The 234,128-nt window shown below is 44.1% G+C and overlaps 5 protein-coding genes across 9 annotated transcripts; 3 read left to right on the top strand and 2 right to left on the bottom strand.

The window, feature by feature from the left end:
• Nucleotides 1–8,144: 8,144 nt before the first annotated feature.
• Nucleotides 8,145–44,495, top strand: Polb (DNA polymerase beta). The gene is made up of 14 exons (XM_028887797.2): nucleotides 8,145–8,282; nucleotides 8,453–8,510; nucleotides 13,409–13,475; nucleotides 18,174–18,248; nucleotides 19,033–19,091; nucleotides 21,096–21,145; nucleotides 24,412–24,463; nucleotides 26,574–26,628; nucleotides 26,710–26,782; nucleotides 27,261–27,331; nucleotides 29,681–29,767; nucleotides 41,490–41,554; nucleotides 42,505–42,644; nucleotides 44,250–44,495. Exons 1-14 carry the CDS (start codon nucleotides 8,222–8,224, stop codon nucleotides 44,342–44,344), a joined length of 1,008 nt encoding a protein of 335 aa, XP_028743630.1. The 5' UTR covers nucleotides 8,145–8,221; the 3' UTR covers nucleotides 44,345–44,495.
• A 948-nt stretch (nucleotides 44,496–45,443) lies between these two features.
• On the bottom strand, nucleotides 45,444–48,594 carry Dkk4 (dickkopf WNT signaling pathway inhibitor 4). Its single transcript, XM_028887817.2, has 4 exons — nucleotides 48,376–48,594; nucleotides 47,282–47,432; nucleotides 46,662–46,814; nucleotides 45,444–45,748 (listed from the first exon to the last, which is right to left on the bottom strand). The coding sequence occupies exons 1-4, from the start codon at nucleotides 48,484–48,486 to the stop codon at nucleotides 45,498–45,500; spliced, it is 666 nt and encodes a 221-aa protein (XP_028743650.1). The 5' UTR covers nucleotides 48,487–48,594; the 3' UTR covers nucleotides 45,444–45,497.
• Nucleotides 48,595–74,288: 25,694 nt separating this feature from the next.
• Vdac3 (voltage dependent anion channel 3) lies at nucleotides 74,289–91,726 on the top strand. Of its 2 annotated transcripts, XM_028887798.2 has the most exons (10): nucleotides 74,289–74,409; nucleotides 79,377–79,445; nucleotides 80,944–80,993; nucleotides 82,672–82,674; nucleotides 84,711–84,863; nucleotides 86,490–86,542; nucleotides 88,090–88,317; nucleotides 89,582–89,732; nucleotides 90,568–90,625; nucleotides 91,211–91,726. In XM_028887798.2, exons 2-10 carry the CDS (start codon nucleotides 79,379–79,381, stop codon nucleotides 91,300–91,302), a joined length of 855 nt encoding a protein of 284 aa, XP_028743631.1. In that variant the 5' UTR covers nucleotides 74,289–74,409; nucleotides 79,377–79,378; the 3' UTR covers nucleotides 91,303–91,726. The 2 variants fall into 2 exon arrangements, with proteins under 2 accessions (XP_028743631.1, XP_028743632.1); XM_028887799.2 differs by lacking the exon at nucleotides 82,672–82,674.
• A 7,235-nt stretch (nucleotides 91,727–98,961) lies between these two features.
• Slc20a2 (solute carrier family 20 member 2) lies at nucleotides 98,962–201,224 on the bottom strand. Of its 3 annotated transcripts, none has more exons than XM_028887823.2 (11): nucleotides 201,141–201,224; nucleotides 135,424–135,977; nucleotides 131,169–131,309; nucleotides 129,618–129,703; nucleotides 122,414–122,510; nucleotides 114,513–114,629; nucleotides 110,788–110,988; nucleotides 109,997–110,588; nucleotides 105,828–106,013; nucleotides 103,674–103,758; nucleotides 98,962–100,428 (listed from the first exon to the last, which is right to left on the bottom strand). In XM_028887823.2, exons 2-11 carry the CDS (start codon nucleotides 135,710–135,712, stop codon nucleotides 100,267–100,269), a joined length of 1,956 nt encoding a protein of 651 aa, XP_028743656.1. In that variant the 5' UTR covers nucleotides 135,713–135,977; nucleotides 201,141–201,224; the 3' UTR covers nucleotides 98,962–100,266. The 3 variants fall into 3 exon arrangements, with proteins under 3 accessions (XP_028743656.1, XP_028743655.1, XP_028743657.1); XM_028887822.2 differs by lacking the exon at nucleotides 201,141–201,224 and adding an exon at nucleotides 162,699–163,444; XM_028887824.2 differs by lacking the exon at nucleotides 201,141–201,224 and adding an exon at nucleotides 138,470–138,632.
• Nucleotides 200,577–214,991, top strand: Smim19 (small integral membrane protein 19). 2 transcript variants are annotated; one of them, XM_028887825.2, is made up of 4 exons: nucleotides 201,515–201,597; nucleotides 205,000–205,138; nucleotides 207,002–207,126; nucleotides 214,150–214,991. In XM_028887825.2, exons 2-4 carry the CDS (start codon nucleotides 205,005–205,007, stop codon nucleotides 214,212–214,214), a joined length of 324 nt encoding a protein of 107 aa, XP_028743658.1. In that variant the 5' UTR covers nucleotides 201,515–201,597; nucleotides 205,000–205,004; the 3' UTR covers nucleotides 214,215–214,991. The 2 variants fall into 2 exon arrangements, with proteins under 2 accessions (XP_037067524.1, XP_028743658.1); XM_037211629.1 differs by lacking the exons at nucleotides 207,002–207,126; nucleotides 214,150–214,991 and having other exon boundaries at nucleotides 200,577–201,597; nucleotides 205,000–205,127.
• The last annotated feature ends 19,137 nt before the right edge of the window (nucleotides 214,992–234,128 follow it).

Raw genomic sequence — 234,128 nt, 5'->3', positions numbered from 1 at the left:
CTGACATGGCAAAGGATTGGCCCCTAGCTGAGATAGCAGAGGGTGAGAGGTGGGGGCGGGAAGTGAAGATGACCTCTGACCCTCAAACCCCATCTCTCTGGCCCTTACCTAGGCACCCTGTCCCAAAAGTTCCACTACCTCCCCCAAACAGCACCACCAGATAGAGACCATATTCAAATATGAGCTGTGGAAGACATTTCACACTCAACCCCCGATAGTCATCCCTGCAGTTTCCTCTGTCAGATTTGCCCTTTTATGATTTATAAGAACAACTGTCATTTGGTTTGGAGCCAGTCTGTAAAATCTAGGCTAAGTACCTCCTCTCAAGATGTTAATGTAGTCATGCATTTTGCCATATGAGGTGACATTCACAGGTTCTGTGAATTAGGGTGTAGGCATATTCCGGGGCCACCGTCAACCCAGTCTAACCTCTAGCCCCAACAAAACTTTATACATATACCCACTTCTTCCCAAAGTCTTAACCCAGTGCAGCATCAATTCTGAGACCAAAATTTCATCTCAATATCAGCTCAAATATCCTAAATGTCATCTCAGTCATGTGTGGACAAAATTCCCCCATCTTGGGCCTAGGGAGATAACTCAGCCATTAGAGCACTGGCTGCCCTTCTAAAAGACCTGTGTTCGATTCTCAGCACCCACATGGCAGCTCAGAACCATCTAACTCCAGTTGCAGAGGATCAGATTCCCTTTTCTGGCCTCTGTTGGCACCAGGCAAACCTGTGATACACACATACATGCAGGCAAAACACCCATACGCATAAGACAAATACGAGTACTTTTTTTCTTCTTTTTAAGTATTTCCTGTCTTTGGACCTAGAATACAAATCACCTGCTCCAGTCACTGGAATAAAAAGGGCTCATGATGGATGTTCCCCTTCCAAAGTTCCAGTGGGTGTCAATTCTGTAAATAATTACCTGGCATGATGGATGTTTCTCTTCCAAAGTTCCAATAGGCGTCAAATCTGTAGAAAATTGCCTGGCTTGGGACTCTTGTCTATTAGACCCATGGCTATCCAGTAGACTTTTGCATCAGCTCTAAGCAAACCATGGTCCTCTGCCCATACTAACTTCTTAGCCTATGACTCCATCCATAGGAATGAGGCAGACATAGATATTTAAACACTTGGTCCCAGGCTGGTGGTGTAGTTGGTGTGTGTTTGTAAGCCTTAGGAGGTGCAGCCTTGCTAGAGAGGTGGGGTTTGGACGTTTACTGTCTTGCCGAATTTCCTTCCTGATCTCCTACTCTGCTTCCTGTGTGTGGGAGAAAAATGCAATCACTCAGCCTCCATAAAAGATAGTTTAGGTTGGTACCCCATTTGTTTTGGGGGTTATATACACACATCCTTCTAATGTACTTGCCCAGAGCTATGTAGAGAGACCTTGTTGTAGTGGGTAAGTTGTTCCAGCTTTGACCTTGAAACACTGCCCCTAGAGTGACGGCAGGTAACTGCCACACCTATCTTTGACCTGTCCCTTGGGTTGACCTGCCCCTGGGGTGTGGCTGAGAGGGACCCCCTTAAGATTCGAGGTGCATACGTGCTTACTCTCTCTTCTGGATACCTCATGATACTGGAATCTGGATGGGAGACCAAGCCAGAGTTCTCTACTGGATGGTACCTCATCTCTCCTGGATCCTGTAACCTATCCCTATTGGCTGTAAGTTATCCAGAAATAAACCTCTCTTGATTACCAGATAAATTACATGGGATTGCCTCATTAAAACAGCAATACCTTGTCTCAAAACTAAATTAAAAAATAAACAGTGCACTTTGCAGCCTAGTCTCTTCACCTGCATGCACTTTGTGTACACACCCCTCTCCTAAGAGTACACCTAGCCCCAAAAACCCTACTCCCCCCCACTTGCCTCAGGCTATGTGTTCTCCCTTCTCTGAAAAATAATATGAATTTTCCCACCCCTTTGTTATAACAAGCATGCTATTCAAGTATGTTTCCGGTGTATCTAGGTATGAAGAATAGAAGGGTCAGTCCAGGGTGACCTAGTTTTGAGTGCATGTAAGGCAAAACTTTACCTGCCAGTAACCTTTTAGGGAGAATCCTGTATTTACCATCTGTAGTAATTTTCTGTTGCTGGGATAAAACACTAACCAACGGTAACTTCAATAGTAAAAGGTTTCTTTTGCCCCAGAGGTTAAAGTCCATAATGGCTGGGAAGGCATGGCCTAATGGTAGAAATAGGAGGCTGGGTGATTTGCATTTTTCTCCCACCCACACAAACCCCACCTCTCTAGCAAGGCTGTACCTCCTAAAGGTTACACACACACACACACACACAAAAAAAAAAAAAAAAAAAAAAAAAAAAAAAAAAAAAAAAAAAAAACTGCACCACCAACTTGGTATTAAATACATACGTCTGTGGGGAACATTATTCATCCAAACTACCACATTCAGGTTCTTGGCCCTCAAAGCTCATGGGCAACTCCTGAAGTTAGACCAACTTCAGAATTTCCCAGAGTCTTGAAAATTCTCAACAACACTTCAAAATTCTAGTCCCTCTGGGACTCAAAGCAATCTCTTAACTGTGACCCCCTGTAAAACAAAACAGCAAATTACATCCTTGAAACATAAAGTGGCACAGAACATACATTCCTATTACAAAGGGAAAGAATAGGGACATAATGTGCAAAGGTTGGACCAAAACATGACTGAACCCTTTGCATGGTCTTCAATAAAAACCCAGAGCAGGATATGGGGGTAAATGCTGAAAGATCAGAGAGACAAAGGAACAAGCCACTAGAGAAACTTCTCACCACTGCCAAATCCTCAGGCCGAATGGAAGGCGAGATCCTGTCTCCAGAAATCCTCAGCCAAAACCGCTCTAGTTCCTGTCTCCTCATGCATTATATACCTTTCTCTGCCCAGCTATTTCACTTCCTTCCTAGTGCTGGGATCAAAGGCTTGTGTGCTTCCCAAATACTGGTAGCAAAGGCCTGAGATCTCAGGTGCTGGGATTAAAGGTGTGTGCCACCACTGCCTGGCTCTGTGGCTTTGGACTCACAGAGATCCAGACGGATCTCTGCCTCCCAAGTGCTAGGATTAAAGGTGTGTGCCACCACTGCCTGGCTTCTATGTTTATCTAGTGACTGGCTCTGTCCTCTGATCCTCAGGCAAGCTTTATTTGATACACAATATATCACCACAGAACCCCAGTAGGGCAAATGTCCAATCCTTGTGGCTCCATGTCTGTTACCGGGGTTTTGGGTTTCTAAGGGCTTAGATGGCTTGACCCCCTCCAACTTTGCTTTCTGAAATAGACATTGCTCACTTGGGTTTGTTCCACTCTGTACGTATGCAGCTCTTGTTGGCAAGTATCTCATGGCTCTGGAATCTCCAACACAACCCAGACTTCTCCATTCCAACTTTATGCAATGTCCCTGCAGACACTGACCCTGCTACACACTGTCTGGCCTCAGCGGCTTTCTGAAACCAGGGAGAAACAATCTGTGAACCCCTCAATCTTGCATCTTCTTGGTCTCCAAACACATGCACACCTCCAAATTGGCTGCCTCCTTGGACCACAGTTGCAGCAGTTTTTGTATGCCCTTGCCTCCCAAGTGCTGGAATTAGTCATGCCTCCATGCCTGGCTGATTTTTGTTTCTTAATCAAAGACATGCGGTGGAAAAATGAGAGCCTTTCCACTCCAAGAAGAATCAAATTAGACATCTGTCTCTGACCTTGTGCAGAAAAGAATTCAAGATGGATGAAAGACGTTGATTTAAACCTGAACTGTTGGAACTCCTGGATGAAAATGTAGGAAACACTCTTTAAGATACTGAGGTGGGCAAGAACTTTCTGAACAGAACTTTAATAGCGTAGGAACTAGACCCAGGTGTTGACAAATGGGATGACATGAAATTAAAATGTTTTGACATGGCAAGAAAAACTATCAGCAAAGCCTACAGCCTATAGAAGGGAGAAAACCAGTTATACTTCAAATGAGGAAGTAATATCCAGAATTTACAAAGAAACTAAGGAAATAAAACTGTCATTCAAGAAATGGTCTAATGAACTGAATCAACAGGTTTGTAAAAAGTACAAAGCGCCAGGCAGTGGTGGTGCAGGCCTTTAATTCCCAGCACTTGGGAGGCAGAGCCAGGTGGATCTCTGTGAGTTCGAGGCCAGCCTGGTCTACAAGAGTGAGTTCCAGGAAAGGCACAAAGCTACACAGAGAAACCCTGTCTTGGAAAAAAAAAAAAAGAGAGAGAGAACAAAACCTTTTTTTGTTTGTTTGTTTTTTTGTTTTTTGGGTTTTTTTTTGTTTTGTTTTGTTTTGTTTTGTTTTTTTTGTTTTTTGGAGACAGCGTTTTCTGTGTAACAGCCCTGGTTGTCCTGAAACTCACTATGCAAAACAGGCTGCCCTTGAACTTACAGAGATAATCCCAGCACTCAGAAGGCAGAGGCAGGCAGATCTCTGTGAGTTTGAGGCCAGCCTGGTCACAGTGAGTTTTAGGACAGCCAGAGCTATGTAGAGAAACTCTGTCTCAAAACAAACAAAAAAGTACAAAGCCAATAAATAGTCTTGAAAGTGTTCAGTATCCCTAGCCATCAAGGAAATGCAAACTAAAACTACTTTGAGATCCCACCCCAGCCCAGTCAGAATGGCAATCATCAAGAAATCTAATAACAGATGTTGGAGAGGATGTGGTAAAAGAGGAACACTCCTTCATGGCTAGTAGAGGTGCAAACTAATACAGCCATTGCAGTTCAGAGGTTTCTCAAACATTAAAAACAGAACTTCAGTATGACGCAGCAGTTCACTCCTGGACTCATACTCAGACTTCCATGCCCTACCCTAGAGATATTTGCATATCCATTTTTGTTGTTGCTCCATTTACTATAGCAAGAAAATGGAAAAGGCCTAGATGTCTATCTGCAGATGAATGGGTAATAAAAATCTGGCACAGATATAAAGTGGGATATTATTCATTTCTAAAATGGAATTACAAGCTTCAAGAAAATGGGTGGGCTTAGAATATATATTAAACAAGGATACACAACCTCAAAAAGAAAAAAGGCTGCATGTTCTACTTCATGTGTATTCCGGCCTAGAATGCACCTGTGTATACAAATGTACACATGGGTAGAAAGGAGAACAGAAAAAGTGCTGAGGATGTGATGCAGGAAAAGGACAGCCAAGTCCGGCCAGAGGTTAGAGAGCTCCTTGTTTTTCTAGTTTTACCGCCCACACTGGCTCCCTGATGATCCTCACATCTCAGGCCCAGTGAACGTGTTCCAGTTTGTGCAGAACTTTGTAGCTGAAGCTTTGGAGGTGGTCTTTGCCGCTTCTACAGGACCACTCCAATTGCTATCCTCATGCCCCCTTCACCTTCCTTATGTCTGTGCATGGGGACCTTTATGAAAAAGGTGTTCTTAAAGCATTCTTTCTAAATCAGTGGTTCTCAACTTCCTACCACTGTGACCCTTTCATACAGTTCCTCATGTTGTAGTGACCTTCCAACCATAAAATTATTTTGTTGCTACTTCATAACTGTAATTTTGCTACTGTTATGAATAGTAATGTAAATGTCTGTGTCTTCTGATAGTCTTAGATGACCCTGTGAAAGGACTGTTCAACCCCCAAAGGGGTCATGACCCACAGCTTGGGAACCAGTGCTTTAGACCCTGTCTCTGAGTTCCCAAAGGCTGTCCTATTTCCTTGCTTTGTTTTATTCTTGCGGTGTTATGGGTGTGCAGTGTTGTGTGTGTGCAGTGTTGGTGTGCAGTGTTGTGGGTATAAAGTGTTGTGGGTGTGCAGTGTTGAGGGTATGCAGTGTGGTGGGTATGCAGTGTTAAGTGTGTACAGTGTGGTGGGTGTGCAGTGTTGAGGGTATGCTGTATTGAGGGTGTGCAGTGATGAGGGTGTGCAGTGTTGAGGGTGTGCAGTGTGGAGGGTATGCAGTGTGGAGGGTGTGCAGTGTGGTGGGTGTGCAGTGTTGAGGGTGTGCAGTGTGGAGGGTGTGCAGTGTGGAGGGTGTGCAGTGTGGTGGGTGTGCAGTGTTGAGGGTATGCTGTATTGAGGGTGTGCAGTGTTGAGGGTGTGCAGTGTTGAGGGTGTGCAGTGTTGAGGGTGTGCAGTGTTGAGGGTGTGCAGTGTTGAGGGTGTGCAGTGTGGTGGGTGTACAGTGTTGAGGGTGTGCAGTGTGGTGGGTGCGCAGTGTAGTGGGTGTGCAGTGTTGAGTGTGTGCAGTGTGGTGGGTGTGCAGTGTTGAGGGTATGCTGTATTGAGGGTGTGCAGTGTGGTGGGTGTGCAGTGTGGTGGTGTGCAGTGTGGAGGGTGTGCAGTGTGGTGGTGTGCAGTGTGGAGGGTGTGCAGTGTGGAGGGTGTGCAGTGATGAGGGTGTGCAGTGATGAGGGTGTGCAGTGTGGAGGGTGTGCAGTGTGGTGGGTGTGCAGTGTAGTGGGTGTGCAGTGTGGTGGGTGTGCAGTGTGGTGGGTGTGCAGTGTTGAGTGTGTGCAGTGTAGTGGGTGTGCAGTGTTGAGTGTGTGCAGTGTGGTGGGTGTACAGTGTGGTTGGTGTGCAGTGTTGAGGGTGTGCAGTGTGGTGGGTGTGCAGTGTAGTGGGTGTGCAGTGTGGTGGTGTGCAGTGTGGTGGGTGTGCAGTGTGAAGGGTATGCAGTGTGGAGGGTGTGCAGTGATGAGGGTGTGCAGTGATGAGGGTGTGCAGTGTGGTGGGTGTGCAGTGTGGTGGGTGTGCAATGTGGAGGGTGTGCAGTGTGGTGGGTGTGCAGTGTGGAGGGTGTGCAGTGTGGAGGGTGTGCAGTGTGGAGGGTGTGCAGTGTGGTGGGTGTGCAGTGTGGTGGGTGTGCAGTGTGGAGGGTGTGCAGTGTGGAGGGTGTGCAGTGTGGAGGGTGTGCAGTGTGGTGGGTGTGCAGTGTGGTGGGTGTGCAGTGTTGAGGGTGTGCAGTGTGGTGGGTGTGCAGTGTTGAGTGTGTGCAGTGTGGTGGGTGTACAGTGTGGAGGGTGTGCAGTGTTGAGGGCCTCATTTCTGACAAGCATGCACTCTCACAATGAATCACACTCATATTCTTGACTTGGCTTTAGGCCACTTTATCACCACATGTCATGGAAATGTGCACAAGACTTGTCATTACTGTATGTCCCATACCCAAAGCAGTGCCCTATCCTTAATACTAAAAGTAAGTCATTTATCTAAAGCATTTCTTTATTACTAAAATAATAACAATGCATTGATGGGCCTGGTGGTCCATACTTACCCCAGCACCCAAGAGATTGAGGCAGGAGGATTTCTGTGAGTTTGAGGTCACCCTGAGCTACATAGTTCTAGGACAGTCCGGACTACATAGAGACATCCCATCTCAGAACAAAACAAAAACTAAAATTAAACAACAACAACAATGGAAAATTTAAAAGTTAGGACTGGAGTAGAAAAGGAAAGGTATATGTTCCAAAATACTAATAACGGCTAAGCTGGATGACAAGACTATCATTGATTTTGATTTTCCTTTCTCCTTTCATCCTCTTTTCAGATTTACCTACACTAGTGTGTATCATAACAATTTAACTTTATGCTCAAATCAGTTGCTGCAATTGTAGTTAATATGAGCCCCAGAGGTACACTTAAATAGCGCAGGTGCTATATTTCAATTCAAGCACATTCTAAGGGTCTCACACCTAAGCCATATGGTATGAGGACTTCGTTGCTGATCAGCTAAGTCAGACACTTCTTCCTTGTGGTCTTTTCATAACTCAGCTTCTCCCACAAAAGGTATGGATATTTAAAAAACAAAAACAAACCCACACATCGCTAGCCGTTGGTTAACAGACATGCTTAAAAAGTTTTGGTTGGCATATTTCATTTTGTTTTACCCGGTGCCCAAGAGCGCAGAGCAACTTGGATCCTCAGAGCCGACCAGGCGCTGGCACTCCACACATAAAGTACAGGCCATGCCTTCCACAGCGGCCCACGTCTACCGCCTTCTGCACCCCAGGCTCTAAATCGGACTGCTCTCGGAGCAGGAGAGCAGCTAGGAGCTCAGGTTAATCCACTAAGGTGCAATCGCCCTCCCGGATCCACCGCGGTCCAGGGAGTCCCTTGCTCTTGCCCAGGCGCCCGCTAAGCCCCGCCCCGGCGCCCGGCGCGTGAGTGACGTCACCGCGCCGCGCCCTGTCAGGGGCCGCCATTGTCCACCGGTAGGGCCCCAGGTGTGGGTCCCTGGCACCATGAGCAAACGCAAGGCGCCGCAGGAGACGCTCAACGGCGGCATCACCGACATGCTCGTGGGTGAGTCCCTCTCCTCAGCCGGGCCTCGCTTCTGGCCCCCCGGCCGCAGCCGCAGCGTCCGTGCCAGCCGCATCCGTCCCGGGAGGAACCCACCCACCCACACCCCCTTCCCGGGACCGCAGTGCCCGGCTGTGTGCTTGTTGACTCGAGCGCTTTTGTTGTCTTTGCAGAACTCGCAAACTTTGAGAAGAACGTGAGCCAGGCAATCCACAAGTACAACGCCTACAGGTACGTTGTTAGCTCGCATGCCCGGACATCCTGGTTTGATGGAGTCATTTAGCAGGGATCGGGGGTGGGTGTCCAGGGGATATTTGTACCCTCTGAAAGAGGTTTTAAAAAAGCAGAGACCGAGTGGCACTTTGTTTAACATATACAGAATTCTGGCTGAGCCGTGTAAAGTTAATTCAGGTGAGTTTACAATGCTGACTGAAAATAGATGTAGACTGACACATAAATTCCCATCATTGTCTTGAATGACTGGAAATACAAGGTGACTTTAAAACATTACGTAGCAACAGCAGATGAGATCTGTATTATGAAATAGATGTGGCCAGTACTCGGGAGGCAAAGGCAGGCAGATCTCTGAGTTCGAGGTCGTCTTTGTCTACAGAGTGAGTTCCAGGACAGCCAGGGCTACACAGAGAAACCCTGTCTCAAACAAACAAAACTCAAAACAACAACAAAAAAAAAAAAAAAAAAAAAAAAAAAAAAAAAGGAAAGAAAAGAAATAGATGTGTTTTGGTTCTGTTTGGACTGTAGCTGATCCTGTCACCTTCCTAAAAACCCATTGCCCATCACCACAAACCTACCTCAGCAGGCACCTTCTCTTAGCCATTATTCCCACATTCACCTACTTAAGCTCCTTAACCTATAAACATGCCGAAAGCCCTCAGCTTTTATAAGTCAGAGCAAGCCGTCTCATTTTCCCAAGCTAGTTCTTACCTCCTTACAATTATTGTTCTTTAGTAGTCTGTTCCATGCCTGAATTTCCTCATCTAGAATCACTCTTTATATCGTTATTATTATTATATTTATTATTTTTTATTTTTGAGATTATAATTACATCAGTTCCCCTTCCCCTTCTCTCCCTCCAAACCCTTCCATAGATAACTCTCCTTGATCTCCTTCAAATTCATGGCCTCCTTTTTTATTAACTATTGTTATATACATATTTGTATATACATATGTTTCTAAACACATAAATATAATCTGCTCAGTTTGTATAATGTTACTTGTATGTATGTTTTCAGGGCTGACCACTTGGTATTGGATAACCAATTGGGATGGTCTTCCCTGGGGAAGACTATTTCTCTGTTCTCAGCATTCCTTAGTTTCCTGTAGTTCTTTGTGTAGGGTTGAGGTCTTGACCACTTTGGCATGTCTATTATTTTTATCCTTGTTCATCTTATGTTTAGGCAGTCATGTTAGTGAGATTTTATGGGTGTGTAGCTCCTGATATTATTAGGCGACACAGTCTCATAGCAAACTCCCTGATCCTCTGGCTCTCACAATCTTTCCATTTCTTCTTCCTCAATGTTCCTGGAGCCTTAGGCTTAGGAGTTATTTTGTAGACAAATCCATCAGGAATTGGCTTCATAACTCTACCTTTTGATTGATTGTGGTTTTTTGTAATGGTGTCTGTCTGTTACAAAGAGAAGGTTCCTTGACGAGGGGTAAGGACTACACTTCTCAGTGGGTAAAAGGATGAACATTTAGATCTGGGACCTCCACGTGGGAGAAGAGAACAGTCTCCTATAAATTATCCTTTGACCTCCACACATTCAACATGGCATGTGTGCACATTTACACACACACACACACACACACACACACACACACAACACACACACGCACACAAAGTAAGTAAATGTATTAAAAAATTAAAAGCATTTGACAAGATCTTCACTAAAATTTTAGAGATAAATACATACATTATGTATTATACAGTCAATATTGATTACAAATTCCATTTTGCAAACACTGTTACCTTTTATATAAAAGCATATTAAAATTTCTATTTCCAAAAGGGAAATGAGTTGATGAAGTGATGTTAATGGTTAAGTCACAGCTGCCTAACAAGTATCCCCAGAGTACCTGAAGGATGGATAAGTGCTTGATGAAATGTAGTGCTGTGTCAGAGCTTTTGAAGGGTGTTGCTGGAGGGTATTTATTCACCTACTAAAGTTGTCTTAGTTGCCTCTAGGTTTTGCTGCTAGTGTTTTGTGGAACCAAGGCTTTGTATGTGCTAAGCACAAGATTCCCATGCTGAGCCGGGCGGTGGTGGCGCATGCCTTTAATCCCAGCACTCGGGAGGCAGAGGCAGACGGATCTCTGTGAGTCGAGGCAACTGGGCTACCAAGTGAGTTCCAGGAAAGGCGCAAAGCTACACAGAGAAACCCTGTCTCGAAAAACAAAAAAAAAAAAAAAAAAGATTCCCATGCTGAGATAGACTTTGTCCTTTCCCCAAATTTCAACAATTATGAATAAAGTAGCCATAAAAAGAAAAAGGACATTTAGAACGTAGTTAGGGATTATGCTGTTTTAGCAAAGTGGTGTTGTAGGTTCTTCACTATCACTAGCTCTGGGTAATTGACTGTGTTTCCAGTCCCAGGCATGGTTTCCCCCTTGATGAGTGAGTCCTAAGTCCAATTAGAGAGCTGTTGGTTACCCTAAGATGTGTGTGTGTGTCACTACTGCATACTTAGGGTCATCATGCCATCAGGTGGTCATTGTGGTTCATAGGTGTCATAGCTGTGTAGGACTGTTGGTTGCTTCCCTCCTTTGGAAGCTCGCCTGGTGCTTTCTGATACCGTGAAAGCTAGTCTTTAGAGAATGGACATTGAGGTTAGTTCCAGCTCAGAGGCCTGTGTCTGGAGTGCATGGTGTCTTCAGCAGTATGGACTTACCTTCCACCTCTGGGATGCCGCCAAAGGCAATAGTAATAGCCTCTATGTTTTGGAGTCTAGGAAAGCCCCGGCCAAAAACTCAAAAGAGGGATTTTTGTGCCTGGTCTTGGATTTTGTTAGGTGTTCTTTGGCTCGTGGAGGGAGCATTGTCAGCCCAGATTTTAAACTATGTGTGTATATTTCTACACAGACTTACATTTATTATTGGCTTTTTTTTTTTTTTAGGAAGATAGTTTATAATATTATTCCTTATAACACTTTCAGGCATCCATACTGTTATTTCATCCTTCTGTATTTATCCCCACCTTTTTCCTCATTCCTCACCCCATCATTACTTGCACCTTGCTATTCCTCCCTCTGTTGCTCCCCAAAGCATCTCTCCTACCTGGTTTCTGCAGTTACTCCAAGATTTGTGCTCACATCTGAAGATTTGGAGCTCGGAGCCTCCAGGAGACAGGACATGTGATACTTATCTTCCTGGGTCAGGATTACTCAATATGACCTTTTCTAATTATTTTTAATAGCTGAATAGTATTCTACCTTTTCATTATCCATTTGTTGACTGAAGGACATTTAGGTTGTTTCCATTTCCTTGTGTTGTGAATAGAGCAGCGGTGAACAGGCTGAGCACATATCTGTGGAGGAGGATGTCAAGTCCTTTGGGCATATGCTGAAGAGTGGTACGTCTGGGTCATATGGTAGATTTCTTTTTAGCTTTTTGAGAATTTTCTGGACTAATTTCCTGAGTGACTGCACCAGTTTGCAATTCCACCAACAGTGAGTGAGGGGTCCCTTCTCTCCATATTCTCTCCATCATTGGTTATTGGTTGTTTTGTCGACCTTTGCCATTCCGACAGGGTTAAGATGAAATTTCAAAGTTGTTTTGAATTGCATTTTCCTAATTGCTAGAGATGATGTGCATTTTTTGAGATATTTCTTAGACATTTTTATCTTCTTTTGAGCTCTCTGTTCAGATCCCTGGCCACTTTTTGAATAACTCATTGGTTTTGTTTTGTTATTGTTGTTCATTATGTTGGATGTATTATTATTATTTTTTTTGAGTTCTTCATATTAATCCTCTGTCAGATGTATAGCTGGCAAAGATCCTCTCCCATTTTGTGGGTTTCCTCTTCTTGATTGTTTCTTTAGCTGCTCAGAAGCTTTTAAGTTTCATGAAGTCCTGCTTGTCAGTTGTTGGCCTTAATTCCTGGGCAAATGGAGTCTTACTCAGAAATTCCTCTCTTACATCTGTATCATGGAGGGTACTCCTATGTTTTCTTCTAGAAGTTTTAGGGTTTCAGATTTCAGGTTTCTACCTTTGATCCATTTGGAGTTAGTTTTCGTTCAAGGTGATAGTTATGAGTCAGTTTTCATTTTACTGCTTGTGGACATCCAGTTTTTCCAGCAGTATTTGTTGAAGATGCTTTCTGAAACTGTACCATATGTTGGATGCTGATTCAAGCGTATACCACCTTCTGGAGAACCACCTTCCAGGCCGCTGCCATCTAATTGGTGCTGTAACTGTGTCTCAAAAGGCCATTCTATCTTCCTGTCAGGCAGCTGCTTCAGGATGCTAGGAAGCATGGTAAGACCAGTGGATCCCGTGAATGTGGGCCCAATGTCACACTTCTCTGGCTGTGAAATAAGTTCCTTGGTCAGAAGCAAGGCTGTGTTGTGGAATACTATGATGGTGGGTAAGGCATTCCATAAGTCCATGGATGGTGGTTTTAGCAGAACCATGACATGCAGGAAAGGTAAATCCATAAACAGAATAAGTGTCTACTCCAGTAAGGACAAAGTGTTGTCCTTTCCACAGAGGAAGTGGTCCACTGTAGTCAACCCACCACCAGGTCTCTGGCCGATCACACCAGGAAATGGTGTCATATCTGGGGCTCATTGTTGGTCTCTGCTGTTGGCAGATCTGGCACTCAGAGCAGCGATAGCCAGGTCATCCTCGGTGAGTGGCAGTCCATGTTGTCAAGCACGTACATAACCTCCACCTTCTTCCTCAGATCTCTTTCACCAGTTTCCATCATGCTCTTTCCAAGTCTCTGAACATCCAGTTGTCAGTTTTAAATTTTTACATAGTAGAAAACCAGTTATAAATACAAAAATTTTAAAAATTAATGTGGATATTTGTATGTGTATTTCAGTTAAGGAAAAAAATTTGTTTACTGGCTTTTCAATCGTTTTTTTTTTTTTCTTCCTTTTTTTTAATAGAAAAGCAGCATCTGTTATAGCAAAGTACCCACACAAAATCAAGAGTGGAGCAGAAGCTAAGAAACTGGTAAGCTTAATGAGCATGTAACTGAAGAGTTCATACATGTAAACATCTGATGTGTTTCTGTAAAATGAACTCGCATCTGACGCACCTTTGACCCCCACAAACCAATTCACTGCTCCTGATTTCTTATAGAATATTAACACTTTCTGAGCTGAAATACTTTTATTTGGAGGGGAAGAAATTATGCGGTCTGTTTCCTTTGTATACGTGGCCATACGTACATTCACTCATTCTCAAGCGGAAGCTCACCTTGAATGTGAGTCTTTAAGATGACCATGGTCACAGGGAATGCTGTTAGTCTAGTTATAGAGGTCCCACCGCTATCCTGTGATCCTGGCATAGGAATTCGTGTGGGATAATGTTCTGCAGCGAGCTCTTACCAGCCAGTCAGTGCATTATGTTACAGTAGTACTGTTCTCTGCATTTCTGCGAAGCCCTGTATGCCAGAAGGGTATGGTTTCTAGAGTCACATCTCTCGGTGATTTGTGATGTCACGGCGCATACCCTGGGGCATCTGCCTATTGATAGATTGTTCTTTCTCATCCAAACCTCACTGAGTGAGCTGAAGTGCCTCGTATTTAAGGACCATGTCTGACCTATCTTTTGTTGAAGAGGCCAAGCTGCCATGACCTTTGAATGGTCCAGGTGCTGAGAGTGTTGCTTCTTCCACTGTTCCTACTTGTGTTTCACAGAGTCCTCTGGACTTGAAATCCTGCCGTTTGGACTCTCTCGTAAGAGCCTTGAGAGCATAAACTATAGCTGTCCTTATATTGTCATTGTTCAGAGTGATAACGTTACTATAAATCTGGTACTCACTCTTGTAACTGAGTGAGAAACATTAGTCATGTGTCACGTCTTAACCTTGAATTTGTTACTCAGTAGAAATGCTCCAGTGTATAGGTTTTCAATCCTGTGTGCTGTAAGCTGTTCTCAGTGTCATAGATCTTTCCTGAATACAGTCACCAGCCAAAGTATGAATGCATTAGACTTTAATTCTTGTGTGTGTTTCTGTCTTGACATAAATCTAAGAAGTCATTCCTGTTTCCATTTTGTCCTTTATCACCACTGACAATCCTTTTTAGAGCATTACTGTAAATAGCCCATTGATTTTATCAGTGAGTCTTGAAAACCAGATATACATCATCCCAGTCTGAATATAGCCTTCAAAGCAATAAAAAGAATCTAAAATTTTATGACTGAACTTAACGTTAAAAATGCTATTCTTTTTTATGATTATTTAGGAATCTCAGACCTATCTGTTATCTGGCTCCTGTGAATGCTTCTGAATAATTCTAGAAATCAAATTTCCAAAATGAGTTGTTTGCCTTTTATTCTGTTATGTTAGGTATAGAATAGCCAGGGTCTGAATTGCTTGTGGCCAGTATGTTACTGAGTAAAATTATTGCAACACTGTCTGTAAACTGTTTACATTTTTATTACCCAATTTAGAAAATGAGAAGCCTGAGTAATTTCTTATATCTAATCTCCCTAAATCTTTTGTATATTTCTTCTTGGTAAGTGTTCCTTTCAGAAGTTAAATATGCACTCAGTAGTTTCTGAGGCATTTATAAATTATCAAATAAATACAGAACATAAAAAGGTGAATGTAGGGCCAGACGTTATGGCACATGCCTTTAATCTCAGCACACAGGACACAGGAGCAGGCTGATCTTTATGAATTCAAGACCAGCTTGGTCTACATAGTGAGTTCCAGGTCAGCCAGAGCTCTGTAGTCAACCCTGACTTTTTTGGGGTGTGGTGGGGGAGAAAGCAAGAAACTGAGTCATGTCGTATTACTCTGCATGTTGAAGGCTTGTTTAAACAGGGCTGGCCAGATGGCTCAGTAGATAAAGGCACTTGCTGCCAAGCCTGCTGAACCTGAGTTCAGTCCTTGGGGACTCCACAGTAGGAGAGAAATGACTAGCAGTTTGTCCTCTGACCTCCAGGCCACCGTGGGTCTGTGCTCACACTCTCACACATAAATGAAAAAGACGACCAGTAGACATGAAGCTTCATTAGTAAAGTGAGATTGAGACATGATACTATATAGGGCCTGTCAGATTATCAAGTGTAATATGACTTGTGGACAGAAATGGTTACTGCTTAAGGAAGTATGCATTGGTACAGTCTTTCTGATGCATCATTTGACAGAATGTGTAGATCTTTTCCCCCCTTTTTGAGACAAGATCTCATTATGTAGCCTTGGCTGGCCTGGAACTCTCAAAGATGCCCTGTTTCAGCCTTGGGAGAGTTGGAATTAAAGGTGGCTCCATGAAATGTGTATCTTTTGACCCAAGATTTTCACTTCAAAGATTTTGTCCTAAGACCAATAGAGCTAATAAGTGACAAGAATTCATTAGTTCGTAACTTTGAGCAAGTACATGCCTAAGCACTGGGGAAAATGCTGTCAAAACATGGGATCTTTATTCTTTTGTGGTTTACGTTTGAGATGTAGCCTCTTTGAGCTACTGAATTCTTGAAATGTGGTTACTGTAGCTGAAGAACATAAAATCTTAAGAACAGTTAAATGGTCATGTTGCTAGTATAATAGCAAGACTGTGTTGGGTGTGCCAATCTGGTAGTCGTTCTCACTGTGGGTGTCCAGACTAGTAGCATCAGTACTTCATGGGAACGTGGAAGTGCAGATTTGGGCCTTTCTATTTACCTGTGACATAGCAAATCAGAAACTCGAAGGTGAGACTTGGCATTCTGTGTTTTAATAGTGTATTTGCTTTTTTGTCGTCGTTGTTGGTTTTTCAAGATAGAGTTTCTCTTTAGCCCTGGTTGTCCTGAAACACTCTCTGTAGACCATGCTGGCCACAAACTCACAGATTGGCCTGCCTCTGCCTCCAGAGTGCGGGACTGAAGGTGTGCACCACCATCATCCGTCTCTTTTATTTTTTTAATAAAAAATAAAATTTTGTTATGTGTATGTGTGTGTGGTTATGTGGGTTTATGTGCACCATATGCGTAGAGGAGCCTCTGGAGGCCAGAAAAGGACATAGAAGTCCTGGGAACCGAACCCGGTCTTCTGAAAGAGCAGTAAATACTCTTAGCTATTGGACCATCTCTCCAGCCCCAGTGTATGTACTTTTTCTTAACACACTTAAACAAATGTATTTTACCAATAAATACTGCAGGGTGTGTGTGTGTGTGTGTGTGTGTGTGTGTGTGTGTCTGCATATTAGTTCACTGTATGAATTTATTTAACAGATATTCTACTTGTGAACCTTAGATTGGTTTTCAAATATTTGACATAATTACAATGGTGCCATGGACAATTCTGTTCTAAGAGAGTCTCAGTTAAATAATGCAAGCAGATGTTAGAGGACGGGAGTGCAGGCGATTTGTCCATTTAATTTTTAGGGCCACGAGATTAATAAGCGATGTTAATACTGTGTATGTAACTTTATTTTCACATTTCCCTTTTTTTTTTTTTTTTTTTGGTTTTTCGAGACAGGGTTTCTCTGTGTAGCCCTGGCTGTCCTGGAACTTATTCTGTAGACCAGGCTGGCCTCGAACTCACAGAGATCCACCTGGCTCTGCCTCCTGAGTGCTGGGATTAAAGGCGTGCACCACTGCCGCCCGGTCCCCCCCCTTTTTTTAAGTTAAAAATTGTTTGTGTTTATTTATTCGGGGGTGTGTGTGAATACATGCATGCAGTGAAGCATGCGTGGAGGTCAGAGAACAACTTGCAGAATCAGTTCCTTTCTTCTACCTTGTGGGTTCCACAGATTGAAGTCAGGTCATCAGCCTTGCCGACAAGTTCCCTTACCCACAGAGCCACCTTGCCAGCCTGTTTTCTCAGTTTCCCATAGTAAAAGTAGGGTGTGTGTGTGTGTGTGTGTGTGTGTTACTGGAGCACATCCAGGACCTCTCATGAGTCGGGCAGCCACTTCCCACTAACCTACATTTCCAGCCCTCAGTGGTTGATTTTATGTAAACAAGAGTCATTAATATTGTTTACCAGTCTTTTCTGTGACGGCCCTTTAAGCATTTTATTCTGGGGAGTTTCATCCCAGGGTTCAGTTTTCCATACCTTTTGCTTCAACACTTGTCCAATAACCCCTTGCTTCTTACTCCTCAGTGTTTATCTTTTAGTGACTTGGTAAACATTATGTTTATATGTTGTTTGAATTTCTAAAGGTCTTATTAATAAAAAGTCCGGGGCCAGATGTTGAGGTAAATACTGAAAGATCAGAGAGACAAAGGAACAAGCCACAGCCACTTCTCACCTCACCAGTTCCACAAATCCTCTGACTGAAGTCCCCTGAGTCCTCACCCCAAAGGTTCCAGCCGAAAAAGCCTCTAACTGAAAGGGATGATCCTGCCAAAAGCCTTTAGTTCCTGTCTCCTCATGCCTTATATACCTTTATCCGTCCAGCCATCACTTCCGGAGATTAAAGGCATGTGTGCTTCTCAGTACTGTGATTAAAGGTGTGTGCCACCACTGCCTGGTTCTGTTTTCTCTCCTAGACTGAGTCAATCTCGTGTAGTCCAGGGTGGCTTTGAACTCACAGTGATCCAGACAGATCTCTGCCTCCCGAGTGCTAAGATTAAAGGTGTGTGCCACCACTGCCTGGCCTCTATATTTAATCTAGTGGCTTATTCTGTTCATTAATCTTCAAAGAAATTTTATTAGGGTACACAATATATCACTACATTTATATGACTTCTTTTTTTTTTTAATTTTCTATATAGCCGGGTGTAGGAACAAAAATTGCTGAAAAGATTGACGAATATTTGGCAACTGGAAAATTGCGTAAACTTGAAAAGGTAACATTTTAACTTGATTCCTTGTTTGATTACAGTATCTTCCCTTATGGCCAAGAGCAGAATAATTGATATAATATGTCTTAGTGAGACCCAGAAGGAAAAATGCTGATTGGACTCGTGATGTTAAGCATTCTGTTTTTAGAGTGTAGATGTTGCTTCTGTAACACTCAAGGTGGAACATGCCTGTGGCTCCAGCCATACTTGGCAGGCTGAGGCGAGGAAGGTCTCTTGATCTTCCGAGTTTGAGACCAGCCTGGGCAGCACGTAAGGCTGTCTCAAAAGAAAAAGAGCCTCTTCTGCTTACTGTGTGTGGCCTTTGAGAGACTGAGTGTCCGACAGAGCTGCCTCTCATTGTACCACTGTACCATCAAAGTGACGTGCGGATGGAAAAAAAGAAGCATGATCATTTATTTCTTCAGTCTGTGCCTGAACTCGCCTGAGCATTTTTTAATGATTTTTATCTGTTTTAATGATAACATTTCTGGTCTTTCGTGAATAGACCTTTTAAAAGTATTAGAAAATTGAAAACTGAAAAGACAGTAGATACTAAATGTTCATACTACAGAAGTAACTACATGAGGTGATGCGTTTTTAATTAGAATAAATTAGAGATGAGATGCCTTTAGCTACTCTGTTATCACCCACTACTACCCAAATCACATGTGGTTTTTGCAAATGCAAGTATTTTTTTGCTCTATTTTTAGCTTATTGGTGTATTCCCAGTAAGATAATATCAGTTCACAAAGCATTCCTAAATCATTATTACATTTTTTTTTTTTTAAAGATTCGTCAGGATGATACGAGTTCGTCCATCAATTTCCTGACTCGAGTTACTGGCATTGGGTAAGAACTCTTTCCTGCGCAGTCAGAGCTGTAAATTAGTCTTATTGTCATGTCAACCAAACTAAATTACATGCTTTCTCCTCTCAGAACTCGCACCTCTGCACCTATCTTTGTGCCTTTGCCCATTCAGTTCATCCTTGGGTAGCGTAGGGGTCTGCGGCTGGTCCCCCAGCTGCTGAGCTGGGGCGTTAAGGCCATCGGAGGCAGGTGGTGTTACCGCCTTCCTGACCGGCCTGGTTCCCCGACAAGGGCTTTCCTCCCCTCCCAACTCCAGCACTTGCTTTTATGTCTTTCTATTGTAGACTGCATCTGCTGCATGTTTATCTTAAGTATTTCTTTACAGCACCTTGTGAACTTGGAACAAGAACTCAGCCTTTTTTAAAATTTGGGCCAGTAAATTTTTTATCTTAAAATTAATTTGGGGCTAGCCACAAAGCAAGCTTCTTGAACACTGGACACATGAAAGGTTAGCATACAAATATTGGGTCTGTGGTACTTTATTCTTTTATCTTTATGGGTCAAGACATTCCTTTAGATGTGTGATAATTGTCCCATTAAGTGACCTTTATTAAAGTTTTAAACACAGTAAATCGAAAATCAGAGTGACTCCTCCAAGATCAAGGCTACTGCACAAATGTCTTTTTGAAGGTAATTTAGAGAGCATTTGGTATACTACCGTCCTTCTCAGGGAAGAAACACACACAGAAAGGAAGCACCTGCTGCATAGCCAGTTAGATGCCCTGTCTCCTGGCTCCCGTTCAGTCTTGTTTCTTCTTGGCCGCAGCGCCTCCTGCCGTCGGTGTCTGTCTCTGCACCACATACAGTAGGATGTTTAGTCTCCCAGACCAATGACTTCGTGTGTGTGAGCACACATTCCTCCTGTTCTCTTTATAATACCGAAAGCTGATACGGTGTAAGAGGGTTGGGAAATAGAGGTGCTATTCCTCTTGCCACTGCCAGCTGAATTGTTTGCATAACACATCACTTTATTGTTGAACCCAGTAGTCACAGTGATAAGCTATAAACCTAAAGCAGGTTCATGACTGGCTTTTCCTCGTTTCTAATAGCTATGCACTGTGCTCAGAGGAAGACCCAAACTTCCCACCATGCTTAAGGAGTGCCGTAGCATGTGACTCCTGTGCACCACTTGGTGGTGTTTCATACCACCCTGTGTCATTCGACTGTGTTAATTTTCTTCTTGAACAAGCCACGCTCATGCTTACCTGTGGGGCTCACATGAATTGTTTCTCTACCTGAATTTTTTTTTCCCTTTGGCCTCCCAAACAGCTGGCTTTTTGTCATTCGTATATCAGCTCAGCATCTCAGAGGGCTGTGCTTCCTATCCAGTCTAAAGTGAGGTGCAGCTGTTCTGTGGTGTCCTACTGTATTCATCTACCTGACATTTTTCTTGTTTATATTCCTATCTATTGTTTTTCTGCTACCGCTAGCATGTAAGTGGGTAAATGCCAGGGCTGCTATTTGCCTTATTTATATAGTGTTCCCAGCAGTGTGTGTGGCGCATAATAGGACCTCAGTAAATCTCAATTGAGTTAATGAGTGTTCAAGTGCCCACATGTCTTGCATGAGCATTATGACAGCTAGCTACTTAGATGTCTCTCTTTTTTTTTTTTTTTTTTTTTGGCTTTTAAAGACAGGGTTTCTCTGTGTGGTTTTGTTGTCTGTCCTGGATCTCGCTCTGTTGACCAGGCTGGCCTCGAACTCACAGAGATCCACCTGGCTTTGCTTCCGAGTGCTGGAATTAAAGGCAGGCACCACCACTGCCTGGCCTTAGATGTCTTTTTTATGTTCAAGTTGATGGTTGTCCACCAATTGACTTAAGATGCAGAAATTCTTTGGGTGAAATGAACATTAGCAAAGTAACCATGCCGCATTTAGCAAGTCTTGTTTGGTAATACTAGCTCTGTACCTGACATCAAAAGACGTTGATGATCAGAGACCTTGAGTTTCACCCGATACTGAGACAGTGTCTCCTTGTCGTTGTAGTCCATCTGCTGCAAGGAAGTTTGTAGATGAAGGAATTAAAACATTAGAAGGTAAGTACCACATGAGCCACTGCGTCCAAGTTAAAGCTCCAACAGGGTCATCTTGAAAGTCCTGTTCTCCATGAGTAAATGCATGTAGCAGGAATCTTAAAAGTTCTTATTAATAAAATCAAACCTGAGGCAAGTTATGGGTCATGCTGTAGATCAAGAGAAGAAAAGACAGCTATCTCACCTCGCAGATCCAGCTGGTCTTGTCTCTCAGATGGAGCTTGAGTCTCATCCAGATGAATCTCAGCTGAATTATGCTCAAGCTATGTTAACAGCAAAATCTTCTGTTTCTGTCTCAGTTATATTTTTTACTTTCTACCATTGGATTAAGCTGCTTTCTGGATTAAGGTTGTTCCATGCTTGGTATTTCATGTGGCTTGACTCATAGATCCAGAGTTTTCTATCTCTGAATGCTAGATTAAGGTTGAGTGCACCATTTTCTAGCTTTGTATTAGTGGCTGTCTGTTCTCTGACCCAGATAAATTTATTAGAGTACACAATTTTGGAAACACAATACACAAAATGCAAGTGAAGGAATTCTTCTTGACTGCTCAGTGGAGAGCAGAGTTAGGGTGACATTTTTAGGTTGGCAACAAAAAAATTAAGACAAACAGGAAGTTGCTTTGTACAGTCTGAGCTGGAGAATGAGCCATAAAGCCGTATTTGTGTTTTGAATCAGCATATATAACAGCAAACCGAATAAAACAGTAGTAAGTAGCAGCAGATAACGAAGTGTCATCCCACCCCACACTCAACACACGAAGCCCAAATCAACTGGGGAAGCCCCTCTAAGGCAGCCAGGTGGAGTCCCCAGGGGAGAGAGTCCTGAGGAGACCAGTCCCCTCGGGGAGTCTTCTGAGTGAAAGAACAAGTACAGCAAGAGGCTAACATCCTCAAACGGGATGCCCACAATATCCGCAGAATCTGACTGGAGAAGTTGAAGCAGTCGGTTGGAATTCCTGGGTGAGCGTTTTCTGTAAGGATGAGCGTCCCCTGACTGAAGCTCCAGTTCCCTCTCCCACTGCAGGCACTTTTATATCAGGGACAAACAGCAGTGACCTCTTAGCAACGCTCTACCTCCTAGCTGATAATCAGGCAGTCTTCTTACTCTTGGGCTGTTTTGCTCCTTGTCAGAGTTAAGACGGCCTTGAAGGACACTTTAAGGTACATGTGCTTGGGTCTGAAATGGAGGGAGGTGGGGGAGGGAAACACCCCTGCTTTGAAAGTTAGCTTCTCAGTAAGTGCAAACAGCACATGACAGACTTCTCAGCTTAAGGACAACTAAGTAGTGATTATTTGAAATAATTTACAAGGTCTAAATGGCCTTTGTTTCTTCAGAGTTTAGACAGTGAGGTCTTAGACTAAAAGGTAGATTGTGTGTTGAGAACGTTTCTGTTAGAGATGCACAGTGCTGTTGGAGAATGCTTGCTTTCAAAGAAAGAGGGGAGGGGTGGGCATTAGAGCCTAAACCAAATACTTTAGTCCATTTTCCTTAGCCTCATGTAAGCATCCTTTAAATGTAACTTCTCTTCTCATACTTTCCCAAGGGCACATGCGGACTCATTAGCACATACCTGTGGGATGTTTACTGTGCCACCCTTAGCACAGGATGAAATAGTTGTGTGTGTGGCTACTTCTAAGCAACCCAGATGGGTTAGGTGGGCATGTTTTGGAAACTGGTCGAGATTTGAATGTTGCTTCCAGTACATCATTGTAAGAGGTTAGCTTAGTTCTTCAGTTTCTGGGTCGTGTGTGTGTGTGTGTGTGTGTGTGTGTGTGTAATATATATATATAATTTCTGACTCAGAAGATTTGATATCATAGTGATGTAAAGCACTTAAAGTGTTTGGTGAGTAGAAAACACAAAGATGGTAACTGATTCTTGTGGGCTACTTTATGTTAGTCATGTTACTTGTGAGCCAAATAGTCAGAAAATAAGCTACCTATATGTCGCAGGAGGAGTTTGTACTTTTTTGCTTGTAACACATGCAGTTTATCTGAGTGAGATGATTGGCCAAAAGGGTCAAGAACTTGTGAGTTTGACAAAGTTATTCACCTGGTAATGTCTAGAATCTCCTGTTCTAGTTTTTATATTTCATAATTCAGATATGCAATATAATGGTGACTGTGTAACAAACTTGTAATCCTTTTCATTTCATTTCAGATATATTTGGTAGTATTTTCTTTGGGAGGTAGTATATATGAATGTGTCAGAAATATACATAATTTTCTCCATTTCTTCAGAGGGAACTTATGTATCTCTCAGTATACTGGTGATTAAACAAATTATATTTGAAGCTTAATTGTCTTGGTTTTGCTTTAACAAGAGTTGCTACCACATTCATGCCTAGAAAGACACATTAATATTACAACTGTTTTCCCACCAATTCAAAAGAGAATGAAAGATAGAAAGCCAGCTACACAGAGAAACCCTGTCTCGAAAAACAAAAAACAAACAAAAAAAAAAGATGAAGATAATACCTTTCTCTCCATTAGGAGTTTTAGCACAGTGACTTCACAAATTCATCTCAATACTAACTGAACAAGGAAACTAAACACGTTTAAAAAGAATGAGTTTAGACCAGGCACAGTGGCGCATGCCTTTAATCCTAGCTCTTAGAAAGGCAGAGGCAGGCTGATCTCTGAGCTCAAGGCCAGCCAGGACTACATGGTGAGACCCAGTCTCAAAAAAGTAAAAAAAAAAAAAATGTAGTCAATTATAAAACCTTAAGCTTGTGATCATGATTGCTGCTATAAAGAGTATAATAAGCGGCCGGGCAGTGGTGGCGCACGCCTTTAATCCAAGCACTCGGGAGGCAGAGCCAGGTGGATCTCTGTGAGTTCGAGGCCAGCCTGGCTACCAAGTGAGTCCAGAAAGGCAAAGCTACACGAGAAACCTGTCTAGAAAAAAAAAAAAAAAAAAAAAAAAAAAGAGTATAATAAGTGATGTTAGATCTGTTATCAGTGTTTTAACTATAGCCAGTTGGATTGCCTGTAATTCCTGATCTGTGCTGTATACTCTTTCATGAACTTCTACTTGAAATTTTCACATATTACATAAAAATAATCTTAAAATCAGGTTTTTGCAACATTGATTTGAAAAGTTGCTTAAACTAGTTCCTAGTTAGTATATGTGGGTTTTTGTTCCACCATGTTTTGAAAATCATTTCAATATCTCCAGGTTAGTTCTTTGTAGAAAAGGTAATTGTGTTTAATATCTTTTCTAAATTATATTCAAATTAAACACCTCAATTTTATCTTCTATTCAGATCTCAGGAAAAATGAAGATAAATTGAACCATCATCAACGAATTGGGCTGAAGTAAGATAGCCAGTTTTGATACTTGAGATGTATAAGCTTTCAGAGACATTCTTTTTTTTTTTTTTGAGATTATAATAATTATTAAGAACATTTCTTCCTTTCCTCCCTCCTTCAAACATAACTCTCCTTACGCTTTCAAATTCATGGCCTCTTTTTTCATCAGTTGTTACATAAATCTTTAGATTTAGCTAAATACAACCGTTTTTCTATTCAGAAATGCTAAAATTTGTTGCAGTCTTGTAAAGTTTATGCTTACGCTCATGTATTTTATTATTACATTCTAGCTTTTTTTTTTTAAACTTTCTTTGAGAATTCTTTTCATTCTCGTAACTTTAATTGGGGAACTTCCTTCTAAATTATGGAGAACTGAGATCTGAGTACATCAGCTAGCCCATGGGTGTTCATCCTGTCTACATGTGCAAAGCACCAGGTCTGTGAAAACAGCAGAGTGGTTAGGTGTAACTGTATTGAAGGGTCTCATATATTTGAGACATTGTTGCACCTTGCATGCCTTTCACGGCCCAGGCTGGTCTCAGGTTTGTGTTTCTCTTGCCTTAGACCTCCAAGACCTGAGATTACAGGCATTAGGTACTACACCGAGCTCAGGGAGCCCTTCAGGAACTTACTCACACTCTGAGAAGAAGCTGAGGCATGTAAAGTCTACACGGCAGTGCAGTTGGTTAGCATCAAGAGTGATTTTGTGTAGCCAGTGTCACAGTGTTAGTGCACTTGCACTGGGTGTGTCTCTGCTGTTACACAACCTTTCATTTTTTCCCGTTGACACATTTGTGTAGTCCTTAGAGAACCCGGGTGTTAGGGGAATGTATGAGCTCTTCTGATGAGCCCAGGTACCCACATGCACTATCATCCTTAGGCCTATGGGTAGACACTATTTCATGCTGAGATGCTCTCCTGTAGCCTCCCTGAGATACAGTTTATATATTACGCAGTCAACCTGTATAAATTATACAGTTGAAGAACTTTTAATATATTTACAGGGTTGTGCGACCACTATTCCAGTCATTTTTAGGACATCTTTCTTACCCTGATGGAGCCTGGTGTGCTCTTCCCCATCTGACCCGCGCACACTTCTTCCCGAGCTTAGGAACCAATAATCTGTCACCTCTACAACTTTTCTGTCCTGGATGTTTCACACATCATTCACGACTGGCTTATTCACCCAGCATCTTATTTTCTTAGGTTCATCCATGTTGTGGGATAATACTTAAAATACAAAAATTTTGAAAACTGTTGGTATCACTTTCAACCGATACATAAAAACAAAATTGCACATATTTATGGGATACTGTGTTTTATTACATGTATACATTGTATAACATTTTGTTACAACATGTTTTGTTACATGTATACATTGTATAATGTCTTAAATCAGGGTAAACATACCCATATCCTAAACATTCATCATTTTCGTGTTGTTAACATTCAAAATTCCCTATAGCTTTTCGATGCTGTGTGTTATCATTATTTAGAAAGGAAGTAAAATGAAACCGCACATAGATTCTTTAGCATCTGGCTACCCTCAGGGCAGTAACACATCAGAGCCTCCGTCCTGTTTCTGCAGTCTTTAGGTGCTTTGACCTTTGAACCTTTAACTTAGCAGAGAGCAGTCTACTTTGAGAACACGAAGCAATAGTTTATATATATTTGCTGTGTTTGGGTTGTTTGTTTAGACTGGATCTCAGGTATCCTGGACTGGCCTTGAACTTGCTGTGTAGCCAGAGGAGGATGATCGCCTCCTAAGCACTGTAACGGCCTGTGCCACCACGCCTGGTTCATGCAGGCTGGGAATGGAACTCAGGGCTTTGTCCACGCTAGGCAAAAAGTCTCCCAGTTAAGTTGCATTCTCAGCCTCGTTTCTTTGCTCCTGTTCTGTGAACGTGAGTCTGAAGCTGAACAAAGGATGCAGTTCAGGACCTGAATTGATTCAGGAGTAGATGCCTTCTCCACACCTGCCCTGGCTTTCTTGTCTTCCAGTGAAGTCTGGTCTTGATTTCTGAGTAGGATCTGCTTCTATGCTTGATAGGGCAGGCAATTTGTAAAGAGATTAAAATTACACGGCAATCCCTTTCCATTTGCTCTGCCTTTCTAGATATTTCGAGGACTTTGAACAGAGAATTCCCCGTGAAGAGATGCTGCAGATGCAAGTAAGGCTCCTGATCGTGGTCTCTATTAGCGTGAGGATGCGGCTTGACTTTGGAATATTGACCTCATTTTTCTTCTGATAGGATATTGTACTCAGCGAAGTTAAAAAGGTGGATTCGGAATACATTGCTACAGTCTGCGGCAGTTTCAGACGAGGTACCATACTTCATAATCTTGAGTTATTCATGGCTTGATGGTAAAGTCGCCTAGTCTGTGTGATAATGTGGATTAAAAAGATGCGGTGGCGCATGCCTTGAATCCCAACACTCAGGAGGCAGAGGCAGACAGATCTCTGTGAGTTCAAGGCCAGCCTGGGCTACAGAGTAAGTTCCATGACAGCCAGAGTGGTCACCTGTCTGGAAAAAAAAAAAGAAAAAAAAGATGTAATTTGTGTCACTTCATAGACTTAGTAACATGTAGTAATAAGTAGACTTAGACATAATATTAGTTAAGTCTACTTGCTCATGGATGGGAATGTGTGAAACTATGGTTTATCCCATATTCTGTTGTTTCTATCATTGACCTGAGTAGATATGCATTATAGTCTAGTAGAAAGTTACCTTTTGGAAGTAAGGCCCTTCTAGTTTATTCTAGCATGGCCTAATTAGTAGGTATATGTTCTTTGTTATTGTAGGTGCAGAGTCCAGCGGAGACATGGATGTTCTTCTGACCCACCCAAACTTCACGTCAGAGTCAAACAAACAGGTGCCTCAGAATGCATAATCAAATGTGACCCATCTTACAAAGGAGGGAGCATCATTTTCTAACTGATAGTTGGATATTTTCATCGTGTACATTTTTATCATTTATGGTGCTGGGGATTGAACTTGGGCCTTGTTCATGTTAAACAAGGGCTCTACCACTGAGCTATAACAAACACTAACCCTTAAGTTTATTTTCATTTTTCTAGGAAGTATATTATATATATTTATATATAGAAACAATTATTATTGCAAATTACTGTCAATGTGTGAATAGATGAATGAATGATTCCTTGGGAGTAGAATCTGTTAATGCTCTCCACGCTGTGTAAAGTGAGACCGTCTGAAGAACTAATGTGGAAGAGCTTCTTTACAAGTAGGCCTGGGCCAGGAGCCTACTCTTGAGATGGGAATGCATGTTTGTTTTTTACCATGCTTGGTTCCTTACTGTGAGCTCCTGGTTCTATAAAGAAAAATCTGCACCCGTCTCTGATGTCACACAAGCAGGACGCAGACACCTGGCAGGTTCCTGCCCAGGCTATGAACAGAGCATTTTCCTGCCGTGGGAAGAACCCTGTCCATCTTAGTGGAGACACTGGTGTCCACTAACAATCACCCTGATTGTCCCTTAAACTGATTGAGTTCTGTGAGAGGCAAAATGAGTTATAAAGAAAGAGTCAGTTTCTTGAGCATATCCTTACATTGAAAAAGATGAAATTTAAGAAGATATTTTCAGAATTATTTACTATTGATTTCAGAAATACTTAGCATAAAATATATTTTTTCATTAAAAGAGTTTCTTTCTGCTACAGTAGGGCCAGAGATATGACTCAGCAGCTAAGGATGCTTACCACCAAACCTGCCTACTTGAGTTCATTCCCTGGGTCCCACATGGTAGGAGGAGAAAACCAATTCTCTCAAGTTATTCTCTGACCACCACACGTGTACACATAGACACTAAATAAATAAATAAATAAATAAACTGTTGTGAAACCTTACTTATTGAAAAATGTATAAAGGCAAATATTGTAAATTTTAGAATATTATGCATTTTAAAAATAGAGCTAATTCTTTGATTTTATGAAACCAAATTCTGTTTATTATCATTGAAAACATAAATGATTTCTAAGAAAAAGGATCATTTCATTTGGTGGTCAGGCATGGGGACATGTACTTATAATTCCAGCACCTGGAGGTAGAGGCAAGGGGTTCGTCATGAGTTCAATGGTAGCCTGCTCTACAGAGTGAGTCCCAGGCCCACCAGGGTTATGTAGCAAGATCTTATCTCCAAAAGAAAGAAGGAAAAAAAAAAAGAAAAGAAAAACAGTTCAATCTGAGTTTTCTACTAGAGGGAAGACATAGTCAACAAATGAAATGGCGGCCTGGGAAGATGGCTTAAGCCTTCCCTCCAGCCTGAGTTGGCTACGTGGAACCCACTTTAAAACCCAGATGTGCTGGCAGGCATGCGTCTACAATCCCAGCACTCCATGGTGAGAAAGGAAGTGAGACGGAACAGTCAGTGGAAGGTTGCAGGCCAGCATCCTGGAGAATGCTGGGTAGAACCAAAAGACTCCAACAGAATGAAAGGAGACAACCAGCTCTGAAGTGCTGTCCCCTGATTATAAACACTGCAGCGTGCATGCGCTGCTACACACACACACACACACACACACACACTCACACACACACACACAAATAAATAATTTTGGAGACTTATGTCTGTAATTCTGCATAGGTGTCTGTATAGAAATGTACACACAGGTGCCCTCAGACCAGAGGTGTTGGACCCCCTAGAACTGCAGTTACTCACAATTGGGAGCCACTTGTTATGAATGCTAGAAATTGAACTGGGGTCCTCTGGAGGATGGCAAGTGTTCTTAACCACTGAGCCATCTTTCCAACTCCAAATCATAACTTTTCTTTTTAAAGGAAACAGCATAGGGCTGGGAATGTAACTCCGTAGGTAGAATGTTTGAATCTGTAGTATTCAGAAGGCCCTGGATCCCTGCATAAAAGAGGGCATGATGGTACAGGAGCAGGTTATCCTGGTCTGCATGTTTCTAACACAGGCTCAGTAGACCTTCTCAGAGAAAGAGAGGAAGGGAGGGAGGGAGGGAGGGAGGGAGGGAGGGAAGGAAAGGAAGGAAGGAAGGAAGGAAGGAAGGAAGGAAGGAAGGAAGGAAGGAAGGAAGGAAGGAAGGAAGGAAGGAAGGAAGGAAAGAAAGAGAGACTAGCGGTTTAGGGAACATAGCTCAGTGGCAGAGACGAAGGCCCTGGGTTCACTCTCCAACACCAAAGGAAGTTTTCCTGTTGTAACGGTATCCTTCTTTACTTTCCTATCATGATTACGCAGCCCAAGTTGTTACATCGTGTTGTGGAGCAGTTACAGAAAGTCCATTTCATTACAGACACTCTGTCGAAGGGCGAAACGAAGTTCATGGTAAGTGTTCACACTCACCTGTGACTTAAGTTCATGGTAAGTGTTCACACTCCCCTGTGACTTAAGTTCATGGTAAGTGTTCACACTCCCCTGTGACTTAAGTTCATGGTAAGTGTTCGCACTCCCCTGTGACTTAAGTTCATGGTAAGTGTTCACACTCGCCTGTGACTTGTAGCTTTCTGTCCCTGTCACAGAAGGCTGTAGGGCGTGGTGTGTACGCCTTTAATCCCAGCACTCAGGAGGCAGAGGCAGGAAGATCTGTGAGTTTGAGGCCAGCCTGGTCTACATAGCAAGCTCCAGGATAGCCAGAGCTACTTACATAGAGCTACCCTGCCTCCAAACAACAATAAAAACAAATAGCGTAACTCTGAGAGCTTGGTAAAAGTAATTATCAGGATATCTTCACTCTCAGAACTACTTTCAGAATATTTTAGTAAAGGATTTTTCTCCTAAACTCTTTGTCAATAATTCGATTCATCAAAATAAATATTAGGCAGAATTTGCTCTTTAAAAATATTCACATTGATTGGCACACAGTACTTTCTTAAAATAGTAAGTGGTTTCTTATCCTCTGACTCAGAAGTTTTTTGAATGAGGCTAGAATTGCCTGATTAGGAGCCTGTGACCCAGTGGAGGGAGAGAGGGAATCCATGTTTATCACAGGACACGCTGGAGAAGAGCCGTGTGCCAGGAGCAGCTAGAAGGAACACTTGTAGAGAGTTCCCTGAGACCTACTGTGTCAACTGTCAGAATTCTGTGGACTTTGGATTGAGAAGTTATCCCAGCACTCAGGTTGAGGCAGAAAGATTGCCATGAGTTCAAGTCCTGCCTAGGCTACATAGTGAATTCCAGGCCACACCAGGCTACAGAGTGAGACCTTACTGCAAAGAAAAAAAAGAAAAAAACAAAAACCAAGGTGTAGCAGATATATTAAAAACAGATGCATCTCTCTGAATAAGAAAATAGGAGTGCTAATAGAAATCAGGTCCAAAATTCTTGCTGTTTTTCACTGGCTTACCTCTACTCTGTTTACTCCATGCTGCACTTTCCCCATGTCACATGACTGAAAGGGAAGCATTCTTTCTGAGCATGAGCATGCTAAGCTTTGTGAGAGCTTGAACTTCATGTGACATGTTAGGTGATACAATAATACTGAGAAAGACAAACTTCAGCATTATAATAGAGTGAGGCTTGGGAGCAGAGGGAATGGGGCATTGTTTATATTACAACTACTAGTGGGTAGGTTAGCACATGAGACAGGGTGGGTGACGGTGTGAGGGGCTAGAATTCATGCTGTGGGAACGAGACAGTCGGTCATTACTAGTGATGTAACGATGTGATCATGGTTGCTTATCGTCACTTTTTAAAGAAGTTAATCTATTAATTGCTTGTCCATACTATCTGAATAAAGATCTTGAATGTTCAGATTTTGATTATCTGTTAAAGTATCATGATTTAAGAATATTTGACAGTCACATGTCAGCATTAAATGTTGCTGTAAAAGCTATGGTGAGTTTATTCCTGGATACATAAGAAAGTTCTTTGGCTCCACACTACAGTTCTTGTATAAACAACACATCACACAATACAGAATATTTAAAATAAATAAAATAGTTTGCTAAGATTTCCTTTTCATTTGTTTTCACCAGATGATTAGTATTACATAGCATTTAAAACAGTGTCTTCCAGATATGACAGAACTGATGCACATATGAACTCACAGAGACAGTGACGGTACACACAGGACCTGCACAGGTTCAAACCATACAAAATCCAGCACGGAGACGGGCAGGTGGACAGACACAGAGTCCCACCTCTAGTGGAGATGAGCAGGTGGACAGACACAGAGACCCACCTCTAGTGGAGATGGGCAGGTGACAGACACAGGTCCCACCTCTAGTGGAGACGGGGAGGTGGACAGACACAGGGTCCCACCTCTAGTGGAGACGGGGAGGTGGACAGACACAGAGTCCCACCTCTAGTGGAGACGGGGAGGTGGACAGACACAGAGTCCCACCTCTAGTGGAGACGGGGAGGTGACAGACATCAAATCCCACTAATGGAGAAGCTGTTTGCTGGGAAAGGGAAAGTCCACTTTCTCCAGTGGACTGTCACTGGATATATCGACCACACTCCAGGACCGACCCAATACCAGGAATAGTTGGCCAACACCAAATGGAAACACAGTTTTTGTTGTTGTTGTTGTTGTTGTATGTGTTGTTTTTTTTTTTTTTTTTTTTTTTGTCTGTTTTGATTTTTGTTCTTTGTTTTTCCTGTTTTTGAGAAGATGAGTAGGGAGGTGGGGAGAATCTGGAAGGAGCTGGAGGAGGGAAAAGAATATGATCAGAAAATTGTAGGGTCAACTTTTTTTGGAAAAGAGAAGCTTTGAGTCCTAAGAACAACATGTGCTGATTATAGGCCAGGCCATGTCCTGGTGTTTGTGTGGCCTTTGTCTCTTCCTCCGTCAGTTTCTGTGACAGACACCCAGGGACAACAGTTTCGGGGTTAGTGAACAGGGGTTGGGGTATATGGGTGGATGTGTTCTTGGGGGTGGTGGATGTGGAGGCTGAAGGTCACTGCTGGGTGCCTTCCTCAGTGGACTGTCGTATTTGCTGAAATGGCCTCTTGCTGACTCTGGACTCAGGTTGGTCTAGACCGGCTGCTAGATTAGAAAGTCCATGGGTCCTCTTGCCTCTGCCTCCCCAGTGCTGAGGGTGTGGGGTGAACTTCCCCCGCCATGGTGCTAGGATCAAACCCAGGTCTCGGTGCCTGGTGGCAGCCATTTTGCCTGCTGTCCTGTCTGCAGAGCCCTTAGCTTTTATTTAGCATAAATGAACTACAATCAAGAGTTTCGTGATGATATTTTCATGCATGTGTGTAAGATATGATGACATTTTCATGCATGTGTGTAAGATATGATGACATTTTCATGCATGTGTGTGATATGTTTTGATCATACCATTCCTTGTTCCTCTTGGTTGTCCCCTTCCCACTCATGTCCTCCTCCTCTTCCCAACTCGTCCCTCCTCTGCTCTCACGTCTTCCTGGGTTGCTGTGGTTGGTGGCCGGGTGTGTTAGAGTTGCTTACTGGTGCATGAGTGGGGCTGTTTATACACGTGGGGGCTGCTTAGTTAGCAGTGTTTAATCCCCTGAAGAGAGGAGACCACCTGTCAACCACCATTAGCACCGTGGAGGTCCCCAGGGAGGGACTGTGCCTCCTCCATGTTTCTTCGGTGCCCTTTAACTGCCTGTTAGTCCTCAGGGGAGGTGTGGCCTGCTGAGCCCGGTGGCCTGCTGAACCCGTCCTCCTCCTACAGCAGGATGGGGATGGGTCCGCTCTCATGCTGGGATACCCAGGGCTGCTGAGAGTTCAGGAGGGCCCTAGCCATGTCTGCCTGGGAAACAGCGTTCCACAGCAGCCCACCCTTCCCGCTCTTACATTCTCCCTGCCCCCTTTCCACTATTCCCTGAACCTTAGCGGGTGGGATGTGGACGTCCCACTTAGGGCTGATGACAGTAGTCACTCTTTCTCAGCTCTGCATTGGGAGCCCCTGCCGTAACTGCCACCTGCTGCTTCTCTGCCCAGCTGACAGCGGTTCAAGAGATACACACACCGTGTCCATTTTAGAGTCCCACAGTAGCTAACGCACTAGGGCCTGTATGCTCCCAGGCAAGGCTTTGGACCGGGTTTGTAGTACCAGATGTGAATTTCCTCCTGTGGGGCCAGCCTCAAATCCGATTTAAAAAGCAGTTGATTAGCCCCAGACAGTCATACCTCTGTATGACATTTGTCCCCCAACAGCCTGCATAGCACCACCAGCTCCTTGGAAAGGGGAACAACACACTCATTTCTGGTTCTCATGTCTTAAACCATTCTACAGGACCAGCCTCACCAGTTTGTGGCCAACATGGGAGCGTTGCGCAGATTTACATGGGTAGAGCAGCCCAGGGCCCAGGAATTGAGAGGCTTTAAGCCTTTTGACACTCCAGGCTTTGAAAGGCTGTTGGGGCCTCTGAAGAAAGTGGTTGGAATCAGTTGTGACAAGCAGCTGTTTGTTAGCCTCCTGTCTCAGTTAGGGTTTCTCTTGCAGCGACGAAACACCATGACCACAAGGCAAGTCAGGGAGGAAAGGGTTTAGTTGGCTTACACTTCAGCATTGCTGTTCATCATCGAAGGAAGTCAGGACAGGAACTCAAACAGGCCAGGAACCTGGAGGCAGGAGCTGGTGCAGAGGCCATGGAGGGGAGCTGCTTACTGGCTTGTTCCCCATGGCTTGCTCAGCCTGCTTTCTTATAGAACCCAGGACCACCAGCCCAGGGATGGCACCACCCACCATGGGCTGAGCCCTCTCTCATTGATCACTAATTGAGAAAACGCCCTACAGCTGGATCTCATGGAGGCATTTCCTCAAATGAGGTTCCTTCCTCTCTGATGACACTAGCTTGTATCAAGTTGACACACAAAACCAGCCAGCACACCTCCAGAAATGGAGGTAATTCAGACCATAGGAGAATGTGTTGGGTGATATAAGGGTCTATAACAGAGACTAGGAATGGGGTGGGGGGGCTTTGAGGCTGGCTCTAGGCCACTTGGGATAGGGTCTGAATCTTAGGAATGTGGTGAGAGCTGCTGGAGTCTTAAAACGTCTTAAATGGTGAGAGCTCTCGTGGGAAGGAGAAAGCAGTGAAGAAGGAGAAGAATGGCGTGGGGGTCGTGAAAAGAGCGTCTCTTAGTGGAAGGATGGCTGACTGGAGTATTCACACAGAGAAGGTCATTAGCATGTCATCTAAGGGCTGAGTTTAGGGAGATGGACACTGGTGTAGGAGAATGTGGAAAGGTACATATGACATCTTTTCAAGGTGGGGATCCTGTTAACAGCCATGAGCATTTGGGTGTAGACCTTTCCTGGGTGTATGAAGGAGCTCTGACTGTAGAATGCAGTACCTCAGATTGCCATGTGGTGACCAGAGCTCTTGACCTGGGCTGGCTATAAGAGACAACTTGTGTTACAAAGGAAATTAAGCCTTTTTAGTTGTTTGTTTGTTTGTTTTTTAAATGTGAGGATCAAATTGAGAGGATCACTGAAGAGACATCTCATCAGTGAGTCGGGGTAGAAGTGTGTTCACTCAGAAGGTATCCCTTGAAGCAGCAGATGTCTGCTGTTGTTGGGGGTGAGTGAGACCCAGTCTAACCACATGACCCAGCCGATGTCCGCTCTGGAATGGGTGTCCCCCGAGAATAGAGTCCATCTGACTCTCTTTCAGAGGTCAAACCTAGTTTCACTCTACAATCAAAGCTGACTATTTGGTCAGGAAAATTTTATAAACCCAAACTGGCCATGTCTTAGTTGGAAAGGAAAGAGAGATTTATTTTCCTGAAGAAAGCAAGACCTTGGCTAATTGTAGGTCAGGAAGTCTGGCTGGGAGAGGGAAACAGCAGGTACAGAGGCTCTCGGCCACTCAGCTGGGTAGACTCACCCTGGATGTGCCGCTGCTGCTGGTCGTAGCTCCCCGTGAGTGCAATGGCTCCCAGAAGGAAGAACTGGCCTTTTGCCTGTGTAGACGACAGGGGGTGACCTCCTTTTTCCGTTGCCTTCAGGTCCCCTACCAAAGTATAACCTTGGCCAGAGTCCTTCATTTCCATGAGAGCCTGAAAGGAACTCCCTAGCTCGTACCCAGAGGCCTTTGGATCTCACTGGAGAGCCTTCCCAGCCACATTCCGTCAGTGGTCAGTGGTCCAGGCGGCTGGCCACCACAAGCACCAGAGTGAAGAGGAGCCGAGGGAGGCTCCGAGTTATAAAGGAAACATGCTGCAAGAAACTCAGACTCAGCAGGCCAATTCTAGGAGAGAATCCTTTTCCCTCGCCATTTGTGTGGGGTCGTGGTCTGGGTGGATAAGTGGCCATCTTAGTATCTTGTGTAGGTACTAACTTCTCACAGCACCAGTTGTCACCTGAGATTGGCCTTTTGGGGTCCCTGGAAGTCAGGCTTTAATGTCTGTTTGCGGCATCACAAGTCACTGGAGGTAAAGCTCCACGCAGTCGGAGTCGGCCTGATAAAATACTGAAATGTCTACTTTACTCTCCTATTTAAAATGAGAGCCAAATAGCAAGAATGAGTGTCACGAGGAAGGGAGCAGACACTTAGTGAGCATCTTCTACATTCCAGACACTGTTCTAAGAGTGCAGGCTGTGTCCGTGAATTTAAGTACCGCTTACATACACGGTGTGAGAAGGGAGATTAAGTGGCTAGGTGGAGGGGTAGGCAACATTGAACAGAGTGCTTAAGGCAGCCTTCTTAAGAAAATGAGACTTGGGCACTGGAGAGACGGCCCAGTGATTAAGAGTACTCCATCCTCTTCAGAGGACCCATTTGGTTCCCAGCACCCACATCTGGTGGCTGCCAACCACTCTCTGCCCTCCCGGGGCACCTGCATGTGCATGCGTGCATGCATACACACACACACACACACACACACACACACACACACACACACACACACACACACTATCTAAAGGAAGTAAATGAGACCTAAAGGAAGCCTTGGGGTGAGGGGAGTTATTCACACGCACGTTTGTCTAGAGGAAGTGACCAACAGTGACCTAAGTGATGAGTGTGTACTAAGCTGTCAAAGAAGTTACAGCCTCCAGACTCCTGAAGAGAGATGGACTGCACAATAGATGCAGTTATTGATATGGGGAGAGGAGTCTTAATCCATTGATTCTAAAACCTTTTGTTGCTATAATGACTGACTGATTTCAAAAATAGACCTATCTGGGGCTTGTTAAATAACCTTCGGGGTTGGGGATTTAGCTCAGTGGTAGAGCAAGCGCAAGGCCCTGGAAAAAAAAAAAGTCAAACTATAAATAACCTTCAAAACCTGGTTTCTACCAGGTATGGTGGCTGTCTTAGTTTCTTTTCCTAATGCTGTGATTACCTGACATAATTTTAAAAATAATAACAACAATGATAAAAGCAAGGAGTCAGTTTTTCTTTGGCTCATGGTTCAAGGATATAGTCCATCAGAGTTAGGAAATCCTGGCTACAGGAACTTGAGGCAGCCATCATGTAACACCTACACTCAGGAAACAGAACAAGGAATGCTTATGCTCAGCCCACTCTCCTTTTCCTATGGTCCAGAACCTAGGCCCAGGCAATGGTGCTACCTCAGTGGGCAGGTCTTCCCACCTAGTCAAGATACTCTTCCACAGTCATGCCCAGAGTCCTGTATCCCAAGTGATCTGAGATGTCATCAAGTTGACTGTTGAGATTAGTTACCACAGTGGTTCATGCCTATAATCCCAGCAGTAGAGAACCTAAAGCAGGAGACTTGCCAGTTTGAGGCCACCCTAGGCTACATAGTAAGTTCCAGGCCAGGCTGTCTGGTTGGGTTTTGTCAACTCTCATTCACCTAGACATAGCTGAGAAGAGAGATTTCTGGGGTGGGGATGGGGGAAGCGGGGGCAGACAGACAGGGTCTCTTGTCCTGGCTCGCCTGAGGCTTGGTATGTAGCCCCCAAACTCACAGAGAAAACAGAATCTTAATTGAGAAAATGCTTCCATAAGACTTGTCTGTAGGCAAGACTGGGGGCATTCTCTTGGTTAATGGTTGATGTGGGAGGGCCCAGCTCACTGTGGATAATACCACACCCTGGGCTGGTGGGCGTGGGTTAATAAGAAAGCAGGGTGAGCAAGCCACATAAAGCAAGGCAGTAAACATTGCCCCTCTGTAGGCTCTGCTTCAGCTCCTGTCCTGACTTCCCTCAGTAACAGAGTAGGAGCTGGGCGCTGTAAGAGGAAAGAAATCTTCCTAAGTGACCTTTGGTTTGGTGTTTCCTGACAGCCATGGAAACCCTAACTAACACAAGCCAGCCTGGGCTGTACTATACGTCTCAACAAAACACAAACACAGTGTCTAAGATAGTAGTGGTCAGATCCTCTGCAAACCAGCACATTCTAGATTATTTCTTTCATCAAGATTTTAATTTTTTTAATGTGTGTGTGAGTGCTTTGCCCGCATGTGTGCATTTGCACAGTGTGTGTGTGTGAGTGCTTTGCCCGCATGTGTGCATTTGCACAGTGTGTGTGTGTGAGTGCTTTCCCCTCATGTGTGCATTTGCACAGTGTGTGTGTGTGTGCATGTGTGCCACAGTGTGTGTGTGTGAGTGCTTTATTGTGCACAGTGTGTGTGTGTGAGTGCTTTCCTCATGTGTGCATTTGCACAGTGTGTGTGTGAGTGCTTTGCCCGCATGTGTGCATTTGCACAGTGTGTGTGTGTGAGTGCTTTGCCCGCATGTGTACATTTGCACAGTGTGTGTCCCTGGCGCTTGTGGAGGTCAGAAGAGGGTGTCGGGTTCCTGGAACTGGAGCTACAGACTGTAAACACCGTGTGGGTGCTGGGGACAAAAGCTAGATGCTCCTGGAAGAGCAGCAAACGCTCTCAACTCTGAGCCGTCTCTCCAGCCCACTAGGTTATTTTAGAAAAGCACAGTCTTTAGGTTGTTGAGCTGTTCTTGATGGAAGTGTAATCCTTGGAAACAGCATTCATTTCCTCTGCATTTGGATATCTCTTTATACAAGAGCGCTTCCATTCAAGGGACAGCACAAGATATCTGGACTGCTCCAGGACTGGAAAGGATTTACTAGACACTAGGCATGAAACAAGAATCCATGCGATCTAAGAATTTTACAGCAACACAGAGGAATTCCTTAACATCCCCACATCAAAAATAAAACTAGCCTTGAGAAAAAGAACGAAGCAGTGGAAGCCAATTTCTGATGACAAAAGGCAAGCCTGTGCATCCAGACATCCTTAGCTGCAACTGAGCACCTCTTGATGATTCCAGCTGGAAACCACCATACTGGTCCACTTTGAGACAGAACTTGTTGATGCCAGGGAGAGTATGTTTCCTGGTATGAAGATGAGCATGTTTCTTTTTTTTGTGTGTGGTTTTTCGAGACAGGCTTTCTCTGTGTAGCTTTGCACCTTTCCTGGATCTCACTCTGTAGACCAGGCTGGCCTCGAACTCACAGAGATCTGCCTGGCTCTGCCTCCCGAGTGCTGAGATTAAAAGCGTCTGCCGCCCGGCTTAAAGAAGCCATTTTTTTTTTTTTTTTTTTTTTTTTTTTTTGCGTGTTTCAATTAGCTTCCAGCTAGAAGGACAGCTAAAGAAAATACCCATTTCAGATCAGACTTTTCTGTTTTGCTGAGTGAGATAGCATGGCTCTTAGTGACACATTATCTTGTACATTGGATCTATATAATGTTCTTAGAATATGACAGTCGACACTTGTAATTGGAAATATGGTGGTTTGGGTTGGAGAGGTGGCTCAGCACTCAAAACATGCACTATTCTTCCAGAGGGCCTGAGTTCAGTTCCTAGCACCTATGTCAGGTGGCTCACAACCTACCTGTAACTCCAGCTGCAGGGGGTCCAACATCTGGCCTCTGGGCATCTGCGTTTCTGTGCATGTACACACACACACACACACACACACACACACACAATTTTTTTTTAATTTTAAAATAATATAGTGAAGTTTGTAGCTCATTTTACATATGTTTTAGTAATTGTCCTGTCCAGAAAATTTGCCCATTTTTTGGAAAAGGAAAAGCTGATAAAACTTAACTAGAGGGGCTGGAGAGATGGCTTAGAGGTTAACAGCACTGGCTGCTCTTCCAGAGGTCCTGAGTTCAATCCCCAGCAACCACTTGGTGGCTCACAACCATCTATAATGAGATCTGGTGCCCTCTGATGGTGTGCAGGCAGAACACTGCATATGTAATAACTAAATAAATCTTAAAACAAACAAACAAAAAAAAACCTTAGAAAAACCATAGAAGCAGAGAAAGAGATCAGTGGTTAAGAATGCATAGTGACGTGGTGGTGGTGGCGCACACCTTTAATCACAGCACTCAGTAGGCAGAGGCAGGTGGAACTCTGAGTCCGAGGCTAGCCTGATCTACAGAGTGAGCTCCAGGACAGCCAGGACTGTTACACAGAGAAACCCTGTCACAAAAAAAAAAAAAAAGAAAAAAAAAAAGAAAGAAAGAAGAAAGAAAGAAAGAAAGAGAGAAAGAGAGAGAAGAGAAGAAAAAGAAAACCCAAGAAAAAGTGTGCGTACGTTCTTGCAGGAAACCAGAGCTGGGATCCTAGCACCCACTAGGGTGGCTCACAGCTGCCTGTAATGCTGGGGGCAGGTGTCCAGTGCCTCTGGCCTTGGTGGACACCTGGACTCAATTGTCCACCTCCACCACATTTACAGAGATGGTCAGAAAGCCCAGACTACTTCACACTTGACTTCATCTAATAAGAGGGGTTTTTAATAATCAGCTCCCCGTCTCACTGGCTCAGCTCTGTCCCACCGCCTCTACATTACCTTTGTCGAGTCTCTAGCCCTAGAGCTCAATCTGTCCTCTGCGAGTAATCCCTGGACCTGAGGCCCTTCCCACATGTGCATGGTTAAAAATAAAAATCTTAAAAAAACAAAAACCTCTAAAAGTATAATGAAAACTCAAGTGTAGAGAAGAAAGATGATCCAATAATCTTGTCTTTTAATTTTTATTATCTTTGATTTTTCTCTAAGATTTCTCCAAACTCTTCTATATCATATTTAAACTTTCCTTGACTAGTCTTCGTCTGTAATATTCTGCTTGCCTTATGAATCAGATAATCTTCTGTTGTTCGTGAATATTACTAGCAGCTTTCTCAATTTGTTTGCTTTGTGCATAGTCATTATTTTATTGCGGTTGCTTTTTCCTGTTTGTTTTGGCCTCGTCTTTCATGCTTGGTACTTTCCTTGACTAATCTCTAGTTTAGAACCTGCAAAGGCTAACTAACTCCTACAAGCAGAATCCTCGTTGGCCCTCCCTGTGGTTCGTTAGTTATTCTGAATACAGTGAAAAGGTTAAGGTCGTACATCCCGCCGTGGGCACAACATGCCAGAAACATGTCTTTCTACAGTGTCCAAATTCACTGACTAATAATAATGTTTATAAAGTACAGAGAGACTTCTCATGGGCTGCAGTTCACCTTGTAGTTTTTGTCCCCCACTGGTTAAATGAAATGCTAACAGAGCCACCTAGGGAGTTGCTGGGAGCGAACAGACCAGAGTAGCCATGGGGTCAGGCTGAGCTTCAGAAGTACCAGGACACCCAGGGCAGGGCCCAGGACTGGGTGTGGAGGGAGGGACCGGCAGGTGAACACATCGGAGACAATGGGAATGTCACATCAAGCAGTGGAGTCCGTCCTTTGACACGTGCCCAGTAGTGACGCAACAAGTCAGTGGGACTCTGGTTGATTGACGTTTCAGGCCTGGATTCCTGGCATAGTTTTAATAATCCATGTGCCCATATGTTTCCAGTCTTCTTGGTGGGTTTACAAGTGAGACTTCCTCACCTGGAGGAGTGAGTCTGTCCCTCATGGGTGGTGCTGGGTAGGGGGGCGGCCTCTCAGTGCCCAAGGGAATACAGTTGTACTGCCTCTGCATTTGTACCCAGAGTGGAGCCAAATGCTGCTTCTAGGATGGAGTCACCCAGGGCAAGGCAGTCTGAAAACCACTGCCCCACACAGCCTAGAGCAGCCAGTGACTGCACAAGACGCAGCCTGGTCTCCATGCAGACCTCCGAGATGCCGCTATGATCAAAGTGCTCAGGACCCCAGGACTGCTGCTCCATGTTCACGTTTATGCTGTCTAAACTTTCTTCGAAATCTCCTTGTAGGGTGTTTGCCAGCTTCCCAGCAAAAGTGATGGAAAGGAATATCCACACAGAAGAATTGACATCAGGTATGATTCGGATTGTGTTTGTTGGATCCTTTTCACTCATCTACTTAAGGTTATGTCCGTAGGTAGAGCCACCTTTATTAAGGGATGATAAATTTCTATGAAATACAGTGTTGGATGAACTGTGTCCAGAATGGGGAACATCCCTGGATGTCATTTTCTCCAGATTTGCCCCTCAGCAGAACACTGGCCATAGCTGAAGTGGTCTCCCGTGCTGTAATGAGTAGATGCTACTGTTCATTCATACACACCTTTATTACTTAGTGGGTGTGTAGCTGGAGTTGGGAGGTAAAAGCCCAGGCTCCGGCAGCCTGGACTCGGCTGCCTGTCCTCATACGTCAGATAAAGACAAGTAATGGTGAGAAGCTCAGAGAGATGGGTTCCATGTGTCTGCTCTGGGAAGGACCGATACAAGCTGCCGACATCCCGGCCCAAAATGGGGGAAGAATTCGAGCAGGGACTAAGGGAGGCGAGGCATGCACAGTAAGCAGTCTGGAAAGGGTGTGGCCCTAGATCCGTCACTGTCTGCGCTGGTCCTGCAAACCGGTCCATGTGGTTCTTGAGAGATGGTCATTTCTGCTCCCGAGTGCAGCCGCAGCCTCGAGAGTAAAAAGGAGGACCTGCGCTATTTGAGGATCCCCCATTCTGGAACCCCAAGTGACTCGAGAGGTCAGGGACAAGGGTGAGAGCAGAGCAGAACGCACACGACGAAGGCGTCTTGGTTGTAGGTGCCATGTGGGTCCATAGGAGGGAAGAGCAGCTTGCAGCAGCCGTAGTGACCAGTCGCAAGCCTGGGTCATGAGACGGTCGTCAGCCATCAGCCTAACGACCTGCTTTTCTTAGGTTATGGGACCACATAGACTTACTGTAGGTATGCTGATCTTACTGATTTTAGGGAATCTGTATTTGCTTAACCTGAAATATGTGGTTAAAAAACAATTTTCCCTTCTAAGGTTGATCCCCAAAGATCAGTATTACTGTGGTGTTCTCTACTTCACCGGGAGTGACATCTTTAATAAGAATATGAGAGCTCACGCCCTAGAAAAGGGCTTCACAATCAACGAATACACCATCCGCCCCTTGGGGGTTACTGGTGAGTGTCTGTGACTGCCTTAGCAATAATTCTTTCATCCAGAGAGACAGTTATTTCCAAAGATGTTTTAGCTGGGGTTGTAAGCATATGCCATTGTGCCTGTAATCACAGGCTTGGGGGGTCTGGAGGGTTGGATCAGCCGTGGCTACTCAGCAAGTCTGAGGGCAGCCTAGGCTACATAACCCCCCTCTCAAAAATGAGGTATTTTAAGATAATAAACAGAGTTTTCTAAGAAGACTTTTAGTGATCCTTTATGTTTTTATCCCACAGGAAATAAAAGATACTTTTAAGGCCTCAGTTGATGGTGAATAAGGCAAAAATAATTTCCAGCTCTGTTAGAACAGACACAGCGTAGCTAGGACAGTGCTTGCCCTGCATACATGAGGCCCAGGGTTTGATCCCGGCAAAGCAGGAGGAAAAGAATTAATCCTTCTTAGCTACTTAGGATGCTCATTAAAATATCTTACTGATCTAAAAGGTTTTATTTTGGTATATCTCTGAGACTTGTGAAGAACTTCCCAAGTTCTTCTCTTAGGATCACTGAAAACTGCTGACTGAGACTATGGCAGTTAATAGAGCATGGTCTTAGCATGTAATAAGGACCTAGGTGCCATCTCCACCACCCCAACCCCCACAGGGGAGAATAAAACAAAAAAATTACAGAATAGTTCCTAGGTAATGATTTTCACCTCATGCTTTACGATTTAAAGAGTAGGTGAGATGACTCGGCAGGTGAGCCCTTCCCAAAGCCTGTGCTGGTTCCTGGGACCCACGTGGTGGAAGGAGAACGGACTCCTGAAGTCCTTTATCTTCCACACGTGCCCCCTGAGGCATAGGCATACCCACATGTAGACATACACATGTTTACACCACACACACAAAATTAGTAAGAGAATATAATGGTTTTTAAAATCAGGATTGATTGATCTCTGTAGATCCTGTTTAACATGTCACAGTCTACTGTGTGGTTGACTAACAGTGTCAACTGGGAGAATGAAATTTTACCATTTTGTCCTAATGTTACATAAAGCAGGGCTTCTATCTCATGTAGACTGGAGCATTGCTTTTCAAATTTAAACATGAATGCAGTTCACTTAGGTCCTTATTAGATGTGACATCTATTTCATGGGCACTCAAGCATGTGAATTTCATTTCATTGGTTTAATTTTGGAGACACCTGCTTCAGGAGTCCATAATTCTGGTAAACTTCTAAGTGATACCATTACTGCTAGCTTAAGAACCAGAGCCTGGGTTGCAAAAAAACAAAAAACAATAACAAAAAAAAAAAAAACCTCAAGACTATTGTATGAGGGTACAATTCATGAACTAGGGTGGCTTTCCTGGCAACTGCCAGGATACCCGGTCTCCGTTAGCACTGGTAACATGTGACAGAACATGCATGCAGCATGCAGGCCCGTGTCCGAAAGTGGAGGCAGCCGGCAGGAACTTCTTCCAGGTGCCTTAGTTACTTTCCCCGTGCTGGAAATGGAGACTTGTTCATGCTGAGTCAGCCTGCACCCCTGGAAGAGCCCCACAGGCCAGGTGAGCTCCCAGTCTGCGGTAACCAACTTCTCACACTAGTTCTTTCTTTTTTCCTACCTGCAGGAGTTGCTGGGGAACCCCTTCCAGTGGACAGCGAGCAGGACATTTTTGATTACATCCAGTGGCGCTACCGGGAGCCCAAGGATAGAAGTGAATGATGCCAACCCCCCACCCCCAACCCGGCATATTCCACTAGGAGTCCTAATTTATTTCTTAACCTTTGCTATGTAAGGGTTCTGGTGTTTTTAAGTGATTGCTTCCTCTCTGTGCTTATGATGTACTGTAATCAATAAACCTCTTGAGCTATTATTGTAGGATCCTGATTTTCTTAAAAGCAAGCGTGCTTAAATTTAATGTTATGTTTATGAGCACAGCTTACCATGGGCTTAGTAGAACAAAGTAAGAGCCGAGGTGATAGGAAATGTTCAGTGGGATTTTTATTTCTGCCTTACATTGCAACCATGTTCTCCTCTACTGTCTCATATTTACTCTCTACAAGTCACTTGGCTTTCCCAGGGGCTGCCTCTGGAAGCTGGTTCAGTATCCTCAGGAAACGGGGGCTGCCAGGAGTGACGGCACATGCCCTTATCCCAGCACTCGGGAGGCAGAGATGGGCAGTTCTCTGAGTTCAAAACCAGCCCGGTCTACAGAGTGAGTTCCAGGACACCAAAGCTACAATGGTGAGACCCTGTCTAAAAAAGAGAGAGAAGCAGAAGACTAGGTGTGGGCTTCATCTTGGAAGTAGCAGCCCTCCACCTGAAGTGACTCATGACTATGGGGACGGACACATTCATTAGTTTGTCTGGTAGGCAGTTACTGTATATCAGAAGATCATGTTGTACGTTGTATACCCACATACAATTTCAATTTTTAAAAAAGATTTATTTGAACAGATTGATTGGCTGTATCAGAATTGTTTTATTGTAGAATCACGTCAGTATTCTAGACAGGAGGGAAAAAGCCAGAAGTAGTTCACAGTGTAGCGCCCCGGAGTACTCTGGGTGTGTGTTTCAGTTGCAGGATTTGGTGTTATATATATGCTGGGTGTGGTGGCGCTCGTCTGTAATCCCAATCTTGGAGCATAAGAGGATCGTGAGTTTGAGGCCAGCCTGGGCCACCCTGTCTCAAAACTCCTCCCCCTACCCCAAAAAGTACCCAGGCGGATCTCTATGAGTTCAAGGCCAGCCAACAAGTTCCAACTCAGCCAGGGCTACACAGTGAAGCCCTGTCTGAAAAAAACAAAATAAAAAATAACAATAATAAAATTAGTGTCTTGCTGTGTGAGCACGAGGAGTCCCATGTTTTCACAACTCATACTTTTTGGCACACTCTCAGCCTTGTCTGTTGCCGGTTACCAGCTGCCTGACTTCGACACGACAGTCCAGGACCACAGTCGCAGCGCTGGAAGATTTCCGGGGCTTGGGCAGTGTCTTTATACCCTCTCCTGGAGCAGACTTGTCCCTCTAGGAGAACTGGCTTGCAGATTTTTGTCCAAAAATGTCGAGCACAGCAAAGTCCCGGGCCACAGTCGGACGTTCTCAGACAGCTTTCTCCCTCCTGGCCTGTAACGGGTTAGACACGGTTTTTAGTGGTAAATGGGCAGCATTGCTCATGGCGGCAGATGGGTTAAGGGGTGCCTGTTGTTCTAGTGGTGTGAGTTTGGGGATCTAGGAATGAAGGCTAAAAATAGCAACAGCCAACAGGACCCATGGGTCTCACACAATGAGGGGAAATTCTAGCCCTGCCTAGAATAATAATAAAAATAGTTACTATTGTTATTATTTGTGTTATTAAAATCAAGGCATCAAGAAGGGATTTCCAGGTCTGAGAAATAAGCAGCACTCCACAAAGCTTTGCTAATGTAATTTTTGGTGAACATGGAATCCTTTTCTTACACAGGGAACAGACAACCCAATGGCATGAGCAGGAAAAGCTACTTTACCACGTCACTTTCCCATAGTCTGTTATCTCAAAGACTAGAATTTGAGACTTTTAAAAATCACCAAGTGTGGTAGCAAACCCCTTTAATCCAGCAGAGGCTGTTGGATCTCTGAGTCCCAGGCCAGCCTGCTCTACATAGTGAGTTCCAGACCAGCCAGAGCTACATAGGCCCTGTCTTGAAACAACAACAACAACAATCCATTTTGTATGGTGTACAAGGTTGGAGTGAATGTATTTATTTTCATCTACTTTGTATGCCAAGGCTCTAGAAATGGGAAGTGGCACTTGGTATACCCCCGGCATAGTGAGTGAGTGAGTGTGTGTGTGTGTGTGTGTGTGTGTGTAATTGAACACTGGAAGGTTTTCTTCCTAAGCACCTATTACTAGGGGCTTGCCCTGTCCTGGCCAACAGAGTCTCTTGAGTTGTTCCAAGAGCACAGGTATGGGATGGAGAAGGAAGCTAGTTTTAGCCTGTGGGGCAGGGAGGGAGAACATTGTTTTTAAAATAAAATCTGCTCAGAATGATGGCCTTACCCTTACTGCTTTGTGATTTCTTAGCACTGGGCTTCCCCTGAGGTCTGTTTTCCTCTGTGGGCCATTTGCTGGTTCCTTCTGCATAGGTACCAACTTGTTCCTCAGTGTTTCTGTCCATTACTGGCCTTGTGGCTTCCACAGCAGTGCAGACATCTGAGGGACAGACAACCAGCTTTAATTAGTGTTACTACCCGAGGCCCAGAAGTACAGGCATGCAGCTACTGGATTGCTAATTTGGTAGCACCTCTACCTTCCATTTCACAATATTTTATATTTCTGACACACTGTATGTATCATACACACATGTATGTGAGCATACATGTATATTTACATACAGCAAATAAAATAATTGACTAATAAAATGCAAGTGAAAGTGGAAAGATTCAAACCAGTCTACCTAGAACCTGTCCTTTAAAATCATTTTATTCATGTCGCTGGTAAAAGGTGTTGACAGGTAATAAATTAAGTTGTTTCATCAAAAAAGTCAGCTGCACAAATTTACTTCACCCAGATCCAACAGCACCCTAGGACCTGCCTCCCACGGACTGTCCTGGCCTATGTGACTCCAATGATGCCTTCAGATTGCAGCCCCCATGGCTTGGAGGCCCAGGTTTGCTCACCATTCACACAGACCGTTCCTGGGCAGCACATGGCACTCCTCTGGCACCTCCTTCGAACTCGGCGGCATGTGGCACAGAATGACTTGTCATCGTGCAGCTCGAAGCAGAATTTTCCTACGTTGCAGTCCTTGTCTGATGCACACTGGGAGCCCTGTGAAGGAAAACTGGTCACAGGCTGGCAAACCCCATGAGACCTAAGAGGTCTTTATCCAACCCATGGGCTGGGGTAGAGGTGGGGGGCTGTTGAGATGTGGTGGCAAGCTTCGGGCCCCATCTTAGTGTTTCAGAGTAATTGGTTTTCTCCCCAAAAGAATACATCAAACTACCTGTGAGAAGACCTTGGTTGCTGCAAAGCTTGTGTTGAAAGCTTGTCTTTAATCAGTTATGAACCAACCATGCTCCATCCTGTCTTACTTCAAAACCCAGAATGTAATCCTCATGCTCTTTGTGAAAAATCAAGTGTTTCCTGTGTCTTACAGATGACAGATATATGACATTCGATCCCCTTGCCACACACCCACTCCACACCAGCTGTCCTTTGTTACGTGTACAGTGTACACACCACATATAATATAGTGTAATGTACAGTATGCTAAGAATGATAGTGACCCCTAAAACAATTCTGCCAATGTGTCATGTCCTGATGCGCTGAAGTCCTAACTCCTACATACGTGCTGTGTAGTCTCGGTTCGAACTCCTGTCTTCCCTGCTGAATAGAAAGCTATGCCTAGCTCAGGTCGTGAGGAAGACAAATGATCATCAAGGCCTAGCACGCGGTACCGCCGTCATTATACACTGATTTGTCGACAAATTCAGAGCCCTGGTCCGAAACCCCCTTTATTGCCTTCAGCATTCCCTGGCTTTTTGAGAGGTTTCATCTGCAGTCCAGGTTGGCCTCTGGCTCACTCTCAGCTCCCTATTCTGCATTCTCTGCCTCCTGAGTGATGGGATTACAGGTCTGCACTAATAGTCAATGACGGATCTCCTTGCAACCTCTGTCCTGCATCAGTTCACATAGAGGTGAGGGTGTCCTGCCGGATACAATGTTAACATTGCAGTTGGTCTCAGGGTTGCCTCGCTCTGGCTGCACTTACCTTCCCAGCACCTTGCACATCAGTGGAGCTCTTGATGTTGTTGAAATCCAGAACCAGAGCTCCCAGGGGTGAACAGAACCAGCTGAGTCCAAGCAAGGCCACCAGTACCATCCTTCAGTCACTCAGGTCTCTCCGAGTTCCCAGCACTCCTTGCGTCTTCTGAGGCCAGGCTGCTGCCAACTCGGAGCTGAGTGGTCCTGTGTGCAATCTGCAAGTCGCCTGCAGCAGCCTTTTCTGAAAGAGAAGCGAATCTGCCCAAGGACTGTGTGTTAAATGAGACAGGCCGGGTCTGACCAGCATGCTTTTCCGAAACTATTTATACCCAGATGTGGCCCCTCTTCTCCCTTACAACCCACTTGTTTCCTTCCTCTTTACCCCACACAGGCTACAACAGATCCCCTCAAATCTTTGATCAATAGTTCAAAACAAGGACTCGGTGGAAGGAGACCAGAGGCAGGGCCACAGAGGCGGCGGCTCCTCCAGGCAGGAATCCCTCTTAATTATCGCATATCAAAGTCAGTTCAAAGGGCTCCCAGGAGAGAAGGATGTTGGTATCAAAGGCAGTCCCGATAATCACCTGCGTTTCCGACCCTCAAACCTTTGGGGGGAGGGGCAGACTAAAATGTGTTTTCACAGCTAATGTACTCAAAGAAAGAATGATTCACATTAGCCCATATGCTATTATAGATGTTTAAAAGAAATAAAACAAAACTAAAGCTAATTATTGAATCGACCCTGGAGTCTAAGGTAGAGAAGAGTGCCTTTTCCTTAGCCCTGATGTCTGCACTCAGTGTCCCAATAGCTTCCGAATTGTGACTGTGGCATCACGTGCTCTGTTCAGGTAAGTGTCGCATCACTCTTCTTACAATGAAAACTGAGCTGTTTGAAGTCAGAGGTATTTTATTAGAAAAATAATGGAGTATCTAAACATCTGGCCTTATTTTTAAAGATCTTAATTACTTTTTACATTGATTTTAAAAAAAAAAAAAAAAAAAAAGCATAAATTGCTGGGCTATTGTGGCTCACACCTTTAATCCCAGCATTCGAGAGGCAGAGCCAGGTGGATCTCTGTGAGTTCGAGGCCAGCCTGGTCTACAGAGCGAGATCCAGGAGAGGTGCCAAAACTACACAAAGAAACCCTGTCTCAAAAAACCAAAATAATGATGATGATGATGATGATGATAATAATCATAATGTAAAATAAACAAAAAAGCATAACTTGTCGCACCTTAATCCAGCATCGGAGCAGAGCATTTCTGTGAGTTGAGTAGCTGGGCTACAATGAGCTCAGAAACAAAAAAAAAAAAAAAAAAAAAAAAAAAAAAAAGCATAACTTGGCACCTATACTCCCAGCATGTGTGGGGGGGCAAAAGGATCAAGAGTTCAAGGTTAGCCTTGGCTACATAGCAAGTTGGACCCTGTCATAAGAAATAGTAATCATTTTTTGAGATTTTATTTTTAATTATGCACACATGTGGGGGTGGGGTTGTGCATGTGAGTGCAGTGCCCCAGGAGGCCAGAAGAGGGTATGAGAGCCTGCGGAGATAGAATTACAGGTGGTAAGCTGCCTAATGTGGGTGTTCTTCATTACTGAGCCATCTTTCCAGCCCATACATTGAATTTTTTTTTTGTTTTCTTTTATTTTCATTTTTTCAAGACAGGGTTTCTCTGTACCCATGGCTGTCCTGGAACTTGCTCTGTAGACCAGGCTGGCCTTTAACTCACAGAGATCCTCCTGCCTCCACATCCTTGAGTGCTGGGATTAAAGGCATGAGCCACCAGTGCCCAGCTTCCAAAATTGAATATTTAAAATGTCTGCTTTGACCTTTTCTCATATATAAAAATTTTATTTTGAAATGTAGTCTTGTGTTGCCCAGGCTGTCCTCAGACTCCAGGCTCAAGCATCTCCCTGCCTCCACTTCGGAGTAGCAACCGCCAAAGCGCTACCTCGGGCTGGCAGAGACGTGGAGGGAGTAACTGGGTGGTTGGTGTGCTTCTCAGTGTTTGGAATACTTTCAAGAGGAAAGAGACCAGATGTGGGAAGAAAAGGCCTTTTAGTTCTCTTCACGCTTGTCATTCTTTTCCATGGAGACTCAGCCCACAACTGTCAAAAATCCAACAAGGCAGGGGCCTGGAGAGTTGCCATTAAGGGAACTGGCTGCTCTTGCAGAGGACCTGGGTTCAATTCCCAGCACCCACATGGAGGCTCACAACAGTCTGTAACCCGGTACCAAGGAATCGGGTGCCCTCTTCTGACCTCTTTAGGTAGCAAGCAGGCACATACGTGGTGCTCATACACAATCACAGGCAAAACATTTGTACATAAGATAATAAAATCTTTGAAAATGAAATAAAATCTAAGAAGACCAATTTTCTGTTAGATGGGGGGGGGGCATGACTTCACTGGCTCTTCCTGCAGGACCCTGACACAGCCAGGACTCCTGTGGCATGCTGTGACAGTGAGGACGTTCTCAGTTGGCACGTTCCCCAGTGGGGCTCTGCTCTCAAACTGCAGGGTGGGGTGGGGAGCTCTTTCTGTACAACGCCCTTCCCAGGCGGCTCAGTGATGCTCCTGGGAGCTCCTCCTCCTTATTTTATACGGGTATCACTTGCACTGCGAATATCAAAACCCTCAGGTAGTTCAGCAAGCGTGGGAGTAGGCGAGTCAGAGAATCCATTTTGAAGGTAGAACATCAGGACCCGGAAAGAACTCCAGCTGCCTCCTGTGTGCTGGTTCTGCTTCCTGCCCTGCCCCCACCTGAACTGCAGAGCACGCCAGGGAACCCAAGGCTTTGGGGTACACACAGATGAAAGACGGATGGATAGGCGAGCCTGTGACGCGAACCGTCAAGTTCTTGTGACCGACTGTTGGAAATGAACTATATAACTGAGGATCTGGAGTCCAGAAGAGTCTAGGATGGATGGTGGTGTCCTTTTATTATGACAAGCACTGAAAAGTCTAATGCAGGCATCATAACTTCAGAGGGGACACCATACACACCTTCTAGAGGAAAAGGTATGTGGCCACAGGACAACTAATATTTGAACTGATTTTTGAGGAATGTAGGTTAAGAGGTGGGGGCAACCAGGGAGTGGTGACGTGTGCCTTTAATCCCAGCAGGCGGATCTCTGTGAGTTCGAGGCCAGCTTGGTCTATAGCGCAAGTTCCCGGACAGCCAGGTCTACACTGAGAAGCCCTGTCTCAAAAAATCAAACAAACAAACCAAGGCTCACAGTGGTGATGGTTGATGAGGGTTCTTGTTCTGGATAGAAGTATTCCAGGCTGGAAAGGAGATTCGGGGAGTCGGGATAACAATGTGATTTGAGGAAAGCTCTCCAAATTATCACCGTGATTCTAATATCGAGATGTGAGATTAACCACTATGCTTTCCGTGGTTAGCACTCTCCACTCTCCTGAGCCAAGTGGCTACAGTGCCAGACTTGCATTGGAAAGTGTCTCTGTCTGTCTGTCTGTCTGTCTCTCTCTCTCTCTCTCTCTCTCTCACACACACACACACACACACACACACACACACACACGCACGCACACGCACGCACGCACGCACGCACACGCACACGCACACTACTAAAGAAATGTGGACTTCAGAGTCAGGCAGATCCAATTCAGTCACCAGCCTGGCTTCCTGGCTCCATTTTCCGTTCCCCTGAACTCACGTCACAGCACTTAGAAAACGCTCCTCTAGTTGGCTACTTACTTGGTTTTTCACCTAGGCAGCAAGCCCTGAAAGGGTAGGGCTCTCACAAATTGATCTTTGGAGCAGCAGGCTTGAATACTAAGCACATAATAAAAGCTAAAAAAAATAAAATAAAAAAATAAAAAAAGCAGGTTTTGCACCGTAGTCCAGGCTCCTAGGAACTGGCAGCTTCAGCCTGTTTGTTTTTGGATCTGCAAGTGTGGACCGCCATCCTTGACAAAGCTCTGAAACTTTTTATGTGACAAGCAACTGCAGAAATAAATAGGTTTGTGTGATCTTTCTGATGTGGGCAAGTTGCCAAGGCAACTTATAGAAGAATGAGTTTATTCTGGTTTACAGCTCCTTGGAGTCCATATGGCAGGGACAGCGGGACAGCGGGACAGCGGGACAGCGGGACAGCGGGTATCAGACACAGCGGCAAGAACGGGAAGCTTAGACCTCACATTTTCAGCCACAAGCACGACACAGAGAGAGCAAACTAGAAGCAGGTCTTTGACTCTCCAAGCCTGCCCCAGTGACATCCTTCCTCCAGAAATGCCATACAACTTACCTCCCAAAACAGCAACCCCAACTGAGAACCAAGAGTTCAGATGCCTGGGGCCGTGGGGATGTTTCTGATTCAAACCACCACACCCGCACGCCTAAAACTCTAGAACGTTTCTTACTACTGTGGTTTGGATGTTGGATGTCTTCCATAGGTCCATGTGTTTGAACACTTGGTCCCTAGTTCGTTGTGCTATTCTGGAAGGTTGTGGAACATGGAGGGGGTGGAGCCTTGCTGGAAGAAGTGAACCACTGGAGATGGATTTTTAGGTTTGGTCATATGGCCCCGTTTCTTGCCCAGTCTCAGCTTCCTGGCTATGGACAGAATGTGACTAGCCACCTCACACTCTATCACTGTGCCTTCCCCACTGGGATGGACTCTATTTATCCTTGAAGCACAAGCTAAACAAACCCTCCCTCCCTCTTTTAAGTTGCTTCTTGTTGAGTCGAGATTGGTCACAGTAGTAAGAAAAGCCGCGCTATCCACCTCTCAGGCCAGTGCTTTATACCACCAAGTAAACTCCAACAGCCAGCCATCACATTGCCTTTCTAGGCTTAATGTGGTTCAGCAGAGCAAACTCTCCCCCGACCTCAGGCCTCATTTTACAACAAGGCTACATCTTTGGCTCTGAAAAGCCAGGGTCATTTTAAGGAGAGTGGAAATATGAGGGCAGGGTGATTGAAAAAAGGCTGGTGTATCTTCGAATCTGCCAAGGCCAACCTGCCCATTAGTAACCAAGGTGTTCCTCATCATGGGGACCATCTCCACTCAGGATTAGGGGTAACAGAGCAGTGGAGGGATATCAATGAAGGGGAGTGAGAGAAGTTTTAAAAGGCATCTGCTCTGTTATAGTTCAGAGCTGAAATATCCTCCACAGGCTCGTGTATTTGGACACTTGATCAACAGATGGTGACGGCTGTGGGGCCTCCGGAGGGGGGACACGGTCACCAGCCAAGGGCTCCACACCACACCGGTGGTGCGTAAGGAGTTCATCTTGAGACCTCCACCCAAGCCAAGACTCATGGCTACAACGAAGAAACGGATCTCAGGGAGAACCAAATAGCAAGCAAGTTGGGGTTATTTTTTAGTTGCTGTTGTTTGAGACATGATCTCTCTATGTAGTCCTGGCTGTCCTGGAACTCTCTCTGTAGACCGGGCTAGCCTCTAAGCCACAGAGATCCGCCTGCCTCTGCCTCCCAAGTGCTAGAATTAAAGGTATGTGCCAACATATCTAGACTTTTCAAAAAAATTTAAGTTACATTTGTGTGTGTGTGTGGTGTATGTGTGTGTGTGGTGTATGTGTGTGTGTGTGGTGTATGTGTGTGTGTGTGGTGTATGTGTGTGTGGTGTATGTGTACATGTGTGTGTATGGTGTGGTGTGTGTGGTGCATGTTTGGTGTGGTGTGCATGTGTGTGTGTGTGTGTGCGTGTGTGTGTGTGTGCATGTGTGTGTGTGTGTATGTGTGTGTGTGGGGAGAGGAGCATATGGTGCCACACACCAATAGTTGTATACAGAGGTCAGAGGACAACTTTCGGTGGGTGGGTTTTCTTCTTCCATGATGGAGCTCCCAAGTGCTGAGCTCAGGTCATCAGGCTTAGCAGTAAACCCTTTTACCCACAATGCCCCTCGGCAGCCCAGAGCTTGAGCTCCTTCGCAGTGGGTATTTCTGGCTCCCAGGTTCCATCTCTAACGGCTTCTGAGGAACACTCCTGGCCTTTGTTTTCTGACATTGGCCCAGAGAGGATAATTTGTAGTGATGTTAAAAGTCACAGAACTTTTCTGAGTGAACAAAACTGTAAGGGTGGATTTAGGAGGGGCACTGTTTGTGTTTTAGAGAAAAGACTTGAATCCTAAAAACTCAAGGCTATACTTTATTTTGGCCATAAGTATGTGCAGTCTAGTCACTGTCCGTGACAATCTAGGCTGAGGTGCCTTTGAGAATGAATCATCTGGCCCTAAGAGAGCATCATTTATTAATTACCTTTGGCAAGATGTCTTTGGAAAATGCATCGTCTCTGTGGGCCGTTCGGTTCTTTTATATAGAGAGAGCGACTTACTTACATTTAGTTATTTATTGCGGTGGGGGACATGCATGTGTCGCGGAAGGCAGAGGACAACTCGTAGGAATCAGTTTTCTCCTTCCACCTTTGTGGGTCCCAGGAAGTGTGGGTTCCAGGTTCAGCAAGTGTCTGTGCCGGCAGAGCCGACTCAACCAGCCGTTCTCAGGCCCTCATCAGTGGAGTCCGAGGCCTCCGGACTACGTCAGCAGTAAAAATACACCAGGTCTGGGGTACAGACTCCCTTCCTCTCCCGGCCTTTTCTCCCTCGGCCGATATCATCCCGTATCTTTCTATTTTGCCCCAACATGACTTGCAAAGCGGGTCACTTGGGGCAGATCTTGGAGGGTTATAGCCCACCCCACTTGAAGTTTGAGGCACAATGTGACCAGGCAGTGTGAACTTCCAAGGTCACAAACCACAGTGCACCATGGTGCCACTCTGCCAAGATGTACTCCGTCTCCTGAAGCTGCAGGTGAAAATAAATCTTCCCCTTAAGTGTTTTTTTGGCCTGGCGTTTTGTGGCAAGAACAAGAAAAAAATAACTAATGTGTGTTCAAAGGAGCCTTCCTGTCCTTGGTCAGTCCACTGAAGTTCACAGGAGGCCTACAGCAGTCAGATCCTTGCGGAACCCAGCTGGGACCCCTTGAACGACAAGCAGCTCCCTAACGTGGCTGTCTTTTGAAGAGTCACCACCCAGTACCCACGAGCTGCAGAACAAAGCCAGCCTCTTGCGCAGCTGGGCTGAGATGCTGTCATTGAAAGGCCCCAAGGCAAGGATTAGGCTTTAATTGAAGAGATCAAGCTATTCCTCTTATTTTGTAGTAAACACCTGGGCCCAAAGAACTCTACTGTTAAATGCTGTTGAATAAGCTGAGGTGAAATGAAAATTCCCCAGAGAAATTTCCAAAGGTTCCTAGCTTGGCATTTCAGGCCTGATGACTGACCCAGGTGAGAAGTGCCCGTTTATGCTGACACCTGCATTCTCCCAAATTAGGGCCTCGGAAGTTCAAACCCACGGCATCAGGCGGATGGATGATTTATGTTCAGTTAGGAAAGAGGAGTTTTGTTATGGTTCCTGTGTCAAAGCCGCTTTGACTTCCATAAATTTTGCTTTTCTTTAAAAGAAAATCAAAGGAACCGAAGCGGGCAAGTCTTTGGCAGACTCTCACAGGAAATGCTCGGTAAAATCAGAGATGAGAAAAGGCATATTGGGGGGGGGGGCTGGGGGGACAAGCCAGATTGATGGTACAGTTAAGACATGAGCGGGTTCTAGTGTCCCCGGTCTGCAGGCTGAGGAGAGAGGAAACCTAGCTCCAGAGCATGCTGAGGAGGAGCTGGCTGGCGAGCGGAATCGGAGTGTGGGTGAAGCAGTCCAGATAGCGTGGACTGGAAAGCCCTGAATCCAAGGACAGCTCCTTCCTCCCGTGACGTGGGAAAAGGGAAGTCTTGCTACCTCTGAACCTCAGTTCCTCTCGGGCGCCAGGCTTCTGGCACTGTCTTCTGTGGTATTATGGTATGTTTGCCCTGGCTCTCCAGTGGCCAGCTCCAGCCGTCACTGCTTACCATGTTATTGGTAAACAATGATTTTGGACGTATGAAGTAATAGGGTGCTGACAAGGGTCCCCCTCTTCCAGAAGACAGTGCCAAGCTCTCTGCTCTCCACACAGAGGTCCATGGCCAGTAGCACCAGGTTCCCGGGACCTTCCTTCCTGCTCTTTTTTGTTCTGAAATAAAAGGTCTGATGTTACTTATTTCTTATCATTTCTAGATCCGCCTCTGGGCCTCCCCCCTCACCTGCCCTCCCTCACCATGGGCACTCTCTCCTTTCTTGCTCTTCTGGGCCACAACTGACACACACTGTACAAAATACCTTCAAGGGTGACAGCCGAGTCTCTGAAAAGGCAAGAAAAGAGAAAAGTGAAAGCGGCCATATCTCAACAACTCTCTTCTGGTTGGCGAAGGACCCGACTTGAGATAGGGATTATTCATTTGAACGGATTGTTACCTGACTCTCACTGTAGTGACCTCTTATCAATGTCACTTACATCCCAGGAAAAAATGGTTATAGTTATGTTGCAAGAGAGATCCACGATGACTTCTTTTTCTTTTCTATCATCATCATCATCATTATTTTGAGGCAGGACCTCAAAGTCTGGCCTTGAAGTCCAGGATGTCTCTGAGCTTGCATGTCACTGTCTCTGCCCCCCAAGTACTGGGGTTAGAGGCCTGTGCCCCCATGCGCTGCCTTATGCTTGGTCCCTCGAGGACCTCTCAAGTCTTATGAGATCATCGTATGAAACATCTTCATGGTGTTCTCTTTGATTTAAGTTTAGGCTAGAGGCCAATTAGGCCTCTCCAGTCTGCAGTAGCCCCCTACACCTCCAGCCTCACTGGCGAGACGAGACACTGAGAGCCTCTAACAGGCTTCCCAGATCCTGGGAGTTCAGTAGAGGCCTGATAAATCCTGAGCAGACAGGTGCTCGGGTTACACCCATAGGCATCTCTCACCATCTCTGTCCTCATAGCTGACTCAGAGACCCCTGTTGCTTACAAAGAGAGAAAGACACACGACCAAGAGCCTGTCTAAGAGCCTGTAACTCTGACAGGCTCCGCAGGTGCCTGGATTCCAGGAGAGCGACCCAATTCCTCTGTAAAGGACATCAGCAGGACCTTAGATTACTAGACCCACGGACAGGAGAGGGCCAAGGCACATTGCCCAGCTGCAGAATGAATTCACTTCTAACTCAATGTGCCCCTCCTCCACCGCTCCCCTCACAGCCTCTAAGTCACACACACAAGTTCCCTCCTCTCTCGCGTGCCGGAAGATGCCTCCTTCCCTTCCCCAAAGCCTCACAGTAGACTTCTCTGCTCATTTGGATGATCTGAAATCCCTTCCTTTCTCCTCAGTCCTGACTCTCTGGTGTCAAGTAAGGCTGTGGCCTCGATGTGCCTTCCTTACACCCTTCCCTCCCATATGTTAAGAGCAAACACCATGCAGGAAGGGGAGGGGACCGGACGGACAGAGGCACACACAACCAAGAGTTCCTGCCCATTCTCAACCATTATTTTCTGCTTATATCTTCATCCCGATATTCTTTTCCATCATTTCAGCCTTTCTCTCTTATTTCTTTTCATTCTCTTATTTTCCTTCTTATATCCTCTCGAAATACATGTGTTCGTGTGTATTTGTTTATTAAATTTATTTTGAGACAAGGTCTTATTATGCAGCCCTGGCTAGCCTGTAACTTACTATGTAGATCAGGTTGGCCTCGAACTCACCAGTCTGCCTGCCTCTGCCTTCTGCGGGCTGGGACTCAAGCTGTGCTCCACCACACCCAGCTTGCTCTCTAGAATGTGACGGTGCGCCTGCTGAGGACAAAGAGACAGTGGTTTAGGGGAAGAGCTAAGAAGGAGTTAGCCATTGTTGAAGGCGCTTTGTTAGGAGAGAGTGGGCGGGTCTCACAAGCAGGAGAGCATGATTGGTGTAGCCATCAGGCTGTGCCCTACCCTAAGTTACTTCATGTTGTATCCAACAATAGTTTTTCAGACTGTCCCTTGCTCTAGGAGTCTCCATTTTATTTTTATTTTTTCAGAGCTGAGGACCGAACCCAGGACCTTGCGCTTGCTAGGCAAGCGCTCTACCACTGAGCTAAATCCCCAACCCCAGAGACTCGGTTTTATAAGCAGCTTTTGACTCCATTTTGAGGGAGGTAGATGATGACAGCTCTTGAGTGGGCTCATAGACTAGTACCCTGAAGTCTGTTCGGCATAGACCAGTAGAGGATTTATTCCTGGGAGTAGAGAGGGAGCCACCATATAGACCTATTGTATACTGAGACAGCAGGGGCACATGGGTGTGTTAAAAGGGAAATCGGGCCTCAGAACTTACAGTGTGAACAAGAACCTGAGAAGAAGCCGTGTCTACAGAGGCTAATTCAAACATCAGCGACTGTGCAGAATTTGGAATGTCACACTCGGTCTGGGAGTCTGATCACAGTTTCTCTTGGGCTATCTTTGGCTCTGCAAAGAGCCATGTGCCAGATCTAACAACTTGATATACAGATTAAAAAAAAAAAAACCTTAAAACTTTTGGAATGTTTTAACAAAACCTTGTCTTCCGCCAATTGGAAGGGCTAAAAATACTATGAGGTAACATCTGAGGCCTATAGTTGAGATCCCCCACCTGCAGAACCCACCTCCCTGATGTTTCAACCAGTGTATTTTCAGAATGCCTTGATTACTACTTTCTTTGTTCTGTTATCATAAAAACGCCACTAAACTGCTTCCGTGTTGGAACATTGTATTCCAGTGAGACCTACATCTATGTTTCTGGGCCATGGTCACTCCATTTTTTGGCTTCAGAATAAACTATTTCTTTATTCCCTTTGAGTTGGGAGCTGTGTTTTTGCATTGACCCCAGACACACTGGACCAAGGAAAGCCTTATAGATCCCTTGTATGGTCCCCGTAAAGTGATGGAGACTCAACATTGACATGGCCTGGCCTCACACCAATCTACCATCGGACACTGGATTTGGAGGAGACGCAGTGGACACCCACAGTCCCTGGAGTTTCAGCTTTCTGTGGCTCCCTGCGGTTGATACAGCCTAATTGACTGTCTGCTCATCCACCTGTTCACTCGAAGACCCAAATATGCTGTTTCCTGTTGTGAGCCTGAGTTCAGCCCTCTACATCATAGCCGGACTCTACAGCTTTGCTCTCAAAGCCTGACCCCAGCAGCTCCCTCCTGGACTGGTCTGGTTCATTCTCTCATCAGTAGAGGCTCTCTCTTCACCTACTCCTGACACCTTTTGAACTCTGCTACAGCCTCTTTGACTTGTGTTCATTCTGAAAACCACATATCTGCACATAGATATATGGACATATTTACTGTGTGATGTGTGATATAAAAGTTAACATTAATAGCTGGGATTAGCTGGGTGGCGGTGGCGCACACCTTTAATCCCAGCACTCAGGGAGGCCGAGATAGGCAGATCTCTGTGAGTTTGAGGCCAGCCTGGGCTACAGAGTGAGTTCCAGGACAGTCAGGGCTGTTACACAGAGAAACTCTGTCTCAAAAAAAAAAAAAAAAAAAAAAGAGAGAGAGATTAGATAGCTGGTGTGGGCTAACGACTCCTAACTTAACCTAACCCTAAGCCTGACTGGCCTGGACTCGCTTTGTAGACCAGGGTCTCCATGAGCCCCCTAGCCAAGAGGACAGGTGACTTTCCAGAGCTCTGGGACCTTTTGAGAGACATCCTATAGCATAGAGAAAAGGGTGCTTGGAAAGAAAGTGAGACACATCCCAGAGCACGCGTGCAGGCTTCTCAAAGAGCTGTGGTTTGTTTTTCAACGACAGTCTATCCTCCACTTCGGTGGGTTTTGAAGCTAATATCATCAAAGGGTTACAAACGTACCACACTTGACAGGATTACAAGCGAGAAGCAAGAGGCGGGATCACTGAGATGAAAGACAGAAAATCTCCACTGTACAAAAAAAAAAAAAATGAATAATCTTGTCTGTGAGATTACCAGAGACGTATCTGGGAGAGGAGTGGGGCCCTGCCCAACATCCTCATCTACAGACAGGCCTTCAGCCTGGGCCGTTGCTGTTTTAACATAAAATATTGGCAGTTCGGTGGAACTCTTGTTTCTCAGCTGGACAGAGGCTTCATCTGGGGAGGGGCACCTTCCTCTGCTCACATTCCATGACTTCTTCTCTCTTTCTACTGGTTAGTCTGGTCTGATCACACACACACAGGGTAAGAGAGTTAAATAACAGACATGACGTAGTTAATACCAATACCCTTAGAACCAATTTAAAGCAGCTGAGAGGTATAGAAGTGAGGCACTTAGGCTAGGCATACCTGGAATCCTTTTTTGAAATTCCTGTCTGTTCTGTGGGTTATGTCCTAGCATCTCAAAAATTTGTCTAGATTCATTGTTGTTGGTTGTGGTGGTGGTGATGGTGGTGGTGGTGGTGGTGGTGGTGGTGTGTGTGCATGATATCTGTGTAGGGACACGTTGCACAATATTTGATCACACTGTGTGAAAAAGTGTCTCTGTTTTTACCTCATCTGCACCTTCTGATTGGTTTGATAAAGAGCAGAACAGCCAATAGCTAGGCAGGAGATGACAGGCAGGAATTCTGGAGAGAGATAGGAATTCTGGGAAAGAATCTGAGGTGGGAGATTCACCAGTCAGACAGGGAGGAAGTGGGATGTATAGTATGGAGGAGAGATAATGAGCCACACAGCAGAATGTAGATTAATATAAATGGGTTGATTTAAGTTATAAGAGCTGGTTGGGAACACGCCTAAGCTAAAGCCAAGCTTCACACTTAATAAGTCTCTGTGTCATTATTCGGGAGCTGGTGATCCAAAGAAAGTCCAACTACAGACACCCATGCCACCACATTCTCACCTTCTACCTTTACAGGTATTCTAGTTTGATTTCTGTTGATGTGATAAAACACTGGCCAACTTGGAAAGGGAAGGGTGTATTTGGCTTGCACATTTACGTCACAGTCCATCATTGAGGAAAGCCATGGAAGGAACTCAAGCAGGAACCTGGAGGCAGGAACTGGAGCAAGGTCATAGAGGAGCATTGCTTACTGCTTATAGCTCACTCAGTCCTCTTAGAATTCCCAGGACCATCTGCCCAGGTGTGGCACCATCACAGTGGGTTAGAACCTCTTCCATCAATCAACGATCAAGAAATAACACACAGACATGACTGCAGTCCAGTGGGATAGAGGCAATTCCTCAGTTGATGTCTCTTCCTCCCTAGTGACCCTAATCTGTGTCAAGTTGGCACAAACTAACCAGCACATGTAGGTTTTGGGGATTGAGGGCAGATCACTAAACTTGTACGGCAAGCTTTATCCACTTTCCATCTCACCCACGCTTTTAAAAACATTTAAAAATCAAAAGAATGGCGCTCAGGGAAAGGAAAAAAAAAACCCACACCCAAGAGCAGGGGTATGGGCTCCTCCCAGCTGCTGTAGCTAAGTGTCTTGTCTTAGCCATGGATACTGCTTTGGTGGATCTTAAATCATCTCTAGGGCTCAATTATTTTCTCTTGGTAAATGAGATTATGAATTGGCTCTGGAGTGGCTTTGGGTGTGATTATAGAATTGCACAGGGGGGTTAGAACATGACATTACTGTAAAGGGAGTTTCTGTGAGACTCTTGAAAACGGCAGGCTTGTAGGAGAGGAAGAAAAACTTAACCAGATGCTGTTACGGTGAGTTCTTCATTACCTGCTGGCGAAAGTGTTTGCGGGAATCTTTCTGGAATAAGTATCCCGACATCACTGAGAGAGGAAAAGGAGAGATGCCCGCAGTGGCCAAAGCCAGGATAGCTCCTGACAGGCCTCAGTATCCGGTCCGGTTTGCGTTTGCATTTTTATACACAAAAACCACAATGCAGAGTGAAGAGCCAAGGGAGACTTTCCAGAAGTGTCTGTGGCAGTCAGCAGGTTGTTAAGGGCAAGGGCCCATGGTTTCATTGGTTTTCCCAGGTCGTTCTGAGCCAGGTAGAAGGGAAGTCAGGCTTGGCAAACAGGCAGTACAGGCAGTGATTAAGTAAATCATGAAATAAAGCAACAAATCAGTATCTAGTACTTGACCTTTTCCACCTTATTTTACCTCAAAAGGCTTCAAGGATACTCTGGATTAAAGAGCTCCTTCCTACGTCCCCATACTTCCCTGTCTTCTACCCTGTTGTATTTTCTTCTCTGAACTGTGATACCATAATTTAAAGGGTTTATTTATTTATTTTATTTATTTAATTTTTCGAGACAGGGTTTCTCTGTGTAGCCCTGGCTGTCCTGGAACTCGCTCTGTACACCAGGCTGGTCTCAAACTCACAGAGATCCACCTGCCTCTGCCTCCCGAGTGCTGGGATTAAAGGCCTGCGCTACTACTGTCTGAAGATTGACTGTCTATAACTCCTTCAGGGTTAGAAGCACAGATCCTTGCCTATTCAGGAACTGAAAGTCTCAATCTGCCTGGTTTAAGATGGACATATGAATGCACCAGAACAGAGGATCATCATTTGATGGCAATCTGACAAAAAAAAAATATGTCATTACTTGGGACATCAAACCATAGAGACAGTATATAATAACACAGCATGGTGCTGTGCTCAGTGTTAAAACTAGTGCCAAAAATGAAGGGCCTTTCCCCACAACCAGTGGTCTGAGAACCATGCTGCTATTAAATCATTAATACGTAAGGCGAAAGCTGATATACATTTGACTTCATAAATCTTGGAAGGCCGAAGACATATCACCTGAGTTATCAGGTATGCACACACAGAGCACTGTCCTTTAAACATGGGACATTATGGTGCTGCTGCCAGTTCATCGAGGCTCATCAGGTCTTGTGAGATAACTGTCCTGGTCATCTTAGTTTTGGAGTTTAGGAGTGAGAGCCCATATTGCCTAAGAAGGGCCTGTTGATAGGTACCTAGTGGCATCATGGCAAAACACACTCAAGAGCTGGAATTAATTTAAGGGAAAATAGTGTGAGGCTACGATCATCGAGTATGTATTATACCAACAATGCCTGTCTAAAAGAAACAGTCAAACAAATAAATCACAAGTTTACAACTTTAAGAAATCATCATTCTTTTATTTGTTTGAGGAGAACTTTTAACTTTTTCTTTTCCTATTTTTTTTTAAACCAGTCACAAATTTAAACAACTTCATCTTCAGGATGTTAAGATTCAAAAGGCTTGATTCTAATAAACAGCTTCTAGAGTTCTAGTCTGGGAAGAAGCTGAGTAACATCTAATTACCAGTCTTCTCCTTGGAATGTGACTGCCCTGTGTAGTGAGTTCAGGAAAGGCAGTGGGGTGTGAGGCCGACTCCTGGTCCAAGGCTTCTCCCCAGGATATTCTAGTCCAAGCCTCCCCAAGACTTCAGCCATAGAAAGCTGTCCATGGCTGAAGTCTCCCTGGGGAGCCATCTCCTTTGGGCAGGAGTTGACTTCTGGGCATCTTCGTTTCAGGAAATGAAATCAATGAGGCCCGGGAAGGTCAACTAATTTACCCAGGATCAAACAGCTCGTCAACTAAGTAAGATCTGAACATTAGTCTTCTGTTTTCAAAGTTTATTCTCTCCTATACACCACACTATACCTCCCCAGTCTTACTGAGTTCCTTGAAGACCACAGGGCCACTGTTTCAGTTTACTCCAACTGGAGGAATATGTCACTTTGTCCCTCTAAACTGTCCTCTGTGTAAATGGAATTATAGTGCCTCATTACAGAGTGCTTAAGAAGAAATAGCTTATAGGTTTGTGTCAGCCAGGCTGTATTCTAACCTACATGTGATAGATTGAAAGGTATTTTTGCGATAAAAAAAAAAAAAAAATACCCTGCAGGGCTGTATAGATGGCTCAGCAGTTAAAAGCATGAACTGCTCTCTGAGAGGATCCCCAGCACACACACACACACACACAGAAAGAGAGAGAGAGAGAGAGAGAGAGAGAGAGAGAGAGAGAGAGAGAGAGAGAACAATTTAAATAAAAATAAATCGTAAAAAAAAAAAAAAAAAAAAAAAAAAAAAAAAAACAAAAAAAAAAAACAACCTCTCAAACATTTGATGCCCCTTTGGACATTCAGATGGACTCTTTGGGTAGGAATTCCCCAGACACAGTGTCCAAGCCTGACTCATAATGTGTTCACAACTGTATAAGGTCCTGGATGAGTCTTTGGGGAGTAGAGGGCAGGGTCCTCGTCCTGTTCCCAAAATAATGGGCTGGGAGCCAACCTGCTGGGAGCAGGTTTAGCTCAACTTTTACCCTGTCTGTTTGCTCGATCTTTGGTCAGCAGCAGTGAAAACTCAGAGCCCATGTGATCCAGAAGTATTTCCCAATTTCTGGAGGGAAATTACTCATGGACTGTCTCTCCCCTCCTCATGAATCCAGGTACTTCCCCATCTTATGAAAGTGAAATTGACTTTCCTAATTATTAAAACATGTATTTCCAAGTTTTGGAAATTTTACAAAACAAAAGTGTGAAGAAGAAAATTGAAATCATGTTCCTGTCAAAATGTGGTGAGAATTTCCCATTTTTCCCTATGCAGGTACACAAATTACCCGTTGACTTATTCTATTTTCATACCTATCCAATCTATTACCAGTCCACAAATGGCCATGATTTATGTCTTTTTGTGTACATTCTCTGTGTGACCAGAGGCATACACTGATGTTTACATTACCTGCTTCTTCCGTCCCCCGCTCCCCCCACCCCATCCCCCGCCAAGATAGGCTTTCTCTGTGTAGCCCTGGCTGTCCTGTAACTCACTCTGTAGCCCAGGCTGGCCTCGAACTCACAGAGATCCTCCTGCCTCTGCCTCCCGAGTGCTGAGATTAAAGAGGTGCATGCACTACCATCACTCAGCTATTCCAGCTTCTCTCATAAACTAAAATTACAAAGCATACACACACACACACTCTCTCTCTCTCATACACACACAATTGGGATTACATTTATATACATGTCTGTTTTATTTTTTCTGTTAAGCTTCTCTCCAAGAGCATCAGGTATTACCAGAACACATGGCTGAACCATGACCCCAGACAGGATGTATTTTACTTAATGTCTCTTATAAATGTCGGTCACTTAGTTTGAGGCAGAGTTTCATGTAACCTCAGCTGGCCTTGAACTCATTCTGCTGTCAAGGATAATCCTGAACTTCTGATCCTCTTGCTGAGTGCTGGGATTACATTACACTCAGGCTTGTATCACCATGACTGGTTTACAGGACCCAGGGGATCAAACACAGGGCTTTGTTTTTTTAATTTTTATTTTTGCAAACACTCTACTAACTGGATTACATCTTCAGCCCTGTCTTAAGTTTTTTTTTTCTACCTTAAATCATTCAAGATAAATCCTGTTTCAAATTTATGACCATTTCTTTTTTAATTTTAATTTTATGTGTATGGGTGTTTTACCTGCATATATGTCTGTGTACTACACGCATGTAGTGCCTGTGGAGCCCAGAAGTGTGTGCTAAGGCTCTTGGAACTGAGTCTCCACGTGGGTGCTGGGAATCAAAGCTGGGTCCTCTGAAAGAGCAGCAGGTGCCCTTAACCACTGAGCCATCTCTCCAAGCTCCAATGACCATTTCTTGAGATGAGTCCTCTGGTATCAAGTTTCAGGTTAAGAAACCAATCTTTGGTCACACTGTGCCTGTTCTCTGGAAGCCATGCTCTTCTTGCCCACTTACAACCCCCCGGGAAATCTCTCACCCCTGCCAGGCTTAGCTAGATGCTGTCACCACTGTCCTGTGTCCCACCACCACCTTATAGAAGGCCCCCGGCCTACGCTTGTGCCTCTCTCTTCAAAGAGGTCATCGGCTGCTTAGTAAGTATGGCATCCTCGGTCCTCATCAGAACTTTAGAGCTTCACAAGCCACTGCATCCTTTTATTTAAAGAAGCAGAATGTGCCGGGTGGTGGTGGTGGTGGTGGTGGTGGTGGCGGCGGCGGCGGCGGCGGCGGCGGCGGCAGCGCACGCCTTTAGTCCCAGCACTCGGGGAGGCAGAGGCAGGCGGATCTCTGTGAATTCGAGGCCAGCCTGGTCTCCAAAGCGAGTTCCAGGGAAGGCGCAAATCTGCACAGAGAAACCATGTCTCGAAAAACCAAAAAAATAAAAAAAAAAAATAAAAAAGAAAAAAAGAAGAAGAAGAAGCAGAATGTAAGCAGGTGTAAGCCTGGGTTCGTGGCATACACTCAAAACCCCAGCACTTGGGAAGTTAAGGCAGGAGGATCCCAGTTTAAGGTCCATAGTATCCATGGGCTACATAGTGGCTTGGGTTTGCACAGAGGACGCTGTCTCAAAAAGAAAAGAAAGATAAAAAGAAAGCTTAGCCAGCCAGCCAGTCAGAAAGCATTAAGTACCACTGTTAGCTTCAGCTTTGGGTCGGTGGGCTCCCAAGTGTTCACAGCAGAGCTTCTCTCCTCATCTGCTGCTTACGTTCTAGACGGAACCATACTAACTTTCTGAGATTTTCCTCTTGAAAAGAGAGAAACAAGACACAGGCAGACTAGTGGGGTGTCCTAACCTGAGCAGGTGAACTATGCTCTGATACCATTTTCACGTGCCCCCTGATCCACACCACTGTTTTTAGGGTGCTCCTCATCTGTAATCTGAGTGCCCTAGATATAGCAAGCACTTAGAAAAACCTGTCTCAAAGGAAAGAGTCTAAAGTCCCTTTATTAGTTACTTTTCTGTGGCTGTGACAAAACACCATTACTAAGCCAGACATGGTGGTGCATGTCTTTAATCCCAGCACACTCTGAGTTCAAGGCTGGCCTGGTCTATATAGCATGTTCTAGGCTGATCAGGGCTCCATAATAAAAAAATCTTTATTAAAAAAGAAACAAACACGTAAAACAAAAAAATCACCATGACTAAAGGTAACTTAAGAGAAATTATTTTGGCTTATGGCTCCAGGGGCATAAGAGTTCACGAGAGCAGAGTGGAGGCATGGCAGCAAGCCCCAGTCGTGGTGACCAGAGCATGGAGCCCAGAGTTCACATCCTCAAGCACAGGTATGAAGGAAGAAAGCAAACTGGAATTAGGTGAGGTTTCTTAATGTCAAAGTCTGCCCACAGTGGTGTACATCCTCCAGCAAGGCTACACCATCTACACCTCCCCAAACAGAGCCACCAACTGGGGGCCAAGACAATTGGGGCATTTCTCATTCAAACACCACAGTCCCTTTCCTGCTCAAAACGGGTACAATTTTATTAGTTCTGTCGTGTTTCTGGGATCTGTACTGCTCAAGTCCTTTAATGTTTCTCAAGAGTTTAGATCCCAGTGGGGTGAGGAGGGCGGAAAAGCCACAGTTCTGGAGTGGTGAAGGCTACAGCATGATATGGACAGGAAGTGTTAATCTTGTTCCAGTGAACTTGACTGGGCCAGAAGGACAGGGAGCAAAAGAACGTTGTTCTGCTGAACAGTTCTTGTGCCTTCCGCTTCAGGTGTTGGGAGAGAGCAGCTCTCTACATATGGGATGGTGTCGTTGTTAGGTCCTTTCAAAAGAAAGACTAATGGAAATGGAGGGAAAGGAGGAATGTTGTCACATTTCCATTCAAAGGGCTCTTTTAATGGCCGGCTATACTTGACAAAGATGAGGGGCGGCCAAGCCACAAGCTGACATGCACATAAACAAATACGGACTCCATTTATGTCCCTTAAACTCCTACTGTGCATTAGCTTTCTCAAGAAATTATTTACTATATATGGGTGTTTTATCTGCATGGATGTCTGTGTATCACATGTGTGCCTGGTGCCTGCAGAGGCCAGAAGAGGGCGTCAGTTCCTCTGAGACTGGAGTTGCAGATAATGGTAAGCATCGGTGCAGATTCTGGGAATTGAACCCAGGTTTTGTGGAAGAGCAGCCACTGTTAACCACTCTCCAGCCTTGTCTGTTGACAATGGAAATGAATATTTCCATATGCTAAGTGCTCTGAACACATTATTTAATACACATTATAGTCCTCTGAGGTAGATGTTATTGAGTTCTGTTTCACAGACGTGGGAACAGAGACCCAAGAGGTTGTCTCAAACTACAAAATTGGCAGAGCTGAGAAACAAAGTCAGTCTCTTTTGACTCCAAAGCTCACTTTATTAGGCTAGTGGTTATTCTGATTTATGCTTATCGTTCTGCCTATTTGCTTATGACATTTGCCCTAATCTGCTTCATTTAGCAGATGTGTCCCGAATCTTTGTTAGAAGTCCCTCGGGGGCAGTTATCATTCTTCTTACTATTTTGAAATGATTCACAAATAACAACATATTCCCTATTTGTGCCGATCATTACAGCTTTGTGTATATATTTTTTTCTCCTGTGATGGTTTGAATAAGAACAGATCCCGTAGGCTCATATATTTGAATGCCTAGTCACCAGGAGTGGCACTGTTTGAAAGGGTTAGAAGGATTGGGAAGTGTGTCCTTGTTGGAGTGGGTGTGGCCTTGTTGCATGAAGTGTGTCATTGGAGGTGGGCTTTGAGGTTTAAAAAGTCCAAACCAGGCCCGGGCTTACTCTCTCTGCCTGTGAATCAGGATGTAGCTCTTAGCTACTGCTCCAGCACCATGTCTGCATGCATGCCTCCATGTTTTCTGCCATGATGATAATGAACTAAGCCTCTGGAACTATAAACAAGCCCCCAATTAAATGCTTTCTTTTATAAGAATTGACTTGGTCATGGTGTCTCTTCATGACAATAGAACAGTGATTAAGACATCTTCCTAAAAAAAAAAAAAAAAAAAAAAAAAAAAGACACCTTCCTAACATATTGGAACATTTTAAGAATGGTTAATTAATATATATATATATTATCTCTCACCTGATTCACCAATTATTAAAATTTTGTCATATTTGTTTTTATCTCTGTCCCTTTTTTATTATTATTTATTTTACCATTTAAGAGTTAGTGGCAGGTTGTCTCACCCTCAGCCTGCTGTGGGATGGTCTTTCTGTATGCTGTGACTATGTGTTGCTATGTTTGGTTAATAAAGAAGCTCCTCTGGCCTATGGGGAGTCAGGTTACAGCCAGGCAGGAAATCCAAGAAAGAGACAGGAAGAAAGGCAGAGGCAGGAGAGACACCAGCCTGATGCCCAAGGAGCAACATCCAGCAGACTGGTAATGCCACAGACATGTGGCAAAACATAGATTAATAGAAATGGATTAATTTAAGATGATAGAGCTAGCTAACAAGAAACTCGAACTATTGGTCATACAGTTTTTAATTAAGTAATTAAATATATATTAAGTAATTAATATAAGCCTCTGAGTGATTATTTTATAAGCAGCTGTGGGACTGTGGAGCTGGGTGGGACGGGAGAAACTTCCGGCTACACCAGCCCTGTGGCAGCCTGCTTGTGGATGTTTCTTCCCCTCCTACCCTACCTCCATTCCCTGGGGTCTGAGCTGAACCTAGGTGCTGACCCACCTTTCCTCCTTCTGTGGACCCTCTCAGCCCTCTCTTCTACCCCATCCCATTCCTTTGAGTCACACCCTGGTACCTAGAAACAGTCTCTACCTGAGACCCAGAGTGTCCACGTTGGGTTGGGACTCAGGTAGGCAATTTTTATTAAAAAAAAAAAAAAATCAGTGGAATAAAGAGTTGATTCTGTGAGAAAATAAATCAGATTGACAAACCCTTAGCCAAATTAACTAAAAGATCGAGGAGAAGTCCTAAATTAATAAAATTAGAGACAAAAGGGGGATATCACAATAGACACTGAGGAAATCCAGAGAATTATAGGGACATACTTTAAAAATTGGTACACCAGCGGGGGTGGGGGGTGGGGGTGGGGTGGTGGCGCACACTTTTAATCCAGCACTCCGGAGAGAGAGGCAGGCGAATCTCTATGAGTTCAAGGCCAGTCTGGTCTACAAAGCAAGTTCCAGGACAGCTAGGGCTGTTACATATAGAAACCCCATCTCGAAAAACAAAACAAAACAAAAAATCAGTACTCCACTAAAGTAGAAAGCCTCAGAGAAACAGATACATTTCTTGATATGTAGGATCTTCCAAAGTAAAATCAAAATCGGATAAATAAATAGACCCTTAACATCTAGTGAAATAGAAACAGTAATTAAGTTTCTGTCTTAGTACTTATTGCTGTGAAGAGACACCATGACCACAGCAACTCTGATAAAGGAAAACATTTAATTGGGGCTGTTTTATATGTTCAGCGGTTTTGTCCATTATCATCATGGCGGGAAGCATGGTGGCGCACAGGCAGACATGGTGCTGGAGAGGTAGCTGAGAGTTCTGCATCTGGGTCAGCAGGCAGCAGGAAGAAAGACTCTGGGCCTGGCTTAGGCATTCTCTAACCTCAAAGCCCCACAGTGACAAACTCCAACAAGGTCACGCCATTCCAACAAGGCCACATGTTCCAATCCCTTCAGATAGTGCCACTCTCCATGAGTCTATGGGGACCATTTTCATTCAAACCACGGCACCATCATTCAGACAACGAGGCAGCCTACAGAATGGAAAAATATTTTTACCAACTACACATCCTATAGAGGGGTAATATGCAAAAATATAAAGAACTAAAAAAACTGGATATCAAGAAAACAAATAACCCAATTTTAAAAAATGGAATACCAGACTAAATGAAACACAAGTAAATGAATAACGTTTTAAAAATGTTCAACATCTTTCATCATCAGGGAAATGGAAATCAAAACTACTTTGAGATTTCCTCTTCGACCAGTGAGAAATTGTGAAGATCAATAAAACAGCATGACCGCTCATGCTGGTGGGGAGGCAGAGAAAGGGGCACACTCATCTATTGCTGGTGGGAGTGCAAGCTTGCAGCCACTGTGGCGATCAGTGAGTGTGGCAGTTCCTCAGGAAGTTGGGAATAGATGTTCCTCAGTATCTAGTCATACCACTCTTAGGCATCCACCCAACGAACTCTGCATCCTACTATAGAGACATTTGCTCATCCGTGTTCATTGTTGCTCTACTCATAACAGCCAGAAATTGGGAACTGCCTAGATGTCCACCAATAGATAAATGGATAATGAAAACACAGAACGTTTATGCAACAGAATGTCATTCAGTTGTTTAAAAAGTGAAGTTTTCAGGTAAAGGGATAGAGCTAGAAAAAAATCATCCTGAGTGAGGTAACCCAGACCCAAAAAGACAAATATTAATGTATTCTCTTATATGTGGATGTTAGCTTTTAAGCCTTCAATAGGCATGTTATTATCACTATAACCACAGAGATTAGGTAGAGAGTAAGGAACTAGTGGGGGAGGGGGAAATCTCCCAAGGAAGGGGAAATAGAATATATAGTTAGAGACGACAGGAATAATAATAATAATATCAGACAGAGAAGGGGAGGAAAAAGAGACGTAAGGGAGGGAATGCATGGACGGCCAGCTAACACTAAGAGCCATTTGAAGGGTCATATGGAAACCTACTACAGTAGAAGCTTCTTCAAATATACACCTATGAAAGAAATCTAAATGGAGTCACCAAATATCAGAGGAGACAAAGCCCAATTACACATCTCTTACCATCAAGTAAAACCTCCTGAGGCAGGAAAGGCTTACAGCTAATTGAATTGTTGGCCGAAGGGTCCCATAGAAATCCCCAAACAACTCGGGTTATTGCCAAGGCTATTTGTTGCTCTCCACCAACTGATGGTAAGGTTCTGTTGCCAAAGACAACACTCACAAATCTCATTGAACAAGGAGAAGTTGAGATGATACCTAACTAGAGCCTTCATACCCACTGATTATTGTTCGTGGTAAAGTACTCTGCATGCTACCAGAAGTAACCACCAAGCCTGTTACAAACACTGTGATCTACAACTGTGACCTGCCTGCAAGATGTGCTGCTGGTGGACAAAAAGTTATGAGAGTAACCAACCACTACCTGAATTGGAGTTAGAGGCCACTCATGATATGGAACCCATGCCTGATACAGCTTTGGTGGCCAATAACCTGAGACTAGATAGGCCATGGACCTAGGAGAAAACCAAACACTACTGTTCTGATAAAGGAACTTAGCTATAAAATGAGCCCTAACAATCCTCTGCTAGCCTCAGATCAGTGCCTACCTCAGCTATCATCAGAAAGTTTCCTTCTACAGTAGATGGGAGCTAATACAGAGACACACAAGTAGACAATACTCAGAGAGTGAGAGACCTTGGAACACTCAGTCCTAAATGGGATGTCTTCATCAAATCCTTCCCTTCTGGGCTCAGGGAACTCTCTGGAAGAGGAGGTGGAAAGATTGCAAGAGCCAGAGGGGATGGAGGACACCAAGGAGACAGTGTCTTCCAGATACCACAGGCCTGACATGTGTAAGCGATGGCAGAGAAACTACCAAACTACAGAGCCTGTAGTTTCAAGTCAGATGGGGCCCCAGTTTTAAGAGGGTAAGTAGACAGGAGCTCCCATCACTAACCAAAAAGCTATCTCTAATTGACATCCACCTGCAAAGGAAAAATTCGTTTTCTTCAGTGGAGTCTCACACTGACGGGTAGGCTCCATGCCCAAGAGTAGATGCACACACGAAATGAATAATGATATTTTTGTGGACTTTCTTTCTCTTATCATTAAGTTTGGGCATTTCTTAAAAAAAAAAAAAAATCTTACTTGTCTTTTACTTGTATATCATGGTTCCATGTTTATGGGTCTTCTCTCTCTCTCTCTCTCTCTCTCTCTCTCTCTGTATGGGTGTTATGTTTCTTGTACTTCCTCTTATTTTTCTTTTTTAAAATTCTGGTTTGTTTAACTGTTTTCTAAAGAGAGAGGTAAAGAAGGCATGGAGTTGAGCAGTTAGGAGAATCTGGGAGGAGCTGGGGATGGGAAAACCATGATCAGAATGCATTGTATGAAAAAATATTTTCAATAAAAGTTAGTGGCAGACATACTTCTACACATCAACAAATATCTCCAAGAAGGCCACTTCTACATAGCCAAGGCACATTACCCTCAGAAGATTTTAATGTTGCTGCAGTACTAGGTAGTCTATACTCAATTGTCCCAGTAGCTTTGGTAGTGTTCCTTGACAACTACTTCGTTTTATCCACAGTCCAACTTAGAATCACAAAAACGTTTAGCATTAAATCTTTCTTTTTTCTTCTTGCATCTAGAACCGTCTTCATCTCTCATGACACTGACCTTCCCGAAGAGACTAAATGTTTGATTTGCAGAAAGTCCCTTAATTTTGGAATTGCTTCCTCATTAATAGACAGATTACAGGGTTTCTCAAGAATACTGTCATGTGTCCCTTTCTGTGCACCACAGAGCACAAGAAGTCAATCTATCACTCGCAGTGATGTTAGTTTTAGTCACTTGGTTAAGGCGATTTTCTTGCTGCGAAGGAAGGTCTCTTCCACTTCAGTAAATAATCCATGGATTCTTAGAAACCATAGGAACATCCTTAACCATTTTCTAAGGAATCAATTGTTACTATGGTGGCTCTAAAGTAGTGTTTTTCTGCTTGCATAATTTCTCCTCCATCGATTTCTTGGGCTCTCTGCTGAAGAAGAGCTCTCCCTCCTCCATGAATTAGCTTGCATGCTCTTGACTCTCCAGTCCCTTGTCCCCTGGGGGGCGGGGAGGCGGCTTAGGCGTCCTCAGCCTGACGACTGCGAAGACGCGGAGTCACACTTTAAAATTAGAATCGACCCGGACTGATGTTCCCGGAAGATCTGCCAGTCATCCAGCAGAGGTCGGCGGGGCCTGGGCGTGACAATGGCCGCTGGCAGCACGCGTCCGTCCGCAGAGGCCCCCCCCCTTTCCGCCCTCCGCTCGCGCCCGGCCCGCGCCCCTTCCAGGCAACAGTAGCCACGGCTGCGGGCACGTTCTCGCGAGAACCCACGCCTCCGGGGGACAGCGCTCAGGTCCTCCCAGCGCTTTGTGTCCCTGTCCTCAACCCCCGCCGGCCACCCGCCTGCCGGGCGGGGCGGGGCGGGAGGGGCGGGGTGGGGGAGTCGGGCGCTCCTGCGCACGCGCACGCGAGGCCGGACAGTTGGCCGAGGCGTCCCCCGCCGCCCCCTGCGCGCCGGGGCTCAGGCGCGGCACCGCGCGCACTCGCGCTCCGCGGCGACGGGCGCGCAGGCGCGGCGGGGAGCGAGGTCGCGCAGGCGCAGACGGCGTTGGTGCGAGAAGACCTTCAGCGTTGCCTTGGTGGAGCGGGCCGGGCCCACCCTCGGGTTGTAGGTGAGGCGGCCGCTGCCACGGGCCGGGTGGGCGGAGGGCCGGCGGGCCTGACGAGCCGAGGCCGCGGAGGAGAAGCTGAGGGACGCCGGCCTAGGGCGAGGCGAGCCGGGGAAGACTCCGGCTGCCCCGAACCTTGCTGGCCGCCCGAGGGCGGGAGTCGCCTCCCTGGGCCGCGACCTTCCGCCGCGCCCGGCGTGCGCACTGGCGTTCTGCCCGGGGCCAGGCTAGAAGGAGGGCGGTTTCTAGAGAGGACGAGTTCTGGAACCCTAAACCTACACCCCCAACCTCGCCCTCACCTCCCTCTCTGACGTGCCCAGCATCTGTCAGGCGTGCCTTGCACTCCCGACGGCCGAAGTGAGGATGCTCTTCATGCATCTTAAAAAGCAGAAACAAGGAACAAAAGAGATGCTGTAGTATCTAGTTAGTGCCTTTTGTTTTCCTCTCGGGGGTCGAATGCAGCCTCGGGGCATGGTGCATTATCTGATTTGTAAAGCTAATAGGAATGCGAGGTGGTAGCTTCACTCTTTCGAGAAATATGGAGGCTCTGTGTTTTCTCGATTTTTGCTTGATCATACCAGCAGTGCATTTCCCATCAGAATCATGGGCCCGAATAAAGGACAGTTTCGGCATCAACGAGTTCAGTTAGCCACTTGACTTTTGCAAAGGGATGATTTTGAGAAACAGTCAATCAAAACGCTAAAAGCTTGTGATTAGCACTTAGGCATTTTGACCATTTTAGTGTATTTTCCCCCTGATCAGTATGAAGACCTAAAACCGTAAACGTTTCTGTCTGAATATGTGAGACCTGCATTTCTATACCTCCCTCCCAGAATTATGGCAAGCAATTTACATCACTACCGGAACTGTCAAATTACCCTCATAGTGGATTCTAAACCCTGTAGCATAGAGCACAATTTTATTGTAGAGTGACGCAGAACACTAACACCATCGTTTGCCTTGACTCTTTAACTTTTCCTTTTGGTTGTGCCTCAGATAGAAGAACCTGTGGCCTTATCTATGTAAGAAAAGTGCCTTACTCATAAGCCTCTTCCTTTCTCTTTATAAATATTTGGGTGTGTATGGACTTGTTTATGTGGTGTATGTACGTGTTTGTGTGCACGTGTGCATGTGGAGTCCAGTAGTTAATATCGGGTACATTCCTTAATCGCTCTCTTATTTTTATTTTTTATTTTTTGAGAAAAGGTCTTTCCCCTAAGCTGAGAGCTCATCTATTGGGCTAGGCTGGCTAATCAGTGGGCTCCAGGGTTCCTCCTGTCTCTGTCTTGTCCCTACTCGAATGCTGTGTGGGTCCCTGGCGATTCATACTCAGTTCCTCATGCTTGTGTGACAGACATTTTGCCAACTGAGACATCTGTCCTGCCCTGACTTTATATATGATTTTTTGGTATGTTCTTTCCTCCTAATTTTATGTCACAGTGTGTGTATTTGACAGGCACAATTTTTAAATGAATTCCCGGTTAGGAAATGAGTCATGCTGAATATGGTGGCACATAACTAATCCTGCCTGGGCTATAAACTAAGTCCCTGTTAGTTATAGTAAAAGCCTAGCAGAAATTCAGATTAAGAGATGGACTTAGTATAAATACGTAGGTTATTTAGTTGAAGGATTTGTGAAGTGTCCATAGTTCAGGCATAGTGATGTAATTTGCAGATGTGTTCAACCTGCTGACGTGGTTACCCAACTTCATCTGCAAAATTCATGCTCAACAACTTTGTCATCTATAAGAGTCATGTTCAACAACCATGCAGGCAACTTACAAACAAATCAAAAACAACCCCCCCTTTTTTTTGATACAGTGTTTCACTGTGTAGCACCCCTGCCTTGCTTCAAACTTGCAGATTGTGTCTGTCTCTGCCTTCTGAGTACTGGAGTTGAAGTCCTGTGTCACCATGCCCAGCCTATGTATAATATATATGATATATATATATAATATATATGTATAGTGTGTGTGCCTGTGCGCGCACACACGTGCTTCTGCGTGCTTTTGCTTCTTCCATGTGTGATGGTCAGAGGATGACTTGGGGGAGTTCATTCTATCCACCATGTGTGCTCTGCCGTCAGAATCAGATTGTTAGGTTTGGTGGCAAAGACCTTTACTTATTCAGGCATCTTACCAGTCCCAAATTAGAGAACTAGTATATTTGTGTGTGTAGATGTGTTCACACCACTGCCTGATTGTGGAAGTTGGAGGACAACGTGTGGGAGTTGGTTCTCCTTCCACCATGTAGGTGTGAGGTACAGAACTCAGGTCATGAGTCTTGGCAGTTAGTGCCCTAACTCTGTCTCACCAGCCCCAAATCTCATGTTTTAATGTTTATGTTTTTGTAGTAGTGGGCCACATTCATTGCTATCTTTAGCTGCATGTGGCCCCCAGGTGGAACATGTCTGGAAACTGCCTGGTACTCTGGAATTTTCTGGGATCATAAAATCTTGCTAATGGGCTTATTTGAGGTAGTCCCATGGTTGCTGAAGCTCAGCTTCTGAGTCTTTAACAGGGAGACAGCAGAAACTGCTTCAGGGGTTTGCTATGCAGAGGCTGATGGAGGGTATATTCACTGAGATTTCAGTATGAGGGTCTTAGTGGCTTTTTACAAAAGCTGGATGAATAATGAGTAGGCAAGATACAAAGTCAAAGCACCTTGGGTTTTCAAAGGTTTTAATTTCAAAATTCACACCTATTTTTGCTAAGCAGGTTACTACAGATGGATTCTATTCTCTTTCTGGTTAATGGTAAAATTATAATATTTTTAAAAAGCTTCGGGAAAGACTATATTCTGGAAGAGTATATTAGTAGATTTAAAAATATTTGTATTTATAGTGCGTGTTTGTATGTGTGTATGTCAAGTGTGTGCAGATGCTTGCAGGGGCTAGAAGGTGTCGGATCCTTTGGAACTGGAGTTGTAGGTGGTTATGGGCTGCCTGACATGTGCTCTTAACTGCTGAGCCACTCCAGCCTTAGTAGGTGGGTTGTTTGTTTGTTTGTTTGTTTGTTTTGGAGATAGGGTTTCTCCATGTAGTTTTGGTGCCTGTCCTGGATCTCGATCTGTAGACCAGACTGGCCTCAAGCTCACAGAGATCCGCCTGCCTCTGCCTCCCAAGTGCTGGGGGATTAAAGGTGCGCACCACCACCACCACCACACCACCACCACCACCACCACCACCACCACCACCCATCCACCCTGTTAGTAGGTGTTTTTTGTTTGTTTGTTTGTTTGTTTTGAAATAGGATCTTATAGCCCAGACTGACTTTGGATTTGAAGTCCACCTGTTCTAGTCTATTGAGGCACCTGGTTCAGTCTCTTGAAGCCTTCTTACTTTATTTTTAAATTTTGTTTTGAGACAGGATTTCACTATGTTGTCCTTATTGGACTGGAACCCTCTGTAGACAGGGCTGGCCTCGAACTCACTGCTTTTCTCTACCTCCTGAGAACCGAGATTAAAGGCATGTACCACCACACCCAGCTTCAAAGCATTTAAGAAATTACTTTCACTTTTTTACTTTTTTATGGTTTTATGTGTATGAATGTTTTGCCTGCATACATGCCTGTGCACCACATGTGTGCTGTGCATGTAGAAGCCATAAAAGGGCACCATGTCCCCTGGAACTGGAAAGATGATGTGAGATGCCATGTGGATGCTGGAAATTGAACCTCTGGTCTTTGAAAAAACAGCTAGTGTTCTTAACTGGTGAGCTATCTCTCCAGTCCCCCGGTGAAGCTTTTTTTAGTGTGGCTGTAGTTCCGGATTGAACCAGGGCGCCTCTGTGCTAGGCAGATGTTCTACTGTTACTGATGTTCTCTTTAATTTTTTATTCTTGTCTTTGACTTGGAGTTTCACTAAGTTGCCTAGGCCAGCCTTGAACTCGTTCTGTGGTCCAGAATGGGCTTAAATCTGTGATCCTCTGGCTTCAGCCTCCTCAGTAACTGGGAGTGCAGGCTTGAGCCATCAGGTCTCTTTTAGAAACTGAATTTCAGAGCAGCAAAATATGAAAACCTTGAAAGTTTCTAAACCTTCCCCTCTCCCTTTTTTTTGAGACAGAGTTTCCAAAAGTTTCTTAGACTGTCCTTGAGCTTGTTCTAGTCTGCTTTAACAGCTGGGCTGAGATTAGAGACATGCGCCGGCATACTTTTTTTTTTCCTGTGGGGTGTGGAATTGGGATTGAACCTAGGCCCTCACACCTCAACCCCGAGGATTTAATCTAATGTTTTTACATTTCCCTAAAAATTTCCCTTTGTGATCTGGGGAACAGTTCAGTTGGTAAAGTACACAATCATGAGGATCTGAGTTTGATTTCCAAAACCCATTTGAAAAGGCCAAGCATAGTGGTGTGTGTTTGTAATCCCAGCCTTGGGGAGGTGGAGACAGGCAGAAGGACCTTGGGGCTCTGCCTAGCTAGATAGCTCAGTTACAGACCAGTGATAGATAGACCCTGTCCCAAAAAATCATGAATGTAGCCGGTTGGTGTTGGTGCACGCCTTCAATCCCAGTACTTGGGAGGCAGAGCTAGGCAGATCTCTGTGGGTTTGAGGCCAGCCTGCTCTACAGAGTGAGATCCAGGGCAGGCTCCAAAACTACACAGAGAAACCCTGTCTTGAAAAAACAAAAAACAAACAAAAATCATGAATGGCACCTGAGGAACAAGACATATGCATGTGTGCCTGCACAAATGTGTACCCGCCTCTCAAATACGTATACAGAAAAGATTAAACCGTTGAACAAAACCTGCAAGAACTTTGTTTTCTTTGAAATACAGTAAAAAAGAAACTCTGAATCTCATGAGGAAACTCTTGTTTTCTAGTCTGAGGAGCCGAATACCTTCTTTGAATTTTAGTTACATTAGAGTATTAGTGTTAGTGATGCAAAGGAAGAAAAATGTCTTTTCAGGACGAAAGAAGAGTTAGGAGTGAACGTACTAAATGGCTACTCTCTTGTCTTTATTTTTAAGATATGTGTAACACACCAACTTACTGTGACCTAGGAAAGGCTGCCAAGGATGTCTTTAACAAAGGGTATGGTAAGTATGCAATGGTAAATCTTTATGTTGGGTCAGGATTAGTGATGAGTTCTGAGGATTTAGTTGCATGTTTTTACAGATTCTTAAACTTTTTGCTTTGTAGGCTGGGGAATAACTCAGTTGGTAAAGTGTGTAAGATACTCTGTTAGTAAAATAAGAGTAAGTGACCATTAATCTACATCACAAATATTAAGAGCTATTAATAGCCTCTTATCTTTTATTCATTAGGCTCCTTTACAAACATTAAGAGCAGTTATTATATACACACACACACACACACACACACACGCATAAACGTATCCAATATTTGTAATATGAAGTAGCATCCACCTATAATACTTATGCTTATTTCACTAGTTCTGTGTATGATTAAAGTGATTATTGCCTCTCTGTATATCTCTTTGAGACAGGGTCTCACTGTATAGCCCTGGCTGGCTTGGAACTTGCTGTGTAGATCAGGCTGGCCTGGAATGCACAGAGATCCGCCTGCCTCTGCCTCCTGAGTGCTGAGATTAAAGGCGTGCGTCACCATCGCCTGGCAAATATAATACTTTTTCTTTTTTTTAATTTTTTTATTATGTTTACAGTGTTCTGCTTGCATATATTCCTGCAAGCTGGAAGAGGGCACCAGATCTCATTACAGATGGTTGTGAGCCACCATGTGGTTGCTGGGAATTGAACTCATGAACTCAGGACCTCTGGAAGAATAGTCAGTGCTCTTAACCTCTGAGCCATCTCTCCAGCCCTTATACATGGGATTTTTTTGTTTGTTTGTTTTTTCGAGACAGGGTTTCTCTCTGTGTAGTTTTGGTGCCTTTCTTGGAACTTGCTTTGGAGACCAGGCTGGCCTCAAACTCACAGAGATCCGCCTGCCTCTGCCTCCCCAGTGCTGGGATTAAAGGCGTGCGTCACTACCGCCTGACTCCATATAATGCTTTTTAATATACCAATTTTTAATGAAAGTGCACAGGTCATGTTTTTATTTCTTTGGTAACAATATATTTTTTACAAGTAGAGAAAATGTTTTAAGTTTTGAAATTTTAAGTTTTTAATTTTTCTGTGCTGTATACATTGATTTTTTTTCTTACTAATGTTCATTATATTTTTACCTTGCATACACACACATATACACACATGCACACACACGTGTAAATATACATGTGCACATATGTATATACACACAACAGCATAGATTTTTGAGTAATTTTAGTATGTAAAATAGTGCATTTTTAAAAAGGCATGGGTTTATTCATTTTTATACATTTTATACATACTTATACATTTATATATTTTAAAAGTATGAGTTTACTCACTTTTAGGGCCTTTAGAATTTGTACTTCTTTTGTTATAATTCAGTTTTTTTTCCGAATTCTTATCTGATGAGAATACCATGTATTTTCCATATGGGATGTATAATGTATTACATTCATAATTTTTAAGTTAAAAACTGGAGCGAAAGTTAAATTTTGTATATTGCTTTGTTTTTTAATGTTTCTAGGGTTTGGCATGGTCAAAATAGATCTGAGAACCAAGTCTTGTAGTGGAGTGGTGAGTACCTAATATATTTTTAATAGGTAAAGCATGTTAATTTAAGGGAACTGATTTTAAAATAATTGTTTACTGTTGTGTAAAACAGCATCCTCTTGGTACCCCACAGCTTTGCCCTTCTCTGAGTTCATTGAGCCTGTGAAGCCTGTAGACAATTAGGTTTACTTTGGCAGGGGATTCTTTGTGTGTCTTCATTAGAGTATTAGGTATCCTACCCTTAGGTGAAACAGAGTGTGTATTTTTGACTTCTATCATATTTATACTATCATTTATACTTTCATAAATATGTATGAGTACTGAAACCAATGGGTCATACAAGTTTTATTTATTTTCTCAAAATAAATTAATTTTAATCTGTGTTTTCATTATGGACTTATGCAAAATATAGAAATATAATGTATTTTTATATGTGTGCATATATGAGATTATTTTATGTTTTTAGAAGTGAATTAATTTATTTTATGTGTGTGGGCGTTTTGCCTGCATGTATGTCTGCACCACATGTGTGCCTGGTGCCCAAGGAAGCCAGAAGAAGGAGTCAGATCCCTTGGAACTGGAGTTACAGACAGTTGTGAGTCACCTTGTGGGTGCTGGGACTCAAACCATATAGTCCATTGGAAGAGCAGCCAGTGCTCTTAGCCACTGAGCCATCTCTCCAGCTCCTATTTTTTGTTTTTTAACTGTTTCTCTTCCAATCCAACCCCCCCCCCCCCCCCAGTTTCTCTGTGTAGCTTTGGAACCTGTCTGGGAGCTCACTCTGTAGACCAGGCTGGCCTGGAACTCACAGAGATCTGCCTGGTTCTGCCTCCCAAGTGCTGGGATTAAAGGCGAGTGCTGCCGCCTCCACCCAGCCCAATCTTTTTTATTGGAAGTCAAGGTGTTGACATATTTTTCAAAACTTCATTAACCAGATATTCAATAAATCTCAGCAAATAGATTAACTATTTTCCCCCCGGTACTGCATATTGAACCTAGGGTCTTGTGCTTGCAAGGAAAGTGCTCTACCAGTGAATTACATCCCTAGACCCCCTACTTCTATTTTTTTGTTGTTGTTTTGTTTTTTGAGCAGGCTCTTACTAAGTACCAGTTTTGTCCTTGAACACACCTTGTATCCAAGACAGGCCTTGAACTTTCAACCCTCCTCCCTCAGCCTTCTAGGTGACAGATGGCAGGCCTGTGCCACTGAGTCTAGTGGGTTAACTTTTTCTTTTCTTCCTTCCTTCCTTTTTTTTGGTGCTGGGTACTCAGGGCCTTGTGCATGCTAGCCAAGCTCTACAACATTGACTATCACCCAGGTGAACTTTTAATTCACCTTAGTCTCTTATTTAGTTTTACAGGCTACATCTTTAATTGGTGCTTGCTTATTCAAACCCATGCAGGTTTTATTTATGAATATAATTGTTTATTAGAAGGATGAAAGGTGTGTGCAGTTCGTATGATATTTTGCATTGAATTCTGCACAACTGTGGTTTGTCCTGTCACTTTCCCTGGGTTTCTTGGTCATGAATGAATGAATGAATGAATGAATGAATGAATGTATGTGTGACCTACCTTGCTAAGGAGGCTAGTGTGCATATGGTTTTGTTGAAGTGGAATTTTCAGAAGTTCGGACTGTATTGGAAAAGTTAACTATCCCTTTCTCTCCCTTCCATGCTGCTGCGGTGGCGATGTGCATCAGATGGTGAGAAAGAACCTTGTGTGCTTGCTCTGTGGCTGCTTTTGTCTCATTTAGGATACATTTCATCCTCTTTGTGCATTTCTCAGGTTCTGTCTCACAGGACCTCTCTCTGTGCTGCTTTCTAGCATTAAATGCATAGCTGAAGATGCCATAGCATTAAATGCATAGCTGAAGATGCCATTTTCCTGTTGTGAATGGATTTCATACTGACTCGACCCAACTGTCCAATTAGACCCAAGCTGAAGCAGTGTCTGGACTTCAGCTTAGAACAGCTGTAGCTTCCCTTTGAATTTGTGCTTCTGGTCCTTTAGATTCTCCATAGAGAAAGCTTCAGACTAAGAGATGGAAGGAAGATGTGGAATGATGCCAAGATATTTACATTTGCTGTATTTGTCATTTTTGAAAAGTAAATCTAAAAATTACAGTATGAGACAGTTAGATTTATTATTAAAAGCAACTTAAGGAATTAACATGGCTTATGCTGTATTGTTTTTAAGGCCTTGCCCTAAGTGGACATAGTTTTCATTTTGGAAGCTTTCTGTGTAGTGTAATAAACATCATAGCTTCCCAGTGGTTTCTTCTGTCTAGATCTCAAAGAGTTAGGGCTAAAGGGAGGATTCATGTTGTCAACAGTAAAACAGAACTGTTTACGAAGGGTAACCTTTCACTGCCGCTGGCCAGATTTCAGAAATACTCCTTGAAACAGGATCAGGCAGTAAGTTCTTTCTTGACAGTGACAGATTGTCAGTGACAGCTATTGACCATTTGCTTACCCTTAGAAGAAGGTCTTTTCCTAATTGCTTGCTAATATGGTGGAATGGACATTTAAGTTGGGAAGAGATATACTTACGGCATTCATAGTGATTATTTTGTACTTTAGCGGGTAGGCCAGGTGGAGAGGGAGGAAAGAGGGTATTTTAAATTCTGTTTTACTGTAAAAATGGGTAGATAATTTTGATGTTGTTTGAAAGAGTTTAGGGTGAAAGTTTTACAGATAGAGTTTTGTGGCTGAAGTAGTCATATTTCACAACATGTAAATATACATAATGCTGTGTCAGTATATAGTTGAAAATGATCAATTTTATTTTAAACATATTTTTTCTTTTGCAGTGCTGGAATGGAACCCAGGGCCTTGAGCACACTAGGCAAGCACTTTACCATTAAGCTCCTTCACAAGACCATGGAAATACCTTTCTAAACAACAGTAGTTGGGGCTGGAGAGATGGCTTGGCAGTTAAAAGTACTTGCTGTCCTTACAGAGGACCCAGGTTTGGTTCCTCCTACCCATATGCAGTACACAACTGCCTGTAACTTTAGTTCCAGTGAGTCCAATCCCCTTTCTGGTCTTGATGACCACCAGGCATGCACATAGTACACATACATACATGTAGGCACTCATATATACACATAAAGTAAAAATAAGTCATAGATAAAACAATAGATTGAGGTTTAGTGATAGAGATGTGGGCAGGGCCTCGGGTTCCATTCCCAGCACTCCCTCCCTACCCCCACCACGCACCCCATTCCCAGCACCCCTTCCTCACCCTCACCCTCGCACCCCTTCCTTACCTCCACATCCCAGTCACAAAATACTAAACTGTTGAATATAAACAGAGAATGTGGGAGGTATTGTTTAAAGATTTTTAAGCACCTTTAAATTTACTGTTTGACAAGTATTATAGAGAATTGATAGTTATCTTAGGCCATGAAAGTGAAATTCTTCAAAATTCAGTATTTTTGCCTTTTTAATAAAGGCATTTATTTCTAGCAGAGATATTTTTCTTTTAAAGTTAAGAATTTAATATGACCATTAAAAAGGAATGTATGGACTAGTAAATATCAATAAGAAGGGAGGAATAATCTAAAGTTCTAAACCTGGTTAGAAACAGAAAGAAAGCAGGAGGTACATTGTTGAAGGGTAGGGTTGTGGTAGAAAGGAAATTATAGGGGTGTCTAATGCACTGAACACTGTTTTCTGAAATGAATGGTTTCTGTTTGCTGAGATAATCTTAAAATCATTATTTTCTCTTGTTTACCAGGAATTTTCTACTTCAGGTCATGCTTATACTGATACAGGGAAAGCATCAGGCAACCTAGAGACCAAGTATAAGGTCTGTGACTACGGACTCACCTTCACCCAAAAGTGGAACACAGACAACACTCTTGGGACAGAGATCTCTTGGGAGAATAAGGTAAGAAAAAGCAGTGGACGCTATTTGTAGGTTTCATAGCTCTTTCATATCAAATGAGCATAACTGGGACTGGAGAGATGGCTTAGCTGTTAAGAGCACCTACTGCTCTTCCACAGACCTGAGTTCAGTTCCCAGAGTCTTGTCGGGGGCTCACAACCACCTGTAACTCCAGTTTCAAGGGATCTAATACCTCTGGCCCCACAAGCCCTGCACCCATGTGTGTATACTCCCACACAAGCACACACAAATACACATGATTAAAACTAATAAAATCTTTTAATAATTTGACAAACTCCAAGTATAATCTGAGTGGGATTTTTACAATGTCTTCTACCATATTTTCTCTTTTTTATTGCTTTTCTTGGTGTGTTTTGACATTTCTGGAAATGCACACTGCGTCTTTGTTCTGATTAGTTAATTGTGTCACACAGTAATCCTCTCCCAAGTAGGACAGACTCTCTTGGTAATTCAGTTTACTTTTGTAATCTTTGCAAAATTAGCTGCCCAGGAATGTTGCTAATTTTTTTTAATGTTTTCAAGGAGAAATCAAGTAGCTGATTTTTGTTAGATACTCACTGTGTACAGGGCACTACATTTTTCTTTTGGAGAATGGATCTCATGTAATCTAAGATGGCCTCAAAACTTCCTTTGTAGCTGAGGTTGACCTTGAACTCCTGATTTTCCTGCCTGTGCAGGAATTACAAGAGTGTGCCCCATTCTCAGCTGGGTTCTCAAGTTACATCTATGTGTATTGGCACATATAAAGAGGTACAGCTAAAGAAGTTGGTTTGTTAAGTCTCAGGTTATCTTATAGTTATTTCAAGAGAATAGCAAGATTATTTTGTTACATTGGAGTAATTCTTTTTTGACAATAATTTATGTTATTTAATGTATCAGGATTTGTCCTATACATTTTAACCTTTTAAAATTTTTGGTTTTTTTTTTTTTTTTTTTTTTTTTTAAGATAGGGTTTCTCTGCATAGCCCTGGCTGTCCTGCGACTACCTTTGTAGACCAGGCTGGTCTCAAACTCACAGAGATCCACCTGCCTCTGTCTCCCATGTGCCGGGATTAAAGGCATGTGTAACAATGCGTGGCACCTTTTTAAAATGTTTGAGATGGGGTCCTCATTATGTCATTCCGGCTGGTTGTAAACTTTTGGGCTTAAGGTGTTCTGCCTCGGCTTCCTGAGTGTAGCTCAGATTATAGGGACATGCTGCCATAACCAGCTTAATTTATATTTTGAGAAGGGAACCAGGAGGAGGGGAGGACTTGAAGGGCGGGAGTTAAGGGGATGAAGAAAGGTAGGACATAAAAGCCGGAGAGTGGTAGTGAATGCCTTTAATCCCAGCGCTGTGGGTGGGGAGGGGCAAGTGGATCTCTGAGTTCAAGGCTGACCTAGTCTACAGAGGGAGTCCCAGGATAGCCAGGGCTATACAGAGAAACCCTGTCTTGGAAAAACGGAAGAAAGAAAAGATGGGGGAGGTAATTTATTATATAATTTACTATCTGGATTTCTTTAATGACTTCATTATTAAAGAGAAAGTGGGAGGAAGCTTTAGAATTGGCTTTTTTTTAGTTAAAGAATAGAAAATTAATTGTTAATTGACAAATTTTTGTTTTACAGTTGGCGGAAGGGTTGAAACTGACTCTTGATACCATATTTGTACCAAACACAGGGTAATTATCCAAACCCATTTTTTTTCTGATTTCTTTTTGAAGGCCTAGAGCTTTAGCATTGGAAATGTAAAACGGGAACTGTAGGGGCAGGGAGAAACGGGGAACTTGTTTTAGCAATGCTAGAATACTTTTGCATGTCTTTAAAGAAGAGCTCCTCAAGGCAGCATAACATTGTCAGTAAGGAAGTTTAAACAGGCACATCTAGCTTGGGAATTGGAAGGTCTGAGACCATGGTTCTATCTGTTGAAAGACTAATGGGTATGGCAAGAGTGTAATCTCCTGATTGTAAGGGACTAGGGTGAGAGGTTGTGCAGCTATCTTAATTTCTGAGCCTGGGAAGTCCTCTAGGCTTAGTCTGCTTCCCCATTACGTCACTTATCTGTTCCACCTGGTTTCTGCTATATGAAGGCAGAGGTGCTAGATAAATGCAAAGAGGAATTTGTTCTTAGACATACAGTGGGTCTGTCCTTTCTTCACATGCTTTAATTATTTTTAGAACAAATATTCTCTTAAAAGCCTTATGAGGACTATTTGGAACTAATAGACAAAGGTTATTCAGAACTAATTCTGAATATTCAGCATTGTTATTGAAAATATATTTCTGCTGGATATGTTGGTACACACTTTTAGTCCCAGCATTCTGGAGACAGGCAGGTGGATCTCCGCAAGTTCCAGGATAACCGGGCCTTCTTATTGAGACCTTGTCTACAACAAACAACAAATAAGTGTATTTTAGTAGAATACTACTAGTAGGTTAGTAATGTGTTTTGATGTTACTTTTGTAACTTGAAAATATTTAAAGATACTTTATTTCTCATGTGTCTCTGTGTATATTTATATATAAAAATTTAAATATATATTTATATGTATCTTCAGATTATTGTTTTGGCAGTGAAATAATTTACTTATGGACTTATGGACTTTATTTTTTGACACAATTATATATATCTGTGGGGTAATATATAATGTTTGAATATGTGTATACATTAATCAACTAGGGTAAGTGTATCTATCTCATTAAGCATCTATCATTTCTTTGAGTGGAAAGCAAATTTAAAACCCTTGCATTGTTTTTGAAATATATAGTACTTTATGCGTAGTGACCCTGCTGTGCAGCAGAACATCACAACAATTTTCATGTCTGTTAACCAGTGATTTATTCATGCCTGTATGAGATTAATCATAAAATACTTCTATTATTTCAACTCATGGTGAGGAATACATAAACATTTCTTTGTTTTATTTTATTTATTTTTTTCTTTTTTGAGCAGAGTTTCTTTGTGTAGCCCTGGCTCTCCTGGAACTCACAGAGATCCACCTGCCTCTATTTCCCAGGTGCCAGTATTAAAGGAGTGTACCATCATAACTGTTGACATATAGTTTAATCCTAACAGAGATGTATTTGTAGAGCTAAGTCATTTGAAACATTTTTTCCATATATTATGTCATCTGTGAAAACAATATTTACCTTTAGAGAAGGTCTTACATTACAGTTCACTGGAAATAATAGACTCACATTGTTTTTATTGTATTGTTTGTTTTTACAGAAAGAAGAGCGGGAAATTAAAGGCCTCATTTAAACGTGATTGTTTTAGTATTGGCAGTAACATTGATATAGATTTTTCTGGACCGACCATCTATGGCTGGGCTGTGTTGGCCTTTGAAGGTTGGCTTGCTGGCTATCAGATGAGTTTTGACACAGCCAAATCCAAATTGTCTCAGAATAATTTTGCTCTTGGTTACAAGGCTGCAGACTTCCAACTGCATACTCATGTGTGAGTGTTTATAATTGTCTTTAGTGCAAGTACTGTTCCCCTGAGAGGTAGTAGCTGTTACATGATAAGAAGGTTAAAAGTGATTAGAAGTTAAAATTGCTTGGTGGATACCAGTCCTACTGTACATTTTCATAGTTAGCAGTGCATTCATTGTTAGGAAGTTCATGGACTGAGTACATCGTGATGTGCTGCTTTTAGTTGTTGCTGTCAGCTTTTACCTCAGACTTTGGGATGTTTTAGAATCTGTAAATGAACCACTGAATGGGGACAGCCCAGAGCATATATACACTTCACTGTTACTTTTCACTTATTTTGACTTTATCTGGAAGCAGATGTTTGGAACACTTAAGAACAATCACCAAATAATTTGAGTGTCCTGGAACTTCTTTGGTAATTCTTTGTGGAGATTTTCATGCATCTTTGGTTAGAACCTAGTTACTCCCTCCACTGAATTCAGAAATAATAGGGATCTCAAAATAATCCTGGATTTCAGTGTTGGCTGAATCAGCCTGAACTTGACTTATAATATATTTAGTTTTTTGGTGTTTTAAGACAGGATCTCATGTAGATCAGCCTAACCTCAAACTCACTATGTAGCATTGGCTGACCTTAAACTCCTGATCTGCTAGTACTTTCCAGTGCTGGGATTATAGGCAGGAGTGAGCTGTGTGTTTCTGAGGTATTGCTCTTCGTGGGATACTCTGATATAGACAATGGTATCAGAACACTCTTATTAGGAAACCATGGTATACTTCAAAGAGCCATGGGTTTCGATCTGGAGCAGTGCTCCTGGATATTGTGTGGAAAGTGTTTTCTCACTCTGGGTAACAGATTGTAAAAGCTAGTATTGTCTTTATTCCTATAGTTTTACCTCTCTTTCCACAGTCTTTATGGACCTAAAGCCTATAAAAGAGGGGTTATAGGTTATAGTTTCTAAATTCCATAAAAGATACCTATAGACTATATACTTACCTGAGGTATCTGCCTTTGAACATAGATGAATTGTGTCTTAAGAAATTTATATTATGTAGAAGAGTCAAGTAAATGAATCAGGTGCTACTGTACTCTAATTAGGCTCTAGGATATTTCATAGGTTGGTTTTATTTCTTGTTTAATAGTAATTTGTACTAGAATTTTGCTAGACTCCAAAGTTGCACAGTTGAATCTATGTTTAGATAGTTATAGAATTTGTTTCCATGTCTTAATAGTCAATGATTCAAACTTTATGGTTTTTTTTGTTGTTGTTTTTACACCGTGAAAACAGGAATGATGGTACTGAATTTGGAGGCTCTATCTATCAGAAAGTTAATGAGAAGATTGAAACGTCAATAAACCTGGCATGGACAGCTGGCAGCAACAACACTCGTTTTGGCATCGCTACTAAATATAAGCTGGATTGTAAAACTTCTCTATCTGTAAGAATGTGCTGCTGGATTGGCTCCCAGCTGTAAATGCGTGCTGTAGTGCCGTTACAGTTTGCATGTGCTTTATTAACCTCATGACCTCACTCATGTACTGGAAAGGTCATTATATCTAAGGCAGGAAATGGGGGTTCTAGTCCTAATTTCTCCCCTGTTGGCTGTTGTCGGACCTTTGGCCTCAATATAGTCTGAGTTGAGCTCTGCATATAAGGCTTGACATGTATTATCCCATGTAATTCTCCTCACTGTTCTGTGTGGTGAAGAGAGGTAGCCTCATCCCTGTTTTACAGACAACCTGGAAACTAGGTCAGTGTCATAGTAGACAGTAGTGTCAAAATATGAATTCAGACCTGGTTTTATGACAGCAGAGTTCATGCTGTAATCACTGGCAGAGGTTGGGAATTGGCATCTTCAAGAATTCAGAACAAACCAGGCATGGTGCTGCATGCCTTTATTCCCAGCACTTGGGAGGCAGAGGCTGGCAGATCTCTGTGAGTTTAAAGATAGTCTGGTTTACATAGTTCCAGGGTAGTCAGGGCTACTTAGTGAGACTCTCAGAACAACAAAATTCAGTACGTAGAGATGCTTGCTCACAATGTGCTTGAAAATCTGTTTAAGAACTTTAAAACATACATTTTCATATTACCCACAATTCCTATCAGTCCTATTGACTTCTTAAAAAATTATCTTTTTTTTTTCAGTTTTAATAATTCTAGATTAAGCTCCAATGTGCTTTTACCTTTAGAAACCTTGTGCATGAAGCAGTTTTTGCATTGGAATGATGTGAAGTTGTTTTCTAATTGCTTTTACTTTCTTCTCTTAATCGTAGGCCAAAGTAAATAATGCCAGTTTAATTGGACTGGGTTATACGCAGACCCTCCGACCAGGTATGTAAAAAAGAATGAATTAGTGGAGGGTCAGAGTAGAAAGTTACAAAAAGAAAATGAATACAAAAGGAGAAACTTAGATAATCCCCGTGGTTGATCAGGCCTCTGTAATTGCTAGTCATGAAGGTGAAGGGAAGAGGAACAAGTGCTTCTGGTGTACATTTCTAACTATGCTTTCATCACAGCCTTTGAAGTTGGCTCGTCCCTCATTCTTCTGTTTTTTAAATTGGTGTTTTGTCTGTATGTATGTCTGTGAGGGTGTTGAATCCTGGAGTTACAGACAGTTGTGACCTGCCATGTGGGTGCCGGGAATCGAATCTGGGTCCTCTGAAAGAGTAGTCAGTGCTCTTAACCACTGAGCCATCTCTCCAGGTTCTCCACCCTCCACCCCCACTTCCCATTATTCTTAATCTTGAATTCCAAATGTTTTTTCTTCCTTGTGCTCTGCTCAGCACAGGTAAGCAGACCAGACATAGCTTAGGCCTGCCCATACTCCATGCCGTTGTCTCAGATCCATTATTTCTAGAATATTTAAGTTCGAGGACCATTCTGACTGCAAATAATGTGGTAATTTCTTCTTCCTAGGAGTCAAACTGACCCTGTCAGCTTTAATAGATGGAAAGAACTTCAATGCAGGAGGTCACAAGGTTGGATTGGGATTTGAACTGGAAGCTTAATGTGGTTTTGAGTAGAACATCATTTGTCCCTGGAAGTGAAGAGAAGTGAACCCACTATGTTTTGGCCTTAAAATTCTGTGAAATTTCAAAAGTGTGAACTTTTTATTCTTCCAAAGAATTGTAATCCTTCCCACACTGAAGTCTAGAGATTACAAATCCATCCTAAGAGAGGTCCTTGAAGGCATGCCTGGAGATTGTCATGTTTGTGCCACATTTCAGTTGAGTTCTGCAGTGTTAATTTAAATATGTTCCTCAGCAACAACGTAGTGTCGTGTTAAAGAAATGATCTGACTCCCCAGTTTGTCCATCACGTCCTGCATGTCCCACTCCACTTTTCCATGACCTTTGGTTCTAGCGATCTCTGCTGTAGTGAAGTCTTTGGTTTTGCATCAGAGTGAAATAAACCCATCACATTTGGAACATAGTTGCTCATCTGATGTATTAGTACTGGCCGATTGGTTTTCAAAGTGGAGTCGAGTCTGAAGTGGTGTCTAAAACACGTGTGCTTCCGCCCCTCCCTCTGACTCCAGTTCTCACTGCACCCCAGGGACGGAGCAGGGGTTTTGTTGTGCCGTGGAGGAGCACAGCTGTCAGGGAACGAGCGTCCTGGTGTATCCTGTCAAAGTGTCCTGACGCTGCCCAGGTGAAGAGATGGGCAGAGGGAAGGAAGTGGAGAGGGGGAGACTGCAGTGGGAAGGGGATACCCGACGCCTCCAGGGCTTCGGGAAAAAATGGTTTGTGAGTACTAGGTCTGAAAACACAACTGAAGGAGTTAGCAGTTTAGGAAAGACACAGATGGACGTAATACTCTAGGGCAGACCCCCTTTCTTCCAGTACACAAGTAATGTATGCTGTTAACAGTTGTAGACAGCTTAGAGTCAGGTTAAAGGTAGAAATCCCCATTCCCCACAGGACTTCTTTCAGTACTGCTAACACTTTGATATATATCCCTGCAGATGCTAGCATTTTAAGAGATCTCGCTGGTGTCCATTTATAGAAGATCAAAAAAGTGCTTATCTCCTTTTAGAATATTTTTTACATTTTTTTTCTTTTTAAAAATTAAAATTTATTTACTGTTCTAGTCTATTGCTGTGATAAAACACCTTGACCAAGGCAACTCCTAAAAGAAAGCTTAGTTCTCAGGGTCAGAGGTCGTGATGGTGGAGCAAAGGCGTGGTGGCAGGAACAGCCTAGAGCACATCTTGCAAGTAGGAGGCAAAGAGAGACATACTGAGAACTTGAAATCTCAGAGCCCACTCCCAGTGACACTTAGTCCTTCCCAAACGGTTCAGCAAGCTGGGGGTCATTCTCATCCAAACCACCACATTCACTTTGTGTGTATGTGTGCACAAGTGTGCCACAGTGTGTAGTTTGAGGTCAGAAGACAACTTGTGAGAGTTAGTTTTCTTTCCCCCAAGTCGGTCTTGGAGCTCAAACTCTGGTCATCAGGCTTGGTGGCAGGCACCTTTACCCACCGAACCTTCTCCTTGGCCTTGGAGTACACGTCTAAATTTAACGTCTAAAATGAACTCTTCCTCTGTATTTATATTTCTGCCAGTGTTTGAATGCCCATTTCCCTACATCCTCAGCAACATTCCATATTGCAGATTTTACTTATTGGTCTAATTTTTTTATGTTCATGAGTTACTATGAATATGACTTATTTAACCGTTTTGTGTTGTATTTGATTTTGCAATATGTCCAGTGCAACACTGAATGTTATTCCTTTTTTTCTGGATATTTCCACAGTGGCATTGCCATGTAGAACCTTCCATAATGATGAATGTGGTTTCTTTGTATACTAGCTACATATGGCTGTTAAGCATTTTTAGTATAAGGACAACTAAACAACTGAATTTGAAATTAAATTTTAATTAATTTGTTTAAATGATTACATGTAGTTAGTGGCTGTTGAGTTGAACAGCATAGTTCTGTAAGGTTTCTAGAAGTGACATGAGCTACAGGGTCTAGGCATTTAATAGGTAGCACAGCCAGGTGGTGGTGGTGCATGCCATTAATCCCAGTACTCAGGAGGCAGAGGCAGGTAGATCTCTGAGTTCAAGGCCAGCCTGCTCTACAGAGCAGGTTCTAGGTAGGACAGCCAAGGATATACAGAGAAAGCCTGTCTCGAAAAACCAAAAACAAACATACACTAATTAATTCATTTTAAAAAAGGTAGCACAAATTTACTCTTCAAATATTTGGTATCAATTTATATTTCTATCAGTAGTGCTTTTCCAACCCCTTACATCCACATTAACACTGTTGCCACACCTTCAAAATGTACCCATTCGGATTCCTTGCTGTTTCTAATTGGTGTATCTTAAAACAACTAGACATATTTGTGTGGTAGAATATTATTTTAAGGTGTGTTACTTTTGTTTGTTTATGTTGCATTTGTTTAACTCTGTGAAGCTGTGTTACTGTGCCTGTCTAAAACACCTGATGGTCTAATAAAGAGCTGAATGGCCAGTAGTGAGGCAGGAGAAAGGACAGGCAGGGCTGGCAGGCAGAGAGAATAAATAGGAAAAGGAATGAGAAAGGAAGGAAGAGGACATCAGGGGCCAGCCACTCAACTACACAGCAAGCCATGGAGTAATAGTAAGATTTACAGAAGTAAGAGAACAGGAAAAGCCTAGAGTCAAAAGGTAGATGAGATAAGTTAAGGAAAGCTGGCAAGAAACAAGCCAAGCTAAGGCCAGACATTTATAATTAAGAATAAGCCTCTCTGAGTGATTTATATGGGAGCTGGGTGGCGGGCCCCCCAAGAGAAAGAGTGAAAACAAACAACATATTTAAAAATTCCCAGTGTAAGATAGTACTTAACCCTAACAAAGTCTGTCCTAAAGCTGCTAGACTTTACCAAAGTTATGGGTAATTAGGTCCACAAAGCCCAGAAAATACCTACAATAGCTATCATATGATAAAATTTTATTTTCTTGCATGTTGTCTTTGTGGATTGGACCACCATTACAAGAGATAAAGTAAAACAGTAAAGGAGGCAAACCATAGACAGTGGATGCCAGGGTATCTCATCCTGTATTGGAAAGTGTGAGTGGACAGGATGCTTGGGCCCTCTGTATCACGGTGTGAGTGAAGTAAGAAGCCGTCCGTGTCAGGAGCAATCACAGTGTGCCTGAGGATTGTTGTTCAAGGCGATTCTTCAGTCTGGTGTGGATAAGAGTGTAAGGGGGTAGAAACACAGGGCTGGAGCAGCATTCAGCCTGGCTGGAAGAACCAATAAGCTACACCTGCTTATTCCATAGTCCTTTTATATGTTCAAGTTGGTTGCATTCATGCCTTCAATTTAAGTAGAGAAGGCAATTTCTACATAATTGTATTTTTCCTTTATGTTGTTTCTTTTAAATTATTGATAGTGCAGAGCCAAGGAGCCAAATTTTAGATATTGATAAGGTAATCCAAATACGGATGTGGGAAGTTTAATTTCAGCCTTTATTCAGTGATTTTGTGGCATTGTGGTTGGCTGGACTGTGCTGAGAAGAAAACCCTCACCACAAGGTTGTGTAGACGGGGAGCACATGGGTTCACATACTAGTGACCTTGCTGGTCAGTTGATATGACCCATTTAAACCTCACGGTGATAACTGTGATCGTCTCGGATTCCTGTAGTCAGAAGGGCCAGGAGAGGCATCCCAGGGAGAGCAAGCCGTCGGTATGGCTTCTGCCTTTCCTGCCCTGGTGCAGCATAGGCTCAGGCTCCTGGGCACTGCTTCCAGTGCCACGTGACACCTTCTCTCCATGCTGTCACGGCACAGCCATGCAAGTCCTGGGCCACTATTTATTTGACTTTGTGTTTACAGAGATTCATTCAGGACATGGCTAGGGTCGGCAGACTTTACTTTTGTGTCTTCCTCTCAAGATGACTTATTTCTCGATTTTACCACAGCCTGTGAGTCTGGCGCCTGGGAGCAGAAAGTGCCCCCTTCCAGTGTACACGCATTTATCTGCAGTGCCTGTTAGAGTCAGTGTTTCTGCCTTGAGGAGTCACCAAGGATGCACAAAGCCTCCATGGGAGGTTTCTCACTGGTGTTACCATTTTCAAAATGTTTTATGTGTCTGGATGTGTCTACACTACATGTGTGCCTGGTGCCCACAGAGGCTGGAAGAGGGATCAGATCCCCTGGAACTGGAGCTGCAGATGGTTGTGAGGTGCCTTGTGGCTGCCTGTCTTGAACCTTTGTTTCAAAGTGCCTGGCAGAACTCTCTCCTTGGATATTGAGCAGGCACTAACAGTTACCATTTCCCCAACTGAATCCTTACCATGTAGTGCTTGGAGTTTGGGTCACATTTCTGCCTTTTTGCAAACTTTTCTGACCTCAACCATGCATTGGCCAGCTTCCCCTTAGAGCTCCTGCTCGGAGGAAAATAGCCTTGCATTTTCTTTCTAAAGCCTCTTGGTCTCTAGAGGGCTTTGTCTTTCTACCTTCAGTGGCCAAGTCATTGACTCGGCACCTGGTAGTCCTGGCTGTTAGCTTAACGTAAACTGAAGCCTTTCTTGGATTTGGCTTCTCAGTAGAGGGTTTCTAAAAGCAACCATAGTCCTCTGTGATCATCAAAGACACAAAGATAATTCCTGGCATTGCGTGCAATTCTGTATTCCCTGATGCAGTTTGAAGGGTCTGAAAAGATGTTATAATTACAATTAAACTTGACCCCGCTAGGTGTCGCTGTGGTACCAACCAAGATAAAAACCTGGTTTCCTAGTCCTTTCTGCTCTAGGTCATTCAGTCCATTTTCTTGGACATCCTCACCCCTTCCTCTACTCCTTGTGGTTTGAAATTTCTGAGTTCAGGGTTTGGTTTAAACATGGTAAATTGGGAAAGATGAGGGAGTTCTCTATCCTATCCTAGGCAAAATTCTTTTTGCTGTTTAAGTAGGTTTCAGTCCCCAATAAGAACTCTTGGTTACCTTCATTGTTTCTGAAACACATTACTTAGACTCATTTAATCTCATGTGATTCCTTTGTAGAGACTTACAGAATCAACCACCCTTTTCTTTTGGCCTTCATTTCCAAGTTCTTAAACACTTGTAGTTTTATTCCCAGGTCTCCTGTGTATTCCTTTACCTTGCTGAGTTTAAATTTTTTTTTTTTTTTCTTTTAAACAGTCTTCCTCTGTACCTTTGGCTGGCCTGGAGCTTCTATGTAGACCTGCCTGCTCTGTGGCTGTCTCCCAAGCATTGGTTAAAGGTGTGTGCTACCACGCCACCACCACAACCAACCCAACTTTATTTTTTTTAAACAAGGTCTCTCTGCAGTACTGGCTGTCCTGGAATTCTCTATTGTACACTGGGCTGGTGGCCACTTTGCCTGACTCCAGCTAATTTTCTGTCTTTATTTTGTTATAAAGATCTTAAAATAGACTTTCAAAAAAAAAGATTTAATTAGTGTGTGTGTGTGTGTGTGTGTGTGTGTGTGTGTGTGTGCGCAAGCGCATGCACATGTGCGTGCATGCGAGTGTCTACAAGTCAGAGGGTGTTGGATCCCGTGAAGCTGGAGTTAGAGGTTTTTGTTATCTGCCCAATGAAGATACTGGGATGCAAACCCTGGTCCTCTGGTAGAGCAGTAAGGACTCTGCAGCGGAGCCATGTCTCCAGCTCCTGATTTATTTATTTTTCTAGTAGTTTTAGGTTTAAAGAAACACTAAGCAAAAAAAGTAGTTCCCACAATCTTATTGTCTCAGCTCCTTGCCTCACGTCTAGTATAACCAAGTGCCCTGCTGTAGTGATGTCACTGGCAAAACTGGGCTTCTCTTTTATGGGTTCTTACTCCTAGTAAAATACTTTTAAAATAGGCTCAGAAGGAAGCTTGTAAACCATTTTATGAGGCCTTTATCTGGTACCCGAAAAAGAAGAGAAAGATATTTTGAGTTAGAACTCAGAAAAGTAGTCAGGCTTAATAGAGAAGTGCCTGCATTAGCAGAGGGGCTTCTGAGCAGTACATTCTCTCTTGAGGGGATAATTATTCCTCCCATCTCCTTAGGAAGTCTTCAGGAAAGTCAGCTTTGGGGCAGGGGGGATTGGCCAGGTGATTGACAGACAACAACATGTGATATTTGGGGACAGGTCAAAGGTGGAACTCAATTCTATTCTTTTGACCTAGAACTTAGTTTAATAGGCCTCAACAGAGCACCGACGCATCCATATTTCACATGATACTTTAAGTAATAAGGAAGGGCAGTTGTGATCCCTTATCTGGCCTCTTGCCATGCAGAGGGTGCTGGCCTCTGCCTCCTAAGTGTTGGATTTTACTACGTATTCTGTTGCTTGAGAACTCTGTAACTTAAGACAAAGAGGTGGGTGAACTTATTTAAAAATTACCTGTTGAAAATTAATATAAATGTGTTTAGATACGTACAGGTTCAGGCTATCAGGAAAGGTAAGACAAGAAGTGTGAGGCGTGATGTCCTTCCTGAGTATGGCTTTCTTGTCCCCCCAGACAGCCTTCCTCTGCATGGGAAGTTTGACCACATACAAAGATGTCAGGGACTTAGGAGTTTCCTGGAGACTCCACATTCCTTCCCTTGGGGGACATGGCAACACCCTCTCCTGGAGCAGAGAGCTTCCACAACCTATGTGTGACCTGGACATTGGCTGTAAGGTGGAGTCTGTTGGAGTGGACTTTCCCTCCTCTCCCTGGACAACATACAAAGTAGCCATCTCTTTATCAGTCAGATAACAGGCTTGGGGCAGAGTCCTGGGCGAGGCATCTTTCACATTGCTAGATATGCATAACACTCCCACCCACTCACCCACTTCCGCTCCTGGGATCAGCCTTGCTATCTGCCTGCTAGGGCTTCGTGATGCTCAGGGGGCCCTTCTGAGGCAGGGATTGGGCCTGAGACCAGCAGGCCGTGTGGCCTGCATGGTGCTTACTTACACTTGTGCTTTTCTTTTCTTTTTTACTTTCTTTATTTTTATTTTATGTGCATTAGTGTTTTGCCTGCATGTATGTCTGTGTGAAGGTGTGGGATCCCCTGGAGGTAAGGTTACAGGTAGTTTGTAGGCTGCCCCGTGGGTGCTGGAAAATGAACCCAGGTCCTCCGGAAGAACACCCAGTGCTCCCAACGGCTGAAACATCCCTCCAGCCCTGTGCTGTTATTTTCTTACCAATAAATGTGATAGGAGACTGAGTTCCTGAGACTATCAAAAGCAGGAAACAAGGTGCCATTTTAGAGTAGAGGATTTTGGATCTGGTAGTGGAGATGAAAGCGTCACACCTGGATGGTGGTGCTTATCTGGTACCCACGCAGCTCCTGGGTGGCGCTGCCGCAGTGTGGAACATGAAAGGTTTCACTCTGAGCTTCCCAGCTTGAGAAAAGACCCGTGGGAGCCTACAGAAACGAAGAGCCCAGCAGGTGAGCTCCACACGGGAACGTGATCTCCCCGTTACCACTGTCCTGATCAGACATATCTCTGGCCAGCCAGTTTCATCATGGTGGGGTGGATGAGGATGTTCACTGTGGGGATGCCTGCAGACAGGGGTGGGGGCATTCTTCCCCTTCCTAGTTTTATGTATCGGTTCTGAACAAACACGGAAGATATCGAGGAAAGTCAACAACAAGTATTTGAAAACTGCAAGTGACCAGGTTGTATAGTTTTGATTTTTGTGGAAACGGTGAAAGAAAAAAACTTCAGAAGTAAACTTTTGAGGGGCACTTTTTTTTTATTATAAATTTAATATGGTTGATTAATGAAAAAATTACAATGAAGTACCGTGAAAATGTATGTCAATATAAAAATATTAGCAGCATTTCCATGGTTTCAGGCTCTTAACGTTTTAGTCACACTGTCTCTCACCATCCGAAGACAACAGTGACTGCAGGAGGACTTCAGGTGCTCTACACAGAAAAGGCCTCGGATCCCCAAGCCCAGCGTCCTTTCTAATACTTCCCGCTCGGCCCCAAGTTTCACAGCATCCAGACGCATCAAAAGCCTCGCTGGCTTTAATGTCTGCGACCAGAATTCCGTGGTTCAGGCTACAGGGCAGAGCAGGGCGGGACACTGGAATTGGACTTGATATGTATGTAGTGTTTAATTATACACCCCTTGCTGTGTGCTGTCCACGCTGGTGACGGTGAAAGGCCACTGAACAAGCTTCCCAGGACTGGGATGGCAGCGGTGTGGCTGCTGCTGGTGGGCGGCTGGTGCTTCCAGCCACACACACTGCTCTGGCGGAGTTAAGAGCTTGCCTGGCTGATGGACCAGGTTCACTGCAGTGGCCAGTGGAAAGGGAAACACACAACATGAAGATATAATACTGGCAACTTATCCCCTATTTCTTTGGTACTTTCTAAAATTCTCCAATCAGTAAAGTATAAGGGAAGCAAGAACATTAAAATTACAGTTTAAGTATTTACAAATGCAATAGTGATCCATTACACAGTAACTCATACACAGCTTCTGAACACATTCCTCAGGGAAAGCACTTGTGAACACCTGTCCCAGCATATGCGATCACACAAGGGCCTGAGAACTTGCCCAAGTTTGTATGAAGTATACTGTATCTTAATCATATTACAGTATATTTAAAAAAGGATTTCATAACCTACACTTTAATAAAAGTTTTTAACACTTGCCAGTGCTGAAATCATTATATACAGTTAGCAGAATATTGCATTCTGGGCAATACTCTTCACTTTCATTCTGAGTTTGTTTGAAATAAATGCTACATATTCTAGGTACACAATATAATAAGTAACTGCACCACATCATGTCATCACAATATCAGTTTGATATATACTACTATGTACAGTAGTTAGGTTAATTCTGGAAGATGAACTTCTGTGGCCAGGGTAAGCAGTGTGTGGAGGAAACCGTTATCTGGAAGGTGTGTGGGAGGGTGTGTATGTGTCAAAAAGAGTAGGGGTGGAGAGGTGTGAACACACCTGCCCATGTTCGACTATCCTGACAGCCATTCACCGGCTGGAAGACACAAAATCACACCTATGATAGGAGGATTCCGTACATGAAGATAGCCATGATAGCAGCACTGAATAATCCAGCCACGGGGACAGTCACAAACCAGGCCACAAAGATGTTCCGGAAGAGGTGCCAGTCCACAGCCTTCCGAGAGCGTATCCAGCCCACTGCTACCACTGAGCCCACCTGTAGAGGCAGAAGCATCATATGCAAAGGTGAGACACCGAGGAGAGACCTTCACCAACAATGACCTTTTGGTTATCATCATGTACATCATGTACCTCGAACCCTTCCTCATCAGTTTTCTATGGAGATCATTTTGTATTTTCATAATTTATGCTACGAAACTAGCCTCATTCTGTGAGGCTCCAAGAACACTTCTGCTGGGCAGCATTCAGGACTATAACTATACTCTTTACCATCAACAGCATGCCCTAACTTCCTTTCTACCTTTCAGCATATGCTTGGGTCTTCTCCATGTATGTTCCTTACATTTCCTTACAATTTTAAAATTATATTTATATTTACTTATATTACATTTATGTGGGTGCGCACATGCCACAGCATGTGTGTGGGGATCAGAGGCCCACACTGGAGACTCATTGCTCTTCTTCCAAGACGTGTGTCTTAGGGTTAGCCCTCAGGCTGTCGGTCTCGGTGGCAAGTACCTTTCCGCACTGAGCTCTGGCAACAGCCCTGCTTCTCACTAGAATTGGTGTGAAAGCATTCTGCTCCCCTGCAACTAACTCTGCAGTCTCTGTGTGTGCACCCCCCCCATTTGTTATGCTTTCTTTCTTTCTTTTTTAAAGATTTATTTATTTATTATGTGTACAGCATGTTTGTCTGCAAGCCAGAAGAGGTCACCAGATCTCATTACAGATGGTTGCGAGCCACCATGTGGTTGCTGGGAATTGAACTCAGGACCTCTGGAAGAGCAGTCAGTGCTCTTAACCTCTGAGCCATCTCTCCAGCCCTGTGCTTTCTAACTGGCTGTTGTTGATAATCAAGCTCTATCTAGCTTTTTGTATTTTCATCTTGGACGTGAGCAGTTTTACCCTAGGAGCGTCATGTGGTCTTTCTGCACCTAACATCCCATGTGGTCCTGCTCATGTGAAGGACCTACTCATGTCAACAACTATCCTTATACTGCTTATTATTCCAAGGAAACAAAACCAGTTATGTGACTACTATAGACACTTGGATAACAATAACATACATATGTCTTTAAGGTCTTGTGCAAATTAGATATAGAATATCTTAATAAAATGTTCGTATAGTCTAAATATTGGGCAAATTATACTTTAAGATGAAAATGAAAGTTTGAATTTTTATTTAAGTAAATCTTTTCGAGACAGGGTCTCACTATGTGCCCTGGCTGCCCTGAAACTTGCTATAGAGACCAGGCTGCCTCACACTCAAGAGATTCTGCCTACCTTTGCCTCTTGACCACTGGGATTGAAGGTGTGCACTACCACGCCTGACCTAAGAGTTTAGCTTTAAAACCAGTGTCTGTATAGATGTGCACCCAATGGGTTGCACCGTGACATTTCCATACACATGTATGTAAGGCACTTTGATAATCATGTTCTCTATAGCTCTCACTGTCCCCCAGATCTCTAATCAAGCCCCCTTTAGAGAGGTTAGACTCTGGATGCAGGAGTTTTCCACTATGGCTGTGAGTTACAGTCTAGAGTTTCATGTTATTAGCAAAATCATACTGTCTGGTGTAGCGCTTTCCGTTAGTGCGGAGGAGATGGTTAATAGGCGAGTCTGAGCAGCTGGAAACGTCAGGCAGGTGTGACCGTGTCTGCCTACGACAAGGTGGAAAGTGGGCAGCTGACACGGCTCGGTGGGGAAAGGTGCTTGCCGCTAAGGCTAACGAACCCAGTTCAATCCCCGGGCCCTACATGATGGGCCTTTGATCTCCACTTGAGTGTTGTGTGTACGTGTACACACACACACACACACACACACACACACACACACACACACACACGAAAAGTAAAAAGCTAAATGCCTTTTCCTTGGGACAGCACATATGTAGGGTGCTTCCTCAGTAGTAGTACCGAACAGCACAGAGAGCTAAAATGAGGTGATGAATGGGGAGATGGTCACTTTCTATAGTCTACACAGTTGTGTGTTCTTTGAAGTATTTCAGTGAACCCATGCTTCTTTGAGGATTTTTATTTTATTTTTTTGTCGTACCACGGATTGAATTCTGGGCCTTTGTTGTACAGGTACGCAGTCTATCGTTAAGTTGCGTCACGAGACCCTTCCATTGTTTTAAAAACAACCGAGACTGGAACAGTCTCAGATGCCGAATGGGGGTGCCAATCTTTCCTTAACCCCCCCCCCCTTGTACTAGGGATAGCAGAGCACCATGCTAGCCCCGTGGTGGGAAATGCTTCTTTTTTTTTTTTTTTTTTTTTTCCGAGACAGGGTTTCTCTGTGTAGCTTTGCGCCTTTTCCTGGAACTCACTTGGTAGTCCAGGCTGGCCTCGAACTCACAGAGATCCGCCTGGCTCTGCCTCACAAGTGCTGGGATTAAAGGCGGGGAAATGCTTCTTAACCCTCTGTGCTTCAATTCCCACATCTGCAAGACTGGGGAAATGCCAGTGTTCTCCTCCACAGGTTCTTGCAATGAGCGAAGGCGTCAACATTCACACTGCACTTCCACAGTGCCCGGTGGGCGGGCACCTGCCTCATACATGGGAGTCAAGTTGGTTGCTATGGTGATGTATGCTAACTGACCACAGTGGGGAGGGATGGGACACTCGCTGAAGAGCGGATCCCTGGTCCTATCGGATGTAAGCTGTAGGACCTCTGGGAAGTGGCTCGGTCCTGGGAGCCCGAGTTTCCTCAGCTGTCTGTCAGCTGTGAGTGACAGGACGGAGTACCACAGCCGCACCAGGCGCTACCTCCTGCCCCTCATTTGGAGTGGACTCTCAGGCAACAGAGTCACTCTCAACACCATGTAAGGGGCACACCAGAAGTAGCCACATCCTCTAATTGCTCTGACGGAATTTCTGTCTACCTCTGTTTCCTGCCACTGCGAAGGTCCGTTCTGCGCAGTGGCAGGAACTGAATGGTGCATCTCTGGTGACCCCACAGACATGCTTGGTGCACATGACTTCAGAAGGGGATCCAGGTGGAACAGTGAGGGGCACAGGGCAAACGGAAGCTCTCACTGGTGCCCAGAAAGCAAAGCCTCAGCAACAGGTGCCATGCTGGGGATGCGGAAGGATTAGGAGAGGGGCGTTCTAGGGGAACAACCACCCCTGCTTCCTCCTCCTCGCTATCCAACAATGTCCTGGCAGGCAGTCCCACAGCAACCACGCAGAGTCTAGCAGCTTTTTTTTCCCGATCACTTGGTGCCACTGGACTGATCTGCCACCCCTCGGAACGGCGGTCTCCGGCTGGCAGAGACCTACCTTGCAGTGTGTGGTGCTGACGGGAAGTCCGATGTTGGAGGCGATCACCACGGTGAAGGCAGAGGCCAGCTCAATGGTGAAGCCGCTGTGGGGGCAACAGGAAGACAACGTCACAGGAGCTCTTTGTGTGGCCTTGCCGACACCCTGTGGCTGCAGAAGCCTTGCCAGAACATTCTGTAAGCTGGTTATGGACTGCTGCCTGAGCCAGATGACCATGAGGAGAACAAGACACTGTTGCTCACAGCAGGGCACTGGGCTGTGCAGCTGACATCCAGTGACCTTGTTTTCCTAACATGTTTTCCAATCTGAAGTGTGGAACTGGGTCAGAAATTCCTGCTGCGCGCTAAGACGATAAATTGCTCATTCCTAAAGGGGCACAGGAACAACTAGGTTCTCATCTTGTAAGTGTGAACTTATTACAAAAAAGGAACCTTCAGGTGACTGATTTGTCTTCAATTCCGTCTTCTAAAACAATCTCTTGTGAAAATGGATTTTAAGGATGGGGAACTGAAAACCAGAAACAAAAGGAAACACAACCCCCCTAATGTGTTTTAAAAAGAAACAGAGAAACAAAGATTTCCTACAACTCAGAGTTCTGAGTTTTAGTTGTCCTCTGTAAGCTGAGATGTTATTTAACCCGCAGTACATCCAAAGACTCCACAGCAGAGCGACTATGACACTTCAGACCCCACCGAGGACGGCAGAGGTGCATGCCCCCAAATCCCGGGGGACAGGTGAGATCTCAGGGCTTGAAAATTTGGGGGACAGGTGGGTATCACGTTTTGGAGTTTCTGTCCCCCCCCCCCAGGCCCATGCCAAAGGCCTGGTCCCGAGGCTGCTGCTATTGAGAGTGACATACGGGGGTGTCTGGTCACTGGGGCAGACCCTTGAGGGGTGTAGGACTCTGGCCTTTCTGATGGCTGCTTTTGCTTCTTGGCTATGAGGTGTTTTGGTTTTTTTTTTCCCCTGTGACAAGAGGCTCCCACCATGATGTGCACTTTTCTATCCACCTGAAGAATGAGGACAAAACTGGACCAAGACCTGTAGAAGTATGAGCCACAGCGAACCTTTTCTCTGTCTACACTGCTTACCTCGGGTGTTTTGTATTGGCAACAGAAAGCCGACTAACAGAAAAGACACAGGAGAGTGGTGTGACTAGAGAGTTCTGGAGAAAGGCAGGCCTCAGGCTCCAGCTGGCACCTGTGTTTTGCGCTTGCTCTCTGGACCTCACACGGCATTAGAACATCTGGATAGATCGGGAACTACAGCCGTCTCCTCGTTCTCCCTGCTGCTCTGCTTCAGGGTCTTCCTGCCTCCATCCTGGTGCCAGTGTAGACAGTAGCAGGGGGGTTATGGTGAGGAAGGGGCTGACTGGTGGAGAGTGGGGTACGGTGGGGTCCCTCTGCCCTTTCTTACTGTGACTATCACTCCAGAAGGCAGCACAAGACATGTGGTTGTCTGAGTGTACCTGCCCCCCCATAAGCTCGTAGGGAATGGCACTATCAGGAAGTGTGGCTTTGTTGGGGTGGGTATGGTCTTGTTGGCGGAAGTGTGTCACTGTGGGGGCGGGCTTTGAGGTCTCCTATGCTCAAGCTGACTCCCAGTGTCACAGTCCACTTCCTGTTGCCTTTGGATCAAGATGTAGCCCGCACCATGTCTGCCTGCATGCTGCCATGACAATAATGGATTAAACCTCTGAAACTGTGGACCACCACCTCAGTGAAACTGTTTCCCTTTATAAGAGTTGCCATGGTCATGGTGTCTCTTCACAGCAATAGAAATGCTAACTAAGACAAAAAAGCTCTGATATGTTGACTCACTCTCTGCAGTGAGCCCCACCTCAAAGCCTGTCTGTAGACCTAACCTGTATAGGTGTAGTGGTATTTGCTACATCCATGACCTTGGACTATATGGCCCAAAGGAGGCGGTGCTTCCTGCCATTGTATGTGACCTCTTATAAGGGGTTGGAGAAGGGTCGCATGCCCCTGCTCCCTGCTCCTACTTGTGAGGTGGTTTTGCTCCTGGTCGGATCAGAGGACGACTTCTGCTGTCTACCCCATTCTGTAATCGTGAGTGTATTTCCTCAATTTATATCTTAATAAAGTTACCACTTTAACAGGCTCACGTGGATTGATCGTAATATACAGGCCTCACCTGGACGGTGTGATTGGCGTGAGGTCCTTCCCCATGGTCTGGATCACTCTTCTCCCCCAAACCCAGAGACCTGTGCAAATCCCAACTCCTCCGTAAAACAGCAGCCAGACTGGGGTCGCAGCTTCTTGCATAACTCCACCTTGTTCGTAGATCAGCCACAAAGCCACGAGGGGACCGATTGCATTGCTGGTTAAAAAAAAAGGGGTGGGGGGGAGGGAGGTTAGTTTTACACAGGCATGGCTCATACACACCACAGAGTGACTTCTCAGTTTGAAAATTAGCTAAATCTCACTGCATTGTAGCTTACTCATAGAATCTAGGGGGATAACATGACTTACTGATATAAACAACATACCAGAAAATTGGCCATCTTGACCATTTTAGGTAGAGTTAAACAGAGTAAGTGTAATTACCTGGTTGTGAAAAGGCACTTAAAAAAATCATGTGGAGTAAATACAATGACCAAGTTGTTATTATTATTTTGATTTTTTCGAGACAGGGTTTCTTTGTGTAGCCTTAGCTTTCCTAGACCGGGCTGGCCTTGAACTCACAGAGATCCGCCTGCCTCTGTCTCCCGAGTTCTGAGATTAAAGGTGTGCGTTACTGCTGCGGCTGCCACCGCCACCCAGCCAAGAAGCAAGTTCTTTTTCTCTTTCCTTTTTTCTCAAATGCCTTTCCATTTCCACTGCTTCTGACTCTAGCTCCGAGCTTGGACAGATGAGTCAGTCCTCACATGGTGGCCACGGATCTTTACAACTGGCCTGGAAGCCGGGCACTGTCCCTCTGTCACATGAGAATGCCATGGCCGCCGTGCTGCAGGTGGAGGCTGCTTAGACATGCCTGTCCTCTCCCCTGGACAGTACTGTCCCCCAGGTCCATGTCCTCCGTGTACACAGCATGCTCAGAGTTCTGACATACGGGTTTTAGTGGTCCCTCCAGATCTAGTCCCACCCTGGTTGGCACAGCTGTGTGGACAGAGTGTGGCTTGAGGGTCAGCATGGAGAGGCTTCCAAGTCAGCTCCACTCCAGCTCTGTGACTCTGGGCATGTCACTTCACATTTCTCAGCTTCGGGCTCACCTTTCAAAACACCACTCGCCTAGCTCAGAGGTGATCTCACGAGGATGATGGCAAACTGCAAACGGTTTCGTACTGAGTCCTGGCAGGTACTTCATAACCGTTCCCCAGGTGACTCTGTTGTCAGATTATTATTTCTAGAATCTGGCTTTTTGTCAGATGACATGGTTTAAAAGCCTCAGACAGTCCCCGAGTTGTAAGCAACTGCTCTGGACTCTGTCATCTTAAGAGTTACTGTTGTGGGAATAGTAACTTTACATGCCTATGTTTTTCTGAACTCTCTAGCGAGAGTTTGACCTCCTAAGGGCTCACACTGTTTTTACACTGGAAGACAAGTGCCAGCTGAAAGCTAACAGGCTTTCCCTAGCCCTTCTCACAAGACACCAGTGGAGGAAAGTAGTTCCTCATTCTGTCCCCCGCCACACAGCCCTTCTGGAAAGACCCTCAGACGATGACGACCCCTTTACTAGAGGCCCTCCAAGGCAGTGGTCTACCAGAGCAGGCCTCCCAAAAGGCAGCAGTCCCATAACACTCTTGCCCATGTCACAGGACACTCTGATGTCATTGCGTTGATATGGCGTCACTGGTGTTTCTGGGGACAGTGACAAGTAATAGATGGGGACGTGTCACTGGGCCATATCGTCTTCTAAGGGAGGCACTGTCTTATAGGGGATAAAAGCGCAGCAGCAAAGTTGTTGCTGTTAACTGCAGTATTGCTATAGGATGTTGTACAGAATGGCTCCCTACATTCTAGGCAAGCAAGGTTCACTGAACTCCAGCCCCATCCCAAAGAGGTAACATATACAACATTTCCTCTCGGCAATATGCCGATCCTGTTATCCATTCATCTTTCTAGACATGGAAAGTTATACACAGGTATAAGGTATACAATAGCAGGTATTCAATCTTTTGTTTTGTTTGAAACATCTTTGAAGTCAAACTTTTAAAAAATGAACAGAGAAAAGACTGAAGAGGCGTGGATATGATCCAGTGACTGCTAAATATGCACAGAGTGGGCTCCTGCTAAATATCCATGAAGAGCCAGCTCCTGCTAAATATCCACAAAAAGTAGACTCCTGATAAATATCCACAAAGAGTGGACTCCTGCTGAATATCCACAAAGAGTAGACTCCTGCTAAATATCCATGAAGAGTGGACTCCTGCTAAATATCCACAAAGAGTGGACTCCTGCTGGATATCCACAAAGAGTAGACTCCTGCTAAATATCCATGAAGAGTGGACTCCTGCTAAATATCCACAAAGAGTGGACTCCTGCTAAATATCCATGAAGAGTGGACTCCTGCTGGATATCCACAAAGAGTGGGCTCCTGCTAAATATCCACAAAGAGTGGACTCCTGCTGAATATCCACGAAGAATGGACTCCTGCTAAATATCCACGAAGAGCTGCTGTCTCCCATCTCACTCCATGAAGCTACAGGGCTCAGGATGTCCACGCTGCTTCTTCCCTTCCCTTTCTGCACTCCCAGGATTTCTAGCCTGCTCCTCTGCCTTTCGGGATAGGCACTCCCTCATCTGTACCCAGCCTGATCGTTCCTGAGTGTGTCCCCCCCCACCCCTGGCTGCTAACGTGGCTGTCATTTAGATGTTACAGGCATCTTCAGGTTTTTATCTAATCTAAACTCTTCACTGCTTAGCCCCAAAGCAGCCCTTCCTGGGTCATACTTCCCAGCATGGCAGATCATCCTCTCATTTGTTAGAGCCCAAATGGTTGGGTTAGGTTTCCTTCCTTCATACCTGTGTCTAATTTAGCAGTTCTCAACCCGTGAGCCTTTCACAGGCCTAAGACCATCTGTATATCAGACATTTACATTACGATTCATAACAGTAGCATAAGTACAGTGATGACGTAGCAATGATAATAATTATGTTGGGGGGGGGTGACTACAACACGAGGAACTGTATTAAAGGGTCGCAGCCTTAGAAAAGTTGAGAACCACTGGTCTTCCACTGGTCCCACATTCAAAAGAATATATCCAGACCCTGGCTACTGTACCATCTCTCTGCTCCAGGGCTTGCTGTTTCTTCTTGGATCATTGTTAGTAACATCTTAACTGCTTTCCCATCCCCTCAGCACAGTCACAGAACAAGCCAGAGGGATCCTGTTAAATGCATAGTCCATTAGCCTGCCAGCCCTTCCGGTGGCTCCCTCTTCTCTCAGAGTGAAAACTTCCTTCTTCCGAAAACTTACTTCCTTAAAGATTTAAAAGTACTTATTTATTTTAAGTGTCTATTTTTCTTGATAACGTATGTCTGTGCACCCTGTGCATGCCTGGTGACCATGTGGGCCAAAAGAGGGCACCGGATCCCCTGTAAGTGGAATTAAGGATGGTTCTGAGCCACCACACGGGTAGTGGGAATTGAACTCGGGTCCTCTGCAAGAGCATCAATTGCTCTTAACCGCTGAGCCATCTCCCCAGCCCCTGGACAACTCATTTTTAAGACAGGGTCTGGCTGCACTGTCCAGGCTAGTCCTGACTTCCTGGGGTCAAGCAAACACCCTGCCTTCAGCCTGCAGAGCAGTCAGGACTCAGCTGCACACCACCTTGCCTAGCAGAACACAATGCCTTCACGGTTCTCCATGACTGTACCATGACTTGATTCAGTCTCCACTTTCCCCTGTCCGAGGTCTCCTGCTCTTTGCAGAGTAGCCCAGGCAGGCTCCACTGCACCCTGTGCATCCCCTCTTTGCTCTTCCTGACCGGGTCACATGGCCGGCTCCCTCACCTCCTTCAGACCCTGCTCAGTGAGTCTTCCCATGCAGCTAGCTGATTTATCACTGTGACCCCCTTTCTACTCTCTAGTGCATCCTGGGTACTTATATGCGTGCTTACTGTCTGTGCTCCCCTTTGCCCAGTGGCAGGGACTTCTGTATCCCTGCCTGGAGTAGACCGACCCTTATTGTGTGTGTGTATATATATATAAATCCCAGCACTCGGAGGCAGAGGCAGGCGGATCTTTGTGAGTTCGAGGCCAGCCTGGTCTACAGAGCGAGATCCAGGAAAGGCACAAAGCTACACAGAGAAACTCTGTCTCGAACCCCACCGCCCCCCCCCAAAAAAAAAAGATATGCACCTCACATCATTGCCACCATGAGCAAAGGACCCAAAGCAGGCAGTGAGGACTTGCAGGAAGTGGAACAGCAGGTGGACCTCTGCGGTGTCCTTCTCCTCCTTCTCTTCCTCCGTGGGGTCCTCGTGAGGCTGGTCGGGATCCCCCAGCTCAGAGGCCAGCCTCATTTCCACACCGCCCTCTTCGGCCTCGATCTCTGCCTCGGCGACCGCATTGCAGTAGCTGGAGTAGCTGTCGTAGCGGAGCCTCTTCTTGGAGTAGGACACGGTGTCGCCCACCAGCTTCTCGCTGTCCTCGGGGGCGGAGGAGGCGTCCGCGGCTCTGAAGGTGGTGTGCACCGGCATGCCGCAGATGGCCGCCGTGTAGCAGGTGTAGCTGTTGTTCCGCCGGAGCAGCCGGTAGTTGTTCTCGGGAGCCGGCTTCTCCTCGGAGCCTTTGTCTCCGTGGATTCTGTGCAGCAAGTCTTTGTAGAGCCCCGAGTCTTTGTGAACGGTGTGATAAACGTGGCCGTCGTTTCTCATGTGGCCTTCGAAGCCGAACGTGCCGTTGGAGATGGGTGACTTTGCGGAGCCATGAGTCATGGAAAGTGCCCGACCTGAAAATAATTTAGGGAGATGCTTATTTAGGGTTCGGGGCGGGGGTGGAGGGGATGGCCCTCAGTGGAAAATCACATGCTCAGCATGCACACGGCTCTGGGTTAGGTCCCTGTCCATCAAAAGCGTACAACATGAAATTTGGGGACACTTTTGTACCCATGCTGGGGCTGGCTGGTTACCTCCTGAGGTTAGCCTTACCATAGGCTGTCCGGGGGTGGTTCCCTGTTGACGTGCCTTCGGAGGGCCCCACGGCCTCCCCAGCCGGGCTGGTGAGGGGCACAGCACTGTCATCGCTGGCTTTGGCACCAGGGAGCTCCTTAAAGGGGGACTCCACCTCCTGGGCTTTACTGAGGCTTTCGTCAGAAGTGCGCGATAAGGCCCTCTCTTTTTCTAATTTGCCTAGAGAAAATACGGAAGTAAGTACAGATTTTGGAAATGAATTCTTTTTCTTTTAAAAATAAATATTAAAAATGATAATAATAAATAAAAATGAATAAATATTAAAATGTGAACGTATCTCTTTACATTTTGGTATTTACCTCGGAAACAAAATGTTATATATGTTTGGCTTGTTTTTTTTGCTTCTCAAGACAGGGTTTCTCTGTGTAGCCCTAGCTGTCCTGGAACTCACTCTGTAGACCAGGCTGGCCTTGTACTCAGTGATCCGCCTGCCTCTTCTGCTCCAGTGCTGGGATTAAAGGTCACCACCAGCTCAATCAATGCTCTTGAAGACAGCTATTAGGTAAATGATGGGTACTTACACCTGACTTATTACTATATCCAAACCCAACAAAAGACAGTTAAATTTGATTGCCCAGGCCTCTCCCAGGGCTGACATTCTATAAATCTATAACCCTTCTAGACAGACTAGCCTTAGAGTTACTGAAATGTTTATTATTATTATTGTCTTTAAATATATTAATCTAATACATTTGTTCTTTTTTCTTGGTCAATAAATTATTGGTCTCAGATTTCTTTTATCAAATCAGATTCTATAAAACAAGTAAGCCTTTTTTCCTCAAAAGGAACAAGGAGATCCCATTTACTCAAAACAAGAAGCTGGGGTCATAGCCTCTGGAACTGTTTACGGACAGCTGTGAGCTGCCTTGTGGGTGCTGGGAACCAAACCTTTGCCTTCTGCAACAACGCCAGTACTCTATGCCTCTGAGCTCTCTCTCCAGATCCTTCATGATATGATATGATATGATATGATATGATATGATATGATATGATATGATATGAGAATGCAGTGTCTGCAGAGGCCAGAGGCACTGGATTCCCCCGGAACTGGAGTTATTAGGCACTGGTGAGCTGCTCAAGGTGGGTGCTGGGCCTCAAATACAAATTGAACCTGGGTCCTCTGGAAGAGCAGACATGCTCTCAACTGCTGAGCCATCTCTCCAGCCCCATAAAATTTCTTAGTCTTAAAATTCACACACAGGAAGGAGGCTGCCTTTGCCTGTGTGTGTGTGTGTGTGTGTGTGTGTGTGTGTGTGTGTGTGTGATTCTGAGTTTCCGAAGAGGCACCATGACAAGGAGGATGTAAGACGTCCCCACAGCCCAATCTACTCCTCTGCTCAGCCCTGCTTGAGACAACCACTGCCCTTATCTTCCGCCCTCTGGTTTTGCGTTTTCCAGAAAGTCTTTCGGATGACATCACAAGGTAAGTAACTATTTGAGGAGGCTTCTTTCACTCAGCACACTGCCCTCGCCACTCGTCCACGCCGGCACAGGAGTGGCCCTCAGTTCCCTGTCATTGCTGAGCACTAACTACACTGTGGAGCCACACTTCATTTATCCTGCCAATCATCTGTGGGGGGAGGGTTTCCGTTCTGAGTGACAGCAATAAAGGTGCAGTTTTGTGGGAGTCTAGGTTTTTATTTCTCCGGGGAAATCCCTAGAAGTGGTTAGAAAAATGTTTATGGCCCGTGATGTGTAATCTAAGAACTGCTGAGATGTCCCTTGCGCCACTCTGTATTGCCTGCGCTGGGGACATCTGGAAGGTTCTAGCTGTTGTTTTTGTTGGTGATGGTGGGTTTTTTTTTTTTTTTTAAATTTTATTTATTTATTTATTTATTTTTATCTTTTTTTATCCTTCTCCCATTTAGCATGGCCATTCAAATGGTATGAAGTGATATCTCATGCTCACTGCATTTTGTATTCCTTGATTGTTAGTGTCAGGGAACCTTGCATTGGTTCATTTGACATATCTCTACTCTGGTGAAATGTGTTCAAACATTTTACTCTATCTGGAGAGCGAGCTCAGAGATTAAGAGTGAGTACCGCTCTTCCAGAGGACCCAAGTTTGGTTCCCAATACCTACTTGGGTTGCTCACAAAGAGCCTCTGACTTTAGCTAGAGGGGTGTGTAACACCTTTGGCCTTTATGGGCCTCTGCACTCACGTGGACAAACTCCCACACAGAGATATACATGTATACATGATTAAAAATAATAAAAATATATTGCTCATGTTTTAGTTAATTTTTTTTGTTTTTTGTTTTTTTGTTTTTTTCAAGACAAGCTTTCTCAGTGTAGTCTTGGCTGTCCTGGAACTCACTCTGTACACCAGGCTGGCTTTGAACTCACAGAAACTCATCTGCCTCCACCATCGCTTGGCAAAAATACTGTCCCTCTTAACAGAAATCACTGTAATAATTGAATGTCCACACATCAAAGCAAAAGCTGAGTCTTACTATAAACATTATGCCTTATTTTAAAGTTAGCTCAAAATGTACCACAAATATAATTGTAAAAATAATAACGAATTTGGGGAGTAAGAGCTTTTGTGACCTTGGTTAAGCAAAGAACTTTGTCTGTGACACCAAATATGATCCATAGAAGAAATTTACAAATGATACAACATGAAAATTGAAAACTCTTGCCCTCTGAAAACACCATTAAGAGAAACTTTGTGTCATGAAAATATATTAAGAAATTTTTAAGAAAACAACTAATAATGCCAGATGGCAGCAGCACATGCCTTTAATCTCAGCATTCAGGTGGCAGAGGCAGGTGGATTCCTGTGAGTTCAAGACCAACCTGGTCAACAGAGTATCTCAAAAAACAAACAAATAAACAAACAAACAAAAAAGACATATATTTTCTCCACTGAACCACCAGTTTTGAAATATATTAGCCATATTTGTGTGGTCTATTTCTCTGGAGTCTGTGTGCTCTGCTAACTGACCCATCTGCCTCTTTACAGCACCACGCTGCCTTGTATTGTAATATAAATTATATCTTATTATATAATATTATATTATAGTATTTATAACAAGTCTCGAAGGCAGGAAGTCTCAATCTTCCCACTTCAACACTGTCAACACTATACTAGCTTTCTGTATAGACTTATGAAGAGCTTAAGTATAGAGCTATAAAATATTATGCTGGGATATTGATTACATTTATGTTATATATACATAAATCAATTTGCAAAGAACCAATCCTTTGGCTGCCATGAATCTTCCAGTTGGAAAGTGTCTTCATTTATCTTCGTGCTCTTTTGAACACAGATTTTCAGACTGAGATGTGCCCACACTGAAGTATAATTACAAGGCCCATTCCGCAGCCAGCCCACCATGAAGCTGTAAGAACTCAGGTTATTTCACTTACACTCACTGGCCTTTTAATTTAGCCGCTCTTGCCACAACATGCTTTTATGGTAGCTGTTTGCATTTCCCCAAAGACAGATGTTTTCTACCAAGCTGACAGAACCTGGCTGTACTGGTTCACAAATAATGATGCTCACGTGGGTCACAAACTATCAAGAAACAAGTGGAGAGCCAGAGGCCGGAGTCTGCATCCCAGCACCGTTCTGGGAACCTGTCACCTCCTTCAGCCTTAAGGAGACTTGTTTGTTTACATAGGAAGCCCCAGGAATCGAGAGCAGGTTTGTAGTTCGGAAGAATAAAGACCTGCTTACCTGCTATTTTCCTCCGCATCCACGGACACACGAAGAGCCACACGAAGAAGGCAAACAGCAGAGCGACGCCCAGGGAGATGAGTGCTATGGCCCATATGGGGAGTGACAGACCCAGCACTGGAAAGGAAGTGAACAGCAGAGTTGGTACGGGTAGAGCCGCCCACAGTGACTTACCCTCTGCTCCTGCACGATCAGACAAACCACCCAGATTTTGTACTGAACCAAAATCTCCAAGGGCATTAAACCAAACCTAACACGTGGTACACCTGGGGGCAGACGGCAGGACTGTGTTTATGAATGTTATGGTCTTGAGAATCTGTGCTTGTTAGGAATTAACTATTAAAATGCTATGATGTTGGCATGGTCAGCACAGGAAAGCTGTATAACCCTGTTTACTGTATGTGCTGTGTCAGCATCTACTCGGACCGGGCAAACCTGGCGCTAACAGTCTTCTGTCCTAACAGACGGCCCCTCCCCATGGTGGGAAGTGGAGGCTCTGTGGATGACGTGGGCTTGTGCCGCCTCTCTGGCTCTTTGCTTGCTTGTCAGCATTCAGTGGATGTTGTCACACCCCTGGTCACATGCACGCACCTCTTTAAAAGTCAGCTTGGAAAGAAATAAAATTCTGGGTGTGGTAGCGCACGCCTATAAATCCCACAACCGGGGTAGCAAAGGCTGGAGGATCATAAGTGTTAAGTCTCATGAAACAAAACCCCAAACCAAAAAAAAAAAAAAAAAAGGAAAGACCTTACCGAAGTAAAAGCTTGTTTAAAGGACACCCCCCTTCAAATGTACCTCTTCCTCAAAAATGTCAATTTAAGAAATCACAACACAGCACACCTTCCCAGTGACCGCCAGCAACGCACTGAGCAGCAATAAGGGCAGGGAGTGCGTGTGGCTCAGTGACAGCATTCTTGCTTAGTACTTTTGTCCCAGTAGCTTCCTGGAACTGTATCTGTTCTCTGTCCCTGCGGACAACAGGTACCTTTCAGAAATATCTACAGGTATAGAACGGAAACATCCATGCTCACACATGAACACCTATGCATATACAGACAAGAATGAATATCTCAGCTCTAGTTTTTAAGTCATGAATGTGCATGTATGTGAGTCTGGGTGCCTGTAAAAGCCAGTGATATTGGATCCTCCTGGAGGAGCTGGAGTTACAGGGTTGTCCTGGCTAATTTTATGTCAACTTGCCACAAGCTAGAGTCATCTGAAAGGAGGGAACCTCAGTTGAGAAAATGCCTCTGTAAGATCTAGCTGTAGGGCATTTTTTTAATTAGTGATGGACGGGGGAGGGCCCATTGTGGGTGGTGCTGTCCCTGGGCTGGTCATCCTGGGTTCTATAAGAAAGCAGGCTGAGCCGGGTGGTGATGGCATACATCTTTAATCCAAGCACTTGGGAGGCAGAGCCAGGTGGATCTCTGTGGAGTTCGAGGCCAGCCTGGTCTACAGAGCGAGATCTAGGACAGGCACCAAAACTACATAGAGAAAACTTGTCTCAAAAAAAACAAAAATAAATAAATAGATAGATAAATAAATAAATAAATAAATAAAATAAAATAAAAAAAAAGAAAGCAGGCTGAGCAAGCCATGATGAGTAAGCCAGTAAGCAGTACCCTCCATTGCCTCTGCATCAGCTCCTGCCTCCAGGTCCCTGCCCTGCTTGAGTTCCTGTCTTGACTTCCTCCAATGAAGAACCATACAGTGGAAATGTAAGACAAATAAGCCCTTTCCTCCACAATTTGCTTTTTGGCCCTGGTTTTTTATCGCAGCAGCAGAAATCCTAACTAAGACAGGGAGGTTGTGAGCCACCTGACATGGGTGCTTGGAATTGAACTCAGGTCCTCTGGAAGAACCGCACAGGCCTTAACCTCTGAGCCATCTCTCCACCTCCTTCTCCAGCCCTATTTCTAAGAGTAAGAATCTTTAGACCAGCCAATGCATGCATCGTTATGGAGATGCGAACTCGCTGTAGCACACAGCCATGCACAGGAGGCAGCCATACGTGGTTAGAACAAGTTCTGGAGAGAGGAGACCCAGTGTTTTCCACCAAGCTGGCTGACCTGTTCACTTCCTTCCTTATGCTCAGAAAGAAACAGTAGTAATGTTCACCTGGTCACAAGCTTCCAAGAAAATGTGTGAACCAGAAATAGTAGTGGGCAGCCAGCGGCCTGGGCATGTGTTCCAGCAGGGTTTCATTTCATATGTATATATTATATATTAACACATACAATATATAGTGTAATTATATAATATATAGTGTATATAAGTTACTGGCTTTAAATATGTATGTTTAAATATATTTAATATAATAATATAATATATATAAAGTAACTTAAAAATATAGTTAAGAATGCCAGTTGTATAAATTGGAAGCACTTTTAATTTTGAAAGAGAAGTTTTACTGATGTTGCCCTAACTGTTTTGTACAAATAAATCAGCTCAAAGTTACTCCAAGTATTATCATGCGTTTTTATAACTGTAAGAGCAACATACACAGGAGGTCAGCAAGAATGTTCACAAATATTAAAAACAAAGCGCAGACCTGCCTGGCTTGCTTACGGTTAGCAGGTGGCTGCTGGGGTTTAGACATTTAGATGGCTCCACTCCCACAGTCCAGGGACGGCAGGGAGCCATGGCTCCAGACCTCCTCCGGCTGTGCTGTGCTAACTAGCAGCCCAGCCCAGCCCGGGTCCTTCTTAGCTCTGCCCAGGGACTTGATCCCAGAGCGACTCAATAAGCCATGCAAGGTAACCCTATCACTGGGCTATGTGTGCACATGAGACCCCGTCTCAAGAAAAAGAAGAAACAAAAACGAGGACCACGCTCAAACCAACGTCCACACACAGCAAAATGTTTCTTCTAAATACGATACTTGGGGCTGCTTCATATACCACACAGTCTCTGAGAAAGTACTTTGCGTTGGATAGTCTTCCCGGTGAGACTCTCAAATCGCTTCAGATAATCACAACTTCGGGGGGGGCAACCAGGCAGCATGGCTATCCCCCACTGTGGACGGACAAAGTAGGGCACAGCTTGAATGGCTTGTGCTCACTCAGCCAAAAGCGGCTGCCAGGAACCAGCAATGTGAGCCTGGAACTTGTTTTCAGCTCACACCACTAAAGGGCTTTTCATCTCCTGCTCCTCTCATTTTCGAAACAACAAAGAGATGATGATCAACAGTGATTTGGTGCTAACCTCAAACATTTGGGTTCTAATCCAAACCCTCCCCAAAGAAGAAGAAATGACAGAACTTTTAATAATTCCATTGTCATTATTTTGTATTGCATCTCATTTTTTTTGCATATGGTAATCATGAACAGAATCTACAAAATAGATTAAACATATGAAAACTAGTAAGGCTTTAGCCCGGACCAATCTACTTCTATCTACCGCTGCTTGCTCATCTATAACCTTCCTTGTCACTGACTCGATGCAGGGTCCACATTTGGTTTCAATTTTGCACATGATACATGCTTTTAAAAATAATATTATCATGACCACAGTGAACCGTATGATGTACAAATATGAAATGTTCTTACCACCCTTTCTCCGCTGAGCACACTTTCCTGGAGAAGGAGGGGCAGATTATTTGTTTGGTGTGTATCTTTCCGGGCATTTTCTAGGTATGTGTAGAGTGTTACTAAGAGTTGGAAGAGGGGGGTAAGGGAGAGGATAAAGGAAGGAACAGCTAACACTAAGGGCCACTGGAGGGGTCATATGGAACCTACTACAGTAGAAGCTTCTTTAAATGCATACACATGTGAAAGAAATCTAAACGGAGTCATCAAATCATGGGAGAGACTAAGCCTCAACTAGACATCTCTCCCCACCAAGTAAAACCTCCAGTGCCAAGGATGGGTTAGCTGATCTAATTCAGCTGTTGGCCAAAGGGGCCTCATAGAAGCACCCCAAAACGCAGGCTATTGACAAGGCTATCGGTTGCACAAACCAATGGTCAGGCCCTATTGCTGAAGACAGCACCTACATATCTCACAGAACACGAAGAAGGCGAGCTGGTGCCTAACTAGAACCTTTGCCCTGCTACTAACTAGTTCTATTCACGGTACTGGGAAGTACTCAGCACACTACCAGAGGAGAAATGGAAACACTAACCTGGCTACAAAACTTGTGATCTACGATGGTGACCTACCTATATGACACCCTGGTGCAGTAGTGGTACAAAAGTTGTGGGGTAACCAACCACTCCCTGATTGGATCTAAAGCCTCATGAGATAGAACCCAGGCCTGACACTGCTCAGCTGGCCAAGAACCCGAGACCAGATAGGTCATGGTCCCAGGAGAAACCCAGACACTTTATCTTGCTAAAGGAACAGAGGAATAAAATGACTTTAAATGACACTCTGCTACACTCATAGATCAGTGCCTCTCTCAGCCATCATTAGAGACGTTTCCTCCTACAGCAGATGGGAAGTAACACAGAGACACACGACTGGACAATGTGCAGAGAGTGAGAGACCTTGGGACACTCAATCCTAAATGGGATGTCTCCATCAAATGTCTCACCTCGGGGCTCAGGGAACTCTCTGGAAGAGGAGCTGTTAAGATTGTAAGAGCCAGAGGGAGGGGGATGGGTGATACCAAGGAAACAGCGTCTTCCAGACACGATAGGACAGCCACACCCATAAACTCCAGAGACAGGGACAGCAAGCACAGGGCCTGCACAGGTTCAAGCCAGATGGGGGTCCAGCCCTGAGCAGGGGGAGTGGACACAAGCTCCCACCCCTAACTAAGAATCTATCTGCAGTGGACAACGGCTGGCAAAGGCAAACTTAGTTTTCTCCAATGCAGTCTCCCAGTATACAAATCACACTTAAGGGAGGCTCCACGGCCAGCAGGAGATGCCCAACTCAAAATGAACTCCATGGTATTTTTGTACTCTTTTGGATCTCATTGCTTGGTTTGGGCAGTCTTTTGTCTTACTGGTTTTTTGCTTGTACATGATGATTTCCTATTTTGTGTATATGTGTGATTTTGTTTGTGCGTGTCTGTGGTTTTTTTTTGTGCCTTTTTGTTTGTTTTGTTTTATTTGTTGTTTGTTCATTTCGTTTGCCGGTTTGTTCTCTAAAGAGAGAGAGGAAGAAGGCTTGGGGTGGATGGGTGGGGAAGTGGGGAAGGTTTGGGAGGACAGGGGGGAAGGGAAACTGTGATCAGAATTCATTGTTTGCAAACATTTTCAATTTAGAAAAAAAAAAATTAGTTCATTCTCACTGAGAGTGGAGATCACATCTTTAATTTCAGCACCCAGGAGGCAGAGGTGGGTGGATCTCTGTGCATTCGAGGCCAACCTGGTCTACAGAGTGAGTTCCAGGCCAGCCAGGGCTACACTTAAGAATCTGTCTCAAAAAACAAAGATGTTCATTTAACAGACCCGTGAGTATGCTACATGTTCTAGTCTGTGCTTCCTCCTGCCATTCAACAATGTCTGTGGACACCATCCCACAGTAACACACATGTGCACACACAGGCTTGCCTGCTCTCTGTCATCCTCCCTCAAAGGGTAAATGACGCTATTGGGTTTTGTTTTATTTTAGACCAACATTTTAAAGCATTAGCAGAAGCATGTAAAGGAAAAGGATGCTGGGAAACTCAGGAAAATGAGTCATGCTTTTGAAATAAATATGACACTTCTTAAATTTGCTCTATAGTTAGAATTTTAAAAATATAGAGCAGTTTTCTCAGACCAGGCTGCATCTGCAAATATTTTTTTTTTGGGGGGGGGGTGGATAAAAGCAAATTTAAAGAACTTCGTTTTGAATCTAGCCCTTGATGGGAACTGGAGACGGTCTCACCTCAGGGCTAGCTGCCCCGGCAGCGTCTGCTTCTCCACAGCCTGGATGCTGCAGTCAGCCACGGGACCCAGAGATCCCACAAGAGGACCCAGCCTCCCTACAAAGACTGTGGAGGTCTGACAGTTTCTAGTGAGCCGGCTTCCTTGGGCCTGGACAAGAAGCAGCTAGAGCTGGAAGACATGGAGGGAAAAGGGCAGGAGAGAAGGCAGAGAAGGAAAAGAGATGCAGAGGGAGAAGACAGAGGATGCGGAGGAGAATAAAACAAAGATGGAGATGAGAAAAAGGATGCTGAGGAGGAGGAGGAAGTGGAGAAGAGAAAGAAAAGGGATGCTGAGGAGGAGGGAGAGGAGGAGGCTGCTGTGATAGCCATGCCTCAAGAACAGGTTTTCTCTAGAAAAGCCAGAAACCAGACGTCAGGAGACAACTGTGATTTTATCATAAAGCTTTCAGTTGATTTATGTTTGCCTGCCTTCTTGGCACCGTGTCTTGGTCTTTGATCTATCTTTTAAGTACGTATTTACCGCGTATTTGCTATGAGAACTATCTTGCTGGTAGAGTGGATTATTCTGGGGAAATGAAGCTATATGGTGATGAGACGTTGAGGGAAATGTGATACTTCACTGTTTGTTGTAAGGAATAGATCATATAAATCCATGGAGCTGATCTTTAGATGGATCTATCAGAATCAATGCCACTTTGAAGATCGGAAATAGACCCTCAGTATCATTTAATGTGAGCAGCAAAGCTAAGGAGCAGAATTTACTCCAGGCCCTTAGTCTAGGACCCAGTGTCTCAGTCATGACATTTTACTGATATGTAAGATAGCTCAAGCAACCTGGTACATATGGAATATAACACATTCTTTCTCTAAGTTCTCTTAAAAATAATCTCCCAATATTTTTCGTAGCCTATCTCTATAATTATTATATATGTAGTGTTCAGAGCCACCTCTCATTAGGAATATTAAAAATCTACACCAGGATGCTGCAGGTTATTATTCATTCAACAGTCCCAGTGCCAGAGTTGTTATCTGGGCAACAAGATATCCAAAGGCTAGTTGCGCATACCTTTAATACCAGCACTGGGGAGGCAGAGGCAGGTGAATCTCTGTGAGTTCGAGGCCAGCCTGGTCTACATAGTAAGTTCTAGGACAGCCAAGGCTATATAGGGAGACCTCACCTCAAAAAACAAAACAAAACAAAAAAACTAAAACCAAACAAAGCATCCCTAGATAAGTAAGGAGAATCACAGTCTAGTTCTTAAAGGACACACAGTGGAGGCAGGACACGTCCCACAGTGCCCGACACCTGATAAACTCAGTATGTGTCAGGGGCTGTTTTATTACCAACAGTCATTATTGGCCTTTTTCTTTCTTTCTTTCTTTTTAGCTGTAATGTGTATGAAAATATTCTCACTTCAGGTTTCTGTAGGACTCAAACGGAAGAGTGGTCATGATTCTGAAAGACCAGCACACACAAAGACATTTTCTCTTCTTTTCTGGTGTGGTATTGTATTGCCAGGCTCTCCTGAAACTGATAACTCAGGCCACCTTTTGTGGTGTTGGGACAACAGGTATGTGCCACCATGCTCCCCACCCCACCCCAAAATCAGAATAGGAAAAAAGGAGTAATTCTGAAAAGAAAATCACTAGGACCAGGCCTAACAGTTTGATAATGCCCTGGGAATTTCTGTACTCGTGGCTGGAGACCACTTTTGACCCATCTTCCCATCCTTGACACCTGGACCACATGTGCGATGCACTCTCCTCTTGGCCCTGCATGGCCATCAGAACATGCTCTAAGATGCAGAGTTTCAGTCGGCTGCTAGGGCCACATATCTGGGCAGTGGCAGAATGGGATTTCACTGTTTAACTCGAAAGCCTGTTGGTTTTGGATTTCATGTATCTTCTTGGTTTGTAAAACAAGGAAATACACTTACTATTTTTTTTACTACTCCCCAATGACTGTGAACAATGCTTTTTACTATTAGTCAACTCCAATGCTAGCTACAAAGCAAGTGAACGACATTAAATTATAACACACTCCTTATTTAAGATTCCATGGATGGGGGGGGGCGTCTTACCTGGTGCTCCTGTGTACATGATGGAAAAGACATTTATTGCTATAGTAGCAGCATAAAACAGAGGAAGTGCCTGGAGACCATTTGGAACAGGGTCCTCCTGTATGACAATGAGTAAAGTGGGATGTCAGGACCGAGAACATCTGGTAGCAACATAAACAAAAAGACAAGAGTCCTGATTACAGGAAAGTACTACGGCGGGGTGCTGACGGGGGCTGCTGCCTCGGCTGAGGCCATCTCTTCTGCACAGATGCGGGGTCAGCAGGCCAGATGTGGCCTGCACACGTTAGAGAGTGCTAGAGTCACAGGAGCTGACATCGGACTTAGAAACAGAAAACGGGTGAGGGAGGTCCATGCCCAAGGTCCCAAGCCCAGAGTTTGCCTTTAACTTCTTCCAAACCTCTACTGCGTTCTCCTCTGACTAAGATCATCTTCGCACCCAACAGTCTACTTTCAACAACTGCTTGTGGACTCTCTACCCTCGGAAGATTCTAGTAGTCAAGTGACAGCCATCATAGCATCGGTGGCAGATTTTAAATGACTCTATGGCTAGGCGCATTTTAGCTATATTAAAATATATAAAGCAGGGTTGAAGAGATGGGTCAATGGTTAAGAGCACTGGCTGCTCTTCCAGAGGACCTGGGTTTGATTCCCAGCCCCCACATGGTAGCTCGTAACTGTCTCTACTCCAGTTCTAGGGACTCCAATGCCCTGTGTGGACATCAGGCACATATGTGCTACGTAGACACACTTGTAGGCAAAACACCATAGACATTAAATTAAAAAAGAAAGAATATATTTATTTCAGGGACAGCAAGATGGCTCAGAAGATAACACCCTTGCCCTTTGATAATGATGATTTGAGTTCACTCTCTGTACCTCATGTGACTCCTGCAAGTTGTCCTCTGGCCTCCACATGCATGCTGTGGCATGTGTGCCCCCCCCCCACAACAATAATACGTCAATTAGACAAAGCAAACATTCTCCCATGTGCTACGATTTTCAAATTCTTTTAATAAGATACAGTACTTAACCTTCAGTTACTAAAAGTCACTAAGAATTGTGGGCTCTTTGTGTCATGGAAGGCTTATTTGTAATTCTGGGCGTTGGCTATAACATTCTCTTAGTATACCCACAAGAATGGCACTGCATGTATGTGAGATGAACTTACATCTGTGAAGCCATCAGAATGCTATTTTTAAAAAGGATTTCTTTATTTTCACTTTAGTGTTTGGGTGGATGTTTGGCCTGAACGTGTCTATGTGCATCACAGGCATGCAGTGCCCACGGAGGCCAGAAGGGGGCGTTGGAACCCTGAGCCTGGAGTTGCAGAAGGTTGTGGACTGTCATGTGGATGCTGAGAACTGAACCCAGATCTTCCGCAAGAACGGCCAGTGCTCTTACCTGCTGAGCCATCTCTCCAGCCCCTAAAAATGCTATTTTTTTATTTTTTATTTTTGGTTTTCCGAAACATGGTTTCTCTGTGTAGCTTTGCGCCTTTCCTGGAACTCACTTGGTAGCCCAGGCTGGCCTCGAACTCAGAGATCCACCTGGCTCTGCCTCCTGAGTGCCGGGATTAAAGGCGTGCGCCACCACCGCCTGGCCTAAAAATGCTATTTTAAGCAGACTTATACAAGATTTTTGGAGGAATAATGTAGGCTAGAAACACATCAAAACAGTACTAGTGTACAGTTGCTACTTAAATATTGCAACAAGTGATTGAGCTCCAAAGTATACCGTGGTACACTTACGTGGATGTGCCATCTGTTACAACCAAAGGCCACTGAGATGCAAAATAAAGAATGTCAAAGAGGGACAGGTAAGGTTCCTCCCGTGTGTGGGCTCTACCGGGACCGGGGGAGGAGGCGTGAGGGGGCAGACACAGAAACACAAGCCTGGGTGACAGACAGACAAAGCCAGCATGCCACCTGAGGTGTGCCCCAGAAAGAGCCCCGACTGGACCGAAAAGGAGAGGCCGGATGCTGCCACTGCCTTCTAAAGCATTGTTTCCTCGGGAACTGCGGCTGTTGGAGGACTCCCACCCAATAACTCCTGAGGTGGACAGTCACAAGAGAAAGGTCTGCTTGAGACCTTTTTCCTCCTATCCCCATTTCTCTCTTCCTCCTTCCTGTCCATCCGTTTGTCATCTGTCACTCATCCAAAAATCCAGCATATTCTCCACTACCACCCCCCCCCCCGCCCCGATTTTGGTCTTCTTAAAAAACGGGCCAGAGTGTCCATGCAAGTGAATAGGAAGGTTGACTAGGAATAGGGGGTTTCCAACACTGCAGTGAGCAAGGCAAGGTAGATGTGACAACAGGTAGCTCAGGTTGGAGCTCCCCCCCCCTTTTTTTAATTAAGAGATTTCCTATTCATTTTACATATCAACCACAGATTCTCCCTCCTCCCACCCCCCACCCCCATTCCCATCTCCTCCAAGGCAAGGTCTCTCATCCAATTGAAGAGAGACAGGAGGGATTCTATGAGCAAAAGATATCGAGACCATGATTGGAAAGAGTACAGAGACAACTAGCCAAACTAGTGGAAACACATGAACTGTGGACCAATAGCTGAGGAGCTCCCATGGAACTGGACCAGACCCTCTGGATAAGTGAGACAGTTGTTTGGCTTGAAATGTTTGGGGGGCCCCCAGGCATTGGGACCGGGACTTGTCCCTGGTGTATGAGCCAGCTTTTTGGAGCCTAGTGCCTATGGTGGGACACTTTGCACAGCCTTGGTGCAGGGAGGAGGGGCTTGGACCTGCCTCAATGGAGTGTACCAGGTTGGAGGTTTTTTGTTTTTTTGTTTTGTTTTTAAATGAGCACTTTGCATTGAAATTGAGTGTTGGGTCAATCTGGAGGGGGCCAGGGTGAGGGGAGGCAGAGTTGGCTTGGGTAGGGTGCAGTGGGCTTCGTGGGGGGTGCTGGCTAGGGTACCGTGAGCTGGGGTAAGCTGAGGTGAGGCTGTTTGGGGTGGGGTGGTAGGCTAGGGTTGGATAGGGCAGTGGCGGCTGGGGTGGGGTGCACTTGAGTGGCGTTGGGTACTGAGTAGTATTGAGTGGGGTGGGGTGGGGTGGGGTGGAGTGGTGGGTGGGGTGGTGTGTCTCGTGAGCAGGGAAGTAGTGAACTCAGAGTTCTTTTGTTGTATTATCTGTGGGAATCCTAAAAGGCCCAGGAAGAGATGATCATTTAAAAAAATAATCTTTTGCCGGGCGGTGGTGGCGCACGCCTTTAATCCCAGCACTCGGGAGGCAGAGGCAGGCGGATCTTTGTGAGTTCGAGGCCAGCCTGGGCTACCAAGTGAGTCCCAGGAAAGGCAAAGCTACACAGGGAAACCCTGTCTCGAAAAAAAAAAAAAAAAAAAAAAAAAAAAAAAAATAATCTTTTACAAAAGAATTGATTTGAATCTTACCTCTCTTCAGAAATGGGCATTTTCCTGTTCTTTTTTTCCCTACCTTTAGAAACACACTGTTCAGGGCCAAGAGATCTCTTTTTGGTTTCTTCAAATGAATCCTTTTAATAGTATGAATTACAGAGAGAATGGGAGAGAGGGAAGAGAAAGAGGAGAAAGGAGGGAGGGAGAGAGAGAAGGAGTGAGGGAGAGAGAACCAGGAGAGACTTGCCTCTCAGTCACCTGGGATTCCAACGGTCTCCAGTGGAATCAGAGTCTGGCTCCCTAAGAGATGTGCAGTGGCATTATTTACTCCTAACAGATTGGTAACAAGTATCTCTAAGGGTGGTAAGCACACAGGAGGCACTGGAATTCAAAGTGACTGAGACACTCATGTTTCTACCCCACAGATCATACAGTCACAGGGCAAGCAGGCGGGACCCAAGAGGTAACACAGCTCACACTACCAAGTGCCATAACAAGAGCAGAGTGTCCTGGAGCTGGGAGGGAGGCGTTTCCAACTCTGGGATAGGAGAGGTGCCCTGGGAAATGTCATCAGGAAGCTCAGAGGAGTGTTCTGGTTGAGGATGGCATCTAGGCAGAGAACCAGGACGGGTGAAGGCCATTAGCCAAGATGTAAAGTAACCTTAATGTGGCCGGTCCTAACCCAGAGGAAGAATGCTGAGACACAGTGACGACCAATTCTGTGCTTATTCAAGAGAATGAATCCTTCAATGGCTGACAGTCAATACTAAGAAAACAGAGTTCTGTTTTCAAGAACACATGGAGGAAGGAAGGTATGTCCTTAGTGTACTGAATGAGCACAAACAGCTCTTCTGTCCGATCCCTGTGGAAGGCATGCCAAGGCTTCCAGGAGACACTTTGAAACCCAACCTAATTTACACACACACACACACACACACACACACACACACACACACACACACACACACGGCAGATTGACGGTGAGGCTCAGGAAGAGAGTAACGGTAACACAGTACAGAACAATTGTGACTATATATGTGTATGGTTATGTGAATATCTTTTCTCTCTCAAAATATCTTATTTGCCACACTTCCCCTTCTTCCTCTAGTGACGAAGTGAGATGATACAGTCCCTGTGTGATGAGATGGAGTGAGGCACAGGAGGCATGGTCGGGCTTCCTCATGAAAGTTTCTCCAACACCAGTGTTACCGTAATGGGGATGACTAACAGGAGATCAATGGCGGGTCCTAGGTACAACATGGAGGTGCTGGACAAAGGGAAAGGTCACATCCTGTGCTGGGTGGCATCGGATGGGATGAGATGTCACCACATTACTCATGTGGCATGCAATGTAAAACTTACACATTTTTTTTTATTTGTGGAATTTTCCATTTAATATTTTCAGACCACATCTGGCCATGTTTCTAACCGAAAACAGCAAAAAGCGGAACTGTGACTAGGGGGGGACAATAGTGTAACACGACTGTTGAACGTAGGCGTTAAGGGCTGGTGAGATGGCTCAGTGGGTATGAGTGCTTTGTGTGCACGCCTGACAACCAGAGTTCAAATCCCGGGAAGAACACAAAAGTAGAGAGGACCGAGTCCACAAAGTTGTTCTTTAACCACACATGCTGTGCACATGTGCCCCCAAATCACATACACACACACACACACACACACACACACACACACACACACGCACACACGCACACACACACACACGTAATTATTATGTATATACATAATAATAATAAATAAAGTTAAAAGTAGTAGGCTTTATAGCTTTTCAAGTATTTCAACAAGTCAACCAAGTGTCCAAGGATGAATCAAAGAGCTAAAAAAATGTGACACATATTATATAATATGGAATATTATTCACCCATAAAAGGATGACATCCTGTCACTTGCCAGTAACCTGGATAGAACTCGACGACACTATGTAACATGAAATAAGCTAGGCACGGAAAGTAAAGTACTGCATATATTTATCTTCAGAATAAACACTGATCTCATCCGAGGACAGAACAGAATGAAGGTCACCACAGGTGGGAAGGGGACCAAGGAAGGAATAAAGAAAGCATATGGCTACAGGAATAGCTCGACAGGAAAGCAGTGTGCTGGAACTTGGATCCTGTATGTCCCCTAAGGTGCTAAGAGGAGGTGGGAGAACTTTTCAGAGATGGGATATAGTGGAAGGAAGCTAGGCTGTGGGGGGAGGGCTCCGAAACCAGACAGAGTAGAGACCTAAACCAAGGACCACAAGTGACATCATCTGCTCTGCATGATCAACAGGGGCTATCGCTGGCCCAAGGCAAGAGAGGCAAAGAACCCCATGGGGGCTGAAACCTTTGCTATCCTGGGCCCAAATAACCTACTTCCTCCCAAGTTGTTTATTTTCGTATTTTCTCACAGTGATAGGAAGCCACACAGTGTCACTTCTAACGTGACACACACCACAGGGTCACTGCAGTCTGAGACAATTCATTATCTACTCCAAGTAACCAGAGTTAAAAGTTGGAATGTTCTCCTCCATAGGGAGAATCATAATCTCCGAGCTGATGGAAATGCTGCTTTGATCATTATACATTGTATACAAGCATCAAATATAATATTGTGTGTCACAAAGTACATGTTATATAAAAATTAAAGAATAAAATACGGTTATAAAAGAAACAAAGAAATTGCAACAGCCCTTTAATAGACAAATAAGAAACAACAATCAATTTTTTTGCCAGAATATTGATCTTAATAAATTCTACTATTTTAAAATTTCATTTCATTTCATTTTTTTTTTAGACAGGATATCACCATGTATCCTTAGCTGGCCTGGAACTCACTATGTAGATCAGGCTGGCCTTGAACTCATAGAAACCTGCCTGCCTCTGCGTTTCCAAGTGCCGGGATTAAAGGCCACCATGCCCAGCACATTCTAATTTCAATCTTTTTGGGTTTTTTGTTTTGTTTTGACAAAAAGGATCTCTGTGTTTCCCTTTTTTATCCTCTTAAATTAAGCCAAAGTTTCTCCATTAAAAACAAAACAAAACTGGAAAGCATCTGTGCTGGCTACTTTTACATCACCTGGACAACACAAGCAACAGTCATCAGAGAGGAGGGAACCTCAACAGGAAACTGCCTCAGCAAGATCAGGCTGAAGGCAGTTAGTGATTGATGGGAAGGGCACGCCCACTGTGGGTGGGGCTAAGGCTGAGAAGGTGGAATCATAAGAAAGGCTGAGCAAGCCATAGGGAGCAAGCCAGTCAGCAGCACCCCTCCACGGCCTCTGCATCAGCTCCTGCCTCCAGGATCCTGCCCTGCTTGAGTTCCTGTCCAGACTTCTCAGTGGTGAACTGTGACCGGAAGTGTTAAGTGTAACAACCCCTTCCTTCTCAGGATGCTACGGTTATGATGTCCAACAGCCTCCGTGGCAGCCTAGTCACCCAGACTAGGACAGCACTTTTGTATTGAGGAAGGAGATTATTCAGCTGTTTTTAATTAACGATTCAATTTCAAAAATCTTAACACTTTTGTCATATTCTGTGTAACAATGGGAAATAATCACCTTCCATTTTGAGGTCTGAGCCCATCTCTGGGAGTGTCAGCTAAAGAACTACATGATCGAGCCTAGCCTTGTGCGCTAGGCTCTGGCAAGGCTCGGCCCTTCACCCTGGCTTCTGACGACTCATGATGACCCTCTTACTCAAACTCCAGCGCACCCTGGCCATGACAAACCAGTTCTCCCACCGACCTACTGTGGCGAGTTTCTACTGAGCAGTACCAAAACTAGTTCTAAAATTTAGTTTAAAAAAAATTTTTTTAAAGCAGTCTCACTCACCTTTGTTAAGATGAACATCCTGATGAGTACAAACAGCACCCCAGACATGAAGCCAGAAAGAAGTGGCGATATAAACCAGGAAGCAACTGAATGATCAAAAAGGATATTCAGTGAATGTTAAGATTTACACACAAGCGTATTTAAACAATACAGCGAGACGCGATATGGTGCCTATATTAACACAGTACCAGACCTGTTGGCCAGTGTCAGAGCTAAGGAAGCCCTCCCTCATGTACGGCTCTCCTCAGGCCCAAGCACAGTCACATATAGCTGGCTATACTGGTGGGTTACTGTGGTTCCCAAACTCTAGCTTCAGTTCATGAATGATTTCCCTCTAAGCCAAGGGTTCTCAATCTGTGGGTCGTGACCCCTTGGGATGGCAGATAGTTTCTATACTGGATATTTACATTATTATTCAATTATGACTCATAACAGCAAAATTATAGTTATGAAGTAGCAACAAAAAAATTTTAGGGTTGGGGGTCACCATAACATGAGGAACTGTGTGTATTAAAGGGTCGCAATGTTAGGAAGGCTGAGATCCACTGATCTAAGCCACTTGCTTGCTTTTATCGATTCTTGTCGAGTCTTGTCCCAACAGCAAGGGTTATATATAAGGTGGGTCATGTTTTATGTCCTTTAACCACATCCAGCTTGATGCTTTAACTCCTCACACCCAATGACTAGAAATCCGGTGTTAGCCTCTACTGGGTGCTTCTAAGTTCTGGCTACACCAAGAAACCACCTGGGAGTTTTCAAACAGCCGTGATGCTCTGGCCCCGCCCCTAGACTTCTGGAGGGGTACAGTAAGATTGGGGTGTGGATATTTCTTCATTGCTCCTTCAGGAAGCTCTCCTAGGCAAGAGTGGAGAGCTGTTATTCCAGAAGCTTTGGGACATAGGTGATTTTCATGGTGGCCCGTGGCCCTGATTGGCAGGCCAGGGGTCCATTAGGACCTATAGCTCCTAAGGCTAGGATGGTTCTAGGGAACCATGAACCACCTGCAGGCCTGAGATGGTACTTTCCATTCTGAGTGGGCCCTGAGGGGATTCTCACTAGCTAAGCTTAGCTGGACCCCCGACGGAAGGAACAGTGCTTCCTTCAGGAGGCAGACCTGGGCAGCTGGTGACTTAGTGAAGTAAACCACATTAGCTTCATTCTGAGGCTTTCCCAAGGCTGTAAACATGTAAACATTGACTCCTGGATTGAAGGCTTTTCCTCACTGGGGCCTGGCCCTAGTCTTTCTCCGACTGTGATGCTGATTTCAGTGAAATAAATTTTTCTTCAGCTTGGCAAGGAAAAATGAGATACTGATTGCATACGCTAGATGATGCTGTAACGTTTTAAGTATGGAGTTAAAACTGACGCGTGACAGTGAATCGGCTCCATTAACAGAAACTGTGAAGGAAAATGCACTACCTACCTATACAGTCCATGTCTTCTAAACCTTAACTTATCTGAAGGAAGAGCGTTACAAAAGTAACTTCCAATGAAACTCACTCTAGAGAGGGCGAACTTTACTCGCTAAAGGGAAAAGAAGATGCCAATTACCAATCTTCACCAGCTCCATCCACTGCACTCCTCTCGTTCCGATGGCCACCAGGGAGAAGCCTATAGTAGAGCCGACTATGCAGTGCGTTCCTGAGATCGGAAGCCTCAGGAAGGATGCAATCAACTGCCAAACAGCTGAACCTATGGACGGAAAGACGAGTTAAAACCCCAGATACTCAGTGTAGCGTCTTCCATACCCGGCAGGGAGAGTGTGGCCATAGCATCACACCCCTGTATGGTGGTCTGAATGCAAATGGCCCCTCACCCCCATAAGCTCATAGGGAGAGGCACTATTAGGAGGTGTGGCTTTGTTGGAGTGGGCGTGGCCTTGTTGGAGGAAGTCTGTCACTGTGGGGGCGGGCTTTGAGGTCTCATATATGCTCAAGTCCTGCCCAGTGTCCAAGGCCACTTCCTGTTGCCTGTATAAGATGTACAACTCTCAGCTACCTCTCCAGCACCATGTCAGCCTGCCTACTGCCATGATGATGATGGACTAAACCTCTGAAACTGTAAGCAAACCCCATTGTTTTCCTCCGTAAGAGTTGCCATGGTCATGGTGTCTCTTCACAGCGATAGAAACCTTAACTAAGACACCCTGAGTTTAATTTTCTATGGATTGTTTTCTTACAAAGCACCAACATCCTGACTGAGATCACTCAAGAGTGATTACCAGATATCACATGAGGGTGAGGGTGTCAGTGATGAGTCAGTCTTTCTTCTGTGAAGTCTGGCTACGATAAGCAAGACATTAAGACATTACACATAATAAGATTTCTAAAAAGACAATGCATAGGGAGGGAATTTTGTTCTGTTTTGTAGTACACAATGAGACAAGCTAGAGACAAACTAACATGCCAGATTAGTCCATGTGTGAGAGGGGAACATGCACTGCCCCTTGACTTCTGCCACCCCTGGGAGAAATAACTGAGCTCGTTAACCTCAAGTTGGGCATAACCCCAAGTTGGGCATCTCTCTCTCCGATCTTGCTTGCAATGTTGGGAGCTCCGAGTTTGGCCCTGTGTTCTAGGCTTGATGTTTTTCTAGGCCGTGGCTCACTGAAGATATTTTCATAAGCAGGTCCTCTACGGAGGGAGGACAGGGAGCATTAGCTGGGAGATAGCCCTTTCAGAGGCAGTTACTAAGAAGGGCAAACAGAATGTGAGACAACAAAAGTCCTGGGCTGATAAAGCTGGCTATTACTAATCCAGCCAGGCTGCCTGGCAGCAGCAGCGTCCTTAGGCAGCCCCCGGCCTTTCCTTCAAAGATATCTGAGCGGCGAAGGGTCATCTCAGGCCACAGAGGTCCTCGTGTACGAGTCAAAGTGGACAGCTGCTGCAGCGAAGGCCGGGCATTGCCGAGCTTTGACTTGAGGCCGGGTGTGGTGCCATGTACATCTCTGAAGTGTGTGTTGAGTGAAGAAAGAACCAGCCATGTGCTACCAGAAGGTGTCAAGTCTCCAGGGTGGCGCCTGCCTTCTGCTGGACAGTTAGTTCCCTGGGCCCCACCTCTGTGGCTGGAATCAGTGGCAACCGGTTGCCTTACACGTAGAACCAGAGTTAGGATCATGTTTTCTAGCCCAGAACTGTAATGTAAAAGTATGAACTGTGTGGTTTTATAATAGTCTCATAAAGTTAACCTAGCGATGTAGGAGGATGGTCTCAACTCACCCTGTCTGTCGCACTGAGACTAAATTTTCCTTCCTGAGAGCTGCTACCATTTTTCTTGCTGACTTTATAAATCACAACGAGAGGTGGGGGTCATGGGAAGACAGAGTGAAGGAGCAACAGATGAAGCATGTTTGCATGGGGGCCAGCCAGCGGACAGGAGCCACCTCACCCCTGGGAACTGCTGAAGGGATATAGAGCCGTATGCATGTCAAGACCAAAACCGAAGAAAGGTCCTCTAACCTAAGATGATGACGTCCTACAAAGAGGAGAATGGATGAACTATGGAACAAAGATAACCAAGAGAAACTCGGGGGAAATGAGAGATGGGATCTTTTGATGTACTAAGTGGTGTCTGGAAGATTAAGTAAAAGGCAAACAAAGCTCAGGGTCACATGAGGATGAGGAGTGGGCATGAGTAAGGGCAGGGTGCTGAGTGAGAACGGAAGCGAAGGATGAGGAGGCTCGACAGTTCTTAGCACACTTCTTTTTTGTGTTTTTTTTTTTTTTTTTTTTTTTTTTGTTGTTGTTGTTGTTGTTGTCGTTTTGTTTTTCGAGACAGGGTTTCTCTGTGTAGCTTTGGAGCCTGTCCTGGATCTCGCTCTGTAGCCCAGGTTGGCCTCGAACTCACAGAGATCTGCCCGCCTCTGCCTCCCGAGTGCTGGGATTAAAGGCGTGCGCCACCACCGCCCGGCATCTTAGCGCACTTCTGTGGTGGCTTGAAAATGGTTTGTCCTGTCGGTGTTCAGGTTTTTGGAAGCATTGGTGACCTCAGATGAAGTAGGCAGACTTTCTATGGGGCTAAGCAAAGGGTCTCAAGGACGATTTGTTCGGGAAGTTCAGGTCACATAGACCACAGCAAGCGAGGAAGGACAGAAAAACGGAGGGAGAGCGGAGACTGGAGGATTCAGGATGCTCAACAAACTCAGCTCCGGCTTGGGTCCGTAACAGCGACACTGTCATCTTAAATTCACACAGCTCCCACTCTGAAGGCGTTCAGTTTTTAAAATCTAGGCAAGTCGTACCATTCCCAACCCTCGGAGCTCTGAAATCCATCTAACCACAAACCAAAAAGGAAACTTCAGAAGCAACCACCACCCCCGAACAAACCCGGAGAAGAGAGGAACCCAAGCAATCGTGTTATTCAGACAAACCCTCAAATTGCCTCGGTAAACCCAAATTCTAGTTGAGGTAAAAAAAAATCCTTTCCTCTTTGAATACGGAGCCAAAGGCCGTGGGTGGGAGAGGTGGAATCTGGATGAGCTACACTGCCTGTAAAGCCAGCAGCAGAGACACACTGCCCAGCGCCTCCAGGGGCGGCTACAGGGAGTTCTCAGTGCGCAGGCGCGGATGGCCTCTTGGAGCCTCTAAACTCAGCAGAAGGTTCTGTAGGAGGAAGCGGGGCTCCACCTGGGACTGAACCTGTCGGTGTTTCTCTTTATTCCTCCTATAGTCTCAAAAGCTCTTCCTCACAATACCTTAACGCAGTGGTTCTCATCCCTCCTTTAATACAGTTCCTCAGGATGTGGTGCCCCCCCTACACACACATAAAATTATTTCCATGCTACTTCCCAACTAATTTTGCCACTGTTATAAAATCGCAATGTCAATATTTGTGCTTTCTGATGGTCTCAGGCAACCCTGTGAAAGGGTCATTTGACTTACAAAGGGTCAAGACCCACAGGTTGAGAGACACCGCCTTAATAATGAAAACATCTCAATTTTAGTTGGCTATAATGAAATTATAGGTTAAATTGTAAACTAAAACCACAAAAGTTACATTAATCAATGTTTTTTCTTGGTACGGGAGATTGCTGGGGCCTTGTGCATGTTAAGGACAGATCCTGCTGCTGAGCCAAATCACCAGTCCCCAAATACACCGTTATTTTTTTAGTGCTCAGGGCTGCTCTTGGGGCCTCAGGCATGCTGGGCAAGCAGTCTAGTCCAGAGACACACTCAACCCCCCCATAATATTGTTCTATGATATCTACATTTTTGAAACATTCCATCATACACAATGAAAAATCTTTAGAAAAAAATATAAATCAACTTTCAAGGTTGGTTATAGGTAAAATTTAAAACACAGTCACTGCTTTATATGCAGGTATAAATATTATATATATGATATATATTCTTTAGTAACTTTAACATATCCCTGAAACAATAAAGCAATATTCTACAAGTATATCTTGAGGCTCAAGTATATCTTAAAATGGCTAGAAGTTTGAGAAAATGGATGCTTGCTTGTAAAAACTGTAAAGTACAGGCAATGAAAATTTTATCATAAACACAACCACTAAACCAGCTTCTAAAGAGTTAAAACACAGGCCGGGCGGTGGTGGCGCACGCCTTTAATCCCAGCACTCGGCAGGCAGAGCCAGGCAGATCTCTGTGAGTTCGAGGCCAGCCTGGGCTACCAAGTGAGCTCCAGAAAAAGGCGCAAAGCTACACAGAGAAACCCTGTCTCGAAAAACCAAAAAAAAAAAAAAAAAAAAAAAAAAAAAGAGTTAAAACACAGACCCCCCCTCCTCACTTATGGAAATGGCAATGGAGCCAGGGAAATGAGGGGCACAGGGAAGAAAGCTACTCACCAACCATTGCACTCACTTCCCCGGCCATGAGGGTCTCCACGGAGTTATTGTAGAGGTTCACGTCAATGATGCCTTTCCGTATAGTCTCTCCCACTTTCGCTCCCAAAAGCACAGAGCCAGTGGTTTCAAATATTGAAGCCAGAATGCATGCCTGTCTCAAGGTCACCACGCCAGAGCCCACCGCAGTTCCGAACGAGTTGGCAACGTCATTGGCACCAACAGAAAATGCCAGGATGAAAGCAATAATAAAACCCAAAATGACCATCCACAGATACCCATCCATGGCCATTTTGGAGAATGGGCTCTGGGGTACTTTTCTTTCGCAGAAATATTTTAAATCAACCAAGTTTGAGGTTGCTAACTTTGGGAGGCCAAGAGTTCTTGTAAACAGTGAGTCTGCTCTGGAAAGTGCTGGACAATGTTGAAGTCTGAAGAAATTGTTAACTGCTGGTTTCTGAACTATGGTCAGTACAGTTCATTTGGTTGTGTTCAGTCAGTGGTACCGCGCATTCCATATTTTTCCTCCCAGTCTGGGAAAGCTGTGATCTTTCTTCCTATAGAAGGAAAACAAAAGAAATCAATTACTATTGAGAACCTGTAACAGCAACTTCTTTCAGAAGTGTTTAAAGCTTGCGGATGGGATCTGTCTGTTGCACGTGACAGATCTGACCACAAAGCAATTCAAGGAAGATTATAATTAGTCTCCCCTCCAAACCAACCAAAAATAAAAGATAAAATACAAAGCTGAGCCGGGGGGCGGCGGCGGCGGCGCAAGCGCAGGCGCACGCCTTTAATCCCAGCACTTGGGAGGCAGAGGCAGGCGGATTTCTGTGAGTTCGAGGACAGCCTGGGCTACGAAGTGAGTTCCAGGAAAGGCGCAAAGCTACACAGAGAAACCCTGTCTCGAAAAAAAAAAAAAAAAAAAAAAAAAAAAAAAAAGCTGGCTTCTAGATTGTTTACTACCTACAGATCAACAGGTTGCCATATTAGGTGAAGTGTTGTATGCAGTTTGAAAAAATATATTTGGTCATTGTTTTCAGAGAACAGTTTCCTCAAATGAGTAACAGATAATGAAATAAGACAAATAAGACATCAAAGTTGTATCATTTTTTAAAATGCTTGTAATGTGCCCGGCTCCTCGGAAAGCAGTTACATAATCTGACTTGTGACACTGCAGGGCGAAGCTCATTTACATTCACGCGTGGGAATGATGTGTCCTCAAACTCCAGAACAAGGTTACTCTTCCTGCAGTGACAAGGAAAAACTACTGGGCCTCAGAGGAGGGCCAGAGAAAACAGAGAATGCAGCCGGCTGGTCACTATCCATCACTTCTCATCCTTCCCAGGAAAGACCAGAGACTTCACTTGGTCACCACCCACCCCTGACCACTGTGGCCCCCAGCCCCCCCCCCCCCAACTTTAGCTCAAGTATGAAATCACAAAGCATAGTCTAACTCCAGGGCTTTGGTCTCTGTGGCGGTTTGAATGAAAATGACCCCTAGAGGCTCATGTTTGAAGACTTGGTCCCTGGTGGGTGGCACTGTTTGGGAAGGACTAGGAGGTGTGGCTTTGTGGGAGGAGGTGTGTCACTGGGGTGGGTTTTGAGGTTTCAAAAGACTGGCACCATTCCAGGCTTGCTCTGCTGTCTTGTGAATTGTCAGCTGTCCCTGCTGCCACGCCTTTGGGTCACCATCGTGGACGCTAACCCTCTAATAAGCCATGAAGTGCAATCGTGGTGTTCCGTCACAGCAAACTGGAAAGTAACTAATGCAGTAGCTCATGATCCGCCCCCTCCCCAGCCCGGCAGCCCCACAGCTCCCTCCTCACTCCTTCCCTTTAGGAATCTGCTCCATTGTTACCACGCAGGATGCTATCCTGATCCCAGAGAAGAGCAGCCCTTCCTCTATGACCTCATTCATCCCTCTTGCTCCTAAAAAAAAAAATCCAGCTTATCACTTCATTCATCCATTCATTCATTCACACCTCCATCATTCATTCATCCTTTAGGAGGCGTGACGTGTAAGTACACTTGCCAGGAAAGGTCACGAGGTGGTCAGAGGACAACTAGCTAGAGTCTCTACTATGTGGATTCTAGGGATCACGCCAAGGTCACCAGACTTGGAGACAAGTAACTTTAGCTGCTGCTGAGCCATTTTGTCAGCCCAAAGAGAGGACTTTTTAAAAGACCGTTCTGGCCGTGGCGTGGAGAACAAACTTCTCAGGAGACAAGTGTGAATGTGGGCAGACTGATGACATGCCACTGTGTGCTGAAGCGTACCGCGGGGACCCTGGGTTACAGCGGAGGCAGATTAAGGGAAAGAACGTGGCTTCCCTTCACAGCGGTGGGCTAAGAGGGACTGGATTGAAAAGCAGCCAAGTGGCCTTTTCTTCTGCCTTGTTGGGCTGTTGGTTTTCAGTGACAGGAGAGGCGTGACAGGCGCTCCTGGATAGGCTGCACACAGAAGTACATTAGAAGGGGCAGCTGGTGACATGCCTAATGCTGTGTCTTTTGCTTGGGTGGGAGATTAGTCATTTTTTATGTTACCTTTGGCACCAATTCCAGCCCAGAGATCCCCTTTCCTACTCGGGTTTCTTATGCCCACTACAGACAATCCCTTTAACATGACTTTTCACCTTTGTGTTCAGCCCTAACCACTGTACTCATGGCCAGCAAGTGCTGGGCTCAGGAGAAAGAATTGCCACTCTGGTAATCTAAATTTCTCTCTTTATCTCTTCAAAGCACTTTGTATCTGTAAGGACAAACAAGTAAACACTTTGGATTTTTCCCTTTCCCATTATTTATTTTTATTGAGCTCAGGTGAAACAAAGCAAAATATACAGACACACAACGGACTGGAGAGACTGCTCATTGGTTAAGCCTCTATATTGCTCTAGCAAAGTACACAAGTTTGGCTCCCAGCACTCAGGTCAGGTGACCTGTAGCTCCAGCTCTGGACGATCTGATGCCCTCTTCTGGACTCCCCAGGTACTACACTCAACTACACAAACTTACATGCAGACACATACACACAAAATTAAAAATAAACCTCCACAATCTGAAGCGCAGGAGAAGATGGTGATGCTTCTTAACGGAGACCTTGGCAAGCCAGATGATGCCATGCAGGAAGCCAAATGTTAACTTCCAAGAACTACAGATGCCCAAGTTCAGAGCAGTTGGGGTCTGATGGGTTATTATATATGAGGGTATTGATGATACGAAAGCAGAATTTTGAAGATGAGAAAACACTGACTCCTTCAATAAATGATGTGGGGACAACTCAACCCTGGCCCTCTGGAAGGGGGAAAAGCTAGACTCTGGGGCTGGAACGACGACTCAGCAACCAAGAGCACTGTCTGCTCTTCCAGAAAACTCAGGTTCAACCCTTAACGTCTACACCTTGTCTCATAATTGTAACTCCAGTCCCAAGGGATCTGATGCCCCCCCCCTTTTTTTGGCCTTTGAGGGCACTGCATAAATGTCATGCACAGATATACATGCTGGTAAACACCTACACACAGAATAAAATCTTAAAAAAAAAGAGAGAGAGCTAGATTCCCTACCTCCCACAGAAACAAATGAGTTGTAAAAGTAAAAACTGAACCCTGAAGAGAATAGGAAAAGACACAAGTAAATATTCATTTAATATTGGAATGGAGAGGCTTAGCTACGCTATAAAAGCAATTAATAAAAAGAGCCAACAGTGGAGTTTATAAAAATGATAGATGGAGGAAGAGATATCTTTTTGAAAATGATTTTTATATGTATGAGTGCTTTGCCTGCATGTATGTAAGTGAAAACAAACATTCTCAGGCTATTTTCGGACAGCCTTACAACTATTTTAAACCAGGAATGTGGAGGAACTGCGGACCCAAACACAGTTATGGAAAATGAAGTCTGGGTAAGAAGTCTCTGCTGTGGAGTAACACTAGAGGTTTTTGTAGTGTGTGTGTGTGTGTGTGTGTGTTACATATATTTATTTTATTTTTGAGGCAGGCTCTTACTATGTAGCTCTGGTTGGCCTGGAATTCACTATGTATATCTGACTGGTCTTGAATGCTGGGATTAAGAAATGAGCCACCATACCCAGATTTTATTTTATATTATTATTATTATTATTTGGTTTTTCTGAGACAGAGTTTCTCTGTGCAGCCCTGGCTGCCTTGGAACGTCCTCCGTAGACCAGGCTGGCCCCAAACTCACAGAGATCCACCTGCCTCTGCCTCCTGAGTGCTCAGATTAAAGGCGTGCGCCACCACCGCCGGGCCAGCTTTTATTTTTTTAATATATTATATATGTTATTTTTAAACAGTTCTTTTTTTTTTTTTTGAGTTATGTTCTTATGCCTCCTAAGTTGGCCTCAAACTCACTAAGTAGCCAAAGATGACCTTGAACCTCTGCTCCTCTTGCTTCCAGCTCTCAAGTCTTGGGGTCACAGGTGTGCACCATCATGTGGTATTTGTAGTTACAAAGGACCGGTCCACTGCCACCCACTTTCCATCCAGTTTACTGTGCTCTCTGACCATTTATTTCTCCAGGAGAGGTCGTGGTTCCCTTGGTTGAAGCATTCCTTCACAGAGAGGCTCCCCTGTAGAGGACCCTTAATCCATTTTCCAGTTTCCTTTCTATGAAGCCCAAGACACATCCTATCTACTCCCGAAAGTTATAAGACCCGCTTTCTCTGACAGCTGAAACGGAACCTTGTGTTTTGACACTTGAGATGAAGAGAGGTTCCCACTTCTTCACTGGTGTGATGTGCTGTCTCTGCCACAAATGGCGACTTAGACCCCCAAATACAAGAGTGACTAGCTTTTCCTAATGAATGAAATACAATGAGACATTCATGTGTGACATCTTATTCTTCCCAGAACAGCCCAGCAAAAGAAAGTGTCTTTTTAACACTCCATACACAGACCTTGTCATAAGGCGTTTCTAGTTACATCATTCTTGAATGGCACATGCACACATTCCCATTACACTTTAGAATGATTGGCAGGAACAGACAGGGGAAGGTGGCACATGTAACCCAGTGCTTGGGGGCTGAGGTGGAAGGGCAATGAATTTGAGACCATCTTGGGCTACTTAGTAAGTTCAAGATTTGTATAAGCTACACAGCCAGCCTGTCTTGAAAAGTCAAACCCGAGGGATGGAGAGATGGTGTAGTGGTTAACAGTACTTGTTGCTCTTGTGTGGGTCAATTCCCAGCACCCACGCAGTGGCTTGCAGCCATCCAAAACTCCAGTTCCAGAGGATCTAAGGACCTTTTTTGACTTTCATGGGCACCAGGCACACACATGATGCACATACATACATGCAGGCAAGACACTCATACATACAATAAATAAATCTAAAATAAATATTTAAAAAGTCTAAACCAAACCAAACCAAAATACCCTTAAAATGTAATGGTATAATTGTGACAGTATTTTCATATGTTCACACTCATGGTAAGAATGGAATGCCACTGGAACAGCCCTGAGATAGCTTTGGCGTGTGCGTGCGTGCGTGCGTGTGTGTGTTATGTATACAAGTCTGTATGTGTGCCTGTAGAGGTCAAAGGTTGACATGAGGTGTCTTCTTTAATGGCTTTCCGCAATATTAAAAAACTTTTTATGATAATTATTTCTTATTTTATGTGTATGAGTGTTTTGTCTGTGTAGCATTTGTGTGCCTGGTACCCAGAGAGGCCAGAAGAGGGCGTTGGATACACTGGGACAGGAGTTACAGAGGTTGTGAGCTACTACATGGGTCCTGGGAACCAAACCCGGGTCCTCTGGAAGAGTAGTCCATGCTATTAACCACGGGGTCATCTCTCCAGCCCCACTCCTTTTTTTTTGAGACAGGGTCACTCACTGAACTTGGAGCTAGACTGGCTGGCTAGCAAGCCCATGGGGATCTTCTTTCTCATCCTCCACACCCACCCAGTGTTGGGGTGACAGACGTATGCCTCCTTGCCCAGCTTTTCAAATCAGCGCTGGGGACTGAACTTAGAGTCTCACGTTTGTACAGCTAGTGCCTTACCAACTCCATCTCCTGACCCCCTGAAACCATGGTTCAAACAGCATATTTACAGACAGGCAACGCAGTCTGGGGGACAGGGAGCCTGAAGAGAGATTTTGATAGAAGCAGAACTCAGGAAGAAAGCAAGAACGGGAGGCAGAGAGGAGAAAGAAGGGAGAAAAGGCAGGATCATCAAGCTGAATGCAAGACCAGACTCGGGGCCCAGGGAACAGAGACAAAAGGACGCAGCAGAAACAGGAAGATGGAATGTTTCCTCAGCGGGAGCCAAGAATATGAATAGCCCGGGGATGAGGATGAAAGATGGCACCTGGCACCCAAGGTTGACATCAGCAGAGGAGGGAGGGGACAGTCTACTGACATCTTGCCACTCCTTTTCTCCCCAGGCTGTAAAAGGGAACATTTGTCTCTCTGTGTGGAGATGGGAAAGAGCACAGGACTGCACCCCCATTCCTGTCCAGTTAGCTACTGGTTACACCACCCTGACAAGTCCTCTCCGTGACTAGCTGGGCAACAGGGAGGACTGTGCATGGCCGCTGATTACAGGTGAGGCAGAAGCCCAGCATGGCAACTGTGAGCATTAGCAAGTATGGAAACTTAGACCCAATCCCGCTTCCATTAGTAATGCAGTGGACCTTGGCTGACTCACATGCACAGTCCAAGCCAGTGTGGTCTTCTATAAAATGCGGGTGATGATGATAATATTCGTGTCTCTCACAAAATTAGCGTGGAGCTAAATCTAACAACATAAAGTATTTTGCAAAGTAACAGGCTTCACTAAAGACATAGGAAAAAGTATACGGATACATCAGACCCTTCTAGCAAGATCTTTCTCATCCAGTGCCTCTCCATACCTGCCCCAGCCCTGTGGGAGTCACGTGATTATAGGAGGATTCCAAATCCTTCTAGAAAACCCCTCCAAACCATGGCCTCCTCTTTGGCTAACATGTGACACACACCCTGTAAGGGGCAGGGACTTCCTGGGGTTGGGGTGGGTGAAAGGAAGTAAAGAGAGATACTAAAAAACACTGAAAAGCTAAAGGGCCCTAAGGGGGAAAAACTACTTAACATGGTAAAGCCAATAGCTGGGGCATGGTTCCAGGCCAAAAGCCACACAGGTAGACGGTTCGGCAGTTCCTTACAGAGCAGAGCATGTGCTGACCAGACAACCCAGGTGACTCATCTTAAGGGGTGGGTGTTTGGTGAAGGGCAAGATGACACTCGTCTGCGCAGGCAACATTTGGTTTACATCTTAAGTCTGGGAGCAGTTACACACGGTACATTTTTCAGAACTCACAGTGCGCACTTAAAAGTGACGAGCTTTATGGTCTATGAATTAAAACCAACCCCATACAATCCGGTCACACAAAGTAGAACGCACTTTTGACAGTTCTTCCTTCCCACACTGGAGATTACCCACTCCCAAGTCCTCTATGTTAAACAAGAACAGGACAGTTCTTCCCACATAACGAAAAGGAGCTACTTCCGTGGAGACAGGTGGCCAGTTAGAGATGGGGAGACAGCGCATGAGGACCTGCACTTTGATTCCCAGCACCTGTGTGAAAAGCTGGACGTGATGGCGCATACTTATAACCTCAGCACTGGGGGGCAGAGACAGGGGGCTTCCAGAGGCTAGCCAGCCACGTCTGGTTGGTGAGCTCATGTTCCAGTGAGAAACCCTGTCTCAAAAACCAAGGTACATGGGGCGCGGTGGTGCACACCTTTAAACCTAGCACTCAGGAGGCAGAGGCTAAGTATCTTTGTGAGTTCAAGGCCAGCCTGGTCTATATAGCAAGTTCTAGGGTAGCCAGGCCTACACAGTGAGATCCTGTGTAAACACACACACACACACACACACACACACACACACACACACACATCATGCATGCATACATACATACATACATACCACCACAACAACAAAAAATTAAAAACAGCTAGTTTAACCACCAAGGACCATGTGAAGCAATGGCATCAAGAGGCAAAGAGAAAACAAACTATTTAGAGGATGTGTTAACACAGTACTGTATGAACCCCATTCCCAGGAGAGCGAGGAGACAGCCGCTGGGTCAGGCCTGGACTTCCCCCAGTCAATGGCTCTATCCTGTATCAATGGCTTTGCTGTGGTAATACGCCATGACCAAAAGTGACTTTTATGAAGGAAGAGTTTATTTGGACTTAGGATTCCAGAGAGGTGAGAGTCTAATTTGGTGTTGGGGGTGGAGATCAAGGTATGGCAGAGGAGTGGGAAACTGAGAAATCACATCTTTTATCATAAATATGCAGCAGTCAGTGCAGACTGGAAATAAGGTAAGGCTCTGAACTCTGATAGCCCATCACCACGACTGACTTCTTCCCCAGACAACATCATCCACTGGGGACCAAGTGGTCAAACACTTGGAGCTATGTATATCACTCAGACCACTACATCCTCCACGGGGAAAGAGATGGACCTGTCTACGAAGGGAAGTCTTCAGTGCTCTTGTAAGAATCCTAAAGGTACCGTCCCAATTCATTAGCATTTCCATTTAGCAGGAAAGCATTCCCACAGCACTACAGATGGAAGCTATTTTAAATCTGTGAATCCTAATACCAAGAGCTACATGGAAGTCACTTCGGAGTTTGCGAATGAACATGCTACACTCTGATAGGCAACGCCAACATCAATTCTACAATCAGTTCTGTGAAGACCCCACTGTGCATCTGTGGTCCAGCACAAAGTCTGGCAATGTCGTCACCCAGAATCCCAATCAGAAAAGGTTCAGGGAGGCCAAAGAAATGGCACTTTTTTTTTGATTGAGGTGGTCAGATCAAGAGCTTTAAAAAAGAGAGCACTGCATTTTTATTAATCTTTCCAGAAATTCACATGTGTACAATGCATTTTGATCATGCTCACCCTCTGCTCCTCCCTATAACTCTTCCCAGATCTGCCACCAACAACCGTTCCCTTTCAAGTTTGTGTCTTTTTGTTTTTACAACCCACTGTGTCCTAGCTGTGCTGCCCATATCTCCAGGGATGTGTGACCATCCGATGGAGCATGGCCACCCTACCGAGGACCACACTCAGGACCCCCACCCCACGCTCAGCAACCAGCCGCACGCTGTCTATAGCTTTTTGGCTAGCACTGGGGAGCTTCCCTCTACGTGATGGAATTCCTGCTCACTCCATGATGGAATGTCGACTGACTTGACTTTGTGCAGGCGGCCACTGCCACTGCTAGTTAATGAGGACAGTATCCTGCCCTGTTCAGAAGACACTGTGGCCCTGGTCCTCCTCAACCTCAGGCTCTGACAGTCCTTTGGTCCCCTCTTCCTCCATATTCCCTGAGCCCTGAGGGGAAGCAATGTGATGTGATGGTCCATTTATGGGTAAGCAATCCACCGAGATTCACTCACTGCATTCTGACTGGCTGCAAATTAACTACCATCTGGCATACAAAGGAACTTTTCGGATTAAGAGAGAAAGACATACTACTAGTCTATGGGTATAGAGATAAACATTTAGAAGGTAGCTTGATACTAGGTCCATATAACAAAAGATATAAAACACATCTTGATTTCTTCCTGTACTTGTGCTTTACTTTTAAGGGTGCCTGTCATTCTGGAGGCTGGGGACTTGGTGGAAGGCCCCCCTGGTCTTGGGAGTCTTCCTAGGTGCCACGTTACAGGATCTGTCTACACTGTTACACGTCCTCCTTCTCTCAAATCCCTCCTGCGTCTCCTTCCTTATGCTTCTTCTGAGCTTGGGCCATCCAGGCTCGGCTGCATAAAAATGCTCTCCCTGTGCCAAGTGCTCTGCAGGTGTTTTTCACTGAAGTATTTGAGGTTAATGTTTACACGAAATAGCTTCTAACTCCTCATTTCTTCCTGTCCCGGCTCCAAGAGCTGGAGAATCTCAGGACACTAGAGTCTGCGAGGACTTCAGAAGGAACCTTAGGAGTCCAGCTTCTGTCATCATGAAGACATGCTGACATAAGAGAGGTTACTTTAAACGGCACGTCCCTAAACATGCTACCTAGTACCGAGTCAACATTACAGCAGGGGAAACTCAAATGAAATAATACAAAGAGCCTGTGGGGCTGAGTTCCTGGCGGACGCTCATCAGGCCTTCTTAGTGACAGTAATTCCATCTGGGGCACTGATGGTCCCTGGGGTCCAAGAAAGGGGTAGAGCTGGGGGTGAGGAGAGGACAAGGGAGACTATGGACCACAGTGACCGCTGCCAAGGCTTTGTCCTTGGAAGTTATCAAGTTACTTGATCCCTCCAAGGCTTGTTCAACTCTATAATTCTACATCAACCAGAGACCACAGGATTGGAAAGAGGCAGTCTGGCCTAGAACTGAGGACCACAAGATGGTTTTGTGGGATGAGGTGGGTGGAGATTTCTGACCCTTTCCCAAGCAGGACAAGGCAGGGTCTCTGATTTTACAGGACGTGAACCAACTTACTTTTGCTCCATCTAAAGTTTCCACTTCAGAGCCTGAGGCTCCGGCTTTCTCTGCCCCCCCCCCCCCATTCCTGCTTTATTAACTTCTCTCTCTCTTACAGGATTCTCTATTGACATCTTAATTTCTTTCCAGCTCATAAATTTTGTTGTTGTTGTTGTTTTTAGATGTTTCCTACATGGACTTTTCCTCTCTAGGAAAGCATTCTCTCTCTCTCTCTCTCTCTCTCTCTCTCTCTCTCTTTCTCTGAATATATACAATTATATATACTTGTATTTTGAAACAAGGTCTTACTATATCAACCAGGGTGGTTCTGAACTCAGATCCACCGGTGGTCTCTGCCCTCCTTGGTGCTGGGATTAAAGGCACATGCCATCATGCCCAGCCAAGTAGTTTTTAACGGATAAAGAAAATAAATAGCAATGATAATTAAAATGGGATAAAAGTCAAGGAGTTAAGGTGAGATGGCTGAAGAAGAAAGAATTTAGCGGATACTGTGTAAGTCCCATGGAGACTAGTTTTAAAAGGGGAAAAGAAAGGGTAGTGGGCATTTTATTTTTTTACAGGTTCAGGAATTGGAATGACTGTATGGTGGGTTATTATAAGTAAGCTTTTATTTTGTATTTTCACCTTGAATGAATAACTCAGTGAATCTATATAAGAGTTATTACAAGTGAAGATGCATCATCAATTCAAATCTGAGGAAACTGTAGCATAAGGAAGCAGCCATCTTACATCTAAGAAGGACTACAGCCGAGCAGGTGGTAAAATTCCAGCTGAATAGATGCTGCGGACCCCGAAACCAGCTCCTGCTGAAAATGCGGAATTATGTGCAGTGGAGGTTTACAGACTGATTGCCTCGGTGGTAGGGTATTTTAGGTACAGCACTGTTTGAAAGCAAAGGCCGAGAACGGCAACGCTTTATGTATTCACTCCGATTTGAAGACAGAAAAGGGTCCTATGCATTTCCCCATTTCTTACTTTCTGTATGTACCAGAGACGGAACCCCCGGGCCTGGGCTGTTTTATATAAAAAAATATTTTTGTGAGCAAATAAGTCACTTATGAAACTTTTATCAAGTGTCAGGCCTAGGATGGCTCATTCTAATTCTGTGCCTGAAGTGTTGGACTACTGGCCAGGGCCCAAGAGCTATATTAAGGAAGTCCTATCCTCCTAGCTAAGGTTTAAAACGGAACCTTGTATATAAATAGATATCTTGGCTCTCACATATTTGTTTGCTAATTCTGTTCTGATGGGTTGGGGGGCTCAATACAAACACTCATGGTACTTACACAGTTTTGATTCTGGGGCTGTTGCGGGGGAAGGATCAGTGGGTAAGAGAGCTTCCTGCTTTATCAGAAAACTGATGTTGGATCCCAGCACCCATGCTGGAGAGCTCATGGGTACCCGGGATTTCAGCTTCTGCTTCTAGCCTCTGTGTGTACCCTCACAGACACACAGACACAGACACAGATACACAGACACAGGGACGGACAGACAGACAGACAGACAGACACACACACACACACACACACACACACACACACACACACACACACGACACTTTCGATTCTTGAGACAACTGCATTTTTTTTCTACTAATTTGATGCAATGTAAATAGTTGACAAATGATTATCTTTCATGTTCAATTTATAGCTCCCTGTTTCTTACTCTCACTCCTGAGATTTTCTTCCCCTTTATAAATGGTTTATTATTTTTTTTTACATGTATGGGCATTTCATCTGCAGTATGTTTGTGCACCATGTGCATCCAGTACCCACAGAGGCCAGAAGAGGGTGCTGGATCTGGAGTTACAGATGGTTGTGTGCCATCACCTGGGTGCTGGGAATTGAACCAGGGTCCTCTGGAAGAGCAGCCAGTGTTCTTAACCACTGAGCCATCTCTCCAGCCCATTCCTGAGATTCTTGAGCACAGTCTGCTAGGTAGCAGGACAAGTAAGAGAGGACAAGCACTTTTGGTAAGGATTCAGGCAGTGTCTTCCTCGTTAGTGTGGAAAAAGAGTCTGGCTAAGTTTCAGAAGAACTTCCTTAGAAGTCTGGAATTTTCATCAAATGTTACTAATAATGTGCCAAATTAGCAGTGCGAACAGCCTAAGCAAGACAGCAATTTTGTAGTATTGCTCATTTGATGGAGGAGTCATTTCTTCTGCAGAGTGTGCCCCAAACAGAAATCTTCTTACTAAATTACGAGCCTTAGGGCTTGTTTGATAGCACCTTCAAAGAAACATGGACCTAACACAAGGGCTGAGAACATAAAAGGGGTCAGACAATTTGTCAGAGTTCTTTGAAGACCATTTCTCCACTTTTCGAGGATGCTGGCCCTTGACGTATGATTAAGAACCAGCTCCCTGGCTTCCCCTTCCCCTTGGCTGACTTGAACCAAGGGAGGATGCTCTGATGAAACTAGTAACCAGATGCAAGCAATGCTTCCACGACATCTTATCTAAGTTCACAACGGGAAGAAAAAGAAATGCGTAATTATTTTGGGTTTTATCATTGCCTGTATCAGAGCATTTGTCCAAGCAGGAGCAGGGAGATCACTGTCTAGGGTCCCTTTCTCAGCCTGAAATACTTCATTGTTGCTTGGAAGGCAAGCCTGCCAGCAATGACTTCTCTCCGTTTGTACACCTTATTTTTGCCATTATCCATTCTGAAGGACAGTCTTGCTGACTATGGATCCTTCCCGTCACCTCTCTGCCTGCCTTCTGGCCTCAGTGTTCTTGAAAACACGACCAGGGAGCCTCACTGAAGCTCCACAGTATGCAATGGTTGCTTTTCTCCCGACCCTTTCAGGATTTTCTCTCTTGTCTTTCCGTCTTTTGACTGTCACATGCCTGGATGTAGATCTCTTTGTGTTACCCAAACTGGAGTCTGTCCAGCTTCTTGGATGTATGGGTCGGCGTTTTTCATCAAATGTGAAAAGTTAAACTGTGTTAAATGATCATTTCTTACTTTTGAACACGTTTAAGGTTCCGGCCCCCCTGCTCTGTGTCTGTATGCAGGTGTGCACATGCTGTGCACGTGTGGGTCGGAGGACAATGTTAGCCAGCTCGCTCTCACGGCTCTAGCACTCCGCCAGGCAGGCGATGCTGGCTGGCCAGTGAATTCCAGGGATCTGTCCGTCTGCCCCTCCCACTGTGCCATCACTGGGATTCAGGCACATGCCACCACACCTGCCTTCCTATGTGAGATCTGAATTAGGGATGTCATGTTTGCGAGGCAGGTGCTTTAATAACCGGGCTCCCTTTCTTCTACTTTTGATGTTACTGTTGCTGTATTTCAGGGTGGCCGGGATTTCTCAGTGGCTCTGCTAATTTCCCTTCAGTCTTTCTTTTTACTCCGCGTAATTTCTACTGCTCTATTGTCAAATTCACTGAATATTCTGCCAACTTAAGCTCACCGCGGAATCCCTCTAATTAAATTGTCCTTTTGATGACTGTACTTTTCAGTGCCTGAAGTACGGCTGATTACACACAGCATCGACCCCAGCGACTTGATAATGCGTGAGTGCACAATCCAACAGTATGTGCAGCTATCCTCACCGCTCACTGAGTCTTTATTTGTGAAACTAAAATCCTATACCCATCCAACAGCTTTCAGTCTCTTCTCCGCTCAGTCCCTCACTACCAACACTTCACACATACACACACACACCCTGTGACTCTCCCCACCCAAGTGTTTCACAGGGGTGGTCACAGAGTGAGCATCGAGTGACTGGCTGCTGAGCTGCGCGCTGGTGTAAGGCCAACGCTATTCGCCGGCCATTATGCTATTTTACTCACGTGTCTTCAGAGCTCATCCCCGTTGTAGCACGTGGCAGAGTTCCCTTCCTAAGACTGAATAATACCTCACTGGATGTGCATAACAATTTTATTTATCTATTCACCTACCAAGAAACATTTGGGTTGCTTTGCCTTTGGGCTATTATCAATACTACTGCTATTAAAATGGGTGGACAAATACTTCTTTGACACCAGGCTTTCTGATACCTAGGAGTGAACTGCTGGGTTGGCTAACAGTTCTGTTTTTAAAATTTTGGGAAACTGCCATACTGTTTTCTAGCAGCCTCACACTTCAATATTCTCATCAACCATGTCTCAGATCTCCATTTGGTTCATATATATGTATATACACTGGATATTCCCATAGTCCATGCTAGTATTTGCTTTCTTCTATTGGTTATTGTTTTTTACATATACACATAGCCATCCTAATAAGCTGAGGAGATCCATCACTATGATTTTAATTTTCATCTCCCCAGTGATCAGTGATATTAAACAGTTTTCCACAATTTTGTTGGTCATTTGTTTACTTGGAGAGACGTCTAGTTAAGTCCTTTGCCCATTTTAAAATCAAGTCATTTGCTGTTTAATTGTTGAATTGTATTTTAAAAATAACATATTCTGAATACTAACATTATCAGATACATGACTGACAATATTCTCTTCCATTCTGTAGGGTGTCTTTTTACTCTACTGTGTCCTTTGAAGAATAGAAGTTTTAGATATTTATGTAGTCTAATAATTAACGTTGCCTGTGCCTTTGGTCTCAGATCTCCATTTGGTTCATATATATGTATACACACTGGATATATAAATATTTAGTACTGTGGTTTGAATGAGAATTGCCCCCCCCCCAACCCCAAGAACAGATGTGTGAACACTTGGTCCCCGGTTGGTGGCGCTGTCTGGGTAGGTTTAAGAGGTTTGGCCTTGCTGGACAAGCACGCCCCTGGGGGTGAGCTCTCTTCGTCCCTTCTCTCGGCTTCCTGGTGTGGTTTAAGACGCCAGCCCTCGGTCTGCGCTCTAGTCATCATGCTTTGGCTCTGCCGTCACGGGCTCTGACTGCTCTGGGATCGTAAGCCCAAACAGAAAGCTCCCTTCTGCAAGCTGCCTTTGGTCATGGTGTTTTATCACAGTGATAGGGAAATGCCTAACCAATGCAGCTATATAATCTGTGTGTGCACACGCGGCAAGTCCTTGTCACCCCATCTTTAAAAGAGCTCCTTATACAGACTTTTATGTCGTTTTTAAAAACATACTTATACTAGTTAACTCTAAAGTCTTGTTCAGTTTTGGAGCCCCCTCAAAAACAGTTGAAAACTGGTCCTTTCAGATAGTATATATCTTAACTCTGGGTACCAAGGCCCCCCACTACACTACTGTTGTTTTGGGGCTTTTGTGTGTGTGTTTGACAACTCTGTGAAATCTACCTCCCACTGATATCTCTGTTCAGTTTCTGTCCTTTATTATTCTATCACTTGCGGGGCATCAGAATGCACTTATTGGTCAAAGATTTGCTTAGACCTATTGTGAGGCTGTTTCCTCTGAGACTGAAACACTCCACCCTTCAGGGAAGCTTCTTAAGCAGGAAGGCAAACAACTCCAAATAGCTTCAGGAAGTCCCTGAAACCTACCAGATTCACTAGGTCCCTCCCTCCCAGAATAAGCAGTAAAGATGCCTGAGGGGTCACTCTCAGACAAGCCCAAGCACCAAAGAAGACTCTTGAGGCTGACCAGATGCCTGGAAGAGGTTTATACCAACCCAGTCACTTGGAGAGGACACTCTCGAACATGCTGAGCTGCCTGCAGATCTGTGCAACGTGTTCTAGGCCCCCAGCTTTGTGAGCTGTCACCAATGCTGGGGTGGGCTTTGGTCATGCAGCTGTCTTTGAGTCATTTCTGATCCTCTAAGTGACCTCTCATCCGTATTCTTCTAAGGAACCCCAATAAAACTCACTGGTTCACCAAGTTGGACTTCAGTGGATTCTGTACTTTGGTCTGTTGTGTCTGGGTGAGTTGAATAGACTGCATGCAGCATCTTCCCAGGAAAAGTCCGGCCACACAACACTACCCTCTTAACCAGTAAAACTCTCACCCTTCACCATGGTATATGTGACTTAGAGACGACTGTCAAGGCTTAGCTTAGGAATCCAGAGTGCAGGGGAGGCCTGAATACAAAGGGCAGCACAGAGCTGGCGAGTTGCTCAGTGGTTAAGAGCACTGTTGCTGTTTCTGAGGACTCATGTTTGATTCTCAGTACCCACACGGCAGCAAGCAACCATCTGTAACTCCAGTTCCGACCTCTGTGGGCACAGGCATGCGTGCAGAGCACAGAAACACATGTAGGCAAAACACTGATACACATAACATAGAAATAAATACATCCAAAACAATTCGAAGGGCAGCACGATGGTATTCTTTGGGGGATGAACTGTAGTCCATCTATGGTAGCGGCCCTAAAAGTCTGCATGTGTAGACGTTTACAGATACTTATCAGAAAAAGAGAATTTCCTGTGTGCAAGTTAAAAAGAAAAAGTGGTCAGTATTTGTGTGTAGAAAGGGACTTCTGAACCTGTACTGCTCATGAGAGTTAGATTCAGTTCCTTCCTGATTCTCAGAAGATGACTATTTAATATTCCCTGGGGAAGTACAATACAATCTCTCTTGTTATTATTCCATTGCCTTCTTGGAAGACAATAAAAGTTAGCTTAAGAAAAGACTCTAATGCTTAGCAGCCAGTGCCGTAAGGTCAAACTCTCATACTTGACTGTAGGTTAGGCTCTGGGTCCTTTTTCTTTAAGTAAAAGTCTAGGTTTATTTGTTACTTGCAAGTCTAGCTGATTCCTAAGACTTAAAGAACAAGGAAAACCCAAAGCTATGTGATGGACGGAGGAGATGGCCGAGACAGGCTGGCAGCAAGGTATTTGGCTGGATGCTTTTCCCTTGCAGACCCCAGCTCTGCCCGGCACCGGGGTGCACAAAGCAACGGAGCAGTCAAGTGACTGTCTCCCTGCTCCGGCTGCCACTTTAATTTCAGGTCAGGTCTACAGTGAAAACCTTTGTGCTAGACGAGCTCAGAGGGAACTCCTAACCAGATGTATGTATGTTTGTCACATTCGTAGCTCTGGCTTCTCCTTTTGGTCATCAGAATAAGGCAAAAGCAAACTCAAATGAACAAATAAACAAGAAAAAAAAAAAAAGCCAGCCGATTCTTAAACAGATCCATTCTCCTCCTCCTCTAGTTCCTACAAGGGCTATCCTTTTTCACTTGGCAGCTCCCAGGCATGCTTGGCTGCTCCATCCATTTTGAAGAGGTAAAATGTTTTAATGTTTTGTTTTCTTGTTTTCTTTTTTCTTTCTTTCTTTCTTTCTTTCTTTCTTTCTTTCTTTCTTTCTTTCTTTCTTTCTTTCTTTCTTCCTTCCTTCCTTCCTTCCTTCCTTCCTTCCTTTTCTTTCTTTCTTTCTTTTTTTCTTTCTTTCTTTTCCTTCCTTCCTTCCTTCTTATTTTTGTTTATTTTTCTGCTTTGACCACTGAACTTGCAAATAATCCTCTTATCAAATTTTAAACACCTATTCACTTCATCTCAATGTGTCATTTCCCCCAGCTGTGTTTACAGATAGAAGAGAGCTCTGACATTCGTGGCTGAGAGTGCCTGGTAGGACACCCCGTGTCCTGGGAACTGCCCATGGTGATGCTCTTAGCGGCATCTGGCAGAAATCATTTTGGAGAAGAAGCAGTACTCTCTGAAGGTGTTATTAGCGTTGGTGAGCAGTATAGGGCGATACACACTGGTGAGATATGCCGATACAGGATCCACACTTGGGGAACAGTGTCTAGGTGACTTGATTCTACTTTTACCCTTTAGCTTTGCCAGTTGGCATTTCTCCTGAGGGCCACTGCACATGGTTCTGCCACTTCTGACTTTAATCCTCACCCTGATCTATGGTTCTTTGCCAGATGTAAATGGATAACCTAATAACAGAACTACTAATTGAACTGGTTTAAAAATACGCTGGGTCCCACCTTCTTTCTTTTGCTCTCCAAATGTTACTGAATGTGACACCCTGGTCCATGTGAGATGGGCCTGGAGTTCTCGTAATACCCACAGCAGCAGTAAGTTTAGACTCCTGCTAATTACCCCTCGTGTTGCAGAAGCAGCAGGACTACACTCCATCAGTCACTGTCACACACCCATTAGCACGGGGTAGGCCCCTTCCCGGGGGTCAGCATCTCAAGTCTGCCTTAAAAAGTAGGTTGAGAATTTGAAGGAGAGTGACGAAGGGGATATGGGAGGATTTGGAGGGAGGGAAGCTCAGGGAGAAATACTGTAATTAAATTATAACCTCAAATATAAATTTTTAAGTAGGTCAAATTTTCCATTATAAAAATACATGTATTTATAGAAAAGAAAACAACGAAAAATGTTTCCAACCATCATTAAAGTTTCGTTCCGTGTATTGGCTTTGTCAGCTGGATGAGGCACTACTTACATAAGGTCCTAAGAGGCCACTGCCAACTCAAATCAAACAATCAAAAGTTGTCTAGACATGCTACAATCTGTATAACCACAGAGGTTAGGTATAGAGTGAAGGACTGGGGGACGGGGATCATCCAAGGAAGGGTAAATAGAGTACATAGTTAGGGAAAGATGGAGGGGAGGGAGGACTGAAGCAGGGGAATTAAACAGGGAAGAGAGGCATTCAATGAGGGAATACAGGGAGAGACAGTTAGCTCTAAGGGCCATTGGGGGGTCATATGGAAAGAGAAGCTTCTTAAAATATACTCATATATGAAGAAAACGTACATGGAGTCACCAGATTATAGGGGAGACAAAGCCCCAACTAGATTATCTCTCCCCCAAGTGAAACCTCCAATGCCAGAAAGTTGCCATGGAAACTGCCAAACAACTCAGGCTATTGCCGAGGTTACTGGTTGCTCCCCACAAACTGATGGCCAGGCCCTACTGCTGAAGACGACACTTACAGATCTAACTAGAACCTAACTGGAACCTCCCCTCCCCACTCCACTACTGACTAAGGTTCAGAGAACTAGAAAGTACTCTGCACACCACCAGAGGAGAAAGGTGGACACTAACCCAGCTACACACTCCTCAGTGTACAACAGAGACCTGACGGCACGATACGCTGGAGCAATAGTGGCCCCAATGTTGCGGGGGTAACCAACCACTCTCTGCTGGGATGTAAGGCCCCATCCTCATGAACCGGAACCCATGCCTGACACTGCTCAGGTGGCCAAGAATCAAGACTAGATAGGCCATGGACCTAGAGGAAAACCAAATACGATTGTTCTGCTAAAGTGATATAGCAATAAGACATTGCTGTACCCATAGATCAGCATCTCACTCACACTCAGCACAGAAGCTTCCTCCAGCAGTAGGTGGGAACTAACACAGAGACCCCCCAACTGGACAATGTGCAGAGAGTGAGAGACCCTGGAACATGCGATCCTCCATGGGATGTCTTACTGGGTATATAAACCACGTGTGAGGGCAGGCCCCATTGCCCCAATGTAAAAGCCCAATACAAAAGAACTCAGCAGTATTTTCGTAGATTTTGTCTCATTGTGCTTTGTTTAGACATTTTAAAAGTCTTACAAGTTTTGCTTGTATGTTATTGTTTCCTATTTTTTATTTTTAATGGGTTTGTGTGTGTGCACATGTGTTTCTTATGTTTTTTTTCTTTCTTTTTTTAAAATAAAAAACTTTGTTTTCTAAAAAGAAAGAGAGAAAGAAGGCATGGGCCTAGGTGGATGGGGAGGTAGGGAGGATCTGGGAGGAGATGGGGAGGGGAAACTGTGATCAGAATATATTGTATGAAAAACATTATTTTCAATTAAAACATTGACTAGAGATAATAACTGCTTATATTTGGTAGACAGCATCCTTTTTTCATATAAATATACGGAAGTGTTTTCTAGACATAACAGGACTGATGCCCATGTGAACTCACAGAGACTGTGGCAGCATGCACAGGTCCTGCAGAGGTTCCAGCCAGCCAGAGGCTCCCCTGTGCTAAGAGAGGGAAGTGGATACAACAAGCTCCCATCCCCAACCAAGAAGCTTTCTCTAATATATTTTGGCATGCCCTCACAGAGCCTCTTTTCATTCTAATCATGAAAAGTTTTGGTTGTACTAAAAGCAAAGTATCACAGATAGTCTCAAAAGTCTGTGTTTTCAACCTAAGATAATTCCTTCAAGGGGAAAAAAAAAACAACCCTGTAAAGCAGGATGTGAGGAAGGGCAAAGGCATCACTAAATTAAGATGCATGTACATGACCTGAAAAATAAAAGGTCAGCGGGTCAGTGAGGAGTACTGTTAGGAGGTCACCTTTACAGTAACAGGGTCATAAAGACATGGTATTTTATACCTTGCTAGTTTTGCTCACTATACACAGAACATAATTATTTCACATGCTATATGGCTTCACACTATTGGGTATTATTATCGATTAACCATTACATTATTGTTTTGCAGTATTCTATTTAATTAATAGGTAATCCTTACATTTTCTAACAATGAGTAAAAAGCTTTCTCCCCCTGGGCATGGTAGAGCACACCTTTAATCCCAGAATTTGGGAGGCAGAGGCAGGTAGATCTCTGAGTTCAAGGCCAGCCTGGTCTACAGAGCGAGTTCTAGGACAGCCAGGGCCGCACAGAGAAACCCAGTCCAGGAAGCTTTGCCCCAAGCCTCTTTCTTGAAGTTTAAGTCCTTTCGTGAACAACTCTAGGAAGATGGAGTTTATTCAAACCACACAGCTACTTCTATTTTTAATGGCACATACACGGACTGGCTTTAAACTGGTTTTTGAAACAACTTTATTTTTCCAAGAAAGAAATACTAGAGAAGAGAAGGCTATTTAGTAACTTCTCTTTGTACAGAATTGAAAATAGCCTTGTTTTGAGGGAGATGGCATGACTGGACCAGACCTGAGGATACACTTGGTAATCATATACTGTACTGTGAGCTGCTCCCTGGGTCAATAACAGCCCTTCGACTTCGGTCATTCAGAGCGTAATGACACACTGGATGTTTTTTACCTATTGGGTGTGCAGTTATTGAGAGGTCGTGGGTTTTAAGGAGCCTATTAGGACTCGCTCCGGATGCTAGAAACCAGTTCTTTCTGACTGCTGGATCGGTGAACTACTTCCTAGTGCACAGCCACCGTGTTCTCAGGGCTCCATACATTCTGAACCGCACACAGATGAACAAAACCAAACCAAACCAAACAACTTTTGCAGCTTGATGTCTGAGCTTTTCCAACTATAACAAAAGCCCAAACCAGAGTAATTGTATCAATATACACACTCCCCGCCTCTATCCCACTGTGTCCCTCCACAGGGAAAAGTGGAGTTAAAATGTCTTTATCCTTTTCACTTTAAGGACACTGTTATGTTCTGAAAACATGTGATTAATTATATATATAGAAGCCAAAGATTCTGCCTATCCTCTCTCAAGTGCTAAAATACTAAGGCCACAGCTCCCCGGCTAAGGGAGGGGATGTTCTTTTGGCTACAGCGGGGTTGCTCATCTGATACCTTTAAAACAGAACTGAAAAAGCATGCCCTCACAGAGCCCTGTCTTCATTAGAATCACAAAAAGCTCTGGACTGAAGGCAAGGTGTGACAGACAATCTCAAAAGTTTGCTTTCAACCAAAGACAATTCCCTCAAAGCAAAAACTGCAAAGGAGGACGTAAGAAGGGGCAAAGACATCACTAAATTAAGATGCATTTACATGACCTATTTAAAAAAAAAAAGTCAGGCGAGCAGCGCAGGGGATTGTTAGGAGACAATAATTGACTTGGGCAGGATACAAATTGCTACTTGCTCGAGTCTACAGAACTCGAGGATTTCAGGAGGGCAGAGCCGAGGTGGCTTCGGACGCGTCAACTGGATAACTCAACTCTGAGTGGCTCCTATGCACGCCACTGGGTTGTTTGCTACACAAAGGAGTGTCAAGCTGAAGCAAGTCCCTATCCTGTGCCTCCAGGGGAAGAGGCACAGTGCGTTCTTCTGGGCGTGTGTCCTCCTCACGTCTTTCTGTGGGGCCGTCTGCGTCTGCTGACGGACTGCCCACAGCATACTACCCACCAGCTTTTCTCTTCCAGTGGAGGTCACAGAGCTGGGAGGATAGTTAGAGCCACGCTTTGCCCACAGTCACCTCTCTTCTGACAGGGTTCATGACAGTGACTGTCAGCAGTCTGTGGCGTGGCGACCATGGGCTAGCCTTCAGGTGGCTCTGACGAGGACGACCGGGAGAGGAAAAATCTATTTAGCACCACCACCCACTACAACACATCTGATAGCACGTATCACCTCTCTCATCTTATTTCTTCGTATCCTCCGTTAAAACGGCTGCCTGGACCTGCAGAGATGGATCAGCAGCTACATTTGCTGCTCTTCCAGAGAACCTGACTTCTGTTCCAAGCACCCACATCAGGCTGCTCAAACCTACTTGTAACTCCAGCTCTGGGGATCTGATACCCTCTTCTAGACTCCATGGGCACCTGCGTAGATGTGACATACATTCACATACACACAAATAAAATCTTTAAAACAACAACAACCCGGTACTATCATGGTGAGGCCACTTCAGTGGAAGAGAACTTGCTTTTAGCATGGTGTGAAGCCCTGGGTTCCATTTCTAGTACAGAAACCAAAACCACAAACAAACAAAGAAACAAAGATAGGCACTGACTTAATTACTGAATTCAGAAAAATCAATGCCGTATTTCCCAGGTTAAATATTAATGACCAAAAGCAATCCAGAGCCAAGTCAGGGTTAGAAAGGACTCTCAGAGGTCATTTATCACCTGACTTCAGAGACAATACTTAAAAAAAATTGCAGATAAATATAAATCCAGGTTTATATGACTCCAGGGAGAAAAGTTTACATTTTTCAGCATCCCTGTTCCCCTTTTCTGTGGTACTTTTCTTCCTAATAGCTCATGCAGTGGACATCAGAATTGCTTCAGAGGGTTGTTAAAACAAAGCCCTGCACTCCAGCCTCACCACTTCCAAATCAATAGGTCTGAGTGGGCCTGAGAACCTGTGCTCCCCACCACTTCCGGATCGATAGGTCTGAGTGGAGCTGAGAACCTGTGTTCCCCACCACTTCCGGATCAATAGGTCTGGGTGGGCCTGAGAACCTGTGTTCCCCACCACTTCCGGATCGAAAGGTCTGGGTGGGCCTGAGAACCTGTGTTCCCCACCACTTCCGGATCGAAAGGTCTGAGTGGAGCTGAGAACCTGTGTTCCCCACCACTTCCGGATCGATAGGTCTGGGTGGGCCTGAGAACCTGTGTTCCCCACCACTTCCGGATCGATAGGTCTGAGTGGAGCTGAGAACCTGTGTTCCCACCACTTCCGGATCGAAAGGTCTGGGTGGGCCTGAGAACCTGTGTTCCACACAGGTTCCCAGGCAGCACTGGAGTTGGCTGGTCGCAGCCACACTGTGGCATCGCTGTACCTGAACTTTACATTCCAAAGGGCAGCAGACACCAGCTCTTCTTCGTTATCCTTTGGATCAGTGCACTTATGTACGGAACAAAAATGTAATAGTCCCTTGGGCGTTTTTCTCCCTTCCAGGCTAAATACTACAAGTCCTCTAACCTCTTATTGTAGCTATCATTTCCAATCCTTGATTCTTTTTTTCTGTTCTCCTGACGTTCTTGGTTGAATGTCTCCAAGTTTCTTTCTGACCCGGAGCCAGACCCAGAACCCAGTCAGAGACCCTGCTAGGGCAGGTGTCAAGAAGTGAATGACTCAGACCCAATCCAGCGCCCATTCATCAGTCTTTTGTATCCAAGGCTGCCCTGTTAGCATCCTTTGTCATGTGTTTCTGACTCTCTGTGGGCCACAGGAGGGTTTCACAGTGAGACCTTCAGAACGCTTATCTTCTGAGAAACCAGGCAGAACGGGGCCAGGGGACACGAGGAGAGAAAAGTCTAACCTGGAAGTCAAGGTCAGATTTCCAAGGCTAAACATTTTAACAGAGGAGACCGCTGTTCACTCGTCAGACTAGATCTGAGGCCACCACCCAACAATAGCTTCAGGGTGAAGTGAAACTTCAATGCCTCCTTTGGTGGCAGTGATTAGGACTGGCAGTGGACAACTGGGCTCCGGGCTGCCTTCCTTATCCCCAGCCGCTGCCTAGGGCAAAGCTGCACCAGGACACAAAAGCCTGTCCCAATCCTATGCTGCAAATGCCCAGAGAAACTGAACGCTACTGTGCTCTCCATACACCCCATGCTCTCGTCTCCCACTTCGCTCTTTTCGTATTGTCTTTTTGCCAGTTTGTTTACTGCGTGTCAGGGCCCCCGTTTTTGGCACCGCTGAGGGGTAGCACGTGAGCTCTTTTGCACTGTGCTCTCTTTGTGTATTGTATGTGCTGTGGAGGTGCTGAGCACACAACAGCAGCGCCAGTACTTCCCAGAAACATCAGCATTCTTCCCGGCAGTCAGCTATTGACTGCCGTCCACACAGGCCCAACCGAAGGCTCCACTCGCTTGGTCCTCTTGCATTTTAGATCAAATAGCTGAAACTGGGTACACCACAAACAGTTTTTCTGCCAAATTGCCTTTGCAAAGAGAATCTTCCAGGGATGTAATCACTGAGCAAAGGCAACCTGTTACAGAACGCAGTTGCCTGTCTCCACGCAGACAAGCTACTGCTTGATTTAAGCCCTCATGTGGGGTCTGGAGAAGTAACTCAGAGGTTGAGTGCTTGGGAGTATTTCAGGCCCTGGATTCTGTTCCCATCCCCACAGGAACCAACCAACCAGCTACACAAACAGAGAGCACGTGACTGGAGGGGAGCCAGACAAAAGGCCGCCTGCTAAGCTTCTCAAAGCTGAAGGCTAGATACTCTGTAATTAAAGGAACTGCACAGTAAACCCACCTCAGTGGCGGTCTCAGCAAAGCCTCTTCGCAGCAAGATTCAGAGCAAGGGAGAAGATAAGCCGGCAGGAGGCTAGGGAGAACAACTCCCACAGGAACTGTGGGCAGACCCGGCGTGGATAGGCAGCCACGCATGGAGGTTCAAGGGGGGCTCTTCCATAGTATGGAGGCCCTCTTGAACCTCTGCAACCTCCCATTTGTGGCCAGAGTTGAGCTCACTGTGATCATTCAAAGTCACAACTAATCAACACAGCTTCCACGCATGAGGGAGAGATCTCTGACAAGCACCCCTTCATGGGACCCAGGGGATATACACCAAGTACTGAAAAGAATCACAGAACCGGCCACCACCCGAGACCCGGTACCGCCATGTGCACAATCCCACGTTGAAGAACCTAGAACACTCTCACCACACAGAAATCACTAATGCACGCTCTGGAAGTGTCTATGAGCATTTTAACAATTTACCCCAGAACACATGCTTCCCACTAACAGATAAACCTCTTTATGGTACATTAAAAATGGATAAATACTAATCAGCTTTTCTTTTGGGCAGGATTAAAAACTACAACGATCAAATTAATTTTAGCTTGAAAACGCGCACAACTAGAGGACACCATTATAAACACTTCGCAGGGGTCCCAGTGGCTTCCTAGGAAGGGCAGATGTAAGGTCAAGGGCTGGAGTGTTCTTGTGATGACATGCGCATCATGAAGCTTCTGCCGGAACAGAGCCCGTTCTGCTCAAGATGACAGTAGTGACTTTTCTATTATAATTACAGATTTCTCTTTTGCCCCGAAAGCTAAGCTTCAAAAAATGTTTCTATCTAAAAATAGCCTGGGAATTCAGTGCTATTTTCAATTCTTGCATTCTTTTCCTACAAATGCACCGCTGAAACATTTCCCTTCATTGTTGACACCTTCTGTCATTTGTGTTGAAAATCAGGACAACACGGAACAACAAAGAAACCTTGAAGTAACGCTCTGCGAACTGGGAAAATGACATTCTCAGTTAATCCTGGGCTTGTCTCCCTCTTTGCTTATAGATGGAGACGTGGGAGCACAAATGTTTCATTAAAAAAAAAACTCCACATTCCTAAAGCGGGTGTCATTTACATGTGAACCCAAAGGGAAATGTTTTTCTGGTTCGGTGACAGAAACAAGTTGCTTGACTTGAGTCAATTCTTCTTTAAGTGTAAACATAGTCAAAGCAGGCAAGGTGACTTGGGTTTAATTGAAAGGAACACTGAATCCTCCATTTGTTTTAGTCTAGCCTTAAGTTGGGACAGACCAAACTGAGAGCTTTGGATACTTTTGATAACGAAGTCAACCAGAACATGCTTTAAAGGACCCTCTAAAACAGTGGTTCTCAACCTGTGGGTCGCAACCCCTTTGACAAATCCCTAGCTCCAAAAATATTTACATCACAATTCATAACAGTAGCAAAATTACAGTTATGAAGTAGCAAGGAAAATAATTTTATGGTTGGTGGGGGGGGGTCACCACAACGCCAGGGACTGTATCAAAGGGTCGAGGCACTAGAAGGCTGAGAACCACTGCTCTCAAACTTCCTAAATGAGTTTATAAAGTTATTTTCTTGGGAGTAGAAAGGTCTATTGCTAAGCTTAAGGTTTTCCTTTAAAAAGATGCTTTCCATCTATACATTTGGCAAGGCAACACTTGATAGTCATAGCCCCACTTGAGAGGGGTATAACAGGAATGAACTTTTAACATGTTTCCCCCAGCAGCTACTCCCGGAGAAAAGAAAGCTTAGAGACACACTGTGACATTCCTGTGTATAGAAAACATTTCTTCCAGTCTAACATTTTAACATTCAAAAGAAGGGCTAATCCACAATGAAAAGAAGTAAAAGTAAGCGAGAATCACATGCTCTCTCCAGGAAAGGCTGCTTGAGTCAGGGTGCTCACAGCAGTCCACATGTAAAGAAAACGCTGCTGTGCCTCTGTCCTGCCACGGACCGGTTGCAGCATTCACACTGGAGTTCCCGAGGCATATAAAATTACCACGATAGTCACTTGAGGAAGATTTAAGGTACAAAGGACAAAGAGAAATGTTAAAAATTCCCAGAGTACTCACGAGTAGTTTGAAAGGAAATCTGAGCCACAATTCTTCAGAAGTCTTCTCTCTGGGTCATAAACACAATCTGAACTCTAAAATAGATACCTATCGCATTAGGCCCACAAGTCACATTTCAGCTCACTAACTCCTACTTGGGTACAGTTTTACAACTCACAGAACAAACGCTGGCTAAAATTAACTGCAGCCGAGCAGCAGGCAGGAACACGCTGGTTTGCATCATGTGGGCCGGGATTTATTCACTAGGACAACACTGGTGTCCTCTTTAATGGGACTCTGGCCAAGGGGTGTGCCCTGCTGAACAATGCACAGCATCATGATTACGCTAATTATTGAATTCAGTTGGCTACTACTGACTTCAAGTCGGTTCTGCAAGTACGGACAGAGAAAGAGTAATAAGGTCTTTTCCATAACAGGCAGGCAATGGGAGTTCGAGCACATTCGGATCACACAGCTTAGGAACAAGGTGGCAGCATTTCCTGCTCCCCCTGGGACATCTGGTGAGATTACCCACTTGCTTTCTGCTTTTCTTCTGTACTTCCCAAGGAGGTGCTATGAGGACACATGGACACTTACAAAACAAAACCCACAACGGAGAGCAAACGTCTCCGAAAGTGCATGTCACCGTGTGCCTGGCTACAACTAGAAAAACTGTCCTCTGCTGGAACAAATGGTCGTTCTCTAAGCACACCGAAACCCAAGCAAACAGTTCAAGACGCCAAGAACACAACCAATATGTAAAAGAAAAGTACAACGCAATGCATTGTTTAAAATAAAACACAAATGCTCTTACCAACTACAACTGAGAACAAAGGCATAGACTGTAGCGTCTACCACGGATGATTCAGACTGGTTAGCTTCAGGCATTTCAGTTCCCATGGCATACTTTGCCCTGAATGGATACTTCATCAATCAAACCTCCAGTCACCTCCCCTTCCAACAGATACAAAGTAACTCACCTCCCCTTCCGACAGATACAAAGTAACTGCCTGGAAGGCAACTGGATTAATTACATCACCTTCCTCCAAAACCCTCTATGATCTGACTCCATATTAACAACACGCCTAAAATCCCATATATCTTTTGAGACCTATTGTTTTCCTAATTAAAAAAAAAAAAAGGTAACGTTAGCTTAGACTTCAGGGGATTTATTGTACTCAACACTCCAAACCCAGGTCTAGTTTAGAGGCTTCTCTATAACGATGGTTCTCAACCTTCCTAATGCTACGACCCTTTAATACAGTTCCTCATGTTCTGGTGACTGCCAACCATAAAATTATTTCATTGCTACTTCATAACTGTCATTTTGCTACTGTTATGAACTGTAATGTAAATATCTGATACGCAGGATATCTATTATGTGATCCCCAAAGGGGTCGCAATCCACAGGTTGAGAACCACTGCTCTATAGCATTATGTCTACAGCATGGATCATCAGAACACAACTAGACTCTTAAAGAGCACAGCCCATCTGTGACAGGCATGCCCAAGGCTGCCAATGGTTAGCTTTCGTTGGCATAAACTGCTAACTGCTAATATAATCTTCCTCATGTTGTTTATAAAAATTGCTGGCTGCGTACCTGACATTCTATCCCTGGGCCCAACCTAGGCTGCTGCAGGGAGGACACATCCAGCCCTCCGTTACGGCAGCTGGTGTGTGCTCTAGGTCATTTCACCCAAAGCTCCTAGAGGTGGACATTGCCATCCTGTAATGAAAGAAAATAGGTTCTACTAACCAGAGGGCTAACCTCTGTAATACGATTCTTCTCAGCAAACTTACTCTAGAAGTTTCAATGCCAAAAGAGGACACTGTGAGGCTAATTTTGACAAAATTACTATTATTAAAAAATGCCTGTGTTCAGTAGCAAGATCTCTTAGCAAAATTTTTTTCTGCTCTAATCTAGTAAAAAAAAAAAAAAAAAAAGAAAAAAAATTAAAAAAGCTGAATTGCCCTACACATCAGATTCTGCACTGTAGAAGACCCAGATGGCATTGTAAGGTCTATATGAATCAAGAAAGACTTCCAAATTTTCTGGTTCCTTTTATGTCACATACAGTGAGTCTGTTGTCTCCCTTAACAGCAACCATGCCTGTTTGAAAATACAAGAACCTGCAGGGCAGTGGTGGCGCAATGCCTCTGATTCCATCACCTGGGAGGCAGAGGCAGGTGGGTCTCTGTGAGTTCGAAGCCAGCCTGTTCTACAGACGAGTTCTACGACTGCCAAAGCTACACAGAGAAATCCTGTCTTGAAAACCAAACAAACAATCCTCCCCTGCCCCAAAACAACCAAATCTCTGAAGAAAACAGTGCATCCTCCTCTAATTCACTTTAGACACTCATATACTTCCTCTTCATTAGTGAAAAGAACTGTGTGTTTCTTGTAGGTCTAGAATAGGTATGCTGAACCCTTGACACTGAAGTACAATATTGTTATCTACCAAGTTCATGCTAGAGAATGTGCAATCAAGTTACAATTTTTTCATTAAAAAAACCTCATATTTTAAATAAGTTTACCGTTTTGTATTAGGCCATACTCATCTTCTTCATATTCACAGAGCTTCCTGGGCTGCGTCTGTCCTCAAGGATTCAAAGACTAAAGGTTTTGAATTCTGAACCTCTAAAATACACAAAATGTCCTGTGTTTGTTGTGTACTTTTCTGGAGTGCTAACTTTTTTTTTCTGTAATTTTATGAAGAAGGGGTCTGTGACCCCAAAGAGTGAAGAACACTAAGGCTAACCTGGGGGTACCGAGGGAGAGAGTGAAGGCTGAGGAAAACCAAGCAATAGACATGCAGAAGACAGAGGGGACCACTGAGAGAGGGTTATAAAATGAAATAAGCCAAAAGGGGCTCCTTCCTAGGTGTGGTATTCGGTTACAATACTGTGGGGCAATGTTGGTGAGCGCTGATTCTGGTGCTCTGTGGGAGGCAGGGACAGTGGACAAAATCTAGGCGATCAAGGAGTTCACATTTTAGCATCCTGTGATGTTGCGGGGAGCCAGGAACACACAAAGGACACAACACAGCCCAGTTCTTAAACCAAGATTATTTCTCTGGTGGAATTTAAAATTTAGGGTCCAGAATAAATGTACATGCTGTATTGTATTTTGGAGCCCTCAATGAGTCATGGATTGTGAAAAGATGAAATATTCCAAAATATCTAAAAGTGATATCTAGACAAAGGGACGAGGTTTTGATTCTGAACTCTTTACATCTGGTCTAAATATTGAAAGTGGTAGAACAGGGGAAGTTTTCAGGGCTTTCATCATGACTCCCAGATTTTCAGAGGATTATACAAATCATCCGAAGCCTTAACAAAGCGAATGCTTAAGAAAAAAAAAAAAAGTACCAACCCATTAGGTAGGGAAGAAATTCACTGGATGGAAGCTCTGGGTTAAAACATGAGTAAGGTGCCACCTCTGGGCCGTGTGAGCGGAGGGACTTTGCTGACCTCTGTGTCTGCATCCTCACGTTAAGTGGTGACAATAACGCTGACATCAAAGGACAGTTGAGAGCTCCCTGAGGTGACTGCGCACTGGTCCCCAGGTGCTTTCAATAGGTGTCCGGCCTGTGTCACACCACTGGGGCACCTGGGAAAGATCAATTGGGAACTTAATGAGTGGAGATCAAATGCTCCACTTCTCAAGCTCCAAGCTGCACAATGGGAAAAGTTGAAAGGAGTTTCAAGTGATTGCTAAGCATCCCGAGGAAACCTGGGGTGTGCAAATGCTCTTTAAAACCGGTCACTGCAATAACCTCTTTAATTTCCCTCTATTATATCACCCGCGTGCCCAGCCTCGGGTGGAATGCGAATCTGGGATACTGGCTAATAGACAACGCACGGGGACACCAGGCAGCAGACTGTTGTCATGGTGTCTCTGCTCACTCCAGCCTCACCACTGGGCAGTCCCTCCCATGCTGACTCGGCCACCAGGACACTAGCAAACAGTGCCCAGAGCCCTGTTTTTGAGATGGCATACCACTCTTTAGTCCAGACTGGCCTCGAACTCACAATCCTGGTGTTTTAGCCTCCCAAGAGGTGGAATCACCAGTACTTGCCACCAGAACCAGTGTATTAAGTGTCTCGTCTTGCAGCAAAACTCATTAACACATATATTTCTATCCTAGCCTTCCAAATGATCAAGTTAGTTTTATCCATAGAACACTTTGGCAATGAGTTAAGAGTATCATTTATATACACACAAACACAGAACTCTAAAAGATTAAACAGCCTTTCTTCACCATTCATTTTCCGTCAGTTAAAAAAAGGGATAGCCAGGTGGCGGCGCACGCCTTTAATCCCAACACTTGGGAGGCAGAGGCAGGCGGATCTCTGTGAGTTCGAGGCCAGCCTGGGCTACCAAGTGAGTTCCAGGAAAGGCGCAAAGCTACACAGAGAAACCCTGTCTCAGAAAAAAGAAAACAAGGAAAAAAAAGGGATGTGAAAAACTAAGAAAGTCAAGACAGTTAAAAAACAAAAGCAACCTCTAATAACTAGTGACTTTATCATAAGGCTGTGATGTGATTTGCATCGGGTCTTTGAGAATGAAGGCAGCATCATAAGTGCTGGTACTTGAACACTTACTTCATCAGCTGTTCATAAAACTTTTGATAGGCCGGGCGGAGGTGGCGCAGGCCTTTAGTCCCAGCACTCGGAAGGCAAAGCCAGGCGGATCTCTATGAGTTCGAGGCCAGCCTGGGCTACAGAACAAGATCCAGAACAGGCACCAAAGCTACAGAGAAACTCTGTTTCGGGAAAAAAAAAAAAAAACAACAAACAAACAAACAAATTTTTTAAAGCAATTGATGAAAAGTTTTATTCAATCTCTCTTTTCCCTACAAAAATATATGCAGTGAAAATATTTTCATTATAATACCTATATATTTCATATTTAATTTTTTCAATTCCTTGAGAATTTCATATATGTATACAATGAAATATGTTCATATAGAGGTTAATTTTTTAAAGTCTGGTTCTTTTTTGTTTATTTGTTTGTTTTTGTTTTTTAAGACAGGGTTTCTTTGTGTAGCCCTGACTGACCTGGAACTCATTGTGTAGACCAGGCTGGCCTCAAACTCAGAGATTGGCCTGCCTCTGCTGCAGAGTGCTGGGATCTGTTAATAGCACATCTATTAACATAGTCTGTTAATTTTTTGAAAGTATACTAGAATTCAGTTGGGACATTTATACCACAGATAGGCATGCACTGAACATTTTTAAGCCATTGATTCTTGCTACTTTGAAACTCCCTAGAATTTTCAAGAAGCATATGAACAGCAAGATGCCCATGACAATTTTTGCCTTTAAGAACCATGTAATTGCCGTTGGTGGTGGCCCATGCCTTTAATCCCAGCAGAGGCAGGTGGATGTCCAGCCTGGTCTACAGAGTAAGTTCCAGGATGGCCAGGACTACACAGAGAAAAACTGTCTTGTGGGAGCAGGGAGGAGAAGAAAAGAATCGTATAATCTGAGTCAGGGCAGTGTACATAAACTTTACCATATAAAGGAGGAAGATCCCAATGGGTGAGAATTCACTCCTATAGGAATGTAAAAAAGAAGCTTCCAAGTATGTTAATTAGAAAAGGCATTTTGAAGGAAATGATATTTGAATTGAGGCTTCTACAAATAGATCAAGTTTTTGCAGCAAAATAACAAGGAACATTATGCAGAGGCTAGAAGCAGACAGAGAGACAACAGGGATGGAGCGGTGGCAGCCTGGGCTCAGGTTTCAGCCCTTCCAACTAATGCTATTTCGACCTCTGCTAAGTTACTGGAGTTCTCCAAATCTACGCCATGGAGTAGCCAATGAGAGGACAGGATCTACGGCAGGTACCTCAGTCTCACCGTCTCTAAGTGAGGATAATAATTAGAGACGCCTACAGTGTGATTATGAAGGTGAAATGAGCTGTCTCTGTAAAGCATGCATGTAAAGAGAGCCTGGCGTAAGCATTTTGTTAAATACATGCTTACACATGCACAATGAGATAGAGGGGCAATAGATGAACGTACGGACTACAGATAGATTGTCTGTCTGTCTGTCTGTCTGTCTCTGTCTCTCTCTCTCTCTCAGTCTCTTCCCGCGGCCCCCCCCCCCGCCCTGTGTGTGTGTGTGTGTGTGTGTGTGTGTGTGTGTGTGTGTGTGTAGTATCTAGGAGAGAACCCAGGGCCTTGTACATGGTAGGCAAAGGTTCTATCACTGAGTTACATCTCCAGTCCTAAATAGATAGAGAGGTATATGGTTCTAGATGTGTAGACATGATTTAAAAAAAATATTCATTTTATGTGTATGTGTACATGTGTGTGACTAAGGGTATGTATGTGAACCACATACGTGCAGGAGTCCACAGAGGCATTAGATCCCTGGAACTGGAATCACAGGCCGTTGTGAGCCTCCACATAACGGTGCCAGGAGTGAAGCCTGGGTCCCCTGAGAAAGCGGCTCTTAACCACTTAAGCCATCTTTCCAGCCTCGTGTTGACACAATTTGATCAGAACACTACCTTGGAGTAGAATGCGCTAAATATACTTTAATGTTCCCTTCTTCTCCTTTTTCTTGCACTCAAGATTATTTATATTTGAGTACAAGACTCCAATATGTTTTCCTATTTCCCAACACCAGCTTCAGTTAGGAGAAACATGGCTGTGCCTGTTCTATTCTCAGACGGGGGGCTTCCTCCTTTCTCTTCGAGGCAATAATAATTCTGTACTTGATAGTACAAGTTGCTGTGCTTGACACTGCCACACAGACACAGCATGGCCGCCAGCTTCAAAGAAGGAGCATTAATGAATGGAAAAACAAACAAAGGCTTATTAAGTGCAACCTTAGTTCTATAATTTAGTGTTGTTTAGGCTAATGTAAAACAAGACATCTTAAATGAACTATAACTTGAGATCCAGAAGCAAAGTCAGACATTAGAGTTAAAGTCACAGTCATTCAAAAGGAGATTAACAAAGGCTTAGTAGTTTCAGACTAATTTTACTTGGAGTAGATACAGCTTCTAACTAACATTACTCTCTCTCTCTCTCTCTCTCTCTCTCTGTGTGTGTGTGTGTGTGTGTGTGTGTGTGTGTGTGTGTGAGAGAGAGAGAGAGAGAAAGGGGGGGGAGAGTATATAGTTCTGGAAATTGAATCTAGGATATCATGCATGCTAGTTAAGTGCCCTACCACCACACTACATCCCCAGTCCTGAAAATACTGTATTCCTCTGCCCTGAAAATAATTTTGAATGCAGTATCATTACCTGAATCAATCTTTGTTTTGAAGATGAATATACTAAAGTTAGTTACCAAGTTCTACTAAAAAAAAATCCACTAAAAGTACTTGAAACTGTCCCTATCCCACTATGCCGGAACAAATACTGTTTTCTTGCAATCATATTTGTATCACTTACTTGCTTAGAAGCTTCTTCACACAAACATTGCAAAAGTAAACTTTACTGATCACAAATCAGACCTTACTGTTTGTTTTCTGTTGGATACGAATCTGAATTTCAGCTAGACTGCTAATCATGGTTCCATTTCTCAGTTTATCTCATCTAACTACAGGGAAACTTAAGAACCAGACAACAAACCACTGAGTTCCCAAATATTTTGGTACATTAATGCTAGACGCTAATTATTCCATCTCTTCTTCCTTACTCTTTCTGGTAATGTGGATTGAATCGAAGGCCACCCCCTCACTGTCACACAAATGTTCTACCACTGAGTTACATCTCAGACCTTTCTGTATTTGCAATTTTTTTTTTTTGAGACAGGGTCTCACTATGTAGCACTGGCTATCCTGGAACTCAGTCTGTAGATCAGGCTGGCCTGAAACTCACAGAGATCCACCTGCCTCTGACTATTGCTAGGATTAAAGGAGTGTGCCACTATACCTACCTAAGCATTTAATTTCTAGTTTTTCCCTTCTTTTTGCCATGATCAGATATGATCTGTTTCCAACCAGATAACCTGAGAAGTGGAGGCAAGGCAGTTTAAAGTCAACGTGAAATATGGAGATGGAATGTTCTAGTTATATCTGGCTATAATCTAACAGATGGCTAATGCCAGCAATGTACATGAGTGTATCCTTAGACATGAAATACTTCATTTCAACAGAACCCTGTGGCCTCACATTTCTTAAAGCAAGAACAAGAAACAAAAACAAAATAATAAAAACCCAGAGTCAGAAGGATAAGCAACTTAGCTCTAAGAACCATAATAACTCAGTGATTATAATAATCCAGGAGGTGGTTGTCATAAACACAGAATGGGTTCTTCCACAGGCACTGGTTCTCAGGAAGAGTGGACAAAGAGGCCTGGGACAGGCTTGGTTGCTGTATACTACAAAATAATAGACAATTATCTAATTTAGACCTTAATGCTTTCATTGTAAGAGTTGGTTTCATTTTTCTTTGACATCATCTTCCTCAAATTGCCAGGAGAGGACATATTCCCCAGTTCTCTGATTCTACCATCAGAAAGTTCCTGGACAATGACTGAAAATTATCCTTTTTGATGTCCTCAGTTGAGAACTTTCATGTGAACTGCACTGAAAAAAAAAAAAAAGAGGAGCTCTTTTAAAAAATCAGATTCCTTTAAAGCTAAAAACCATCTCTTTTTAAATGATAGATGGAAACGCAAGAGAAACATTCATACATGCCAACCATTATTTTGATTTTTAAAAAGACAAATCCTGTCCTTATTCATGATGATTATAGGAATAAGCAGCTACTTAGATGGCATCTCTACTTGCTGTTGGGCGCCATCAGGGCTGTGGGTGTGGAGGTCACAGACTAGATCTCACTGATGCATCAGTTCTGAAGCGCTATTGTCTCTCTCCTAAGTACTCTGTGGTGGTTCGTGTTTGTGACAAAGAATGAAGATAAAGGATAAATAACAACTCCAGACATCCCACGCCGATATTCAAGAGTCTTTCTGAGATGATTTACAAAATAAGGCAGTTTCTTTCAAAATCAACTTAAAGTAATCCTGCGTAGTGGAGGGAGGGGGAGAAAGGAAGAACAAAATCACATTTCCTAGTCTTTAGAATATATAGAAAAAATGGGCATTTAAGATAGCCGAGAGAAAGGTTAGTCAGGTTAGTCAGCAGCTACAACATAAAGGCCAGCATGAGCTCAAAATTACAAACACACATCTACAGGAGTCTCTGTATTTGAGTGTCTCCGTAACTAAACTGGAATAATCTGACTCCTGATCACAGAACCCCCTGGAGAGTCTCAGACGCATGACTCTGCTTTTAGATCCACGAATACACACACAATGCTTGGGACATTGGAAGAGCTGGTCTTAACTTTTTAGTCCCAGGTGGTCAAACTTCATACTTTGATCCTTCCTGATTAAAATATTTTTATTATTTATTTGCACACGCGTGTGTGTGTGTGTGTGTGTGTGTGTGTGTGTGTGTATGTGTGTGTGTGTGCATGCGCGCTCAGAGGACAACTAGGAGCTAGTTGTGGAGGTCAACCTCAGGTCATAAGGCTGGCACTGGGGCCCCTAACATTCTCACCTGCTGAGCCGTCTTAAGCGCCCTGGTCTTTCCTTTTTGCAGAAGTATGAAAACCCACAGAAGACTACAAGCCTGCTACGCTTCCTAGACAACTCAGGGCCGTAGCTACTTCCATTTCCCACCGCCATACGTTTTTCTAGCCCTCCCCCACTCCAGGCAGGATACTGCTTGTTCATGCTTATTTATATAGCCACTAGGGGAATAAAATCAACAGGATCGTATCTTCTAGGACTTCAGGGTATTCTGGGAAAGAGATCTATAAATAAGTATTAATACAGAGCCAAAGAAAGGGATGCAAGTCTTTTGGAGTGTGAAGAAATTCCTGAATCAGAAATGCCCATATAGAGGAAAAAGTAAAAATTGTTCTAGAAGAGGTATCAATATAGGTAAAGGCTGAGGCAGGAGACAGTGTGGTCTGGGAATAGAAGATGGAATAGGAATGGGAGAAGAGGTATATTAGGGCCATCATGCAAGACTGCTGTGGTGTATACATACTCGGCTAACAAGCCAATCTATTATGAGGCTCTCCACTCTGGATACACATTAAAATCTCCTGGGAAACTTCAAGGCAGAATACTGATGCTGGTTATATATTAGTATTGGTGAACTGCTCAGGGTTGGGGCCTGAGTATCAACACTTAAAAACTTCCCATATAATTCTAGTATTGTGTCGGGGAGAAACCCATAAGCAGCTAGAATCAATACAACGATCTACGCAGGACAGTGGCATTAGAACTTGTTTGAAAGTTGACAGTAACAGTGTGAAAGTAGACTGAAGGGAGAGGAACTTGGGATGGCATGTGTTAATGTACAGACTCCTGGACACAGGCAAGGGAAGGGAACACTTAGCCATATTACTAATCTTTCATAGGTGACTAGAAGGTTAAGGCAGGAGACACAGGCATGTGCCCAAAATGAGCATGTGGTGGCGGGGGACTCTAAAGTTCTTTCAATAGTAGACACCGTTTAACAGAGAGCCTAGAGAGATAAGAGCATGGAGAGACTCCCGAGGTAAAATCAGAGGTATTGTGACTCTGGGTGATTTGCAAGGAGGAATGAGAGAAGACACCACCACTTCCGGCTCTGGAGTGGCCAAGGGCAAACAGGTACTGTGCACACAGCATCAGCAGTCACACTAAGCACAAAGTATGTACGAGCTCACTGGTTTCCCCGATGTTGAGAGATGGATTGCTCTCACACATCCTTTTCATAGTTGAGGAAACGGACATTTCAAGATGATAGTTAACGTGTCCAAAGTCATATGGAGAAAAACAGAGACAGGAACTTAATCTCAAGAGCGTTCTAGCTCCTGAGCATGTGTTGTAAGCTTTCTCTATTGGTCCTTTGACAAATGTACTGTTAATTAAACAGAAGAGATAGAGGGGACCGCAGAAAAGGGCTGAGGGGCACAGGCTTCAAAGAGTTTGCTTTAGACATGATGTGTTCAAGACATTAAAAGACAGACAGACAACAGAGACTGTTAAATCGGAAAAAGTCAGACAGAGGCCCAAAGGTGAGGGTAAGAAGGCACAGTTCCGAGGCATGCGGACATGGGGAATAATTTAGTAGTCAGGGCTTTGCATGCTTTATGGACACTCCTCCCTACTTCTATAATGTGCTGGCAGCCTAGGTCCTTTGCCACACATGCTGTGCACACAGCCTCTCCCTGAACAATGCACCTAGCAGCTGTGAAGGTCTGCCTGCATCAGGCTGCACACACATCCCTCTCTGGACAACACAGTAGGCTCTTTTAACAACACGCAAACTTAGAAAGTTTTTATTTAAATATATTCCCGGTGTATCTGGGGATGACAAATGGAAAGGCTGATCTTTCATAAATGGTTTTCGGTCTATTCATAGTAAGGCAAAACTATCTCCTCAAGTGAATTTACGGGGGAAAAAATCCTGTCCTGCATTTTTTCATCTTATGCCTGTGCACAATTGCAGGTATATAGGAATAAAATCAGATGCACTATGGGAAGGGACATGCACAGTAGGAAAATGATTATATGGCTCAATCTACCAGAACTGAGAAAGTGTTTGTCCATTTCCATAATTTAAAAGATTTCTCCATTGCTTTAACTATTTGAGTCGACAAGACAGATGTTATCTTAATCGAATCAATGACAACTACAGCCTGTTTGTACTGGTCAGTATACAAACCTGGTACAAACCTCTGTATACGGGCTGAAGCCTGGGACAAACTTTGTGATGGTGTTAGTATTCAACCAGAATCCAGAAGAACTGATTGGATGGAGCCAGCATGCCTGCTCAGGCTTCCAACAGCCACAACAAAGATACCACTTCCCAACGGTGATATTTCCTTCTTCACTCAACCTCATAGCTGAAAAGATTGTGGGTATTCCTCTCTCCACAGAAACAAAACTAAAATCAAAAAACCACAGCATACAAGTTCCAACTAATTGTTTCAATTTTCCAGCACCTTTGAAATACTTGTGTTGACAATCAAGGAACCTTTGAGTCAAAAGCATTCTTTCTGTGCAAGTAGTTTACATATTTGTCTGTCCATTTGCATTGTGTGTGCGTGTTATGTGTGAGTATGTGTCTGTGTGGTGTGTGTGTGTGTATGTGTAGTGTAGTGTATGAGGATTGTGTGAGCATTACGAGGACAGAGGCTGGCAGTGAGGGGTCTTCCTTTCTCTATCTTTTTGAGACAGGGTTTCTTACTGAACTTGGAGCTTACCAACTGGGCAGCTCCTGTTGGTAAGGAGGAGCTCCAGGGCTCCTCCTATTCTTGCCTTTCCAGTGCTGGAAAACAAGGATGCACTGCAGCGTATCCGCTGTTTTACATGGGTGCTGTGGACCCAAACTCAGGTCCTTATGCTTAAATGTCAACCTGACTAAACCAGTGGTTCTCACCCTTCCTAAGGCTGCAGCCTTAAACACATTTCCTCATGTCCTGGTGACCCCCACCCATAAAATTATTTCATCGCTACTTCATAACTGTAATTTTGCTACTGTTATGAATCACAATGTAAAGATCTGATATGCAGGATATCGGATGCATGACCCCAGGTTGAAAACCACTGAATCAAACCATCTTCTCTGCAACCGTCAGTGTGCTTTTTAAGACATGGTCCCACTATTTAGCCCAGGTTGGTCTCAAACTCCTGATCCTGGCTCAGCTGACTGTCAATTTGACAAGCTCTAGAATCAAGCTCTGGGCATGTTTATGAGGGATCACCTAGATTAAGTTTAAAAGCGGGGTGGGAAGACCCGCCCCAGGCTGTGGGTGGTACCACTCTGCAGGGTGGGGTCCTACATGCCATAAACGGAGTCGGCTGCACACCACACTCATCACGCTGTTTCTTACCTGGACATGATGTCAGCCGTAAAATCTTGCCACCCTAACTTCCTGCCTTGAGAGGCTATACCTCTGAAGTCTGAGCCAAAAAACCCTTTCTCTATTCAGTGCTTTGGTCAGGTTTTTATCAGCAATGAGAAGACACTAGCCCAGTACCGGAGAGAAATAACATAAAATATGGACTGAAAGCGTCTCCAGTCACTCCTGTTGTACAGCCTTTCACTCAGAATGGAAACTGTCCAGAGTCCCTACCCTTGTCATATACTGCTAGGTCTGAAGTTCTCATCATATGGGAAGTGATTACCTCCCAGACCAAGCCTTCATGTGGTCGGAAAGCTCTCACACCATGATGTTCTTTCTGTCTTAGACTAAGAATTTTTTGCTCTGTAATTTCCACGTTTTCAAACACTGACTGAGCACTTGGGTGTCTGGCAAATCACCTGTACCACTGCCTGGGCTTCCTCCCCACAGCCTACAGGGGAGGCCACACCTGTTCTTTACACCCTGTCATTCAGGTCCATCAATCAAACCCCTTTAGCACTATTCTAGCGCTATTTATCTTTCTGCTTTGCCCACATCTTGTCTAAAATGTGGCTAACAGACCTACGCATAACTCATCAAACATAAACACCCAAACAAGGAAGCCAACAATGTAATGTAGATATGTACCAAGGATCTGAGATCATTCCATTTTCAACAGTCTGACCAGGGAGATGGCTCATAGAAGCCCGAACTCCAACATATCCATTGGTATTTTCCATGACAACTGTTTGAGATTGTGTCTCCTCTAAGCATTTCTCAACCTCTGCAGATGGTTTGACTTTAATATATTTTTTCTCATGGGCTAGAGAGATGGCTCAATGGTTAGGAGCACTTACTCTTTTTTGTTTGTTTTTGTTTTTCAAGTCAGGGTTTCATTGTGTAGCTCTGGCTGTCTTGGAACTTGCTCTATAGACCAGGCTGGCCTCAAACCCAGATCCACCTGCCTCTGCCTCCCAAGTGCTGGGATTAAAGGTGTGCACCACCACCGCCTGGCAAGGGGACTTATTCTTGTAGTTTCTGTTCCCAGCACCCACATAGCAGCTCACAACTGTCTGTAACTCCATTTCCTATGACTTTAACCCTTACTTCAATTCAGATGCACATATATACATGCAGGCAAAAAATTCATACACATAAAGAAATTTAAGAAGACACTCACAGATCAGTAGGATTAATGTTGTGCAAACAGCCACTCTACCAAGAGCAATCTACAGATTCAAGGCAAACCCCATCAAAATTTCAACACTGTTCTTTACAGAAAGTTAAAAAGAACAGCCAATCTTCAGCTTAACATGGAAACACAAAAAAACACAGGTTGGCTAACATAATCCTAAATAATAAAAGATCTGCTAGCGGTATCACCACCCCAGATTTCAAGTTGTACTACAGTAATAAAAGCAGCATGGTATTGTCATAAAAAACAGATGTGCTGGTCAATAGACTAGAATTGAAGACCCAGACGTAAGTCCACACACGTCTAGACACCCGATGTTTGACAAAGAATCCAAAAATACAACTGCAGAAAAGACGGCATCTTCAGCAAATGGCACTGGTCAAAGTGGGAGGTTACATGTGGAAGAGTGCAAATAGATCTGCATCTACCAGCTTGTATAAAACTCAACTCCAAATGGATCGAAGACCTTGACGTAAGACCAGACACCCTGAAAAAGCGGGGAACAGCTTGAACTCACTGGCACACAAAAGGACTTTCTGGATAGGACACTGAGAGCACAGGCACCAAGACTGACAATTAATCAAGGTGACTTCACAAAGCCGAAAAGCTTCTGGATAGCAAAGGACACTATTATCCAGGCAAAACGGCAGGCACACAAAACAGAGTGTGAAAAGATCTTACCAACTACACATCTGATATGTGTTTGTGCCTAGAATAAAGGGGACTAAAGAAAAAAAAATCAAGAAAATAAATAACCCAGGTAAAAATGGGGGTACTGACCTAAACAGAGAGTTTTCAAAAGATGAAACACAAACAACTGAGAAACCCTTTAAAGAAATGTTCAACATCCTAAGCCATCAGGAAATTGCAAATTATACTACTTTGCGACTTCATTTCACCCCAATCAGAATGGCCTAGATCAGTAAAACAAATGACAGGAGGTGCTGGTGAGGATGCAGTGGAAGGGAAACACTTATCCACCGCTGTGTGAGTGCAAACTGGTATGGTCACCATGGAAACCAGTGTGGAGCGTCCTCAAAAAGCTGAGAACTGATCTATCTCAAGATCTAACTACATCACTCTTTAGGAATGGCCCCCACAGGCTCATTCATATATTTGAATGCTTGGTCACCAGGGACTGGAACTATTTGAAAAGATTAGAAGGATTAAGAGGTGTGGCTTTGTTGGAGTAGGTGTGGCTTTATTGGAGGAAGTGTCACTGGGGGTGGGCTTTAAGGTTTCAAAAGCCCATATCAGGCCTAGGATCTACACCTCCCCCACCCCCGCCTGTGGATCAGGATGAAAAGAAAGATCTCAGATATTACTTCAACACCTATCTTTGTGCCGTCATGCTTTCTGTCATAATGATAATGGACTAAGTCTCTCAAACTGTAAGCGAGCCCCAGTTAAATGCTTCCTTTCATAAGAGTTGCCTTGATCATGGTGTCTCTTCACAGCAACGGAACACTGACTGATGAAGGGATATACCAAAAGGACTCTACATCCTCCTACAGAAATACTTTCTCATCCATGTTCATTGCTAATCATAATAGCCAGAAACTGGAAACAGCCTAGATGTCTGCCCATCAATAGATGAATGGATAATAAAAATGTGGTACATCTACACGATGTAATTTTGTTCAGCTGTTAAGAAAAATGAAATGATGAAATTTGCAGGTAAGTAGATGGAACTAAAAGCAATCATCCTGAGTGAGGTAACACAGACCCAATAAGACAAATATATTTTTTCTCTTCTAGGTGGACATTGGCTTTAGATCTTTCAATTATGCTACAATCCAAACAGCCACAGAGGCTGGGTACCTAGTAAAGGGACTGGGGCGGGGGAGGATCTACTAAGGAAGAGAAACAGAACACATTGCTTTGGAGAAATAAAGAGGAACCTAGAATAGGAAGATTACATAGGAAGAGGGATGGAAGAGAAGGACTATGGTGAGGGACTAAAGGCTTTTTGCAAAACCACATGGAAACTTTACTAAAACTGTTTGTCCTCAGCTAATGTTATATATTCTAAGTCTATCCATTCTACTACAAACGTTTAAACTCCACTTTCTCTTAGAGCTGAGCAGTGCTCATATACACACTAGCATTTCATGTTCAAATAGGTTGATCCCAACTCTTTGCTACCGTGAATAGAGCAGCAAACAGAAGTCCAAATATCTCTATGGCAGGACATGGAGATCTCAGGGCACATGTCCAGGAGGAAATAGTTGGGTCATGCAGTAGCTCTATTTTGAATTTTTGCGGAATCTCCAAACTGATGTTCACACTGGCTGTATTAATCTGCACCCCCCACAGACAGTGTATACGGTTCCTTTCTCTTTCCACCTTCTCCAGCACTGATGGCAGATTTCTTGATGATAGCCATTCAGAATGGGTGAGGGAGGGTAAGGGAGGGGTAATGTAGGTAGGGTGAGGTAGGGGTGAGGTAGGGGTGAAGTAGGGGTGAGGAGGGATGTAGGGGTGAAGTGGGGCTGATGAAGGGTGAAGTGGGGTGAGGTAGGGCAAGGTAGAGGTGAAGCTGGGGTGAGCTAGGGATTAAGGTAGTATCTTGAAGTAGCTTTAATTTTGCATTTCCCTGATGGTTAGGGATAAAGAACACTTTCAAAAACCATTATTAGAGACGGGCGGTGGTGGCGCATGCCTTTAATCCCAGCACTCGGGAGGCAGAGCCAGGAGGATCTCTGTGAGTTCGAGGCCAGCCTGGGCTACCAAGTGAGTTCCAGGAAAGGCGCAAAGCTACACAGAGAAACCCTGTCTCGAAAACAAAACAAAACAAAAAAACCACCATTATTAGCCATTTGTATTATATATGTGTACATACATATTTGAAAACTGCCTACTTCAGTACAATTGCCCATTTGCTGATTAGTGGTTTTACTCCCTTGGTATTTAATTCCAGCAATTCTAGTTAGCCCCTTGTCTGAAGTGACACCTTTTGAGATGAATTAACATCAATATTTCCAAAACAATTCTATAAAACAGAAGAGGAGGAATGTTACCAAACTCCTTTTATGAAGCTAGTATTACTCTGATATTCAATCCAGAAAAAGAAAATACAAAAAGGAAGTTATAATCCAATCTCTCTGATGAACATAAATATACACACCCCACCACCACCACCATCAATAACAAAGACAAAAAATTCAATGAAACACTTTCCAACTTCACCACCATCAAGTTGGCTTTATTCTAGAGATGCAAGGATAGTTCAACATACACAAGTCAATAAATGTAACAATACATCAGCTAAATGGACTCAACGTAAGTCACATGATCACCTTAATAGATGTGACAAGGCTTTTGACAAAGAACCCTGAAGACACAGGAAACAGGAAGAACACATCGCAGTATAATAAAGGTTATACATCACAAACCTATAGCCAATACCACAGCAACAAGGGGAAAAAAATCAAAGCTGAAAGTCTTAGCTGGAGCAGTAAAACATGGAAGCAAATGAACTACAACTTAGAAAAGATGTCAAAGCATCCTTATTTGTAGATGGTATGGTTGTACAGACAAGAGACCATAAAGACTGAACCACAGAAAACTCTGAAGTCTGACAAACACCTTCACCAAAGGCCAGGCTACACAGTTAACATGAAACTCAGTGTCAGTCTCCAGAGAGTACCATGGTACAGGCTCTCACTCTGAATTCTGATCACAACCCCAGCCAGTTCTCAGACTTCAGTGGATCTGGCATTCTCCAGCTCCTGGTCCCAGCAGATTCACATAATTCCAAATGTGACCAAGTTTTGGCTCATCTGGTTACCTTCATGCTCAGTGTGCTGCCCTACCCTTGGTGCTAGCCAGATGGGAACATATGATGGCTAATCTTAGTTGTCAACTTGACCACATCTGGAATTAACTAAAACCCAAATTGCTGGGGACACCTGTGAGGGTTTTCTTAATTAAACCATATTAAGTGGGAAGACCAATTTTTACTCTGGTTCTTCTGGATTTTCTGAGGTGGTAAGATACACTTTTAATCTAGATCTTTTGAGCCTATAAGCCATTTTAATAAATAAATCATATGGGATTTAGATATAATAATATAATATTCATTTATATAATATAAAGTATATATACTCATTCATTCTCTGAGTTCTGTTTCTCTAGAGAAGTCTGACTAACACAGATTTTTGATACCAGAAGTGGTCCTAGAGCAACAGAAGTATAACGATATCTACTCTCCAGTCCTCTGTCATAACTTAGTTCAATGCGATTTTGATCATCTATTTCTTCCACAAAATATCACATTGGTTCACTATACTGATGACATTATGCTGATTGGACCAAGTGAGCAGGAGGTAGCAACCACTTTGGATTTGTTGGTAACACATATGTGCATCAGAGGATGGGAAATAAATACAACCGAAACTCAAGCCACCTCAGTATAATTCTTAGGAGTCCACTGGTGTGAGACGTGCATTGATATTCCTTCTAAGGTGAAGGGCAAGTTATTGCACCCGGCCCCTCCCACCACCAAGAAAGCAGCACAATGTTTAGTGGCCCTATTTAGATTATAGAGACTGCACATTCCTCACTTGGGTGTGTTACTCCAGCCCATATATCAAGTGACTGAAAGCTGTTAGCTTTAAGTGGGACCTGGAACAGGAGATGGCTCTTCCGGGCTGCTGAACCATATGACCCAGCAGACCTGAGGTATACTTGAGGTGGCAGTGGCAGATAGGAATGCTGTCTGGAACCATTGGCAGGCCCCTGTAGATGAATTGCAGAAGATTCCAAATCTTTGGGATTTGGAATAAGGCTCTACCATCATCTGCAGACAACTAGTCTCCCTTTCAGAGACAGCAATTAGGCCTCAGTGGGAACTGAATGTTTGACAATGGGCCACCAAGTTACCATGTGGCCTGAGCTGCCCATCATGAGCTGAGTGTGCCTGACTCACTGAGTCATCAAATAGGACGTGCACAGAAGCAATCCACTATCAAATGGAAGTGGTGTGTGTGTGTGTGTGTGTGTGTGTGTGTGTGTGTGAATATGATTGGGCCCAAGCAGGTCCTGAAGGCCCAAGCAAGTTGCATGAAGAAGTTGCCCAAATGTCTATGGTTTCTACTCCTGTTATAATGCTCTCTGCTGCCAAGCATTTACCGATACCTCACTGGGGTGTTCACTATGAATGGCTGACTGAGGAAGAGAAGACTAGGGCCTGGTTTACTGATGGTTCTGCACATTATGCAGGCACCACCCGGAAGTGGCCAGCTGTAGCATCACAATCCCTTTCTGGGACAACCCTGAAAGATACCAGCAAAGGGAAATTTTCACAGTAGGCAGAACTTTGGGCAGTTCACATGGGCATGCATTTTTGTTCAGAAACATACATGGCCAGATATGCAGCTGTTCACTGGTTTGTGGGCTGTAGCCAATGGACTGGCTGCATGGGCAGGCTGTGGGATGAACATGGATGGAAACTTGGTGAAAAAGGTATCTGGGGAAGAAGCATGTGGCTACATCTCTCCAAACGGCAAATGATGTGAAGATACTTGTGTCCCATGTAAATGCTCACAAGAGGTGACTTCAGCTGAGCAGGAGTTCAATAAGTAGATGGATGACCTGTTCAGTGGACAATCGGTCTCTTTCTTCAGCCATCCCTATCATTGCCCAGTGGGCCCATGAACAAAGTGGCCATGGTGATAGAGATGGGGGTTATGCATGGTTTTGACAACATGTAATGTCACTCACCAAGGCTGACCTGCCTACAGCTGCTGCTGAGTACCAGGTCTGCCCAAAGTGGAGACCCACACTGAGTCCCAGATACGGCACCATTCTCTGCGGTGACCAGCCAACAACCTGGCGGCAGGTTGACTACATTGGACTACTTGCTATGTGGAAAGAAAAACACTTTGTCCTTACTAGAGTAGATACTTATTCTGGTTATGAATTTGCCTTTCTTGAACATAATGCTTCTGCAAAACTACCATCCGTGGACTTATAAAATGTCGTATCCACTGTCATGGCATTCCACAACACAACATTGCTTCTGACCAAGGAACTTATTTCACAGCCAGAGAAGTGTGACATTGGGCCCACATTCACGGGATCCACTGGTCTTACCATGTTCCCTACCATCCTGAAGCAGCTGGCCTGACAGAAAGATAGAATGGCCTTTTGAGACACAGTTACAGCACCAATTAGGTGGCAACATCATTGAGCTGGGGCAGGGTTCTCCAGAAGGTGGTATATGCTTTGAATCAGTGTCCAATATATGGTACTGTTTCTCCAATAGCCAGGGTCCACAAGGGGTGGAGAAGGGAACAGTTCCACTCACTATCACCCCTAGTGATCCACTAGGAAAGTTTTTGCTTCCTATTCCTGTGATCTTAAGATCTGCTGGCCTAGAAGTTTTGGTTCCAGAGGGGACATGCTCCCGCCAGGAGACACAGCCTTCCATTGAACTGGGAGTGCAGACTTTTCCCTAGCCACTCTGGGCTTCTGATTCTCTTAAGCCAACAGGTTAAGAAAGGAGGAACAGTGTTAGGAGGGGTGATTGATCCAGATGACCATGGGGAAATTGGATTGCTTCTCCACAATGGAGGTTAAGAAAGATTATGTCTGGAGTGCAGGAGATCCTTTAGAGCGTCTCTTGGTGCTTCCTGTGATTAAAGTTAACAGGAAAACTACAACAGTCTAATCCAGGCAGGATGACAAAGGGCACAGACCCTTCAGGAATGAAGGCGTGGGTCACTCCTCCAGGAAAAGAACCAAGACCTGCTGAAGTGCTTGCAGAGGGTGGAGGAAATACAGGAGGAGGAGGAGGAGGAGGAGAGGAAGGTAGTTCTAAATCCCAGCTAAGGCCATGTAACCAATTATAGAAATGAGGATTACAATTGACATGAGTGTTTCATATTTTGGTAAAAATGTATTTGTACAGATATTTGTATTTTCTTTGATTTCTTTATTATACAATGTGGTATCAGTTAAGATGATATCAGTGGTTATCACATTTAAGTATGCGACACTAAAAGAATGTCCCTTGGGGACATTGCCACCTAAAATTTATAATGCATCTGTGGTTGTATGAGGGTTCTATCGTGTTAAGTATAATTATGACTTGGTAAAATATATAATGTGTATGTAATTGTACATGCGATAGTTATAAGTTAGGTGTAATTATAACCTGGATATTGTTTTCATTTGGAAATTAAGCATGGCATAAGGAGATATGATTGTATGTCAAGGCAACAAGGGGGTCCTTGTGATGACTATTCTTGGTTGCCAACTTGGCTATATCTGGAATTAACTAAAAAACCACAAGCAAGTAAGTATACCTATGAGGGATTTTTTTTTCTTTTTTCTTTTTCTTTTTTCTTTTGGAGTGGGGCTGAGGGGGAGTTTAACATAGGGTTTCTCTGTGTAGTCCTGGCTGTCCTAGAACTCCCTCTGTAGACCAAGCTGGCCTCGGACTCAGAGTTCCATGTGCCTCTGTCTCCCAAGTGCTGGGATTAAAGGCGTGTGCCACCACCACCTGGTAGATTTTTTTCTTAACTAAATCATTTGAAGTTGAAGAGCCACCTTTAATCCATGTTTTTTGAGGTGGGTCACACCTTTTGGTGGCAGTCTAGAACAGACACGGATGAAGAAAGCTCTTACTCTTTCCCACTTGTGCTTGGTCTCACTGGCCAGTTCGTTCTTTCACTCCTTCAGGATTCTGGCACACACTGAAGAACAGCTGAGATATTGAGTCTCAGGGACTACACAATTACTGGATTCTTGGACCTTCTGTTGTTAGACAGCCACCATTGGACTAGCTGGTCCACAACCTGTAAGCCACTCTAATAAATCCCTTGTGTGTATATGTATATATTCACTCTTCAAGTTCTGTCCCTCTCGAGAATCCTAATACAGATCACATTAATGATTCTCCTTTACAACCAACACCAATTTTCACAAGTCCCCAAAGCTGCACTTCACACAGACACCCCTCTAAAAAGGCTGAGAAAACAAGACAACCAGGTAGAATCAGAAGAGGAATTCAAAACTAAAAGACAAGTCCATTTCAACAGATGTGCAAAACATGACAAGGCAGCTAAAGAATGCCATAACTATCCACTATGACCCATATGCAACTGATCAACTCCTACAACGGAATCCCAAATCACAGAGCTGAAATGTCTGAGAAAGAATTGAGAGCCTCATTTTTTAAAAGAATTAACGATCAGGGTTGGAGAGATAGCTCAGCGGTTAAGAACACCGACTATTCTTCAAGAGAATCCAGGTTCGAAAGATAAGTCTGCTCCTATAGAAAATGGGACTTCAGTCCCAGTTTCCCCACAGCAGCTCATAACCATCTATAGCTCCAAATGTAGGGGATCCAACACTCTCTTCTAACCTCCATGGCATCAGGGATGCACATTGTGCACACATACACACATGTGGGCAAAACATTTCTATTCATAAATCTAAAAAATGTAAATAAAGAAATTAATGATCATACAGAAGATTCAAACTAACAGATACATAAATTAAAGAAACCTATATAAGATCTTGACAAGACAGGCAAAAGTTCAAAATATGGAGGGAAAATTCAGCCAGGATATTGAAACACTGAAACAGAACCAAACAAAATAGTTGAAAGAAAAGAACTGGTCAGTCAAATAGAACCCACATCAGAAAGTATCATCACAGATAAAAAACACGCAGAGGGACACACTTCAGATATGGAGGACAAAGTGGAGACAATAACACAAACAGGTAGAGAGGAGGAAAAAGAAGTAGCAGGAATGATATTTCCAAGAAGTCTGGGGTATATTCAAAAAGCCAAACCAGAGAATTAAAGGCACAGAAGGAGCAGAGGTAAAATCAATGGGATAGAATCATCTAACAAAACTACAGCTCCAAACGTCCTAACCCAGAGACTGAAGCAGACATCCAGACACCAGAGGCATACAGAACTCCAAAACAGTCATGACCAGAGAAGAACCTTCACCACACATCACAGTCAAGATGTTAAAAATACAAAGTAAAGACCAATCCTAGAAGGGGCATGAGAAAATGTCAACTCGCATGCAAAGCCAGAAATATTCAGAATAACCACAGACCTTCATCAGCAACCAGAAAAGTCACAAAAGCATGGAATGAAATACTTTAAACCCTGAAAGTAAATAACCATGAACCAAGAATACTATACTTATCAAAGTTGTCTTTCAAAATGGAAAATGTCAGTTCCACAATAAGGGACTGACTGTAGCCTGAGATTGTAATCTAAATAAACTTCCCTAACTGAGTAAGAAGATATACTGGGTTGTGGGAGATGAGACCTCTTGTAAGTTCAGGACTAACCTGTCTTAAAAACAAAAAACAAAGGCATATAGGCATCTCATATAATAATAAATTTTAATCTATATAAACACTACTAGATATTATTACCATTTCACAGATAAAGAAACCAAGGTTAAATGTCTTATAACTTGCCCAGTTCGAGACAGGGTAGATACAATACGAATTACCATAGTTAGAATTTACATACACACTGAACATATATGTATCATATAGGTCTAACCTTGTAAGGTTTAGTCTCTTTATGAGATATATGGTAATTTGAATGAAAATGGCCCCCAAGGTCTCACATATTTGAATGCTTGGTCCTCAGCTGGTGGAACTGTTAGGGAAGGATTAGGAGGTGTGGCCTTGTTGGAGGAAGTGTGTTGTTGGGGGTGGACTCTGAGGCTTCAACGGCCCATGCTCTCTGCCTCATGCTTGTATTTCGGCATCTGCCACAATGTACTGTGATCCTTTACCTACTAATATACCCCACTCAACTATGATATAGTTTATATAAATAACATTCATGTAAATTCCTTTTTACCATTCCAATTATAGCTTTAAGACCACCCTTTACTAGTAGCTATTAAAGCTCCTTCAGCTCCAAGACACCCAGCAACCACCGGTGTGGTCAGAGAGGGCTATTCAGAAGGATATTCAGTGAGGTGAATCCAGATTTGTAGGGTTGTTCTTCATATTTCAAAACCACCTATGTGAGACGTGAGCCTTTCCTGTACACTCTATGCATGTGTAAAAAATTACAATGAAACCCATTATCTTCTACAATTAATAACAGCAAAGCATATACACAAGAGAAAGGAGAAACAGAAGAGAGAAATCTACAAATAATGTAAGACAAAGTCTTTCTTCTTTCTTTTTTTTTGGTGAGGCAGGGTCTCATCTTGTTCCTGGCTGGCTTAGAACTCACTATGTAGATGTAGATCAGGCTGGCCTGGAAGTCACAGACATCTGCCTGCCTCTGCTTCCTGAGTGCTGGGATTAAACAGGTGTGCTACCATGTCTGGCATTTAAGATAAAGTCTTGTTATAAGCCCTTTTTTGTTACAATACAACCACATTCTGGAGATACAGACCACACAATTTATAAATTTCTTGTGTAAGAAACCAATGAGTCAGCTGTTCACAGTATTTGCAGAACATTACAATGTAATTACAAAATAACATAGATTAATTATAATGAAGTCTTTCAAAATAAAAGGTCTGTTGTCAGTTTTTTAAACATAGCTTTCAGACTTAAAAGGAAATGCAAAAATACCCATAATGCACCAGTAAAGCTGGTTACTAGAGTTACAGATACTTTTGTGTTGGGGACCTTTTATCTAATAAACGTTAAAGCTATTGTGTTCACTCTTTCCATTCCTAGAAATCGATTACTAATGCAAGTTCTTTTCTCATAGTATTTATTTACACACACACACACACACACACACACACACACACACACACACACACACACACACCCGTGTTGACTTCAATCATGTTTTTGCTGTAAAATTGTTGAGGTCATGCTGTGCTCGAACTGACTCCACAGAGTGTGAACCAGCAAATTTTTAGACTGGCCCTTGCCATGAGACACTTTTTACACCAACAGGACAGTAACAACTGCAAAAAGATACATCAAGGACAACAGGAAAGAAACCCTCCCCTCTCCAGGGATCATCTGATGAACAGAGCGCACAGAACACAAGCTGTGAAACGGGACTTAGAACAGACCGGAGCACAGACAAGAGCTGGGTGGGGAGCAGGCAATAAAACGCCATGTAACTGGGACCTTCCCTCAGCTCACTAGTCCACTTCCATTTTTAAAGAAATAAGCTTTATTCTTCTCCCATCCTTGAGAATGTCTTCTCCTTTCTTAATGAGCTGCCTCAAACTCTATTCCACGATGAACTTAACAGGAACGGCTTTTTCTTCATCTCCTCCTCCTGTGGCTGCCAGGATTTTCACCTACCTTGTGCCTTGCTTTTCAACTTTAATAAAACTGTTCTCTAAATACTTTGTTTCTAATTATTATTATTATTATTATTATTATTATTATTGTTATTATTATTATTGAGACTAAGAGTCCCCAAAGGAAAAGTATAGTTTCCTTGGCAATACCTGGTTGGCTCCACAAACATCACAATGGGTACGGTACCACTCAAGCTGCCCAGACTGACGAAATGAAGTATTCCTGAAAACAGAGTGCCCCTCTATAAATTTGAGTGAGTTGAGGCAAACGGGTGTATTAAAATCCTACCAGGGAGAGCAGGTCCAAGAACTTACTGTATACCAGACTGAGGAAACGGGCTAGCTCTTTCATCTGGACCGCAGGAGAGACCAGCACTCACAAGGACGACGGCCATGGCCTCCGCTCATCACCTGACACCTGGTGCATGCATCACGACTGACAGGACTGACTGCCCTGGGCCTTGCACTTGGCTTCGTCCCTCCTGTTCAAACAACCTACTCAACTGCTGACTCCCCCATCCGCCCCCCAATCTGTCTGACCATTCCTTTCCCGGACTCTGCAGCTTCCTCCCTGTAGCGGGTTTGGGTCCACTATCTCATCAACGCACACCCACACGCCCGTCTATCGGCTTGTTTTCGAAACCACTAGGAACTCTGCAGCAGCCTTTTCTTTTTCTTTTTCTTTTTTGGTTTTTCGAGACAGGGTTTCTCGGTGTACCTTTGCACCTTTCCTGGAATTCACTCTGTAGCCCAGGCTGGCCTCGAACTCACAGAGATCGGCCTGCCTCTGCCTCCCGAGTGCTGGGATTAAAGGCGTGCGCCACCCCCGCCCAGCTTGTAATCTGTACCTGCACAGGTATATTCACTGTGTGATGTGTTAGATCACAGACCCTCTCTACCTGCCTCTTTGTCTCCCAGACTATCAGGCCACACCTCTTGCCCTATCGCTGCCAAAAGAGCTGACATGGCCCTGATATGGCTAGAACCCCTGCCCCTTGCAACTGTTAATGGTCCTATTGAGTGTTCAGCTCCCTGCCAAGAGGCTAAACTAGACAGTCAGGTGGTGGGGAACTTCCCCCTGCCCCCAAAAAGCTGTTAAGTCACAAACTTCATTTTGAGGCTGCTGAGGGGGTTTCAAGGCTTTCCTTCACACTACATATGGCAGCCACCTCTCCTACTGACCTTCCCCCCCCCAACTCCTTTCCAGACCCGAAGGCTTGCACTCCCCCTTCAGATCTCCCCCAACCCCCCGCCCTTCAAGGGCGATCATGTTTCTGATAGGAAGCTCTCTGTGTTCTAATTGCTGTTTCACTCCAAGGCCTGACATGCACCCCTAGCCCATAGTTAGGAAGAAGCACTGACTCATTCACATTCCTCCTTCCCTCCTAATGAAGCTCATTCTGAAGAACAATTTCATGTCACCTCCTTTCTCACATAACCCTGCATTTTTTTTGTTCTAGCCGTGATCTGTAATAATGAGAATATGAGTAAAGACTGGATTAAAGAGCAAGGCGTGGTGGCGCACGCCTTTAATCCCAGCACTCGGCAGGCAGAGGCAGGCGGATCTCTGTGAGTTCGAGGCCAGCCTGGGCTACCAAGTGAGTTCAAGGAAAGGCGCAAAGCTACACAGAGAAACCCTGTCTTGAAAAAAAAAAAAAAAAGACTGGATTAAAGAACCCATGTTAGGAGATGGGAGGTGGCAGAGATGGTCAGAGGTTAGGAACATGAATTGCTCTTGCAGAGGACCTGGGTTTGGTTCCCAGCACCCACACTGAGCGGCTCACAACAGCCTGTATTAGGAATTCCAGGCATTTTGACTGGTCACCATATCTCTGTAAGAATATAAGTGCCACTGTGGAAAGATAAAAGCGTGTTTGTCTATGATTCTGACATGGTGTGCTTACGACAAAATCTTGAAGACAAAGGAGTAATAAATGTCAATAACTCTTGAACAGTTAGAATGACAGTGCCATAAGACTAATTCTGAAGTAGCATTAGTTGACTAGAGTGCCTATCTTAATTCCTAGAATCAGAAAACACAAGAACCCCAATGGTCCAAGGACAAGTTGTCCAAGGACAACTGATTTATCTTAGATACTCAGAAAATACATCAAGAAGCTGTGTTCTGTGCAAGGACTGATAACAAATCCATCTAATAATGCCTGTCTCCTAAGAACAAAGGAAACAGGAACCTGTGGAGCAAATGCACCAGGACTGAACACTGTCAAGGAAACAGCTAAATACCTAAAAAACAGACCAAACACCAAAATACAATGGTTCACTGACAAGTACGAACAAGAGATGAAGCTAGCTGGAGGTGAAGCCTAGGAAGAAGGCGCAGCCATGTGAAGAGAGAGAATGAACAAAGGGCTGGAGAGACAGTACAACAGTTAAGTGCATATACTGCTCTGGCAGAGAACCTGTTTGGCTCCTAGCATCCCACAATTACCTAGGACTCCAGCTCCAGGGGATCTGATGCCCTCTGTTGGCCTCCAAGGGCACTGCACTCACACGCACATACACGCAGATACATATACACATATCATTAAATATAAAAATTAAAAACAAATTATTTTTTAAAAGAACATAAGGATTAAAAACAGAGGTTAACCCGTGGGAGAGGAAAAACACAAAGAAATTAAATTCCTGTCAGATGGTAAAAAAAAATGTACAACCGAGAACAATTGATTGACGTTGATTAGGCAGAGGAGTAAGAGAGGAAAATAGAGCAGGCTCCTAGAGCGGGAAATATTAAAACTAACCTAATGCTTTATGGAATTTTACTTCACTACATTAAGAAACCGATTCTTTTTCTTGTATTTGTAAAACATGAATCATAAGAACAACTTGGGGCTCTCAAATTTCCACAGGGCCTGAGAAAGCTTGAAAAGGAAAAAAAAAAAAAAAAAAACAAAGAAAGAACACGGCTCCATTAAGAGGTGCTGCTGTTCAGCCAGCAGAAGAGTAGCTAAATAAAAATGTCACGCTAAAAAAAAAAACAACAAAAAAAAAAAAAAAACAAAAACAAAAAACAAAACAAAAAAACCATGCCCATGGCAGCTCAGGTACTGGTTTCCATAGCGAGGAAGGTTTAATGCAGTTTTTGGTCACCTACATCTGATGGGGACGAGGGTTTTAGGCTTGACTTTCATGACCCAAGAAGCCGGCAGAGCCAGCCACGAGAGCCACGTGGAGAATCCAGTCTAAAGATTGCTCGTGCAGTCAAAAAAAGACTGGAGATACGCAGTAAGAGATCCAGATGGAAAAACCTCTAAACAGGCTACAGTGTGTTTAACAATGTGCGTAGGCTTAAGGAAAGGAAAAGGTATAGCCACAAACAAACAAACAAAAAGAGTTTATAAAATAAACTCTTTAAAGAGAGAATAAAAGAAAAAAGCCACATAAGATGGGAAACACACAAGTAGTCTGGATCCTATATTTTATGTTGATTTTGAATTTTTTGATTGTTGAAAAGCAAAGGACAGCTGCTAAGAGACTTGGAATTGAAGGACTGTTCAAATAAATCAGCCTATATACCTTAGGAATGCCTTAACTTTGAAAAAGTCAAAAAATGTATTTGTCAAATGGAAATCAAAAATGCTTTGGAGTTTTGTTCCCACGGGAGATGAGAGGCTGTGTATTCCTTCAGGGTTAATACGGAGCAGGTTTGATCAGGAGAGACCTCCTGAAACTTGACAGGTGATATCTATCAGCAAAGGTTACTACTGGTCTTCCCAGGACTTGGTTATTATCTTAAAATTTTCTCTTTGGGACCGTATAGATGCTTCACCCACAGACAGCAGGAAACATTATGGAGAACACGACACCCACATTCCCAAGAGGTGTGGGAGGCTTTTGGTTATTTGGTGGGTTATGGATGTTTGCTATCATTTAGGAGAATATAGAATATTGATACAAATTTAAAGTTATTTTTGTTACACTGTATATATGTTTCGACTCTTGTCTAAAGGATTTTTGTATCCTGATAAAAATTGAAGGTTATTTTTGTTACAACACATTGTATGTATGTTTCTATTTTTGTTTGAGATATTGTGCCTGTGCAGTTCATGTAAAAATGTAAGGTAAAATTCTAGTTTTTGAAAGCTATTACTATAAACTATATAAGATAATCAGGAAACATAGGTTAGTAGTTAGTCATTTATAACAATCAAATTTGTAGAAATGTTAGGTATGCTTTCCAGATCATATAGATATATTTTAGATAGACAGATGGTCTTCAAACCTTTCAAAGACATACAGAATATGCCATTTAAAATGTTTTGTTAAGTTAGGGCTTTTCATGACAATGAGGTTTATCTGCTCCTGGCAGCACCAATTTACTTCAGAGAAGATAATGAGCATTGAAGAAACTCCTTATGGAGTTCACTTTTTTTTTTTTTTTTTTGGTTTTTCGAGACAGGGTTTTCTGTGTAGCTTTGCACCTTTCCTGGATCTCACTCTGTAGCACAGGCTGGCCTCGAACTCACAGAGATCTGCCTGCGTCTGCCTCCTGAGTGCTGGGATGAAAGGCGTGTGCCACCACCATCCGGCAGAGTTTGCTTTCATTGTGGCAAAGTTGGCCACTGGGCAAAGAAACTGTTCTTGCCTTTGACTGCTGATGATGTGCTGTGCAGACTGGACATGCAGGACACAAGGAAAAAAGACTGTTGAACTTTGCCAAAACAAGGCAGGATGATCCTTCAAAATTCCTGCTTCCCAGGAGAGTCTGCCAGACAGTGTGCAGGACACAGAGGAAAGTGACTAACAAACTTTGCCAAAACAAGGCATGACAGTCCAAAATCCCTGCTTCATAGAAAGGTTTGCTAGATACTCTATGCCCCGACGTTGCAGAGGAACTTTGGGTGACTGGGCAACCAAATGTCTCTGTTGTTAGCTAATATTACATCCTTCTGGGTCTTTGATGGACTTGAAGACTAGATAGTTATAATTAGTGTTTCTCTTAATTATGATAGAAAATAAGTTAGATGTAAAACTTTTGATTCCCTAAGAGAGGATAGATAATGCATTATTTTCTTTGAATATGCTAACTACAAATGGACTGAATATTGTAAATTAATTCTTACTTGGGAACTGTTTTTGTTGTATGCAGTTAGACTATGTTAAAGTTAAAACCGTTCATTTTCATTTAGACAAAGGAGGAAATGTTGTCGAATATTAAGGTGTGTTACTTTTGTTTATGTTGCATTTGTTTAACTCTGTGAAGCTGTGTTGCTCTGCCTGTCTGAAACACCTGATGGTCTAATGAAGAGCTGAACTGGCCAATAGCGAGACAGGAGAGAGATATTAGTGGGGCTGGCAGGAGAGAGAAGATATAGAGGAAGAAATTTGGGAGGAAAGAAGAGTCGAGAGAAGGTAGAGGACTCCAGGGGCCAGCCACACAGCCACATAGCCACACAGCAAGCCACAGAGTAAGAGTAAGATTTACAGAAGTAAGAGAACAGGAAAAGCCCAAATGCAAAAGGTAGTAGATGGGATAATTTAAAGTTAGGAAAATCTGACAAGAAACTAAGCCAAGTTAAGGCAAGGCATTCATAAGTAATAATAAGCCTCCATGTGTGATTTATTTGGGAGCTGGGTGGCAGGCCCCCAAAAGAGTAAGAAACCAACCAACAACACCCAGTTAACTACAAAGCTGAAGAAGACTTTAAATTCCTGATTCCCCTGCCTCTGAGTCCCAAGTGCTAAGATTACTGGCATATGTTACCATACCTAGCTTTAGAAATTGTTGATTCTGGAAAAATATAAGGTAGAATACCAAGTACATTAAAGTTCTATCCACAAAGATGCAATTCTTTTCTTTTCCTTCAAGACAGGGTTTCTCTGGGTAGCCTTGGCTGTCCTGGAACTCACTCTGTAGACCAGGCTGGCCTTGAACTTGGAGATCCAACTGCCTCTGCCTCCCAAGTGCTGAATTAAAGCTGTGCACCTCCACAAATGGCTCGATTCTTAACTTTCAAAACCCCCAACATGATTATCAGGTCTTCAGTGCTAAAAACTGTGCAAAAGAATGACTTGAGTAGATGAAATCAGAACTTCCAAGGAAAGAGTGTATCATCATTAGGAAACAATTCACGCTCTTTAGTGCATACCACACTCTTTAGTGATTATTCAATGAAAGTCAATTTCTGTGGGGTGGGGGCATCAATATCCCAATGAATGGTTCCTGATTCACCTCTTCGTCATGTGATTTCTGTACCCACAGATAAAACTGATCAGAAGCAGATCACCAGCTACTACAGTCATGGAAAATAACTCAAATGTCATGCACCAAGTGGATGGGTTAATAAAGACAATGAATGTCTAGAAACAAATGTAGAAATGACTGCAATCTTCTCACTCATTTCTACAATTATCTTCTTTCAAGCTGCTCAAAGCTGTAAGTGGGTTGGAGTTGCTTCCTCAAACCCGCCTTTCTTCACTTGTTTACCGTCTTTCAAATATTTTTATCAGTCAAAGGGCAATCCAGTCCACGTGCAGACATCCAATACACTACTTCCGGCGTTGAGAGACTTCCTGAAAGAATAGCCCTGGTCTGTTGGTCTCTATGAGGATATGCTGAAACTAGGAATATCACTCATATTAAAAGATGATATGGGAGCCAATCATGCTGTTTTCAAGGTAAGATCCCTTAAAAAAAAGAAGAGTTAAAAATTAACCAGATTAAAAACCCAAAATTCTTTTTTTTTTTTTTTTTTGTTTTTGTTTTTCGAGACAGGGTTTCTCTGTGTAGCTTTGCACCTTTCCTGGAACTCACTTGGTAGCCCAGGCTGGCCTCGAACTCACAGAGATCCGCCTGCCTCTGCCTCCCGAGTGCTGGGATTAAAGGCGTGCGCCACCACCACCTGGCTAAAAACCCAAAATTCTTAACACAGCACAAATTCTCACATAAAATGGTATTTGAGCTAAAACTGAATAGTAAGTAGTATCAGTAAGAAATTTTAATTTCTCACTCCAACTTTAAAATACACTCTTTTAAAAAGGTATCATAGAGCATATAATAACAATATTGTAAATAATAATTCTTGAAATTAATAAAAAGTACTAAATAAAGCTACATGGGTATTCTAATGACTAACTTTTTTTTTTGCCTATCCTAGGTTCACTCAATGACTCAGTGTATCAGAACCTTTGATTAAAAACCATTCAGGGAGGAGCCCGACATTAAGTCTAACATGCCAATTGGATAAACATTTCTTTTTCTATTTTACGAGTGTTTGCCTGGCACCCGTGGAGATCAGAACCGGGCATTGTGCATGAGAGCCACTGGAAATGGAGTTAACAGTTGTGAGCTGCTACGTGGGTACTGGGAATTGAACCCGGGTTCTCTGAACATCTGAGTCATCCCACCAGCCCCTTGATAAACATTTCAATACAGATTTCAACTCAAACTTTCCAAGTTAGTTTCTATAATATTTAAATAGGACATGAGCTGGGAGGCAAAATGTATGTCATTGCCATACAGGGCTTCTCAAAATAAATGATGTTAAAATAGCAGCAGCTCATGTCACTTCTTTACTGGGGTATGATAAAGCAATCCCTAGATAAACGACACACATGTCACTGGGAACATGATCTCTAACACAGAATACTATACCTTGATCGGGTATGTCCAGCTCGGCGGCTAACCAGGCTAGTGGCCCATGCTTCATTTAAAAGGATGTCTTCTCTGTTCTTGGACAGCAGTCAGGCCATATGCAATCCCCTATCTGTGCAGTGTTAACATTCAAAGACTGTTGATCAAGGACCAACAAGAAGGATACGTATCTAGGCTTGGGAGAATATAATTTTCCTTTACTATGCTGGACTTTGTTAGGCCCTCATTTAATCCCACACTTCTGATTTTATTCCAGGCTTATACCAAATCAACCTAAAATTTGACATCTTGTTCCACCATTAAAAAAAGAAAGAGTCGGGTGGTAGTGGCACACACCTTTAATCCCAGCATTAGGGAGGCAGAGGCAAGCAGATCTCTGTGAGTTCGAGGCCAGCCTGGTCTACAGAGTGAGTTCCAGGAAAGGTGCAAAGCTACACAGGGAAACCCTGTCTCAAAAAAACAAAAAAAAAAAGAAAGAAAAAAGAAAAGAAAGAAAGAACAATGAACAAACGAACGAACTTGGTCGGAAGAGGACTCCTGACCTTTTGTATTGAGTGTTGTCTGTTGCTTAATACAAGCAGGCAGAGTGGGATCGAAACTCCACTCGAGGGCAGACAACCTGAGGACAACTTCAGTAGATTACCACAGTGATTTAAATCTAGTAGGTGCTGAAGAGCCCAAGTACACCGTACTGTGTCACTCAGTGTTATTTTATTTGGCAGAGGTATTCTAACACTAAAGTAGGAACTTAACAAGTCATTGTCCTGGTAAATCATTATCCTAGAACCCAACAGCTCCCAAGATCAAAATCTTCCTTTCGCTGTGAGTCAAAATTCCGTGGTGGCGCACGCCTTTAATCCCAGCACTTGGGAGGCAGAGCCAGGCGGATCTCTGTGAGTTCGAGGCCAGCCTGGGCTACCAAGTGAGTGCCAGAACAGGCACAAAGCTACACAGAGAAACCCTGTCTTGAAAAACAAAACAAAACAAAACAAACAAACAAAAAAATCCATGTCTCAACCTTCATCTTTAGTCCCTGCGATGAAATGTCTTCTGGCATTTCATTATCACCCTCTTCTTCCTGAAAAACTCCGGAAGTGCTTCTGCAGGGAGTCATTGCAATTTTTTTGCTACCTTGAACTGTTTAAGGATTAAAAAAAAAAATACATTTTTGTGTATAGGTCAGAAGACAGCTTTCGGGTGTTGGTACTCTCCTCCCCTGTGGGTCTCAGGAATCGAACTCAGGTCAACAGGCTTGCTGACAAACACCTTTTTACCCACTGAGCCATCTTGCTAGACCCCCTTTGAAACTTTTTAAGAGGACATCTTTGGGGTTGGAATGGAGATGCGACAGATCACTCTTGGAGCATGCACGAGGCTCTGATCACTAGCACCACAATGAGTCAATCAACTAATTTAAAAGAACACCGATTTTCATTTATTTAATGTGTGTGTGTTGCTTGCGTGCCTGGTGCCATGGAGGACAGAAGAGGGCACTGGCTCTCCTGGAACTGGAGTTACTATGAATGGGCATAAGCTGCCAAGTGGGTGCTCAGAACCATTTTCCGGTCGTCCGCCAGAGCAGCAGGTGCTTTATTCACTCAGCCATTTCCCCAGCCACCTCACCCCACCCCAGTCAAGCACACCTTTTATAACTGCAAAAATAGCATGAATGTTTAGATTGTTCAAATGATAAACTAAAACTCCTAGGCTGGAGAGATGGGCTCAGTGTTACACAAACATGGGTTCTGGTCCCCAGCACCAATATAAAAATCCCGGTTGTAAGGGATCACTGGGGCTTGCTTGCTAGTCACCGACACAGCTCCAGGTTCAGTGTCTCCCTGTCTCCAGGGAACAAGGCAGACCGTGACAGAGCAGGCCACCTGACATCTTCCTTTGGCCTCTGTGCACTGACCCCCGCCCCCCCCCTTTTTTTTTCTTTTTGGTTTTTTGAGACAGGGTTTCTCTGTGTAGCTTTGCGCCTTTCCTGGAACTCACTTGGTAGTCCAGGCTGGCCTCGAACTCAACCCCCGCCCCCTTACACCACACAGATAAGCAAACTCCGAAGAGAAGCTTGGCTGACCCGGGGGCCAGATTCCCTATTCTGTTTATTATGCCATCATAATCTTGGGTAAGAAAGCTTTGCATCCACTTCCTCCTTTGAAAAATAGGATAATAACTACCTTCAGCAAAAGACTGTTGAGACACAAATATAAATGAACATGGACAGGGGACAGGGACAGTGGCTGGCACACTTTAAGCACTGTATGACTATTACTTACTATTATTTTTTTGGAACTAAGTTTTTACATTGTTTCCTAAGTGTATACAAAGTTTGACCGATTAATACATTACCTATGGTTCAGGATATAGTTGATGTTTTCCCACGATAACTAGTATTTACTCAATAGGTACATAAAAGCCAACTCTGTATAGACATACCAGATGCTAAGGCAATTCTTTAAAAAGTGATGTATTAATAGGTTACAGCCTTCAAGAACATTGAACTTGAAGTGAGGAAACAAGCTAATGACACGCTAATGTAGCAGCATGAGGCCATTAAGATTAAAGACCAGACGGGACCTTGTAAACACTTGACACACAAATAGTAGTTGTGGGATTCATTTACAGAGGTGAGGCTGGAGTAGCCCTACACCCAAGAGCAGGAAGGACCTAAACAAATGGAAATCGATGCATTTGGTGCAAAGTTTACTCTGCAAATGCTTTTCCTGGCCAGGCTGGGTTCTAGGCCCTGGGGATAAGCAACAACTAACTCACAACAGAAACTGGCTTGCTGTCTGTGGGCTAAAGGGCACCCATACCAGAGACAAGTTTTCCACTGAGTTTTGGCAACGTTGGGGATAGGACCCAGCGCTCCAAGCGTTCTGGGCAGATTTTCACACTGAGCTGCACCCCCAGCCTAGGAGCCAAGTTTTGAAGTGAAGAATGAGACAGGCCTGACTTCCTGTCATGTCTCGGGTGACTTAGTGACGGGAACCGAGACTGTGCTACAGTCACTGGGACAAATGTATAGAAATGGCTGACGTGATTAATTTAGTAATTTTTCATGTATTGCATTATATATCTATTCAATTGTGTATAGATATTAAGGGAACAGTCTCCATATTTTTTGACACAAATGACATGAGGCATTTACAAATTCACTGTCACCCAAAGGAAAGCCTAATAAGGCCTTGCCTGTATAGCTGTCTGTTTTGGGGATTCCTTATCATAACTCTCTCTCTCCCCTTTTTCTTTCTGTCATTTACCAATGACTGGCCCCCAAATCTCAAAGCTTGCAAAGTGCTTGAAGAGGCACCTATGTGTCAGCAAGAACTATTCACACAGTAACTATTCACTCCAAAGACAACTTGTATCCTTCTCTTTTCTACATACCTCCCTCCCCTAGAGACAATGTCCTCAAGGAAAGAAACCCTTTTGTAAATACCAACCAACAAAAAGCTCCCCACGACACACCATCGGCATTTTCAGATAGTTCCAATATGCTAAGTGACCCACAAGCACCAGCTTCCTCCAACCACTTCCCGCAGTCTGTCTAATCTTCCCAGCCAGTTCCACTCTCATGATCCAAGACTCTACCATTAACCTCACAAACCAATTTTAGAACTGTTCTGGCTACATAAATCGTTAAATTGTATCTTTATAAATAAATTTTAATCTTGTAGTGAACACAATACTGAATGTGTTTTAAGATACTTAAACCCAAATTAAAAGTTAGGCATATACAACTTTTTGTCCTGGAACTCACTCTGTAGACCAGGCTGGCCTGGAACTCAGATCTCTGCCTGCATCTGCTTTCCCAGTGCTGGTATTAAAGGGGTGTACCACCACCACCCAGCGAGGCACATAAAACTTTTACAACTACCTACAATACAGAAAATCTAACACTCTTCATATTCAAATGCTCAGTGAAACCCTGACATTCCTAGCTGAGTGTAGCAGTGCACATTTCTGATCCCAGAACAAAGGAGGGAGGCAGAGGCTAGTAGGTCTCTTGAGTTCAGGGCTATCCTGGTCTACATAGGTCCGCTGGAGCCAGGGATACATAGTAAGACACCCCCCACCTCCCCACCCCCGCTCCTGGTCTAAAAACAAAAAGAGACAGAGACACTCCAGCAAAATCTAACAGCCTGCTCGCTGTTGATTTGTTCGTTTGTTTTCTTAGTTTGGTGTTGAAAAAAGATCATGTCACACGGTTGCCCTTAGGAACTGTACTAAGACAAAGAAGGACCCTGTAGTAAGGGTCGCCATGGCTCTCCGTACCTTCGCCTGATGCGCACCTTAGCTTGTTCAGTTTTTGGCCATATTATGTAATAGGCATTTGGATAAGTAAGAACTACAAGGCTTTGTAAACTATTTAATACCCAACGGGATTAACTGCAATTCTATGAACTTTTAAAGCCACACTAACTCATTAAGTTGTTGTTTTTTAAAATGTGATCAACACCCTTATTTTAACAAAAGAAACAATTATTTAATGTAGACATTCTATATAGTGATGCATTCAAATCAAACTCATGTGTTGAAAAACTGTGAACATTCTATGCTTATGCAAAAAGTCACCCTTGAAAACGAACTGATATAAAACATCTATGAACATCTGGCACTGTCCTGGCCAACACGCAGCAAATAGCATGGTTACCACTGTTTCTAATTTTCTAACTTTTATCTCAAACTAAATGGCTAAAAATTATATACATGTTTGTATAGTGTATGTAAATGCACATGTACTGATACTACAAAAAAAAAATGCTGGTATGTTACTGTATCTAGAGGAAGGTGAGTTTGAAACAGGCAAGACAACTTGCTGAAAGTTACAGCATTAATTATTTACTCTTTCTCTGCATACCAATTCGACAGAACCGCTACAGTACGAGCACGAAGTGTAACTACAAGTCAGTTGATCCTGGAGAACTTGCCCCGCTGGAATAGTTAAGCCCTTAAGCACGTGGACAATGGGCCGCTTTATTTGCATGGGCATGGCCGGACGGACCTGGGGACTGATCGGTTTAATGGCGAAGCTGCCATCCCACACACACTCATCACCTGCCTCACGCTGGAAACCGCAGCCTTCGAGTCGCTACGCAGAGTTCTTTTTATTTTTCTTTTTTTTTTTCCCCTCCCCTCCCTTTTTTAAAAAAACACCCTAGCCATTCAAGCAGAGAATGAAAGAGCACCCGGGCCACGTTCAGTTTTTTAAAAAAACCCTTGGATCGCCTTGGCCTCGCAGCGGGGACGATGCGGGGACCGAGAACCCAGCCAGCCAGCTTCTTCTGCAGAGCACGCGCAGACACCCCGAGACCGCCCCACCGCGGAGGAGCCTGGACGCCCTCGGGCCTGTGCCCGCCGCTTCCCGCCCGCGCCGACCCGGGCCCGCGGCACGGCACCGCTCTCCGCTCCCGCCGGAGGCGGCACCCGGACCGCCGCCGCCGCTGCGTCGGGCTCCCATTCCGAGAGAGGGAAGGAAGAAAAACCAATAACAAAACCTGGCTTCTCGTTCCCTCCGGAAACCGCGGGCCGGCAGGAAGTGACGAAGGAGAGGTCGTCCAGTCCGCCGGGTCTCGGCCCGCGCTCCCCGCCCGACTCCCGGAACAGCCGGAGCGGCGTGGCGCGGCGCGGCGCGGCACGGCGGCCTCCGCACCTCCGGAGCCGCTGAGCGCTCGCTCACCCGCTCGCCCGCCCGCGCGCGCGGCCGCGTCACCGCCCCGCCCCGGCCGGCCCCGCCCCGCCCCGGCCGCGGTCTGCGGGGCAGACCCGGGCTTGGGGGGCTTCGGCGGGCGGGCGGCTCGACGGGACGGGCTGCTGCGTGCTGACGGTCCCGCTGCCCGCAAAGTCGCCGGCCGACCAAGGCGGGAACGTGGACGGCCTGTCCGGAGAGGATCCGTCCTGTATGCCACCAGGAGCAGATTGCACAGGCTCGGGGACGCGGCTGGAGGAGGCCAGGTTTGGGCGTCGGATTTGTGTACCCGCCTTCTGCCCCTCCGGTCCCGGGGGGCCCGTGTGGCCTTGGGATTACAGAACCACCACGGTCACCCGTTACAGAGTTGCAGTGCCTCAAAGCAGGATGGTTGCAAAAAAAAAAAAAAAAGGAAAAAAGAAAGGAAAAAAAAGAAAGAAAGAAATCGAATGTGGACTGGGCAGTCCACAGGTCCCAGATGTCCTGCTTCCTCTGGGAAAGGGTGAAGGCCTGTGAGCGTGTTCCCTTCTGCTTTAGGACCTCAAACCTTTTAGGGCTCCAGAGAATCAGGAGACTCTTCCCCTCACAGTGCTTGGATTTTGTTGCTAGAAATGGTGTTTAAGCTGCATTCCTGTGAGGAAATAACCAAGTTCCAGATGAGAGACCAGAATAACATTCTAGGGCATGATAGCCAGTGATGCTCACTTGTAGGACGGTGTAGACAGATTTAAAAACTTAAGACAGTTTATGTCCCATGATTATCCAGAAAAGGATGCTTCACCTAAAAGTAGGTCAGCCTTGAACTAAATCCTAAGGGATGCGTGTTTGACAGCATTAGCTCTGAATGCTCACTCATGTTGACTTGGGCTTTCATTCTCTCGTTCATCTTCCTACTTTAATAGTTCAAGCATTACACCTCAGGACAGCTGAGGGAAGGAACCTGTTTTCCCAAGAGAGCCCTGAATGTCACCCCCAGCATATATCTTATCGGACTATTCGCTTGACAGAAATGAACCCCTGGACATTTTACTTTAGCCCAAAGATGGAGGGTGCATGCTGCACCCCCTTGGTTAGTCTACACCAAGTGTGCGGAGGGCTGGTACAAAGGACCCCGTCTGCCCTGTGACTCTGAGCTCTCTCTCCATTCCTGGTTGTCTTACAAAGCATGCTCTTGGCTGTGTTCAGGACAAGCAGGAGAGGCCTAGCTTCATTGCCAATCCTTCACCACTGCGTGTCTAGGATAATTCATACATCCCAGGACCCATGGATTGGCAGTGTTACTGCATACTACTGATGTTTTATATTACGTGCCATATAATCTCAGGTTAACATTTTGCCACTCTGGACCAGCAGTAATCAGAAAACCTTTTTTTCTAAATACAATGATAGAGTGGCGTCCTAGGAAGAAATCATGCTCTGGATAGGGGTACATCATTCACTCAGCGGCACACGGACAAAGTTTAGTCAAAAGTTGTAGCGAGAAATTAATCTGGTTCAGATCCACTTGGGCATTAGGAAACACTTGGTTAATTTGTCAGGTAAATAGACGGCACTCACTCCGTGTCCTGGTGGCGGTTGCCTTATTCCCTGTTTCTTCCCTGATTTATGAACTCCCAGTTCTGAGTGCTGCCCCTGATGTTTCTTCATTGGCCATGCTCTCTGCAGCGCACAGTCAGACACTTAAAACTTAGCTTCTCCCAAACATGATCGTGGTCATTGCCATTTTAGCACCTTGGCGTTTACGATGGTCAAAATACCACAAATTAAAGGCAATTGTTGTGTTTAGTCTTCCAGAAGTCTCTGCATCTAAAATGGACTGATTATTTACTATAAATAAAAAAAAAAATCAGAGAACCCCCTGGAATCAAATTTTAAAATAAATAAGAATTGAGCACGTCACTGTGTCTCCTACTCCTATTCCTTCCACTCAACCAAAAGCCCATCCCTCTAGTCATTAATATTTAGGAGTTAGGTCTGCTGTCACGTTTAGATCTTAACGTTTTAAGTCTTTCATAGTGAAGTTCTGCTTATTGTTCCTTGACCAAAATATTTTTACAAGACAAGGGTTTGTTTCCATCAGACAGTCCATACGTGAAGTTACTCTTTCTTGTCTTCAGTCTCAGGAGTTCAAACTAAAGGTCTGTTCCTGTTGTCCATGCTACTCTAAATGAGTGCAATAGATCTCCAAACATCTGGCAAAGACTCCAGATGTGAGAAAGATGAAAGCATGCCCCCTGGCTTAGAGCAACCCTTTCCTGGAATTTCATTCTGTATTTTATACGGACAGGTGGGAAGGAAGAAAACACATGCTAATTAACTGGCCAAGGGAAACGCCATTGATAGTATTTGCATAGCTTACAGAATAGACTGCAAGGTATTTTTCTAGAAGAATTTCTGCATCACCTTCATTGTTGAAGGCAGAAATGAAAACCACGAAAGCTTTGTAAATAATTCCTAGGTCATTTCAGGCATTGCTTTTCTTCGTAATGAACCGTGCCTTGTCGTTAAATACTACAGTACTCTTTACCTGCCATTTGTCCCCTCTCCTTTTTATAGAATGTCTAAAACACTTCTGAACTGCTTTCTTGTTTCACGTCATTTAACTGAGACTTTCCTTGTATGTTCAACACAAGGGAGGAACTTTGTCCTTAAGGAAAAATTCAGTTCTCAAACATAAATAAATTAAAAAAAAAAACACCTAGCCGGGCGGTGGTGGCGCACGCCTTTAATCCCAGCACTTGGGAGGCAGAGCCAGGCAGATCTCTGTGAGTTCGAGGCCAGCCTGGGCTACCAAGTGAGTTCCAGGAAAGGCGCAAAGCTACACAGAGAAACCCTGTCTCAAAAAACCAAAAAAAAAAAAAAAAAAAAAAACCTTTATTCTTTTACTTGCTGTTTGATACACTTGTGATTATCAGTCCAACTTTCTGTGGGAATGTCCAGAGAATGCATGATTATGAATAAGTAGCCATGTAACTTCTTATCTCAAAGCTTCTTTTAGCCAAATTTGGCAAACAGGCCAAGTTTGGTCCAGCTCCAAATGTGCAGGCGTATTGGGAGGCACCTGAAGAGCAGTTAGTGTGGCCGTGTGTTTTCTGAGTTGCTGTCGTGGGAGAGACTGGCCTTCTCTGACTCCTACCTATCGTCTGGGTCTGTGTTCTGAAGGGCTCCCTTGTTGCCATCTCAGTGACAGCTACAGTTTGGAGACTGCAGTAGCATTTCACAGTCAACTGTTAGCAATATTATTTTTACCCTACATTTTAACGTTTATGTAAGTAAGAGTTGTACTGTTTCAAAATTTAAAAAGGGGAAAATATGTGTTTTATACCTTTATGACCTATATCTGGGGTCAGTATCCCTTTTCTTAAAAGAGCCAAACTGAAAATATTTTTTAAACTCCATAAATACTGAGGAAAATTGAGGCACATAGGTATTTAGGATCATAATGTACCTACTTAGGGACTGCAGGGCAGCTCAGGGTAGAGAACATGCTTAGTATATATGTGACCTGGGTTTGATCCCCAGCACCCCAAAACAAATGCAAAGAATGAATGCCATGAACCTATTTCACAATGTAAAGTCATTCTTCAATGTGGGCCATACACCAACAGTCAGTGGCCATGTCTCAGCCACTGCACCCTTTTCTTACAGATCTTTGTTCTTCCTTACAGATCCCATGGCTGGAAGTTATGGCATGATGGGTGATGACGACTCTATTGATTACACCGTCCACGAAGCCTGGAACGAAGCCACCAATGTGTACTTGATAGTGATCCTTGTTAGCTTTGGCCTCTTCATGTATGCCAAGAGGTAAATAGGGCAGAGAAGATACTGAGCACTTGGAGTTTTAAAGGGTTAGGATGTGGGTTGTTGTTGTTTTGTTTTAGTTGGATTAAATGCATAAATGTATTTCTTCAGAAAGTGTGTTCCTGGACTGGAAGATGTTGTCTACGTAGGCATTGGCGACTGAGGTTTGATCTGGAAATCCTATATTCATCAGGGTAACAGGACCTGCTGCTCTAAGAGTTTGGTTGGTGTTACTTTTAAAGTAGCCTGACTTTGTCACCAGCTTTGGTACATTGTCCCCTTGCAGTGAGCACACTGTAAAGTATTTTTGGTCCAAGTGTCTGAAATGCAAAAACACTTAATGCCTATGTAGTTAGCAAACCTCTGTCCACCCTTTGGACTGTCTCCTTGATTCTTATGCATGGCACTGTATCAATTTGCTTCCTATCGCTATGATAAAGACCATGGCCAAGAGTGGCTTGCAGAGGAAAGCATCTCTTTCAGCTTACAGGCCATAGTCCTTAAGAGAAGTCAGCACAGGAACTCGAGAGGAGCCTAGAGGCAGAAACTGAAGCAGAGACCATGGAGGAACATTGCTTATGGCTTGTTCTCCATGCTTTGCCCTGTTTGTTTGCTTATATGACCTGAGACCACCCACCCTCAGTGAACTGGGCCCTGCCACAAGAGTCATAAATTGAGAAAATACCTTATAAACTTACCTACGGGCCAGTCTGATAGAGGCAATTCCACAACCAAGGTTCTGTCTTCCCAGGTGACTCCAGCTATATCAAGTTGACAAGAAACCAGCACACTACATCTGTGTTCTTTATAAAAATGTCGGCTCCTCAATAACAAGGAACTTGTCGTTTATGTTTGTGTCAGTGATATACCCCATGGTCCAAATTCTAAATAGACCCTTTTCTGCCTTCATTTCTAGGGTAGCTTCACTTAAATGCCCTCTTTAACTCCTCCTGGTTTCTTTCCCCCCAATCCAGCAAAACAGTAATAGAATTGATGATGGTGGTGGTGATGGTGGTGGTGGTGGTGGTGATGATGATGATGATGATGGTGGTGGTGGTGGTGGTGATGATGGTGGTGATGATGATTGTAGTGGTGGTGATGATGACTAGGCTATATTTTAAAGAGGAAAAGCAGTATTCTGCTTGTAGGTATATACCTCAGGACATTCTCTACTGAGGTTTTAAAAAGTCATTAAGTAGTTTATTAGTAGTCCAGAAATAATTTCTGTTTGGACTTGGATATACCTCATTTATTTATACTTGCCCTCGCATTGCCATGTAGCTCCCTCCCTCTCAGTGGCTGGACTGCTGGGTATGGGTGTAAGACGGTGCCACATGTCATCACAGATCCCTGTGACAACTTCTCTCTCAAAAGAGCTACCACCTCCTTCCCACTTTTCTTTTAAAAGCAGAGATGCACTGCTCTTGTTTCTAAAAAGGTATCTCCCACTGAAACTGTGTCATTAAAGAACATTTTTACTTATGAATCTCCCAAACTAAAGTCTGTTCACATCCGGCATACTCCCCACTCCAGTGATTTCTCTTCAGTTGGATGTTGTGAAAGGGAGGAAAAATGAATGCTTTCTTGTTTGTATACTGCTGTTTTTAACGTGCCTTTTTCCCTAGGAGTTAAGGGAAATCGCAACAAAAGGGCCTCATTTTGATATATTATTTAGCAATATAGTATCATGTACATTATAATGCATTAAGCATCTTTTTTCGTTGTGATGCCATAGCTCTACAGAGAGAGCTTATATGTTAGCGGAAAATAGAGTACTTCACAGAAAGAATTTGTTTCATACTTTTAATAGATCGTGAGACAATTACACAAGTATTGAAACACATCTGCATTGGCTTTGTGTTCTAGGAATAAAAGGAAAATTATGAGAATATTTAGTGTGCCACCTTCAGAAGAAACCTTGTCAGAACCCAATTTTTATGACACAATGAGCAAAATTCGCTTAAGACAACAAGTGGAAATGCATTCTGTTTGTAAGTATATTCTTTGCCGAGCTATCTGCATGCCATGTTTAAAATAGATCTTCTATTGCACTCAGTTAGCAAAAGGTTATAAAGCATGGTTGCTTATAAAAACTTAAGCCTTTTCAGACACAGCTAGGCAGATTTATCCCGAAGTTACTGCTGTTAAATCCTTGGCTTTTCTGTTGCCTGAGGCCTTCTATTCAGCGTTGCAGAAATTGAGATTGTCGTCATCGGTTGACACCCCTGTGTCTTCCCCTTCTAATTTCTCCTCCTTTGTACTTCTCCTTTGGGATGATACCGAAACAGTCAAACCACAGCACACCCAAGCAGCGTAAGAGTGACTTTCAGGACTTGCAGAATCCAGGAACAAGGTCCGAAGTTCTGTTTGAACAATGTTAATACATCCTATGGTACCGGCCACTGCAAGCATGGACACAGGAAAGAAGAAACAAGTTTTAAAATGTATAGGTCCAGAATCAACTGTACAATGAAGCCTTTTGTGCCATTACTTAAAATATGAAGGTGTGGCTTCCATGGTGCATTAGGTAGGAGAAGCAAGGTGGTACTTGTATTAGAAATGCCAGGTTCTTCTCAACTATCAATTTGCTGGAATGTAGACTCACAAAGGAGACAGCTCTGAGTGGGTGTAGAGTAGGTTCATTGAGAGGGGAGATTTACTCTAAATGTAGCATGGCTCAGAGCACAGGCTGAAGTCAAGGACAGAGTCAAAAAGGGGAAAGCTGGCTGGGTAGGAGCATCCGTCTCTCTCCTTCACACTGAGGATACAGTGTGCATAGCCGCTTGCTGGTCTTTCTATCAATCACATCTTCCCTCCCAGGATGGACTGTGTCCTAAAACCAGAAGCAGAAATAAATCCTGCTTTTCTTAAGTTGCTTGTGTTAGGTATTTGCCACAGCATCAAGGAAGTAATACATTGTTATAAAATCAAGCAAACAAAGCGCTCCCTTTATTATCTCTCTATAAAGTAAGTATATACACATGTGTATATAAAATGAGTACCCCATGTGGCGGGGCAGCATGGAGATGGGACTGGCGTGTTGAGCTCACATGCTGTGTTGAGTGCAGGGAGACCACACAGACCCTTTCAGTGGTTTTCTTTGAGATGGTAAGTGCCTGGTTTTTATTCTTTGGTTTTTAAAAAAATTCTTTGATATTTTCTTCATATATATAATGAAATGTGATCACACGAGAAACAGTCATCCTCACTTCATACTAAGAATGCTGGAGTCTCAAAACAGTAAAAGTGAGACGGGTTTATTTTGGGTATTATAGAAGCAAGGTATTAGCCTGAACAAAAGGCAAAACGTGGCTGGCACACTGATTTGGCACAAAAACAGTGATTTTTATGTCTCCAATTGTATTTTTCTGTCCCCTTTAGTCTTTATTCGGTGAATTCTTTAGGGAGGTACAGTTTTCCCATTGTCTAGTATTTCCCCCCTCACCAAATTACCCATCCTGTTAGTTCAGGACACAGAATGCAATCTACTCAGTATTGGGGCTCAGGGTTCCCCCTCTTTTGGTACATGGGCTGAGTTATGAACCAGGCCACCGGATGTTTCAGCTCTTGTATGAGCCTAGAGCTCCTAGACAAGCAGGCACCAGCTGCTGGATGGGGAAGATGGGCCTGTGTCTCTGCTTATCTCTTGTTCCCTGATGAGTTCTAAATGCACCTCATGCTGAAAATGGACCATAATTATTTATTTTCTAGTCTCTAAATTCCAATCTCCCTTTTATCCAAAGCTTATTGGTCTTATATTTAGATTTACTTTAACTTTTTAAATGATTTAACATTTTTTTACTCTATCACAGGGCTAATGGTCTGGTCTACTGTCTAAAAGCATTAGATTATATGGATGTGTTTTGGGCATTTATTTGTTAATTTTGTTTTAATGGGTTTTTGTTAAAACTTTATAGGAAAGAATGTATCACTCTACTATAGTTAATACTTCTGCTACAATTACAAAGGAAGTTGGGAATGAAACCATGAACCCCTTCTCTTTTTTAAACCCCTTTGCCGCTCTGTCAAGGGATCATCCCTTTCTGAGCTTTTTGTTAATTCATTGGCAAGGGTCTCTGCTTCAGTTGCTGCCTCCAGGTTCCTGCCTTGACTTCCTTCTAGGATAGACTATAAAGTGTAAGCGGAAATGCACCCTTTCCTTCCCGAGTTGCTTTTGGTCATGGTGTTCATCACACCAGCAGAAAAGACACATACCCCTACAGCCTGTTGCCTCCCCCAGGTCTTCATTTTGTAGAACGTGAGGAGGTTGTAAGCAAGATAGGCAATCCTGGACTTCTAACCTGGATCATCCCTGTTTCTTTCTGAGGGGAACATAGGCGTTAACTCTCAGCCTCACTTACTCTTAAAAGTCCCCTAGGTCTTATTTGAAGTGTTGGGGAGAGACCAAGGCCTGGCCGAGCAGGACACCCAAAGGTGGGATGGGATGCGTCTCCCACACATAGAGACCAAGGCTTCTCTCCAAATATGGCAGTCCTGGAAGATGTCCATCTCCCAGATTGTGAGAAACAATTACCCTCACTTCAGAATAAGAACAGTGGAGTCTCAGAGTAGCAAATGCAAGACAGATCTATTTTCAACTGACTGAAGTCAGCCTATACAGAAGGGAAAAAATGGCTGTTGCTCCTATTTGGCACAGAACAGTGGCTTTTATATCCCAAGTTGCAGTTCTTTGCCCCTTTTAATTCTCGTCGGTTGAGTTCTGTAGAGAGATACAATCGTCCCAGTGCCTCAGCTTTGCTCCCTGCCCCAATTCCCCATCCTGTTGGCTCCAGACCTGGCTGTATCTAGTGAGTATCTGGGGGCATTTTTCATCCCCTCCTCCCGTTGTAGATGGGCTCAGTCAAATAGCAGACTGCCTGTGGGTTTTTCACCCCGGACACGCAGCTGCCAGCGAGGGAAGGCAGATGCCGGTGCCTCCTGCTTAGCTGGGTTTTCTGGTGAGATCTGAACACACCGCACTCTGAAAGTGGACTATAACTAATTTCTTACAACATGTTCCTCCCATTCCTCTCCAGCTCCCACAGAGCTCCTACAACCTCAGGTTGTTCGAAAACACAAAACCAAACCCATACGTCGGGTAGTATGTGCATGGGTGGAGGGCTATCCACTAGAGCTTAGGTAACCCTACAGTGACCATACCTCCAAGAATGGTTCTCCCTTCCTCCAGCAGCTATTAACTGCCAATTGCTCTTCAGTGAAGCCTAGGGCCATGAGAGCTCCTCCCCGAAGTATGCTCAGATTTTAGTTGGCTTGGTCTTGTGCACCTCTTGGGCAGGTAATCACTGCTACTGTGAGCTCTTGGGTACCAGAGTCACGTTATTTCCAGAAAACATAGCACTTCCCCCGACCCTCTGTCTCTTATGGTCCTCCTGTCTTCTCTCCTGCAATGTTCTCTGAGCCTTGGCAGTGATGGGAGATGTGCTATTCAATAAAGATGTCCCCTTTAGGGACCAGAGAGATGACTCAGTGGTTACAAGCACGGGCTGTTCTTTCCAGAAGATGCAGGTTTGATTCCCAGTACCCATGACTGTGGTTCACAACCATCTTTAACTCCAGTTTCAGAGGATCCATTTCCCTTTTTTTTTTATTTTTGCCTCCCCAGGCACTGCACACACACACACAGTTCGCACATCTACATGCAGATGGAATACCCATACATATTAAACAAATAAAGGACATTTAAAGATGTCCTGTTTAAGCACTAAGTACTTACTTTTAGTACTTTGAGCAGTTATGAGGTTTTCCATTGACTGCTGCCAACTGCCAAATAGAGTCTAGAAGCAAGGTTGAGAGCATCCCCTGTCTATGAGTATAAATATAAATTGTTGCTGCAGGCCGCAGGAATATATCATAAGAACTCAGCTGGTTATGGCAAAGTCACTACCTGGAGGGATCAGGGAATTCCTCTAGAGGAAGCTAAATTCCAAGGAGTTTTTGGTGTTACTTGGCTTGGTATGTATCAGCTGTATTCTGTTATGAAAATTATGTGTGCCTTCATAGTTTTCCCAATTGACTTTCCCCTAAGAAGGGCTAACAGTGTGGACTGATCACTCTCTGGACATACACATTCCAGGAATTTGGAGAACAGCTTCGGGAAAGGCTTTCTCTGGAATCAGATATCTCCCTTGACTACTTTCAGGGATGAACAGTGATATGCTACCCAGTCATTAGCACTCAGTTGACCTCCTCTTTTACCACTCCCAGTTTAGATTGTTAAAGCCTGGTGGTCACTGCCGGGAGGGAAAAATTCTCACTTGCCTTTATGACCCTGTAGAATTCAAGCCTGGTGACCTTGCTCAACCAGGGGCTTGATATAACTGGATTCCGGGGAGACTTAGGTAGAATGTGGAGAACAGAGGACAGAGAAGAGAAAAGAGAATGGAAGAACTAGATGGGTAAGAACTTGAGAGGAACAAACTGAGATGGGGAAGAACTAGATTGAAGGGCTAGAAGAGAGTACTAGAGGAACAAGATGGAAGATGAGGAAGAGTAAGATGGGAAAGTTCTAGCTGGGTAAGAACAAGGTGAAAAGGACCTAGAGGAGGCGGAATTAAGAGAGGAGAATTAAGATAGAACTTAAGAGGGAGCAGTAGATAAACAGAGAAATCAGGCAAGAAAGGAGCTAGGCATGAGAACAGAACTGAAGCTGTGTAAATAGGATGTTATGCCAGAGGAATTAAAGCAAGTGGACTATAGAACTCGGTGTGCTGAGATTCTATTTCCCGAAAATAGTCCTTACCATTCGTAGTTCTCTCACCTGAGCCCCTTGGATATATAATATTAAGGCCGATCCCTCTAATATTATACAAGAAATTGTTAGAAGACAATGTGACAACCTGATCATGTAGCAAAAACAGTATCAGGTTCTCTCTTAGGAATTACGATCTCCTCGCCATGGGCTTTTGTCCAGATTTACAGTACCAGACGTGAAATATCCAGCTGTGGGGTAGACCTCACATCCAACCAGGAAGTGGTTGGTTACTGCAGAACAGTCATGCCACTATCACACCAATGGACACAGCCTGTCTGGCAGGTCAGTATTGTAGCACATAGAATCCAGCGTGGGGTAAGACCATTCAGATCTTTTCTCCCGCAGCAACAGGCATGGTCTCTTCAAGCACTATGAAAGCTAGCTGGTAGGGAGGAAGTTTTCCAGTCTGAGATTTCTTTCTCGGTGTCCAGCAGCTTGAGTGTGGTGTTTTAGCAGTAGGGTCTTATTGCGTATTACATTAGTAACCAAGGGCAACACCACCAACCTGGGTTGTCGGGAGGCCTCTGGGGCCAATGACTCATAGGGAGGTAGCCTGTGCCCTGCACTGCCCTTTTTGATCAATAACCCATGCCTTCTGGGAGCAGCAGCATCCACCCACGCAGGCACCTCCGGTCAAACTTTTCCTTTTTACACTTGTATTCTGAAATGATCTTACTAACTAGTGAACTTTTGTAAGACCATTTCATGGAGCCTTAATTTGGTCAACCCACCCCTTCTCTCCATTGCTCTGCCCCCTGCCTTCTTTCACGTGTGTTCTATATTCCTTCCCATCGTAGTTTTAATTGGATTGTGAGATGCTAGGCATCCACGTAGCTTTCTCATATTCTGTCCCTTTATGTTAACCACTCTCCCACCTCGTTTTCCCCTCCTCTCGTGTCCCTCCTTGCAGAAGCCTTTCTGCCCCACGCCCCACATCCCATCACTCTCCCTTGGGTTTACCTAGGATTGACTTCCACTCCTTCTGGTTCATTGACATTCATGTGTGCTCCAAGCTAAACACACAAAAAACAGAATATTTGAAACTAGGTGCACACATGAGAGAATCTGTGGCATTTGTCTTATCTGGGCCTGAGTTTCCTCATTTAATGTCATTTTTTTTCCAGTCCCATCCTTATCCCTGAAGGTTTCATGATTTTATATTTCTTTACAAGCGAGCAGCATTCTACTGTGTAAATGTCCACATTTTCACTATCTGTTGATGGACATGTAGGTTGATTTTGTCTCATAGCTATTGTTAACAGAGTGGCAGTGAACTTGGATGCGCAAATGTGTCTGTCGTGGGTTACAGATTCCTTTGGGTTCATGCCCAGGAGTGCTAGAGCTAGGTCCTACGACAGCTCTGTTTCTAGCTTCTTCTGTGGGCTTTTAAGTTAAATATAGTAAAGACAAAAAGGCGGTAATATCAAAGCGCTGAAAATAAGTTGATTTTGAGTACTCAGCCCTAAGTGGGTTGTCTTTATCAACTCCCTCCCACAAGGCTCAGCGATCGTCAAGGAAGGAAGAGGGTGGAAAGAGCCAGAGATTAAGGAAGAACTGCAAAAATAGTGTTTCCCACATGTGACCTGTCGTACACACGAACTCACAGTGGCTGGTGGCCTGCACAAGATCAAACCAGTGAAGATTCCGGGACGGGTGGGTGAAGGGTGCATGAAACCCCCCTCGTGGCAGAGGAGAGGTGAACAGTTACTGGTTGCTGAGGTAGAGAGTCAGTTTCTTTCAGGGAAATGGCCCCTGGTAGGTTGCCATGGTTCCGTGGGTGGCCCTATTACTATGCACATACTGAAACCACTGGACTTCGTGAGTTAAAAAAAAAAAAAATGAGGACATGAATTTGGAAGAGAAATATATAGTAGAGTGGAGGAGCAAAGTTATGAACAAAATACATGGTATACATGTGTATGTGTGTATGAAATTCTCAAAATATAAATATAATCTATCTTTTAAAATTAGCAATGTAGGGTAAGAAAGGAAATTTAAAAATTCAATAGCTTACTCAGTTTTTTCTTATATTTTAAAGTTCAGAATGATCCTGATATTTAAATAATTATAAATACAAGGTATATATAAATAGTTTCTAAATTAGAAGATCTTAGAATATAATTAACTTCCTCTGGAAGAAAAACACTTAATTCCAAACTAATTTCTTACCAAGCATCATGATTTAATGTTATTACTAGTAATAATTTTATGCTTTATCTTTCTTGTCATTGTTTTTTCATAGCAAGAAAGTATGAGTATCAACAGCCGCAAAGCCAAGCTGACAGTGTGCAGCTCTCGTTGGAATGAAACCTGAGACTGAGCAACGGAAGTGATGGTGTGAAGTGGTGTGGCAACACGTTCCTGCTCCCCTCTCCTCAGTCATCACTGGCATTCAGAGACCCTGTCAGATAAAGTCATCCCGCTGCCCCCCCACCCCACCCCCGCCTGGGCTTTCTCCTGTTGCTTCTAGGACTTGCTTCATAAGCACAAAAACTTTTAGAAGGAAGACGCCTTCTGACTAGAGATGAGGACTTTCCCTTTTGAAGATGTCTGCTGTCTTCAGGACACAGCGGAAAATACAAACGTGTCTTCGGAAACAAGAACCCTGGCGTTAATGTCACTTTGATTAGAATATTTTTACAGAGTTGAAACATCAAATTCTCGCTCTTGAGGTGGTTTGCACTTAGGTTGTGGCCTGTGATAATGAGTTTAACATCAGTAAAGGACTGATTTGTGTTGCTCTCACTATGGTTACTGGCTCTGAGTCAGGGATCTTTGCTTCACGATTTGTATGCCACACCTCTGAACTCGTAGTGGCTTCTCCATCATGAAGCATGTCCCATCTGCTGGTTGGGGATGCTCTCTGCAACTGGATTTGCCTCCCTTTGATCGTATTCCCCACACTTGTTATTTTGTTCCTGATCCCATATTCTCCTTACCTCCATAGGGCTCCTTGAGGCCATGCTGTTAGACAAAGAGCCATCTCTGTCTAGCTGTTGGTACTTAACTTCCCCATGTTTCTCTGTCACTGTTGAAAGTTACTGTCTGGTGTCTTGTGCTTTGTAAAGCTTGGTTGAACACACAGTTGTCTTGACTCGTTCTGTTATATACAATGGGATGGTTTTTTCAGCCTAACATGTTTATTCATGTAAAAGCTGCTTGGAGCTAAGAGTAGAAGCAAGACAGACCCCCAAACCGAAAGCTACAGGCCTGCTGCCTTGATGAGTGCAAGGGCCTCCGGAGAAACCGGAACAGAGGGACACAGCACAGTAGGAAATGAACCACACAAGAGATGTGCAGCATCTGCTTAGTTACTGAGTTAATGGATGATCCCTGAACCAGGAGTCTATGAGGCAGACTACCTGAAGCCTGGAAGAGAGCAGACAGCGAAAAGACAAGAAAGATCTGAGCAGCCTTCAGCTGGGTCCCACCACAAACATTCTAGTTTGATTCCTGCCAATGGATTGCCTGATCCAACAAAAATCAATACTTCAGCAGAAGTGAACAGAGCCAAGGGACCCTGTACCGCATTGTTCTTCATGTCCAGTATAAAACCTGAGGCAAGAATGGGAAGAACAGGAAGGACCCAAGACTCACAGTCAAGAGGAAAGTGGTCCATAGTCAAGAGAAAAAGCAGTTAGTACAAGTGGGATTCCATCATGTCCCCATATATTAAATCAACAGATAAGGACTAAAAGCACTGTTGTTCCTTGCATCCTTAGCCCCTGATGGCATGACTTCAGGGGTCCTCAACAAATTAGATCAGCCCCTTGCCTCAGACATCGAATGAAAAAAGTAATGGCAAATGGCAGGAAACGAATTTACGAAATATAGTGGTATGAGAAGGTAAGGGGAACCAGGCGGTGGTGGCGCACGCCTTTAATCCCAGCACATGGGGGACAGAGGTAGGCAGATCTTTGTGAGTTTGAGGCCAGCCTGGTCTACAGAGCGAGATTGAGGACAGGCACCAAAACTACACAAGAGAAACCCTGTCTTGAAAAACCAAAAAAAAAAAAAAAAGGAAAGAAGGTAAGGGGAATTCAAGCATCCCATCCAATCTTCAGGGTACTAGCATGAACTTCAGGTTTAAATAAAGGACAATTTTGGACAGGAGCAGTCTCAACCCTGCACACACATGTACATACACCATATGTGTGTGTGTGTGTGTGCATGCGTACATATAAACACACAGAAGAGCAGTTCCTTTTAAAAAAAATCCAAGTTAAAGAAAAAGGCCTTGAGGTTGAGGTACACTCGGACCCAGAGGTCTATAGGTGCATGGAAGATTCAGGAGCATGAGTTCGGACCAGGGATAGGCTTGGGTTTAAATATCACCCATATCTTGCCAGGCATGCTCTGTGCCTCATGGTTCACCTTGAGAAGCTATACCAAGTATTAACTGCTCAGGAGGGATGACAGGATGCATAGCCCACAAGAGTGGTTCCTGTTGTTTATATACGTTCTCTAAGTTACTGTATATGACTTACGCCAACAAAGAACTATTGCTAGGATAAAGGCCATAGAGAAATTTCCGCGTCATAATTAAAAGACAGAAGTTCTTTACTTTCATCAACATGAAACAGCAGAACTATGTCTATAAATCACACCAAGCACTCTCACCAACCATCTCAGCCTTCCTTTTTAGCCTGTTCCATTCCTTCTTGTCAGCCATGGATTCACAGAAACACTTTCATCAGGGACTCCCAGTGGCACACGGGGCTGGTACTCAGGCGATGTTCACTATCCTTCCTGTCCTTTGCTATGATCTCTCCAGTCTCTCAGTCCTGTAGCAGCCTGCTTCGTGAAGCTCCTCCTCCTCCCCAAACTCCATTCACTGGGGTCTGTGATGATATTGTGTCCCCAAATATATTGTGCACCCTAATAAACTTATCTGGAGTCAGAGAACAGAACAGCCACTAGACAGACACAGAGGCCAGGAAATGGTGGCACACACACCTTTAATCCTAGCATTCCAGAGTCAGCGATCCATCTGGATCTCTGTGACCAGGCGTGGTAACACATGCCATTAATCCCAGGAAGTGATGGTAGGAAGCAGAAAGGTATATAAGGCATGAGGATCAGGAACTAGAGTCTTGTTAAGCTTTTAGGTTTTTGAACAGCAGTTCAGCTGAGATCCATTAGGATGAGGACACAGAGAGGCTTCCAGTTTGAGGAAACGAGATCAGCTGAGGAATTGGTGAGGTGAGGTTAGCTGTAGCTGGTTCTGTTTCTCTGATCTTTCAGTGTTCACCCCAATACCTGGCTCCGGGTTTGTTTTTATTTATAAGACCTTTTAAGATTCGTGTTACAGGGGTCTCCACCTCTTGGTGCAGATTCAGGGGGTCCCAATCCCTTTCATCCGTGTCTATCCAGACTTACCTTTGTCCTACTTAAGCCTGCTTGTAGAGGTCTGTCCTTGCACCACACTTCACTGCCTTGGGACTGTAATGCTTGGTGCAAATACAACCCTTCTAACATATTCCCACAGCCCCTCACAGCCTTTCCTCCTCGCTCGCCTCTATTTCTTTCTGCCACCCACCAACCTGCAGATGCTCTCTACCCGCTCAGTCACCACACTTTCCTAGGATCCAGAGAGGGCAACAGCAACCAAAGACCAGAACAGCCACCCAGAAAAGACCAGATACAACGATTGTAACTTCAGATGCTTAGTCTCTGCAAAAACAAACATGGACAGCCAAGACAGTTCACTTCCATCAGAACCCAGGAATCCTATTACAGTAGGCCCTGAGAGATGCAATACAGCTGAAGCCCAAGATAGGGATTTCAAAATAACAATTAGGAATATGGTCAGGACCTTAAAGAGGATGTGAATAAATCCTTCAATGCAGACTGTGACAACACAAAGAAACAGTTGAATGAAATAATGAAAACAGTTCAAGACACGAAAGTTGAAATAGAATCCCTGTCTTAGGGTTTCTACTGCTGCGATGAAACACCATGACCAAAGCAACTTGGAGAGGAAAGGGAAACCAAATCAGGAACTCAAATAGGGCAGGAACCTGGAGGCAGAAGCTGGTGCAGAAGCCATGGAGGGGTGCTGTTCACTGGCTTGTTTCTCATGGCTTGCTCAGCCTGCTTTCTTATAGAACCCAGGACCACCAGCCGAGGGATGGCTCCACCCACAATGGGCTTCGAACCTCCACATTCAATTACTAATCAAGAAAAGGCACTAGAGGATTGCTTACAGCCCATTCTTATGGAAACTTTTTAAACTGAGGCTCCCTCCTCTCCAATAACTCTAGCTTGTGTCAAGTTGACATAAAACTAGCTAGCACAACTGGTCACTAAAGAAAAAGAAACTGACACAAAACTAGAGGTGAAAAATTTAGGATATCAAAGAAAAACAGCAGAAGTATGAAGCCTCATGACCAGATTACAAAACATGGAAGAGAGAATCAAGTATTGAAGAACTGGATAGCTTGGTCAAAGAGAATTTTAAATCTAAAATAATCCAGACACAAAACATACAGGAAATCTGGGCTATTATGAAAAGACCAAATCTACAGATAATAGGAATCAAGGAAGGAGAAAAAAACAAAAAACAGGACAAAGACACAGATTATATTTTCAACAAAATCATAGAAGAAACATTTTCAATCCAAAGAGGTGTCTTGTAGAATATTATTTTAAGGTGTGTTACTTTTGTTTATATTACATTTGTTTAACTCTGTGAAGCTGTGTTAATGTGCCTGTCTAAAACACCTGATGGTCTAATAAAGAACTAAATGGCCAATGGCAAAGCAGGAGAAAGGATAGGTGGGGCTAGCAGGCAGAGAGTATAAATAGAAGGAGAAATCTGGGAGAAGGTTAAAAAAAAGTAGCCAGAGAAGGAGGAGGACTTCAGGGGCCAGGCACCCAGCTACACAGCAAGTCAGGGAGTAAGTAAGTACTCAGAAGTAAGAGAATGAGAAAAGCCCAGAGGCAAAAGGTAGATGGAGTAATTAAAGTTAAGAAAAGCTGGCTGGAAACAAGCCAAGCTAAGGTAGGTGTTCATAAGTAAGAATAGGCCTCTGTGTGTGATTTATTTGGGAGCTGGGTGGCAGCCCCCCCCCCAAAAGAGCCAAGAAACAAACAACAGTGCCTATAAAGGTACAAGAAGCATACAGACACACAGGGTCAGAAAAGAAATTTCCCACAACACATAATCAAAACAGAACAAATGAACAGAACAAAGAACCAATATTAAAAGCTGTAAGGAAATAAGACCAAGTAACATATGAGGGTAGGCCCATTAGGATCACACCTAACTTCTCTATAATAGAGATTCTGGAAACCAGAAGAATTTGGGCCAATATTCTACAAACTGAGAGACCTGCCCAGATTATTATACCCAGCAAAACTATCAATCACAATAGATGCATAAAGAGAAACATCCCACAATAAACCAAATTTAAGCAGTAGCTATACCAGTCAAGCTCCATATAAGGCACTAAAAGGAAAACTTCAGCCTGAAGAACCACACCCAAGAAAACAAAAGGATTAAATACTCTCAGACCAATAAATCAAGAGGGGGGAACGCACATCATAACAAAACACAAGAATCAAACACTGTTCATTGGTAACTTTCAATATTAATGGTCTCAACTGCCCCAAAGGCATTTTGGATTAGAAAGCAGGATCCATCTTTCTGCTGCATTCATGAAACACACATCAACATCAAGAATAGACATCACCTCGTATCAAAAGGATAGAAAAGAGTATTCCAAGCAAATGGACCCATCTTAGTTACTTTTCTATTACTGTGAAGAGATACCATGACCAAGGCAATTTATGAAATAAAGTTAATTGGGGGATAGCTGAGAGTTTCAGAAGGTAAGTCCTTGATCATCACGGTCGGGAGTATGGCAACAAGGAAGCTTGGTGCCGGAGCAGTAGCTGAATGTTTACATCTGATCCACAAGCAGGAGACAGAGAGAAAGAGACACTGGATCATGCCTGGGCTTTTGAAAGTGCAAAGCCTCTGCCCATGACACACCTTTTCCAACAAGACCACATCTCCCAATTCTTCCTAAACAGTCCACCAACTGGGACCAAACATTCAAATATATGTGCCTATGGGTCCATTCTTGTTCAAACCACCATATTCCACTCCCTGCACTGCATGGGCCTGTAGCCACGTCATAATGTCAAGTGCATTTAGTCTAACTTCAGAATTCCCCATAGTCCTACAGTCTCCATGCTGCTTAAAAGAGTAAGGTCCAGTCTTCTCTGACTCAAGGCAATTCCTTACCTATAGCCCTCTGTAAGAGCAAAAGCAAATTACATGCTCCCAACATACAATGGCACAGAATAAACATTACCATTCCGAAAGGGAGGAGAAGGCATGGCTCACCAGAATGGGTGTCTAGGAGATTCAATACCCAGAATTCAAACTGCCGCACCCCTCCAAGTATAGAATAATACATACCAAGCTGAGTGATACCACTTCTGTGTAGCTATTAAAGGCTAAAATGATGCCTTCGCTATAATAAGTATGTGTTGAATAAATTAGTTATTGTTTCCTGTGAAAACTGTCATTTTTCTTTATGCAAAAAAGACTAAGTATCTTCAGCCTACTTAAAAGGAACAGGAACCTGCTACCCCTTCTCTACGGAAGAGAACACTGAGGTGTTTTAGGAAATTCGGGGTCTCAGAGGGATCTAAACCAGGACCGGAAAGTTGACAAGAACCAAAGAGGGTCAACTTTCTCTCTCCCTTCCCCCCACCAGCTCTCACTATGCCCTTCTGCAGACTACCTCTCAGTCTTCTGTCATGAAACACATAGGTTCCTAGGGGACATGGTGACTAATCTCACAGAGGAGACAACAGGACAATCTGGAGTAGTGAATAGTAAATCTCACAAAGCACACACGTTAGTCAAAAGTGGGTTAATCTACTTGTATCAAAATAGAGGATTTCTCTTCAATGCAGGACAACGTGGACAAACCTAACATAACTAACAGGTCAAATAGAAAAATGCTTGCACTATCCAAACCTGACTGATCTAAGGAAAACATTATGAACAAGCAGCCCGAAGCATCAAGTATCTGAGATGGCAGAAGTCTTTCGTAATTGATTTATGCCAGTTAGAACCATAACATTAGGGAGCTGGATGGTGCCGAGTGGGAACATGGATACAGGACTCTGCTCTGGAATGGGAGTGTGTGCCAGCTAGGCTTTTGTAGTTATGACAAAATACTTGAGAAAAAAAAAAACAGCTTAAAGGAGGGAAGATATATTTTGGCTTAGGTTTTAGTCCATGGTCACTGGCCCTGAGTTTCTGAGCCTGTACTGTGGCCAGTCAGAGCATCCCAATGGAACAGACTGATGGACCAAAGGACTTTACTTCATGGTAGGCAGGAAGCAGGTGGGGAGAGTCAGGGACAAGATACATTTTTTTCAAGGGCACATCTCCAGTAATTTACTTTTTTCATTAGACCCTGCCTCATAATAGTCCATTCAGTTTTAATTAATCTGTTGGTGAGCTATGGTCACAATCCAACCACCTTTGAATAGCATCACTGGCTGAGGATCAAGCTTTCAACATATGAGGTATTACATTCAAACCATAGTAGAAGGTTAGCGTATCAACTATCAGGGAGAGCAATCTTGTAGTGTGTATTAACGTATGCATTAGGAGTTTAGTAGCCGGTACCAGAAGAGGACAATTAAGCGGAGCAGCAGGTTATGGAGGGTTATCATGTCATGAGTTTGGTTTTATTTTGAGGATAAATAGAAAATTAAGAAAAAAACTCTACAGAGATCAGTGATATGGGCGAAATACAGCTGATGGCAACATCAAATTGAAATCAGGCATAAGGGGGAGATGGCAGCTTGATTTACAAATTAAACACATGCACAAATACATGAGTGTGAATGATATACACTGAATAAAATAAAGTACAAATATCGCACAGATACTTTCTATTATATGAGAACAGCAGAATGCATTTTTAAAAGACCAGAAGGCTCAGGAGAGGACTTCAGGAACACCCTTGGCCCACACTATGGTACTGGGGCCTGCAGAACTCCACAGACCGCAGCCCAGGCTTTCTAGCCCAGGCTCATGAGAGGTCTTCAGAAAACCAACCAGGAATCTGCCTGGTGATTGGGCTCTATTATGACCTCTTTTTGATGAAGCATGATCCTGCTCAGGGCCACGACACTTTAAGCAGGACAAGGAAACCCCAGACTCCAAGAAGAAAACACTAGTGGCCTACCCAGCACCTTGTGGTGCCAGGTAGATGGGCACTACTATGGTGAGCAAATGTATGTATGGAGTGATGTGGGAAAGAGAGAGATAAAATGTGGACAGAGGCCTATCTGAAGAGGCAAAAGAGATGAATGGGCTGAGGTGGGTGGCTTCATGGTCACCCAGGGCCATGGTGATGTCTGGGCCTGGGATTCTGCTGGGGCCCGTGTCTGGTTCAGGCTCTGAAGTAGCCACAGTCTGTGGTGATGTCCATGGCTCCTGATACCAACAAAAGCAGAGAGGGTAGGGCCGGATAGAGTTGGCCCCGCCATTCACTGGCTGCAACACTGGGGGAAACTCGTCCTGCCCCTCACTGACTGAAGCCCTCAGGGAGAGGGTCCTACACCTCTCCTGGGCTGCACAATAGAGCTGACCCTATTTGCAGGAGCAAGGGCAACTAGCCCTGAGGATATGAGGATGGGAGAGCAGGTCACTCCCCTCTCATATGCCATATTGTGGCATGGGTGAGGGAAAGATTCCTTCCTCCCCTTGTCCCTTGTCACCTGCAGCGGGTGGGGAACCTGACCCAACCCCTCACCAGCTGCAGCACTGTACAGGAGAGCAGACCCTGTGCCTTGCCTGGGGAGCACAAAGAGCCGACCCTGTTGGTGGAGGTGTGGGGAAGCCAGTCCCGAGGGTGTGAGCATGGGAGAGCTGCGCCCACTGCTCATCTGTCTAGTGGCAGCGTGGGTGGGGGAGAGATGCCCCCCTACCCATCAATGCCTGCGGCAGAGGGGAGAACTGTCCCTGACCCCACCAGCTGCAGCGTTCAGGAGAGTCGGCCCTGCATCTTGCCTGGGCAGCACAATAGAGCTGACCCTGTTGGCGGAGATGTGGGTGAGCCAGCCCTGAAGTTGTGAGCATGGGAGAGCTGTTCCCGCTACTCATCTGTCTTGAGGCCACATGAGTGGCGTAGAGATGCCCTCCCCTATTTCACCCCAACCCACCCCATCAATGCTTGAGGCAGGAGGGAGAGTTGGCCCTGAGGTCGTTAAGAGTGGGAGAGCAGTTCCTGCCCATCACCAGATGCTGCATTCAGGAAAATGGCCCCTGCACCTAGCCTTGCTGACACTGAAGAGCTGACCCTGAGGTTGTGGGTATGGGAGAGCCAACCCTGGGGACATGGGAGCTGGGGGGCTGGCCCTGCCCCTTGCTCTGCAGGGGGTGAACTAGCTGGGGCAGTGCTAGAGAGCCCTCCCTGGTGGCAGGGGCCAGGGGAAGCTGGCCGCTGACCAGCCTTGCAACTGCCCAGGCCTAGAACCAGAGTTATGTGTTGGCCCACCCCAGCCTCCACCCCATCTGTGATCGGCTGGAGGTGGGGGGGGCAGTAGGGGGGTGTCAGTCCTTGGGACTCAGGTCTGCAGGATTCTTACAACACACACACACACACAAAGGTTTACTGTGTGACTCACTGTGTCACGCTGAAGCGTCAATGACAAGATTTTCCCCTTCTTCCTTTCCCCCCCTCTTTTTCTCTTAAATTTTATTTTGTTTTGGGGTGGGGAGGGAGATAGGTGCGATTGGGAGGCATGATGTGAAAGACACAAAGAATAAATTAATAGAAAGATCAGAAGGGAATCAAGAGTTGAGTGTATCATATTTTGTACTTTATAAGTTCTTTTTTCCCATGCTACAATTTATGGCTTTTGTGTTGTGAAAACAGTGTTTAGAACCGTGAAGTATAAACAGTAAGGGTATTGTTTGATGAGTAAACAATCAGAAGAGAGATTTACCAATGGAATGATTACCTTTTGATTTTGTCCGAGAGGTCAAATCTTGACAGGATTTGGTGGTCTCTGATAGCTACATTTTATATGAATATTATGAAAACGTAAAGCTTAGTTACTCTTTAAAGACTATAACTTCTTTTTATGGGATTGTGATTTGTAAAATGCATCTCACATTTTCTGGGTTTTTACAATAGAGTTAGGCCCCCAGTGCTTTTTGCCAAGAAATTCTGATTTTCTCATTTAGAGGAATTTCGAATTTGCTTCAGGCAATGGAGCATTGAAATTATGAGCCTTCGAGATGAGCCTACTTTCTCTTGTGAAATTCCTTGAACAAGCCAGCTGGTGGATGACATCATTGCTGTCCCACAGTGGGTGCTGGGTCAAGGTCAGTCTCTGCCTATGGCACGTTCTCTACCTGCACAATGCTTATGATTTCAGAGACAGAGCCCACCAGTTCACAGAAGTAGATGGCGGTAAATACTTGTCAACGGCTGTTTCCTGTTGGGTTAGCTCCACTCCTGTGAACTGTTTGTGACCTACATCACCTGAATGTTAATTGGCACACCATTCTTTCACACACCTCCCCATGTCAGGCCAACACCAATTCTGAGAATATAAGAGTTCCTTTTTCATTTTTTTTAAACAGGCTCTCTCTATGTATCCCTGGCTGGCCTGGAATTTACTATGTAGACCAGGCTGTCCTGTAACTCGCAGAGATCCACCTGCCTCTGCCATCTGAGTCCTGGGATTAAAGGCGTGTGCTGCCACTCCTGATAAAAATTTCTTTTTCTTACTTTTACTAGTTCTTCCACTTGTCTTCCTCCCTCCGCCTTTCTCTGGCTTTTGCTCAGTTCCAGTCTCTTGGGCTGCTATATATACACAGTGTCTTGGGCCTAACGATTGTTTTCATCAACTCACAAGAAGGTCTCGATAATCCATGAGACACCTCAGCACAACCCAGACAAATGCTCTCTCGGGGTAGAATTTCTGAGTTTCCAAGTGGGTTTTATAAAGGAGACGATGTAGGAGAATTTGTGTGCATTTGGCAATAAAGTATTCCAGGCACCCTCTCCACTCCAGTGCTGGAAATGGAACCCAGGGTTCTGTGTACGAAGGGCTCTGCTACTGAGTGACAACCCCAAACCCCAGCAATGAAGTATTCTGAAGCCAAAGAATCATGGATATATAATATTATTTGCTAGAGGTTTTTTTTTTTTTTAATGATACTTAGTACAGAGGCTATTACTGCAAATGTCTTCCAGCTACTAAAACTGTTTTCAGTGTGCCAGGGATTATAATATGTGCCCTTCTATCAGGTCTAATTTCTTCACCTTTAACTGACACAGCCAAGTGTGTTGGTACCAACCTAGGCTCTCAACATTCAAGAGACTGAGTGAGACAGATCATAAGTTCAGGGCCAGCCTGGGATACAGAACAACATTCTAACCAGGTGGGAGTGAATACCCAGGTTCCTGGTAAAGGCCAGGAAAGTAGAAAGGGGACCCTGTGACTGGAAGAAGAAGGCTCTGTAGGAGGAGAGCGGGGAAGACTATAGAACATGGTGGAAGGGGGTAAAGCGGGGCTAAGAGTCTAACAGGTAGGTGGAGGACAGAGAAATGGAGATAGGGACATGACAGCTGGCATCAGGGAGACTCATCCCAGATGACGTAGATACAGAACCTTCATATGGAAAATCTATTACTCTGAAATTAACGTAAAAAGCTAAACAAAGCTAATTAAACTGTTTAAAAACTAAAGAAAAAATGAAGCAATACAAAATTGCTTCACACTTTTCAGTTAGTTGTTGCTGGAGGGCTGGAGTATTATGCAGTTTAATATACTAAAGTAATAAATGAATGATAACTAATGAACAACCGAAATGGATGTGATGCAGTAGGTGAGCTCAGGGAAAGTAATGTGTAGGGGAAAGCATGAAGAATTCTTAAATAATTAAGTCTGAGAATGAATTCTACTGCTTTTTATAATGAAATAATACTGTTGTCCTAGGGGTGACTACTGCTGTGATGGAACACCAGGACCAAAGCAATCTGGGGAGGAAAGGGTTCATTGGGCTCACATTTCCACATCACTCTTCATCATCAAAGGAAGTCAGAATCAGAACTCAAGCAGAGCAAGAACCTGGAGGCAGGAGCTAATGTGGAAGGCCATGGAGAAGTGTTCCTTATCAGCTTGCTCCCCATGGCTTGCTCAGCCTGCTTTCTTATAGAACCCAGGACCGCCGACCCAGAGATGGCACCACCCACAGTGGGCTGGTCCTTCCCACATCAATCACTAATTAAGAAAATGTCCCACAGGCTTGCCTACAGCCTGATCTTAGGGAGACATTTTCTCAAGTGAAGCTCCCTGTTCTCTGATGACTCTAGCTTGTGTCGGGTTGACATAAAGCCAGCCAGCACAGATGCTCCGTTCAATAAAGAGGCAGCATGATAAAACAGAACAATGGGATTCGAGTTAATGAGAACTACGGCTCAGTTACGACATTGCAAAACATGGTCTGTATTATAACAACAACCACAGATACAGTTTTACTTGGAAAGCAGACCCCTTTTATTTTTCAGCGTTCTTACACTTATTAAATTATAAGCTACTAGAAGGATGTGAACTGTTACCATGATCATTTATAGTTTTTATTTTCAGTGCCAGGAATCAAACCCAGAGCCTCGAACATACTAGATAAGAACTCTACCACTGAGCTGCAGCTGAACCCTAGGACTTGTTAGAAAAGGAATTTTAAATTTTATTTTAATTTTATGTACATATACATGTGTGTGTGCGTTCATGTGTGTACATGTGGGTACACGTGTCCATGGATTCAGAGCTCCCTGTAGCTAGAGTTACCTGACATGGGTGTTAGAATCTGAACTCATGCCCTTTGCAAGAGCAACGTTCTTAACCACTGAGCAACCGTTCAGCACCCCCACAGAATGTCTTGACATGCACACCCTTGTATGATCTTCCTGCGGTCCTGTGACTGAGACAGCCAATTTCATTATGGTAAGAAGACTAAGGTGAGAAAGTTTAGTAATTAATATAACATCACCAACGATGGCAGACACAAAACCCAAACCCCAGTTCTTGGACCCAGACTGGGCACATGCTATGCCTTGGCCATGGCTTAAATGTGTTCCCTCGAGGGTCACACGCTGAAGTGCTGGTCTCTACTGTGGTAGAATTAGGAAGCGGTGAGATTTTTTTTTTTTTTTAAGGTGTGGAGCCTAGTGGAAATTCCTTACATAAATTGTGGTCATACCCTTATAAGGGAAGGGGCAGTGAGGCTCCAGCCTCCTCGAGGCTTCCTATTTGAAGACATAAGATCTTTCTCCTCCCTGTTCCTGCCATCCACTATTAGGCCTCACCAGAGTTCATGATGTTTGGACTGTCGGCCTCCACAGTTGTGAACTTGATAAACTCTTTCTTTATAAAGTTAGCTTCAGATATCATGTAGCACACACACACACACACACACACACACACACACACACACACACACACACGGGCTGGGAAGATGTAAGATGTTCTTGCTCTGCAAAGGTGAGGTATGGAGTCTAATCCCTCACACCCATGTTAAAAGCTGGGTGTGGCATTGCTTACTGTAACCCTGTTGCTGTGTGGGGGTGGCGGGGGTAGGCACACGAGAATTGCTGTGGTTTGCTGGCTGCCAGCCTAGTTTCAGGTTCAGTAAGAGACCCTGTCTCGAGGGAATAAAGTGGAGAGTGACAGACAGGCCACCTAACATCTTCCTCTAGTCCCCGCGCTGCAACCACCTCCCCAACCCCCCACCACCCGTTAAGCTCCCAGATGTGTGCACCCGCACACAATTGTGCACATACAACCATTCACACACACGTACAATGGATAAATATGGAACATTTCCTACTATTTATAATTGGAAAAGATGGGACAGGAAGAGAAGATGAATGTATGAACACAGCTCTCCCCATCACAACGGACAGTAGTGAGGCGTTAGTGGAAACAATCCTTATTAAAATGCCTGCTTTAGCATTTCCTGGCTTGGAGGTTAGACCTAACTTCACAGAATCTGCTGTAGTTTTGATCTAAAATGTCTCCCAAAGGCCCATATATTAAACAGTGCGTTGTCCCAGCCTCCCACTGTCAGAAGATGGTGGGAACTTCAAGTGGTGGGTTTGGCGGGAGCTTTTATATCGTACTGAGTGTGCCCATAAAAATATTGTGGGACCCTGCTCTCTTTCTTATTCTCGTTTGTGCACTAGCCAGAAAGTGAATGCTTTGCTCTATCCCAGGCAAAATTACAGGATCAAATGGTCAGGGCCCCAAACCTCCAAACCACGAGTTAAATAAGAATTATAGTTTTTTTTTATTTTAATTTCAGGCATTTTGTTATAGTACCAGAAAGTTGAAATAGTCTCCATTTAGTCATATATGAAATGATAATAATATCTCAATTTAAGGTGATTAGAATTAAAATGATGTGTATGATAAACATTCAATATGAAATATGAGTCACAGCGCTTGCAAGTCTAGCACATACAGGACCATGTTTCAAAGCTCAGCGATGAAAAACGTTTGAGTTCCAAAGTTGGGGTTGTGGGCACATGGGAGAAAAATAGCCAAACACCAAATACACGTGAGATGGCTTAGGTCCTTCCCTGATTCTAAGTTTGATAACAACAACAACAACAACAACAACAACAACCCCTTTACTTGTTCATTCAACTTACAAATGTGATGAAAAGCCTACTAAATCAGATTACCCCTTCACTCATGTAAGTAGAAAAACGCCAACACTGCCCCAAGTAGCATGTATGGCAGGAGGGATGTCTGCCAGTGCCTGGCTCCGCCATTGTTTCCTGATGTTGTTGGTGCAGCACTCAGTGAGCACACTACTGTACTACACCTTTCTTCACCCTATCATTGATGTAGATGACCTCAACACTGCCAGGCACCTAGTCCTTCTGGAAGCATGCATCTTCTGATGCCAGAGTGGTGACCTTGTCAAATCTTTGGAACTTGAGATATACTGATTTCAAAATGCAAAAGTGTCTATTGCCTGTTGGAAGTGTCTTATTTTCCAAGCTGGTGAGTTTTAATTTTGAAGTATTTAAAAGTGTCATATTGGTGATGGAAAAAGAAATGTCTTAAGGAAAACCCGAGTTCTATAGGCATGTTTGTGCACTGAATTTCTAACGTGACGTCATTGCTGGTGGTGGTGGTGGTATACTTTACAGGCACAAGGTTGCAGTCAGAAGCCAGCGGTTTTCTTCCAGTTAAGCTGCTGCTACCGCTTTCCCAGGGATGATACAATGTCTGTAATCCACTGTGGAAATAGGGGTGACCCAAAATACCGATGCAGTTTAAACTAGTTATTCAAATCTGCTTTTTAATTTTTAAAAGGATGTGCTTTGAAAAACCTCTTGTGGGCTAAAGAGATGGCTCCGAGGTCCAGAGCACTGGCTGCTCTTGCAGAAGATCCTGAGGCAGTTCCCAGGACCCATATGGTTACTCTCAATCATCTGTGACTCCAGTTCCAGGGGATCCAACACTGTCTTCTGGCCTCCGCAGGCACCAGGCACACATGGGGTGCACAGACATACATGCAGGCAAAACACTCATGTGCATAATAAATAAATCTTTGGAAAAAAAAAAAAAAAAGCCTGTCGGTCTTGACTCTGCTTTGGTTAAATGGACCCCAGGTCCCTTGCCTTCTGTGAAAGGAGTAACATGTTTCTGTAGGGCAAAGATTTGGAATGACAAGGGCAAAATTATGAATAACTCTTAAAATATTTTCATTTTCTTTTAATATATACTCTTAAAATCTTAGGGGAATTTTATCATGCACTTGCGCAATCTTTTTTTTTTACAAGCACACACACATATAATCAGAAAACAGACTTTAAACTCACAATCCTATAAATTGAGTGTGCATTCCCACATTCTGGAAAATAAAATTCTCGGAAATAATGCCTCATAAAATATGCTTAGTTATTACTAAATATAATTTTTGAAATTTAAAATTAGATATAAGTAGTGCATTTTAAACATCAGAACTGCTTGATTACAAAGGTCAGATGAGTTGACCATAAATTCCATTTAGCCTTGCCAGTTGTATTGATTCTGGAGTTTTATGTGCATGACTTTTTAAATTGTTAATGCACAAAGTGTCAAATGTTTTGAAATTAAATAGCAGACAACTTAACTTACTTCTAAAACTTGATTTATAGTGCTTTTAAAAATTTAAATTTAAAGTATGTAGTAAAGAGTGAACATTAGTAAAAGGGATAATAAAGACTGGAACATTTTGAGGACAACCTTAAACTAACTGCTAAAGAGTTGTCCATTGACTTGCTTAGTCATATGAGTCATATGCCCTATTTTGAAGTATTTTTTTTTTTTTTTTTTTTTTTTTTTTTTTTTTTTTTTTTTTTTTTTTTTTTTTTTTTTTTTTTGCTTTTTGATCATTGGAAGTTCATGAAGCACCCTTAATTGTAGAAGTCCATGTTTAAGATGATAAAATACACAAATAAAGTGGTTTAGGGAAAGCCAGTTAGTTTTGCCTTCCTTCATGCTCTAAGGATGGAATCCAAGATTTATCTTATTTTCCATGATTTTCTTCAACTCCAATCCAAACCAACCAATGTGCCTGTGATTATCCAACACAATTCCAGGAGAGACAGTAGAAGTGTCTACTCATCCCAGATAGGGAACCAATGACAGACCAAAGGAAGGATGCTACCAAAGTCCATCATGGTGGATTAGTTAGTTTTAGTGGGGACACTAATGGAATCTGGGTGGGGGGTTACTTAAAGGAGCCAAAGTGACTCCAAGACAGCTATATCACCAAATGCACTCTAGCATGGATGGCAGTTCACAAGATCTGGAAACTTGCAGTGCACTACAGGTCACTCAATAGGTTCCAGGTAGCTCAATTGGTTCCAGGTAGGTCAATAGCTTCCAGGTAGCTCAATAGGTTCCAAGAAGCTCAATAGGTTCCAGGTAGCACAATAGATTCCAGGTAGCTCAATAGGTTCCAGGTAACTCAATGGGTTCCAGGTAGCTCAATAGGTTCCAGGTGGCTCAGCTGTCTGAGCCTCTTCTAGGCAGCTCAACTGGTCTCTGCTTTTTCTAGGCAGGTCAGCTTCTCTCAGAGTGTGTCCTGAAGCTTATGCATGCTTAGTGCTTACTTACTTTTCTGGTGTTGTAAAGAGACACCATGTGATGTGAAAGAAGAGGGGGAAATACTAGGCATGGAAAAGTTTAAATGAGGAGAGAGGGCAGAGAGATGGGTATTTTAGATAGGGTTACTGTTACTGTCATAAAACAGCATGATAAAAAGCAACTTGGAGAGGTAAGGGTTTGTATCGCTTACACTTCCACAACACAGATTATCATTGAGGGAAGTCAGGGTAGGAACTCAAGCAGGGAGGGATCTGGAGGCAGGAGCTGATGCAGACCATAGAGAAGTACTGCTTATTGGCTTGCTCTGCCTGCTTTCTTATAGAATCAGGACCATCAGCCCAATGATGTCCCCAATCACAGTGGGCCGTGCCCTCCTCCATCAATCACTAATTAAGAAAATGTCTAACAGGCTTGCCTTCAGTCCCATCTTATGGAGACATTTTCTAAATCAAGGCTCCCTCTTTTCAGATGAATCTAACTAGTGTCAATTCAACGTAAAAAGTAGCTGACACATTGGATGAAAGGTGGGGGCCGGGGGAGAGGATTAAACAAGCGTAAGGATGTATGCAAAAGTCATATATCAATGTGTTATTTTATAAGCTAACTAAAAATACAATAATAATAGAAAGAGTTTGAACAGAGGTCGCCTGCATGAGTGGACAATGATCCTCCAGAAGCCAAAGGATTTTAAATGAAAACTCCCATATTTCCCTATGAATTGTTGGCCAGGGAGACCACAGAGGCTCTCAAATACCAGCTATTATCATTGTACTTGGTTTCCCACTGGAACTGGATGATAAGACTACACTTTGGCCACAGGACATAGAAAACAAGATGTAACTATGCTGGCAGCTTCCTTCTTGTTCACTAATGATCATAATGCCAGGAACATCATGATCTATGTAGGAGCTGGAAGAGAAAAGGCATCAAAGGTCTTACCCAGATGTGAACCCTGTTGCAGATGTTGCAATTGCTACCTGCCAGGCAAGATGAAACCCCTGGTGCAAGTATTTGGGGGATAATCAATTGTTTTCTTATTGCAGTTGAGAACGGCCCCACAGGAAAGAATGTATGCCTAGTACTGTAAACCTGGTCAAAATCCTACAGTGGAGGATGTAACGGGCCCTAGGTGGGAATCCTGCTATTGATGCTTTGTTAAACGAACATGTGGTCCAGCTGCTTCTAAATATTTATGCTTTTATCCATAGACAGTGTTGCTTTCTGCTCTGGTTAAGGGCAGACTCTTTCTGCATTAGGCAATGGTTAGGGCACAGACTCCTTACTGGCCAATGTGTGGAGAATGTGTGACTGTTGAGTACTCAGCCCTAAACAGAATGCTATCACCAACGTCCAGGGGACATTTGGAAGAGGCAGTGGGAAGATCATACACATTCGAGGATCTGGAGGAGTGCTAGGAAATATGGTCTTCTGGATATGTCCAGAATATTGGATATTGGCTGTTGCAATCATGAACGCACAGCAGCTGTAACTACTTTACATGAATGACATGTACACATGAATGCATACACACATGTACACACACAAGACATGAATGTAAGAGGAAGAGTAGTTGGGAAAAAGAAAGAGTTCAGCAGAAATAGGAAAGAGGGAAAGCAATAAAGAATAAACATAAAATAAATAAATATGAAATTAATTTGGAAGTTGTAGAAAAAGAAATTCTCAGAGACGACTCATAGCTTCCAATTCTATGTCTACACACTAACTATGGGAAATATTAATTTACTTCCATCTTTATTTTATAGATGAGAGGACAGACATACAATATAATTGTGGTGGTGAAGCATGCTTAAAATTTCTGTGTCCTTGTCTAGACCTTTCTCCATATTTTACTGTGGTTAACATACAGTTATGAATTGTGTAATTTCATGCCCTCAAATTTCTCACAGGATTTGATTTTGTTATAAGAAAGGGGGGAGGGTTTCATGGTGGACTCATGAGAGAACTGCCAACATGATCTTTGAGAAGATATTAGCTGACATATCCCAGACCCAAGAAAGAGAGTCCAACATGGATGGAGGACATGAGGCCTCCGTCTACTATGAAGCATTTCTTTCATTCACAGAAAAACAGACAGAATGACAGACAGAACTTCTTCGCTATTATACTCTACCTACCACCAGTCAGTAGAGGCTGAGGCCGGATACAAAGGGGTCTGACCTGAAGCTGGGCTTGCCTGACCCACATGAAAGCATCCTTAGGCTTTCGGTCTCATCTCCAGACATGCATTTTAATTTCTCATTGGTAAAAGTAGATAATATAAAGCATGGGAGAAGTGCAAAATTATTATACATAAAAGAGATTTAAAAATGAGAGTATTCAGGAAAAAACTCCCAGAAAATGCTAATCATTGAAGCTATCATTTTTCCCTAGGGGACAAGAACTTGATTTCAGGGATAAATACCTCAGTAGCTGAAAGATGTGATTACTGTCAAAAGGTCAAAAATATTTGAGGATTTGAAAAGAATCCATGAAAGATGTGAGAGAATGCTATTGTCTCCATCCAACCAAAAAGGCCAAGTTCATGGGAAAGCCAAGTGAAAAAGTCAAATCATGTTTTATGTGAAACATAGAGCTTGTAGGTACTCATCAGAGGAAATTACACACCAAGAGGGTAGTTCAAAGAAAAACTCATTACTCCCGCTACAAATGCACAGAACTGCAAATACATGGCAATGCTAACTGTCTTTGGGTTTTCAATAAGCAGTCAACAGCTTTTGCAAGCTATAATCTAGTTCTTAAGGGCCTACACTCACAATTACCCTGTGGATGAGGCCATCTGACCACAAACTGTCGAAATTGTGTAATGTTTTCCACAAATGTTAGGTTCACAGTTCATTAAAAAGATCGTGAGGTCCGTGCCAGGCTTCCCATGCGCTGTTGCTCCATGGCAGTGTTGGCTCTCTGAAGTCATCCCGGCGCCCAAACTGCCCTGTGTAACTCCACCTGATTTCATGTCCCATTGATCTGCTCCCTGTGCACTTTTCCTGGATTGGGTCACGAACCTGGATCTGGTCTCCCTACCACATGAACATTTTGGGTAGC

This window comes from Peromyscus leucopus, chromosome 17, assembly GCF_004664715.2.
Source record: "Peromyscus leucopus breed LL Stock chromosome 17, UCI_PerLeu_2.1, whole genome shotgun sequence".
NCBI lineage: Eukaryota > Metazoa > Chordata > Mammalia > Rodentia > Cricetidae > Peromyscus > Peromyscus leucopus.
Note: the sequence above shows the minus strand (reverse complement) of the source record. Positions and strands in the feature narration are given on the sequence as shown.

Bases quoted from the DNA above. Each gene is read 5' to 3' on its own strand.
- Smim19 (XM_037211629.1), top strand. From the start codon at position 200,893: ATGCGGGGACCGAGAACCCAGCCAGCCAGCTTCTTCTGCAGAGCACGC. The intron at 201,598-204,999 runs GTTTGGGCGTCG...TCTTCCTTACAG, and splicing joins ACGCGGCTGGAGGAGGCCAG to ATCCCATGGCTGGAAGTTAT.
- Dkk4 (XM_028887817.2), bottom strand. From the start codon at position 48,486: ATGGTACTGGTGGCCTTGCTTGGACTCAGCTGGTTCTGTTCACCCCTG. The intron at 47,433-48,375 runs GTAAGTGCAGCC...TTTCCTTCACAG, and splicing joins ATGTGCAAGGTGCTGGGAAG to GGCTCCCAGTGTGCATCAGA. The intron at 45,749-46,661 runs GTAAGGCCATCA...AACCCGTTACAG, and splicing joins GAAATCACAAAGCAGTAAGG to GCCAGGAGGGAGAAAGCTGT.
- Slc20a2 (XM_028887823.2), bottom strand. From the start codon at position 135,712: ATGGCCATGGATGGGTATCTGTGGATGGTCATTTTGGGTTTTATTATT. The intron at 110,589-110,787 runs GTAAGGCTAACC...AATTATTTTCAG, and splicing joins CCACCCCCGGACAGCCTATG to GTCGGGCACTTTCCATGACT. The intron at 106,014-109,996 runs GTGCATATCTTT...TTTTTTAACCAG, and splicing joins CATGGTGGCAATGATGTGAG to CAATGCAATCGGTCCCCTCG.
- Polb (XM_028887797.2), top strand. From the start codon at position 8,222: ATGAGCAAACGCAAGGCGCCGCAGGAGACGCTCAACGGCGGCATCACC. The intron at 8,283-8,452 runs GTGAGTCCCTCT...TTGTCTTTGCAG, and splicing joins CATCACCGACATGCTCGTGG to AACTCGCAAACTTTGAGAAG. The intron at 41,555-42,504 runs GTATGATTCGGA...TTCCCTTCTAAG, and splicing joins CACAGAAGAATTGACATCAG to GTTGATCCCCAAAGATCAGT.
- Vdac3 (XM_028887798.2), top strand. From the start codon at position 79,379: ATGTGTAACACACCAACTTACTGTGACCTAGGAAAGGCTGCCAAGGAT. The intron at 86,543-88,089 runs GTAATTATCCAA...TTGTTTTTACAG, and splicing joins ATATTTGTACCAAACACAGG to AAAGAAGAGCGGGAAATTAA. The intron at 90,626-91,210 runs GTATGTAAAAAA...TCTTCTTCCTAG, and splicing joins TACGCAGACCCTCCGACCAG to GAGTCAAACTGACCCTGTCA.